The sequence below is a fragment of the Leopardus geoffroyi genome, chromosome C1 (genome assembly GCF_018350155.1).
Source record: "Leopardus geoffroyi isolate Oge1 chromosome C1, O.geoffroyi_Oge1_pat1.0, whole genome shotgun sequence".
Lineage (NCBI taxonomy): Eukaryota > Metazoa > Chordata > Mammalia > Carnivora > Felidae > Leopardus > Leopardus geoffroyi.
Genome location: NC_059328.1, coordinates 120319707 through 120608064, shown reverse-complemented (window position 1 = coordinate 120608064; position 288358 = coordinate 120319707). Strand labels below are relative to the sequence as shown.

The following is a 288358-nucleotide window of genomic DNA, read 5'->3' as shown; positions in this document are numbered from 1 at the left end:
AAGTCCAACTTCTACTGGACCACCGTCTCCCACCCTGTCTTCTAAACAGATGAACACTGCTACCCTTCCACTTCTCTCCTTCCAGAACTTTTCCTTGCATTTCTATTCAGACAGGTGTACCCATGAAAATATATAGTACTGCTTTATGGGAGCAACTTTCACATAAATGGTGTCGTGTATTGCTCTGCACCTTGTTGGGTTTCTTGTTTTGTTTTGTTTTTGTTTTTTACTCCACAATACATCTTAGAGATCCTTCTCTGATAGAGCACCGAGAGCGACCTCGTTTGTTTTAACCACAGCAAGGCATTCAATAGTCTGGCGGTGCAGTGACTTATGTAGACATTCCCCCATTGTCGGACATTTAAGTTGTGACTGGCTTTTTTTATGTATCAGTCTTGCCATGACATGTGGTCATGACCCAGGTACATTTAAGGATCGAGATAGGCAGACTTCCAAGAATTATCCGAGAAAACATCCCAGGGGAGAGAGAGAGATGTGATGCCTGCAACTGAAGCTTGGGGTTCTGGGGCGATGGCTTCAGGACCCTTGATCCTGCTTTTCCCAGTGGCCACAAATCAAATTTGTTGGAAACCGAGAAGTTACCATTAAAGCAAGACACAGCCTTCCAGTTTAAACAAGAGACAGCAAATTAAAACAAAACAAAACAAAACAAAACAAAACAAAACACATATTTATAAGTGTAGTTGATGGAAAATGAAAGAGCCAGTATAGAAAACAGCATGATGGCTCCTCAAAAAATTAAAGATAGAATTATCATATAATCCAGCAATTCCACTATTCAGTATGTACCCAAAAGAATTGAAAGCAGAGTCTCAAAGAGATATTTGTATACCCATGTTCATAGCAGCATTATTATTCATGGGAGCTAAAACCTGGCTGTAGCCCAAGCATCAGACAGATGACTGAATAAGCCAAATGGGGTATATATCTATCATGGAATATTACTCGGCCCTAAAAAGGAAGGGAATTCTGCAATGTGCTACAGCACGGATGAAACTTGAGGACATTATACTAAGTGAAACTTAAGCCAGTCGCAGAAAGACAAATACTGTATGACTCCAGTTATGTAAGGTATTCAAGGTAGTTAAAAATCGTAAAAAGAGAAAGTATAATGGTGGTTGCCAGAGGTGGTGGGAGGCGAGGTTGGTGAGCTCTTGTTTTACGGGTATAGAGTTTCCGTTTTCTGGGACAAAAAAGTTCTGGGGATGAATGGTGGTGGTTGTACAAAAATGTGGATGTACTCAATGCTGCTGTGAACTGGACGCTCAAAAATGGTTAAGATGGTGGGGCGCCTGGGTAGTTCAGTCGGTTAGGTGTCTGACTTTGGCTCAGGTCATGAACTCGCAGTTCGTGAGTTCAAGCCCCACATCAGACTCTATGCTGACAGCTCAGAGCCTGGATCTGGCTTCAGATTCTGTGTCTCCCTCTCTCTGCCCCTCCGCTGTTTGTGCTCTGTCTGTCTGTCTCTCTCTCTCTCTCTCAAAATAAACAAATATTAAAAAAAAAAAAGAATATTTGCAGAGGCAGACATATTCTAAAAATAACCACAACAATATCTGTAGTCTCACGTGACAGCTTCCACAAACAGAATGCATGAACGCCATGCTACGTAAGATTCAAGTCTAGGTTACAAAAGGTGACAATGGTGAAAAATTATGTTTCGTGCCCTCTTTGGAGACATGCACCTTCAGACCCCTGAGCCACCGCGTAAGAAGTGCACCTACCCTGAAGCCACCAAGGAGGGGAGAGTATGTAGAGAAACCAAAACCAAACCAATACAGAAAGATACCCAAAGGTCACCAACTGCCCCCAACTGCTGTGTCATCTCAGCACAGGCACCAGATATGTGAATGAATAAATCTTGGCAGTGGTGCCTGCCCCAACCACCACCTGATCACAACCTCATAGAGACTCTGGTCCAGAACCGCTTGACCAAATTGCTCCCGAATTCCTGACCCACAGAAACCTTTACTGGTAATACCCAACTATTCTTGTTTCCAGCCACTAAGTTTTGGAATGAATTGTTACATAGCAATAAATAACCAGAACAATCCCACCCCTGGAAAACCTATACCTATGCCATGCCTGTCTTCATAAGATAACTATGTGTTTATCTGTTATCATCCCCTATTTGATAGCAAGATTCTCTTGGTCTAGAACCACCTATTATTATACTCAATATCTAGTGCAAGTCCTAGATAAAACATATGAAGTGTTTAATGAGTTTGGAAGGAAGGAAGGAAAGCAGGAAAGCAGGAAGGAACGAAGGAAGGAAGGAAGGGAGGAAGGAAGGAAGGAAAGAAGGGAGAGATAATTCAATAAATACCTCCCAGGGAAGCTGTGGGATAATATAAATTGAAGGATATGGTTGTCACAGCGTTCTCCATAAAGACTGTCTGTTCCAAAATGATGTCTGTTACTTATCTTAAGATGGGTTTGATAGGGTTAGTGAGGCTTATAATCAACATTTTCTGGGTGATAAACTCGGTAACTTTCACTCATTCTACTCTGATCCAGCTAAACTGGGCTACAATTACTTGATTGCTTATCTGCATCTCCATTAGTTATAAGTCCCATGGAAGCCAGAACCATTTTATTTTGTTTACCACTCTACCCTTAGAGCCTAGCACAGTGCCTGACATAGATTTTAGTTGTTAGAGGTGGAAGAAGAAAAAGGCAGAAGGAAAAGTAAATCACAATTCAATACAGGTCTCTCTAAGTAGGATAGTCTCCTCAACTATGTAATTGTCACCTTTTTAACACTTTCAAACATTTTAGTTGTTCATCATTTCAAATTAAATCCAGAAGACATTTGGAAAAAGGGAGAACCTACGCCCAACACGTGAAGTTTTCCTCATTATCGAATCTTTATCCAGCAGCATTCTGCCCCAACTATGAGCTGTCAGATAGTGGAATCCCTGCCTTCTAGGGTAACAGTCTGGACAGAATCCCCGTAATGTATTGTGCACATAACGCTCCCAGCAGTGCATGAGCAGAAGAACTTATCACGAAGGAGGAGTTTGATGAAGTGGCTAGTGTCATCGGGAGTTTTATTACATATGGAAAAAAACAAAACCATTCTGAAGAGTTAGTCTGCCTGAACTTATTCACTGCTAGTACTAATAATAGCTGCTGCTTACTAAGATTAACACGTTAGTGGATTAATTCATGTAATGCTCACGATGACCCTGAGGTTAATATCGTTAGCATCTCCATTTTAAAGTTGAGGACTCTGATGTACAGAGAAGCAACGTGCCCAAGTCACAGAGGCCGGGAACGGGGGAGATGAAGCTTAAACCAGGAGATCTGTCTGCAGACTTCAGGCTCCTGACCATCATGTCAACTCACCACACACTGCCGCCACACGTCACAGAAGTAGGATCCAGTCAGTTTCTCCCAAAGGCAGGCAACGTGGTCCAGCAGGGAGACAGGGGAAGTGGTGAATTACTCTGAGGATAATGTAAAATTCCCCTCAGGGAAAGTGAAGTAAGTAAAACAAGCCCGAGGACCTTCTTGATAGGGACTTGAAGCCCTGTAGGCAGAGCCTGGGGGATTAAAGCGACAGAGAGCTCACTGTTTCACACAAGAAATTAACAAGAAAGTAAGAAATGTGCTAGGTGGAAGGGGAAAATGGGGGCCCAGCCAACACAGCAAGAAACGGAATTTGGATAGGAAATACTGCCAGTGACAATTCCCCGAAGGCGGAAATGGCTAAGGGGCTCTAGGGAACGAGGACATCTAGCCATTTATGTAGAAGTCATTAGTGATCATCAACCAGTATTTCTAGTATTTCCATTTCTGGACACATGGTTGAGGTGCACTTCCCAGACCCTATAATTGACTGGAGCCTTACACTAGTTCTCTCTAAAAGGACATGAATTGCTTCCCATCTAGTACATTTTGTTGCCTCCAAAATTCCCTCCCCCTCTGCCATAGTGATTCAAAATATTTGAGATGGTGGTTACTCCACCCTAGGACACTGACTACCCATAATGAGCAGAACCCCCTGCTGACCCTTGATAGCGCATAACATGAGCTATAGTTGTGTCTCCAACATTCTTTTATGGAAATTCTCAAACACTCAGAAATTGAAAGAATTTTGCAGCGACCCTCTCTCTCTGTACCCACCACTTGGATCCCACAGTTAACATTTTGCGATAGTTGCTTTAGCTCATTTCTATCCATTCTTCCATCCCTCTATCTACTATCCACTTTATTTTTTGGATACATCTCAAAGTTGCAGACGTCAATATAATGCCATTCCTAAATACTTCCAAATGCATATTGCTACATACAGCCCAGTATTTGTTTGTACTTCTTTTTTTGGCAAAAGGTACATATATTTTTTTGAAATGTACAGGGACATCTGGTGGCCCATTCAGTTAAGCATCTGATTCTTGGTTTCAGTTCAGGTCATGATCTCACAGTTCGTGAGTTCAAGCCCCGCCCGCGTCAGGCTTCGCACTAGCACTATGGAGCTTGCTTAGGATTTTCTCTCTCTCCCTCTCTCCTTGCCCCTTCCCTGCTCTCTCTCTCTCTCTCTCTGTTTCCCCCCAAAAATAAATAAACTTTTAAAAACATGAAATGTATGAATGTAAGAAGTGACATGCACAAATCCATATGCACATTTGATAAGTTCTACTTACTGGTTTAAGCCACTAATGTTTAGGGTTATTTGTTACCACAGCATAACCTAGCCTATCCCAGTTGATTAACTCCATTGAGGTTGTGCTGTCCTGTGATGTCACCATGCTAGCTTTCCCTAAATCTACCATTCAGTCTACCGCCACAGCTTAGAGACAGTGGACTGTAGGAAAGGGATGCTAGATTGGTCTCCAATATAGTAGAGAATGGAGCAGTACACAGAGGAGTCAAAATGAAGAATAGAGAAAAAGAACTCTAGGCAAGCAGACCTTGAAGTCAGAGGCAAGTTGGAGGAATGCAAGCATCTCCCCCTTCCAAGACCACTGGGAAATAGTAGAAGGAAACCCTGGGTATCTCTTTATGCTGTGGAATAGGGATTTGAGCCAATTTGACCTGAATTTATTGGCACAGGCTATTATTCCTTCCTCCTTGAATAGTCTTCATTTGGCCTCCAGGATCACCTTCTCTCCTGCGTTTCCTCTTAACTTCCTGGTTGCTCATTCTGTCTCCAGTTTCACTTTACTTCTATGTGTTAGAGTACTCCAGAGTTCAGTCTCCGGTTCTCTCCCCTTCCCTCTGTACCCCCATTCCCCTGCAGATCACATCCAATGCTATGACTTTAAATACAAGCAGCGCGATTAAAATTCCCAGATTTACTTTTTTAGCACGACTTCTCCCCCTGAACTCCAGACTTCGAGACCTGACAGCCAACTTAACATCTCTACTTATAAGTTTAATGGGCACCTCAAGCTTAACATGTCCAGAATTCCTGATTTTCTCCTGAAGCTGTTCCTCTTGCAGTCTTCCCCACCTACTACATGGCATATTCATCCTCCCACTGCTGAGGCCACAAATCTTGTAGTCATTTTAGATCTTCCTTTCTCTTGTAGATAGATGATAGAGAGAGAGAGAGAAAGAGAGAGATAAATACAGAGATGATAGATAGATTGATTGATAGATACAGATAGACAGATAGATAATAGATAAAGAGATGATAGATAGATAGATAGATAGATAGATAGATAGATAGATGATAGATAATAGATTGATAGACATAGAGATAGATAGATAGATAGATAGATAGATAGATGACAGATAATAGATTGATAGACATAGAGATAGATAGATAGATAGATAGATAGATAGATAGATAGATAATAGATTGACATATATAGAGATATGATAGATAGATAGATAGATAGATAGATAGATAGATAGATAGATCAAGCAATTGAGCAATTGATAGAAATATATCCTCTTATTGTGTCAAGAACTCTTTTGGATGTGAGGGCAATCTGACAGCAACATCTGTCACCCCATGAATCTCCCGGGTTCACTGGGTTGATCTATCTGGTTGGGCAGGTATCCCTTCCTCCCTCGCCACTCTATGTGCATCCCTCCTATACCTGCACACTTGGTCAAAGAGGACGATCAAAAGACTGTTCTTCAGCCAGAGGTATCTGAGTGGTTGTGCTCCCTTGCTGGAAGCTCCAAACTCTCAGGGTCCATCCATAGGAAAACATATGGTAGTCAAGTTTCCAAGACTCTAGACCCTTCCAAGTGAGACGCTGTGTGTGGCAGTCTGTCTTTCTTAGAAAAGAAAAAGAGGGGCGCCTGGGTGGCGCAGTCGGTTAAGCGTCCGACTTCAGCCAGGTCACGATCTCGCGGTCCGTGAGTTTGAGCCCCGCGTCGGGCTCTGGGCTGATGGCTCAGAGCCTGGAGCCTGTTTCCGATTCTGTGTCTCCCTCTCTCTCTGCCCCTCCCCCGTTCATGCTCTGTCTCTCTCTGTCCCAAAAATAAATAAACGTTGAAAAAAAAAATTAAAAAAAAAAAAAAAAGAAAAAGAAAGGAAAAGAAAAAACAGAAGAGAAGAGAAGATATGAGAAGATATGAGAAGAGAAGAGAAGAGAAGAGAAGAGAAGAGAAGAGAAGAGAAATGTTCTTCACCTCCAGAATGTCTGCAGACTGATGACTTCTCTCCACTTCTACCACTACTCTCCTGGTCTAAGCTACAAGCATCTCTCCCCTGGATCATGTCAGTGATTTGGTTTCCGCTTACATCCTAACCTCCTCTCCTATATTCTCTCTCATTCACTGCTCTCCAAGCACACTGGCCCCTCATTTATCCTTGAACATACCAGGCACCCTCCTGCCTGGCTTAAATCAAAGGAGAGTTCTGCTAATCCAATGGGAAGAAGTAGTCAGCCACAGGCTTGCTCAGATCAATAATATCAAGACGGATATCTGCCGACTTCAAGGAAATGTCAACTATCTCTTCTTATGGTCACAAGGGGAGTTGCCACAGCTCTAAACCTATGTCCTCCCATGACAACGTCCAAAGGAAAAAGTAAGGGAAGTATTACCCAAAGGGCTCTATTCTCAAGTGCCTCCCTGCCAAGAGACAAAACGTTTCCAAAGGACACCAGTAAAGCTCCTCTTACATATCATATTCCACAGCATGTCCCCTGTGGGGAACATGATCACCATGACAATCGCCATCTGTGCTCTGAGGACTAGGTACATTATGACAACAACAAAGTGGATGCCGTGGGGGCAAGGAGGAATGAGACAATCAGAATGTACTAAACACTGTTGACAGGCCACCAGATTCAGAAAGGGGAGCACTGAACCCAGTACTTGCTCTGCCATTGACTTTGTGACATTTGTAAGTTATGCCCCATTCTAGAGCAGTTTCCTCATCTGCGAAACGAGGAGGCTGGGCTAGATGTTGCCTTCCAGCTTGAATTTTCTTTTATTCCGTGGACTTCTGCATGTCGTGGTAAAGATCTGAGTCTTCCCATGTGTCACTCCTTGTCTATGTATACATTTCCTTTAAATGATGGGAACACTGGGAAGTCTTTGATCCTCTATCTTAAAAAAGGGAAGGGAAATTTTAATGAGAACACTTTGTACTGCTCATTCCCTGCTGGCCCTTAAGAATAAAGGGTATTTTTCTACCATAACTGACATTTAAAACACAGCCATTCAGATTCCGTAATTAGATCTCAAAATCATTCCGTATAAGGCTATGGTTTCCCAAAACTATTCCAGTGAGGAAGCTAGGATGACCTTCCCATATTTGTGTTGCTGACAGTAATTCCTAGCCATCATCTTATTACTTGATTTAAGATCAAGAGAATGAAAACAATGTTCTCCTTGACCCCCACGACCTCGGTTATTACCAAAACACAGAATGGAAGTCTTTATGTGAGCATATGAGTAGGCTTGGCCCTCTACTCTCAGAAGGCCATTGGCACTGAGAAGCCCAAAGACTCCAAGACCTCTGGTGGGAGACACAGGAACACCAATCTCTCTGTGGAAGATGAGAATGGAAAAAAAAAAATGGCGAGAGATAATTAAACCATGTGCTTTTTCTATCAGATTGCCCAGCATCCAGCACAGTGGTTCTCAGTGCCCAAAGGATAAGCGTCACACAAGTGAAAAGGACAAGGGAACCCTTTGCTCTGCCACAAACTTCCATTTAGATGTACCCTAGAATCTGCACAAATCACCCACCTTATTTCTTCACTCCCTCTGCCGTTGGCCATGATTCACCTTGACTACTATTATTTGTCAGCTCATCTTTGATTCTCGTGTTCCTGAGACAGTAATTGCAAAAATGCTCAGAGACAGTAAAGCACAACTCAGCCCTCTGCCCTTGGACACAGCTGTTCTTTAGGCACACCTCTTAGCAAGAGCGGAGTGGAGGTTGATTCAGGCAAATGCCCTCCCAGCAGCTTGGGTTCACACGGTATGTCAGCCTCCCTCCAGCTGATCGTTTAGGGCATCTGGTTCCACACTTAACTGTCTAAACAAAGTGCACACACCCTAAGCATTTGCATGGAAGCATAGCTTTAAATATGTTGCTGCATTTTGGTACTTATCAGAAGCTCAGTTTAGGGAAAAAAAAATCTTCAGAGGATACGTGAAATGTTTTATCCTTCCATCCAGATATTCTAAAGTCCACTCCTGATTTAAGCTGGACAAGCAGAAATTTGTGGACTAAGAAAGTCTTTGACCCCTTTCCCTTCTCTATCATCCTCCCACCGAAAGTCCTCCACTGACTTGGGATATGGTGTGACACGGTCAGTCTACATTGAGAAACACAATGAGACACCCCAGAGGAGCTCCATGTATCTACACTGAGGGGTTGAGGATACTGTTGCATCACACAGTGTTCTCATTAGGGAAAATTCCAGAAGGAATGTAATTCTCGCCATGGTATTAAAATGAATGATGCATTCCTTATGGATGGGTTTGTCTTTAATCTCATGAACTCTGTAGTATAACCAATCAAATATCCCTTTCCATTTAGTTTCTAGAATACTTACAGAGCAATTTGAGGCCCATCTGCTCCAAGAGTAACAGATTGTATGGTCTGCATTTTTGTTTTGGCTTCTTTCCTGGCTCCTTTTTATATCTCCACCAGTAATTTTTCCTCTTATTTCTCACCAACTTCTCTTTACGGAGTTTTGAAAAATTGAATACGTTCTTATAAGTGCTTTAAATGATCTAGGGACAAGGGAAGGGCATAAATGTATTAATTCATTCAGACACATTAACATGAAATCCAATCTCACCAAATATTAAGAGGCATTTGAAACGTGGTCCGCTTTCCCCAAAATCTTGGTGAGACGCGGTAACACAAACAACACATTCTGGTGATTTTCCCCGTAAGTCTCAACTAGAAGTACTTCAACCCACAACGGCTCTAAGGTCAATGGGCAATGCTGTGTTCAAGAACTGTGCAGGGAGACAACTGGCAAGGAAGAATGCGCTTACTGACTGTTGACCCAGAACTGAAAGCATGAGCGACAAACACAAATACTGAGCGTTTCATACTTTTTCCAGAGACCGGACCAAGCACAGTCAGGAACAAAGGGTCAAAGACTCCAAAGGCTTGACTTAAGGACTACTAGCGGCACAGAATATCACGCCACAGCAAAACCAAGTGCATGGGACACGCATAACAATTCCACACCATCTTGAACCACCGCCTCGGTGGATTGGATCATGCAGTTGTCACCTGCTTCGATTGAGAAGCTTCACTTTCACCCTGAATGAAGAAAGTTTAAAGTTAAACGTGAAAAATAAGGGGAGTTGATGTCACATCAGCTGCTATATAAAGGCAAACACAGGTTGCAATTTTTTTTAAAGGCTAACACTTCAAATTCTCTAGGCTGAATCTTGGGTGATGGGGGTTGAATCTGCAACAGATGTAATTCAATTCTTGTTTTATATGTAGCTAAAATGACATTGCTAGATATTAAAAGTTCTTATAAAATAAAAAAAAATCCTCACAAACAGCATCGGAAATAAAATGCAAGCCCTAAAAAATTCAGATTATACCTTCCATCCCGGGCTCATTCAAAATCAAACTATGTATCTCTTTTATTCATAAAATGATACATATACTTATGAATAAAGGCCCAAAGCCGGGCATTTTGAAATGAGTTATCTAACCTCCGAAAGCAAATAAGATCATTTCCCTTCACATCTCTTCATTCCTAGCAATTACCTGGCTGAATTTCAACCTGACTCTGCACGGGGAGGGAACATCAGCTTGCCCAGGCTGAATATATTGCAGCAATCCGTATGCATGTTTTCTTCCTTTCTAAAAGCCTATCTGTCTCTTAATAAGATTTTTTATTAATTTCCTCAAGCAGATTTCCACTATCAGGGGTGCTGGTCGCACATCACAAATGACCTACGTTTTAGTGGTTACTGGTCATTATGCAAGTAAGGAGGGAAACATCTCCTTCTGTGCGACTCAATGATTTAATAATTATTAATGAGACATTATGCCTTTATACATTTCTGACAGATGATTAAGTGCACTATAAATGTTTAACATCGCTCTCTGAGGTCTGGAAATGTGGTGCCAAACGCCTACTCATGCTTTACACAATCAGAAAAGACAAATTAGATTATGGCAATATGGCAGCATTATTGATTTTTGTTCATAATATTTACAAACTACAGGTAAAATGTAATACGAGAAAAAGCATGTGTGGTGACGGAAGGTCCATTTACTTGAAAGTTTGTTCCTTAGACTCATTTGAAGCAATTTATCTGGTAGGCAGTCGTGTTAGGACAACTCCTGAGTCAACTTCTTGAGCTGTGTTTCCTTCAGTGGGGCTCTGGATGGCAGGAAGACTCTCATTCTCACCCCTAGACCCATGGCCCATTTTTACTAATCCTTAGACATAGGAACATTGGCCCAGAGACCAGTTTGCATGTCCGAATCACCTAGAAATTTTTTCAAACACTTACCTCCAGGCTTTTCACCATCTAGTCAAACCAAAGTCTCTTGAGGTGGTCAAGTTATTTTTAACTTCAAAATGTTTCTAAAATATAACCAGGGTATTAGAACCTCTGATTTATACCATCTGCTATGCCAGATTTAAAATATGGACTCAAAATTCTTTGATATGCCTCCCATTAAGAGGTGGGGTCTAGAGACCCTTCCCTACAATCTGGGCTTCATGACAACTTGACTGATAGGTTATAAGGGAAAAGCAACACCGTGCCAGTTTTTAGGTCAAGTCCTTAACAACTGTGAAGCTTCCACTTTCTTCCGTCTCCCAAGACCTTATTCTTAGAACCCAGCTACCATGCTGAGAGGAAGCCCAAGCAGCCTGTGGGAGGCCCATATGGAAAGAGATTGAGGTCCTGACCCAGAGTCTGGTTGAGCAATCAGACTCGTCAACCACGTGAATGAGCCACATTGGAAGTGATCCCTCCAGCCCCCAGTAGATCTGCCCCAGCTCTTATCACATAAAACCGAGACATGCTGTTCCTGCCAAGCCTTGGCCAGACTTCAGATTCATGGGCAAAATAAATCATCATTGTTATTTTAAGCATTAAATTATGTGGTGGTTTGTTAGGCAATACATAACTGGAACATCTGCTTACCCAAATGGTGTCATGGAAAGGGATTTACTATTTTAAGAGTTGAATTATAAGCATTAATAGGTTTAGTGCCTCAAAAAATGCAGCTTTCCACCTTCTCTTTGGACAAAATAATGGAACTCTCCTCCCTTCTTAACACATGATATTGCTCCTCCATGAAGCCTTCCAAGTCTGTGTCAATTCTCTGTAATTTTTCTAACCTTTCCAAGCCTTGTTTACAAAATTAATTAGTGCCTTTGTCACATAAGATTATAAACTCAAAATATTGAATACCAATTTTCATTTGGAAGATAGTCTGATGAGAAGATAATCATAGTCTTTAAAGAGCCAAATTTTGGAAGTAACGGCTTGAATTGATAAAAATCAGATTGAATGAGTAAGGATACAAGGACGAGTGGAGAAATTACGGTGTGAGGGAGAAGGACGTTTTACACAGTGGAAAGCTCAGGGTCAGCTGGGGGGCTCAAAATGTGTCTCAGTCAGTTCTGCTGCCTTAATAAATACCACCAACCGGGTGGTGTAAACATTTATTTTCTCACAGTTCTGGAACCAAGATCAAGGTGCCAAGGTTGGTTTCTGGTGAGACCTCTCTTCTTGTCTTATTGACAGCCATGTCTCACTCACATGACCTTTCTTCTGTAGGAGTGTGGGGAGAGATCTCCCATGTCTCTTCCTCTTCTTATAAGAACACAATTCCTGTCAGATTAGGCCCCACCCTGATGAGCTCATTTAACCTTAATTACTCCCCCCAAAGGCTTTATCTCCAAAAATAGTCACATTGGGGATGAAGGCTTTGACATACGAATGTTTGGGGGACACAATTCAGTCCATAACAGAATGGGAAAGTCTTAGAACAAGTGGAATTCTACATGGAATTATGCCTTTCACACCACCAGACTAGGTGGTCATTTTGTCATTGTTGTTACTAATAACAACAATGATAACCACTCATTCGTCAAATATGAAGTGCCTAACATTTCACATTATCACATTTGCTCCTCAGAACAACTCTAAAAGCTAAGTTATATTATCCTTATTGTTTGCAACTTAAGAAAGTTCAGTAGCTTATCCATGATCTCATGGCTTATAAATATGAGAACAGGAATTTGAACACAGTCAGTGGACACACAATTGATTTTTGTAATTCAAAATCAAGCTCCTTTTTTTTCTATCTTTCATTCCTTTGTCATTTCAAAAAGTATTGATTGAACACCCACTATGGTTCGGGCCCTGTGTTAGACCTTGAGGGTGGAAAGTCAACCTGACCCTTGTCAAAGAAAAAATGGTCCAGTCACTTGTTAAGAGAATAAGGAAGACTTTATTCAAGGGACCCCTGCAATGAAGGGTTTGAATACAACAATGACAAGTGGGGACTTGCAGCCAAAGAACAGGGTGAGGGTTGGTGAACAGAAAATTACTAAGAAAAAGACATCAGGAAGATGTGTGTGTATATATATATATACACACACACACAATGGAATAGTATATGGCCATTAAAAAGAATGGTACCTTGCCATTTGCAACAACATGGACAGACTCAGAGGGTATAATGCTAAGTGAAATAAGTCAGAGAAAGATAAATGCAATATAATTTCACTCATATGTGGAATTTAAGAAACAAAACAAATAGGGAAAACACAAAGACAAAACTCTTCAATACAGAGAACAAACTGATGGTTTCCAGAGGGGATATGGGTGGGGGGGATGAATGAAATATGTGAAAGGGACTAAAAGTACACTTATCTTGATGAGCACTGGGTCATGTATGGAATTGTTGAATAATTATACTGTACACATGAAACTAATATAACACTGTATGTCAATTATACCTGAATAAAAACAAAAACAAACATTAAAAAACAAAATTTTTAAAATTTTGCTCTAAGAGAAAAACAAAAAACAAAAAACATCACTTGTTTTTTGGGAGGAAATTTTTTGGAGGGAATTCTTGCTAGATCAATTCAACAGGATTCTCACTGAAAACAGGACAAGGTAACAAGACATTGAGGCTGGGGGATGAGAAATCTGATTCGATATTGAGAGTAGGAGGTTTCCACTCAACTGGTCCAAGCAGGATTCTTCTTAAACTGAACTAAGTGGACCAAGGGCAGAGCTCAAGGTCAAGACCCAGCCAAGATGACTGCTCAGAGAAGGCTGACTGATTTGGTCAAGGAGAACGTCTTTGTCACCCTGCTTATGAGGAGCTTGCAGTTCAACAAAGAGAGAGATGGCAGTCAACAACTGCAGTGCTAAGTTGGCTTTCCCACACAAGTCTCTGTGCCTACGTTCTCTGGTTTTGAACGGGGCAGAGGAACGTCCAGGAGGAGTTGTGGGTGTCATTGCCGAAGATGAGCCAGGAATGCCATGGTGGTGACACAATGCTTCAGAGAGTGCTGGGGGCCCCTGGAAATGATCCGACCATAGATTGCACTCTGCTTATTTTTGGTACACAATAGGTCTGAAACAGCAAATACCTTCTGGCCCACCACTAGCCAAGCAATTTATCCCTAGGGGCCTCCTACACAGGTTTCCTCAGAGCCAATCAAGCAAACATTTCTTCACGACACAGCCTTTGTTTTCCCTCTCATCCATTTCCTTGGTGCCACTAACCAAATTCCCGGACTTGTGCTCAGCCAACCCCAAAACACCAAATGGTAGGGGACCATCCATGCTTCCTGCTTCAATTTTTACTTTCAAAGCTGGATTTCTTTGAATTTCGAAAAACCATCTGCCTCTAAATTAGACTGGAAGGTTTCAAAAAATCCAGCACAACTGAGAACACCAAGAAAGTCCAAGGAAATGTTGGGTTGAAGGCCTCAGTTCCTCACACGCTGATGACCAGAGGCTTCTCTGGCTGTCTTGGTCCATCTGGGTTGCTATAACAAAATATCACAGACTGGAGACTAACCAACATTAATTTCTCACAATTCTGGAAATCGGGAAGTCCAAGATCAAGGTGTCAACAGATTCAATGTCTGGTGAGGGCCCTCTTCCTTCTTCTTGTTATATTTTCACATGGGAGAGAGACAGAAAGGGATGGTCTCTTCACTTCTTATGAAGAGAACTAATCCCATATTGGGGACTCTACCCTTACAACTTCATCTAAACCTAATCACATCCCAAAGGCCCCACCTCCAAATAACATCCCAATGGGGACTGGGACTTTCACATCTGAATTTTGAAGAGACACAAACATTCCATCCACAACACTACAGAAAGTTTTGCACCTTTGTAAACAAAAAGACATACACTAAAATGTTCACTGCAACCAAAGAATGGAAAAATAAACTGGGGTATATTTACAAAATGGAATTCTATAAACAGGTTAAAACGACTGAAATATACATGCATCAACATAGGTAAATCTGAAAAATATAATGATGAATTAAAAAAAAAAAAACAGCACAGTTGATGGTCACAATTTATACCCAGTTCTCACTACAGACCTGGATATACTGCCATATTGATTGGCCAGGATTGATTCTGAACTTGCTCCCAGAGAGTAGAGGGTTTTCTGGGGTGGTTTAGGTATTGACCAGTGTTGCCAAGAGGAGGCTGCTGAGAGCCTGAGGGAAGAAACACTGGGACGAATCTGGCCATGCTTCGTCTTCTCTGGCTTTCTCCCCAGCCAGCCCCGCACACTCCTCTGTCTCCCCAGTTCCCTCTCCTCCAGTCCCCACCGGCCAGGCAGCAACAGCATAGAAACTACTACATATTTTTTTTTTTAATTTTAAATATTTGAGACTGCTTCTTGCCCTGCAGTTTCCAAAACATTACACTATTGGAAACATTTCCATGTACCATATAAAAACAGGGGAATTGTAATAATTTGTCACAAAGCCTTTCAGAAAAGAATGCAAAACACTGGATAATTACATAGTCTTTGGCTCAAGGTGTTACAGTCCTATTATATAGTTATAAGTCTGCTTTTTCTTGCTTTCGTGTTGGATTGAGCAGTTTGTTTTAAAACCTTTTAAGTTCTGTTTTAAAATCATAAAATTTATGTCCTGACAAACTTATATTTTCAAACTCCAAGCTATTGTTCCAGAAGGCCATTTACACCCAGAGCAGCCCAGTGGTGTGTGTCCAGGTTGAAAAAGGATTTAACTGCCAGGGGATGTCAGGTAAAATTCCCATAACGAAGGAGCATGAGGTGACCTTAAAAAAGAAGAGTCGGGATCGGGGAGACAGTGAGTTGGGGGGAACCCTCTTCCTGATGGACAACAATAAACAGCAAAAATGCCCTGGACTTCACCTTGGCAAACAGGGTACAAATGCCTCAGTAATATCGCTACTAGAAGCTGGAAGTAGGGGCTGATTTTCTCAGAAACAAAATGACATAAAGAAATAGTGACATAAAGAAATCATGTTTAACCTAGATGTGCTTTGATATATTAGAATAGACAGAAAAAGGGTCACAGATTTTGTGACCTCATACGTGGTCATGACCTAGAAAAAGTGGTCAGGCAGGAAATATTTGCCTACTTATGACATGTAATATCACTGCATGTAATATAAGCATGAGGGAGGCAGAATACAAGGACATCCCTGAAAGCCAAACTGGGTCCTCCATTACCCAGTTAAAGAGTTCTATGACCCAGAAGTTGTAGGATGGTGAACATAGGGATTTCTATGGTGTGGTGGTTAATTTTATGTGTCAACTTGACTGGACCACAGAATGCCCAGATACCCAGTCAAACATTATTCTGGGTGTGTCTGTGAGTGTTTCCGGAGGAGATAAACATTTGAATTAGTAGACAGAGTAAGGCAGATGGCCCACCCCAATGTGGGTGGGCCTCATCCAATCCATTGAAGGTCTGAATAGAAAAAAAGGTGGAGTGTGAAAGAATTTGCTCTCTGCCTTACTGATTTGAGCCAGGACATCAGTTTTCTCCTGCCTTTGGACTTGGACCAAACTAGAACTTAAAGCATAAGCTCTCCTGGGTCTCCAGCTTGCTGACTGTAGATCTTAGGACTTGTCAGCCTCCATAATCATGTGAGCCAACTCCTGGTAATAATTTTCTTCATATGGATGATTAGATAGATAGATAGATAGATAGATAGATAGATAGATAATAGATAGAGATAGATAGATAGATAGATAGATAGATAGATAGATAGATAGATATGATCTATTGTTTTCTTTTTCTCTGGATAACCCTGATCTATACATTTGATGTCCCTGGGGTGTATAAATCAGACCCACCAAAACAAAGGAGTCAAGAGAGAGACAGACACATAGAGAGACAGAGACAGAAAAATATGCAGACAGATGGGTACAGAGCAGACACACACACTCACACACACAGGCACATAGAAAGAAGCAGAACAAACAGAAGCAGACAAGACAGAAAAAGAACAGACAGGCAGACACACAGACATACAAACAGGTAGAAACACAAACTTAGGAAGGTGAGAAAAAAATACAATATCTCCTGATGCTCTATATAATTTGTTCATGGAACTTTATTTCCCTGTTTCAGGAAATACTCTGAGGAACTACACCTCTGTCCAGTCAGAATCAGCTGTCAAAGATACCTGTCAGTGACCTGCACAGTGCCTAGGAGGAAAGAATCAGCTCCAATACCCCACAGACACTCAGATGGTAACCTGCAACCACACCCCAAGCCTGAGATCTATTCTCACATCTATTGACACTGTATAAAGATGGCATCCTGTAGGCAGGACAGCTCAACACTAGAGTCACCTTGGACCTGACCCACCCCAGACCAATTAAATAAAAATCTCTAGGGCTAGGCGTTGCTATTTTTTGCCAGCTCCTCAGGGGAACCAGGAAGCAAAGAGATCTGGGTTTTGCTGTGCAAGGCCATATGCCTGGCTGCAGGGTTCAAACCCAAGAGCAATGCAACTAGCCAGGCTCGGTGACGTTTGTCACCTCGGTACACGAGTTACCACTCACAACCCATGAACTCTACTTTCTAGGCCAGTTTCAAAGCTCCAAAGGGCACAGCCTAATCACAATGCCATGTTGTCACTGCTTGGCACCAGGCTAAATGCTATGCAGGCATGGCCCCACTTAATCTCCCAACACCCTGCATCACGTAGGCAACATCTCCGGTTTTCAGGTAACAAAACCGAGGTCAGAGAGATCGAACAGTTTGACAAGATCAAGTACGTGGGAGAGGCAGCCTTTGTGGCTGGATCTTCCTCTCCGCTGTACAGGAAACACGCTGAGGGGAGGCTTTCGGTTTTCTCCTTTACAACGCGCCGCACCGTCTCCCACACAGACGGTCCCGAAGATGAAAACGAGCGCTGCCCTCTGGGCAGAGCGCAGGGCCGTGCGCGGGAAGGCACCTAGGGCTGCAGGTCGGGCGACTGTACTCTGGCCACACCAACTGCACGCTTCTGCTGTCGCCGCCTTCAGCCTGGTCTCAGGAAAGACACAGTCGGAGCCCCGGCCCACCAAAAGTAAAGGGATGCCGGTGGGAGAACTGAAGCTTCTTCATTGACTTTAATTAAACTCACCAGAAAAGGAGATGGCAAGGGACTCCGTAGAGCTTTTGCTAGTGTTGTCTATATTATTCTTAATTCCAACGTAGCAGAAAAATACTCTCCTCAAACCTACTCCACCAGTTTAGAGCTGTCCCTGTCTATTGAGAAACAGTGCCATCTACTGGTACATCTTCACACCGTTCTCCTGTGAACCAGGAGAAAAAGAATTGCTGTTGCTTATGCCTTTAATTACGAACGGGTTCCAAGACGTGGCCCTTCTTTCCAGTGTCTGTTCTGCTCTTAAAACCAAACAAATTATTTTCTTTTATAGCCACAAATGACAAAGGAGTTGGGAATTACACTAAGACTGTCAAGTATTGTGCCTTGAAAAATGGATCCTACAGATTAGGTCTTGATGAGGTGGGGCAGCCAAGGGGCAGGCCCTTAGGTGTTGAGTCAAGAGGTCAACGTGCCCTCACAGCAGTGACCACACCTGTTCACCTGAGCTGCACAGGCGATCCAGAAGGAATGACCTCTACGTTCCAAAATACTAATGACCTAGGAACCAACACAAAAATAGATGTGTATGTGTATAAATACTGTGTAGAAAATAATAACATTATTAAGGGAAACCAAAGAATGTCTAAACAAATGGAAGGCCACACTGTGGTTGGGATTCATATTTGCAGTGGGGGTGAAATCTCCCTCAAAAGAAGTAAAAATTGGTTCTTCAGGGGATGAAAAAATCTGTTTTTATGTATAAGGCACAGATACACAGTGTATCTGTGGCATTAAAATTTCATGGGAGTCGGGAGTGTTTAGGGGGAAAAGTCTAAAAAAAGACAATTTAGGGGGAATTTCAGTGGGGGGAGAAGGTTGAGAAGCCCTGGGTTAGAAGATTCAATATTGTTAATAAGTCAGTTCTTCCATACTGATTCATAGATCCAATGCCCTTCTTAACAAAATTCTGATAGGGTGCATGTCTTTGTGCGAGTGTGTGTGTGCATGTGTGTGTGAGAGAGAGAGACAGAGAGAGAGAGAGAACCGACGCACTGATCATAAATGTGTATTGACGGTAAAGGAAAGGTGGGAGTTTGCTCCGCCAAATAGTAAGACTTACGATAGTGCTACTGCAATGAAGACAGTGTGGTACTGGCCCTAAGTGAGCAAACAGACCGGTGGAATCGACTCGAGAAGCCCAGAAAAAGATTCGTGCACATTTGGACACTTGGGTTGCAGAGCAGTGGAGAGAAGACAGTCTTCAACAAGTGGTACTTGGATTTCCATAGGAGTTTATTCCAAGGAATAAACACTGACCCTCATGTCTCATAATTACTGGTGGATTATAAATATAAGTGGGAAATGCAAAGCAACAGAACCTTCTGAATCACTGACTCTTCAAGTGCAGTCCCCAGACTAGCAGCATCAGCACCACCTAGGAACTTGTTAGAAATGCAAAATGCAAATTCTCTAGCCTCCCCGCCCCACAGACACCTGCTGGGTGGGAAAGTTTGGCATTGTTCCCCCACCCCACAAGCTGTGCCCTGACAAGCCCTCCAAATGATTCTCTCACACACACTGAAGTCTGAGAGTCACAGTTTTAGAGGCCAACCTAGGGGAATATTTGCATGATCAAAGGAAGGGAAGGCTTCCTAAGCAAAGCATAACTATAAAGAAAAAGGTGGAAAATAAAAATATAGAACTTCTGTTCATCAAATGGTACCACGAAATACAAGGGCAAATCACTCAGCAGAAAAAGAAACTGGTGACACATAACTGACAAAGTTCATATCCAGAATATGTAAGGAACTTCTACATATCAATAGGAAAAAGCCCAAAAGAAAAATGGGCAAGAGACCTGAACAGGTACTCCTTAGATTACATTCAAATGGCCAATCAACACGATGCAGTACCCAATGTCTTTAGAAATTAGAGAAATACAAATTAAAAGTACAATACCATATAATTACAGACCCATCAGAATAGATTAAAAAAGACTAGCAACACCCAAGTGTGGGTGAGACTGTAGAACAGGAGTTGGTAAACTTTTCCTGTAAATGGCTACATAGCAAATTTTTTAGGCTTTTTGGTCAAGAGACAAAACGGAGGATATTGTCTATGCAGGAACTTCTCTAACAAGAGAAAATTCTTATTTCCTTCTACATCATGCCCCACGTGCCACCACATTTGATGGGAGTGGGCCATCCTAGGAGGTAGGCAGGCTTTCCCCCCAGTTGTGGTTGGCTGGAGACACCAGCGGAGGAGCTGGTGGGCAGGAAGATGGGGGGCGGCCATCTTGGTCAGTTACTCTCTGCCCAAGGGACATTCAGATCCCAACTCCACCACCTGTTTTGGTAAATAAAGTTTTATTGAAACACAGTCACACAGTAGTTTACATGTTGTCTGTGTCTGCCTTTACAATAACAACAGCAGAGCTGAGAACTAATGACAGAGACCATATGGCCCACAAAGCCTAATATATTTACCATCTGGCCTCTTACACGGAAGTTTGCCAACCCTGTAATAACTCACTGAGCTGTACATTTCTATTTTGTTTATATGTAGTATATGTGTGTGTGTTGTATTTATATACATACCTGTTGTATTTTACGATTTTAACTATATATATAAATACACACATATATATATATACACACATACATATGAAATTCTATGTTTAGCTCTGCTTCATTTTTGGCAAAGATCTTCAATGCACAACATAGCAGTTAAATCAAATGCCTTTAAAAAAAAGTAAGCAGTCTTGGGGCGCCTGGGTGGCTCAGTCAGTTAAGCGTCCAACTCTTGATTTCAACTCAGGTCACAATCTCAGGGTTCTTGAGTTTGAGTTCCCCATTGGGCTTTGTGTGGATTGTGGCGCCTGCTTGGGGTTCTCTCTCTCCTCTTTCTCTCTCCCTCTCCCTCTCTGTCCCTCTCCCTCCCCCCACTCATGCTCTCTCTCTTTCAAAAATAAACTTTAAAAAAATGTAAGTACTTTTCCTTTAATTAAATATGTTAATTTTATAGACAAAATAAATTGTACTTGCCTCCAGAACTGATTTTAGTCTCAATTTCCACATTTGTAAGAGAATAGATCATCAACTTTTGCTCCAAATACATTGATGATATATTTCTTAAAGATGTTTTAAAGACTGCAAGATGATACTTGAAGGCACTTTCGACAAGTACCTTGCCAAATGTTGTCACTTCTCTATTTGAGTTGTTCTTACAAGATTGAACCAAGGTATCTATAAACACAACAAAATTCAACAAAGGAGCCACATTCAGTAATGTCTTATTTATTCAGTGATGTGGGGGAAGGCGAGTTTTCTGATGCACTGAGTTTCTCTCTTTGCATTTTGTAATTCATCCATTCAGCAAATATTTACTTAGAGCCTACAGTGCCAAAACTTTTATTTTCACCATTTTAATGCAAATATTTCTGAAATACTTTGTATCTTTCCCTGCCTTTTACACAAAGAATGCTGAAAATAATTTAAATTTTTCTTTATTATTCAAGCTCATTATGGAACCAAACCATCTTTGAAAATGTTGGTTTTCAAATATACATTTTAGCTGAAAAGCCCTTTATAGAATCCTAACATACAACATAAATACAAAGAAGAGTTGAAATGAGAGATCGGGGCTCAGCAGAGTCCCACCCACTTGGTATCCTTGGGACAATACAAAACCCTAACAATGGGATCATCATTAGATAATACTAGTGTCATGGGGCACCTGGGTGGCTCAGTCGGTTGAGCGTCTGACTTCAGCTCAGGTCATGACATCAGGGTTCATGGGTTTGAGCCCCTCATTGGGCTCTGTACTGACAGCTCGGAGCCTGGAACCTGCTTCAGATTCTGTCTCCCTCTCTCTCTCTGACCCTCCTCTACTTGTGTGCGCTCTCTCCCACTCTCTCTCTCTCTCTCTCTCAAAAACAAAAACAAAAAAAATTAAAAATTAAAAAAAAATACTGGTGTCAGGGCTCAGTCAGTTAAGCACCCAACTCTTGATTTCGGCTCAGGTCACGATCTCACAGTTCTTGGGATTGAGCCCCACATGGGACTCTATGCTGACATTGCAAAGCCTGCTTGATATTCTCAGTCTCCTCTCTCTCTCTCTTCCCCTCCCCCACTCAGCCTCTCTCTGTCTCTCTGTCTCTCTCTTCTCAAAAATAAATAAACTTAAAAAAAAAGAAGAAAATACTGGTGCCATATAGAAACATTCTCAAGGGCTGCTGAGAGAGAGAAGATTGCTTTATGCTCAATAATCCTAAATTATGATCCAAAGTTGCCATCATTTTTTAAAATTTGAATGTGTTTTATGTGTCCTTCTCAACATCAGCCATCATTTCTTGTGGCTGGTCAGTGTAGCCCCCAGTACCTGCTCTCTCTTCTACCCACTCAACCCCAACATCTATGGTTTCTGTAGACTGAGAGATCCAAGTTACCAGGCTTCACAGAAGTGTGGGTGAATCAAGAGTCCAGAGACTACCAGCGACATGAGTGGCTCTTTCTTGAGTAAAGGACATGTGCTTTACATTCTACACGTTGAGTGATCTATTTTAACAAATATGTTTTTCTGTCTAATTTCCAGATTGCCAAATGTATATTAGAAGCTACGTGACCTCTAGATAGGTAAAGAAATTCTCTACCATCAAAATAAGAATGAATTAGCACTGTTGATGGTGATTCCATTTTCCCAACTGAGGAAATATTTCTAGAATCTCTCAATCTAAAAACCACATCAAGAGGCGCCGGGGTGGTTCAGTCGGTTAAGCATCAGACTCTCGATTTCAGCTCAGGTCATGATCTCAGGGTTTGTGGGATCGACCTGGCTCTATGTTGACAGCTCAGAGCCTGCTTGGGAATCTCTCTCTCTCCCTTTGCCCCTCTCCCCTGCTCATGCTCTCTCTTTCTCTCTCTCTGTCTCAAATTAAAAAATTAAAAATTAAAAACTGCATCTACTAGTAACTTTCAAATGCAAATATTTGTATTGACTTCCTTGTGTTTAAACTTAAAGTAATATAAAATATGTATCCATAAGTGCTGGTGAAGAAAATATTCCCCACCCTGTACACATACATAAATACAAAACCTGTGTCTGTCACTTAATCCAATGGTCTTGGAGTTCACCAAGTGAAAGAAGTTATCTCCAGAATAAACTGTTAAATCTGTTCTAATATGGTCACCCCTCTCATTTCAGCGCCCTACTGATGGCAGTCATTTTAGCAAATTGACATCATTTGCTGACAGTATGAAGTCATTGGGTAAAAGAATGCATCAAATGCATTTATAAGAGAAAACCTAAGACATACACATAGACATAGCACAAATAAAACATAGAGGCACTCAGTTGCACCCAATGACAAAGTCAGTTGAGTAAGTTACTTCTGACTTCATTCCTCCAGGGGCCTTAAACAACCTTCAAATTAAACCTCAAGTTATTTCATATAGCAAAAACATTCTGTCTGTAAAGAAGCCATGGAGTCTGGGGAAAACACAGTTTTAATAGAATTGAATGTAGTATGTGATTTCACATATATATAAAATCGGAAATGTGGGCGGTATCTTAAAGGGCAAGTCTCTTCACTAGACTTGTGATGCTTGAATCTCTCCTGCCAGTTCCCACCAAGTGCTTATCTGCTTATCATTGAATACAAGACCAGAGAACTTTCTGGATCAGTTCTATATTTATTCTATCTTACCAGGATATATTCGTGTATTATTAAGTATTTGCATTTAGTGCAACTTCAATTTCAATGTAGGTTTCAACAAAACTATAAAATTCTTCCTGACACTTGAAAATAATCACACTTCGGATAAATAATGTTAAACCTACAGAAGTCAATGTTAAGCATAAGCAGAATAAACCGATGATCTTCCACTTGTTCAAAATAATAGAGCCTTACTACCTGTATCTCATTTAAGTAGTGTGAATCCCTCCCTCCTAAAATAGATAATTTAAATAAAATTAATAAAAAATTGAAATTGATGCTTAATCTGTTCGTATCTGTTGGTATGAGAAATATTTCTTCAAAAATTTAAACACATTTACTCAGGTTAACAAAAGTATTCTATGGTTACAAATCTTGTCCCTTTTGAGCAATTACAAGCTGCCTTGTAGGTGTCACAATTAATTATTCACTTGAAAATAATTCAGGGTTCTTGAAGTAGAAGATCTAACGGAAAATTCAAGACAGATCTTGTACAAAGAATGGGATGTTAAGAAAGCCCACCACACACTCAGCACAGACCTTGCAAATCCCCAGTTATTCTAGCTCAGTAAAAAGGTAGAGAAACAAAGTTAACTTTTTTTTGCCTTTAATTTAAGTAGAAATGAACCTTTTTCCCCCTATCACAATGAATATCAAATTTATACAAAACCTTAGCTCATCAAAAAGAAGGCAACGCATAATAGATTATTCAACATTACAATAAAAAATGGATAAAACCCACACTATGTCAAAGCCATTTCAGCAGCTGCTCCTCGGTTCTGGGTGAAAATGTCCATGGGAGAAAGCCAAACTTTAAATAGGGACCAAGGCACCCCTCCAATTTGCACTAGGGCTGTTTCATCAGCTGTATTCACTGAAAGACACTTCCGTCCTTGAAATCAGATAGAAATGCTTTCAGGGCCCCCTGGTGGTAATTTATAGACCTTGGCCATCAAGATAAAAATGACCATGAATCAAATAAGCTAAAGCAGCCAGCCCCAAGACCAGGTTCTACAAACCAGTATCTCCTCGACATGATTCTTAGCATTTCCCATTTGTACAGTTTGTCCATCTCAACCACAGTTGATTCAATCTCTCTAGGTTTACTCTCCTGCAAAAAAGAAAAAAAAGAAAAAGCTTTTTCTTACCTCCCAATCCCCTGCAACTTAAAAAAAAAAAAATAACATGTAATGCCTTGACACAAATAACCATTTCTGTCTCCCTCATCAGATAATTTCATCCAGAAGCATATTGTACAACACTGTGGTTAGTGTCATACAATACAAACTCATGAATCTGTATGAAATCTATTTATTTACTTATTCTCAGCACTGGTAAATGAATTACTGTTGGCTTAAATCTTTTAAGTATCAGTATGTTACTAAAAGTGGTGGATTTAGCAAAATGGAAAGGAATATATAACCGATCTTTACCAGGACCTACAACCCAAAAAAGGAGCTTCTCCATGGCCTATTAAATCTGGAATTCTCTACCTAGCCATGTGAGATTGATCTAATAAACCACTTTTCTAAATCTACCTGAAAGGTGGACAGCCCAATTAGTAGAACCTGAATTCACCAAAGAACCTGCTCAAAGGCGCTCAATCTTGGCTGAACATTATAATCAACTGGGGAGTGTTTTTAAAATGAGGAGGCCACCCTACTTCTGGAGATAGTGATTTACTTGACCTGGAGTAAGACCCAGACATGGATATTCTGTAAAAGCTCCCCGTGACATTTTTAAGAATAGCCAAGGCTTTGAACCACCGCGCTATTCCCTGGGGCTCTGAGCAGGGCTATCAGACTACTCTCCTGTCTGCTTGTGGCTGAGGCCGGACGATCAAGGGTCACTTTCTACACCCACATTCCCCCACCTCTGTTATTTCTCCTTCTTGTAATTACATGCGAGATTGTAACACAGCCAATAAACTCTTACCCACTACTTAATATGTTGGGTTACAGCCAATTATAAATTTTAAAATCTCATGCTCACAGAAATTATAAAAGCTATGACGCACAGAGAAACTTTGGAGTTGTAAAGTTGGTGAGATCATTCGTTCATTCATTCATTCATTCATCACTCATTTTTAAATAACAAGTTTCCAAGCAATGCTGCAGCTACTGGTCTGGGGACCATATGTTAGGAACCACCCTCTTATTCTACCTATTGAAGTTCCTCCAAGGCTCCAACCTGGACTCTCTATTTTATACTTTTTTTGTACAATCACATCCAAGACTGTCCCTTACACTACACAAATGACCCCAAGTTTAAGCTCTGGCCAGACCTCTGGTAAGCTTCTACTAAGCTTCAGTTGCCTATTCAACATCTTCACCTCATGGTCTCAACGGCATCACCATTGCAACATTTGAAGGCCAGATTTGTGATCTCGACCCTACTCGAATGAGCTCCTCTTCCTCTTCCAAGGTTCTATAACCCAGTGAATGGCGTCACCTCCCAATTGCAGAAGCCAAACTCCTATGATTCACCGTGGACACCATCCTCTAACTCAGTGCCTTTCTTAAGTAGTTCATTCCAAAGTTTACCTGTTTGACCTCCTAAATATTTTTCATAACCGCTACCTTCACTCCAACCCAGAATATAGTCATCCCTCACCTGGACCATCATTCCCCTACATTCATCCTGTATCCCACCCCCTCTAATTTGTTTCTCCACACCACAGGCAGTTATTTTGGTTCTTTGGTTTGGGTTTTAGTAAAAATATGATTATAACATTCTCTTCCCTTCCACAGCTTTCCATCGAATTTAAGATTAAAATCCAAAACCTAATTTAACTTGGTTTACAAGTCCTGGAAGGCACCAGCTTCCACCCACCTTACCATCCTTACTTCATGCTACTGTCTTCCTTGCTCTGAGCACCAGGCACCTGAGGTTTTTTTCAGTTCCTTGAATGGTCCTGGCTCCCTTCTGCAAGGACACCTTACCAGTTGCCTGATACACACCACTCCTTCCCTCTCCTCACCCTTTGCCTAGTTAGCCCTGGCTCGTTATTCAGCCTTCAGGCGCGACGTCACTTGTCCTGAAAAGTCCTTTGTCGCAAATTTGTCCTCCTCAACTCCGTAAGACCCGATACTTTATGACAAATATTTTGTCATGTCTCCTTTAGGGTCTTAAAATTAAATTTACAAATCATATAACCTCCCCATACATATAATTTTTAAAACAGTCAATGCAGTAGGCAAACTATAATATAAAGCAGAAATTAAAGGGAAGTAATTTATGATAAAAAGTCCTCTTTATTTCAGTATGGAAATGATTAGTCGCGGCCACATAAAAGGATCCCGTAAAGTACTCACGTGTTTGCATATGGTTCCACACGTGGAATGAAAGAGTTCCAAACGCAGGCCAACACTCATTTGTGGTGTTGGTGACTCAAAAGCCATCTGCAGCTCTGCCACCAGCTACGTGATTTTCCAAACTGGTGAGCAACGCCTATGGAAGTTGCAGAGAAAATAAAATACAATCTCCCCTCAGTGCACACTGAGGTTACGTTCTTGGAAAACTCTATGCACGTTGAAATCATGCCAAAACGCTTTGTATTTCTATGGAAAAGGCAGTTCGGTTCGAAACTCAGATAATTAAACACATAAGCATCCAAAGAGATATTTGAAAGCCACGCGTGAAGTTGAGACAACACTTGGTGTAGAAGACGGTCCTGTGAGCCATGGTGTGTCTAATACTCTGTTCTTCTCCCACTAAATGCCTCCAGTCATTTGTGGGGGCAAACAAAAATGCTCCCACAAATTTCCAAAGCTCCTCTGGGATGGTGGTACCACCCCCAGGGGAGGCAGGTAATAGCAGCGTTTACATTTAGCGCTTATGCATACCATGTGCCCAAACAGGACCTTGCTTTTCCTTTATAACAATACATCCACGTGCAAATGTTCAATTAACATCTGACATCTTCGTAGACCAGGAGCACCAGGAGAACAGCGACTGAATCTGCATTTTGTCCGTAATTGTTTTCCTGGGGCTTTGCCTGGTGCCAGCACGCAGTGGGAACTCAATCAGTCCTGCTGAACGAATGACTGAACACGATTCCTCTGGTGCTGTGTGCTAGAAAAACAGACAGCCCCACGCGTGGCTCTGCGCTGGTGACACAAAAGGCAGAACAGGAGTCTGCTTTATTTCACACGTGATTATCAGCATTAGAAAGAATGACTAGGTGGTTCCAAGTTATAAAACCCATTGAGAAGTAGCCAAAACCAAGAGGGGCAAAGGTGGGCTTTTTTCTGGCACAGTTCACACACGAGGAGAAAAGATAGATACCTTTTGGTATCAGATCCTAAGAGCGTTCTCATTGTAAGTGATATATGTTTAAGTCTCTCCTCCCAATATATTTCTTATGATTTAGAAGGTGTTATTTATCAAACTGTGTAAATCTGTCCCAACTTATTGAAAATTTTGGCATCAGGTAACAGGTCCAAAAAGCAAGCAGATAAGATTAAAGCAGTGAAATAGAGGCTTCCAGAAAAGATGGCTCTAGGGAAAAAGACAATTCTATGGTTAGGAAATGTCCATGATATTACAACATCTTTTTACAATTAAAAACAGGTGGATAATAAATTAAGTGAAAAACAAGACAATTAAATTACTGAGAAAGATAAAAAGCCACACACTTCTATCAAGACAGTATTTGCATGTATAGAATGAGGTAAGCCTGAATTCATAATTAAGAACTGTAAAATAACCATATCAGGAAGGATTCAGGGGAGACCCTCTCAACAGAAAAAGGCTCCTATCATTATAGGAAAGTCAAAAAAGCCTAAAATACTAAAATTATGAGATAGCAATCCATAAATTACTTAGAAATATGATATCTGTGGGAAGAAAGAGCTTAGAAAGTTAGAAGTCACCACCAGGATTAAAATTGGAGTGGGAGACATTTTTCATTATAAATGTCACAATAATTTTTTATTTTTATTATATACACATGGTCCCTGACTTACGATGGCTTGACTTAATGGTTCCTTGACTTTACAATGGCAAGAAAGTGATAGGCGTCCGGCAGAAACCATGCTTTGAATTTTAAATTTGGATCTTTTCCTGGCTAGCAACAGGCAAGTCTATACTCTCTCCTGATCTTGGGCAGGGCAGTTCCCAGTCGGCCAGGCGACCAAGAGAGCCAATAACCACTACCCTGACAACCACTCTGTCCCCAGACAGCCATCCTGTTCCTCACTTTCAATACATTAGTCAGGAAGTTACATGACAGGGCTAACACTGTGTAATAAAGTGGGTTTGCGTTAGATGACTTTGCCCAACTGTAGGCTAATGTCAGTGTTCCGAGCATGTTTAAGGTGGGTGAGGTTGAGCTGTCATGTGCAGTAGGTGAGGTATGGTAAATGCATTGGCAACTAAAGATATTTTCAACTTAAGACAAGTTTATTGGGGTGTAACTCCGTCAAAAGTCAAGAAATATCTGTATCATTATTATCTCTATAACTTTTTAGCACTAGCTTCTGAAAAGGTTCCTAATCAGTGGGGCACATAAACTTTTAAAGGATATATTTAACCAATTCTGAGTCTTGTTAAAAAATAGTATGGCTTACCATACTGTTTCAGTATGTTTCGATTTTGTTTTGTTCAATAAGTTTCAATATGCTTCAAAATTGTTTCAATTTCAAAAATCCAAATTCTCAGGACCTCCAATACAGCGCTGAACCTGAGCAGTTATGCTATATCTGCTCAGAGACTGGTTTAGGTCCAGACTGTGAACTACAAACTTTGAACCCGCAGCCATGATGACTTATTAGCAAACTGCACACTTTTACGTGACTTCTTGGCCAAAGTTACTTTCTGAACTGAAAACAGTGAGGTAAGTCTACAGGGTTAGTCCATACTTCTCTTTGTGTGGGTATACGTGTGGGAATCAATCTCTCATCAGGACTTCTTTAAATATTTTTTTTTTAGCTGGATAGGTGGAATTAAAGTGTGTTTGAAGAAAAAGAGATTGCATTCCTTTCATTGAGAAACTTTGTGTGTTTTAAAAACAAAAAAGGAATGGCTTATTATAGAAAAGCCAGGTACCCTAGGGAAAATTATGATTTTAAGGAGTATGAACCTGTCAGTCTGTAAGTTATGAGCTAGAGGCAGCATCTGAAGTTTTGATTAATCTACTCATTATTCAGTTGACCCTACTTGCTAGCCTTGATAGCAAAGGGAAAGATGTGCAGTGCTAATATTACTTCAAGTAGAAAAACATGGAAGGAGCTTCTCACCGACAAGACTCTTTGAAACTTTCTAAGTAAACGGGGAGGTCTGGGGACAGGTGACCTAGTAAAACAGGTCCTTGGTATTTTATGGCTGAAGTTCTGCACCTTTAAGAGGGCTCCTTCTTTGCCCACCCTCTGGACAATTTCAAGCTAAAGGATCTGAGCTACACTGAGTCACTGAGTGACTCACAAGTATGTACCAAAGAGGGCGTGAGAAGAATTAAAGGACAGAGCACATGTTCGTTTATCCAGTCCTTTCCTACTGAGTACTGACCATGTGCCAGGCACCGCGCTGCATGCTGGGAGACAAAAATAATCAGATATGTTCTTTTGGCACTGAGAACTCGGAGCCCAATAAGCACATTTTTGATGAGCTCTCTGGCCACTTTCATTCTGCACAAGACTTTCTTTACAGATACAACATAGCAAACCAGAGGAACACCTTATTGACATTAGCCAGTATTCATTGAGGGTTTTTTTTCCTATGTGACGAGACTGTTCGAAGCACTTGACATATATTTATTCATTTCTTTCTCTCAACGACACAATGTGGTAGTTACTAACATCATCCTCACTTTATAGGTGAGGAAACAAAGCATTAAAAATGTATGTGACTGGCCCCAAGTTTATAGAGCCTGAGTCCAAGGCTTTGTAGGTATTGGAGATGCCAGTTGATTAACCCTCTTAAACAGACATAAGGCAAACCAAATGAAAAGGCAGACAAAAATAAAGAGACACTCTTGTTTCATAGCCATAGAAGTGAATTTCCCAAGATAAAGGGGAGAGATAACACCAATACAGCTACCTAGACATACCCTGAGCTAGCCCACCGTGTTCATAGTTTAGGCCTTCCCTTGTCTACTCCTGTACTCTTGTTACAGGAAGTGTTATGCTTCTGAATTCATTGATAGCTGTTTGCAAATCTAAGCCCATGATAATGAAGTATTAAGTGTAACACTTGATAATATTAGGTTGAGCAGAGAAGATCTAAAAAGGCAAAGGAAAATAGCTAACCATTGACTTTTCTAGTATCCTTAGCTCCATTGCAATGCCTTATCTGAGAGATTTGGAGGAAGATGAACCCTTGCAGGTGCCAAAGGGCCCACAAAATGTAGGTGGCCTAGATGCTGTACAGCCACTGGAGATGCCTGAAGCACGAGACAGTAATAAGGCAAGGGCATGACAGGAAGATCCACCGAAGCTGCCACCTGGGGGTCAATTAGAAGGTACAGGCGAATCAGAGAAGGACCACCAATGCCTATGGGAACTTCCTGGGATTGAGTTCCTTTTCTGTGGAAACTGCTGGGGTCTCTACCTGTCCGGATCTTCAGATAAGGAGCCAGCTGAGGGATGGTGACTAGAAAAACAAGGAGAGTAACCTCCACCATTAATAGGCGGTTCTCTGCCTCAGAAGAAATCAGTCCCAGCCAACAAAGAAAAGGAAAACCCACTCACCATAGAAAGTCAAGAAAATGAATGACTGTACATTTTTCCCTCTCCCTTTTCCTCACGGCAGTGCCCAAGGAATAAGCACAAGGAAGAGGAAGGAAGAGGAAAGCGAGCAGACAAAGATCTCAAGCCTCCCCTTGAAATCTTTGGAGACGGATGCCTACCTTGCTGTAGAGCAAGGGGGCGGGGGAAGATTTTAATTGAAAGTGAGATTGACATGTTCAATAGGCTAGACATATTAATAACTAAAAGACGACAGAAAAGCTATAAAATCAAACTGAAGTATTGTTTAGGGACTTCACCACACATCAGGTACAGAAATCTGACAGGACATGTTAACAGTTAAAAAGTCACACTCTATAGAGCGCCTGGGTGACTCAGTCTGTGGAGTCTCCGACTTCATCTCCAGTCACAATCTTGCAGTTCGTGAGTTTGAACCCCGCATCAGGCTTGCTGCCCTCAGTGTGGAGCCTGCCTCAGATCTCCTGCCCCCCTCTCTCTCTCTGTCCCTCCTCTCCTCATGCTGTCTCTCCCAAAAATAAAATAGAACATTAAACACCTTTTAAATAAAAAATAATCATAAAACAAAAAAGTCAAACTCTACAATGTTTGTACCCCAAAGGGCCCGCGATCCTTCTGTCGTGCCTGTTACGTGCTGATTTGATGTATGAGGGGAAAGAAACTCAATTAACATAGAAATAATCTCAAGATGTATCATAAACTACCCCACTCTAAAATGTGAAATCCTAGGCTGAATAATTCAAGTTTGAAGCTAACTTAATGGCTAATTATGAATATTCTAATATCATTAGTGGATACTTGATATAAAACATACAATTTATTAAACCATTAATAAATACCTATTAAATTAATAAATACCTAATCAAATATATCCAGCATGTACTGGATGGAGAGGAACAATGAATGCCTATGTGACAGATGAAGTCAGCCATAAAAATCACAATTTCAATGGAAAAAATTATTGCTATGGATTTGTGACTGGATCCTGGGCCAGACTTGCCATGAGCCATCATCAGCATTTCTTGTGGTACATTCCACTTCATATTTTTCACGGCAGGTGATTAAAAAATAACTTTTAAAGGACAAATAGACTACTGTGTTACATGATCTAAAGAGGGGCACCTGGGCGGCTCAGGCAGCTAAGTGTCCCACTCTTGCTTTCAGCTCAAGTGATGATTTCATGGTTCGTGGGATTAAGCCCCACTTCGGTCCCCCCATGCTGAAGCACAGAGCCTGCTTGGGGTTCTCTCTCTCCTCTCTCTCCACCCCAATCCCACTCTCTCTCTCGCTCTCCTTCAAAACAAATAAGCGTAAAAAATAACAATAAATTATCTAAATAAAATGTATCTTCTTGTTTCTTTTTGCCTCAAGAATATTTTAACCTGAGGGGCGCCTGGGTGGCTCAGTCGGTTGAGCATGGTTGAGCATCCAACTTCGGCTGAGGTCATAATCTCGCTGTTGGTGAGTTCGAGCCCCGCGTTGGGCTCTGTGCTGACGGCTCAGAGCCTGGAGCCTGCTTCCGATTCTGTGTCTCCTTCTCTTTCTGCCCCTCCCCCACTTGTGCTCTGTCTCTCTCTATCAAAAATAAATAAAATATTTTTAAAATTTAAAGAATATTTTAACCTGAAGGTACAGGCTAAGGTCAGGCTCAGGGCTCAAGGAACAACACATGGAGATCCCACCAATAGTGTACCTAATCCTCCAAAATACTGAAGGAACTGGGATTCTCTGTTTTAGTGGAATGATTCTCCTTATCGAAAAACCAGGTATGTGACACCTGTTTCACTGTGTGTAGAATACGTAGAAACATATAATCAAAACTGTGTGCAACTGGCATCCCTGATATTTGTGTCGGGGGGTACCCAGCTGAACCTTCTCCATGCCGCATCCCCAGGAGACAGGCCTTTGTGGCTCCCCCCTGACCCTCGTCTCGGAGAGGTCGATACCCCAAGATTCCTTCTAGCCCTGCCATTTCATGGATCCTTTTGGACACAGTACCTCTGCCTTTCCTATTCTAGATCATGCCCCCAGGTCCCTTTTTTGAGAATACAAGTGAGACATTCCACCAAAAGGATGAGCTATTTTCTTCACATCTGTACATCAACCCGAGCAAGGAAACCTTTGGAAGTTTACACAGGCTGCTCCCCGTCACAGGCTGGAAAATCAAATCAGCTACTCATAAATTTCATATTTCCAGAATAATATCCAATTAAGGTAGATGATGATACTCCTTTTGGCTTTGAGAAGCATTTTCTTTCTGTCTTCTCAAAATGGATTTAAAGCTTGGAGCTTCAAGAAAATCTCATCTCAAAAATCATAACCCTAGACCCAGGGCTAACCCATCCTCTTTCTTTTGATGCAGAAAGTTGATCCTGATATATATTCCTTCCAGTTAGTTACATGAATGCAGTTAGTATTTCAATCCAAATTTCCTGTATAAAATACAGAAACTCTTCCATGAGATGCTTCCATGAGATAGGTGCAAGTTTAATTGAGCTTACTCAAAAGTGATTGCATGAATATGACAGTTGCAGTTCTCATGGCCCTCGTTTTCTCATCCTGGTAGAAATTCTAGTCCTCAGCTCAAGGGCTTGGCCACAGTCTGGGGTTTTAATTGGTTATCCCTATTCCTAGCTAACTCTGCTTTAATTCTGCTCCATGTGTATGAATAATAATGACAGTTGTCACTTAATAAAAGCTAAGCATCAAGCTAAATGTGCAAGGACTGACTCCTTGCACAACTCCATGGGATAATTGCTATTATTACACGTCTTCTACAGATAAAGAAATTGAGGCTATAAAAGGGTAAATATTTTCCCAAAGTCACGTAGCCAGTAAATGAAAGAGCTAAGATTCAAGCTTATGTTTGTCTTATGCCAAACCTGAACCCTTAACCAGTAAATTTAATTTTTCTTGTGGAATCAAACAATTAGCATTCTATGCTTTCCAAAGTAAATGGGGGGGGGCATATGTATATAATTTACACATGATGTATTATTATTATACATTGCAATCATATATACTATGTAATATATAGTATATATTAAGTATATTTACATATTACATATTGTTATATGTTCATATATATATTTGCTACTGCTTCAGACCAAATCTATTACTCTTTAGTAATACTTAGTAATTACTCCTTAGTAAACACCTTACCACTCTACCCTCAATGAATACATCAATTCTCCAGTGTACAGGTCTTCTTCCTGTAATTAATCAGTAAATCTTACCAGTTCTATCCTCCAAATATACCCTCGATCCTTTTTTCCAGTTTTTCTGTTATTAATTTCTTCAACATAATTGAAATCAATGTAGTGAGTAGCTACTATGTGCTGGGCAGAGTTCTGGAAACCAGGGATATCTCTGTCCTTGAGTAACTCACAGTGTACAAAACAAGAAAGATATTTAAGAGGACACATCACCATCCAGTGCAAAAGGAGTATCAGTAGAAGTGGTCCCAAGCTGGGGGAGTGACGGCCCCCGGCCTGGGAATTTTGGAGGAGCCCCCCAGGGCGGGGCGGGGAGGGCTGCACTGAAGCTTGAGTCTTGGGGGACAATGGGAAGGGGGCTGACAGCTTGGGAAGACTGAACGAAGGCAGGGAAGGATTGGAGGGGGTGCCAAGCAACAGAGCCCATATGGGGGCAGGAAAAAAGCATGGTGAAGTCCAGTCACTTTGTTCCCAGAGTACTGAGAACAAACAGCCACTAGCTGGTCTCGATTCTCTCCCTCATCCAAGTCCGTCTGAACACGGCCAACAAATGAGTTCTCCAGAAGCGTAGATTGATCACCCGCCCACCCCTGCACCTTTCTCAAGAGCCTATATCATCATAAATTATCAAATTATCCCTTGACTGCTGCCTCTTACCTAATGGCCTTATGTGTGATCTGCTCCCACATATCTTCAGTACTACTTACCCAAGCCCCCCCCAAAACTTGGGATGAGGCTACATCCTTGCTGGAAGTAGGTTCAACCTCACCTTACACCTGTTATGCTACCCCCAACCAAATTCTATGCGTGCTTAGGACTCAGTTCCTATGCCACCTATCCTTGGCCCTCCCTTACCTGCTCCCTCTGCCTAAACTGCTGCGCAACTGGCATCACAGCAGACTCAGAATTGTACACCTTCTTCCCATTTAGTCCATCTTTCCATCTGCCCACAGGTACTCAAGTAGTGACCCACTCCACCTGCTTCACTCATTCAAGGGGTACCTGTGGGTCATCTATTCTATGTAATTCTCAAACTAAATGTTCCCTACGAACCTCATTTTCTCTTTCTCCCTGCTTCTCCTCACCACCTGTCCTCCAACCTTGTTTTCTTCTTGTTGTTTTCTATGTATTCTATACAACACATCCCAAGCTGGAAATTTCAGAAACATCCCCCACTCCTTCCTCTCTCTTAACACAAACATCCAATCTGACCACTCAGTTATATCAATTCTTTCTCAGAAAACATATCTAAACTTACTCTTTTGTAGCCCCATGACCTTCATAATGTCCCTACTGAACCATTGAACAGACACCCGATTTATCGTCTAACTGCTATTCCCCCCATTCCTGTCAGAGGTCTTTTCAAAATAGGTGTCAAACACATCAGGGACCTACTTAACTCCAGGCGCTGTGCTGGGCATTGAAAGTCTAACTTGGAAGTCTTTGACTTCCACCAACAGTATGAGTATTTTTAGGGTGGGAGCTTTGGCTAATTTAACTTTATATCGCCAGCCCCTAGCCAATTACCTGGCACCTCCTCATTGACTCATTGATTAACAGACACTAGTTTGAAAGAATGGGTGAATGAATGGAAAGTTCTAGGTCGGGGGGGGGGGTGGCCTCTAAAGATGAATGAAATAACAGCCCTGTTGATGTGAAAAGGACAGCTTTAAATCCAAATGACAGCCCTGCCTTAGTTTAAAGCTAAGTTCTCCTTTCTGCTTATTAAAAAAATACAATTGCTGAGAAGTCAGTTTTGCTTGCTGTTTGCTACGAGCGTTGTGAAACCTTTCCTGAATATAACCCACTAAGTTGTGAAACTTCTTAAATATAGTAATAGAATAAGTGATTGTACATGAAATAACCGGCATTTCTCGCTTCTGTAAACCTGCTTGCTTAACACATCCCTCCCCTTCCCCCTTTTTTCTCCCACCACAAGTAACGGACAAAGCCTTCCCGCCAAAGGACAGGCAAAGGACGCCCAATCAGAAGAACAACAAATTTCCTTACTTCAAAATCAACTAATCAGGCCCCTCATAATTTGGAACTCCTCCCCTATGCTTTTTGTCTCTGTCTATAAAAACGCTGTATCAACCCTGATCGGGGCCTCTTAGCGTCACCGGCAACGAGTGCGCAGAGGTCCAGGTTCGAACCTGCAATAAACGACCCTTGCCGCTTGGCTTTGACTTACGACTCTGGTGGTCTTTTGTGGGAGGTTTCGGAACTTCAGGCATTACAGATGTAGGAAACAAAGGCAGAAGAAGAAAAATTAAATTCCTTGCAATTTATAGCCCATTGACAAGTCCTTGAAAGAGGCTTCCTCTGGGAGCTCAGTTTGCTATATGATGACACTTTGCTAAGGGCAAAAGGCATCCTTAGCTTAACATTATCCTGACCCCTCCCACCCCGAATCCTGTAAGTCTACTCTAACATATAAAAATTCCTTTGGAAACTTTCTTTATCTCGACCCCTCCCAAGATGTATGTTGGCAATCATACTCCAAGTATACAGCCCACTGATACACATCTGAAGGGTCTCATGACTGAGTTTTTATGAGACAGTAATAAATGACCTTTTCCTAACAATAGCTAGCCCCTCGAGGTCCAGGGAACCTGTTTCCAAATTACCTTAGAGATTTATGCTATCCTTAACCCCCTCCCAACCTGAAGGTATATAATCAGTCACTCTTCACAATCCCAGCGCAGCTCTTTCTGCCCACGGGTCCTGTCCCCGTGCTTTAATAAAACCACCTTTTTGCACTGAAGACGTCTCAAGAATTCTTTCTTGGCCATCAGCTCTGAACCCCAGCACTTCAAACCACATCACTGTTTTCAAGAAAGCGAGCATTTAAGACGCAGACAAAAAAAAAAAATGTAATACGGGCAAATAATTTGACACATTGCATAAAATCCGTGCGTGAAGAGTCAGACCTACAATTTTCACTGTGGCAAAGTAGGTAAAGTAGAAAGTGGGGATGGAGCGGTTGTTTCCCTAATTTTCTACATTTCCTAAAATGCATCCATTGTCAAAGATGTTTGTGGGAATAAGTTGACCTGATGGTTGTTAACATTACTAGGGCTGTTGTTCGAATCCCAACACTACTACCCTGGGAAAGTGTGGGGTGAGACAGCCTGGGAAGAAGGAAGAGATGCTGAGCCGTGCACGTGCGACATAACAAACCGGTAAAAACGCCACGTTGAGGACTACAGTGTGGACATACCAGCTTCTGGCTGATAGCCACTCCCCTCTTTACGTCTCCACACAGATTGTTTAGGAAGCAGTCAACATCATATTTCAGAAAACTCTCTGCATGCAATATTGTATCTTGATTAGGATCCTGGTACACAAAAAGGACGGTGGCGGAGAAACTGGTGTCTTCCGGAAAAAGTTTTGCTAATGGTAACTAGTTTATAGTTCATAGTAATTTACCAAAGTTGATGTCTTGATTTTGACATCTGTTTCATGGCTGAGTTGTGGAAGTTAGGGCAAACTGGATGGAGGACAGTATTTCTGCAATGTTTTTGTAAATCTAAAATCATGCCAAATAAAAGTGTATTAAAAATAAATCCCAGTTGTGAAGTCTTACCTCCATAACATAGGGACAAGCAAGGATCAGTCTGTGATTCAATCATTAGCCGTCGGACTGGAGGAGTTAGGGGGACAGTGGTTGAAGAAGTTGTCTTTTTTGAAGTTCTCTCCATCCCCCATTCAAGCCTCACCCCCCAGACCCAGCCCAGCTCCGGACTCCCCCTTGCACAGCTGCTCCTGTGGTCCTGTATTGTTATTTAATGACATGTGAAGGCTGTCTTTGCCAGCCTTTTCTCTGACCCCAGATCTTTGCTTGTCTAACTCTGTTTCTATAAAAATACCTCCTACACTGAGGAGCATGCTGCCCTGCTCTCATCCATCTGTCTCCATTATACTAATCACCTTTTTTTAATGTCTTCCCAGATTTTAGCTCCATGTAAGTTACCTTGTTCACTCACTTGTTTACCTGATTAATATCTCTCTCTAAGCAGCAAGCTCCCTGGAAACAGGAACCTTGACTGTCTTGTTCACTGCCTGACCCCTGGAGCCCAAAATAGCACTTCGCACAAAGTAGATATTTTTTTAAGTCCTAAATGAATATAGTTCTTGCAAGAAAGGTTTCTCCCTACCTTCTAGAAGCACTGCACCAATAATTGAAGAATTGTAGCAGTGCTCCCTGAAATCATCTCTCCTTTTCAGATCCATCAGTTCATGAAAGAAGACATTTCTTAAGCACCTGCCACCTGCTTAGTACAATCCAGAGAACCAGAGTCAAGGCATCTGAAGGCAACATCCCCACTTACTTACAATAACATAGCACTTTTTAACTTCCTATACACTATAGAGTGGTTAACCTGTAGCAAGTAGCATTTGAAAGTTCCTGGAAAATTACTCCAAGAGTCTTAATACGTGGCTGGAGAGAGAGGCTCACTTATTTCTTTTTCAAATTCTAGGGAGTTTGTGAAATAGACGGTTTTCTTTCCCCCAGTGAAGTGAGACTTTTTAAAATTATTTGAATGGAAAGAAATTACACACAAATCTTCTTGTTATTATATAAACACTTGACTAAGATTTAAGGATCTCAAATTGTTACTGGACCAAAGTGGGTCTGCTCTTTGGTGAGCTATAGACAGAAACTGCACCAGGTGATTGATTGCCTCACAATGTTTGTTACTTTATTTGTCCGATAATTTCCAAAGTGTGACTCCCTGAACAAGGGAAAGTAGGATCCTTTTATTAGGGCTTGGGATGCTATTCGGAGGGGAATTTCAACACTATACTGAGGCTGAGGTTAACTGTTGGTCATTTTGTAATTCATATGTGCAGGTGTCATCCTCAAATGTTTCTTTCTCCGTTTCAGCAGTTCATTAGTTAGTTTCTAGTTTCAGCAGTTCATTAGTTAGTTTCTAGAAGCTAAGCCCAAGCTTCTAGGAGTGCCTTGAGTTCAGGAGGTCAGCCCTGAGTCCCGGGGTCAGTCTTGAGTTCAAGAGATCAATTCCAAGTTCAGGGGGTCAAGGGGTCTCACAGGTGACAAAATACAATTGAAGGAACAGGTTGGGGGAAGTGTGATCCATATAAATATTTAAATAATACTTAAATAAAAGCAGCATCCCCGTTCCCTGCTGCTAGTGCAGTACATATGTGCAGAGAGTATGGAATCAGAGAGTATGGAATCCAACCCCATGCCCAGATGAGGGTGCTGCGCTGCCATGTGCCTTCCCTCCCTCCACAGCATAGTTTACCACGGCTGTTTAATCTTCTACCCTCTCCATATGTCAACTCCATAAGTTCCAAGAAGGTGAGCTGTGTGCATCTTACCCAGCATTCTATTCCCAGAACTGAGCACACACCTATCTCATACTCCTAACATAAATATGCTCAAAAAATAATTGCTAAATGAGCAAATAATTGATTAATGAATACCTTCTGGGGGAGGAGACATTTGCCATGGGGAGCTCAGGCAAGACAGTTTTAAAGAGTTAAGTAAACATATACTGAATAGATACTAAGATAGGCTCTAGCAGTGAGGGACAAAAGAAATTTCAGAGGCACGTGTGATTAATTGCCACCTCCCCAAACTCTCACAGATGTTTTCTGAGATCTGAGCTAATGATACTGATTTATTTGCTAGACCTGGTCTCAGAAATTCACTGTTGAAAGTCTGGACTTTGAACTGCAAAGAGAGAGTGCAGATTTATTAAGGCAAAAGTCACAAGGTTATATAACTTGTTTCAAAGAATTATGATTACTACCACAGAGTTAAACTATCTATCTAAGTATTGTCAATTTACCTAACAAGTGTTACATTATCTCTATTTCAGTCCAACGTAGAAGACTATGTCCCAGTTGCAATTGACAAAAGCCAAGAGTTCATGGTTTTCCAAGAATTGAAACAGGAGACATGCATAGGGCAGCTTCTCAGTATCCTCCAAAACCCTGTTTTTAATGACTCTCTTAACAATGCTTAGCTTTGGAAACTTCTTTCACAACGTATGGACGAAATTTATGTACTTAGATTTTATTCAATTTTCCAAATAGTCCAGGATACAAAGAGGACAAGCACCTAAAATTGGAGACTCAAGAAGGTCCTCTGCTCGTCCTTATTTCTTCAGTATCCTTTGTGGAAGCTCACGCTCCCAGGACCCGCAACGGCCCTAAAATGTTCTGCCAGCTCAGACACAACATGAACCTGGGATGGACCTCCGCTCCTCCAGAGGGCGCTGCAGAGACTGCCCCTGGCTCCCGGTTGCATACGCGCCGGAAGCACTTCCTCCCCAGATGCATTTTTTTTTCCGCTCTACAGTGTTCAAGGGTTCCCAGTGGCGTATTTCCGGTCCGGCGAGGTGCGCACGTGCTACCGGGGCGGAAGTAACGTCAACCCGGGTAGCCGAGCTGTGGCGCCGCAGTGGAGTCGCTTCGCCGACAACATGTCGCATCTACCCATGAAACTCCTGCGCAAGAAGATCGATAAACGGAACCTCAAATTGCGCCAGCGAAACTTAAAGCTCCAGGGTGAGATGCGCGGGGACTGGGGGCAGGGGGCGCGGTTGCTGCGGGGGCCCACACCTGAGAACCCCTGCGGCCCGGAGGTGGAGCGGCCGCCTCCCCTGAGCACGTGTGCTTGTCGAGAGGGAAAGGCAGCCTGGCGAGGTCTCCAGTTGGTCCCGCGCGGGTGCCGCTCATCCCGTGCCCTGGATCTGCCCCGGATCTTTCTGAGCTTCAGGGTTTCCTTACAGAGTCAGAGCAGGAGCAGGCCGCCTGAGTTCCTTCCCAGGTCTCCAGCCGGGCGTCCTGCTAAACCAGCTTGTTTTACATCTCCCTCATTCCGACTCCCTCCCCACCTTCGCCTCCCACCTCATCCCCAATCTCCCCCCCCCCCCCCGCCGCCCCCATTTCGAATCAGACTCCTGAAACTTTCTCATCTCCACGCACCTTCCTTCCACATCTGTTTACTGCCTGCAACGCTTCAAAACAAGGTCAGTGTCTTATCACAGCTTTCCTGATAACATTGCCTTCTCCCACCCACCTCCACTCCTGACTCCTGGAGCCTATCCTGTTTGCACCTCTAGAAGTGCGTCTGCACGTGTCCAGTGGTTGTCCTAACTTTAGGTTGTGAATTCCTGAAGCGCTGCCAGGTATTTGCATCCTTAGTAAAGACTTGCCTGAAAAGGCTGTTACCTGAATGTCAGTCACCTTTCTTCCCCTCTTCATTTGCAGGCCTAAGTTCCTAACAATGAACCACAAGTCTTGAAGTTAGAGTAACCTTTTTTGGATCATATATAACTTATCAACTCCCCCCACCCCCAGGGCAATGTTGGATCCTGTATAACCTATCAATCCCAGGGGGCGGTTCCTTACTCTGCTTGGATTTCAGCAGAGAGTAGAAGAGGACAGGTTTGTGGGTTTTAGAAATCAGGGTTTGAAGTTCCCTTGTGTTTCTGATTCATACAGAATAATACAGCTCTACTGTTTCTTGGTATTTAAAGGTAACAATTAAAGTATAAAAGGCCGTGTTATTTTTTTTATTGTATGTAAACAGGGAAACTTTTTAAAAGGCACCCCCAGGTATTTATATATGATAAGTAAGTGGTCCTATTAACAGAATTTTGCTACCTAGGAGAGTTAAAGTTGAATGTTTTAAAGTTATATGAGAAGCAGTAGTTGTGTGAATAGCTGTTGGTGTTTTCTGGTGCATCCATTAGCCATATATTTATCTGACATTAAAATGTGTGTTTGTAACTACAGTTGCTGACCCCATCCGTTTAAATCTTTAACCTCATTGAAGTTTTGGTGTCCTAGATTCTTAACTCCTTAAGGACAGAGATGTGGGGTTTTTTTGAAGTTAAAAAATCAGTGTAGCTTTCCCTTTTCAGCATTTTTCATTAAAGGAAATTGTCCTATTGTAGAACGCCATAAATCATAAGTGGTTTTAATAGTGTACGCGAAAGGGAAATGAAAGCTAAACCATTTCAGTCATGGACACCGTGGAGTTTCTTACTTAAAATTCCAACATTTTTAAGGAAACCTCCCCTTTTTAAACAGGGGCCTCAGATGTGAGCCTCTCAGAAACGCAGAATGGAGCCTATCAGAAACTGTCTGAGGAAACAGTGGGAAGTGGGAAGGTTAAAAAATCTCTAAAACGGTCTGTGAATGTGGACTTGTCAGAAGCCCAGAATGGAGAGATGGCTAAAGAAACAGTGGAAAACGTGCAAGTTAAAAAAAAAAAAAAAAAGAAATCTACCGTAATAATCAATGGAGAAGCAGCCACACAGCCTCCCAATTCAGAATCAAAAAAGAAAAAGAAGAAGAAAAAGAGGAAAATAGTGGGTGATGCTGGGCCTGGTGAGTACTTCAGTTTCTTTGAATTTCAGGCATCCATATAGTTTGCACGGTCACCATTGTACCTTTGTTCTGTTATTATTACTATATTCCTACACCATGCAAGAATCCCTATACTCACTAGCATACCAGGAGCTAACCTGGTAGCAAAAGGAAATAGTGTGCGGGGGATGACATTTTTATTTTTATTAAGATACTGGAAAGTGGTGTGCTTTTACATTCCCTTACCACTGAAGAAAACCTCACGCTTAAATACAAGCCTTCCTTGAATTCTAGAAACTTGCTCATTTTGACAGTTGGCTGGGCTTTTAAACAGACCATATTAGGGCATGGTATTTTAGGTTTATTACCTATCTGCAAATAGGATTGTGGAATTACACTAAGAAATCTGGGCTAGTACACACTATCTTCTTGAGCCTTTATTATTAATGGACTTTGCACTAATGATTCTTTTAAAATAAGAAGAATTTTTTTGTCAGTTTTTTTTCTATTATAAATTCCTCCTCTTGAAAGGAGACTTTACTGACATTTTGGATATGCAGAATGTATCAAACCAGCAGGTAACTTCTGTATAAATGGCACGTTAATTTCGAAGTGAGTGGAATGGCCAGGATAAAGGGGAGGCCAATTTCTCTTGGAAGGTGATTATATTTGAATAAGCTTACGTGAAGAATAGGCTTTTTTTTTTTTAACGTTTATTTTTGAGAGAGAGACAGCATGAACAGGAGAGGGGAAGAGAGTCAGAGACACAGAATATGAAGCAGGAGCCCAGCTCGAGGCTGAAACTCATAACCCATGGGATCATGACCTGAGCCGAAGTCAGATGCTTAACCGACTGAGCCACCCAGGCACCCTGAAGAATAGGCATTTTAATTGAGATATGAGCAAGCAGAGATTTCAAGGGAGACTATAACAGGTGTCAGCAAGCTATTCAGCCTTCTGCCTACTTTTGGAAATAAAGCTTTATTGGAACATTGCCATTTCCATTTGTTTACTTCGTTTCTATGGTGACCGAAACCATAGGGCGTGTAAAACCTAAAATCTTTACTCTCTGGGTCTTTATAGAAAAAGTTTTGTCAGCACTGGGTTAGAACATTTTATTCATCTATCTTAACTGAAATAAAGGTTTCATTTATTTTTTTAAGTTTCTTTATTTATTTTGAGAGCGAGAAAGAGAGAGCGTGATGAGTGAAGGAGTGCAGAGAGAGAATCCCAAGCACCCTCATTGCTGTCAATGCAGGGCTTGATCTCACAAACCAGGAGATCATGACCAGAGCCAAAATCAAGAGTCAGACATTTAACCGACTGAGCCACCCAGAGGTCCCTGAAGTAAAGGAGCTTTAGAAAGGAGCTTTATAGGGGCACTTGGGTGGCTCAGTCGGTTAAGCGTCCAACTTGAGCTCAGGTCATGATCTCACAGTTTGTAGGTTCGAGCCCTGCATCGGGCTCTGTGCTGACAGCTCAGAGCTTGGAGCCTGCTTCAGGTTCTGTGTCTCCCTCTCTCTGCCCTCCACTGCGCGCGCGCGCGCTCTCTCTCTCTCTCTCTCTCTCCTCCAAAAAATAAGTAAACGTTAACATTTTTTTAAAAAATGAGTTTGTGAATAAAAATTCTTAAAACAGTTACCCAAAAATAAAATTTGGAATTACATACAGCATCGGACAAGTGTCTTATTTAAAGGTGACAAGAGCAGGGATGCCTGGGTGGCTCGATTGGTGAAGCATCCAACTTCACCTCAGGTCACGATCTCACGGTTTGTGGATTCAAGCCCCACACAGGTTCTAGGCTGTCAGCTCAGAGCCTGGAGCCTGCTTCAGAATCTGTGTGTCTGTCTGTCTGTCTCTCTCTCTCTCTCTCTCTCTCTCTCTGCCCCTCCCGTGCTCACATTCTGTCTCAAAAATGAATAAATGTTAAAAAGAAGATAGCTTTAGAAAGGAGTTGTGTGGTTTTCCAGACATGGCGTACCTGTCCTCACACTGCCCATGGGTTGACCGTTTCCCAGAAGGTTGGTGGTCAGGTGCAAGGAAGAGGCCAGTCCTGGATCACAAAACGTCCTGAGTTCTGGTCCAGGTCAATTCTGTTCTAACTAGCATAACTAGCTACCATACATTTGTAAAAGCCCAGCATGGTAGTTAACCCATTTGACCCAGAGTGGACCATTGAAGAGTGTGATGGGGGGTAAGGCTGGAAGGGTAGTTGGGGACCCTATATGAAAGGTGTATGTAGAAGTGAAATGCCAGTAGGCTTTAACCCTTCTTCCCTTGGCCACTTCATTTCAAGGAGCTGCCAGTTTCTGTCCCCCAACTAAGTGGATTGTTCTTGCTCTGCACTCTCTGTAGTAACCTGAAGAGCCTTTGGGGTTTCTGCTCGTCTTTAAGCCAAAGTTAGCTTTTATAGAAGATTTCTGTTTAATGGCATAAGGAGAAATAAGGGCTTTTAAAAGCGTTTGAAATAACGAAACATTAATCACAGCCCTTATTTCCCTCAGTGAAATATATGGAACTTGATGTGATTAATATACTTGAGTTGTTCAACTTGTCAAAAATGTCTTGGTCATTTAAGGTGCTGTAATAGGCCTAAAAAATAGTGGGGGGTTTTTTGTTTTTTTATTTTTTTTTTTATTTTTTTACATTTATTTATTTTTGAGAGACAGGGAGAGACAGAACACAAGTGGGGAAGTGTAAATAGAGGAGACACAGAATCTGAAGCAGGTTCCAGGCTCTGAGCTGTCTTCACAGAGACCGACTTGGGGCTCAAACCCATGAAACCATGAGATCATGGCCTGAGCGGAAGTTGGACGCTCAACCGACTGAGCCACCCCGGCGCCCCAGCCTAAAAAATAGTTTTGTTGGAAAACCTGCATTGTCCCCCTGTGTTTTTAAATCAAAGAAAATCATGAAGGAGAGACGTTCTTAGCGAATTAAAACTGGAAATGTATTAAGCTTTCAAGAACATGTCTCTTTGCGTTACGTGTCTTTTTATTTTGTGATCCTATTTGCTATCTTTATTTTAACAAAAATTTTTATTTAAACAAAAATTTATAACCAAAGATACCAAAAAAGCAAAAACCAAAGACAAGGGGGAGTCTGAGGAAGATGTACAAGCGCCTGAAGAGACAGAAAACCATGTGGAGAAGCCAGATGATCAGGAAGAAGACGCTGAGGTGCCCAGCCTACCCCTGGGACTGACAGGTAACTTCACAGATGTCCAGAGAGACCTGAAAAAGGCCATGCCTTTCTGAATTAGAGCATTTGAAATTTCAGTTGTGACTTTTAGTTTACCTAGAAAAAGTGAGTATTGACAAGAAATACTTGTCAGCCAGCTACTGCTTTATCTTGCACACTGTGCGCCTTAGTTCTTCATTTACTTGCATTCCTGACACTAAATATTTTGATGTGCACAGAAACAGCTTCTGGGGTTTTTTGTGCCTTTGGGTTTTTGTTTTTTTTTAATGTTTTATTTATTTTTGAGAGAGAGAGGCAGAGTGCAACCAGAGGAGGGGCAGAGAGAGAGGGAGACACAGAATACGAAGCAGGCTCGAGGCTCTGAGCTGTTAGCACAGAGCCCAGGGAGGGGCTCGAACTCCTGGACCGTGAGATCATGACCTGAGCCGAAGTCAGATGCTTAACTGACTGAACCACCCAGGCACCCCTGGTTTGTTGTTTTCTAAAGCTCATTCCATTTTGCAGTAGGAAAGCCATTGGCCCAGAAGTCTGGCGATCAGAGGTTTGCTACCTGCCCAGTTACAAATAAGGAAGGATGAGAGTCGTGTTATTGTCGGCCTTTTGCCAGCATAATGTCCTCTGGCCTCTGTTTTCTTTAGAAGGTCGAGAGTTGAGACTAGAATCGCTTGCTCCAAACCAGAAGTGTCTAGGGGTTACTTGAGTTGTTTGGTTTGGGTTTTTTAGTTGTTAAAATGTTGAAGCCTAACCCCAGGCTGGCCTAATCAAAATTGCAAAGATGATGGCAGTGGTTCTCAACCAGGGCAGTGACCAGGCCGTGCCGGTTTACCCAGAACTTGACCAGTTGTAGCATTCGAGGTCCTGCATCCCATAAACCTCCTCCGTCCCGGGCACACCGTCAAGGTTGACTATCAACACATTTGGTTTTCAGAACTGGAGACAGGCTACTGGCATTTAGTGGCTAGAGGTCAGGGAGGCTGCAGAACATCGAATAATGCAGAGGACAGCCTCTCGGGACAAAGTGTTACTCAGCCCAAAATGTCAGCAGTGGCAAGGTTGAACAGCACCTGGCTAATAAGCAGGGGCATGTATGGGGTGGGAGCACTCCAGGTGATTTTGATGCCTTCCCCTGCTGAAGCACCACTGCACGTGCGACATGTGGGTTCAGTCTAAATGGCGTGTGGCTATAGCTGACCTTCTCAGTTGTCCTTTTGGAATGAGATTAACAGCTCTTTTGACTGACTTTCCACTCCATTTTTGTTATGCTGGATGCCTTCACATTTTAAACAGATTGTTTAAACATTTCATTTTCCTCTGAACCACCGCCATCCTTCGCATTTTCGTTTCATACAAGTCCCTCGGTTACATCCCCCCTCCATCCTTTACTGTTGTTAGGATGTGGGTTCTGGACTTCACACAGCCATCAGCAGTGGAGAAACTTCAAAAGTAAGGGTCTCTGTCTTAGTATTACACAGCAGTGGTTGGGGTTTAGTCTTTTTCACTAGAAGAAGCTCTTCCAAGCTTGATTCCCACCCAGAAATGTCTTCAAACAGCAAAACTGATTACGTAACTGTAGCACTATTAACTACTTAAAAAGATAAATTTACTAATGATAAAATGTCTTTTGCTTAGGAGCTTTTGAGGACACTTCATTTGCTTCTCTTACTGATCTTGTCAGTGAGAACACTCTGAGGGCAATAAAAGAAATGGGTTTTACAAACATGACTGAAATTCAGCATAAAAGTATCCGACCACTTCTGGAAGGCAGGTATGATTAACATTGATTGATGTTTGGGCGTTGCTGTCTATTTTAGTGCTAGTAGTTTGGAAAGAAAATGCCAGTATGTTCTGTGGATTTTGCACTGTGTTGGGTTGATACATCCACGCTTCATTAAAGTCTAAGTTACTGGTGTTTGAAAAAAAAAAAAGAGTTCATTTCTGTTTTATAGCACAAATCTTATTTCCCAGGTATTTAACTTGTGATTGATTTTAGTGATAAAGAAACTAGGGACTTTATTTTTCTTATTCACGTTCTAGCTTTAATGCCTAAAATGTGATGGTATGTGGTAGGTTTTCAATAGGGAGACTAAATATCTCTCTCTTCCTTTCCGTTTTTAATATTTAGGGATCTTCTAGCAGCTGCAAAAACAGGCAGTGGTAAAACTCTGGCATTTCTCATTCCTGCAGTTGAACTCATTGTTAAGTTAAAGTTCATGCCTAGGAATGGTGAGTCTCTGATCTGATCGTTTTTGCCAATATCTAACTGGAAGTTTATCATAATTGTTACTGACTACTGGCAGTACCTCCAGTACGACTTTTACCGTATATGGTTTTTTGCTTTTTAGGAACAGGCGTTCTTATTCTCTCACCTACTAGGGAACTAGCCATGCAGACTTTTGGCGTTCTCAAGGAGCTGATGACGCACCACGTTCACACATACGGATTGATAATGGGTGGCAGCAACAGATCCGCTGAAGCACAGAAACTTGGTAATGGGATCAACATCATTGTGGCCACACCAGGCCGTCTCCTGGACCATATGCAGGTGAGACAACACTATGATGAGGCGCCTGTCTCATTGTCTTGTGTGAAACATAAACCTCACGGCTAACGCGTTTTTCTTTGCCTTTGTCTTGGTAGAACACCCCAGGGTTTATGTATAAAAATCTCCAGTGTCTGGTTATTGATGAGGCTGATCGTATCTTGGATGTTGGGTTTGAAGAGGAATTAAAACAAATTATTAAACTTCTGCCAAGTAAGTCAGTAATATCTGCGAGGGTTTGCAAAGTAGTTGTTGGGAGCAAGAGAGGGTTCCTCCTAATGCCAGAATTTTAATACAGCCAAGTGCAGTAGGGACGCTTGCGGGACAAGCGTCAGACTTAGCAGTAACTTAATACGGTGGTTTTGCCATTTTAGAGATTATAACGTAAGTTAGACAGTTCTGAGGTATTTCTCACTCCCGTCTGCCCCCACCACCCCATCTCTTTTTCTCACGCAACCGAACATCTCCCAGGTAACCACAAATGTGTCACATACCTCAGTCATAGTATTTGTAACATTTAGAACTCCATATATCTGTAATAAGGCCGTGATTCCGTTTATCATGGTTTGTTTTTTAATGCTTTATTAAAGTATAATTGATACAGTCTGTACATATTTTAAGGATTCAGTTTGGTGAGTTTTGACATGTTTACACCTATGAAACCATCACCACAATTGCTACAGTGAACATCTCCATAACGGACAAAAGTCCTCTGTGTGCCTTAGTAATAATCCCTCCCTCCCCCCTTCAGAAGGAACACCCTCACCGCTTCCAACAGCTGCTCACACACTTCTCTGCCAGGTGACCATTGATCTGCTTTTTGTCACTATAGATCAGCTTGCATTTTCTAGAGAGTTATGAATGGAATCATACGGTAAAACTCTTTTGTCAGGTTTCTTTTGCGATTCATCCAAGCTGTTGCATGTGGCAGTACTTTCTTGTATTCTTGAGATGCATTCCATCGAATGAGTACACCACACCCCTGGGAGCGGGGTGGCTGGTGCGTGTTTAGCTTGTACCATTTTACATTCCCATCAGCAGTAGGTGGGTTCCGTGTTCTCTATAAGTCTTGAAACTAGGTAGTATTAACCCCAACTCTGTTCTTTTTCAAAATTGTTTTTGGCTATTCTCCCCTTTGCATTTCTGTATAAATTTTAGAATCAGTCTGTCCACTTCTACCCCATAAACCTCTGGGATCATGGTTGATATTGTACCAAATACAGATCATTGGTAGAAGACTGTTAAATCATTCAACCCATTAATAAGGTTTGCCTGCATTTATTTGCTCCTTATTTTCTCTCAACAGTGTTTGAGTTTCCAGTGCATAGATTTTTTTCATGTCTTTTATTAGATTTACCCCTGAGTATTTCATTAAAATTTCAACATGAACTTGTTCATGGCTTGTATACACAAATGCAGTTGATTTTTGTGTATTGGTCCTGTATCTCGCAAAGTAATTAACTATATTCAATTGGATTGTTCATTATGACCCTCCAGATGAAGCTACCCACTAAATTTTCTACATAAGTGCGCTCTATAAATTGAAAACTAAATAAAATTCTTAGTTTTTTTTCTTGCCTGATTGCACTGGCTAGAACCTCCAATACAGTACTGAGTAGAAGTGGCAAGAGTAGACATCTTTTGTCTTACCCTTGAGCATAGAGAAGAAAGCATTCAGTCTTTGACCGTTAAGTATGATGTTAGCTGTAGATTTTTTTGTAGATACCCTTTACCAGATGGAGGATGAAGATGATTGCTTCTGTTCCTGGTTTGCTGAGATTTTTTTCTGTTTATCTGCACATACTAAACTACTTTTATTAATCCAGAATGGCATGCTGCAGATAATGTACAGTATGAGCATTTCTTCATCACAAAAATGGCTTCCAAACCATTGAAAATGAAATTGCAGTAACAGCATAAAACAGAACAGTAACATCACCATAAGGAATAGATGTTAATGGTACGCCTGGGTGGCACATGGTTAAGCATCTGACTCTTAATCTCAGCTCAGGTCATGATCTCACAGTCTGAGTTCGAGACCTGCATCAGGTTCTACGCTGATGGCGTGGAACCTGCTTGGGATTCTGTCTCTCCTTCTCTCTGCCCCTCCCCAGCTATGCTTTCTCTCTCCCTCAAAATAAATTTTTTATAAAGTTAAAAAAATAGATGTTAAATTTTATCAAATGCTTTTACCGTGGCTATCAAAATGATCAAATGTTGGGGCGCCTGGGTGGCTCAGTCGGTTGAACACCGACTTCAGCTCAGGTCATGATCTCATGGTTTGTGAGTTCGAGCCCTGTGTCAGACTCCGAACCTGGAGCGTGCTTTGCATTGTGTCTCCCTCCCCCTCCGCTTCTCCCCCACTCGCGTTGTGTGTCTCTCTCTCTTTCTGTTTCTCTCTCTCTCTCAAAAATAAACATTAAAAAAAATAATAAAATGATTAGATGTTTTTTCTTTAAATTTGTTAATAAAGTAAATTGTATTGGTATTTTTTAAACATGAAGCTGACCCTGCATTCCTGGAGTAATCACCATTTGTTCATGATGCATTATCCTTTTTATATGCTACATTCATCTTTGCTAAAATTTTATTCAGAAATTTTGCATCTGTGCTCATGAATCATTATTGGGTTTGGTATCAGGGTAATGGCTGGCTTCAAAGAATGAATTGGGAAGTAAAAACTCGTCAAGTCCTGGAGAGATTGGGAGGAATTGGTAATATTTTTTCCTTAAATGTTTGATAGGATTCACCTGATATTTGGGGCTAGAGTTTCCTTTATGTGATGATTTTGGCTTTAATGTCTGTAATAGGTACTACAAAACTATATAGGTTTTCTGTTTCTTCTCAAGTGAGCTTTAGCCATTTCTCCATTTTATCTAAGTTGTCAAATTCATGGACATACAGTTGTTCGTGATATTCCCTTAACATCTGTAGTGATGCCACATGTCCCATTCCTGATAGTTCTCCTCAGCATTTCTGGTTGTGAGGCAGTTCTAAAAATTCCCTGAAACATTTGGGTTATTTTTACGTGTATCTGTTTCAGCTCGCAGGCAGACCATGCTCTTTTCCGCCACACAAACTCGAAAAGTTGAAGACTTGGCAAGGATTTCTTTGAAAAAGGAGCCATTGTACGTCGGTGTTGATGATGATAAAGCTAATGCAACAGTGGATGGTCTTGAGCAGGTACTTTTTGTCTACATCTTACATTTACGGCTCATCTCTGTGCCCTTGTAATTGTTTGGAGGATCATCCCAAAAGCAGATGGATTAATGAACTTTTACTTCAAATATAGTAAACTTGGGTATTGGATTGCTGGCTCTCCTGGTATCTATCAAGTATCTTAAACTCTGAATAATATGGTCAGCTCTCTTTATTCTGTCTCTTAAATATTGCCTCCCACATGGGAGACATTAATCACCACCAACTGCACATGCAGTTAAAAAAAAAAAAGTGATTGTCATTTAATACTTTGCTCTAAGATGCAAGGTGACTTCGCAGATGGAGAGGGTGGTTTCAGGAGCCCTGCTGTGAAAAATTGGAAGTGAGGTGACAGATCCAAACTAGGTGGATTAAAAATAGAACCTTAGGGGCACCTGGGCAGCTCACTATAAAGCCACCGACTTCGGCTCAGGTTATGGTCTTGCAGTTCATGAGTTTGAGCCCCGCATTGGCTGTGTGCTGACAGCATGGAGCCTGGAGCCTGCTCCGGATTCTGTGTCTCCCTCTTTCTCTGCCCTCCTCCTCTTGCGCTCTGTATCTGTCTCTCAAAAATAAATAAACATTAAAAATTTTTAATAAAGGGGCACTTGGATGGCTCAGTTGGTTAAGCGTCTGACTTCGGCTCAGGTCATGATCTCACAGTCCGTGAGTTCGAGCCCCGCGTCGGGCTCTGTGCTGACAGCTCAGAGCCTGGAGCCTGCTTCTGATTCTGTGTCTCCCTCTCTCTCTGCCCCTCCCCCACTCATGCTTTGTCTCTGTCTCAAAAATAAATAGTAAAAAAAATTTTTTTCATAAAAAAAAAATAGAACCTTAAGATCGAGTCATTTGATGAATAAAATATTTCAAATAATCTAGCTTAAGGTCTTTTTGTTGGCTGTGTATTTTAAGAAATAGGTTCAGTCAGCCTTGTTATGTTGTTTAGGACAGTGCACTTAGGCTATGGTTATTTGAGATCTTGCTTTTAAGGACCTTTTTAAAAATGAAGCATTGATATGCTCTGAGGGTTCCCAATGAGCAGAGATGTTACCGTGTCATGATTGCACAAACTGTTGGTAAGCAGAAGTCTGCAATCTCAGAAATATGAGAAGTATTTAGTATCTAGTGATTGCACCCAGTGAAAGGAGCCAAAAGAACTAAAATTAGTCTCATTTTAGGAATGCTCTGTTGTAACGGAAATAGTAATTGCTGTGCGTAAAGCATGATGGTGCAGTATGTGATGTGTATATGTGCTCTCCCTCAAATCGTATTGGTTCATAAAGCCGCAAACGTCTGAATATTTTTACCTGTTCACTTGGACCACTTCTAGGGATATGTTGTTTGTCCCTCCGAAAAGAGATTCCTCCTCCTGTTTACATTCCTTAAGAAGAATCGGAAGAAGAAACTGATGGTCTTCTTTTCATCCTGTATGTCCGTGAAATACCACTACGAGTTGCTGAACTACATCGATTTGCCTGTCTTGGCCATTCACGTAAGTGATTATCATGAGTTTATTTAGCACAGTTGCAGTTACCAAGTTATATGGATTGTGGGGTTTGCAGTATCGCTCTTTGTAAATCTGGAACGATCCCACGTGGAGGGAGCTTTGCTGGGTGTAGAGGGGTGAGGACCACAGAGGGGTAAGAGATACCATCCACTTAGGGAAATAGAATACAGGCCAGAGAGTGAAATTGAAATGTATGTTAATAGTTCCACAGCTTGGGGGTTGTACCTCCAGACCTCCCAGAAATGACCTCAAGTTTCCAGCTCTAATGGATGTTTTGATTCGATTCTAGGGAAGGCAGAAGCAGAATAAGCGTACAACCACGTTCTTCCAGTTCTGCAATGCAGATTCAGGGATACTGTTGTGTACAGATGTGGCGGCTAGAGGGCTGGATATCCCTGAAGTCGACTGGATTGTGCAATATGACCCTCCAGATGACCCCAAGGTAACTGGCATCCTCAGAGCTTCTCCATAATGGCTATACATTAAAGAATAAACATCCCAGTTTCCCTGAGAAATAACTGTATTTCATATTCAAAGGTTTACCCCTTAGTTACTCCGGTCATGTGTTTTTAAAAATTTATTCAGTTAGAGAGCACGCACATGAGAAAAGTTGCAAGCAGGATGTGCACTGTGGGTATGGAGCCCAACTCGGCTCAGACTCACAAACCGTGAGATGATGACCTGAGCTGAAACCAAGAGTGGGCCACCTAACTGACTGAGCCACCGAGGCGCCCCTCAAGGCATGTTTTATTTTTATTGTATACTGACTATAGTATTTCTCTGGTGCTGATGGTGGTTAGGGCTTTTGCTGACCCAAAGTGGATGTGCAAGATTTGAGAGGCCTCAGTGAGACTGAAGTCAGGAATTCACGTACTTGAAATGGTCTGTTAAGAGCGGTAACTGGTTTTAGAAGGAAATAAAGTTTGCTTCCAGAAATAGAGAAGATTTTGTAGCTTATGTATTAAAATAAGTTTTATTAAATACTTTCAACAAGAGATAGATTATGTAAATCGTCACGTAGCATCAAAACATGTTCAAAAAGTTATTTGAAGATGAAGCACACTTAGTATTAATAGTCATTTTTGGGGGCACCTGGGTGGCTCACTTAGTCAAGGGTCTGACTTTGGCTCAGGTCATGATCTCGCTGCTCGTGAGTTCGAGCCCCGCGTCAGGCTCTGTGCTGACAGTCTGGAGCCTGTTTCGGATTCTGTGTCTCCCTCTCTCTCTGCCCCTCCCCTGCTCACGCTCTGTCTCTCTCAAAAATAAATATTTTGAAAAAGTTAAAATAGTCATTTTTTCTTAGATCATAGAGTTAATGTGAATATCATGTCCAGTGACCAGTGAGTGTCAGCCTCGGTCATTGCCCTGTTAGCTCTCTGGTGATGGTGCATGCGGAAGCCGGGGACATGGGGAAGGGGCGTGCGGCACGGTCCCGGGGGAGGAGCACCTTTTCATCCAGATGTGCTGACATGCTTCTGTCCACCACATGCGAGTCCTGGAAAAACAGGTTCCCGTGGAAGTTGGTGTATTAATTCAGGTTCTTCTCTCTCCACCACAGGAATATATTCATCGTGTGGGAAGAACAGCCAGAGGCCTGAACGGAAGAGGGCAGGCCTTGCTCATTTTGCGCCCTGAAGAATTGGGTTTCCTTCGTTACTTGAGGCAATCCAAGGTAAAGATACCAGTTTGGAAAATCTTAAGCTGGGAACAGATCCCTCTTGGTAGGAGCTGTGTGCCAGTGCCCATGGCCTTAAGCACCATTTCTGGATGGGTCTCAGGTGTCGGGAGTCACTGCTGCTGTGGGAACAGTTAGAGCGGTTGGGCAGGTGACCGTGATGCGGGGCTGGCCTGAAACAAGCACAGCCCTGGGCCTCTGTTGATCCACCGTGCTTGTCGTGTCTCCTGGTGCCATCCCTTTGCCTAGAGCCCTGTTTGAAACCACCTCTGCCCCTTCTGAGCTGCGTCACACCTGTCGCCTCCACCTGCTGCCCTGCCGTAGCGTCGTTTTCACCCAGACTCCATTCACTCTTGCCTCTTCCTCCTCCTCCTGTCTTCTATTCGTCGACTCTGTTTTACCTCCAGTCTCTCCTGTGACCATCTCTGGTCTCCCACTAAAACAACAGCTTCTACCCTAAACCCACTGTCCTTCCCCTCCCTCCATTGTGGCTGCTGCTGGTTGCCTTTCTTCCTTCTGCTTTGGAAAGCGGTTTTTATTTTCGCTATACAGTGTCCAATCACCCTGAGCCACAACACACACTAATCTAGCTCTGGCCTCATTCCATCCACCAAACCTGAATTTGTTAGAATCCCGAATGGCCTCTTTTTTGCTCAGTCTTGTGCACACCAGTCAGGCCTTCTCCTGACATTTGGCCCCACCTTGGCACAGTCCTGCCAGGTGGATGTTCCTCTACCCTGCACGTACGTGCAGTTTCCAGAAATGGCCCTTGCACCTTTTCTCTGGAATGCTCTTTGCCTGGATCTCTAGAATGCCTCTGGTTTCAGCGAGCTGTGCTGTCTTCTGGGAAGCCGTCCCTGATCTCCTGGCGTTTGTGTTCCACAGCACCTGTGCTCGTCCAGCTGTTTTATCCTTTACCTGTGCTCCCTGCAAGATTACAGGCTCAGGGTGGGACCGGGGCAGCTATTTTTCTAGCACTCTCGGAGGTCTGCCATTTTTGCAGTTATCTGGTAAGTGACGGCTGGTGAGAGATCCTTCCTGTAGGAGTTTGTGGTCATCACGACCTCCGGCCATCACAAAGGACAGTGTGCGGCCAGGACAGCTCTCCCGACACGGAGGGAGGAACCAGCGGTCCTTTTGACTGGAAGCATCAGGCTGCCTCATGGGGCATCCAGAGATCCTTACGTAGAAAAGGGCTTCATGGATCCACTGTCCCTGTCCAGTTCCTTGACTTTTTTTCAGGAAGGTTCCCCAGCACAGTTCATGTGAAGTTAGCAGAGGGAAGGTAAGACTTTCCCATTGGCTTCGGGAGACCAGAGGAGCAGCTGTGGTGAGGTTGCTGCACAGGCCTGGTTGTCCGTCCTTCTCTTCAGTTCCTCCTCAGCTGCATCGGCCCCGGCTTTTCCTGGCTCTTCGTGGGACACTTGGCACTGCTCGTTCGTCTGAAAGTCTCAACGTTGATCTACCCTGGTTGACTAATCTTCATGCTTTTGTTTTCTAGGTTCCATTAAGTGAATTTGAGTTTTCCTGGTCCAAAATTTCTGACATTCAGTCTCAGGTACGCTTTGTGTTTTGTTTCTGTTTTGTGGGTAAGAGGTAGCCTTATCCGGGGCACTGCCTTTATAGTATTTCATTGGTAGTTGTCCTCTGAGTCTCCCCTTTCCATAAAACCAGTGGTTTGAACCATGTTCTTCTAGGGTTCTTGCTGTGCTGGTTACCACATTCCAGGGTTCCCCGCCTCATTCCAGTTCATACCTTACAAGAACTTGGAGATTATTCTTCCCCCATCCTGGTTTTGCACATATTACGAAACTTGGAGCAGGTGTTTTGGAACATGTGTTTTTTTATAGGGTGGTTTTGTTCTAATAATATATAGGAAGTCTGCTTTTGTATTATTATTGACACTGATGTCTCTTTTTTCTTTTCAGCTTGAAAAATTGATTGAAAAGAACTACTTCCTTCATAAGTCAGCCCAGGAAGCGTATAAGTCCTACATTCGAGCATATGATTCTCACTCTCTGAAACAGATCTTTAACGTTAATAACTTAAATTTGCCTCAGGTTGCTCTGTCCTTTGGTTTCAAGGTGCCTCCTTTCGTTGATCTGAGTATCCTTTGTTGTTAGGAATTCATCCAGGAACTAAGGGACAGAAGGTTGACAGGGGCATTCGGGCCTAGCACTTGGTTTGGTATGTGCTCCGCCTGAGGTCTGGAAGCCCGGGAATGCATTCTGGTCACTGCTTGTCAGGGCTAGCACAAAGTAGGCCGGGATTAGTTGTCACAGTGGGGATTCCAGAAACAAGACAGCTTGTGATTTGGCCTGTAAAAACAAAGGAGTTTAACTGGCCAACAGTGAAGGCCAGAGAGAAATGCAGAGGGGTAAAATTGCAGGGCTTGGGTGGTTGTGAGGCTTCCCTGTATGAGATCTGAGGTCTGTGGAAACCAGCCTGGAGCTGAAGACAGGAGATGAGACCTCAGAGTTTTTATCCGCTTAGAGCCATTGAAGGATTTCATACAAGGAAGTTGCAAGATTAGCAAAAGAAAATAAAATCTAAGTGCTACTCGGGGTAAAAGGCAAAGGAAACCCCTCCAGTTGCTTCTGTGAGGTTGATCGCGTTTTCCGCGGAGGAAACAACCAGCTAGAGTGAGGCCAGCTAACGCTCTGGCACGGACTCCCGAGGCAACAAGATTTGGGGTCACCGGCCTCATCGTAGGCAGTGCGTGAATGTCCGTCGTGATGAATGCTTGTTGAATCATGTGGAAGGAAGGACTCCTTCAGTCAGCTATAACATTCCTGAATGCAGTCAGAACAGAGGTGAAAGTCATTTGTTTTGACCCCGAGGGTGGTTTGTAAACTTGCTAATTTACCTCTGGACTCCTTATAAGTAATTGTCTTCGGTTTCATTGTGTGGAGAACACAGTTAACAGGACCATTACCTTAGGCCTAAAAGTCATAGCTGCTAATTTTAGGCCACATCAAGGGGCCATTCCAGACTTCCTGGAAATGTCACATAGGCTTATGTTGACATTTTCATGGTGCAGGGAGGGGGTGTGGCAGCAGAGGAGCGGTAGACACGCTGGTTCGTTCTCTGTGTGGATGTTAGGTGGGAGTTGGTTATCTGCACGTTGCTTGATTCCCTTAACATCCGCCTTTAGACGTGAACAGCAATGACAGCAAGCTTAAGAAGAGAGGAGGCGGCGGCGGATTCGGCTACCAGAAAGCCAGGAAAGTCGAGAAGTCCAGAATCTTCAAACACATCAGCAGGAAGTCATCTGACAGCAGGCAGTTCTCCCACTGACGACCCGCCTTCCTCTCTTCCTCAGTAGCTTCGTCCTGATATGGACTTTTCCCTTTCTCTAACAGAGGAATTTTTGTGGCTTCAGGATTGGGACTGATCGAGCAGGAGTATACATGGACTTGGGCTGCAAGCGCTGGGCACTGATCGCTTCCAGGAAATACCTCTCTTACTTGGGGATATAAAACACAGTTCATTTTTTCAGGTTGCTCAAGGGCAAAACAAAGGATCTTTTGGATGGAATATTTTAATGCTTTTTCCTCCAAGTTTGTCATTGTTTTAATATAATTCCTTTTGTACCTTTTTCTCCGGGTGGCTGAGGATTTTCACGGCACGGATTTTGTACCAACCTGCTGTAAAAGGCAGTGACCTGATACTCTGAACAGGTGCTGGTGGTAGTGATGCAGAAAATTGTCTCCACTTACTTGGGTTTGTTTTGGGTTGTTTCTCGGACTTTAACCATAGTTCTTGACCTCCCCTGAAAATGCTGTGGCTAGGAAGCACCTTAGGTCAAAGGTGGCATTGATTTTTAAATAGGCCAGATTTTAAAACTGTGGCTGTTGCCCTTCTTTTTTTCAAGAGTGAGAAGTTTGGGCTATTTGACATTGTTGTTTGAATAAAGCACCCTCAGCCCTCCCAACATTTGTTGGGAGCAGAGGGAATCAGATCTTTGAGCCTCATTTACACCAGTGTAGGTGTAATACTCTTCTATTCTCCATTTGATAACTTAGCAAAAACCTTTTCAAAAAGGCAGAGTGGTGATAGACCTCACTTGGCTCTGCTTCAGGTGGTTTGGATTTTGGTGAGCCGTTCCGACTCTGCAGAGTATCAGGGAGGCAGAGAGAGCATCTTGTTGAGAAAAATAGCCCCTTTCGGATCCACAAAACACAGATTTGTGATGAAAATTGGAAATGAACAGAGGTCAGAGCAGCAGAGACGGGTTTAGTCTGGCGGGGGTTTTGTTACGAGAGCTCTTGATTTCCAGCGTGTTTCCTATGTCTTATTTCCAGTGCATCTTGTAACTATAAAAATGGTTATTAGATTTTTATCAATTTGAAACTAAAGTTGCTTAGCGTCATTTTGCTGTTACGCCAGGTAATAGTGATAGGCTCCTAATAAAATAAGCACATTGAGAGCGTCAAATGTGGAAGAAACAGCCTGATAAAAATAGCATCCCCAGGAGTAAAAAAGAAGAGTGATATTCTGCATCTGGACTCGACCCCTGGCCCCTTGGCCCCATGGCTCGAGCTGCCCTGGGGTTCAGGCCTTGACCGCTGGACTCCTGGCTTTTAATAACTATTCCTGTAAGACATCTGGTAACTTGTTTTTCTTTTTTGTTTCAGACATAGTCCTGTCTCAGAAAATACACAAAAACAAAGGGAAGAGTATTTAATCCAGAGCAGGAGTAAATACTGTCAGTATTTTAGTACGTACTCATCCAGTGTTTTGTATACACGCTTTTACATTTTTTTATCAGAAGTGAAGTCATCCTCTATCCCCAATTGGAACCAGCTTTTTTCATAACCTGCTATTTTCCTGTGTCATTAAATAATTATGTCACTTTTGTATTTCCTTTATACTACATTTTGTTATCTCTCGTTCGGTCTGCCTACACCAAGGTTGTAGGTACCTGCTGGTCACAGAGGTCTTGTGCCCATATGTTGTGCCGTGGTTGACCTCCATTATGAGTAGAAGTCAGTCTACAGAGATCTCGTGAGATCAGTACGTAAACAGAAGGTGGAAAGATTGTTCCTTCTGTGGTAATGGCTCATTTCAGGTACTTGCTGAGTCAGGAGGATCTGCTGGCAGCATGGGCCAGAGGAGGGGCCTCCAGACAGCCAGTCCTGACCAGCCTGGCGGGGATTCAGATGTGAGAGAGCCAGTGATTAGAATCCGATAGGAAGTCAGAGCGGCACCGTGTACAGGGCTCATGTGCACAAGAGGAAGGGATCCTTCGGCTTATGTGCTGAGAGCGCAGCCGCTGGGGACATGTGTGGGGCTGGTAACATGACAAATGGGATTAAGTGGCTTCAGCCAGGAAGGGCAGGCAGCATGCATGGGCAGGGAGCCAAGCAGATCACTCGTGCAAATAGAAATCTCTGGGTCCTCTGGGCTTTCAGGGACCATACGCCATTCCTTATCTAAGTCTTTGTCTTAACTGCCCATGTTGGTGTAAATAAAGCCAAATTCAAAATACCCAAAGAGGATCTTGTCTGTTGAAAAATATGTAGTGCTTAAAAATGAGTGCCTGGATTCAGATACCAGTTGTGCCTCCTTTCTAGGTCTGTTAAGAGGTCTGTGTAAAAGGAGGTAACAGAACAACATAAGGTGATGAGAATTGAATGAGCTCACGGAAGTGCGTAGGAGAATGTTTGCTGCAAAGCTCTTTTCCTGTTAGCTGTCGAGTGTGTCCCACAGGAAAGGTTTGCCGTTCGGTAGCATCGGTACCGGGACTCCAAAAACCCTGAGCCAGCTTGAGCCTTTTGGCAAAATACAGGCAGGATTTCTGGCAGTCCAGTGCCTTGGAATTATGATCTGACCCAGGTTTTGGAAAGCATTCCTATTCTGCAGCACTTTCCTAAGGCAACTGTCAAACAGATGAAAGCCGTTTTCAAGGCTACTCTGTTTTGTACTGGGTGTTAGTGGAGGCGGTAATTGTGTCTTTGGATAACCCTAGGTTGTCATGAATTGAAAGCCTGCTAGGTGCTCGTGGACAGGATGAGTTCTTACGAACCTGGTTACGGTATAGAGAAGGTAAAGAGGTGACAATTGCAATATTGTCTAAGTTGTGTGATGGATGCCGATAGAGATTCCAGCCGTTTCTGAGGCTGAAAGATCCTTGGATTCTGGTAGACATTAGCTGGTGGGAAGGTGATGGAACCTTCTCTGTCTGTAGAAGGTAGGTCTCTCTTCAGGAACTGGAGTTCCCAAATACTGGTTTGACTTAAGATTGGCTTAACAAAAACCAAGATGTTGTAAGATTTTCATCCCTCGTTTCTAGGAGATTGTGACTTAGGCCTTTGGTGGGGCAGAAGAACCTCTGGATGGGTTTCATGCCACCAGTAGCTTTGGGGACATCCATACACCTACAGCCTCTTACTAAACCTTTTAACATTCTCATCTTGCAAAGGGAGAATGCCCAATACAGGAATTGGTGTTAACATGTTTAGTCCTGCACGAACTGGGTGGCCCAGAGGAGACACATAGACTCGGGCTTTCCAGAGCAAGCAGCCATGAGTTTGAATGGCTTATGTGGGAAGAGGCTCTCTCACTGTAGGTCAGCATAACAACCATGGCTCCCCTCCTCATTCCAGCCAAAGCCTCCAGATCCCCCAACGGCACTCCATTCAGTTGGAATGCAGTTGATTGGTGTTGGCACAGGAGATGAAATTGATTTGCCTTGGCCACTTTGCCCAGGACTCGGCATCCTCATCTGTAACTTAAGGGGGAATGCGAACATTTTAACTGGGTGACACTAGTGGACGTTTTTTGTTGGAGGTGCTGCCCGGCGTCTAACCTTCCTGTGCTTGGAGATGGTGCCGTGTTACCCCTGCTGGGTCTTCAACCCACTCCCCATCAGAAAAGCCTCCGCTGCAGCCAGGACCGGCCTGGGACCCAGGTTTTACAGATCAGGTATCCTGCCCTAGACTCTGAGTCAGGGACTAACACTACAAGTGGCGTCTTCCTGACCCCGCTTCCGGAGGCTGCTGTGTTGGGAGCAGAGGCGTGACTGGCTCTGGTTTTCCAAACCTAGTTCTCTAGTCCTCTGTGGTTGCCGTTTCAATTAATTCCTTTTCGCTTTCAGAGTAGCTCTTTGTTGCTCCTATTTGAGAACCCAAGGCCCCTCTGACACGTAGCGATGCTCTGACTTGGTTTCCGTCTCCCTCTGTAGGTAGGCTGTCTAAGCTGCTTGCATCCTTCATGCCCCCCTTGCCCGGAGCTGCCCTGCCCCACAGCACAGGGGAAGTGGTGGGTTTAGAGCAAGGCCAGGACTGGAAACATGAAAGGCAAGGATGTGTGAAAGGAAGAACAAGCGGCCAGCTCACCACCTCGAGGTACAGATCACGGAAGAGCGGGTCTGGAGCTGGAGGTTTGGGAAGCAGGAAGAAGCGGTACCCCCAGCACCGCTCAGCCTAGTGGGGAATAAATACGCACCGGGGAGGGGCGGGCTGACGGGCTTTGGAGGGCCCAGGGTAGCAGTTTCCGGAGTGAGGCAGAACTTGGTGGGAATCTCCGTCCCGCCACTTACCGTGAGGCCTTGAAGAAGTGGACTTCCCTCTCTGTGCCTCAGTTTCCTCAGCTGTAGAAGGAAGCGGTGGAGTCGACGGGAGTAAAGGCAGTATTGCCTGAGAGGTACTTAGCACAGAATGGAGCAGTCCGCCGTTAGAAATGACAGCTATTGGTGGAGCGCCTGGGTGGCTCAGTCGATTGAGCGTCTGACTTTAGCTCAGGTCATGATCTCGTGGTTTGTGGGTTCGAGCCCCACGCCGGGCTCTGTTCTGACAGCTCGGAGCCTGGAGCCTACTTCAAGTTCTGTGTCTCCCTCTCTCTCTGCCCGTCCCCTGCTCACACTCTGTCTCTCTGTCTCTCAATAATAAATAAACATTAAAAAAAAAAAAAGGAAATGACCGCTATTGGTAACCACTTCTGAGAACATCAAGAAAGGGGACAGTGATAAAAAAAAAAAAAAAAAAAAAATGTTCTCTAGAACTTACCTGCTCTCTCACATCCTCTTGCCACCATCAGAATGTCATGGGCTCAGAGTCTTTAGGCCAATCAACTCTGAGGGTCTCCCTGTTTCTGATTCCCCAAGCTCCCCAGCAGAGGGCCCTTAGCCAGGGCTGAAAGGGACAGCGGCTGCCACAGGGGTGTCACACTCCCCCTGCACTTCTGCATAGGATCTTGGGGCAGGGGGTTGATTGGACTCTGTCTTGTGGTAGAGGAGGGCTGCAGGGGGCTCCTCTCCAGCTACAGGAAAGGGGACAGCATAGGGAAGAGGGGACAAGCAAGTTCTGTCATCCTCCAAGCATGTGCTTAGGACACTTGAGCTACAGGTCTGACCCCTGGGAAGGCCAGCCTCTGACTTAGCGCTCCATATACTTGAACTTTACACCTGCCTTCTGGCAGCCCTGGGAAGGACAGGTATCATCCCCATGTTACAAAGGAAAAGGAAGTTCAGGAGAGAGTCACTATTAGCTGCTTATTTAAAAAAAAAAAAAAAAAAAAAAAATTAATGTTTATTTTTGAAAGAGCACCGATGGGGGAGGGACAGAGGGAGACAGAATCTGAAGCAGACACCAGGCTCTGAGCTGTCAGCACGGGGCCCGACACAGGGCTTGGAACCCACAAACCACGAGATCATGACCTGAGCTGAAGTGGGTCTAACCAACTGAGCCACCCCGGCGCCCTTGTGGTCCCTAATAGCTTCTTAAGTCAATGGTCTGGCCACCTCAACTTCCAGCAGGGTCTCTCGTACTATAGAGTGTTCTCCCACTCAGCCTGAAGCCAGGGGCACTGGACCACTCACTTGGCTCCTAGGCTGGCTGACCCGGGCTTCTCCCGCAGGAGAGGGAACACCGGTGTCCTCGAAGCGCAGGGTAGGGACGGTCAGTACCTGAGAACCTGAGTCCTAACAGCTGGCCGTGCGAGGCAAGGACACTAGTCCTTACAGCTACCAGGGCAGCTTTGATCGAGGAAAATAAAAGGTCAGAAACCACATAAGTGGCGGCCTCAACTTTGTTCTCTGGACCATCTTCCCCTTATTGCCAGTGGAGGACATTTTGTTTTTTTTGGTTTTTTTTGTTTTTTTTTTTTTATTTTATTTTTTTTTTCAACATTTATTTATTTTTGGGACAGAGAGAGACAGAGCATGAACAGGGGAGGGGCAGAGAGAGAGAGGGAGACACAGAATCGGAAACTGGCTCCAGGCTCTGAGCCATCAGCCCAGAGCCCGACGCGGGGCTCGAACTCACGGACCGCGAGATCGTGACCTGGCTGGAGTCGGACGCTTAACCGACTGCGCCACCCAGGCGCCCCAACCCAGTGGAGGACATTTTGTACGTGTGCACCTTGCTCAGGATTCTTGGCAGCCGTTTGGAAGAGTAGCTGCATTCAGCCTTGGGACCGTGTTCCACAGCTATAAAAACTGGGGTGTGAATATTAATAGGACTCCACAGGAACTGAAGACGGTTTGAGACAAGCTATGTGTTGACCCCAAATTAGACATTTAACAGTCTCATTACAGACTATTCCACAAACCAGTGTGGCAAGGAATCAAATTCACCACCATTTGCTGCCTTAGAGAATTGTCCTCTGACAAATCCACTTGGGTTAGCCCTTTCTCATCTGCAATGGAAAGAACAACATCCCTCTACGCGTTTTTCCCCTTAGCTCTGGGGGACTTAAAGTGGATTGAGTGGCTGGAGGGAGGACTCTGCTTTTTGTCCCTCTTCTTTCTCTTCACCTCTAAAGACCTGCTAAACATGCCTGAAAAGGTTTCCATAGCAATACTTTCTGAGCAGTAGGTGAACGGAATTGCACTATTGAAATACTAATAGCCTGAGGAAGTCTGATCCCCTCCAAGCCTGGAGGCTGCTAACATGGGGCAGGAGGCGGGGTGGATGAATTCCCTGGGTGATTATTCAGGGAGCCCGCGGTGTGGAAGCTACTCCAACTCCCAGTAGCTTCCACAACACCCAACTGCCCCCCAACTGCCCCCCAGCGCTTCACCTCCAAGCCGCTCATCCCAGAAGCTCAAGTGACAAAAGACAAATGGAAACAGGAAGGCAGGGAGATACTTGAAATTCATACCAAAAACGATGTGTTTTGCAAAGGCCTCCTACAGAAATTCTGGGAAGATGGTGGCAGTGACACCAGGATAACTTCTGGATTTTTCTCAACCCCACATAAAAGTTGAGTACCTAGAGGGCAAAACTAAGAAGCCAAAGACAGCAATTACAACAACAGCAGGTGACAGGTGTCCCCAAAATCCAAGTGGGTGGGACAAGGCACCAAACGGCCATGTGACTGCTTGTTACCGGCGAAGTGCCAGAGGAAATGCGGCAGCTTGATGGACCTGAGAACGGGAGAGTCCCCAGAATACCCAAGGGGACAGCAGGCTTTTCCCACTCTCTGGTGACGGGGGACACAGTGCCGCCATGTGGTCTAAGGGGCTGGAGGAGTCAACTCTGAACTCGCTGGTAGCCTTTCTGAGCTGTGGTGTTCTCTAACTCCCATGCCTTACAATTCACATACTCTGGGTGTTTTCCTCACACGCAGTTGTGCCACCGCCACAATCAATACGAGAACATTTCCACCGCCTCAAGGAAACTCTGTACCTATTAGTAGGTGCTCCCCGTGTCCCCCTGCCCTGCGCCCTGGCAACCACTATCTGCATTGTTTTTATAGATTTGCCTATTCTGGACCTTCCATAAAAGAGAAATCATACAAGATGAGGCCCTTTGTGTCTGGCTTCTCTCACTTCGCATGTTTTCAGGGTTCACCCATGTGACATGAATCAGGACTTCATTCCTTTTTTTTTTTTTTTAATTTTTTTAAATGTTTATTTATTTTTGAGAGACAGAGAGAGACAGCATGAGAAGGTGAGGGGGAGAGAGAGAGGGGAGACACAGAATCCGAAGCAGGCTCCAGGCTCCAAGCTGTCAGCACCGAGCCCGACGCGGGGCTCGAACTCACAGACCGCGAGATCATGACCTGAGCCCAAGTCGGACGCCCAACCGACTGAGCCACCCGGGCGCCCCAGGACTTCATTCCTTTTTATGAACAAATAATAGCCCATGGTGTGAACATCACATTTTATTTTTCCAGTTCTCCATTGGTGGACATTTGGGTTTCCATATTTTGATGATTATAAATAATGCTGCTATGGACATTTGAACAAGCTTTTGTGTGGACATATGTTTTCATTTCTCCCGGGAATATATGTAGGAGTAGAATTGCCAGACTGAGACAGACAGATCTCTATATATCACTCTACCTACCTATCTAGAGAGAGATTTATTACAGAAATTGGCTCACCTGACGATGGAAGCTGAGAAGTCCCACGATACACTATCTGCAAACTGGAAAAACCAGGAGAGCCTGTGGCACAACTCAGTCCAGTCCCTGAGGTCTGAGAACGTGGGGGCAGATCCAGTGGTGTCTGTCCCAGTCCAGGACTGAAGGCCCAAGACCAGGAGCACCAATGTCCAAGAGCAGAAGGTGAACGTCCCCAGCTCAAACAGAGCAATTCACTCCTCTCTTCTTATCCTGTTCGAGCCCTCCATGGACTGGATATATGTTTAAAAATTATCAATTTTATGGGGCACCCGGGTGGCTCAGTCTGTTGAGCGTCTGACTCGATTTCTGTTCAGCTCATGATCTCACAGTGCCTGGGTTCGAGCTCCACATCAGGCTCTACGCTGACAGCACGGGCTTCTCTCTCCCTCTCTCTGCCCCTTCCCTGCTCGCACTATCTCTGTCTCTCTCAAAATAAATAATTATAAGTTTCAGATGAACTTGGAAGGGAAAGCCATCAAAATATTGGTGAATATATTTAGATTTATGTTGTCTTAATGAAAATAAATGTATCTGGGTAAGAATGTGTGCTCAATCCTCTTGGGCCAGCGCAGCCTGGAGGAGAAGAGACCAGTTTTTCTGCACACTGTGAGTCAGCCGAGGTGGCATCGTTGAGTCAGAGCACCCCTGGAATGAGCCCAGGGAGGGCCCAAGCAAAGGCTGTCCTGTGCCCACAGTGCTCCCCCCAGCCCCGCGGCAATTGCCCCTCGTCTATGGATGTTAGCACACTGAGAGGAGGAAGATACACACATCATCAGGACTGCAGTCCCATTGCCTCTGGGAGGATCTGGGAGAAGACTTTGGGTTCCTGATTCAAGGAGCCCCCCTCCTCCTCAGGAGCCTCCAGGTTCTGGGCCTGACCCCCTGCTTTGGTAAAAGCCCAACCCAGAAATCTAACGTTTCCAGAAACCTAATGTTTGTGACTCCATATGGCCATCCCTGTTCTACCCTCCACGCTACAGCCTTAACGGGGGTTAGGGCTGGAAGCTCATCCTGCAGGTGGGCATGGGCCAGGCAGCCCCCCCCCCCCCACCAAGGCAGGGGTGGCTTCCCACTGCTGTACCTGCAAGGCTGAGCCCACGGGGAGGGGGTGCTCACGGAGGGGCTGGGGGGGGGGCTGAGTGGGGGGGGGGGTTGGTGCCGGGAGAGCCCAGTCCATCTTGTATGTCTCAATGTCTCAAATGTTGAATGTGTAACAATTTGTATTTCTTTACTTACCAGTGAGTTAGAACACGTTTCCATATCCTTTTTAGCCATTTGTATTTCTTCTTTTTTAATTGCCTAATCAGGACCTGTGTCTGCTTTTTGCTAACACTTTATCTTGAAAAAATTCAAGCAAACTGGCAAAATCGAAAAACATTTTACAACACTACCCACACCTTATCACCTACATTGTATCACTCATATTTCATTTTACTTTCCATCTGCTTTTATTTGGAATGTTGCTTTTTTATTTGTTGTATCTCTTTATGTATTAACATTAACCCTTTCTTTGTTATCCCATGTTCTAGCTCCTTTTTGATGGAAGGATTTCTCTAGTTTTATTTCCAATTGTAGCTGCTTCTGTATCATTAGAAAAGTTGTGTTTTCAGTGAAACGATATACCAAAAGCAATAATACCTTAATCTACTTACAAAACAGGATACAATAGCCTTTCTGGATCTGCCATTCCGTGATATTAATATGGAAAAAACAAGAATAATGATGGGATTACATTTTATATAGAAATTAGATTCCAGGGGCACCAGTGTGGCTTAGTTGGTTGATCATTGCACCCCTGATTCTGGCTCAGTCATGATCTCACGGTTTATGAGTTCGAGCCCCACGTCAGGCTCTGTGCTGATGGCACAGAGCCTGCTTAGGATTCTCCCTCTCTCTCTGCCCCTTCCCGACTCACGCTGTCTCTATCAAAGTAAATAAATAAACACTTAAAAATTAAAAAAAAAGAAATTAGATTCCAAAGTCAGACCATAACGTGGCAAATTTATATAGTTAACTTTTCCTAGAAAATCCATTAAATCACCCAAAAAATACAGCATGAATGTCTCTTGAACGATTATTGATGGCCATCAGTGCTAGGTTCATGGTGGCTGTATTTGCCCAAGTAGAAATGTGATGTAATACTTCTCAGTAAATCCAAACAAAACTCACTGTTTCTCCAGAAACAGATTTTTTTTTTTTTTTTTTTTTTTTTTTTGGACAGGTGAAGTGACTGTCTGGACTTTAGGGGTCATTTCCAACGGAGGAAAGTGCTCGTCTCCCAGTCCAGTGAGATGCTCACAAGCTGCAGCCAGAGCAGGTGGACAGCCCCCAGCTCACCCTCTCTTCCTCCCAGGAGCACCCTCGGTGGAGAGGGGAGCTATGTCTGCTAGGGGGCTTTCCCCGTGTTAGGACGCTCAGCGCCCAAAAGGGTTAAAATACAAGGGGCTTTTCTCTGTCACCTAACACGAAGTCCAGGACTTGGGGATTCAGGGTTGGTCAATCAGGGCTCCGTGTGATTTTCTCTGTGGTTTCCCTCGTTATCTCTGCATGGTGGCAACAAGTTCAAAATGTTACGGGATCACAGCTTTACATAACAATTCGAAAGGCAGGAAAAAAGGCCTGTTTCTCTTGAAGTCTCTTTTTTTTCCCCTGAAGGTAAAGAGACCCTACCAGTTTACCATTCCACGTGTGGACCATGGACCAACAACACTTGAGAGATTTTTTTTTTTTAATTTTTTTTTTCAACGTTTATTCATTTTTGGGACAGAGAGAGACAGAGCATGAACGGGGGAGGGGCAGAGAGAGAGGGAGACACAGAATCGGAAACAGGCTCCAGGCTCCGAGCCATCAGCCCAGAGCCTGATGCGGGGCTCGAACTCACGGACCGAGAGATCGTGACCTGGCTGAAGTCGGACGCCTAACCGACTGCGCCACCCAGGCGCCCCTGCACTTGAGAGATTTTGAAATGAACAATTCAGACACCACCCCAGACCTACTGAACCATGATCTTCATTTTCCACAGCAGCTGGGCCATTTTACATTCCACCAGAAAAGTGTACGAGTTCCAATTTCTCTGCGTCCTTGACAATATTGTTATTTTTTGTTTTTTAAATTATAGCCATCCTCGCCGGTGTGCAATGGTATCTTGGGAGTTTGATTTGCATTTCCGTAGTGACTAATGTCCTTTAGCATCTTTTTGTGTGCTTGTTAACATTTGTATATCTTCTTTGGGAAAATGTCCATTCAGATCATTTGCCCTTTTCAAAATGTGGGTGGTTTTTGTGGTTGTTGTTTGTTGTTGAATTGCAAGAGTTCTTTAAAAAAAAAAAAAAGTTTATTTTGAAAGGGGACATGTGTGCATGTGAGTGCAAGTGGGGGAGGAGCAGAGAGAGAGAGAGAGAGGGAGAGAGAGAATTCCAAGGAGACTTTGCACTTACAGTGGGGGAAGGTGGGTGGCTCACCTCAGGATTCGTGAGGTCACAACCTGAGCCCAGATCAAGAGTCAGACACTTAACCAACTGAGCCACCCAGGCACCACTCAAGAGTTCTTTATTTTATTTATTTATTTTTTTAATTTTTTTTTTAACATTTATTTATTTTTGAGACAGAGAGACACAGAGCATGAACGGGGGAGGGGCAGAGAGAGAGGGAGACACAGAATCGGAAGCAGACTCCAGGCTCTGAGCCATCAGCCCAGAGCCCGACACAGGGCTCGAACTCACGGACCGCAAGATCGTGACCTGAGCTGAAGTTGGACGCCCAACCTACTGAGCCACCCAGGTGCCCCAAGAGTTCTTTATTTTAGAATCTAGGCCTTTCACAAATCTATGATTTGTAAATTCTTTCTCCCATTTTGTAGGTTTTTCACTCTCTTACTAGTGTTCATTGATGCACACAAATTTTTAATTTTGAAGAAGTCCAATGTATCTATTTTTTTCTTTTGTTGCTTGTACCTTTGGTGTTATATTTCAGGAAACATTACCAAAGCCAAGATCATGAAGATTTTCCTTTACGTTGTCTTCTGAGAGTTTTACAGTTTTAGCTCTTACATTTTGGTCTTTGATCCATTTTAGTTAATTTTTGCATTCGGTGTGTGTTAAGGATGTGACATCATTCTTTTTCATGGGAGACCCAGTTGTCCCGGCACCATTTGTTGAAGAAGATGCTCTTTTCCCCACTGAATGGTCTTAGCATTGCTGTCAAAATCAATTGCCCATAGATATATGGGTTTATTTACACACTCTCCATTCTGATGGTCTATTGTCTGTCCTTATGCCAGTACCATACTATTTTGATTATTGTGACTTTGTAGTAACTTTGAACTTGAGAATTATGCATCCTCCAGCTTTGCTCTTTTTCAAAATTTGATGGACATATAGGGTCCCCTTGAGATTCTGTATGAATTTTAGGATTAGGTTTTCCATTTCTGCACAAAAGCCATTGTTATTTTCACAGGGATTGCATTGAATCTGAAGGTCACTTTGGGGAGAATTTCTATCTTAACAATGTTGTCTTCTAACATATGAACACAAGATGTCTTTCCCTTTATTTAGGTCTTTTAAACTTTCTTTTGGCAATGTTTTATAATTCTCATTTACAAGTCTCACACCTTTTTGGTTGACTTTATTCCTACACATTTTATTATTTTCGATGCTATTGTAAATGGATTTTTTCCTTAATTTCCTTCTTGAATTAACTCAATTGCTTGTATATAGAGCTAGAATTCATTTTCACGTGTTGATCTTGTAAACCTCAACTTTGATGAATTCATTTATTAGCTCTAACTAGTTTTTTTGTGGATTCTTTAGAATTTTTTACCTATCAGATCATGTCGTTACTTCCTCTCCAACTTGGATGCCTTTCATTTCTTTTTCTCACCTAACTGCTGTGGCGATAACTGTGATGAACAGAATTGTCTTTCCTAATCTTAGGGGGAGAAGCTTTCACCATTGACCATAATGCTGTGGGGTTTTCATCTCTATCCTTTATTATGTAGAGGAAGTTGCCTTCTAATCCTAGCTTTTTGAGTGTTGTATCTTGAAAAGGTGTTAGATTTGTCAAATGCTTTTTTTTTTCTTTTTAATTACATACTGGTATAATTTCTTTTAAAGATTTGGAAACAACACCCAAAGGTCAACTTTCCCCTATTTCACATTCAAAACATGTAAGAAAGAGAAAGAAAAGAAAGCATGTTTTATTTTCCACTGTGACTGCCATCAGCCCTTCCTGAAGTCCTTAATGGGAATAATGCCTCGTATTTGCCTGGGGAAGTTTTTAAAGAAAGACAATCTGAGAATTTCCAGAATGTGTCACGGAGTCAATCATAGGAGGGTAAGGGTGGGTCTGGCTGTGGTGGCTTCACAGCCCTGTATCAATCATTTCATCCTCGATAAAGAACACCATGATCCTGCGCATTTCATGTCTAGCCAACAGAATATAAACGTTACCCCTAAAAAACAGCAAGGACTAACAGCTTTCTTGACTAGCGGAGCTCAACTGTCAAATTGCTCAGGAAACAGAAAAATCTCCACTGGACCGTACAGACATCACACAAGACACTCAAAAAAGAAAAACAGGGAAAGCAAGAAAATCTTCCATGACAAGATCATCTGGGAAGCGAAAAGCAAGTGGAACAGAGTGCTTCATAACACAACACGCGAGCGTCTTAAAAGCAGTTAAGTCTTTGCATCACTGTTTGACTTTGTCCCTTTGCGCGGGATTTAAATTTTGTCTATTTCCAAAAAGATACACGTAAAAAAAAAAAAAAAAAAAAAAAACCAACAAGACTGCGAGTAAAAGAAATAGAGCTAGGTCATTAAAATTATTGCAAAGAAAGGAAAAAGAATATGCAAAGCAAATTTCTGCAACGAAGAATTAGAGATGAGCCACGATGAGATACCAATTTACATCCGCTAGGATATGTATGGTTTTAAAAATGGAAAATACCAAGTGTTGGTGAGGACGTGGAGATGTTGTAACTCATATGTCATGTGAAAGGGTGCAGTGGCCATGGGACACAGGCTGGTGGCTCCTCAATGACTTACACATAGAATTAACATATGACCTAGCAATTCCACCCCCAGCTGTATACGCAAAGCAATTGAAGACAGGGGTCAAACACTTACTTTTTTTTTTTTAAAGACTCTTTATCGTTTTTTATTTATTTTTTGAGAGAGGGAGACAGAGAGCAAACTGGGGAGGGGCAGAGAGAGAGGGAGACATAGAATCTGAAGCAGGCTCCAGGCTCTGAGCTGTCAGCACAGAGCCCGACGCGGGGCTCGAACTCACAAACCGCGAGATCACGACCTGGGCTGAAGTCGGAGACTTAACCGACTGAGCCACCCGGGCACCCCTCAAACACTTATTTGAATGCCTATGCTCACTGCAGCGTTATCCACAGTAGCCCAAAGGGGAAATTACCCAGTGTCTGCCGACAGATGAGTGGTTAAAATGTGGTTCACACATTTCAATTACATATTATTCAGCCATAAAAAGAAATGAGATTTGTTTTGTTTTTTAATTGATTTTTATTTTTTATTTTTTTGAGAGACAGAGAACAAGCAGGGGAGGGGCAGAGGGAGAGGGAGAGAGAGAATCTCAAGCAGGCTCAACGCCCAGTGGGAAGCCCGATGCGGGCTCGATCTCAGCACAGTAAGATCATGACCTGAGCTGAAATCAAGAGTCAGATGCTTGACCGACTGAGCTGCCCAGGCGCCCACAAGGACTTTGATCCATTGCTGCAACACTCCCTCCCACCTCCGTCCCAGCTCCCTTCACTCCCCACTTGCACCAGTGGAAGTGTCACCCACCTGGCTTCCTTCCTCCAAGTTCGTGCTAATGCTGAACCAGCAGATAAAGTGCTGGCAAAGCGACCCTCCTAAACACACACACCCAGAAGGGGGCAAGCACGGTGGCACATGCCCAGTGCCCTCTCCCAAACTCTCATTATAACGAGGCTCAGGAGGGGGAAAGTGTGCCTGCAATGGAACGGTCCAGAGCTCAAGCCCAGCTACACATGTGGTGAAATTTGGGTCACTGTTCTCCTTGACAACTACTCAAAAACAGTGGTTTTTTGCTCAAATAAGTCAAATCAGTGAATTGTCAAAGCAGTGAATTTTTGCTCTAATAAGTCAAATCTGGAGTGATTTTCTTTTTTTTTTTTTATTAACGTTTATTTATTTTGGGGACACAGAGAGACAGAGCATGAACGGGGGAGGGGCAGAGAGAGAGGGAGACACAGAATCGGAAACAGGTTCCAGGCTCTGAGCCGTCAGCCCAGAGCCTGACGCGGGGCTCGAACTGACAGACCGCGAGATCGTGACCTGGCTGAAGTCGGACACTTAACCGACTGCGCCACCCAGGCGCCCCAGGAGTGATTTTCAACTACTGGCAATGAGTCACCTAGATGCTTCACGTGTCCCTCTTCTCCAATGTGTCTACTTGTTCCTCACCACTTGTGAGTATTGGACGTCTCAGCCTGGCGGCCAAAGTTCTTCCAAATCTAGTCTCTAACTACAGTCGAGCTTATCCAATCCGTATAGCTCACTCCCTCCCACCCCACAACAAAAGGGTGTCTGCTTTGCCCACATATAACAACTATTTCGAAAACTAGGGATGTTTCTTCTCAAATCACTTGGGCAATTTCCTCTACCTAAAGCCTCCTGTATCGTTCCTGGCCCCTTTCAAATCCCACCCCTGGGCAAGTCACAGCTCTTTCAACACCTCCTCCCCTGCAGCCTTTGCACCCACCCCATGGTTGTTTTCCTGTGAATGTGTGGTTTGAATGGTAGCTCATGACTCTTTATTACTCATCATCTTGTATTGCTACCAATCTATTTCATGTGTATTTCTTTTGTCCATCAAATCATGTCTTCTGCGTCCTACCTCCTCACGGCTGTTGCAGGTGGAGTTCCTTAGGACACAGATGCAGAGGTGATTAGTGTGCAGGAGGTTTATTAGGTGTGACTTAGGGGGAAACATCCCCTTGGGGGTGACTGAAGGTTTGGGCTGAGGAGCAGCTGAGCCTCAATCTCCACTAAATCATGGCTAAGCCCATCGGGAGGTTCGGAAGGTGTGATGCCCCTTCTGAGTCTCAAGTTGGGGAAAGGGGGACAGGACTCTATGGTCTGTGCTAATCATGGCTGAAGGCTGCTCCTGTGACTTTGGGCAAGAGACTCCCTTCAGTGGAGGCAACTCTAGAAGGAGCTGGGGGTAGAGGACTGTCTGTGGCAGCGCCTGGGGAACAAGTCCTTCAGTCCTCAAGGGGGACCTGGGTGTCAACTCTGATAGTTTAAAGAGGAAGTGAGGCAAGAAAGGGGAGATTGGAGGGAGAGAGGAAGGGAGAAAGAGTCCACCTTGCTACCTTGTCAGGTGTCATTTGGAGCAGAAGATGACAAGGTAGTCACTCTCTTAACAGGGGGGCAGGAGGACTGCTGTGCAGAGCGGTGAAGTGTCCTGACCAAAGGGTGCTCTACTGGCCAACGCCGAGCTGGGAATGGCATCCACATCTTCAGGCTCCAGAGATCCCACTTGCTCCTTCACTCAACTGGCAAATCTAGCCTTGGGTTGTGTCATTGGTCAAGAAGCATCTGGAGTTAGGGCGCCTGGATGGCTCTGTCCGTTAAGCATCTGACTCTCGATTTGGGCTCAGGTCATGATCTCACAGTTTGTGAGTTTAAGCCCCACATCAGTCTCCACGCTCAGCATGGATTCTCTCTCTCCCTCTCTCTGCCCCTCCTCTGCTTGTGCTCTCTAAAAATAAATAAATAAACTAAAAAAAAAAAAAAGTATCTGGAGAGGTGTAAGGAAAAGAGGGCGCAAAGCAAAGAAAGGGAATGTTTAGAATCCTCTTTCTCTGTAATCCTGAGAGACTGAAAGAAAAATTTCATAGAAGCAAAATAATCCAGCGTGCAAATAGTGTCTTTAGAGGTAAAAAGTTAAGTTTGCCTAAAGTGTAAGAGACCAGATTTTCTATAGAGGCCAGAAAAAAGATTCAGACTTACTGAGATAAAAGAGTGTGGGTCTGAAATGTGTTAGAATCACAAATTATAAACAAGAAAGAAGGTCCATGGAAGAGGCGTGGTACTGACTCTCCAACCACCCACACAGGAAATCAAACTCAAGGAAAGAGAAGATCACAGTGAGAGAGAGGCAGGGGGAGTCTACTTAGAGATGATCCCCGTCAGTGTGGGTGTGATCAGGTCACTTGAAAGCATTATTCCCTGCTTCCCACTTCTGAGCTCGCTTAGAGGCTACTCATCACAGCAGGGACATAAGAACCACTGCAGCAAGAATCTGAAGTCGTCTTGGAACCACCCCCCAGAATGAAAATCTGGGGCTTCCAGAAATCATAATGCCTCTGCCCCCAAGGATTGTGGGTAGAATTGGGGTTTCCACCCAGGAATGTGAGGCAGAACCGCGAGTGAGGTATTTCTCTTGGCATCTGTACTTAAACCCATGACTTTTTCGAATCCACCCACAAGCAACCAATCGGTACCATATGTCTTTATGGTTCTCCGTGTTCATCCTATAAATCTATACATTAAACTTACTAAGTGTCATCTTGTCTTGACCTATGTTTCTAATCTATACTTGTAGCAATGAGGCATTTCCTAATTCACCTTTGCAAAGTAAGAGACTTGAAGTTCTTGGGTTCATTTTGTGTTTACAGCACTCTTGTCTTTTGCTCCGGGGGGAGTTCCAAATTGCAATTATTGGTCATTCTAGAGCTGATAGTTCAGTTACAGGATCTGGGGCTGAATCACCTGGTCCTGGCCACTCAGAGCAGGGTGTGGGATGTAAATCAGCCTATAAGGGGAAATGGAGGTAATTTCAGACCTTGCTATGGCCCCCCTTCTCAATTTTGCCTTCCTTTGAACTGCTTACCACTCTCTTTGATGCATGCTCTCTGCTTCCTCACCTTACTCTGCTTCTATCCCCACTTCTGATGAAGCCACTTACCCAACAAGTGGCAAGATGAGCCCGAGGGAGTAAGATTCGGGTGGGAACCGACCAACCAGCCCGGAGACTGCTGAATTGAGCAGAGTCTTCAGCTGCCTGCCTGCCATGGATCCACACTGAGATGAGACCTGTTCGTGCAGGGTCCCTGCACAGGGGGGTTCTTTGTTGTCACCATGGCCTCTGGAGAACTTTCAGCTCTGGACCAACAGTCTTTGCCAGAGGCTTTTGCTTTAGCAAGGAAGGTGGGGATTTTAAGGGGGTAGGTTGGAATGCATAGAAATGTAAAAACAAAAAACAAACAGCTACCTTTGGTGGTGTAAAAGAAAGCAGCCATGTAAAAAAAAAAAAAAAAAAAAAAAAGAGTCCATCTGCTAATTAAAACTCCAAGAGTAGTAGGAGGAACAATTACTCTAAGGCACTATCTCCCCACATTCCTGCAAACAAATTAGCTCCAACACCCACACAATGGAAAAACAAACGCCAATTATGCCTAGATGTTTCCTGGAACATGTTTTCTCTTCCCCATCACCATCCCCATCTGATTATTAACATTACTTTGATAGTGAGCTGGAGAGAAGCCTATTGCTTATCTGGAGAAATTATTTTCGCCCACTTTCATTCAAAAGCAAAAGCCACAGTAGTGGGGAAGCTGGGACCAACACAGAAACCAGGGCAATTTCCTCCTGAGCATGAGGTGGGAAAGACCACCGTCTGCAACCCCACGGAGACTGCACGTCTCTGGATGGCAGGGGACCAACGACAGTAGTTCATAGCAGAGAAGAGGAATGTGCTTTTTAAAAAGTATTAAATTTCAATGTAAGACCTAAATGAAGAAGTGTGGTTAAGAATAGTTTTATAAAGGCAGATAACACGGTGGCATATGTTAATGTGTAGAGGATATGTCTCTAGATTTATTTCCAACTCTAGATATAATGGGGTACCTGGCTGAGACTAGCCTACATGCTTTTTAAAACCTTGATAAAGGCAAGCAGTGGGTGTGAGGGGGAGAGAGGGCTATTTTAAAGTTTGCAGGCTGCTTTTTGGGTTTTCTGGAGGTGGAGGCTTGAATTTCACCTTTACCGGAAGGCAGCTTTTTTTGAGCGTTTTGGTTACGCCAAGGCAAAGGGGCAATCCTTTCTGGAACCGAGAGGTTCGGGAAGCACAAGGAGGGAAACCGGTTTGCGTGGCCCCATAAAAGAGTGTTTTTCCTCTGTGTGGAATTCTTCTCTGTTGATCATGTTCCCTTCAGGGAGGAAAAATACCTCCAAACGTGGATTTAGACTATACTGTGTTTAAAATGTTTTTGTTTATTTTACTTCTGAGGGGTGTGTGTGCATGCAGAAACATGCTTGTTCAAGAGCTTAACCCACCTGTGATAGGAGCAAAATGACACTGGGACCTTAGCCGGAAGGATCCAGTGCATCCTTCGTATTTTCTTTTCTTTTCTTGTTTTATGTTTGTTTATTTTTGAGAGAGAGACAGAGCGTGAGTGGGGGAGGGGCAGAGAGAGAGAGGGAGACACAGAATCCGAAGCAGGCTCCAGGCTCTGAGCTGTCAGCACAGAGCCCAAAGCGGGGCTCGAGCTCACAAACTGCGAGATCATGACCTGAGCTGAAGTCGGACGCTTAACCTACTGAGCCACCCAGGTGCCCCCGTATTTCCGTCTTGAAGCTTCCCATCAGACATCACAGCAGATTGAATAACACTGATTTCAGGCAGTGTACCTTTTCTGGGCTTTTACCTGGTATTTGTCTAGATGAGGGAGGAATGAAGGCAAGGCCTGAGAAGGAACATTTATCCCTGATGGGAGTTGACATTCTGGGACCCCAGAAATGGGCTAAGGGGTGTAAAGACTGCTGGCACTCCAGAGAGGGGAGAAACCCTCAAGGACCCCCACATGGAGGGAGGTGGCTAACCTCGCGATACAGTGATTCAGCCATATCCTGCAGCCAGTGGTTTTCTGTGCGATTCCTTGTAAATACAGGTGTCACGTGGGGACCATGCCAGCATTGAGGAGCTTTCTCTGGGAAACTGTAGGAGGGAAACCTAGAAGGACTAAGAATTCCCCAGGTCAAGCAGCACTTTCCAGAGGGGAGATGCCAGCTAGAGAGAGAGATCTGATCAGCCTAAGTCAGTGGTTCTCACCTGCGGCAACTTTGACCCCCAGGGGACATTTGGCAATGTCTGGAGACATTTTCAGTTGTCACAGCTGAGGGGTTGCTACTGGCCTCTAGTGGGTAGAGGTCAGAGACACTGCTAGACATCCTACAACAGGGCCCTCCCCCAGCAGCTTCTCCCACCCCTGCCATACACAACAAAGAGTTATCTAACCCGAAATGTCAATAGTGCTTAGGGTGAGAAACTCTGAAATGCAGAGTAGTGAAATGCATTTAGATGCATTTATGCAGATATAAAAGCTGAATCTCCTTCCTTCCTTCCTTCCTTCCCTCCCTCCCTCCCTCCTTTCTTCTTTCCTTCCTTCCTTCCCTCTCTCCCTCCTTCCCTTCTTCCCTTCCTTCCTTCCTTCCCTCCTTCTCTCCCTCCCTCGTTTGTTTCCTTCCTTCCTTCCTTCCTTCCTTCCTTCCTTCCTTCCTTCCTCCCCTCCCTCCCTCCTTCCCTCCCTCCCTCCTTTCCTTCCTTCCTTCCTTCCTTCCTTCCTTCCTTCCTTCCTTCTCTCCCTTTCTTCTTTCCTTCCTTCCTTCCTTCCCTCCTTCTCTCCCTCCCTCGTTTCCTTCCTTCCTTCCTTCTCTCCCTTTCTTCTTTCCTTCCTTCCTTCCTTCCCTCCCTCCCTCCTTTCCTTTTCCCTTCCTTCTTTCTTCCTTCCCTCCCTCCCTCCCTTCCTTCTTCCCTTCCTTCCTTCCTTCCTTCTCTCCCTCCCTCGTTTCCTTCCTTCCTTCCTTCCTTCCTTCCTTCCTTCCTTCCTTTCTTCCTTCCTTCCTCCCCTCCCTCCCTCCTTTCCTTCTTTCCTTCCTTCCTTCCTTCCTTCCTTCCTTCCTTCCTTCCTTCCCTCTTTCCCTCCCTTCCTCCTTTCCTTCCTTCCTTCCTCCCCTCGCTCTCTCCTTTCCTTGTTTCCTTCCTTCCTTCCCTCCCTCCCTCATTTCCTTCCTTCCTTCCTTCCTTCCTTCCTTCCTTCCCTCACTCCCTCCCTCCCTCCTTCCCTTCCTCCATGCAGGTTAAGGAGCCACACCAGGCACTGAGTAATGCCAGGAGGAAGAGCAGGGAGAGGCCCCACCATATCCTCAAGGACCCAGTCAACTAGTAGAGAGAAATGTCTCTCTCCTTCCTTCCTTCCTTCCTTCCTTCCTTCCTTCCTTCCTTCCTGTGTCTCTGTCCCAGGAGTGGCTTCCAGAGGGCCGGTCAGAGCAAAGGCATCAGCAGAGTCTGGGGGTGTGGCAGAGGCGGAGATCAGAACAGCTTCTCAAGGGAGGTAACACTTTGGTTTGAGACTTAATGAACAACTAGAAAAAAAGCCCGATACAATGATATTAAAAAATCACTGGGAAGAACGCAAGGGCAGTAATATCAAAGAATGAATGCTTTTTAATAACAGCAAAACAGAAACAAAATCATGGGAGAGAAATGAAAGTAGTAAAGAGAAATGGAAGGATCCGCTGACAAAAGATGACAGAAATGTTTTCCCTATGTTTTCTTTATTATTTTTTTTTTAATTTTTTTTTCAACGTTTATTTATTTTTGGGACAGAGAGAGACAGAGCATGAACGGGGGAGGGGCAGAGAGAGAGGGAGACACAGAATCAGAAACAGGCTCCAGGCTCTGAGCCATCAGCCCAGAGCCCGACGCGGGGTTTGAACTCACGGACCGCGAGATCGTGACCTGGCTGAAGTCGGACGCTTAACCGACTGCGCCACCCAGGCGCCCCTCCCTATGTTTTCTTTAAAAACAAAAACTGACAAGCCAAAATGGAAGGAACTATCATTTGGGCAACGTTGGGTGCTTCCTGATCAATTCTCTGCTCATGTGTTTGGTATGTCGGTGTTTTTTCTTTAGCCTCTAAGCTTTTGCTCACCCTCTTCCTAATGGGTAGTCCCTCCTCCTCTTCCCCCCACCTCTGTCAGTAAACCTCCTGCCTCTTAACGTCCAGGTCAAAGTCTGCCTCCTTTGGGGCGTCAGGGTGGCTCAGTCGGTTAAGCTTCCGACTTCAGCTCAGGTCATGATCTCGTGGTCCATGAGTTCAAGCCCCATGTCAGGCTCTGTGTTGACAGCTCTGAGTCTGGAGCCTGCTTTGGATTCTGTGTCTCCCTCTCTCTCTGCCCCTTCCCTGCTCATGCTCTGTCTGTCGCTGTCTCAAAAATAAATAAAACATTAAAAAAAAAAAAAAAAGTCTGCCTCCTTCAAGAGGCCTTCTCTGCTTCTCCTCACCGGAGGTGAGTTCTCTCTCCCAGCAAGACCAGAAAACTTTGTTTATACTTCCGATCAGCTGCTGGCACATGTTGCTGTATTCTGGTTATCAGATAGATTTTGTTGTCTGGGGGATGAAAGGGATCCAGGATCAGGACAGCATCTGGCCTGCGTTTGTGACACCTTGTCTTTCTCTCAGTAATCAGGGCTGGGCTTCCCTAGACGGGATTACGGCCAGCATGTGGATGGGAGGGTCCAAACACCATTGTCTTCTGTGTCACACATGACTCCAGAGGAATCAAAGAGAGACATTTCTAAATCTATTCATAAACTTTAATGGCAGCAAGAGAGGGCAGGAAAGCAACTTAAGATGACAGAATAAATTAAGGACATTGAGGGAGGCAGGATCGACGTGTCCTCTCCCATAAAAGAAAACTGTTTTCAACAAGACGTGATGGAATAAATGCAAAGAGAGGAATGACAGCGCAAAAGGTATGTGACAACGGCACTGATGAAAATCTGCTCCGCAATTACATTGCAATTGATCAATATTCCTAGGGTCAGTACCCGGATTCCTGTATAAAGTAGTTAAAATGGGGCGAACAGATCTACACAAGGATGTATAGAAAATATATCACCATGTGGGAGAATGCAGGATGCTTAGCCATTAAGAAAGGCAAATTAAAACAAAATACATGATCATACACCAATTAAACAGTTTTCTTCTAGTGACAGAAAAATTGGTTTTGGCGAGGTTGTCAATCTCTCTCTCTTGTGTCTCCAAAGCTGAGGCCGAGAGAACAATAAATCCATTAAATCTCTCTAAGGTACGATTTGGAAATATGTAAAAAGAACAATCATACTGTTCCTACCTTTCGCCTCAGTTATTAAATTTGGAAGAACAATGTATCAAGGAAAATTCCCCAAGGGGCAAAATGATTTTGCTCGTTGTAATTTAAAAATCAGCAAGCAAAGTGCCTGTGGGGAACAGGGTACCGTGCAGGGTCCGGGACTTGACCTTACTTGCAAGCAACAAGCTACTGTGTAACTGTTCACAGATGTTGTCAGAAGACAGACACAGTGGGTCAGAGACAAAGGACTTTATTCCTCTGGGCAAAAGCTGCGGCCTGACCTCCGTGTTCATTTGTGCTGGTTCCCCACACTCCCCAAATCCCACGGGGGTTATAGAAAGAGCCTGTGATGACACCCACCCGGACGGGCAGGCGACTGTGTTACAGGAGAGGAACCCTGGGCTTGGGGGATCCCCTTTGCCCAGGGGGAGAGGTCACCTCATCTGTTACGGCCCCTTGATGCAAACACAACTCTCTCAAGTGGCCTGGTCAGTGACGCAGGGCCCTGTCCTCAGCGCGTCCTACCGGAATGGGGTGGGGCGCTCAGGGCCCGTGGATCACCTGTCCCAACAATGCCTCCTTCATTCATTCAAGACATCCTTTCAAATGCATCCAATCACCTTCTACGTGCGTGCGCAGAACTAGAAGTTAAGATACAGCAGTGAGAAGCCGCCCTGCCTTGGAGGAACTTAACATTTTTCTGGGGAAGGCAGGTAACAAAAAGCGCCGAAATACACAACATGATGTCAATTCATGAAGTGTTGTGAGGACAAAGCAGAACAGTGAGCTAGAGAATGCTCTATTTTTTGATTTAGCTTTCCGTAAATTAGATTTATTCACTGCCAAGAAAAGACCTCTGCTATTAACAACGCAACATGTGAAGGCACTTAGTTTATTTTTTATATCTTTATTCAAAAGGTAAAATTAGGATATCTAGAATCTCTTTTTTAAATTATAAGGCTCATTCCTGCCTGAATTGATATTTTGATTCTTTGTGGCTCATTTCTTTCCCCTTTTGTTTATTTTCTTAATCAGAAAGGGTGTTCCTGTGTGTCGTTAAAGCTTTACATTCCTTAAACATATTTCTTCTTTAAGTTTCTTTTTTTATTATTATTTTAGAGAGAGAGAGAGAAAAGGTGTGTGAGAGAGGGAGAGAGAGAGAATCCTACGCAGGCTCTGTGCCCAGCTCAGAGCCTGAGGCGGGGCTAGATCTCACAAACCTGGGGTCATGACCCGAGCAGAAATCAACCAACTGAGCCACCCAGGTGCCCCTCAAACATATTTCTTCTCAGGGCTTTCGTGGGTGTGCTGTTCCCACTCCTTGGGATGCTCTTCCCTTAGGCGAGGCTCATTCACTCACTCCATCCTGGCCTCTGCACCCATGTCACTCTCTGACCTCCCCTGACCATCAGGTCTACAGTCTGTCCCTCTCTCGAAAGGCGTTCCCTCTGCTTGAAACCAAAGTGAGAAAGTAACTTTGAAATATGTTTGGGGGGCACCTTTTCTAACACAGACTTTTTATATAAAACAATATTTAGGGGTGCCTGGGTCCTGGGTGGCTCGTTCGGTGGAGCGTCAGACTCCTGATTTCAGCTCAGGTCATGATCTCGCGGTGACGGGATCGAGCCCAGAGTCTGGCTCTGCCCTGGTGCTGAGCGTGGAGGCTGCTTAAGATTCTCTCTCCCCCTGCCCCTCCCCGTCTCGTGCTCATGCGTTCTTTCTCTAAAACAAAAACAAAAATTTCATAAAAGAGTTAAAGGAAAATAATCAGACTGGACCCCAGTCCCGTGTACGGAGGGCAGCCTGGCGTCACGGACACGGGGGCGGGAGGGGCAGGGAGTCAGAAGAGCTGAGTCCCAGCTGGGAGGCAGCAGGTTAAGACCACAGACCTCTCTGTTCTCCAACTGCAGATGGGAATGAGGCCTAAAGGGGTGCGGGTAGGATCACGTGAGATAAACTGTGTGGACGAGTTTTCTTGTTGCAAATATTCAAGGGATCACAAATGTAAAAACACGGATCCACAGCAAAAGATCACAAGAGAAGGGAATGGAAGGTTAAACTCAGAGTGAAACAGTAGCAACAGTGACCCTGTATTGAACCCTGACTCAAGCCAGTGCTACCAGCTTCCTCTAACTGTAGTTCTTTTATTAGTATTATTATTATGATTTGAAAAGTTTTTACAGTTTATTAATCTGGAGAGAAAGGGAGGGAGAGAGAGAGGCAGAGAGAGGCAGAGAGAGAGACAGCGAGGGAGGGACAGAGAGAGGGAGAGAGAATCTCAAGCAGGCTCCTCGCTGTCAGTGTGGAGTCCAAACTGGGGACTCAAGAACCCTGAGACTGTGACCTGAGCGGGAACCCGGCTGAGCCACCCAGGCACCCCTACCTGTAGTTCCTCAATACTCGCCTGACAGGCATAATTCGCCTTGGTTTGGAAATGAGGAAACAGAGCCTAAGTTGCTCAAAGTCTCTCAAGTAATAAACGGCACCGTATAAAAAGTACAGCTACGAAGAGAATATCTAGCAACGTGAAGAGCGTTAAGCGAACTCTGCCAAATAAGAAATTGATTTTAGGTTTAATAAAACATGCATGCGGGTAGGTGCAAAGGTAAGAGAATCACAGCAAGTCGAGCATCTGACTGCTGCAATACGGATGCTTTTACATTTTTGATAGTCTTTGCTCTGGTTACACTCTTGTCCACTAAGGGGGAGACTATCGTGAAAGTATTTCAAAGGCCCGTCCCCGTTTTCTGCTCATCATGGGCACTGTCCCAAAACCGCCCAGCATCCAGCTTTTCCCATGGCCACATGCAAACCCTGCTCCTTGTCATTTACACCTGCATATCTGTCCCCTTGACCCCAGACTTTCACGCCCCTGCCAGGTCCAACCTTCCGTTCATCTTGTCTAATATCCACACCCCTTCCCTGCGCTTCAGTAAGTGCAAAGCCTGGTCTCTGACCCCAGCATCCTCTGTCTCTGCGGTCACTGAACAGTCCATTTCTGATCATTTTATCGATCACTTGACACTTATGCTTGTATTTAAAAAAATTTTTTTATGTTTATTTTTGAGAGAGAGAGAGAGAAAATGAGCAGGGAGAGACAGAGACACGGAATCCAAAGCAGGCTCCAGGTTCTGAGCTGTCAACACAGAGCCCAACGTGGGGCTTGAACTCACAAACCACCAGATCATGGCCCAAGCCGAAGTCGGACGCCCAACCGACTGAGCCACCCAGACGCCCCTGCCTGTAAGTGTTTTTGACTTCCTTGCCTGTTGCTTTTTATGCCCTAGGAGTGTGCTATCAAGTATGAGTGTGTAAGCAAGAACCACCAGGCAGGGTATGCAGACAGCAGAGAGCACCTACAAAGCGAATGGATGAAGAAGGGAGAGCAGAGGAAAAGGACGTTCTTGGGACGTCCTCCCTGCCGGGTCCGGATCCCCAAAGATTGCCCCAGGTGCCAGGAGTGGACCCCTCACGGGAAGAAACCCCTTCCACCTGCTACGGTCTCAGGGGACTTTTCCAGAAAGTCTCTCTCTGGGAGCTCACTCAGTGCCGTGCCCACTCTGGCTGTTCTGAGCACCCTGCTTAGCCTGAGGCTGTTCCTCAGGTGTCAGTAAGAAGCCGGAGGGTGACTGTCCCTCTGCGGAGGTGAAAAGAAAAGGGGCCGTTTGGGCTCTGTGTTCCTGTTTTGATTCCCGGGCACAGAAGTAGTGCCGGCACTGGGTTGATTTAATTATTGTTGAACTATTATTAAAAAGCATGAGACTGAAAATGGGGGGGGGGTGGGTGGAAGGTTAGGGTGATTTCACCTTTCTAATTGGTGTCTACCTTTGCTCACAGGTCAACAAAAATAACCCCAGGCTTAGCCTGGAAGACATAGTGTGGCCAGGGATGTCAGCAACTGCAAAGGGCAGGGAGGGAAGGACAAACAGGGATATGGCGGCAGGGCTGGGGCCGGCGGACAGGTGTTGGTGGGCAGGGTTGGGGTCAGGGGACAGGTTGCAAACGCTCCCCGTTGGGGGCCCTTGCCAAACTGCCTAGAAGTAGCGTCCTTTCTTCCCGGAGTGAACTTCTCAAGGCACCGTGAAGCCCCTGCCGGTCAGAAGTGGAGCCGGCTTAGGGGCTTGCTGTTGTCTGTACCTCGGTACCTAGTTCAGGTATACGTAGGATCATCATTAGAGGAAACCAGAACTCCTCCTCGCCAGGAGAGAGGGTGGGCGCCTCTGTCTCTCTGTCTCGGATCCCAGGGATCCGAGAAGGTGGTGGCTACGGCATTGCTGCGCGATCATGAACCTTCTCCGGAGACAACCGCAGTTAGGGTTCTCTCCGCCCGGCGGAGGCGTTGGGGGGTGGGGGGTGGGGGTCGGTGGGGCTGCGTGAAGGCCTGGCTGGTGCTGGTGGGTCCTCAGGCCACCTCCACACGCCCACCCGGTTGCAGCCAGGCTCCTGCCGCGGCCGGCTGCGGGAGGGGGCAACTCTCCAAACCCGCCCCTGCGCGCGGACACTCCGCGGCGCTCCCGGATTCCCAGCCCTGTGACAGCCCGTTGCCCCGGGGACGGCGCAGAGAGGTGGGAGGGACTGGCGCGCCGAGCTGAGCTGGACTCCAGACGGGTCCCACTCTTTTTTCTTCCACTGGAAAAGAGGTCCACGAGGGCTCCAGGCAGAGGAGCCAAAGCGTGGGCTGCGGCCCAAAGAGGGACAGGGTGGGGCGACCTGGACCCCGCTCTGTCCTCCCAGGGCACGCGGCGACCCCTTCCACGCCCCCACCCGCCAGGTCCACACCGAGCCCGCGTGTGTCCCCTGCCGGGAAACCAGGATCCCGCGCGCCGCGCGCCATGGAAGCAGCTAACCTCACGGTGGCCGCCACCGGCGTCTCCCTGCCCCTGGGATCCGAGGCCGGCAGCTTCAGCCCAAGCCCCGGCGGGGTCATCGGGTCGACCCCAGGCGGGGCCGCCCTGCCCGGCCGCGAGCCGCCTTTCTCCGTCTTCACTGTGCTGGTGGTGACGCTGCTGGTGCTGCTGATCGCGGCCACTTTCCTGTGGAACCTGCTGGTTCTGGTCACCATCCTGCGCGTCCGCGCCTTCCATCGTGTGCCTCATAACTTGGTGGCCTCGACGGCCGTGTCGGACGTACTCGTGGCCGCGCTGGTGATGCCCCTGAGCCTGGTGAGCGAGCTGTCGGCCGGGCGACGTTGGCTGCTGGGCCGTAGCCTGTGCCACGTGTGGATCTCCTTCGACGTGCTGTGCTGCACCGCCAGCATCTGGAACGTGGCGGCCATCGCCCTGGACCGCTACTGGACCATCACGCGTCACCTGCAGTACACGCTGCGCACCCGCCGCCGCGCCTCCGCGCTCATGATCGCGCTCACCTGGGCGCTCTCGGCGCTCATCGCCCTGGCGCCGCTGCTCTTTGGCTGGGGCGAGGCGTACGACCCACGGCGCCAGCGCTGCCAGGTGAGCCAGGAACCCTCCTACGCCGTCTTCTCCACCTGCGGTGCCTTCTACCTGCCGCTTGGCGTGGTGCTCTTCGTCTACTGGAAGATCTACAAGGCGGCCAAGTTCCGTTTCGGCCGCCGCCGCGGGGCTGTGCTGCCGCTGCCGGCCACGGTGCAGGTGAGGAGCGAGCGGGCTGCGGCACGTGGGGGGGCGCTGGAGGAGGGGGTCGCTGGGTGGGGAGGCAGCTCGGCTACGGGGAGAGTTGGCGGCGGAAGCTTGCACACTTGGGGCGCGCGCCGGAAGTCTGGCCGCAAGGCTGGCCGCCAGCGCACCTGGAGCGCACAGGGAGTTTGCCATCTGCTCTCCTGAAGCGCGCGGAGGGGCGCATCGCCTGCCTCAGGCGCGCACCGGCAGGCCACCTGCGCCCTGACGGCGGGGGGAAGGGGTTCCCCCACCCGCACACTGGGGCTGGCGGGGGCGCTCCCACCACTAATCCACGAAGCTGAGGGGGGCTCGCAGGGGCAGCGTGTCGGGGCAGTAGTGAGGGCACACCGATCGGCCGCGCCCTCGGGTGCTTTCCGGGGGAGTGACTGTGTCCGTGTGAATCGTGCAGCCGCCAGCTTCCCGGTCCCGACTAAACAGAGCGGGACTGCGGCGGGCTGGAAATGTGTGTCCCGCAGATGAGCACATTCCTGTATGTTTCGTCCCCACCACACCCTGGTCCGTGCTCTGAAGTCCAGTCACTAAATCTCCAACTGTATCAGCCAGCTCCCTGCCAAAGAGGGAAGTGAGCGTAAAACAGAACCCAAACATCGCTTTCCTTTCACTACCCCCTCAGTGCTTTCCTCTAGTGACTTCGGAACGACATAGAACCGTGAGTTCAAACCCCAGCTGGGACACTGGGGGCGGTTCCTTAATGTCTGTGGGCCTCTTTCCCATACCTTTAAACAAGTTCATTCCTACTTCATGGTGAGAAAGGATCACATGAGATGAAGAACGTGAGGTGCCAGGCACACGGAGCGGCAGAATAGAGATCAACGAGGTCCGGCCAGGCCCTGTGCACTGGGCAGGACCTGGAAATGAATGAGATGCAGGGCTGTGCATTTGGCAGAACTTCTCTGCTTGTAGTTAAAGTTGGACCTTTCTGCCTTTGGGCCAAGATCTAGTAGAGTCAGCTCCCTCCTCACCCTGCAAGCCCCAGACTTTCCCTGTTAAGGGGTGGGGGTGGGGCAGGCTCAAAGTCCTGGAGAATAAAAACAGGACTTATTGCCCCTTCCCAAATACAATAGAGTGGTTGCCCTTTGTCCACAAGGATACCTTCCAAGCCCTCCCCCCACCCCGCCCCGCTTGGATACCTTTCAGGCCCCCCATGGATGCCTGAAACCTTGGATAGCACTGAACCATGTATACTGGTCTTTTCCTATACATGCCTAAGATAGATTTTAATTTATAAACTAGGCACAGGGATAGCAACATACCTACATTTTTTTTTTAACATTTCTCAAAAGAGAGAGTGCATGCACACCCATGCGAGCGGGCGGGGCGGGGGGGGGGGGAAGGGGAGAGCAGAGAGAGAGAGGGAGACACAGAATCCGAAGCAGGCTCCAGGATCTGAGCTGTCAGCACAGAACCCAACACCGCATTCGAACTCACAAACCGTGAGATCATGACCTGAGCGGAAGTCAGACACTTAACCCACTGAGCCACCCAGGCACACCTAAAATTTTTTTTAATGTTTATTATCTTTTGAGAGAGAGAGAGTGCGTGCATGAGTGGGGGAGGGGCAGAGAGAGAGGGAGACACAGAATCTGAAGCAGGCTCCAGGCTCTGAGCTGTCAGCACGGAGCCCGACCTGGGGCTTGAACTCACTGACCGCGAGATCACGACCTGAGCTTAAGTCTGATGCTTAATTGACTGAGCCACCCAGGTGCCCCATAATATATATAATAATAAAATAGAACATTATAACATTATAACAATAAAAGTTGTGTGAATGCAGCCTCTCTCTCCGAATATTTTACTATACCCATCCTTCCTCTTGTGATGATGTGAGATGGTAAAATGGCTACCAGATGGGGTGAAGTGAAATGATGATGCAGGCATTGTGACATCGTGTTAGGCTCCTGTTGACCCGGCTAAATCAAGAGGGTCATCTGCTTCCAGACTGTGGTTGATCTCAGATAACTGAAACTTCAGAAAGCTGAAACCATGGATAGTGGAGGGGGCGGGTGGTGGGGGGAGGGCTACTGCCTATGGCCAAGGAAGGACTGCCGATGGGGGTGGGGCGGAGGAAAGGGACAGTGAGTTTTCTATTGTTAGCTGTGTTTTAATTTTGGAAAGTTAACTCAGATACGTAGGCTATTCAAACATATGTGTTTTAAAAAGCAGGCTTTTTTTCCCCCTCTTCATTAAATGGCAGAGAGATTTTGTAGCATAAAATAGGAATGTCAAGACTATAATTGGAAAGTGTTGGTAGGGGAGAGCTTTATTCAGAATTAATGATGTTCTTTGAAAGGTCCTTTGGAAATGCCTGGGGTGATTATAGCTTTTCTGTCTGATTGTGAGGTAGGGCTGACTTTTAATAGCTACATTAATCCAACGTGCACCTAGAGAAATCATGGTGAAATGGACGCCAGAAAGGCTTGGCAAGCCTGAGTTTGGTGTTTATTTTTGACAGACCCGGTTCCAGCAGGTGATACCGAGAAGAAGTGAGTGAACAGGAGCCTGGCCAATCCGGGGTGGCCTGTGGGTGGGGAGGAGGAGCTCTGGGGGGCAGGGTGAAGTATTGTGATTTTCCACTTGCAGTGGGCCCCCTGCCAACCCCGTTCCCTGCTTTGGGTGCTGCAAGTTCTCTGGTATCAGTCTAGGCCAGGCCTGGGGGTCTTGAGTCCCGTGATGCTGAGGTTGTAAATGTGAGGGTCTTGGAGAGCGGCCTGCGTCTTTAGGCTTCAGCCAGCCCTCACGCAAATGCCTGGGAAATGCTGCTGAGCAAGCTTTCTAGTATTAAGACCCCCAAACAGAAATTTAAAATAATATGCCAGGAATACTCTCTCTCTACCTTCCCCACCCCCATCACCTGCCATTTCCTGCACTCCGACATGTCGGTACTGATTTCTGTGGGTGATAGAGGCACTTAGGAAGGCTGAGGGCCTCTGGTAACAGGGCTGTGTACATCCCTCCTCTTCTTTGGAATTCTGTGGCCCGGTCCCAACATTGAAATATTATCAGAAAGGGCCAAGCCACAGTTCCTGGGCAGTGACTTAATTCTTTGAGGGAAAAAAATGCAGTTTTTGACAGTAGAGACAGAAACCAGTGGTTATTAAGTCAGTCCCCTCTTCTGGACACTGTTTTGATGCTTTCTATTCATCTTCTTATTTAAGCATCACGGCCCAGCCAGGTTGGCCTAAAGTCTCTGTCGGCGGCTTCCAAGGTGGCTGTGAGAGGGGAAGAGATATATGGAAATACAGCAGCTTTACTCGCCTTACCCTCAAGTGGACACGTGTGGGTTCTGTTCTCGGTCCACTGGCTGTGAAATCCAGGGGAGCCTAGGGATATTTGGTGAGAGCTATCTTTGCCACCAGCCCTCAGCTTCCAGTTGATAAAACTCAGCTGCCACAAAGTTAGGTCATCTAAGACCACAGAGTTATGGAGTGAAGCTGAGGCTGGTCGCAGACCTCAAGTCACTGTTCTTTACTTTGTCATCCCTCCGTGCCCCTCTGGGCACTTAACTGCCAAGCACTGCCCCACTGCCCACGGCATCTAACCTTCATAGGAATGAGGCAGTCGTATCCCAGTCAAGGTGGGGTATGGGAGCAGCATCTCAAAACTGTGCACGGGACTCTGTTCATTCCAGAACAGCTGAGCACAGAGGCACTGCCGGCTTCTCTCAGGAGGCAGACTTCATTCCTACTCTGACATCCTTGCTTTCCGCTTTCTAGACTGAGCACCACATATACAGTATATTCTGCTCCCCACAGAGCAACCCCCATGCGTTGTGATCGTTTCTGTTTAGGAAACAGAAACGATCCTGTGCCCTTTCTGTTTAGGAGAAAAAAGCAGAATCAATGGGGATTATTTATCTGCCTTTCAACATGTGACGTCAAAAAGTTTTTCTTTTTTTCAGGGAACCCGGGTGGCTCAGTCAGTTAAGCATCTGACTCTTGATCTCAGCTCAGGTCATGATCTCACAGCTTCTGGGTTTGAGCCTTGCATGGAGCTCTGCACTGACAGAGTGGAACCTGCTTGAGATTCTCTCTCTCTCTCTCTCTCTCTCTCTCTCCCTCTCTCTCTGTCCCTCCTCCACTTCCGCTCTCAAAATAAATAAACTTAAACAAATTCTATAAAAAGATTTTTTCTTTTCAATTGTTTGATTGTTGTATACAAGTTGATACCAGGGTCTAATTGTTCATTAGGCAAAGTAGGCACACCACCCGGAGGCACCATACTTTTCGGGGCCCACGGAACTGGTTTACTTTTAATTTCCTTTAAAATTACGGGGACAATGAATATCGCAGCAATGAATATATAATAATGTGTCCAGCCTCGATTATGTTAGTCTTTCTAATAATATAGTCATAAAATATAATTTTTAATACTTCTTAATGGGGGAAGGGCCCACAGAGGCAAAGATGCTTGAGGCTCAGGGATGTAATAACGCCACCCTGAGTGATACCTTTCACTCATTCACTCAGTCAATAAACACGCGGTGGGAGACTGTGCACAGTGGTTCAGAGCATGGGATTTGGAAGCAAGGAGACCTGAATTTCAGTTCTTTGTGTGCGACTTATTAGCACTTCAGCTGAGTGACTTAATCTAAGGCTGTATTTCCCCATAGGTAAAAAGGAAATACTGCTGCCTGCCTCATAATATTCTTGTGAAGAGTAAATGAGATAATGGTGTATATGGAGTATTGAAAATGGTAAACCGTCCATGACAGCTGCTGTATTATCTTTGTTATTATTTTTTAAAATTCCCCCTGTAAGTTATAAACAATGAATTCTTATCTTAGTCCTCTTTACTTCTATTACTCACCATCCTAGGCAGAAGAGTTACTTTTTGCTGGAGTAACATAGCCCAACAAACATGTATTAGGAGTGTAAAACAACAAACATGTATTAACTCACCATTTCTGTGGGTCAGGCTTGGGAATGGCTTCGGCCTTCTGGACTGAAGGGCTCTTGTGGTTGTGGCCAAGATGTCAGATGGGGCAGAAGTCATTCGAAGGCTTGACCGGGGCTGGAGACTCTCCTTCCAAGATGGCTGACTCACATGGCTGTTAGCAGGAGGTGTCCATAAGGCTGCCTGAGTGTTGTCACAATATGGTGGCTGGCTTCCCCTATTCCAAGAAAGCTCAGCAAGGAAGATACTGCAATGCCTTTTATGAGCTAGTCTCAGAAGTTACAGGCAATCACTTCCCGTATATTCTATTTACTAGAAGTGAGTCGCCAACTCCAGCCCACACTCAACGGAAGGGGAATTAAGCTCTACCTTTGGAGAAGTGTCAGGAAACTTGTGGACAGATTTTAAAACCACCACCATCTGTGTAATTGAGCACCACACAGATGGTGCTCAAAATTACTTGATTGACTATTGCTGACCTATATATCAGGCAGTGTGGTAGCTTCCGAAGGTTCAAGGAATGCACAAGCAAGACCTTTCTTCTCCAGGGGTTAATGTTAGTAGACTACAACCATAGCATTAAAAAATGAATAAACTCTTATAGGTGCTCTGCTAGAAGTCTGTCCAGAATACAATGGTCCCAAGAGACTGGATAATAAAGGGGAAAGCACTTTGTAAACTGCAAAGGGCGAAATAAATGTGTAGTATTGAGCTGTGGGGTTTATGACAACTTGGATCTGAGTGTTAGCTAATGTTATATTATAAAATATTTGCCTCTCTAAGCTAATTGTCTATATTAATATAAGCAGGTCTGTGTGCTGTAAGCATACAGTACGTGAACCTTGAGTGACTGAAATCTGCACAGAGCCCCTTTTGTTTTTGTCCTTTGTCCAATGTTTAGTTGTCACCAGACCATCCCAAAGACTAAGCTGCTGGTGGGCTTTTGCTCTTGTCAGAGCTCGGGTCCGGGAAGAAGACGTCGCCCTCATTCTGACTCTGTCTATTAAAAGAACTTGTGGGCTCAAACACATTCCATTCTAGACTGCAAGATTATTTTAACTTTAGGAAGGTACATTTTATGAATCAAATCGTATCAGTGGTAATCAAAAATCTGGTTTATGGTTTGATTCCTTTAAGATGGGTACCTAATAGTCTGTTTTCAGAAATACTTGGAATTGCCAGGGAGCATTTTCTAGACCCCTTTAGAAATGTCCCTGGCCTTCCCCTTTCTATAAACTTCTCCTTTGTTCTCCTTACATCTTCACGTTCATTCTATCTCTGCACCTCTACTTCCGTTTCTCTTTTCTCTCTGATTGGATCATTGAGGAAGAGTGCAGGGGGAGAAGGAGAAATGAAGGGGGCATAGGCGAATATGGTGCAGGCGCCGTGTGTCTTCACCAATGACCTTGCAATGAGCTGCTTCTTAAATCCGTATAGTTCCTGGAGAAGGTTGAGCTTCTCAGTGGAACACTGAGATCAGAACTCCATGGTTCTTAACCTTCTGGTAGGTCACAGATGACTTGAAAATTCAAGAAAGCTTTGGACTTGCTGCCCAGAAAGGTACGTAGCTGCTTAGTCAGCCATTTTGCATAGGGTGCTCCCTGAAGCCCATCTCTGAAGAGTGATACTGAGCCTTGCTCCCAGCTGGCCCTCTTGAGGGATGGAACCTACAGTGCAGTGGGAACTGTGACTCTCTGAGGCAGGGCTGTAGTCATCAGGGTGTGGCCCCTGGGGGGTGCATCGGAACACTGAGGGTTGACAATACATGTGCAAAAGGCAAAACCTCCCTTCTCTCCATTTCTCCCTCTACCCCTTCCCTCCTCCCCACCCCACCATTCCAGGCCTCTCTGTCCTGGGGTCCCAAGGATTTCAGGGGTGAACTCTTGCCTCAACAGAGGCCCTTCCATTGGCATCCACTCATAAAGGGAGGATGACTTCAGATCAGATGATATTAGAGCTGAAAACAGAGCTATATTCCTCTTCTCAGCATGAACTCCAGTGGATCCTTAGCCAAACCACAGTGACCAACCTCTCCACAAAAATCCACGTTCTCCAAAAACAAGAATGACAGCAGTTGTACCTTCTGTTATGGTCACACCCAAGAGCTCAGCAAAACTATACTCAGTTACAAATAGAATTACACTGAAGGAGAAGTTATTTTTTTTCAAGCCTAGTATGCTCTGCTTTTATTTATTTTTTTTTTTAACAAGAAAACTTCCTTAATTTCTTTCTTTCTTTCTTTCTTTCTTTCTTTCTTTCTTTCTTTCTTTCTTTCTCTCTCTTTCCTTCCTTCCTTCCTTCCTTCCTTCCTTCCTTCCTTCCTTCCTCCTTTCTTTCTTCCTTCCTTCTTTTCTTTCTTTCTTTTTTCTTTCTTTTTCTCTCTCTTTCCTTCCTTCCTTCCTTCCTTCCTTCCTTCCTTCCTCCTTTCTTTCTTTCTTTCTTTCTTCCTTCCTTCTTTTCTTTCTTTCTTTTTTCTTTCTTTTTCTCTCTTTCCTTCCTTCCTTCCTCCTTTCTTTCTTTCTTTCTTTCTTTTCTTTCTTTCTTCCTTCTTTTCCTTTCTTTCTTTCTTTCTTTCTTTCTTTCTTTCTTTCTTTCTTCTTTCTTTTTCTCTCTCCTTCCTTCTTTCTTTCTTTCTTTCTTTCTTTCTTTCTTTCTTTCTTTCTTTTCTTTTCTTTCTTTCTTCTTCTTTTTTTTTTCCACCAGAGAAGCAGCTGAGAACATTTGCTGCTCTAGGTTGTCAGACAAGCTAGACAGTTTCTGTTCACGTTGAGGGGCTATTTTGGCTAGTCGTGTCCTTGGTGTGCCTTTGGGAAATGCAGTGGGGAGCTTGGTGTGCCCTGTGGACCCCGGGGCAGAGAGACTGGAGCCCCAGGCATTCTCAGTCCTGACCTGCCGAGCTCTGGTTAGAAACAGGGGGTTCCACTTATGATCCGGGGTGCCTTCAGCCCGAACCAGGAAACTCTCTATGCCCTCTCTCCTCGCTCAGAGGCTGTAGGCCTTGATTCACCACTGGGATTAGCGTGGCCACCCCGACACCTGCCTCATGGAGACTCTTGTCCTACCAGTGGGGTCACAGCACCAACTGGTGTTTATTCCACAAATGATTGGGACAATGCTTCTTTCTGCTTTCCTCTCCTGTTCCTTGTTGGGATGTTGAGTTAACAACATTAGAGGATGAAAAATGTTTGTGGGTTCTTTCTGTGGCAGCTGGAATATTTTGAAAAAATTTTAAAAGTTGTTTTTGAGAGACAGAGAGACACAGAGCATGAGCAGGGGAGGGGCAGAGAGAGAGAGAGAGAGAGACAGAATCCAAAGCAGACTCCAGGCTCTGAGCTGTCAGCACTGAGCCTGATGCAGGGCTCGAACCCATGGACTGTGAGATCATGACCTGAGCCAGAGTCGGATGCTTAACTGACTGAGCCACCCAGGAGCCCCAGCAGCTGGAATTTTTAAAAAATTTTTTAAATTTATTTTTGAGAGAAAGAGAGGAGGGACAGAGAGAGAGGGAGACACAGAATCCAAAGTAGGCTCCAGGCTCTGAGCTGTCAGCACTGAGCCCAACGCGGGGCTCGAACCCACGGACCATGAGATCACGACCTGAGCCGAAGTCTCAGGATGTGAGTGGGGGATGGGAAGAGAGAGGGGGGACAGAGAATTGGAAGCAGGCTCAGAGCTGTCAGCACAAAGCCCGACTCGGGGCTCAATCCCATGAACCGTGAGATCATGCCCTGAGCTGGTCAGTCACTTAACCGACTGAGCCACCCAGGAGCCCCACTAGAATTTTTTTTTTTTTTTTTATTAGAGGGGAAGGAAGGAACAAGGGGACAGGAGGCTGACATTTATGAGGTCCTACTATGCACCGTGCCTCATTGTGATCCTCACACTAGGCCTACAGTACAGACAAGATTCTTCACGGTTACAGATGTAGAAGTGGGGGCTCGGATGGTAATCCTGTCTAATCAGTAACTTGCTCTGAGCCTCGGTTTCCTCATCCCCTCCTTACTGGTCGCTGTCATTACTGAATAAGACAGTGTGTGGAACCGCCTAGCCACGTACCAGACAACCATCAAGAGCCGGGAAGGTCTGGCATTTTGCCCTGCTTGTGTGGCCTTGGCCATGGCATTTGATGTCCCCAAAGTTCTGTGTATTGAGAGCACCTTTCCTTTTTCAGCAGGACCCACTGACCGTATGCTTTCACCAGCCCGTATTCTTGTCTGCACATGAGCGGATTTCTAACCAGAGGTCAGAGGCCTCTAAAGCCCAGATGGTCAGTTTTCAGACAGGGGTGTAGAGGGAAGTTGGGGTGAGGAGGTTGAGGAGAGAGAAGACCAAAGAGGAGAGATGGAGAAGCTCAGGGGTGGCCCCAGAGCTGGTGGCCAGAGAAATCACCAGGAAGCCCTTCATGTCCGTTCTGAAAACATTTCCAGGCATAAATATCCTTAGGATAGGTTCTGTCAGAACCTATTCAGAGCAATCACGTTTACTAAACTCGTGGAAAAACATATAGGGATTAAGAGTGTGGTCTCTGGGTCCAGATATTCAAGTCTGACTTCCAGCTCTTATAAGAAGCAACTGGGTGACCTTGGACAAGGCATGTAACTTCTCAGAGTGTTTTCTCAACTCCAAAATGGAGATAATAATAGTAATGAATACCTCGAAAGTCTGATGTGAGAATGAATTAAAGTTATCCGTCACAAGCGTTTAGCATCGTGTCTGTCTTAGAGTAACTTCTCTAGAGTTGCCCTTAGCCCCTTTTGAATATCTCATTTCAAACGAGAAGAGCCAAGCTACCCAGTCCCCTCGCCAACCAGGATCATCCCAGGTTGACTCAGTTTCTTTGAAGCTGTCTCTGGAAAGATTCCAGGGTCTCCCAGCCTCTCTGTCTCTCTCTCTCTGCACAGAGTGCAGCAGGCTCAGGTGGAAAGCTGTGAGCTTACTTCTAGCGAACAGATGCTGAGGCGGGACAGACTCGGGTTCTGCCACGTCGTGCCGCGGCGCTGGAGGCCTGGTATTTTAAACCTCCTTGATCAGTGAACTTGCCTTTTCTGTTTCTCTTCCCCCAGGAGCCCTTTGAACTGAATTCACCCCATTTCATTCCCTCAACAGCATAACAAGGACTTAGAACTTGCCTTACCCAGAGGAGGGACTCCGGTGCCTGGGAGGCCGCGTAGGTCAGCAGAGAAGTGGCTGGAAAAGTGCCCATTATGGATGGAGCGGGAGCGCCGTGGGAGAGAAACAAACGCATCACCTCTCACTTCCGCTCCTGCTCTGATAACATGATCCCCTCCCTAGTAGACAGTAGACTGTCATGAGGTGGTTTCAGGAAGGCACGTTTTGTGGCTCAGACTTGTCTGGTGACTTGATGGTCCATCAAGAGGCAATCAGCCGATCAGTACCGCCTCTTCTGAAGAGGAGTGGGGACATGGGGCTCATACCTGCCCATGGGGGGCTGGCAAACCTTGGAAAGGCTCATTAGAGGGGTTCTGGCTGGCCGCTCTGGGGGCGCAGGGTGGGGAGGGGGAAATGCTGTTTGTTCCCATGCTGCCATCACTTTCCTTGTCATTGTCTCTCTCCAGGCAGCGGGCAGGAAGCCAGGTGGGCGCTGGCAAAGGCAAGGACTCTTTGTCCACGTCTTCGTGATCTCTTTTCAGGCCGGTGTAGTGATTTTCCCACGAAAGGAGCTGGGGGTGGTGGGGGAAGTAGCAGAAGGCACTGAATTAGAAGGTGGTTCCCAGGGTGGAGTCCCAGGTCTGCATGGGTCAGGCCCCCCGGGGGGTCCTGCAGCACTTGGCTTTGGCCATCCTAACCCAGTGAGAGCAGACGGCGAATGGGCTGTGGGCCCTGTATTGTGCTCCACGGCCGTGATGCTGTCCCCACAGCTGCTTCCAGCGGTGTCCAAGCTAGATGCAACCCTTGCTCCCAAGCCTCCCACCCCTGGGTGCCCCCAGTGTTGATGGGCCATGGCTGGCAGCATCTGCGCAGGGAGGGAAATGCAGATGCGGACCCTCCTGTTGTCATGGTCACTCGTTAACGCAGCAGCTGTTTCCCGGAGCACCTGCCAGGCACGGCGGCTGCTGCCAGGCAGGTGGCACACAGTCCTAGAAGACACAGTCCCTGCCCTTGTTGAGCTTGGACTGGGGCGGGGGCGGGGCAGATGCAATAGCCACAGTCACACAAATTGCTATGGAAGAGGACAATGTGGTTGAGTTTAGAGGGTCACAAAGGCCACTCTGAGAGGGTTGGTGGCCTCTAAGCTGAGACCCAAGAAGTAAATAGGAGTTAGCCAAAGGATGGGGGTGACAGGGTGGACATTGTGCTGGGGACTCCTTAAAGAGTAGTGAATTATTACCACAAAGGCATTTACAGCTGTCTTTTTTTTTTTTTAATTTTTTTCACATTTATTTATTTTTCAAAAACAGAGTGAGACCAAGCATGAGCAGGGGAGGGGCAGAGAGAGAAGGAGACACAGAATCCGAAGCAGGCTCCAGGCTCTGAGCAAGCGGTCAGCACATAGCTTGATGCGGGGCTCGAACCCACGAACTGTGAGATCATGACCTAAGCCAAAGTCGGATGCTCAACCGACTGAGCCACCCAGGCGCCCCTGTCTTTTTTTTTAATTAAAAACTTTTTATGCTTATTTATTTTTTTTTTGAGAGGGACAGAGAGAGACAGAGAAAGAGAGAGAGAGAGAGACACCAAGCCGGGGAGGGGCAGAGAGAGAGGGAGAGAAAAATCCCAAGCAGGAGCCCTGCTATCAGTGCAGGGCCTGATGCGGGGCTCGAACCCACGAACCGTGAGATCATGACCTGAGCCGAAACCAAGAGTCGGACGTTTACCCGACTGAGCCACCCAGGTGCCCCCAAAGCTAGGCAGTACAGAAGTACCCCCAAATCCGAATTGAATCCATCTAGCACATAGTTGTACAATTTCTTGCAATGTTGAGGTTTATAGGCTGCCTCTCCAGCTGCGAACTTGGTGCCTGGCCTGGGTCAGGGCTGTTCTATTTGGGGTCCCAGTCCCCGACCCAGCCCACTCCATGAACATTGAATGGCACACCCAGCACATTCCCAGTTCACCTCCATGTCCTGGGGACAGGACTTTCGTCACCCAGCTTCACACATGGCCCGTGGGGCTGGGACTCCAGCCAGAGTCTGACACGAGGCTCCAGCTCTTAACTGCCTCCCTCTCTTTTTATATCATATTGACATTGTGGGGACCGCCACTCTCACTCCCGGAAGAACCTTCAGGGCTTAGTTTAACCTACAGTCTCAGGAACCTTTTCACTGAACGTTTGTGACGGATTATGGATAAATGGGTCTTGAATGAGGCTGTGGGGGAGGTGTTGGCCGCACGGGAGCCACCCCACGTTGCTTTAGCATCCAGTGTTGGGTTTTCGGTGTTAATGGCACATTTCCTTTGTCCCAAGGTGAAGGAGGCCCCTCACGAGGCTGAGATGGTGTTCACGGCGCGTCGCCCGGTGGTGGCCTTTCAGATGAGCGGGGACTCGTGGCGGGAGCAGAAGGAGAAGCGGGCGGCCGTGATGGTGGGCATTCTCATTGGTGTGTTTGTGCTGTGCTGGATCCCCTTCTTCCTGGCGGAGCTCATCAGCCCCCTCTGTGCCTGCAGCCTGCCCCCCATCTGGAAAAGCATATTCTTGTGGCTTGGCTACTCCAATTCCTTCTTCAACCCCCTGATCTACACGGCATTTAACAAGAACTACAACAACGCCTTCAAGAGTCTCTTCAGCAGGCAGAGATGAACACGGGGCCTGGAGAGACGTGCAGGTGGGGGGCTGTGGGCAGGTGGGCAGGGCCCCCGCCTCCCCCCCCCACCACCCCAGTCATCTGGAAGCCTCTCCCCCCAGGCGGGGTGTTGATGTGTGAGAGCCGCACCGCTGGGCCTGGACCGGAGGAGCAGCAACGCCAAGGGCTCTGCAGAAAGCGTCTGGCAAGCCTGTGGTGTGCCCTTTCCGGATGTTGTGACAGACACTGCCAATCGATCGCGGCAGTCTGTCCACTGAGCGGACCTCTGCCCCGGGATCCTTTTCAGACAGCGCTCCTGGCAGTGACTGCTGACCAGTGAAACTGACAGGGGAGTCCAAGCTGGCTTGCCTTTCCTTCGCATAAAACCCTATTTCTCCGGCGGGGCCGGTGGGGGGGGGGGTCCCGCAGCATGGAGCCCAGGGGCCTGTTTGGGGGTCCACTCAGGAGACTGTCTCATTTGTGAAACAGCCCTTCTCCCACCCTCTATCCACCCGATTCAACTTCTCTTCCCCACCCTCCAAGGTGGTGTATCCCAGTCTGGGAGACAGGAATCATCTGAACTTTGGGTTTTTAAAAGAAGTGTCCCGTGCAGCCGTATCTACTGAAGGAGACTTTCAGAGAAGAGGGCTGGCAATTTATGTTATTGACTTCTCCAGATGATTTTCTTTTTCATCAGTGAGGGACACTGCTGGGTGCTTAGATTGTTCTTTGGACCAATTAAACAGGCATTTCAGAGGTGGGGGGGAGCATGGTGAATTGCAGGCACGGGTACTTTTTAAATCTCCCCCAGTGATCTCACTGTGTCGCCAGTGTTGAGGACCCCGGTGGGGCCCTTTCTCTGCTTCTGTACAAGGGAGAGCAGCTGTGACAAATGTTCCCACCTTCTTCAGCATATGGATTTGTATGTGTAATAAAAATACTTTTGAAGCATTTATTTCTAGGCTCAGAATCATTTGTATGTATGATTGATCACACACACACACACACACACTCACACGTGCCTTTGAAAGAGGGACACCTACTGTAGAACTAAGTAAGATACAACAGCCCCCCAACTTCCATAGTGGATCTTGGCCTTCCTGAAAATACCAAATGCGGCCCAGGAATGGAGGGGTCCAAGGGCCTGGATGAGGGGGATTCCTGGACCAAGTCATGCTGGCCACAGTCCATCTGATTTTGGAGAAGGGCTGGCTGCCTACCAATTATGCTTTTCAATGTACACAAAACAGACCCCTCCGCCATTGGCTCACTGGATGTCTGAGGTATGCAGATATTCTTTGGGATTTGGTACTTTGGGGTTGATCAGAGTATACAGGTCCACAGCGCCTTTTCCAAAATCGTTGGGTCCAGATAGGCTTTGGAGTTTAGAATTTTTTTTTAAGTGTTAGAAAGGCAGTATGGTGTGTGTTGCATAAATTAGATAACACCCCCAGCTGGGGTGGGGGCAGCAGTCTCTACTCAAACTGTGCAGTGAAATATATGAATATTTACACTGTGAGAAAAGGCTAAAAATAGCTCACACTGAGATCAGATCCTGTCATCGAATGAGTCAGAAACAACCTGTTCACCGAACTCCGTGTTTTTACGATAGAGGGCCCGTAAGACCTCAGACGATCCACAGTCCCAGCTTTGCTGCATGTCAGCCCCATTCAGGTGAGAGCTTCCAAAGGGAGTCTGGGAAGAGACTGTGGTCCCACTACTTCTTTGCCGCTGGAGAGTGGCCCATCATGCAGGTGCTACGCATGTCCCTACGACAGCCTTTTTGGAGTCATTTTGGAAAGTTATTTTCATTGGAAGATACTTCAAGAAATAGTCTTTTTAAATTTTTTAGAAGTTTACTTATATTGAGAGAGAGACAGAGAGAGCAAGAAGGGGAGGGGCAGAGAGGGGGACAGAGAGAATCTCAAGCAGGCTCCGTGCTGTCAGTGCGGACCCTGACGTGGGGCTTGAACTCACAAACCATGAGATCATGACCTGAGCGGAAATCAAGAGTCAGATGCTTAACTGACTGAGCCACCCCGGCGCCCCTCAAGAACTAGTCTTATGAAACCTGTTAATGCATTTCACATAAAAATGTAGTCATCTGCTCCATTCTTTGTGAAGGCCTTTTTTATGATAATGAGGACTTTTCCTTGACTGTTGGCATTTTTCCCTTGATCAGGAAGAACAGATCCAAATTTCTGGCCTAACTTTGGAATCTGTGTAGGAACTGGGAACCTACACAAACTAGATTTGTGTCTAATGTTTCTAGCCAGTCTGTAATTCCAGTGTTTACTTAGGGCTTCCCTATCCTGGTGTTTTCTGTTCTATTTGTATTTTCCTTTCATATTCTGTGCATTTCCTACAAGCCACCTCAAATCCTCCGTGAACCAAGGCAGGGAAGAAAAGACTAGGCATATTGTTGTGTTTTACAAGGCTGGAGCTCAAGCTTGGGGCTACTAGGGATTTCCCCTTCTTGGCTGAATCACACTAGGCGGCATTAAAGACCTTCTTCCCTGTCTCTCTCTTCATAAAACACACAATCGGGAATAATTTTAAGAGTACCATCTATTGGGCATCTGCCATGTGTTGCTGTTGTAGTAGGTTTCATATATAAATGCTCATTTAATCCTACATGTATCCTTCAAGGTAGGTATTGTTCTCATTTAACCACGTTCCGAGAGGGGAAGTAGCCCGCATCTGGTCACACAGGAACACCTGGCAGAACTGGTGTGTGGACCCCGGACTGCCTGCATCCAAGCACGGGTCAGTGAAGGGAAGCCAACAGAAGTCTGCCTGGACTCCATGTTTCCATGTTGGCTCCCATTTTGCAGCATGAGACCTGCATGCGCTGTAGTGGGTCTGCCTGCATCGATCTAGTTGGATTCTAGGCAGGAGCCTTAGAGGAAGGATCTAGGGAGGGTTGTGGGAGGGGGGTGCGGGAGCGGGGGACTTGTGGAATGTTTTGTTTACTCTTACGCCTGGGTGGGATGCTTTATGATTGTGTTCCATTGGCCTGGGCTTTGACTTAACGTAGGGTCATGATGGGAGCATCCCAGGCAGAAGGAATGATGTACATTGAGTCCTTTGGAAACGGAGGTTGTTTCCTTGCTAATTTGGTGGCAACTTCTGTTGGACCTTTCAGACTTGAATCTTCTCTTCAGTTAGTGAGGCCTTCCCTGACCACTCAGTGTAATTACAACATGCATAGATTTCTGAAACAGATCAGTTGATGACTGACTTCATGTAAGGATGCACCTGTAATTCCTTTTAAGAAGAGTATTAGAAATAAGTCTATTGGCAAAGTATCCGATTTAAAATGAACATTCCAGGAACTTCTTTAATAAGCATGTTTCTCTTCTGCTTCAAATCTGCCTGAGGAACACGACTAAGACAGGAGTAGGGGGGGTGTAGGAGGAATTAGTCTCTTCCCTGTCAGGATTCATTTCCTGATTAAGGTATCATACGGTGTCTTCACGTCAGAATCTGGTTTCACAAAGTTCTAGGCTTGTAGGAAGGCTGTGGCTAAACCAATCATTTTATTTTATAATGTAGTCATATGTAATGGATAAAGTACGCTACTTTTCTCCCCTTTAACACGGCCGCTCCTACCCCGAGGCCTTTCCCCTCACGACTCCCTCTGCTTGGCATCTCCCTCACACGGGTGTCCATGCGGCTCCCTCCCTCCCTGGTCGTGAGTTTGTTTGTTGATGTTTATCTAATGCTGAGAACACTGATACCCGAAAGAAGAGACAAACAACCGAGAAAGGTTTTTCCGGACGGGACGTTTTGATCATAAAAACAATAGCGATTCAAACTTCTGAAACCCAACAGCCCACAAATCTAGAAAATGCAAGACATGGTTTCTTCCCGGAATCAAGCCGAGACCACGTAAACCTTATCTTCCAAAGGTGCCAATATTCACGCAGAGCAACGTAGCTGCCCATAGCGTTTAAGACATAGAACCCACACCTGGCTTACACATGACAAAAATAAAACAGAAGCATACAAAATAACGTGCGGTTTATAGAATTAAAAGAAAATTAGGGTGGCTAACAGTCAGATGGAACAGGCAGTGAGGGACAGGAGGCATTTTGCAAGCAGGCGCTCTGGTGACATTTATGGTGAGCCTGGATGGCACCAGGACGCTGATGCTGGGCCGGCCCTGACAAGGTGTGATGTCTCCAGTAGCCAGCAGATTAACTGGCGCCCTGGGGAAGTTTCCAGAAAGAAAAGCCAGTAAAGAATGTAAGGGTGGTCCTTAACTCCTCGTAACACTGCAACCATCATGGCCGAGCCAGGCATTCCCGAGCCTCCGGCCGCAGTCAGCGTGCTGAGGCAGTAATGCCGTACGGCCTACCCGGTTTGCCCTCCTTGCGTAGCTCCCCCACGGGAGGGTAGTGAAGGCACGTTCTTTTGTCTTCTCTGTCCACTGCTGCATTCCCAGGGCCTGACCCAGTCGAAGTTCAACTATTTGTTGGTTGAATGGGAGTTATTTTTCTCATGGAACCCGAAATATGGGGGTGTGGGGTCCCCAGGTTGGTTCAGAGGCCTGCTGTGCCTTCAGGAAGTCCGGCTTGTTCCATCTGCCAAGCTCAGTCCGTGGGGGTTCTCTCTCCTCACGGTCTCAAGATGGCCCAGGTTGCTCCAGACACCTCGTCCTTCCCCAACAATGTGCAAGAACGCGAGCTCTCCGAATGCATCTGACCACCAAGCAGGAAGCTCCCCTCCCTAAGCATCATGGGGCCAAAATGGGCTTAGATGCCCATCGCAAACAGATTCTTGGCCAACAGACACAGTCTATTTGAGAATGGCCATCATGACTCCTCCCCTGGGGCTGGACACAATCAGTTCTGCCGGAGAGAGGGGTGAGGAAAAGCCCACCCACAGCAGGTCTCCATGGGGGGCAGGCATGGCTCCCTTGGGCCATGACTCATGGGTGCTATCTCCATCTTTCGCACCCCAAGAGCCAGAGGAACGGGGCTGTGCCGTGACCCTCATGAGAGAGAAGCAATCCTCCAGCCACCCTGGCCTGTTCCCAGGGTACAGCCACTTCATGGTCCCATTTCCCTGTTCCTGTCCCCTTCCCATCACCCAATGCACACACACACCTGGAGTAGAACCATCTCCCTAGAGCTGTCCTACCTAGAAGGTAGCTCCCTTCTTGCTTCCCTATTTCCCCCAAGACCCAAGAACATGAGAGATTAATTACTTTGGGCTAGGGCTTTAAATTCCTAAGGAGAGCAGATTTACCCAACAAGAATCTTCTGTCGTGTTGCTATTTTGTAGAAAATGAAATCAAATTAAAATTTAAAAACTTTATTTTTTTGAATAGATAATACATGTACATGGTATAAAATTCCAAAGGTACAAAAGGTATACAGTGAAAAGTCATTCCCACCCCTCTCCCCAGAGGCAAGCAAGGCTGACAGGTTCGCGTGCACCCTCCCAGAGATATTCGAGGCATATGCGAGCAGGTATGCATGATACATGTGTGCGCGCGCACACACGCGTATACACCCATCAGCACACATTTTTCTCCATCCTCTTCCCCCTTCCAAAAACAAACACTAGCACACCAAGAGCCCCTTTTCCCCCACTTGACCATGCACCTTAGGGATCATCCCATGGCAGTGCATACAGAGCGACTCTGTTCTTATAAACCGAACACCCCACTGTGTGGATTCACCATACTTTATTTAACCATTGCCCTATGTTGGTGGCAGTTTCCGACTTTTTGCTATTCCAAACAATGCTGTGGTGAAAATCCTTGTACGTAGGAAACACTCCTAGAAGCAGCATTGCTGGCTCAAAGAGTGTGTGCGTTGGCACTTGCCATAGATACCGTCAGCTGCCCTCCACGGACGCTGTGCGGCTGCTACTTCTGCCAACACGGCGGCATCCCAGCGCTGTGCCCCACTTGTTGGCTTCATGCGGCTGAGTCATTTCAACCAGTCAAGTTACCTTTAGGTTCATGACATACCGTGAGCCAAGCCTACTCGTGATCTGATCTCTCAAATTATTATGTTCCCTCTACTTCCCTCCCACCGTATGGGGGGAGAAAACATGTGAAAGGCAATTCCTCTGAAAGGTTTGAAACCCTGACACCACTGTCATCCCCAGCTTCGAGGCTAGACTATGACAAACACACTCTGAGAGATCCTCTCAAGGTGCTGAATCAAATGGTCTCCCTGTACTCAAACTAAGCGTAAATCAGATGAAGTTTCCGTTTGAACTCTGCTAATACAGGGATGCAAAGTCACAATTTAGAGAAGCTCTTTTATCTGACCAGGATTTCCTGGCCATTTGCCCAAGCCAGGTTCTGGGGAGACTCCAAGGTCCCGGCTTTCACTGCTTTTCCACTCTGGGCGGAAGGCAACGGACTTGGCAAAGGACTGAGAGATCAAACAGTGCCACCAAGACAGATGGCAGGGGAGAGGGCAGAACGTGGTCAGGGCTGCAGGCCGACAGTGAGCGGGTCTACGGAGGATGGGGCCGTCAGGGAAAGCCACTGCCCGCGATCTTGGGTGGACGGCGGTCCAGGCAGAGGCAACAGCAAGGACAAGAGCCACGGGCAGGTTGTGAGCTTGGCGCCTTTGAGGAACTGACGTAAGGCTGATGTGGAAAACCCAGAGTATTCCCCACATTGTCAAATGAGCCACAGATCGGCTACTAGATCCCCCCAATGCTTTTACACATTTCTCATGAGAAGACTGGGGACCGTGACAACATGATTTTCTACACAGTGTTTTTGGCCTGCCGCCATGTGCTTTAGAAGAAATGCTCTGGACTTGGGGAAAAGGACTAAGACAAGGCCTGGGGGCTCTGAAGACACTTCACATAGGGCACCCCCTGACTCGTGCCCAGCCACACGGACAGACGATGGGCACCTCACCCTGCTGGGGTTCTTCACTGTACTGCTGTGCCTTGAAGCCAACACCGGCCACAAGTAAATCATAAAGTGCTTCCTTAATGTTCTTCCTCAAAGCATATTCAAGCCAACTCTGCCTCTCAGGCCCAGTCAAAGTAACTGTTAAAGCTTACTGCTAGAATGTCTACTTCCCTTGTGCACTGATCATCAGTCACCTGCACAGAGGGCAGGACAAGGCCATGCCCAGGTGATGGGAATTGAGGCGGCACAGGTTTACGGGCCACTGCTTGCTGCCCAAAGTGCCTTTTCCAGCAGGTCTGCTTTGGTTCCTGCAGATGTAGTCGGGGCCATCAATATTCAGCCTGAGGTCCTGGGGACGGTGCTTGGTGAGGTAGTAGAGGGCTGCCTGAGGCCTTCCCTATCCTCTGCTCCTGGTTTTGGGAGGTCCCAAGAGCTACGCCGTTCGTCAGAGAGCGCTTCCTCGGCCTGAGAGGGGCCTGCTCTCGGTACCAGCCCCTCTGCCTTCCGGGCCTGCTGCCAGACTCTGGAGACAGTGGCAGGACCTGGGTACCTACAGGATATGGGCAACGGACCAGGACCTAGTTACAAATGTACACCTGAGGCTCTATCAAGGACTTAGCCCTAACTTAGAATTTGCCCTCTCTGTTCAAAACGGAAACAGACCCTCCTGTGGAGTCTGGGCAGCATTCTCTAACATTCGGCACCTCCCTCTAAGTGTAATTAGTTGACCCCTGAGACCGAATCCGGGCCAAGGACAAGAGATATGATGCCTTGTGGTCCTCCAGTCTGGACTGCTCAGCAGCTCTGCTTGGGGTTTAAACCAAGGCAGCCCCATTCACTCCGTGCGATGCATGTGGGGGAGGACAGCCCCTGGCCCAGAGGCTGGCGGAGAAGGTCAGGGCACCCGGCGGCCAGCCCCGGGAAGGCTGCCAAACAAGCTCACTGCTCTGGCCGAACAGGGACAACTCAATGCTTCCTGGGGGAAACCTCATTCCTCATTTCATAAAAGTAACTTAAGGATGTGTCCCTGCTGCTGCTGTTTTTTTTTTTTTTTTTTTTTTTTAATTCCAGAACAGTCTGTGGGCTAAGCTGAATACGCAGCCATACTCTGGGCACATAAGATGTCCTGGGAGGAACTCCCCTGAGTCGCTTCTGAAATGAAGGGGGCCTCGGGCATCACTTGAACCTGTAAGGCCTGGCTGTAAGGCACGCTTAAGTGTCCTAATTACTCACAAAGACAATTAGCACTTTGTGGGTCATCTGTGGCAAACATGGAGTTCTTGAGACTGGCTCCTGTGGTCTAACTCCAGAAGCGTCCAAGGAATAGGAACTAACCTATACCAAAACACAATCAAATGAAACTTTTTGGAAACATAGCCCAATACACGCCCTCGCTTTTAAAAAGCATTATTAGTTGCTTTGGATTAGCCATGCCATACGTTCCCCGACAGCAGAGAGGCGGGCGACCGAACCCCAGAATACCACCCACTCCTCCTCCCATCACCTTTGCACACATCATCTCATAACTGCTCCTGCGTTGTCAGGGATGGGTCTACGAGTTTCTCGACAAGAAAACACGCATGTTTCCCTGAACCTAAAACAACGTGCAGTCAAACTGCCATCTCCCTCCCCTGTCCTCAGAGAGCCACCTGCTTGCTTTCTGGCTGTGTCATTTGCTTCAGCTTCACGGGGCCCTTGCAAAAATCAATCTGCAGATGACCATGGCCGAGGGAGCAGCCAGAGGGAGACAGACACGGCCTAGGAAGAGCACACTCGGCACAGGGCAGCTTCAGATCACACAGTGTTGCTCCAGCCTCATCACACAGGCCTCGCTGCCCTGGCGCAGACACCAACGGGTGTTGTTCACCCAGCGCGAGAGCGTTCAGTCTGTCCACATCACATCTGCTTAATGCATACATTAGGGAACTAAAACATGGTGTTCCTGAGGCTTCCCCGAATGCCCTACCTGCCTGACACGTGTAAGCTTTTCCATTTCATGGTCCAAACCTGCTGATGAGTACGGGTGCAAGGTTTATTCGGAATGAAGCAAACCTCACACGGGGGTTAACGGAACATGACTGAGCTGCCAGACCCCGGGCAGCCAGGGCAGGCGGAGCTCCGTGTCTGGTTTGGACTGCTCGTTTTCAGAGGGTCAAGTCCACCACTCTGCCTTCCTTCAAGGGCCCCCAAAAGCTGATCCCAGCCTGCCTTTCCTGCAGAGACGGGCCTATCCACTCCTTTCCCAAGAAACACACTTATACTCCCCCTGCGCCCTCTCGTGTTTTTAACTATAGTTGTACTTTATCCAAATTGACCTTCCCACCTGTCTCTGCCTATTAACATGCAACTCTCCGTTCAGACCTAGCCCACGTCCTGCCTCCTCCACAAAGCCTCCCGGATCTCTGCACACCTCACTGCTCTGCCTCGTCCAGCGCCCTCTGGTTTCTCTTCATGGCCAGTCGCTCTGGGATCTATCACATGCTGCCCTGGACCTCGGTGAATGGTGTGTCTGTGTCTCACCTCTGTGCTCCGCCCATGATCTGCCCAGATGTGGCGCACACGGAATGCGCTCTTAATGAGGGGGGTGCACAAGACCAGCCACGTCTGGCCGTGACTCAAGAGAGAAACAGGGTCTGAAGGTGTCATACTTATTTAGGTGTCGTCAGTGTGAGGCCCCTGTTTGCAATTTTTGGTGAAGTAAACTTGAGTACTGTGTAAGAACAGAAGCAGCGGCGGCCACTGAGCTCTCATTCTTGTTGCTACACCATTACGACCGCTGGCTGGCATCTGGGGGGCGGGCAGGAACAAAAGGCACACAGGTAAGTGAAGGGTCTACAAGACCACCACTCACATGGGCTGGTCGTTCAGCTAAAAGCCTTTGTTTACTAAAAAAAAAAAAAAAAAATCTCAGCCGACCAAGCTCTGGGGTCCAGCGGGCTACGTTTGCTCCCCAGGCTCCTTGCTGGGGCCTGAGCTGCAGGGCCTGTGTTTTACACGTCTGTTTCCCTCAGGGTTTACTTCTCACTGCTTGCTCAATTAACATTTGCTGAACAAACGAATTCCTTTTTATTCAGAGAGTCCATACAGATACAGGTACCTTCATATGTGCAATGTTACTGGAAAAACAAAAGTTGAACCGACACAGAACAAATACTGCCCACATTTCTTCATAGGACGACGGGCATTATCCAAGCCGCCAGGTGCACACTGTCTGATTCCATCGGCATCAGAGAGATGAAACGGAAGCAAATGGGAGGAAGGAAGTACCCAGAGTGTTGAGGTGCATCTCTCTACTGTAGTGTTTGGAACCACTTCACCAGCCTGTAGTCGATATATGGCATTAAAAAAAACCCAAAAAACAAAAAACAATGACATACGATGACGTCTGGGAGTTTTCAGGAGGCCTTGGCTTTCACCTTGGACAGCAGCACCTCATTCTTACGGCCCTCCTGGAAAGGAACAGAGAGACGGCATGCAGAGAGGTGGTGACCACATGAGCTCCCACGTGAACCTGACGGTCTTACTACCTTTTCCCCAGTCCCAGGAGAGACAGCTACTGACTGACTAAACCAGCCCCCTTGCACGCTGCCACCAGCATGACGGGAGACGTGCACCTGATTCAGTGCCAAAACAACTATAATGACAATTGGCTTCTGGGCTGTCAGACTGAGAACTGGATGAGGATTAGGCAGTCATCGCAAGACTTCGTGAAGTCACTGAAATGCTCAAGGGGACAGCAGCAGAGGGCAGACACTTTTATGTTCCAATCTTGGACCACTACGATAAGAAAGGGGCAAGGTCCTTGGAGCCAGCCGCAGAAGGAGTGACCCAGCTCACACAGCAAGCAGAACACACAGCAAAGTTCTTACTCTGACAACAGTGAAGGTCAAGAATATCCTTGGCTTTAAGAAAGAAACTAACAGAACACAGGGTGAGAGAAATGCATTGAGGGACACCTCCCCTTTTAACACTGAGCTGTCTGAAATCCATTACTGCATGTCCTGAGGGAGATGACCGAGGGAGGTCACAGGTGCCATCCTGTGTGTGTGGAATCTGATGTCCAGTGGCGCAAGGTCACCTCTGCATCGCTTTGTATCCCCCCTTCCTTAAACACGTTCCAAAGCTTCTCACTAGGCATCCTCCTTCCCTCTTGTTCCCTCTGGACTTGACAGCTCAGGATATCCTTGATACCTCCATCTGCTGGCAAACAGTGTCCCCTCCTTCCTCTGGCCATGTCACCAGGAGCCCTGTTTAAACTGAGAGGTGCACATGGTAGTGGGAAGGGCCTGGACACACAAGCTGGAGGGCTGAGGCCCGAGGCCTGAGAGTGAGGCCAGGCCTCCAGTAGCCATGCTTCCTGGGGATTCCCCTAGTGGGGAAGAAATTCTTTCACCCTTCAACCCCCTGCATCCAAGAACCCAAGAGTCAAGAACCCAAGGTCCTTTCTGGGCCTGGCTATGTACTCTCAGCTCTCCGGAGGCCCTTTGTTCTTTCCGGCAGTGTTGTGGCTCATGTCTGCAGTGGCCCTTTTTTTTTTACTAAGTGCCAGTTCCCCTGTAGGTACTTATTTTTCTCCTCAGAGCTGGGGAATAGCTGGGCTCTGGGCCTGGGGTAAGGCTGAATTATTCTGTCAGAAGCAGAGTACTCTAACACTTTTTGAGCACATGTCTCTGGAGGGGGAGACAGTTACTTTTTCCCGGGGGGTGGGAAGAGAAAGAAGTTGAGTAACATTTGTTGGACTAGAGAACGAAGTTTTCCTTTTTAAAACGGGTTACTGAGACTTGCTTGGGGAGGAAACCTCCAGCCAAAGACTGAGTGCGTGTGTGTGGCGGGGGGGGGGGGGGGGGGGGTGCGGGGGGGATGGAACAAGAACAGGCAGGCAGTCATACTATTTATTATTAAACTACTCTCTTTACTTCTGTGTATTTTTTGAAAATTTCCATAACAAAAAGATAAAACAACAAAACAATGACTAAATACATTCAGTTGTCACCCACTTCAACTTTCAAACGAGGCAAAAACAACTCAGAAGCATCCAAGTGCTCCTGTGGCAGGGTCCCCAGCAGGGATAATTCTGGGGACCACACAACGCTCAGACGGTGCCTGAACTCTCTGGCTGTACCTGGTATGTGTGAGCCCTGATTAAGTTTCATGCAAGCTACTGGAGGCCTTTTGGGAAACCACAGAATGACACCGTCTGTCTGTTCAAAGCAAATACAGAAAGGGTCCCTTAGGCATTTCTTTCTAGAAGAAAAGGGAAAATACCTCCCTTGATTCTGTTTCTTTCCTACTGAAGACCGTATGGGGCCCACTATGTGCTAGACATGGCACTTTAGCCCCCTCGAAATTATGCGCTCAAAGCCAGCTTCGTGAAAATGTATGGTTTGCATTCCTCAGCGCTGGGCTAGAATTGAAATCTTGGGTCGGTGACCTTAGGAGAGGCTGTGCTTCAGGGACGTAGTTAATTAATGCAATTTGGCCATTAAACTGATTTCAGAGTATGTGCTGTTTCCTGGCAGCCTTGCTGTTAACAAACCCTGCTGGGGCGAGCAAGCCTGTGGGAGTTTGGACACGGTCAGGGGTCTCGATACCAGAGGAGGCTGGGAGTCAGGACGAGGGGCACCACTGAGCTCGATGAATCTGGAGGAAACCAAATCCAATGAAGCGGAAGTAGTAATGTGGCCAAGGGCCATGCTCTGGACGATGATAACTGTGCTCTGCACGAAGTGATGAGTGCCAGAGACTAGGATACGGTGGGAATCTAGAACCCAGGAGTAGATGACGAGGCAAGTTGGGGAGAGACAAAGAAAGAGGGCAGAACAGAGAGGGTTCATCATCCCAGACTCTGCCCTGGGATGAAAGTCTGCCTTCCCAAACTGTGCATCTATTGCCAATGAGATCTGACCGGTACCACAATACGTAACATAGCAGAATCAGCCTGGCTGAAGGGATGGGGTGGGAACTGGAGGGGAGTCGGCCTCCACTGTCGCTTCCCCCTCAACCTGTGGGGGCCCCAAGAGGGGCCAGGTTACCTCAGAGGAGCTTATGGAAAAGGTTCGAGATGTGGGGACACTGACATGCGATGGCTAATTTTAAAGTTTTGCCAAGTAAAACATTAAAAAAAAAAAAAAAAAAGGAGTACATACTATCAGTTTTAATGTCGAAAAACAAGAAAGTATGCGTTTTTTTCCCCAAAAGGTAAGTCCTTTAAATGAAATATATGTAGCTGTCTGAAGGACATATTATATTCTCCTTCCCCTTTATCTCTCCAACTTGCTTTGGACCGAAGAAAATAGGCATGGGCAAGGACATGGTCTAGGAGTCTCAGCTGGCTTGGAGAGACCCTCCCTTGCCCTCTGACATGCGAGTGTCTGTGCCTGAGGAGGCCGCGACAGAAATCTTGATGCTTAATGTATCTGAAGGAACAGTTTCCTTTGGAGGTCACCCTAAGCCTTTAGCCCTGAGCTTTTCCATTTCACTTTTATTTGCTTTGATTTTGACCGCTTATACTCATCCTCCCCAACTTACCTGCTTTTTGTTTCTGCTGTCAAAAGGGCAGTGCTGACATGTCCAAACAATATTTGAAATGTAATTCCTCTCCACTGGGCCTTTTCTCTTTGTGAGTTATTTGCATTGAAGGGCAAAAAAGAGCTCTTCTAGGTCCTATTTGATCCTTGCCCGCTAGCTCACTAGCCCTTCCAACCCCTGCTAACCACAAGGGGCTCCTACCAAGAGCACCTCACCACCTAGTCACTCTCCCATGCTGCCTGGCCTTAGGTCTCACTCCTGCTCTGCCCATGGCCAAGTCTTCATCTGAGAGAGATCTTCCCTAACCACACCATCTCCATTAGTACCCCCAACCCCCTGGCAAAAAGTGAAATTACCTCTTATATGTTAATACTTATTTACTAGGGTTTCTGTTTCCTAGCTTGTTATCTGTCCCCCCAACCACAAAATAAGCTCCTTGACATAGGGACTGGGTCTTGATATACCCCCAGGGGCCTGGTAGGAGCTGGAAGAACATTTATGGAAAGTATAAAGATTTCAAAATGTCTATGGGTTGTGGCTCCCAAAAGTTAAATTTAAAAAAAAAAAAAAAAAAAAAAGGAAGGAGGGTTGCCTGGGTGGCTCAGTCAATTAAGCGTCCAACTCTTGATTTAGGCTCAGGTCACGATCTCATGGTTCTGGGATCGAGTCCTGCATTGGGATTCTCTCCCTCTCTCTCTCTCTCTCTCTCTCTCTCTGCCCCTCCCCTGCTTACTCACATGTACTTTCTCTCTCTTAAAATAAATAAATGAACATTAAAAAAAAAAAAAAAGAGAAGTAGAAAAGGAAAAAGGGTAGAAAGGAAGGAAGAGAGAAAAGTCTAAAAATATATAGAACAAAATTATTGGTATGAATAGATTATATTTTTTATTCTGTAGACCAAACACCAGGATACAACTACACCTCTGGCTCCTCTATAGTCAGCCATTTCCAAACTCACTGAAACCACATGGATTTGGGTTAGAAAGGGGGGAGGAATTCCTGAAAATGAAGTGGCTGATACCCTAGAAAGTGACAAAATGAAGTCTCTTTTCTGGAAAATCTCTTAAGCAAAGGGAAAACACTTTTCTGTGTGGACCCATGAAGAGAAACCCTGCCCAAATGCAGGCAGAAATGACAGAGACCAACAAAATTCAGTTGAGTGTTGGGCACGACAGGAGCCAGAGTGCTAGATGCTTTCATCCCTCGCCTGACCCAACAGAATCCAGCAACGAGGAAATGGGTTTGGAGGGATTAAGTCACTGGCCAAGTGCACAGTTGGTAAGTGGTAAAGGTGGAGCTTGAATCCAAACCCGCCATGCTCAAAATTCATTCTTTCCACAGGCTTCTCAAGGTCTCTCCCCATCTTATTACAGACCTGAATTTAGAACAACTGCTGTTTCCAAGTGACTCTGGATGCAGGCCGATAGTGCTTTTCCTTGTGAGTTTGATATGCTCATTAAATGTCAGAGGAATGAAAATAAAGACATCATTGTCTCTGAAACATTCATCTCGAGACTCAAGACGGGCCCCCGAACTACACAGTCCTGAACCACCTAGATGTCGTGCGTTACTGTTGGGATCACACCGCCAAGCTGCTATTACGGACCAGTGGAAAACCAGAGAATCCATTCCCAGTGCCCCCCAGTGCCCCCCTCCCCTCCCCCACCCCCGGGCCCCCATAGCCTTACATGCCCTCCCCAACCCTCCTCTTACCTCCTTGAACTCTTTCACAGTCTTGAAGTACAGCCTTTGTTTTTCTAACAGTTCCAAGTACTGGTCATTCAACTGGTCTCTTCTCATTTTGTTCTCTTGCTTCTTCTTTTCCATCTGTTGAAACATTTCAGAAAACAGTGATGAAAAGGCCTATTGTGACCAAGGGCTGCTGGCAGCATCCAAAAGGTGAGTATTACCAACATTTCTGTGGACTTCATTTACCTTCTATACATTACTTCTGGGATTTATTATTTGCATGACATTACATAGAGGCTTGTCTACTTCAATCAGCAATTCTCCTATCATTGGGCACTAACTGTTCCTGTGTGTGTGTGTGTGTATGTGTGATTACAGTTTCACAACAAACAGGTTAGTGGTTCTCAACCATGGGCTATTTTGCCCCCCAAAGGGCATGAGGCAATGTCTGGGGACAGACACCTGTGAGGAGGGGGTGCTGCTAGGAGCCAGCGATGCTGCTAAACATTCTACAACGTACACAACAAGGAGTAGTCATTCCTGGTCCAAAATATTGATTGTGTTGAGCCTGAGAAACTCCTATTTAAATAACTGAGTTCCCTTTTCATTTAGCACAAGTATTTCTCACACTATTGTACAATTCCTACAATTAAAACTATACAATATTCCTGATCACCCTGCTAATTTCACCCATCTTTCTAGTCACACACAATTAAGGTTGTTTCCAGGATGGTGACCTCATAAATAAAGGCTGGATTTGGGTTAGAGAGACTTTCCTAAGGTACCTAACAGCTTTGTCATTCAACAAATACTGTGTGGACACCCTGGGCACTAAATGCTGTGGTGACGAGGCAATGTCACTGCTCCCACGGAGGGTGCATGCTAGAGGGACTGACACTAACCAAGCACCTTACACAGAGCTCCGCGTGCAAATTCACACCCATGATCAGTACGGTGAAGAGAATGACAGGGTTGGCAGACAGAGAGGAGCATGCGTGGCATCCTCAGACTGGATGGTCAGGGAGCGCTCTCTGAGGAAGTGACATTTGGGCAGAAAGTTATGGTGGTGAGCTGGTGCCTGGCTGGTGGCAGGTGGTCAAGAGCGCGCTGGATGAATTCACTGGTCTTCTGATGCCCGAACAGCGCTTCTGAGTGACGCATCGGGAGGGATTACACAGTTGACACAGGGTAACGTCGAACTGGCTGCACCATATTCCGCACTCAGCCCCGTGCCATGCTATGGGCTGATCACGTGGGTGAAGTGTGACCCGGTGCACCCCCCGAGCCCTTTCCAACCTTGCTTGGGGGAAGGCCCACCCCACATGGGCATTCATCTGCCCGGTCTGCTCCTGACCATGTATACAGTTCCTAAGTCTCCTGGTGACCTAATCCTGAGACCCTGCTCTCCTCTTTCTATAGGTCTGCACGTGGGCACCTGTCGCATACCTGCGCCCAGGTCTGGAGTCTGGTAACCCGCCTTCCCCAGTGTGTCCCGTGCTCCCTTCTGGCAGGCTTCCTGATACCATCCAAATGAAAATGGTTCCTGCCACAATTCCCACTGCTCTTACTTGCTGGACCCCAGTTCTCACAGCTGCCAGACACTTTTTCCACTGGGTCCCTACCTCCTAACTAGCACAGCAGGCAGATCGACCCCAGGCCTTTCCTGCCTGCTTTGTCCTCCAGCAGAAAGTCTGGCCATGACTGACCACGTCCCAGTGATATAAACATGGTCCTATAGGGGTGCCTGGGTGGCTCAGTTGGTTGAGTGTCTAATTTCAGCTCAAGTCATGATCTCACAGCCCGTGAGTTCAAGCCCTGCATCGGGAGCCTGCTTCAGATTCTGCATTTCCCTCTCTCTCTGCCCCTCCCTTGCTCATGCTCTTTGTCTCAAAAATAAATAAAAACATTAAAAAAAAAACATGGCCCTATAATCAATTTAATTTCAGTGTATCCAGGACCCCACATGGGAGGTGGTGTAGCAACCCTGAAATGGAATGAGCAATCCTACCCCTGTCACTTGTTGTGTTTCCCTGGGCAGGTTATTTAACCTTTTTGAAAGATAGGTCCCCTAGTTGCAAAATAAGGGTAATATCACCTAGATCACAGGTTTTGTTACCTGTGTATATAAGTATATGTGGGACTAAATATTGTATGAATGGCACGTCACTTGGTTTACAATAGCCATTCAGCAAAGACTCTGTTTTGTGTTTACACTGGATGCCCTAGAGTGCTGGTGGTAAGAAGTGTAAGGGTCCTCTTTGCTCTCAGAATCAGGAGCTGGCTTAAGGCTGAGTTTTATTTTCCCACTGTCCTAGCACCCCTAGCCCAAGCACATGGTTCTCATGCCTTGCTTATCCCCCTTCACACTCTAGGTCAGGAACCCCTTCTTACACTGGGCACTTGCTCTCAGTATTCCAGAAATCCAGAGACTTCTCCTCAGGATCAGGTCAAAATGCCTGCCAGTATGTGACTATCTCTTTACTCAGGAACCCTTCGATGCACCATAAACACCTTCTCTATCATTTGTAGGCACTGCTGGTCTATGGTCTACTCTGTGTATATTCTGCACCTGCCAGTTCTGTGCCTGGGGACGTCCATGCCCTGGGAGGACACTGACTCCCCTGCCACATACACTCTGAGCAGGTACCACCATGGATAGGGAGAGCGATGGTTTTTCAAACACATCAAAAGAAATGCATCTGAATGAATGTTGTTCTGCAAAGACAGACTTCTTGCCTTTGAAGTGCCAGTCAATATTCAAACTTGCCCCAAACCATCTCTGAGAACTGCCTTTAGAGTCAATTTAATGCAATCATTCACTCAGCAAACAGTTTTTTTTTTTTTTTAATTTTTTTTTTTTCAACGTTTATTTATTTTTGGGACAGAGAGAGACAGAGCATGAACGGGGGAGGGGCAGAGAGAGAGGGAGACACAGAATCGGAAATAGGCTCCAGGCTCTGAGCCATCAGCCCAGAGCCCGACGCGGGGCTCGAACTCACGGACCGCGAGATCGTGACCTGGCTGAAGTTGGACGCTTAACCGACTGCGCCACCCAGGCGCCCCAGCAAACAGTTCTTTTTTTTTTTTTTTTTTTTTTTTTTTTAATTTTTTTTTTTTTTTTCAACGTCCATTCATTTTTGGGACAGAGAGAGAGCATGAACGGGGGAGGGGCAGAGAGAGAGGGAGACACAGAATCGGAAACAGGCTCCAGGCTCTGAGCCCAGCAAACAGTTCTTAAAAGCCCACCACGGTCAGGTGTTATATTCGCCACTGGGGATGCAGACATGAAGAAGAGAGCCCTCTCTGCCCATGGTCCTGACCACCTATCCAGTACGCCACATCTTTACAACTTATCTCCTGGTAAACAGGAAGGGGAAGCCAAAGGAAAAAACCCAATAAATTCCTAGTGTCCTTTCCTACGGACAAGAGCAGCTCCCCAAGGAGGAGCCTGGCAAGGGTGGAAAGGTCCACCACGCTGGGATCTGGGTTGTGAAAGGCTTACACTTAGCTAGATTCTTTGTCCTCCTTCTACGTTACACCCTAGGTCATCAAGGGACTGTCTTGCATTGGGTATGTGTACATTCTCATGACTGCTTTCGTTTTTGTGGCTGAATAGTCTTGCCACTAAGTGATAATTTTATTTTTTGCTCCACTGACATCATTTTATTGAAGTCATTAATGGGGAGATTAATCCTTTCTCTAGGGAAAGGGATATAAAGATATTTTGCCCTTAGTTCATCTCTTGTGAGATGAGATTACAGGCAGCTTGAATGTCTGTTTTTTGTGAGTTCTTATGATGACAAGTCCTACCGGTATCCTTTCCTTCATGTGTTTACATTCTAGCATGGCTCACTGGACCACTTTGCCCCTAGCTCATGAGAGGAGATGACCTAAGTCCCCAGAAGGTTTTACTGCCATGTCTGAGGACCACTCTGGTGTGATCCATTTTTTAAGTGGACCAAAAGTAAGAGATTTGGAACTATTAGTTAGGATTCATCTGGTTATCACAGTAGAAAACTATAACTACACCTGGTTTCCAGACAGTCATCAAATCTTCCTTACTACTATCAAAATGGCCCAAGTGCACAGCCACAAAGCGATGAAAACCCCATACTGGCCCCAGGCTGAATGATTCTCTGTAACTATCTCTAGAACTCCCACAACACCTATCAATTCCTCTTCTCTCTTCTGATTTCTGAGCATAATATCCTCTCACTTTAGAATTCAGTTTGACAATTATATGCATTTTTTATAGAGGACTTCTGAAAACTAAAATGCTCTCAAGATCCTAAGAAATGAATCTCTAATGGTAGAATCTCAGGCCAAAGATCCAGGTAAGAAGAGATTCTGGGTAAGAGAGGAAGCCTACTGGTGAAAGTGGGTTTCCCCATCTATAAAATGGGGGTAACACTACTTGCTTAAGAAGGCTTTTAGGAGGAATAGCACCATGCTTAGCTCACAGTGGGTATTCAGTCCACAGGAGCCACTGTTAGGAGCTGCCTTGGAACACCAGCTGCCTTTGGAGCTGGCCCTGCCCACTGCAGGGTCAGAGGTATGGTGGGAACCCACTCTGTAGACACTGAAGATGTGTCTTCAGGATCGGGAGCACGTCCCCAGGTCAACCACAAGAGGCCTGCTCTTCCCAGGGCCTTCTCTAAAACCAGTATGAAATCCAGGTTGTATTATAGGAAAACAGCCATCTGACCTTCATTCTACTTTGCTTAATTCCTTCTACGATCTGTTCCATCTGACGTAAAAACTGGTCCCGGGTAGCAGGGGAGGCCATGGCTCTGAAAAAAAAATCAGCGGAGTTACGACTCGCACACAGGATGCTGAGGAAGGGGGCGGTGTCAGGGAGTCCTCCCCATACCCAGATGATGCCCCAAGAGGCACCCAGGTCCCCAGCAGTTAAAGATTCTAAACTCTGAGGAAGGCACAAAAATTAGCTTCATCTCTTAACTAAATATTAATCTTTTTTGTCACTTTCTCTACAATTTTCTTAAGTGATAATGTATTTTCTTAAAGTAAAACAATATATCATTAAAATCAACAAAAACTTTTTTTTTTTTCCAACAAAAACTTTTTTTTACTTTGACAATGACATGCACTGCCTAGGACATGGATTCCATTTTGTTTTTAGAAATCTGGGGATTTGCAGGCACTGCTCCAGACTGGCAGACATATCCTGAGATCTTCCTAAAACTGGGGTTGGGAAACCTGGTCCTGTTTCTAAAAGCAGCAGCTAAACCAGTGGCTTTCCTGGTGTCCTTCACTTCCTGTTGTGCACTGGGAATGGCACCAGAAGGGTCAGAGCACACGGACGCAAGGATTGAGAATTTTTCCAAAGGATGGGCTGACAGACAGCAGAGCTCATCACAAACACACTCCAACACTGCAGCCTCTCCCAATTATCAGGAAATGATGATGATGAAGGCGCCATTTTTAGAAATGCCACAGGGTTATAACTCGCTAATTGAAGCTGAATCTTACCACCGAACTGTGGGGTTTTTTTTTGATTTGTTTTTTAATTTTTTTTTTTTCAACGTTTATTTATTTTTGGGACAGAGAGAGACAGAGCATGAACGGGGAAGGGGCAGAGAGAGAGGGAGACACAGAATTGGAAACAGGCTCCAGGCTCTGAGCCATCGGCCCAGAGCCCGACACGGGGTTCGAACTCACGGACCGCGAGATCGTGACCTGGCTGAGGTCGGACGCTTAACCGACCGCGCCACCCAGGCACCCCTGATTTGTTTTTAATTAGAAATGAAGCTTAAAATCTAGAGTTGGTAATTCATTAAGATCTTAGTCACTGGTCACCTGCCAGGGGATAAGAGAGGTTTGTGCTGGAAGCAAAGGAAGGGTGCTTACAGACAGCAAGCACTGGGGCTACCATTGGGCATGCTTAAGGGCTGGTATGACTTGGGTACAGGGAGGCCTTGCCACACAGTTTTTGGAGAAAAAAAATTCTTATCTGAATAAAGTAGTTTAGAAGACGCACATTGACTTAAAAACAAAATCTATCATAAGGTTTTACAAACCTTTTTAAAAAATCAGATTAGTTCATTATCTAAATCTTAAAGCATCTCTACGTGCCCCAGAACAAATGGTATCATCTAATCTTAACAAGACGAAAGTAACATACAAAGAGATTACGGTAGTGAGGCGGTCAAGTTACTTGCAAGTTAACTTTTTCCAAACCAAGATATTCCTTGGTGTCTTTCAAACTCACTCTAACATCACCGTAGTTCTGCAAGAACGCAGAGACCGCGTGAACTGAGACACGCCTGGACTTGGCAGGAGGGGGAAAGTGTAAAAGCCACATGTCTAGCACGGTCTTACTCAGTCACACCCCTGTGAAATCGAAGGTGAGAGGAGTACAAAGTGCAGGGGGCACCAAGGTCGTGACGGGAAGGAGGGGGGCCGGTACTTACTGGGAGAAGTTCTCATGAATTGAGTTCAGCAGGCTAATCTGAGGAAGAAAGCAGGGGGGACTGTAAGCAAAAGGTTGAAAGACCCTGCACCGCCCCCACCACCACACACGGTTTTGTCTCTGGACACTGCTGCTGAGAGGAACACACCTTGTTTCCGGAAATAAAAGGACATGAGAGGGGCACCTGAGTGGCTCAGTCGGTTAAGCGTCTGACTTCAGCTCAGGTCATGATCTCCCAGTTCGTGGGTTCGAGCCCCATGTCGGGCTCTGTGCTGACAGCTCGGAGCCTGGTGCCTGCTTCAGAGTCTGTGTCTCCCTCTCTCTCTGCCCCTCCCCCACTCATACTTTGTCTCTCAAAAAATTAAAAAAAAAAAAAAGACATGAGAAAAAGAGCAACACGGTCTCAAGCCCCCCAGTTTTTCCCAGAGCATCTACCTTCCGACAGCCCAGGACCCCAGGAATGCAGGAAGACGGGCCACAGAAGGGTCTAAACTCCGGCTGAGAAGACACTAAGCTAACATGAGGGCTCTTCGGGCAGCTACCGCCACAGTCCTTGCTCTCTTGCCAAACACTGTACTTTATTTTCAGGGCTACCAGCTTAGCGGAGGGTCAGTCAGGGTGCACAGAGAGGACACGTCCATCCTGCTGCTCCCCAATGTGGCCAGGTGCTGGGCGGCTCTGAGAGTCTCTGTGGTAATCCATCATTCAAGGCCCCCTTCCTGTGGAGAACACCTTAGCCCACACGCACAGGACCCTCTCTCTGCCCCAATACTGCAGTCCAGGGCAAGGCTCTGAGCTCGGGGTCTAGAACCCTAGATCTTCTTTCTGGCTGTCTTATTAACTCAACTTGTGACTTATTGTACTTGGACTTCAGTTAGTAACACGGAAATGATATTCCTGTCCCTGCGACTCCCCAGGGATGTTTGAAAGCTAAAATAGCACAGGCCTTAATGGTTTGGAATAAAAGGCACAATTTAACCAAATGCAAAGTTCTATGTGAATATGGCTTGGAATTAAAAAGCTTCCAGCTGCTGCATACTCCTAGTTTTTAAAAGAATGGACCAGGGGCACCTGTGTGGCTCAGTTGGGTGAGGGTCTGACTTCAGCTCAGGTCATGATCTCACGGTTCGTGAGTTCAAGCCCCGTATCAGGCTTGCTACTGTCAGTATGGAGCCTACTTCAGATCCTCTGTCTCCCTCTCTCTCTGCACCTCCCCCACTTATGCTCCCTCTCTCAAAAATAAACATGAAAAAAAAAAAAAAAAAAGAATGGACCAACTTTAAACACTGCTGTTGAAGGAAGGTGATGGGCTTTCTAAGAAGGCTCTGGCCTGCCCCTAAGTTCGTTGGCAAGTCTTTTCCGCACTAGGTAGAAAGACCCCAAGGCCAAGGTGTGTGGCAGAACTATCTCCCGGGTCTGATGTAAAACCCATCAAATGCACTCCACTCATACAGTCAAGCATTTCTCAAATGCCTGTTATGTGCCCATCACTATGTACGACCCCCGGACAGAGAAAAAGTGAACTCAGTGCCCCTCCCTCAAGAAGCATCCTCTAGGAAGAGAGATTGATCTGGTTTGATTGACAATAGCCAATGAAGGTGGCACTAATTACACACGCCTCCATCTGGGGACAGGAAAAAGACGCAGCTGCAGTATGGCTCTTATTAAAGAGGCAGGGCAGCTTGCAAGGTGACAATGAAATGGAAAAAAATTCTGTTGACCTCGAGGTGAGGCGGTAGGTGGGAACTAACATGCACTGGGACCCACCAGATGTAAGAACTTCACAGTTATTTCCTGTTTTGTCTCCAACACGATCATATGAAGTGGGCCGCATGGCCCTCTGTATGGGTGAGGAAAATAAGGCCAGACTAAAACCCAAATCTGTTTGACTGGAAAGCGTGTGTTCTTTCTGCTCCACTGTGCTGCCACCGCGAAGACCACATTGTTCCTTTTTTTTTTTTTTTAAACATAGCTGCACACCCTGCTCTAATCACTTGCCCACTGTGAGGGAGCCCTGAATCCTGAGTGTCAGAGTAATGCAGAGGGGGTGTCTGTGCCCATGGCGAGCCTTCACTGCTGTTGGCCCCTGATGATTAAAAAGCTAGATTCCTCGTGTATACTGTAATAAGCTCACCATCCCCATTTTATTTAGCTGATTCTTTTATCTAGCCTTTTTTTTTTGAAAAAAAAATTTGTTTTTAATGTTTATTTATTTTTGAAAGAGAGAGACACAGAGCATACGTGGAGGAGGGGCAAAGGGAGAGAGGGAGACACAGAATCCCAAGCAGCCTTCAGACTCTGGGTTGTCAGCACAGAGCCTGATGCAAGGCTCGAACCCACAAACTGTGACATCATGACCTGAGCCAAAGTCCGACGCTTAACCGACTGAGCCACTCAGGCGCCCTCTTTCCTTCCTTTAAAGCTCAAATGAAAGTCTCACCGACCCAGGCCCCCTCCATGTGAACCCCGTTTCTCACAGGGCACGACAAAACAGCTCGAGCAGTCCCAGGTTGGCACAGGCCACAGGAGCAGCAAGGTGTCTGTTACTAACTTTGTAACCCAGCGCTGGGCATGCGGTGCGTGCCCCTTCTGCTCACACTGACTGCATCCTTCAAACTTCCTGGGGTCGACAGCCCTGGTCTTTGCTCATCTGATTAAGTTACTTTCTTTTTATACAGATTCTTACCTCTTTTTCCAAATAAACCTTTTTATCATCCAGGGTGTTATATAAAGTGAAGAACTGCTTGGTTTCTTTGTGCACAGCTGAAACTGTAGATGCAAAGACATCAGCACACATGTAAGAAAACGGATCAGAACAGCCGTGAGCACCCTCTCCTCCTGGAAGCCCACCCCCAGGACTGCGGCCTGTCGGGGCATCTGTGCGGAAGCCCCAGAGTCGACCCCGTGCGGAGCCGCTGCAGGCGGATGGTAGCTGGCCGTTGTGACTGGCCCAGCCGGGACGAGGGGCCAGAGGAACCTGTCAGCATGTGGGGTAGGTAGTTTCTCAGGTGAGGGGTCCTGGGGGGATGGTGGCAAGGACGCTTGGTGTGCATGGTGTGGGAAGGCACGCCAGCTCTTCCTGTTTGTGTGGCTTCCTCCCTTCCCACACCCTCAGGAGCAGGAGCCACAGCCTGCTCACTTCTGTAGCCCCATGCTCGGTGCGGGCCCACAGCAGGTCCTCCAGAATACCTACTGGGAGAATGATGTGCCTGATCTAGAGCACAGTACGTGCCAGTAAGAGTGCCTTTTCTGCCCATTTGTGGGCCCATGACTAAGGGGTGGGGAGGTCTTATTTACCAGGCTCCCAACACCCTTTCCTACAAAATTCCTCTGCATCTCTGCCCACCTCTCCATCTTTACTCTTCCTGATAGAATGACTCAGGAGGCAAGCACCAAATTCCAGGACTAGAAGTGGGCCGTATTCACTAGAGGACGAGGTCACTGGGGAGGCTAGTGGGGTGGAGGGGGTGGGGACGGTTCCTGCCCCAGTTCCTCCTCCTGTTTGGTGGCTGGGTGCTTGGGCGGTCCCCCCATGTGACTCTGAGCCTAAATGCCTTCCTCATTGCTCTGAGTTTTGTCTCTAGCAGGAGACAAAATCCCAAGACCTGGATTCACAATCAGCCTTTGGGCCTAAACTGAGCCCTGCAATTTAGCCGTAGCCAAAGATTCTGATCAGGTAACTGGCCAGATGACAGCGGGGTCTGGTTTCCCAGTTGCTCCCCAAACACAGGTTCCCTCTGGAGCAGCATGACTGGGGGAGGGGAGAGAGAGGCAGAGCAGGCTGGTGGGCACTTGTGGTTTCCTTGGGCAACTGCCACTAACACTAAAACCAGATTCTTTAAGCCACTCAGCCAACTTCTAACTTTATTACCCAGTGATAGCTGTCTCTCCCCCAAGCTGTGCAGCCCAAAGATGGGTGGGGGCTGGCGATATTGCCATACATAACTGGAAACAGAAGTTAATAATCTGATACAAGTATTTTGAGGCAGTAGTTAAAAATGTTTCCAACATAGAAATGTCTAATTTGTATAAAAATCATTACATGAACTACTCAGTATAAAGTAGTATTCCTGCTAAGAGCTTTAGAACAGGGGATATTAAGCCTGGCTGAAACACAGAATAGCCTGGGGAGCTTTTAAAATCTCCTGACCAGGGGCACCTGGGTGGCTCAGTCGGTTAAGCGTCGGACTTCGGCTCAGGTCATGATCTCACGGTCTGTGAGTTCAAGCGCCGCATCGGGCTCTGTGCTGACAGCTCAGAGCCTGGAGCCTGTTTCAGATTCTGTGTCTCCCTCTCTCTCTGACCCTCCCCCATTCATGCTCTATCTCTCCCTGTCTCAAAAATAAATAAACATTAAAAAATAAATAAATAAATAAATAAATAAATAAATAAATAAATAAATAAAATCTTCTGACCAATTAAGTGAGATTTTTCTGGAGGCAGGGCCGGGTGATTAGAATGGATAGTCAAAGTTGAAAATCGCTGCCATCAATCAATCAATCAACTTTTAGCTTTGCTGCTCAGGGATGTGCCTGTCACCTTTCCTCTATTCAGATCAGAGACTGGGTGGAGGCTGCGGATATTTGACAATGATAAATACTAATGATGGAAATGATACAGATCTTTTGATGCAACTGCTTGGAAATGTTTTTGGTGTAAAAATGTCCTATCAAAAGGGCTTTAACAAGTGTCAAATTTACTCTGAAATACACTGATGCAAGGTATTATTGAATATTATTATTGTTCAAAGCTGGAAAGTAGGCAGAGATAGAGAATTAAAGGGGAAAGATTTAACTATGAGTGTTGCTGTCTGCCTCTGACCAGCTGAAGCATGGTTGAGGACCACAGAAAACATCAGGATGGGGGCAGGCGTGAAAAAAAGCGTAACCCTCACTCAAGTAAAGACACTGCTTTGGCTGGGACCAGCACAGATGTCTGAAAGGCCAGGACCCCAAGGTGAAGTCTGAGGTAGGTTTTGGAAGAAGAAATGGTGCCAGCCAAGTGGGAGCTGCAGGACAGTGGCGTTGTGGACTTGGGGACCAGCTCAGAGGCCAAAACGCAGACACCCTTGTGAGAGGGGTGAGACACTGAGGGGCTGCAGGGGAAGCCGGCTGGCAGCTGGCCCACCTGATGCAAGACTGACCAGTGCATTTAGGATTCTGAAGATCATCTGACAAGTTACGGGGAGCTGTTGGATATTAGAGCCTTTAAAGTGAGAGTGTAAAATGGTCCAACTTCCGTTTGAGTTAAGACCTGTCACACAAGAGTGCAGACTCTGGGCAGTGCTGAGAAGGTGGCTATAGCAGTGGCTCAGAAGAAACAGACTTGACCGTTTCTTGGAAGCAGAACCAGAAGGGCAGCGGGGTCAGAGACTAAGGGGCTGGGGGTACAGGCTGGCTAGACAGTGATCCCAGTGAGCAGGAGGGGAAATGGGGTAGGGAGGCTGAATTCGGTTCTGTATCTGTTGAGCTGGAAGTATCCAGGGCATATGCATGACTGGGGACCTAGAAGAAGGGGTGATGGTCCAGGACCCATTTATAGACTAGATCTGAGTTGGGTCTGACAGAGCTGAGAAGGAGTCCCAGGCACAGGTAACAAGAGGAGTTAAGGCCCAAGATGTATGTCAAAGTGCATGGTGTGTTGAGGGGTAGTGTGTGGGCAATGGAAGCCAGAATGTCAACCTAGAGAAGGAAAAGGGGGCCTCCAGGCAGCCACTTAGACTGAGAAGGATCTGGAGATAATATGGAGAGATGCTGTCCTCAGTAGGCTGGCCTGGGGAGCTCCTGAAGACTGGTCAGCAGAGAGAGAAGTGACATGACAGACAGGTGGGTGAGGAACTCAAGGAAGGGTATACAGACCAGCTAGTGGTCGTTCAGCTGAGCTACGACACAAGTCAGAATGGCTATCGCAGTGGGAGAGAGGCAATGACAATTTGAGGGCCACCCTGGACCTGACGAGCTGTGCTCGCTGATTCAGGCTGAGGGACACCCAGTCCTAGATTACTGGGTGAACACAATGCTGTCAAAATCAAGGACCACATAGGCAAGAAAGTTTGTAGAGAAGAACAATGAGTGAGGATTCATCCAGAGATGCTATACTGTGGGGTGCTGATTGTCCCGTGTGAAGCTGGAAAGCGGATGGGGAGCTCAGTGGAGCCAGATGGCTGACCAGGAGGAGGGCGGGTTTGAAACATCATGCTAAGAGCTCAATTAGCTCAATCTGTCCACAGAGAGGGCAGCAGAGGGGGCACAGAGAGGGCAGCAGAGCCCCCCAGTGCTGCTCCCGGGGTTAAGGGTCACTCAGCAGTGAGCTTTGTGGAATGAGCGCCCGGTGGGCCTGGTGACGACACAGAGCCCCTTCTGGTGGTGGCTTTCACGGACTGCGCTGTGATGCACACTGCACCATACTCCCGCAGGACAGGACCCTCGCCTCCTGAGCCTCCCACCACCAGGAGTGTTTGCACCTACTCTGGCGGTAGAGTTCAATAAATCTCTTCTGATACTGTATTAGCTCGGCTCGGCTGGGAACTTCATCAATCTTGCGATGCAAAATCGCTATTTCTCGATTTCTTCGAGCCTAAAGGCAAAAGGGAGGAGGAGACAGTACTATTTGGTAAAAGGTCTTACATGCTCTCTGCCCCCATCTCCTTCTGAGCACAGCCACACACCCGAAAATCTGCTGTGGCCTGAGGCCCCCATCTCAGATTCTGACGGACTCTCCTCCACTTTGCAACACACGGAGGTGTGCGTAGCTATGAACTAGAACCAGAGAAGGCACGATGTTAATGCGTCGGCAAGGAAAATCCTGAGTAGTTAAGGCTTTTGTGGAGAGCTCTCAGCCGTCCCTCCAGGCCCCAAAAGTCTCTAGAGTAGTGGATCCCACCACCACCAGGTGCGGAACAGGTACGGAAAGGAAGGCCTCCCAGGTGATGAGGAACTGCCTCCATATAGGTTCCAAATTCCTCAGCCTGTTGATAAGCTCCTCCAATACCTTTCTAGAATTTTCTCCCTACCATGGATTCGGGGTACGTTAGCCAAACTGGCCGCTGACTGTACCTGGGGAGGCACAGCGGTGCTGTGTGGCTCAGGGAGGGTTTAGGCTCCCGAGGCCTGGCAGGCAGTACCAGTGGGAAGTGGCTGGGTTCCCACACTGCTCCCCACTCCCACTCATGGTCCAGGACTAACAGGCTCTTGGCACTGCCCTTCTTCTGTGCCACCCCATCTCTCTCTGGCCCGCCCTGCTCACGACAGCACGTGTGTGTCTTGAAGAACTGGGGGAATACAAACCTCTGGGAGAGAAGCTCACCAGCCCCTTTGGAGACCACACCCTAAGTCAGGTCTCTGAGGCTCTGGTCAGAAGCAAAAATGTGCTTCTATTGGCTAAGACTACCCTGCCCTCTGGGTGCTCAGGCTCTGACTCTTATGTCCCCGCCCCCTTCCCCTCTTCTCCCCCCCCAGGAATCTTAAGATACAATTATTCACTGTTTTAATACATCTTTAACCTTTCCCTTTCTACTGGCTCCTTCTCACCAGCATTTAGACAGGCTACAGTCCCTCATCCCTCAAAAGCCCTTCCCTAAGCTCTGATCACCTTTCAGCCCTCAGCCTCCTTCTTCTGCAACAATAGCCCACCTTCCCTAGCCTCTCGGTGTCTCTTGCTGCCCCCACGCCCTGTGGTCATCCTCACGGCAGCTGGCTTCTCCAGACTCCCACTGTACTGCTCTCACCAAGGTCACCACAGGCCTCCTCTGGGAGACAGCTCATGGACAACTATCAGCTTCCAGCTTTCTTGAAATCTAGCAAAATTCACTATTCTCTCTGCCGAGCCCCCTGCTCAGCTTCTGCAAGCCCCTGCACTTGCCCATCTGGTTTCCCTCCCTCCTGGGTTCCTCCTTTCCCTCTGCCTGTCCCCACACAGGGTTTGCCCCATTTCCACAGCTTTGGTTATCACCTACACAGCGCCAACATCCATATCTCCAGCCCAGACTATTCTGAGCATCAGACCTGACATCCAATCATTTCTTGGACATTTCTACTTGGTCGAGTGCCCCAACTTTTAAAGCTCGTTAACACTCCTATACACACACGCCCTGAAGCCTATTCCTTTTGTTAATGCTTTCACTCAGTGAATAACACAAGTATCCACCCTACAGCCTGAGTCAGAAATTCAAGTACCATCCATGACTCCTCTATTTCTCTGACCCAATTGATGCTAGGTCCTATCAGATACAGCTCCTCAGTCTCTCCTGTGCCAGGTCATTTCTGCCCATCCCCATGGCCCCTGCTCTGGCTCAGCCCCTCAGCAGGACTATGGTAGCTTCCCTTTAGCCAGTTTGAAGCTGCCCACAATAGGCAGTTTGCATATAAACACCCTCGTACTTTGATGTATATGCACATATTTTGGTTCTCAAACAGCCAGCCAGCTCCCAGAAGACTGGGACCTGGCATCCCATTTACTATTCCTGGGACCTAAGGCAACCCTGAATATACTGTAAGCACACAGCCACAAATTTTCAAGTATGCAGCTGTGTTTTCCTGATTTTATTTAATTCTGTTTCTTTAAAGATTAGCAGTGTCCTTGTATCAAGGATGAATTTGACATATCCAAATTTCACCAAATAGCTCAGCAAAAGAAGCAACAGCCAGAGACAGGAGAAATGAGGGCTCACCAGCCCCGGCAGCCCTTTGGCCATTCCCATCAGAGCCTGGCTTTCTCTTCCCAGGGAACAGGAAGTAGGCCCAAGCCAAAGTACAACACAAGTTAGGTCTTGGCTTCTGAGCTTCCGTGAGTCAGATCCTGGCAATGTAAGGGATTTTACCACGCAATTTTGACATTATGTCCATTTATCTTTGGGACCAACTCTAAAACCTACTTCCCCCATATTTAATGGCTTTCTTACAAACCTCCAAGGTTATCAAACAAGACAGCCAAAATGGGCACTGTACGAGAGCACTAGAACTTGAATGCTGGCTCTAGCACTCACCAGCTGCTTGACTCTGGACAAGTGCGGAACGGATCAGAGTCAGCTTCTTCATACAGAAAATGGGGCTAAAACCTACGCTCCACCCCGGGTCAGGATCAATCAACATGAAGGAAAGTAACATACCGAAGTGAGGTGTTATTGTTATCTTAAACCACGTAGTTACCCTCCAGAAGGCAGCCTCAGTACCAACCTCGTTTTTAGATACACACAATTCCTAGTTCTGCTACAGGACATTCATACCTAGTTGGGTATATTTATCTATCTTGTTGTTCGTGCTTTCACTTACCTGTAGTAAACGGATCTTGTAAAGTTTCTCTTTCTCCATATTATACCGTTTGTCTAGGTCTTCCTAAAAATTGGAAAAGGACACAACCATCTAAGAGCAGGAAACTTTGATTCTTCAATGAAGTCTTTTGAAAGTGAAATTTTTTTTTTTTTTTAGAGAGAGCGTGAGTAGAGGGAGGGGCAGAGGGGGAGAGAGAGAGAGAGAGAGAGAGAGAGAGACAGAGAATCTTCAGCAGATCCACACTCAGTGCAGACCTTGATGCTGGGCTCGATCCCATGAGTCAGGTTAGGATCATGACCTGAGCCAAAATTAAGAGTCAGACGTCCAACAAAACCACCCAGATACCCCAGAAATTGAATATTTTTGTCACATCTCTCCATTCTGAGGCCCCAAATGTCTTTTCTCCAATGGTTGAGTTTAGGGTCTGGGTCCCTGTGTTATGTAAGACCCTTGAGGCTCTTTCACATCACTTTATTACAAGTCTTCCTTCTTCTGGGGTCTAGGTGAAATCTAGTGTTCTTAAGTGGAGTATCCCCCAAATTTATGCCTGCCACCAAAATCTACAATGATAAGGAAGTAATTATTAAAGAATCTCTTGTTCTAGGCATCTGCGTTTACAGTGACGCTGGATTTGCTTTCTACGTTTCTACTTAGAGATACACTATCCAACATGAGAGCCACTAGCTACATGTGGCTGTTTAAATTTACTTTAACTGAAATTTTAAAAATATTCAGTTTCTCAATTACGATAGCCACGCTTCCAGTGCTCAGGGGCCACACAAGGAGCTAGTGGCTGTCAGAGTGAACAGTGTGGACACAGAACACTGTCATCACTGCACAGCGTTCTTTTGGGCAGCACTGAATTACAAGAAACTGGTTTAACTGGTTTAACAATCTGTGGGCCAAATTCACCTCTCTGCCTATTTTTGTAAATAAAGTTTTATAGGAACAAAGCCATGTCCTTTCATTTACATACGGACCGTGGCTTCGGATGGCTTCGGGTAGCAGAGTTGGCACACAAAGCTGAAGTTATTTCCTGTTGGGTCCCTTAGGGTGTGCTGACCTTGGAATGTAGTACCATAGGGACAGTTTCCTCGCTCTGCATCACCCCCACCCCTCCGAGCCTGTGGGTTGGGACCAGCAGGTGTGGCCAGGGCAAGCCTCTCACCTTCTCAGCTGGGATACCAGAGCAAACACAGAACGCCTGAACAAAGTCTGGGAGAAAACCCCCCAGAATGGCGGCCTTCAGGGCGATCACTGGTTAGACCCTGCTTCCGTCTGAGGAGCCAGGTGTGTGAAATGGGGCAATGCCCCTGAGAGCCCACACACGAAGACGTGGTCATAGTGAAAATTAAAGCAGGTGTGAAAACTGTCAGGGGAAGGTACAACGCTGGCGGCCACTCCCGGGGAGGGCAATGGCAGTCCTGAGATTGGGTACGTACTTACATTATGAGTCATCACAGGGGTTAGGGCACCGTGTGGATCTCCAGAAGACAGGGTCTGAAATGATGAAAAGTAATGAACATCCTTCCTGAGTAAGGGGTATGGGACAGAAGCTGAGGGTCTGGATGTAGGAAGGGGTGGGGGACAGTTCATGGACCATGTCTACAGACCCCAGATTTTAAATTGTTCTTACATGTGTGTCACAACAAACAAACTGCAACTGTCTTTGAATGTAATAATCCCTCCAACAAGGTGTGATTGCTAAGAAGAGAAATATGATCTTGAAAGTCTGATTTATGCAAACTCAGTGGCTGAGCTGACGATTTGAGCCTCAAAGTTTTAGAAAAACCAGAAAGGCTGGCTGTGTGATGAAGGTTCCAGAACACTGCTGCACTGCACGGCCAGATTCTGCTACTCTCCCGTGCCAGTCCCATCCCGCCAGCATGGAGACACCTCCAAGACCTACATCCTGCACAGCCAGGAGCACGGTCCCTGAGCTAGGGTACATGGACTGGTGCTGGGTGGCTTGAACCAGCCTCTTCCCCTCCTTGAGCTTTGAGCTGCCTGAACTGGATCTAAAGGGAGAGGGTGCAGTCAATGGGCTCTGAGACAACCAGCTCCTGTGTCTCGCATCGTAAGCACTTGGGGCCTCAGGGGAAGAGCTTAGAATGAAGTGTGACAAGGAAAAACAAAACCAGTAATCCCTAGTCTTACTTGGTGAGAGACACAAACTTTTTTTCTGGCCTGTGTTTTCACTTAAAAAAAAAATTATTGGGGCGCCTGGGTGGCGCAGTCGGTTAAGCGTCCGACTTCAGCCAGGTCACGATCTCGCGGTCCGTGAGTTCAAGCCCCGCGTCGGGCTCTGGGCTGATGGCTCAGAGCCTGGAGCCTGTTTCTGATTCTGTGTCTCCCTCTCTCTCTGCCCCTCCCCTGTTCATGCTCTGTCTCTCTCTGTCCCAAAAATAAATAAACGTTGAAAAAAAAAAATTAAAAAAAAAAAAAAAAAAAAAATAATAAAAAAAAATTATTTTTTAAGTTTATTTATTTATTTTCTTTATTTTTGAGAGAGACTGAGAGCGAGCAGGGGAGGGGCAGAGAGAGAGGAAGACAGAATCCCAAGCAGGCTCCAGGCTGACAACACAGAGCCCGATGTGGGGCTCGGACTCACAAACTGTGGGATCTTGGCCTGAGCCAACATTAAGAGTCAGACGCTTAACCAACTGAGCCACCCAGCTGCCCCTAACTTAACTTTCAGCGGAAATTCCCACTGGCTCCCCAGAAGAGCAAGTCCTGTGTCCTGAGAGCCAGCTGGTCTCAGTCATGCTGGAGCTCTAACACTACGCCTCATTCCTTGCTTACTGCTGCCTTTTAGGGGCAGGGCATGTCCCCAGGCAGCAGCGGAGGATGAAGTGAGTAAATTGGTACAAAATTTAGAGAACAGGTTGCTCTTTGAAGAAGGTTCCTAGAAACACCCCTTCCCTAAGTGGAGGGGGAGGCCAGACCAGAGGGTAAATGAGAGGGATGGAAATCTAAGGAGAGGGATGGAAATCTAAGAAAATTCTGTGATGAAAATAGTGGAGAAGCATGTGTTCAGAGGACCAGGTTGAGGGAAACTGGTCAGTCCTTTTTAGCATCAGACTCTTTGCCGGTCAGTCCTCCGGAAATCCTCCCGCTGATAAGTCATAACAGCACCTAACAGTTTTGAGGACTCCTTCCGAGCCTGTATTTACCTTTTCATCTCCAGCTGGCACTCTCTCGGCTTTCAGGTTTTCGATTTCCTGCTGCAGCCGCGTCATCTCCTCCTTTAAAGGTGATACGAACATTTACAAAATGCAGACAAGTTGGCGAATGGACTTGTGCCCGCACTGCCCCTCTAGTGACCACCAGGAGTGAGGGCTTATCACAGGACCCCCAGCCATCCCAGGTTTACAGGACAGGCCTGGGTTCACGTGATGTTATTCTTTCACACTTTATAAGACTTCTAAATATACATATAAATTAGAACACAGTGTTTGTTAAGCTGTGCTCTCAGTTTGGGGGTTTGACACACACAGTGACCGATGTGACTCACTTCCAGTCTCTTCAGGGTGGCGGGTACCCACCATAGGGCCCCGTTCATCTTACACAACTGACACAGAACTGCTCCATGAATCTACGTTTTCGACTGCACTGGAGTCGGATGCCACAACAGCACAAGGAGTGGTGACATTTCACAAGAGTCCTGGTTCAAGATCTGCTCACATCAAGCAACACTTACTCGACAATGTGCTTTAAACTCCTGTTCCTGACTTTTCAGGTTTTCATTCATGGCTACAAGTGCTCTCAGGTTCTGCAGGATGCTGAAGAGAAAAGACCAAACAATGACATATGGAAAGCCATTATGATTTTATGAATCACACCTAAAACCAAGTCCCCAGCTAAAGAGAAACTCCCTTTTAAATTTCCTTTGTCTCTCTCCAGAGTGTCTAATGGGTTCTCCACAAATGATAATGACTCCCATTTAACTGACATTATCATTCATTTATATACTCAAGTCCATCAGGCCACATCCAAACAAACATCACAGAATCCAGAATTAAAATGTCAACTGCAGAAACATCAATGAGTTTCAAGAATACTGCATCTACTTGTACCAATTACTCAACAGTATTCAGAGCATAGACGGCATCACACAGTTTTTAATTTCCACGAAAAGGAGACAAATTACTTAAGGTCATTAGAAGAATTAATTTGAAAATAAAAATGTCAAGTATCTGACAATACTTTGCTCCATATCATGAAAGAAGCGTTGCTAATTATAAAGCCAAGTAATCTGTGCCTTCTTTGCTAAAAATGTCCTTCAAATCTGGGACTGCTCAATCTGTGCCTGAAGCTTTTTATGATTTACAGTATCATTCAGGGAGATTTTACCTGGCACCTAAACACTTTGGTGCCAAAAAAGTCAAATGTCAGTGTGTCTTACACTTTATTTAAATTGTTTAAAGACAGGGGCGCCTGGGTGGCTCAGTCGGTTAAGCGGCCGACTTCAGCTCAGGTCATGATCTCGCGGTCCGTGAGTTCGAGTCCCGCGCCGGACTCTGGGCTGATGGCTCAGAGCCTGCAGCCTGCTTCCGATTCTGTGTCTCCCTCTCTCTCTGCCCCTCCCCCGTTCATGCTCTGTCTCTCTCTGTCTCAAAAATAAATAAAACGTTAAAAAAAAAAATTGTTTAAAGATAATTAAAAAAACTAATAAAAATGAAGGAAAAAACCAGCATCTATTTGATTAAAAAAAAAAAAGACTGCACCTTGAATCCCAAGGATGCAGGGCTGGAATGCTGCCAGTAAAAAACTGGTAACAAGGGTTGACTCCAAGGAGAACTGGGTGGCTGGGGACATGGGTGGGAGGGAGACTTTCACCACATGCCTTTTTGTTCTGTGAACGGATTATTTGGTTTTTAAAACCAGAAAAACAAAGGTGGCGCTTGGTTGGCTCAGTCGGTTGAGCATCCAGCTCTTGATTTCAGCTCAGGTCATGATCCCAGGGTCCTGGGATTGAGCCCCAGGTAGGGTTCTGTGCTGAGTGTGAAGCTGGCTTAAGATTCTCTCTCCCCCCCGCCCCGCCCATCTCTCCCGCTTGCACATGCTCTCTCTCTGAAATAAAAAACTATATGAAAATTAAAAAACCAGAAAAACAAAAAAGCAAAAGCAAAACGAAAAGTGTGTTGCTTCTGCTCCCAACAGGAATTAGGAGAACGAGGTGGCCAACTCAGTGCGGCCCAAGCCTTTCAGCTCGTGCCAGAGCAATGGGGAGTCACCACATTCTGGATGGGGCGTGTGAACCGAACCGACCCGCATGGGACCAGACCCTCAGCTCCTCAGTCCTGTGTTCAAACAAAATAAGCCACCAGGCACTGTGGCAGAGTCAGTTTCTTCAAAGGAAACACCAGGGAAAGGGGAAAGTAAACACCAGGCAGAGTCACTTTCTTCAAAGGGAAAGTAAACACACGTGGAAACGTCTTACTTTGGATCAGCTTTCGATTCTATCTTCTCCAGGGCTGCTTGCTCCTTGTCCAGTCTCTCACTGTAGCTCTTCAACTGTGAGACAGAAAAGAGGCGTGGCTGCTAGACACTTGGGGGGACAGGAGAGTGAGCGTGTGCATCCTCCCCCCACCCCTACCGGCTCACATCTGTGCCCCACTTCCGACAGCTGGCCAAGCCCAGTGGACCCAGCTGTACACCGAGAAAACAGGTGCACAAGAGAAACAGGATGGGGGTGGAGAGGATAACATGGTCAAAACCAGACCCATTGGGACACATTCTGTTGGTGAAGGAAATCTTGGCAATAACTTTAAATCACAGCAGCACACGGATGGAAAGCCAGAGTAAGGCCGACGGCAGGTGCCTTTCGGTAGGTCGGTATGAAGAGGGAAGTAAAATAGGCTATGAGAGACAGACCTGGCTTAAATTCCACAACACCAATGTCATGGCTATCAGCAGGGGTAGGGTTAAATCTATCTTCTTGAGTAATTTCACTTTCTTTTTCTGAGTCAGAATGAAGATTTAAAAAAAGAAATTTTAAAGAAACTCAGATTTCCATTTATGAGGTCTACACGTATACAATAGAATACAAAGGTGCTAAAAAGAGTAAGAAAAAAGCATCTCTTTTATGACGACCACTAGCATCTACTGTTAGTTGGAAGAAAATGATGTACAAAACGTTGATTCCCATGTGTTTCCAATGTGTATAAAGGAATGTATATATCAAATGTGTACATGTATAAAAGGATATACGCATGAAGTATTTGTAAAAAGATTCACAAGAAACTGGTGATCCTCTGGAGAGGGTAACTATATGGCTGGGTTACAGTGATACAACTATTATACTTTTTGAATTTTGAACTGTGTGAATGTGTTACCTACTCAAAAAAACAAGATAAAAAGTTCTAAGGGTACTAGTTGAAAATGGAAGACCAAGCACAAGTTGCAACAAGCCCTTCTTGCCAAAGTCCTAAGAAAAAAACAGACGATTATGTTTAAACATGGGAGCAGGTACCACAGGGACAAGAAGACGGCTGCTGGAAAGGCGGGGCTGAGGAGGCCTGCTGGGTGGGATCAGCAGACACAGGAAGGATGGTCTGCAGGGCTGGCATCGCAGTAGGAGAGCCAGCTGCGCTAAGCAGTGAAGCCTGGCTCCCCTAACGATGAGCTGGAGCTCAAGCCTCAGAGGCAGGCGGGCTCCCAGAATCCGTAATGCCCAGGAGAAAGGTGGAGTGCCCCCCCAAATCACATACTACCGGCTGATCTCACCCAGCAGTAGGACCCACCCTTCTAGAACAATCACGGAAAGCAAAGCAGGCTGCATAAAATGGATACAGAATCCACATAGCCGGTAATAGGAAGTTTCAGAATCAAAGATAAGCATACCACCAAGAATTACCCAACATGTAAGACAGAACCACAAATGAGAAAAATAAAACTGAACAAATCAATTTTGATCTGAAGAAACTGTTGATAGATCAAGAAAAACTTTCGACATGACGGATGCCCTTAGAGAGGTGGGAGAGAATACTGCACATACTACAAAGAAGCAACCTCACACGTAGGAAATTAAAGCTGCGACTGCTGAAATTAAAACATGGACAGGCCAGAACCCGGCGGCCTGGTGATGCAGGAGCACATAGCCTCCCCACAGGTGTCATGGGCTGTCGTCTGTCCTTGACCTTCCCTGCCATCCCTACTTTACTAAATTTACTGGAAAGACAGGTCTCCCCTGGTTTTCAGTGCCACCAGGTTATCCTGGAAGGGCAGGTTTTGCTGAAAAGGTGAGAGGGGTCAGAATGCTCGTTTTGCCCAATCCTTGACTTGAACAGATAAGGAGGCAGAGGCCCAAAGGTGAAGTTCATTGCTTGCTCAGGGGTCTGGTCTTCAGGACTCTGACCAGCCAGGCTTCTTCAGAAGTTGCTGAATGCTAGGTTTTATACGGCTTCCCATTTTCCTAGACGGGACTTAGTTTGACCGCCCCACGAGAGAGCGAGCTCTCAGCAAGGTCTTTGGTGCCCGACAGCCAGCACTGGAATCCCGGCACCCTCGGTGTAGCTGTAAAGTCCCCAGCTGCACGACGGGGATGAAAACAGTGCTGCTAGTGTTGTTACAGACAATCCACGGACTGATACAGGTGAGGGGCCCAGAGCACAGCCAGCACATCCTGATGGTGGCTGCTATTATTACCTGAGGATAAGAGGCGATCTCCTATCACTGACTTAAATCACTTCCTCTACTTCCCAGCACATGGAGCTCAGCAAATACCTGATTTAGTGTTTAGTACAAAGAAATGCCTTTAGAGCCACTTGGGATTTATACCCTAAGACATACAAGTGTCTTAGGAAATTGATATCAAGATCCTTTGCCTTTAATCTCTCCCAGATGGTTATACAAAAACTGATCCATGACTTGGCAAACTTCATGCCAGAGACTCTGTGGCAGTAACATTTAGACAGCAGCAGGGGCTCTGCCCTAGGAGTCTGCCATCCAGCCCATAGGAAGGTAGTCACAGAGCAGTGTGAAGAAAGCGCATCTGTCCAAATGCGACACAGGCTTCTCTGGGAAGCATGACAAAAAACCTCATTCTGCCGTTCTTTTGCCTGCCCTTTTCAAATGTTCTGACAATAACTGAAAAGACTGGCCCAGGTCAGAATTAAAAAGTTTTGTCACGTTGACAGCAAGGCAGTGAGCTGAGTGCTACATATGGCTATAGAAATAAGAATTTGAAACGGGCACATTTCGTGTGAAATTACAAAAAAGGGAGGGGGGTACTGCCTTAGTGTCAGAGAGGTTGTTAAGACCAGTCCTGCTTCCATGTGGTTCGGGAAGTACCAGGTGGGGCCGCTGTAGGAGGCCCCTGTGCAGTGTGGCTATCGCTCGGGCACCAAAATCACCATGAGGAGAGCTTTTCCGATCCAGAGGAGGATAGCTCTCTATGGAAACACGAGGGACAGAAATATGTAAACTCCTCTCATGACAGGGCTGGCATCAGAAGCGTTTGTTTTCCTGGCCTGGTCTCCCAGGCCATCACAAGTAGTAGGTGAGCCACACTGTAAACGCCCATGTGAGATGGCAGACTCCAAACCTGGGGTAGAAAACGCATCATGTGCTTCGAAATATACCCACCGCCCCCCTGCCCCCCCCATTCAGCCCGGAAGATAACCAGCAATGCTGAACAACAAATTACAGCCTTCTGTAGTTCTCTCATCTTATGAAAAGAAGCCTTCTCGTTCTTAAGGAATTCAGTACTTTGAAGCTATTCTACAATCTGTGGGCTTGTAGAGGAGCCGGGCCCACTTACTGGGCACGGCCCCCCCAAATTCTACATGGCCTGTGCCCTGCTGACTGGGCTGGCCTTCCTCGGGAAGCCTTTCCCGAGGCTTCACGGTCCACGACAGTGTGGATAAACTGGCTGCAGGGGTCATACTGTGAGCTGGTCCCACGTCCCCAGACGGCCCTGAGCCCTGAGAAGTGGACAGTGATGCCTCCCCACAGACTGATGATACAAGGCATTCCATTAAGGGTGCAGGCCAAAAGCGGCTCTGCAAATCTACTCACCTCTGTCAGAGTTTTCTTGGTTTCATCATATCTGGCTTGTAGGCTGGTGTGACTTGCCTGCAGCTATAAAACAAAGAGGAGATACCTGATCTCATTTGATCCTTACAGCAGCACAGCTATGGGCGGATCCCCGTCTCACACACGGGAAAATGGAAACTCAGAAGACACTTAAACTGAGCGAATGTGGGAATTTTAGAATGGCTGTCAACAAGTGAAGAAAAAAATTCATATAATTAGCACCAACTACATGTCAGGTGATACGCTAGATATTCTGCGTAAGTTCTATCATTGAATCCTTAAATTCAACGGAAGAAGACATTATTCTTACTTTATTTTTTTAATGTTTACTTATTTATTTTGAGAGGGCAGAGAGAGAGACACAGACAGACGGAGAGAGAGGGAAAGGCAGAGGGAGAGAGAATCCCAAGCAAGCTCTGTGCTGTCAGTGCAGAGCCTGGCAAGGGGCTTGATCTAAGGAACTGTGAAATAACGACCCGAGCCTAAATCAAGAGTTGGAGGCTTGGGGCGCCTGGGTGGCGCAGTCGGTTAAGCGTCCGACTTCAGCCAGGTCACGATCTCGCGGTCCGTGAGTTCAAGCCCCGGGTCAGGCTCTGGGCTGATGGCTCAAAGCCTGGAGCCTGTTTCCGATTCTGTGTCTCCCTCTCTCTCTGCCCCTCCCCCATTCATGCTCTGTCTCTCTCTGTCCCCAAAATAAATAAAGGTTAAAAAAAAAAAAAAAGAGTTGGAGGTTTAACCAACAAAGCCACCCAGGCGCTCTGACATTATTCTTATTTTACAGATGAGGAAATAAAGGCTCAGAGGGGTTAAGTTACTTGATGGCAAGTTTCACAGGTATTAACTGATAAAGCCAGGATTCAAATTCAGGTCTGATGTTTCTGTTTGTCTACACTCAGTTTGGTTAACCAACCAGCGTGCCCATTCACAGAATACAAACTGCATTTCAGCACTCAGGATTCTAGCACAGACTATGACAGGCCGGCAAACAATCTCAGATAGAAGAAAGAATTCAGGACTTCCAACGCTAAGAGAAAGAAAATGAGTTACCTTTACTGTTCAAAGTTACATAATTGTAAACATACATCTGCAAAATGTCATGTCGCTTTTCCTTACTAAAAGGTATATCCTTGTGCTGTCTGTGAACTTTGAGAAATCTGAAAACGTTCACCGAAAGTCCAGAGCGTTTGTACATTTCTACTCTGAAAAGGGGAAGTGGCAGAAAATGATATCGGGCTCTTTGGCTGTTACCTGAGTACATATTAACAATGAGAAATTTTACTCTGAGTCTCAATGACTGCTTCAAAATAACGTGCCCCATCCTTGAACCTGTAAGCAACCTATTAACAGTTATGTCACCTTCAGAATCATGACTCCTAAATCATGCTTCTAGTCTCCATGACTGATGGATGGTTACACTTCCACGAGGCCTATCAAGAAGCCAACTCAAGCAGAGAGCAAAAGTGACAAAGGAGGGAAGCAGGTGGGCTCTGGCTTCTCCCTTTTCAAAGGAGCCATCTGTGCAATGAGAACTTCCATTGGCCTGGTTGTATAACTGGTAGAGAAGAGTATTTCTGGAGAAAGTTTTTCTCTTGAAACACTAGTGGTTGAACTCTTGAAGCTCTTTTGTGGCTCCAGGAAGGGCTCCTGGCATTTCCCACCTGCCTCACCCACCTTGCTGCCCACCTCTCAACCATGTGCCTGACCAGCTGCCATTTGACATTTACCTCATGCTCCGCTCACATGAGGTGTGTGGGAGGAGATGATGAACATGGAACAGTCCCTGCACTCAAGGAGCTGGACCAGGAAACTGGGGATCAGAGTATGAGAATAGCTGGGGCAGGGCCAGACGTGGGGGAGGCCCAAGGAAAGAGCCTGGCTCACGGGGAGTCTAAGGAAGGCATCACAACAAAGACTCAAGCAGGCTGGGTCTTGGCAGAGATGTAGCTTTCTAATTAGAGAAGACTCATCTCTCCTCTTTAACTGATTTCATAAGAGGTCTTTTCATCTGCTCATCTGACCATCTTTTCTCAAACAGGATGTCCCAGTAGCTTAGCTGAGCTCTTCATTTTACTGGAATCCTTCATGATTCTCCTACCCCTATTTTCTTCTTCATCATTAAACCCTAGGCTCACCTCTAAATTCAGTAGCTGGCTACCACTCCATTTCTGGGTTCCTCTTTCCTTCCTCAGTCTCAAGTTTCTTCTCAGTTACGTACTAGCTGCATCCCAGCTCTATGCCTCTGCAGCGCACTCCCTTGTACCCAGAGAGGCTCTTTATTCCTTCTCTTGCTTTTGTCCCTCCTCCCATTGGTCTATTGGGCTAGAACCCTCCCCAGGGTTATCATCAAGGCCACGAGAGTATATCCGGGTTGCCTTCCACCTGCATGACCTTGGATGAGGAGTTCTTGGATTTAAGGAGTTTGGATTCTCTCATATACACTGGTGGAAATATAAACTGGCAAAATAACTGGTGAATAATTTGATGGCTTCTAGCAAAATAAAAAATGCATATATTTTTTGACCCAGCAATTCTACTTCCTAAAATCTATCTTACGGGAATACTTACATATTTGCACAAAGATGACTGTACAAAGAGATACATAAGTTTGCAGTGGAGAGGGGGAACCTGAAACAATCTACATACCCATGAATGGGGGCAGGTACAATAAATTATATTACACATGCGCTGCATCACACTATGCAGTCAATTAGAAAGAATGAGGTATATTTATATAGTCAAAGTTTTGGTTTCACCATTAGAAAGATGTGTGATCACAGGCCGAACTACCTCACTTCTCTGTGTTTGTTTCCTTATTTGTAAAATGAGGAAAATAGTAATACCCCTTTCACAAGGATGTTGTGTGAGAAGAATGAATGAGTTTGAAAAGCACTTTGTAAGTACTCAGTAAAAGTCCTTATTAGCCATTATCACTACTGATGGAGAGACATCTGTCTTAGAATAAGTGAAAAATGAACTGAATATTGTAGTCAGACAACCCGTTCTCCCCAGGTAAATGGGCATATACAAGTGTTTGCAAAGGTCTCAAAAACAGTGGCCTTTTCAAAGAGTAGAGGGGACTGTCATATTTTGGGGGAGGGCGGACCTTCATTTCATGATATAGTTCCATACTATTTGGTTTATTTATAGTGAGCTTGTACTGTAACCTGTAATTTTTAAAAGTGGTTAAAGCTATTAAAAACGGATAGGGACAAAAAATGTGTGTAGCAGACCTTCACACACAGGCGTGTGGAGTATATGGTCTCTCATTATGACTCGCTGTTCAGTGCTCACCAAGAAGTGAGTGAAGGCCGGGTGAGGTGGCCAGGGAGGCAGTCCAGGAGGGTGACAGAGGAAGGAGCTGGGGCTGCCGCTCCAGAGACCTGGATTCTCACACAAGAGGCTTGTTGCCGACGCTGCGACTTCTGGTGGACAGAATCAGAGACTACTAGGAGGTGAAGGAACTCTGCAGACCAGCAAGTCCAGAGGTGGACAACTTTTTGCAGAAGGGCAAGTTTAGGAAGAGCAACCTTTTGTCAAAGAGCAAAGTCAAATTTAAACTTTGGCAACAATGTTTGTTTGTTTGTTTATTTATTTATTTTGATAGGACATTCCAAATTAAAATGGGTGTAGCAAATTATCTAGAAATGAAAAAGGCATATTATTATAGCTCAAAACATTTTGAGAAAAAATGTTTATGAAAGTGTTGATGTTGGCTTTCAATCTTTACATTCATTTCTATACTTATTTGAGAAGCTTTCTAATCTTTTATTCCTTATGTCTGCATAAGGCTTTGGTTCATATAAGTGCATTCCTGTTTATATTTTCATTTCATCCTTGGAACTCTCTTTTTATCATCTGAGACCCCTAACTCATACGTGATAAGTGACCTTGGCAAATATTTCCCTCCCTTCATCATTTTCCTCGTCCAGCTGACTAGCTATGTGGCTAGGGACTACTGCACGTGCTGGTCATCATTAAGAGCACTACTTGCAGTAATAATTATCGCTGTCCTTTACAGAGCCTGCCACATACGGGCAGTGTGCCTGAAAAATAACAGGTGCATGGTACCCATAGGTTCTGGACCAACTGCAAAACAGACCTGAGTCAGCGAGGACTGCCCCTTCAGCTGAGTATGCTCCGGGACTGCCACTGCAATGACACTTAGCACCCCTTATCCCCAAGTTTAGATGGGAGAGAAAAAGCAAACATTCATGCTGAGATACTCTGCCTCATGGGGTCTGCGGTATCTTCAAAACGATCTCCCTCCTGAGGGTAAAGACATTATGATAAAGAAGCATCATCCCTAATTCAGGCTTATCTTGATTCTGTGATGAGTTCTTTTTGAACCAATCACTTTCAGGTTCTTATCATAATGGCAAGGGTCAGGAGTAGAGAGGATACTCTCTGAGCTATGAGTTAAAATGTCTAAATAATAAAACAGAAATCAAATCACAATCTTTGTATCCTTGTTTGCTTATTATCCAAGGCATTTTGGCAAAACCAACCTACTGTTTGTTCAGCTATGGTAGAACAAATTCTAACAGAACAAATTCAAACAAAAAATGATCGAGCAAGCCCATTTGATGTATTAATATCTTTTGAATACATGAGACTTGAAAGAATAAAAAATGTACAAGTTCAAAATGCCAAATGGCACCCATTTTTGGAAATCAATTGTTATAGGAACTACTGGTGAACGGTTCTTTACGAAGCTGTATTCATTCCCATAATCTTCTGCTACACGTGCTTTTCTAATTAATTAAAGCGTACTGCCAATGCAACTGAAGCATGTAACAACTTTTTATCCTCTATTGATTGTTCCTGAGTCAAACTCTACTTTCTAGAATGAATATGTGAAGGTCTTTCCAAAATAGTCCCATCCATCACCAAGTATACAGAATACCATGTCCTAAAGCTCCCTTGAAAATAAACTTGTTTCCTCCATTTCCCCTACCTCATCAAAGCCATCAACAGCTCATGCCTGGACTACTGGATCAGCAACCTAACAGTCAGTCCAATGAACTCATGCTCCCACAACAAATAGAATGGTCTCTGAAACATGCAAAGCTGATAATGCCACTCCCTTCCTTAAACCTTCCAATGGCTTCCACTCACCTTATCATGCCCTGGGAAGTCCTGTCTGATCAGCTTCTGCTAACTAACTGCCCCACTTAAGACTCTCCAGCCACAAAACAGAAACTGGCCAGGACCCTTCCTCTTCCAGGTCCTAGCTCATGTTGTTCCATAAATTCCCAGCCAAGCCCCCACCTACTTCCCATGCAGCCTTCCAGCCCAGCAAACACCTATTCATCTTTTCAGTAGGAGTCCTCTGTGACTGAGGCCAGGTCAAGTCTCCCTATCTTATCACTCTAGAAGTCTCCTTCAAGCACTTATCACAGCTGTAATTAAATGGTGTTGTGTGTGTGATGTATTTGTTTAGAATATGTTCCCTCATTGCTATCTTAAGATCCTTAAAAGCAGGGATAACTTGTTCTTCATTCATCCCCACGGCCTAGCAGAGTAGTGCTCAGTTAACATTTGTGAGCCAATAAATGCTCTTCTTGTCATGTGATCTTCTTCTAGAACAGACGTTGGCAAACTTTTCAGTTCGGGTCAGAGGATAAATATTTTAAGCTTTATGAACCACATCTGGAAAAGGCCAGAAAGTAAACTATCTTGGGCTTTCTGGGACACGTGATGTCTGCAGCAACTACTCAGTTCTGCCCCTGGAGCTTGAAAGTGGGCACAGAAAGTATGTAAACAAATAGATGTGCATGTGTTCCAATAAAACCTGACTTACAAACACAGGTGGCAGCTGAACTGGCCTAAGGGCTATAGTAGGCTAATTCCTATTCTAGAACTTCTATTCTAACATGAAGATCTTCACTCCCTCCCCGGTTTCTCCCTTCTTGAAGAATAGCTTCATTTTACTTGAATGTAATTATAAAAAAAAAAAAAGCCACCAACCTCTTCCAGATGTTTGGTCTTCTGCAGAATCTGCTTGTTCAAGGAAATGACTTTCCGACGATGTAGCTGGGAGGTTCCTAATTTTTCTGGACTTTCTTCTGCTGACAACTCAGACTGCTGTGGGAAACACGGAGGGCAAGCCCAAAGGATTTAGTTAGCCCATCTCAGTTTATGTGAGATGGATCCATCCCTGCTCACCCTGGGAAGAGCACTACGAGCAGCCTGTCAAAACCAAGCCAGGGCAGCCATGGGGTCCCAGGCAAAACCCCGGTCCAGAGAAGACTCTGACACAATGATCAGGTTTCTCACCAACAGAGTCTGCATTCCTGGCAGAGGAGCAGCATGTGCAGAAGCACAGGAATACATAACTGTGGTTATGTTGGTATCATGTAGGTCATATAGGCAACAGGGCACCATCAAAAGGTTTTATTTTATTTTTTTATTTTTATTTTTATTTTTTTTTCAACGTTTATTTATTTTTGGGACAGAGAGAGACAGAGCATGAACGGGGGAGGGGCAGAGAGAGAGGGAGACACAGAATCGGAAACAGGCTCCAGGCTCTGAGCCATCAGCCCAGAGCCCGACGCGGGGTTCGAACTCACGGACCGCGAGATCGTGACCTGGCTGAAGTCGGACGCCTAACCGACTGCGCCACCCAGGCGCCCCCATCAAAAGGTTTTAAATAGAGGAATAACACAGTCATATCAATATCTTCATGAGACTACAATGGAGTTATCAAGAATGGCAAACTGATTCACTTTCACTGAAGTATTATAAGTATATAGTCAATAAGTATATGGTCAATACTGTTTGCAAGTATTTATAATGAAAAGCCACAGCCTATCAACCTATTTCTCTCCATCCTATGGATCCACTCCCTTTCTATTCTTTTGGTGTTCACAGAGGATAAATTTGAAAGGGATGAAAGTTGGTGAGGGGCCAGCAGGAGATTCCTAAAATTGTATGTGAGGAGGGAAGGGAGAAAAAGGTTGTGCAGGAAGTAGAGACCTGTCAGGACTCGAAGTGGGTAAGGGAGAGATTTCTGGGTGAATGCAGCAACGGCACTGAGAAACCACACAGAGGAGGAGGCAGCTGGGTAGAGACACTGAATACAACCAGCAGCCTCACCCTAGTGAGAAGCCTTAGGACAAACAAATTAAAAGGTTGATCCTGTTGCAACAGGAGTCCTTCCCATACTTCGTAGATAATCATAAAAAGCTTAGATAAGCTTTATTAAACAAATGCCCATTTCAACCACATTTCCTTCTTTACTGGAAGTATCCCAGTTCCAAACTAAGCAGGGACTTTAAGCCCAAGTGCAACACAACTACTTGGGTATTTGATTTTCTCTGCATGTTTTCACAGTGATCATAAGCTTGAAAGTCTGGAAGATTTGCCCACAGGGAAAAGAGATGGGGAAGTGAGGAGGAGGAGAAATTGGACGGAACAGTCACCATTTATTTTGGTTAAGGACTTCCCTGAATAATTCAGCAGCACTACTAACAGATGATGAGTTTTTGCCGCTTAACGGTTCCGGAGGTGGGGAACAACCAGCAGGATATGGCTGCGTAAAACAGTAAGGAATATCCATCACTTTCCATCTCGTGGGCTGGTGGGCCATAAAAGAAATAGAAAAACTAAGCACTCAGTAATGCAACATATCTAGCCTTGAAACCAGGGATTTAAAAAAAATGTCAACTAACATACTCTAGCTTATCTGGATCTCTGGGAATTAGAGTTAACTTTAAAATAAAAAAAAAAATTTTTTTATTTACTTTTGAGAGAGAGAGAAAGAGAAAGAGAGTGGGGGAGGGGCAGAGAGAGAGGGAGACACAGAATCTGAAGCAGGCTCCACACTCTGGGCTGTTAGCACAGAGCCCGATGTGGGGCTCGAACCCATGGACCACAAGAGCATGACCTGGGCCAAACTTGGAGGCTTAAGGATGCTTAAACCACCCAGGCGCCCCTAGAGTTAACTTTTGCAAATACAACTAATTTGGTCACATCAAGAGATTCGCAACCTATAGTCTAGAGACGGGGAACTGTTTCTGAAAATTATCTGAGTATAAAAAATGGGGGAGGAGGAAGGACGACTCCCTCTCAATTTTTAAATCATTTGTCAGAAACAGATTTATTATGAACCAATTATATCTCTTCTACACTGATGAACAATGTTATTTATTTGCCCACTTTTGTTTGCTATATATATTTAATAGCTTTTTTTTTTTCATAGTTAATTTTCAGATTTGGGTTTTACCATCCAACTTAGATTCCTTGACACTGATTTCCAGCATGTCTCTGGCATATCCTGAGAGCTTTTAACTCTACTAGTAGAATTACATAAGCCTTCTAGCTAATGATTTATTGACATTTGAAACAGAATGGATTCCCTGTTCCCTGGAAATACCCCACAGGTATGTCCCCATGTTTGATATCAGGATTATCTGGAGTATCCTGACCTCCTCCAGTGGCCTATGCAGGCAGGCACCAGGGGATCAGTGTCTCACTTATCCCCCAGACTTCTTCCAGTCTGCGGGGGCGAGCACATACTCATTCAGGGCTGTTCTGCACCTTGGCATGGCTTGGATGGTGTTTCCAACTTTCAGCAAGTTTTCCTGCTGATGAACTGCTTTTATGGCTAAGGTCCTAAGGTAATGAAAAGTGTATCTCCAACCTGGCTTCTTTACCCTCTTACCCGTGTACCTGCATATGTACAGCTTTGTTTTAAAATCAAGACCTTTGACTTCACTTCAGAGAAGGCTTCTTGCAGGAAAACCAGTGGCTACCTCGATATCTGAAAGATATCTAGGCTGGTTTATTATCTCTTTCTCTAGTTTACAATCTTTCTACCTAGATTTATTTTACTATTTTATTTCATTTGGGGGGGGGCAGAGGGAGAGGGGGAAGGGGAGAAGGAGAGGGGGAGAGAGAGAGGGAGAGAGGGAGAGAGAGAGAGAGAGAGAGAGAGAGAGAGAGAGAGAGAATCTTAAGCAGGCTCCATGCTCAGCATAGCTTGACCCCACAACCCTGGGATCATGACCTGAGCTGAAATCAAGAGTTGCACACTCAACTGACTGAGCCACCCAAGTGCCCCTTTCTATCTAGATTTAAATTTTTAGCCACATGGTCTGACTCTCCCAGGGGTCTTCAAGGTCAATGTCTTTTTCACAATAATACTAAAATGTCATCTTGTTCATTCTCATTCTCATGATTATATTGTGAAGTTTCTCAGATGTTACATGCCATGTAGTACCATTGCTTTGATGTTAATATGTAATGCATTTATTACTATTATTTGTAAATGCATTAATATGTGAGCTATTGAGACCTCAGTAGTTTTTAAGAGTTCTTAAAGGGTCCTGAAACTGAAAATTTTGAGAACCACTACTTTAATCTAAGGGGCCTGGCCCACTTGGGAATCCTGTATTGGTCCCAATCACTGATTGGGGCCACCTTATTAGCAATGAGCTCCAATCAGTGGAGTGGGCCCACCTATAACTTATATAACCTAGAGAGAGGAAAGTTCCTTCTGATTCCACTAGGTGCAGCCCCTTAAATTTGAATCTTCAAAGCATTAATGTACATTAATATCAGGATATTATATGCCAATTCCATATCTGACATTTCTCTATCCCAATTAAAATGGGTAATATATGCACATGGCTCAGAGCACATATTAACTGTGGGTCCCTCCGTTTGCCTTTGAGTCTAGTGATGGTGCTATGCAAAGTGCTTTGTTTAATGGGAAGTTATTTTTGTGCAGATATAATCATTTATTCTTAAGCTGAATTAAAGAGTCTTAACCTAGTCAATGGAAAGCCTATTTTTTAAACATATTTTTTATTAAGCAATCTAGAGACTGACAAAGGCAGAAGCAGTTCTTTAGAGCATTATGGCCCATGTGGCATTCTGGTTACTGAGAGTCACAGTGAGAAGGAAATTGAAGATGACGACGTTGGATCTGGAAGGATGAGACAAAGTTGGACCGATGGAGAGGAAACTTTATAGTAAATCTTTCACAGAAAAAATTAAATCCTTGGGGCATCTTAACTGATTTCTACTTGAAAAGTGCAATATCTCTCAAAGAATGCCAATCATCTACAAATATTCCATTTGTGTTTACACTGGAGGGAGGGCTAAAGAACCAATCTAATTTTGTTCAACAATTTCAGATTAAGAACGTGCTTTTAAAACCACAGTGTGGATTAAGATGACTTCTAGTACAGATTCAATGTTTTCTAATAAATGATAGATATTCATAACTTCCACTCATAGGGGAACCAGATTTAAATGTCATTCAATAATATTAGTCTGGTTCAAAATAGTAAATTCCTAAGAGAAACAAAAAATGATTACTTTAGCTAAAACTATATACTTTTATAATGAAAGAGACCCCAAAGGTTATCTACATACAAACCTTCTTCCTAAAATAGAAATCTCTCCTATGTTACCTCCTTCCCCTACTAAAATATGGCCACAAAGCTGTCAGCAATAAAGATCCCTATCTCATGATATAGTTCTCTATACTGAAGAGATGGGCTTCAGTTTCTGGCACGTTGATGAACCCTTCTACTGAGGACAAGTAAACAGATAATATAAAATACTTAATTTTTTAATCTTTTAAAAAAGCTATGAGCTAGCAAGAATGTAAGAAACCTGTCAAGCCGAAAGTTAGTGAAAGTGGAACTCTAGGAAGGTATGTATACCCACTGCAGTTGGCTGTTTTCTTGAAAGTATTTGTCAACACCAGGTGACCTCAAACTTTGATTTTTACACTTCAATAATTGCTTTGCATAAACCTTGAAATAGGTGAAAGAAGAAAGAAAAGTCTGCAGCCAGATTTTTGTGACAGATTGGCCCTTATGCAGTGTGTGTCTAAATCCACACACTACCTGTATGGTCCAAAAAACCCTCAAGTCAAGACTATGTTTGTTTGTTTTTTTAATTTTTTTAAATGTTTTATTTATTTTTGAGGCAGAAAGCGACAGAGCATGAGCAGGGGAGGGGCAGAGAGAGAGAGACAGGGAGACACAGAATCCAAAGCAGGCTCCAGGCTCTGAGCTGTCCGCACAGAGCCCGATGCGGGGCTTGAACTCACAAACTGTGAGATCATGACCTGAGCTGAAGTCAGATGCTTAACCGACTGAGCCACCCAGGCGCCCCAAGACTATGTATACAATCAATGGACTTGGGCTGGGGTGTCTCCGGGTACTTGCCAGTACGAAAAGGCAAATCTCGTCTGAAAGAACAGAGATTCAACTCTAGGCTTCAAAGAATTTCTGTAGGTAAATTTGCAAGGAATATGAACTCACAATCAAAATTTGAAAGCACGTACAAAACACAAGCAAAAATCCAGCAGAAAACAGACAGAATCAGATCTGCAGAGACACAAACACATACATGTCCATTCTTCCCTGAAGCAACAGAGATTAAGTGTAATCACTCTTTCGCATAGTAGTTACATTTACTGACAAGGAAGTCTCCATCGCTCTTTCCTCTCCCCTTCCTGTAATGGTGCGTCAATACCCTTCCCCATCTTGGCTACTGTCCTCTAGACATTCTCCAGCTTACAAGTGACCTTTTCACTGGAGTCTGAGCGCTGCAGATGGGATGGGACTATTCGCTCATCCCCCTCTGCTTCTATTAATGAGACTAGATATGTAGATTCTTTTCAGTATTTCTGACTCCCACTAATGAAATTGCGTGAATTTCAAAGACCCATATTCATGTAACACTGCTGAATCTAACGCACAGTTCTGGGTTGCAGGGCGGGCAGTATCTGCCTGGAATGCACTTAGCATTTAGTATGCATGAGCAGAATCCTATACCTCCCACTTTTATCCCCATGAACTACTGTCAGGTCGCCTGATCCTGAATTGGTATAACTGATTTTGCTGAAATTCAATCAAAGTTCACATTTATCCTCTTTAAAAAATGAATTTGTTTGGGCTCATCATTTCAACCTAAGGTAGTTTTGAATGTTGATTCTATTCTCCAGAGTGCTAGCCATCTCTTCTTTTCTAGCTTTAAATGATGTTCAAATCTGACAAAACAAATTTATGCTTTATCCAAATTGATACAGATCCTGAGACTGTGGGCTGCACTGTGCAGCTTGAGACCATCCTACCAGGTCAACAATTCATTAGCTGATACCACTTTTTTCTTCTTTAGTTGCTGTTAGTTACTATCTATTGCTTTAAGTCATGCAGATTTCAGGAGACTGTGGAACACTTTAGAAATCCCATATATTTAACATTATTCTTTCCGGATTCACAGGATTCCTTAATCTCCAGATTCTGATTACCGATCTAAATCTCTCCATCCCAACTTCCTTTGCTTAGTTGAAGTAACCTTCACTCAGACCCTGTTATGTATGAGGCACAGTGGTAGGCACCAGGGACATGGAAAAAGACACAGACCTTACCCCTGGACCTTCACAGTCCAGTCAGGTAAAGCCTTATCCACAAATAAAGGGGTTATCCTCCACATACTCCTCAAGTCTAAATTGTGCCACAGAGGAAGAGAGAGTTTTGAAAGCTCTTCTTGTTCCTTCTTCTCCCTCCCTTCCATTTTTTCTTCCACAAACGTTAATGAAAACCCTATTACGTTAGGCACTGGGGATATTCAATGAGCCCAGCTATCACTTACAACAGACATCCTAGTCCTGGGAGGCAGGTAGAGACAAGCAACACAGGGCACTGTCAGCAGCGCTAGGAAGGAAACTACAAGGAACTGATCCACGCAACATCTCAGAAGAGTCTGTCTTAGGAGGGAAAGTCACCCTGAATGGCCCCTGGGCGAGTCTCGGCAGAATCTTGTCAGAGTCACTTGTCAGCCTCAACTGAGCATTTATTATGTGTTAGGCGACTGAGATACAGGGATCAAAGATGAAATCTTGCCCCTCCAGAAGTTTACAGATGTAGGATGTGATTTGTCAAACACTCGTGACCTTGTGTGAAGAAATGGAGTCCAGAAGGAAGGGGTATAAAAATCCACCCCTAGAAAAAAAAACTCTTTTTTCTGTCTGTGGTCACAGCAGGAGCTTCCCAAGAGGGCAGGCAACTCTTTCCTTATACCATACTTGTTCCCTAACTCTACATGCCAGTGCTGCTAGAAGATGGTAAAAAATGCTGTTCTGTGGCAGGGCCAGATGACGGGATTAGAAACATTTGAATCTACACTTACCAGAAACCACGGTAGTTCTAGCTCAGGCCTGACTCTTCAACAAGTAGTCAGGGTCGCCTGGTTGCTAAGGTCCCCATGACCTGCTAATCTTGTCAAGGCCCCTGGGGCGTGCTATCTTTCCTCAGTCCCCAGCCCCCTTAGTCTATTCTTTTCCATTTTGTCTCAACTGGGTATAGTTTTAAAAAGTCACTCATTCTGTCTACTTGTTACCAGGAAAAAAAAGTTCAGTATCAACTATACCAACAACCAATTTGCTTCGAGCGTGTACTGGTGTTTCAAATGGCAACACAAACCAAGCAACAACTGGCATCCACTTGAGATCACCAGGCTATATTCTTCTGCAATTTCTCTCTTTATGGGTTGGTTGACTGCTAACTAGGAGCTTCTCAAGGCAGTGTCCACATCTTCTCATAACTCTGTCCTTGCCCCCATACCTGACACTGCCTGGGACACAGTACATGCACAACAGGTGTTTGCTGCAAGAAGAGATCATCCCATGTAGGGGCTCAATTCTGTCAGTTCTTGGCAGAAAAGAAATCAAGCTGAAGATTTAAAATATCCCCCAAATGATACCACTTTTCTTTGTAAATGTTTTAAAAAGCTAAGTGGAATAGCACTAACTGAAAATATAAAACCAGCGTAGAGAAATAACAACATGAAGGCAGCTACCTCAACAAGGCAGATGACATATTAACAATGGGTTCTTCTGGGTCAATCCCATCCAATTTAGTTAGACAAATTCTCTGCGGTCCTACCGGGAGCGAAGGCTTAGGAGGTGCCGGCCACTGCGTGTGCCCAGCATCCTTTGGTTCATAACAGTTCCTGTGGGGATTCACAATCACCATTCTTCTTCATTCCAGACGGCTGCCAATCAAGGCCAGAACCATGTCGAACAGAGGTCATCCTTAGGACTTTACACACAGAAGTGTGGTGGGTGTGAGAAGACTGACAGTCTGTGGTGAAGCCACCAGGTGACAATGCAGAGAGAGACAGAGTGAAACAAAGGCAGAAAGATGAGACAAGGCTGTTTGAGTCTCTAGGAGCCCTGCATTCATGGACCTCCCAGTTATGACAGCTGATAAATGCTCCCTTTTGTTTATACCATTCTGGACACAGTTCCTATCACTTGCAAACAAAAGGCTCCCACATAGCGTACTGTCCAGGTTAGTGAGTGGCAGAACTTAAGAGACAAGTTTTCTTTGCTTGTTGCATCACAAGTGGCATAAAAATTATCACGGTAGACAAAACTCAAATGGGAAGAAATAAAAAATTCGAACAGACCCACAACTAGTGAAGAAATTGAATCAGTTATCAAAAATCTCCCAACAAATAAGAGTCCTGGGCCAGATGGCTTCTGGCCCAGATGGAGAATTCTACCAGACATTTAAAGCAGAATTAATATCTATTCTTCTCAAGCTGTTCCAAAAAATAGAAATGGAAGGAAAACTACTGGACTCATTCTATGAAGCCAGCGTCACCTTGATTCCTAAACCAGAGACCCCACAAAAAAGGAGAACTATAGGCCAATATCCCTGATGAACATGGATGCAAAAATTCTCAACAAGATACTAGCAAATCAAATTCAACAGCATATAAAAAGAATTATTCACCATGATCAAGTGGGATTCATTACTTGGCTGCAGGGCTGGTTCAATATTTGCAAATCAATCAACGTGGTACATAAGAACCATATGATCTTGTCAATGGATGTAGAAAAAGCATTTGACAAAATACAACATCCTTTCTTAATAAAAAAACCCTTAAGGGGCGCCTGGGTGGCGCAGTCGGTTAAGCGTCCGACTTCAGCCAGGTCACCATCTCACGGTCCGTGAGTTCGAGCCCCGCGTCAGGCTCTGGGCTGATGGCTCATGATGGCTCAGAGCCTGGAGCCTGTTTCCGATTCTGTGTCTCCCTCTCTCTCTCTCTGACCCTCACCCGTTCATGCTCTGTCTCTCTCTGTCCCAAAAATAAATAAACGTTGAAAAAAAAAAAATTAAAAAAAATAAAAATAAAAAAATAAAAAAACCCTTAAGAAAGTCAGGATAGAAGGAACATACATAAACATCATAAAAGCCATATATGAAAAGCCCACAGCTAATATCATCCTCAATGGGGAAAAACTGAGAGTTTCCCCCTTAAGGTCAGGAACACGACAGGGATGTCCACTCTCACTGCTGTTGTTTAACATAGTGTTGGAAGTCCTAGCATCAGCAAACAAAATGAAATAAAAGGCATCAAAATTGGCAAAGAAGAAGTCAAACTTTCACTTCTTGCAGATGACATGATCCTTTACATGGAAAACCCAAAAGACTCCACCAAAAGACTGCTAGAACTGATACATGAATTCAGCAAAGTCTCAGGGTACAAAATCAATGTGCAGAAATAGGTTGCATTTTTATACACCAATAATGAAAGAACAGAAAGAGAAATAAAGAAACTTACCCCATTTACAATTACACCAAGAACCATAAAATACCTAGGAATAAACCTAACCAAAGATGTAAAAGATCTATATGCTGAAAACTATAGAAAGCTTATGAAGGAAATTGAAGAAGACACAAAGAAAAGGAAAAACATTCCAAGCTCGTGGATTGGAAGAATAAACACTGTTAAAAGCAATCTACACATTCACTGCAATCCCAATCAAAATTGCACTGGCATTCTTCTCAAAGCTAGAACAAACAATCCTCAAATTTGTATGGAACCACAAAAAGACCCTGAAGAGCCAAAGTAATATTGAAGAAGAAAACCAAAGCGGGAAGCATCACAATCGCAGACTTTAGCCTCTACAAAGCTGTAATCATCAAGACAGTATGGTATTGGCACAAAAACAGATGCATAGACCAATGGAATAGAACAGAGAACCTAAAACTGGACCCACAACATATGGCCAACTAATCTTTGACAGAGCAGGAAAGAACATCCAATGGAAAAAAGTCTCTTTAGCAAATGGTGGGGGGATAACTGGACTACAACATGCAGAAGAATGAAACTAGACCAGTTTCTTACACCATAGACAAAAATAAACTCAAAATGGATGACAGACCTAAATGTGAGACAGGAAACCATCAAAAACCTAGAAGAGAAAGCAGGAAAAAAACCTCTCTGACCTCAGCTGCAGCAATTTCTTACTCGACACATCTCCAAAGGCAAGGGAATTAAAAGCAAAAATGAACTATTGGGACGTCATCAAGATAAAAAGCTTCTGCACTGCAAAGGAAACAATCAACAAAACTAAAAGGCAACTGATGGAATGGGAAAAAATATTTGCAAATGACATATCAGATAAAGGGCTAGTATCCAAAAAACTTACCAAACTCAACGCCCGAAAAAAATAATCCAGTGAAGAAATGGGCAGAAGACACGAATAGACACTTTTCCAAAGAAGATATCCCCAAATGGCCAACAGACACATGAAAAGAGGCTCAACGTCACTCATCAGGGCAATACAAATCAAAGCCACCCTGAGATACCACCTCACACTGGTCAGAGTGGCTAAAATGAACAAATCAGGAAACAACAGATGCTGGCAAGGATGTGGAGAAATGGGAACCCTCTTGCACTGTTGGTGGGAATGCAAACTGGTGCAGCCGCTCTGGAAAACAGTGTGGAGGTTCCTCAAAAAATTAAAATAGAGCCACCCTATGACCCAGTAACAGCACTACTAGGAATTTATCCAAGGGATACAGGAGTGCTGATTCATAGGGGCATACGTACCCCAATGTTTATAGCAGCACTTTCAACAATAGCCAAATTATGGAAAGAGCCTAAATGTCCATCAGCTGATGAATGGATAAAGAAGATGTGGTTTATATATTCAATGGAATACTACTTGGCAATGAGAAAGAATGAAATCCTGCCATTTGCAGCAACGTGGATAGAACTGGTATTATGCTGAGTGAGATAAGTCAGTCAGAGAAAGGTATCGTATGTCTTCAAATCATATGTGGATCTTGAGAAACTGAACAGAAGACCATGGGGGAAGGGAAGGGGAAAAAATAGTTACAAACAGAGAGGGAGGGAGGCAAACCACAAGAGACTCCTAAATACAGAGAACAAACTAAGGGCGGATGAAGGGGTGGGGGAGAGGGGAAAATGGGTGATGGGCATTGAGGAGGGCACCTTTTGGGATGAGTACTAGGTATTGTATGTCGGCCAATTTGACAATAAATTCTATTTATAAAAAATACATAGCCCAATGTACCAGTAAAAAAAATAATAAAAAAAAAATGAAACAATGACCACAAGCCTCCAAAAAAAAATTAAAATAAAAAAAAAAAACTGTTTAAAAAAATTATCATGGTAGAAAGGGACAAAATCTAATCAAATGTGATTGTCTGCATTCTCTAGAGACTTTCTTTCCTTTCTGTTTTTCTACGTGCATCCCTGACCATACTCTGGCCATTACCTCTTTTTAGCTACACCCAGCTCTAATTACCTGAGCTCCCCACAAGTGCTCCTGAAAGATATCATTTCAAGACAGTCTAGGCTTTGGATTAAGTGCAAGATAGAGAATGGTCCTCATAATCAACAGGTCAGAAGCAATGGTGCCAGAACTTCTTTTTTTTTTTTTAAGTTTATTTATTTATTTTTGAGAGGGAGACAGAGAAAACGAGCAGGGGAGGGGCAGAGAGAGACAGAGAGAGAGAGAGAGAGAGAGAATATCCCAAGCAGGCTCTGTGCTGACAGTGATGTGGGGCTCAAACTCAAAAACCGTGAGATCATGACCTGAGTTGAAACCAATAGTTGGACGCTTAACTGACTGAGCCACCCAGGTATCCTGGTGTCAGAACTTCTTTTTTTTTTTTTTCAACGTTTATTTATTTTTGGGACAGAGAGAGACAGAGTATGAACGGGGGAGGGGCAGAGAGAGAGGGAGACACAGAATCGGAAACAGGCTCCAGGCTCTGAGCCATCAGCCCAGAGCCTGACGCGGGGCTCGAACTCACGGACCGTGAGATCGTGACCTGGCTGAAGTCGGACGCTTAACCGACTGCGCCACCCAGGCGCCCCAAGGTGTCAGAACTTCTTAATTGTTGGAAAGGAAAATTTCCAAAACCTATTAAGGAAAAAAAAAATCCTTCCACAAATAAGTCCTTCGGTGGTCCAAAATTCATCGAGAAGTTGACAGCCTTCTGGCTAGGATGTTATTTTCCAATGACATAACAATGCACACATACACACCATTTTCATTTTACCTATTTCTGTGGCTAGTTCCCAGCATGATCTGGCCTCTTCTCTCTACTTAGCTCAAGGTAGGCAGTTGGATGAGGAAAGATGCTAAAGAGGCTGTCATTGCGAAGCCTGGAAGGCAGTAACTAAGAATGATGGCAAAGGAGGCCTTCCCCACTTTCCCGTATCAACACGTCACCTTGCCAAGGAGACAGGTTTCAAAGTCAGATGGTCCTGTATGCAAATCTGGAACTTACCAGCTGCAAGATACTGGACAAGTTACTTAAGACCTCTGATCTTTAGTATCTTCATCTGCAAAATGGATATACCACATGTTTATGTATCGAGCACCAACACTGCCAGGCTCTTGGCAAGGCCCCAAAGTTACAGAGAGAGTAAAAGGTGGTCCACATACACATAAACAGATAGTTTCGACTGCATGTGAATGAGTGTAATAATGAAGGAAGGCAGACGATTTGCTGCGAATTAAATGAGATAATGGTATGCAAGGTACCTGGCACACTCAGGAAAGATTCTTCTGATTCCCCAAGACAGATCTGTGCATCTAGATTTATAAAATGTGCTAAGATTCTGGCTCAGGAAGATGCTGACCAAGGAATGATTTAGCTGGCTGTCAAGTATTAAAGTGGTTGAAACGGTATATAGGTTGGTAGGTATGTGGCATTAGGGAGAGTCCCCTCCCACCCTTTCAGGGACCAGGCACCTCCCCTGGCCCAGCCTTGCCTGGCTCAGCTTCCTTCCCTTTCTTCTGGCTCAGGTTAGTGGAGGACAGTGGAATGGGAGTGGTTTTTGGATAGTCAGGCTTCTTAGTTGCCTGCAAAGCACAGTCACAGACTCTCCTTCCTTATAACAGTGAATGCTAAGATGCAGGGAACAGATTAGACATCCGCACCAAAAAGAACACTGGTGTCTCATCTAGCACCTTCTGAGAAGAGTGTTACCCTTTGGATAAAGAGGGGGATGGTGCTCCTTGGCCAAGAGCCTACGTGAACTCATGAATTATATATCTGGGAGCTTTTTTACATTCCTCTTCCCTGCTGCTCTACAGGAACCATATTAAATCGAGTTACATACCTCAGGGAATTGCTTTGAAACACATGGGTTATTTATCACGTTACACTGTTATAAGAATTTGTGAACCTTACAAAGAGAAGCCTGCACATGTGTTTTACCACATTTTTATATCCCAATGCCTGTCAACTTTCCAACTTGTCCCAGGCAGGCTGTTCGATTCATCCCCTGGTCACAAAATCATTTTCACTCTTCCTTCCTCCCCAAACTATCTTGTCCCCTTTCCTCACTAAGCAAAAATCCATCCTGTTCACAGCCTAATTTGGGTTTCTTTCAAGTACCTCTTGATGGCTTCCCTTTTGGGCATCCCTCAACCCTATCTCCAGTTCTGAGGGGTTCATTACTGAAACCCTGAAGGGAAGGGAAGGCTATGGATTTTAGATAAATTGCCAGTGCCTGGTGTCAGCCCAATTTAAGGCAATAAGATTACAGTGAAGAACAAACATACTGCGGTGGACAACCTGACAGCAGCCCCATGGTGTCTGCCTCCTGGTGTTCAGGCCTTTGTGTCTTCTCCTTCCTTGGGTGGGGGTGGGACCTGTGACTTGCTTCTAACCAAGAGAACACAGCAAAGGTGATGGGATGTATGTGAGTGCATATAGATAGCTATGCTACATAAAGCTGTACTGTCTATCCCATGAGGAGCTGCTGCCCCTCGCTGGCTTTGATGAAACAAGGGGCAATGTTGGGGAAGGCCACGTGGCAAGGAATGGAGGGAAGTCTCCAGCTGACAGCCAGCACGAGCTGTGGACCTCAGCCAACAGGTGGCAAGAAACTGAATGTTGCCAACAACCACATGAGCTGAGAAGCAGATCCTGCCCCAGTTGAGCTTTGGATGAGACAGCAGCCCCGGGAAGCACCTTCACTGCAATCTTGTGAGAGTCTGAAACAAAGAACCCTGCTAAGCTGTGCCCAACTGCTAGCCCACAGTGACTGTGAGATAATGAATGTGTGTTGTTTTAAGCTACAACCTTTGTAGTAATACTGCTATGCTGGAATAGATAACTGAATATACACACAAAGGAAGAGAAAAGCAGCCTCTGGCATCTGTGAGCCCAGCTGGCACTCTCAGCAAAGCCTGGATGTGTGGGAGCCGGCCTGTGCATACTAGGTCTTCGTGTTAAACATAAACAATTCCAAAGAGTGTCAACATCACACAAGGTCTTACAGATACAGGTAAAAACACGACCACTCTGTAATCACGTCTGAGCATGGACAAAACCTGATCACTGTTCAAACCACAAACATGACCAAACATCCCCCTATACCAGCTAATAGGAGCATACAGCTTTAACCTTGATTCGTTCCCACCTTCCTAGAATTTTTTTCATCCCTCCCATCTTACTGATACAATTTATTTAGACACTCCTTTATAGAACTGCCCTTCCTTAAAACATCCAACACAGAGCAAAGTCCTACTTTCTTGGTCCTTCCTCAAATCAGCTAAAGTGAGCCTGAATTCCATAGTAAGTTTTTCCTAATGCCTCCTTACTGAGATGCCATTTGGTTCCCCACTGGTGAGCAGTCTCCCTCACTACCACTGGCAATAAACCTAACTGTTCAGTGACAGTTGTGTTCCTGGTGGTCTCTGGTGGGAGGACATTGACAAAACAAGAGCAAACAAATAAAGCGAACAACATCTACAGCAAAGTCTTTCTATGAAAGTTGCATTAAAAACCCATGCAAAGAAGCACTGACTTGGGGGGGTGGGGGAAACAGGAGAATCCCACCCCCAGATATTCTAAGCCATTGTATTGGCTGTCCTGCTCAGAAGACCCCTCACTTGGTGGGAGGTGGCCACTTGCTGTGTTTACAGTAGGTCATAACTCCCAGTTTCGGGAGACATCCCTTCCCCAACTACATCATCTGTGCACAATCACTTGAGAAGAATATTGCACGGCGGGTCAGAGCAGAACTAATTTGTCGTCAAGGCTCCTGAGACAGGGAAAGCAAAGCTGGATGCTTCAACAGACATCAACGGTTTAGGGGGATAGACGGAGTACGGCTGGGGAAGGAAGGATGTGAAACAATGCCCTGTAAATCTGATTTTACCGATACTACATCTCCACCAGACCAGAATCAGTTATGTGCAAAATGATTAATCACTGTCTCCCTGAAATAGTCAAGGTCCTGCTGCCCATTCTTAGGAGAGGGAAAAAAATCTAACACTGAAATATGACTTTCAGGCTTTAGTTCATTCTATACACTTTTAATAAAGTGGAACAAAAAATTTTGCCTTGGGCTTGGTTGAGTTATGGGGTTTGTCTCCTAAGCGGCAAAGCTTATTCCTCGACCCAATCACCAAAGTGGGCCCAAGTTATAAGAAGCCTGGTAAAGGAGAAATGCCTGTGCTATACCTCCGGCATCGATTTATCAGATGCGATAATCGCTCTGAGAGACAGGTTTTCTCTTTATATGTATAGAAAAATAGGCACTGCAGAGGAAAATTTACTGAGCTAATGGGCAGATGCTGTTGGCTTTGTGTGGCATGCATGTTTTTGACAAATGTTGCTGATGAATTACAACTTGACTCCATCAATGCTGCGAAAGGGTGTAGGGGCAGAGAACAAATCCTTGAGGCATCACCTGAGGCAAAGATGCCAGCCAGGCCCCCACATACCTTCTCCGCGTACTCGGACACAATCTGCTTGATCTCTGCGGAGCAGAGTCCCACGATCTGGCCCACGGAGCTCGCGGTGAGACGGCTCTGCAATCACAGGGATGGGGGGGGGGGGGTGCGTAAGGCCATGCCTTGTCTTTCACAGAACTGGAAAATGCTCTGAGTAGTATACCAAAACAGATAATATTCCCTGGGGGAAAAGTACTCTGGCTTTTGTCTAGGCATTCATCAACAAGGAAGGGAGAAAACAATCCTCGGGACAAATGTTAAGCCCTCTCTCCACCTCCTGAGTCATTCAACTGTGCCAGATTCTCCCTGGTCCCCGGGTACCTCTGGAAAATCATTCCTTACCTCACATACCCCATCTCAAGGTCTCTTCCTATGGGTCACTGACAGAGCCTACAGGGAACTTGGGAGGGCTTAGGACTCAGGGAAAAAAGAAGTACAAATGGGAGAGATAGAGGAATCTCGGAACTCCCCAAATATCTCTTTACTGCCATAGGCCTTCCCTGGCCTAAAAAGGAAGGATCCTTTCAAAGCCCTTGGTTAAACCTTTTGGACAAGCCTTGAGGTCTGGGCAGACCAACTATAAATGCAGTATTCTATTTTCTACCTAGATGGTGTGGGAAGGAAACAGAAAGTAAGGGCTCTTCTGGAATGGTTGGTTATGGAGAGGCAGGGCTGAACCACGGCTCTTCTACAGAAGCCCTTGGGATGCTGTCTCAGCAGGGACATTCCACTCTCACAAGGGTCCTTCAAGCCCCACAGAGGTTCCCATGGACAGCGAAACTACGTATTGGTAAAAAGCTTCCTAAAAGAAAGATCTCAAGGAAACAGGAAGCACTGAGTGCTGAAAACACAGGGTTCTCTTAAAGGTGATCCCTCTGTAAGGAGGCCCCACAGAACAGCGCAGGGCAGTTCCAAGTCCCCACCTCCACACTGCGCCCTCCCCACACAGTCTCCCCTCACCTCTTCATTCGCCATGGCGGTCATCTTGGTCATCAGTGACTGAATTCGCTGCTGAAAGAGGAGTAGGAGAAGTAGCAGTGAGTGGACCCGACTGCATAAGACTTCCACAACATGTCTAAACAGATCTCTGCGCCACAATCCAAGGCTTGTTTTACGTGATCTGTTATAGTGAGCCTCACGGGGCAGGGGCAGGAGAGGAGGGGGGTGAGAAAAGGAAACTGGAAAGGGTGTGACAGGCCAGCTAACAGCAGGTGACTGAGGGAGGCAGCTGGCCATTTTGCAAAGCTGGGGATGAAAGGGAAATTTCTCCCCAGATGATTTAAACAGAAGCCTCAGGGCACTCATGTGGGCCACACACCTCTTCCGCAGCTTGAAGCTCATCTTCTTCCTGAGCATCGGCTCTTTCTGCAGCCGAGAGCCCCGCAGGGAGTGTCGTTTTCTTGTCCTCGGCCTGGAAGGGAAGATGCAAAAGTAGCTGAGCACTCGAGATGAAGACTCAGCAGAGAAAGGACAACAATGCAAGGCACGAGTCTGGGAAAGAAAGCACACGCATCTGGAAAGGCGTAGCAGTCCCTGACAAGTGGAAAATCCACAGACCTGAGCTTCCATTTAAAATACAGACCGAGCAGACTGAGCTCCAGGCCTTGGCCAATGCCTATATCCATTTCTGAACTGCTTGCTGATTAAATTCCTATCAGGTCGTACACATTTGCCAGCCTTATACTTTGACAGGGTCTCTCCCCTACTTTAATGCCTTCGAGAGTAAATCACTGCCGAACAGAGTGCTTTTTTCAAACTGCCAGTTGAGACCCATCCGTGGGATATGAAAGTAATTTAGCAGGTATGACCAGCATCTATATAAATTGAACAAAAATAATAGAACAGGACATATCAGAGTGTTTTACATGTAGTAAAGGGTTAACTTTTGTTAACAAAAGGGAAGCTTTTGTTTTTGAGGTGTCTGCGCGTGGGTACTGAAATCACGATGAAAAACAGGATTCTTACTGCCAAGAAGCAGTCAACGAAGTTTAAAAACCTCTTGTGTGAAGGATAAAAATCTAAACTGCTTTGCTTGGTGATTAAGCTTCATGCTCCGGACCCAGCCTCAGGCTCTAAATGTACCTCACCACACTCAAGACACCCGGATTAGATGCTGTTCCTCAAACATGGGCTGGAAGTCTAGAGTACCCTGTTTTAATACCATCTCTGCCACCCATCAGCTGGGTGACCTCAGGCTTACCTTCTCTGGATATCAGGGTCTTCTAGGGTGGAAAAAGAGAACTGGTCTCAGACACCCTTCTCAGACCATCCCAGTGCTAGGATGCTTTTCTACGACATGCCCATAATTGACCCCAGGGAGCACCGTGAGCTCCTATACAGGTATATCTACACACGTATCCCCTGCTTTTCAAAGTTCACATTAGGCCGCTTTGCTTTCACAGAAGACCTACGTGAGTACCTGTTGTTGCTAACCAAAAGAAATCTGAAAAGGATTTTCACTTTTACAAAAAAAGGTGGAAGTGAAACCAGTTTTCGGGGCTGGTTTAGCAGTGAGCCATTCATTATGGAGGCATTGCGGGCATCACCCTGGGCAGTGAGTGCGGCCCACCGAGCTCCCGCCCTGGGACTGACTCTCAGCATCTCAGTATCAAGCTGCCAGAGCTCAGAACTGTATTTGAGCATCTGTGCTTCATCTCAATTTATTTTGTGTACCTGTTAGCGAGGTGTGTTCCACAGTATCAGAGAAGCCTATGAGAGGTTATTTTTTTTAGGTGTAGGAATACTCAATTATTTTTTCATATAAATGAATGGCAACTGCTTCTTTGCTTTACTCCATTTTAGCTTATAAAAGGCTTCATACATATGCTCTGCTTTATGATACTGGAAGAAATCTGTATCTATAGGGGACAAGACAAGCCCAAAGTGAATACTATTTAACGGGCATTGCATGATTTTTCCAATCATAATTAATACATCCAATACCCATACGCATAGACAATTTTTTCAGACTAAATTACATATCATATCGAATGTACACATCAAATTCTTATTCTATATCAGACACTACCTGACATTACTCAACTCCAGAAAACACCTAGCGTCGGCAGAAACGACTGTTGAGTTGAATAAAAACAGAAATGTGGAAAAAAATAAATAATGAGAAAACAAACAAACAAAAAAGGCATCATAATCAGTCCATGACTGATTACTAATGAACTACTGCTACAGATAAAATAGCCATTGCTTATTAGATATCTCTGTGATGGGTGATTTTATATCCTTTACATTTCAGTCTTCACAACAATGCTGTGAGGCAATACGATTACTGCCCTTATTTTGTAGACGCTGTGAACTAAGGCACGACAATTAAGTACATTGTCCAAAGTCACACAGTGAAGGGATTTGAAACCAGCCAGTTTGGCTTCAGAACACATGCTCCTGGTCACTATTCAGGCCCCCTGCTGACTGAGACAACAATTCCTACATAAAGCAGAGGGAGGCTGGGAGCCAGGGAAGGCTTCCTGGAAGGACTAAGGGATGGGGTTCTGGACAGAGGCAGGGGTGGCAGGAGAACAGAGCTGAGGGGGTAAGTGTCCCATGCAAGACTATCTGGGTGTCTGATGGGGAATGAGGAAAAAAATGGTATCAATAGATCTTGAACTACAGGACTCTGCTTTTTAAGAGGCCACTGACAACATTAGTTAGTGCTTTATTTAAAAGAGTGATTAAGGGCAGAGACTTTGATGTCACACAGACCTGGGTTCAGATTCTTATCGTGGCAAATTAGGAGCTTGCGTGATCTTGGACAAATCAGGGAGGCTCTCTGGGCCTCAGCTTTCTGACCTCAGCTTTTCTGAAAAAAGGTAGTAAGCATTTTCCTCATAGAGATGTTCAGGGAAGTAAGTGAAACAAATACACGCAGAGCCCTGAACAAAGGGCCTGAAACACAGTAAAGGTTTGGCACTGGAAGACTGACAGGACAGCCTGCAGCCAACAACTGAAGGTCATCAGGAAATATATGAATTAAGAGAAAGTTTTGAGACTGCTTTGTGAAGTTAGAAATCCCCTCTTGACTTACCTGATTTCTCCACGCTAGGTACTAGGTTGTCTTAGGGCAGGCCTGTAATATGTGGCTGTGTTCTAGCTCACTGCGAGCATCCTGTTCACATCTGTCTAGGGTCTCTCTCATCAGATGGGGAGTGCTCAGGGCCCTGGGAATGGACTTCATCGTCACACTTTTGGAGTTATCAGAGTGCACGGAATTGCCCCCGGGGCCATGACTTCCAATCACCTCTCACTTTGAGCCCTGCGATGAGGCTGCTGCCTCAGCTCCCCGACTTGCCAAGGTGGCTGGCTGCAGATACAAGGGAGGTGCAGTGGCCAAAGGCAGCTGGTACATCCCTCGTGTGCCAGGCTGCCCAGCGACCAGAGCACGGACATCCCACTCTTGCTAGGCGGGCAGCCTGTCAGTGTCAAACAGACAAAGGCGGGGGGGGGGGGGCACTTCCATCTCTCCAATGTTCTCTCCCATTATCTATGCTTGTCTTACCTTCTCTGTTTTGCTCTGGCGGCTAAATCCATATCTCCTGCAGGCCACAAAAAAGGGGAGTTCAATTACTATTCAAAAATCACACAAATTTGGTCAAATGCATTTTGGTTGGAGTTTTATACGCAAAGTACCAAAGAAAATTTAGGCCATATAATAACTGGAGAAAATGTTTTAAGTGCCTGAACCAGAAACATGTTCCACTGTTCTTGAACAAAGGGCCAGCCATTCTGTTTGTCATGTGAATACTACCAATGGCAACTCTCAGAGGGTGCAGAGTACAGTATTCTCTTTAAGTGCAACCATTACTCTTTGAACCAGGGGCTGCATTTCAGATCCACGGTTTAAACTAAAAGCCTTAAAACTTTCTGTACAAACAAACGTGAGTGTGTTTGCTTGGGCTAAGCATGCTCTCTAATGGCTACATTCAGAATCTGGGGTCCAGCCCATTTTTCATTCTCAAACATAGTTCAAGCAGGATGTCAACAATGTTATGTATGCGTTCACTTCAGGCAACCTTAAATTCAAAGAAACTCAAAAATGCAATTTAGTTTAAATTAGTTTATTTTTAGGCTCTTTTTTTTTTTCTGTTAAGCAACACTGCAAAATCCATTCAACCTAAGACAAAAAGCATTATGCAAAACACCCTACCTCACTTACCTTCCGAATAGTTTAAAAGGAAATAAAGTTACACGCAGCCATTTAAGAGAAACCAATCAAAGACTCCTGCTCTACCTTTACTGACACCATGCTGACGCCACGTGTTGGTCACTGGGTCCGTACGCTGGCCTCCAGCCTCACTGTGTTCCCGCTCTTCCTCCCACCTCCTATCTGGCTTCCAGTGGCCTCATCCGCATGAGTCAATGGCAGGCCTTTTCCCTCCTGGGCATCCACTGCCTGACACAGAGCTCTGCACATCCTGGGCTGTTCTCCTCCTTTCCTATTCATACCCCGCACCTCAGCCCTCAAGCTACCTCCTCCCCAAAGCATCCCCCACACGTGGACACTCTGCCTGGGCCAATCCATCCCACACCTGTACATGTTCCTCCACCTCCCAGAGACAATCACGTCCAACCGCCTGTATGCACGTGTGCATCCATTTCCCAGAGGGCATGGGAGCCACTTTTACATTTAGTATGTCTAATGTAGAACAAATAAACTAAAGGTAAGTGGAAGAAAATGCAGAAATCAAGAAGCCAAAGCATCACCTGGTCTTGCAGTAGGTTGTCATGTAACTGGAGAGACCAAAGAAAGAGTCCAGGCCGGGCACAGTGTGCCCACTCATTAGGCATAACTCTGTAGGCCCAAGGTGCAGCAGACTGAGGCTAAATTCAGAGTATCCACACACACTCTCTACAGGACCTTATGGCAAATCCTGTGAATTGGTTTCACGATATCTACGCACCCTCCCGTACTGCAGAGGCTGGAAAACAAGACTCTATTTTCTACACTCCTGTGCGCCTAGGGCCTAGAGCGCTATGCAGGCTCCACCTGTCAGGTGCACTTACTGGAGATCTGAATGTGCAGCAGCTACGTGAGGAGAGAGGGAGGGTATGAAGGGTGTGTTGTATGTCTGTGGGTCACACTGATACCCTGGTTGGGGGCCAGCAGCTGTCACAGTGGTGTTCTGATTTTGGCGGAAGTGTTGTGGTCTCTCTGTCAGCAGCTGTCGTATCCGCTTCCTAACCCCACAGGCCACTAGCTAGCTTCCTGGTGGTGGAGGCAAGAAGCAGCATCCTTGGAGGCCCAGTTCTGATGTGCTACTTGGGGAGTGACCCTGGCTTGGCCTAGGTCCCACCTCTCAAACCTTCCCAAGGATCCGTGTAGTCAACCTCTTCTGCTGAAACTGGCCAGAGGGTTTAGGTTCTCACCCAGTGAACCCCGGCCAACAGAGGGTCTCACCAAAGTTTCCCTCTCCTAGAAGTAATCCTGCACCATGGGTGTTCCTTCGTTTTCCAGGCCTTTAGTTCATGCAGACCCTTGGGGCAGAAGACATGCTCTTAGGCAGACAGCCTTCATCTAAGGCCCCTAAAAACTATGGATTTTCCAAATGAAGCAGTAAACAACTAAATGTGGGAGACTGGATTTCTAGGCTCCTTCTACTCCTTCATAAAGACAGAGGCTGTGGGAAGGCCTTTCTGACCACCCAAAGGCCTAGGTTAGGCCCCACAGGTATGCACTTCTGTGTTTACACCTTCAACGTGCTCATCTCACAGTGTGTGATAATTATGTCTAATCCTATAACTGTTGAACTCCTTCAACAGAGTGCTTCACTCATTTTTTTAAAATAATTTTTTAAATTGAGATATGACTTGTATAACATAAAATTTCTCATTTGATACTATATACTTCAGTGATTTTCAGTAGATTCACTCTTTGTACAACCATCACCACTATCAAATTCCAGAACAGTCCCATCACTTCAAAAAGAAACTCTGTATCTATTAGCAGTTAGTCCCAATTCCCCTCTCCAGCCCCTGGCTACCACTTACCGATTTTCCATCTCTACGGATTTGCCTATTCTGGACATATCCTATAAACAGAATTTTATGCGGCCTTTTGTGACTGGCTTCTTCACTTAGTCTGTTTTCAAAGTCCATCCATACTACAGTATGAATCAGTACTTCACTACTTTTTATGACTAGGTAATATCCCTTTATATGGATAAACCACACTTTGCTTATCTATTCCTCGGCTGATGGACAATTGGGTTGTTTCCACTTTTTCGTGAACAGTGCTGCTATGAATGTTCACAGACAGCTCCATCAGCTTTTGTATCCTCAGCACCTAGGACAGCTCCTGGCACACAGTAGGTACTCAAGAAATGTATGCTGAATGAAGAGTCTGGCTGATTTTTCTAAAGTCCTCCTTCTCCATGTGACATGGTGACATTACTTCCATGACAAAGAGCTGTCCCCAGATGCCTATTAATTCCTGTCTCATTATGTTCACTGGTTGAGAGGTCTCTGGGAGACTTCCATGTTGCTTGAGCTTCACCAAGAGAACATGGTATCCCTTTCTGGCCTATCACCCCTCAAAAAGAACAACGGGATGCTTCAACTTATTTCTACAAAGCATTTACTTCTCTTTTATCTTTCATAGGTATGCTGCTCTCTCCTCCCACCTCCCTCTCCTCTTACCCTGTCTGCTCTGCCCTTGCCTCACAAGTGTCAGTCTGATCTGTGCTGCTACATGCTTCAATTTGTTTCTGCCTTTCCCTCTGTTAGCTCTGACCAACCAGCCCTGCTGATGTCTTACACTGTCAGCACCAACAGGGCTCTGGTCTCTTTTCACCCACTTGACTTCCTCACACCCTACACCTTACACTTGATCTTTAACATCAAGGATGTACACCTTCTAGAACAGCATAGTCTGAAAAAAATATAATGAGAGCTAAATATATAACTTTAAATAAGTAGGTTCACACATTCAGGTTATTCCAAACAAACTTGAACTTTTTCCAATAACTAAATCAAGCCTGAGTCTTTCAGTGCTACTTAATTAAAATTAAAATTCTGTTCTTGAATCACATTAGTCATATTTCAAGTACACAATAGCCACATATGGCTAATAGCTACCATACTGGACATCACAGTTCTAGAAAACAAACTAACCTTCAAAAACAACTGCCCTAGGGCAAATTAAGGCAGGTACCAAACTATGTGAAATAAAACAAGGGCATAAAAAAGCTCTAAATACTAAGGGCTGCGGGCCCTGTTCTTTGTTCATTTCACAGGTATTTGCTTAACTACGAGTAGTCACAGGCCTTACCATCACAGAGGATCCAAACAGGTTGGGAGAGACATGCCATATTTCCTTTACTAAGTACAGAATAATTCAAAGCAACTAAAATTAGGCCTCAAATGGTGTGGAATAAGCCAACACCAGTATTCTAGTGGTAGTGCTTCCAAATTCCACTTGCAAGTTGTTAAAAAGAGAGCCATGGGCCCAAGGTGGAATCCCTCACCCCTGTGAACAAACCAAGACTTAACTGCAGCTTCAACCTCTCCAGGAGTGGAATTTTAACCCAATCAGTCTGGAATCTTCTGGTCAGCACCAAAGAGGTAATCTGTCATATGGACTCTCCCCATCTTCCAGAAGAAGATGAGGTAATCCACTTAATAAGATTCCCTCCTTTCCCCCTAAAGGAAGGTGACCTTGCCTGAAACAATCCTTTCTTTCTAAGGATTGCTAATAACTTCTTGCCTTACCTTCCTTCCTATAAAAACCTTCCATTTTGTACAGCTCTTGGGAGCTCATCTCTACTTGCTAGATGGGAGGCTGCCAGATTCATGAGTCACTTAATAAAGCCAATTAGATCTTCAAATGTACTCCGCTGAATTTTGTTTTTTTTTTAAACAAAGTCAAATATACCGCACATAAAATGCATTTCCCCACAACGGCAGTTTTAAAGCATGGTTAGGTGTTTTAATTTAGCTCCTAAAAGCTGATTGGACCCATAATAAAATTGAAATATTATAGACTTACAATTTTAAGTGTAAAATCAAAACCACGAGTCTTGTTTTTCCAAAACCATAACATTTAAACAAACCTATCCAAACATGTTTTTAACAGGCACACACCATCCTTAAGGCCTTCAGCATGGGTGACCAGGCTCAAAGTTCAACTTCATTTTAGTGACTGAGAGTTAAAAAAAGGTGGAAGCAGCTGGAATGTTGACCTCCAAGCCACTGTGGTCCCAAGCTAATGAGTAATCTTCAACCCCAAAGAGTTTCAGACCTTCTAACTCCAGGAGCCAAAATACTTTCCCTCTTTTTAAAAGGTGAGATAATGAGGAAACTAGAGGCACTGACAAGAGATGGGGGTTCGGATTCCCAGGTGGGGATGAGCAATTAAGGGGTGCCACGATGTTGATACTCAAGGGAGAGACAGGATAGAGGTGAGTGAGTCCCGGGACCAGTGAAGGCCCGGCCTTGCCTGACTGGGGAAGGGAAGGGAGAGTGTGCAAGACTTCTCAGGCTTGGGTGAGGGCTCATGGTAGGGTACAGAGCACACAGGAACAAGGAAAGCTGAAAGGAGAGCCGCGTTTGGATCTACGGGTCATATTTAAGGGCATCTGAGAACTGAAAACTGCTGCTGTTAACGATGATTATGGTGATGAGGATGATGAGGGCAGAGCCTAACAACCGACATTTACTGTTTCCCACACAGGACAAGCTATCCAAAGCTCTTCACATTTATATTGTTAACGTAATCCTCATTTAATGGGCCAGACCTCCATGCAGGGGATGGTACTGACAGAACCCCCGAGGAAAAAGTCTGATAGCCAGAAAGGAGGGGAGGGCCTTCCCAAGGAGGGGGCACGAAATGCACACTTGCTGGGGCTTAAGTTTTTGCCAGTTTGCCCCATCAGTTTTAATAAGCACTCTCTTTGTTCAGTGTCAGACCAAACAACAAAGACTGGGCTTGTCTTTCTAAAACCAGGAGCCAAACTTCCCCTGGAGGTTCAAACGGTATTTGTAGGTAATGACAATGGCACGCTTTTGGAGTCCCAACAAAACCTGAGTTCAAGTCCCAGTGTGAGGCTCTTAATAGTTCTTAATAGTAGTTAATAGTGGACTTTGGGCAAGTTATTGTTTAAATTTTCTGAATGCTGTCTTTACCATTCTCAAAAGAGAAAACTGAGCTAACTAAACCATCAGAATGTCCTAAGTACCCACTTCCCCACCTCTCACGAACTCACCCTCTCCTCATCAGGAAAGCTAAAAAGAAAGCAAAACCATCCTTCTCCTAAAAAAAAAAAAAAATCCTTCATCAAATACCTACCCTAAGCTTAGAACGCAGAAGTCAGTGTGACCCCACCGACAGGAATTAAGATTGATAGGGACACACTCTGTACTTTCTTACTCCAAGTTTGAGGAGAGTCACAAAGAAAACCTGTGGATTGCTCCCTTCCCTAAAGAAAGCCCCACCAGACTGTGGGCAGGGATGTCCTGAAGTTGCCCAGCCATCATATGATAAGAATGACTACCCTCTACAACACATGCAAAAGAGCCAGTTTAAAACTGGGATTTTCAAAACAAAATGGTGAAATGTCGTCAGCCTGGTTGTGGTGAGGTGGACAGTTTACTGAATCCCTGACTCCTTTACACGCCCAGGAATGTTTGGAGCATCCATGACAGTGGAAAACATGGAGGTATCAACAACAGAAACCATGAAAACCACAGCATTCTCCTGAGTATTCTTTGGCTCTGGAACGTGTGATACCCAGGGAGGTGGTCTCTCCAGCTCTGGCTCCCCCAGACTCACATGCCCGCCTACACTGGGGTGTGGCTGCAAAACCCCATCACAGTGCCCGGGGCCTGCGACCTGCCAGTTGCTCAGGGCCCAAAACTCAGAGAGGGCCCCACACCTGGTTGTTGCTGCTGTCTTGAAATTCTTAATAATTAAGCCTTATCAATAATGATTAATTAGCAAGGGGCCTTGCATTTTCATTTTATACTGGGCCCTACAAACTATGTGGATGGTCTGGTGGTGCCTGACTCAGAAGAGGAATTCAATTCACAGCAGCAACTGGTGAGCCGTGGAGCGGCCGGCACACCCGGCTTAGGGCCAGAACAACACCTTCCTTGGAATGGAAGGGACCGGCTTCCATCCTTAGGAAGAGGGACCGAACACCACACCACCCCCTCAACAACAAAGAGGGAAAGAAGCGTGGCAAGTTTTTCTGAAGTGTTTTTCCACTTGGAAGGTGGAGTGTCTATAAACCAACAAAGCCTACTTTCCTTCCCATTCTCTCCAGCACTAGTACTGGAGCACTGCCCCTCCAGAGGGGGCTGCCATGAGACCGATGTTCACTCAGAGAGGTGCTCGAGGCAGAGCCGGCTGGGTTAGCAGGCAGAGCAGCACACGGCAACCACTCCCAGGGCAAAGAAAGGAAGCACAAGGCGACATACTCACATCAGGGAGTCAGCTACCCTAAGTAGAAAACGCAGGACATAAATGAAGGTTAATACCCAAGGTCAACCAAGAAACTCACCGAGGAGAGCGCTTCTTTGTGAGTTTTTAAGTAAAAAAATGAGGACACAAGATAACTGGTTTTGTAAAACATTAGATTATTAAGAAGTGACAAAATACTTCTAAATTCTTCATCTTCCTGCTCAGGACAATTCCTCACAGGAAACCAAAACTATTATTCTAACCCTTCGAGTAAAACTACTGTAACCGTTCGATTCTTTAGCTTACCTAAAGATTGTAACAAATGGCAGGGGTATGACGGGTGGCCCACCCCCAGCCTCTGCAAATACCGCCAGCCCCTCAACTCTGAGGAGGGCAGAGACAGGGCACACAGTTACACGCAAATTTCCGGAGGGCACTGCAAAGAAAAGGCCTCCACCATCGTCAGGAAGCTACCCACAGAAGCGTGGGAAAAAAGTCCCCGGTGATGGAAATCTCGGACCCAAGCCGGTAAACTCAATCAGGTAAAAGCCAACCAAATTAATCTCAATGAAGCAATCCAAATCAGCTTTTCTTTTCAATGGTTTTATAAAATGGACACTTCAGATTGGGTCCCCTTTATTACCTGCCATATTCCAAAAGCGTAGCATGGACTCGAGATTCTTCATCCAGCAGCTCTCCTGCTCCCTGTTGGCGTCTGTATTTCCGACGGGGCTTGTAAACATCCTAAGGAGTGGGTGAGACAGAGGACTTACTGAATGTGAGAGGGCCCTCCTCCTGAACTGGCCGCTGGGTGCATCCCGGCCGGTCAGGGAGGCTAGTCTTTCCCCATGATGGCGACTGTACCCCTCTCCTGCAGGAGAGCCGGGGGGGGGGGGGGGTGCTCAGGGAGGCCACCCTCAAGGAGTCTGCTCCTTTGATGTGCACATAGGTAGCAAGTATTTCCACTCAATATATTGCCCCTCAACTTTGTTTTCACTTGGTGGGTTTCTTTTGTCCTATGGCATTTTAATACTTTATGTGGTCAAACGTAATCATTTTATATCTTACTTCTTATACCAGGGATTGTAAAAAAAAAAAAAAAAAAAAGTTCTTGTATGTTACTTGTATGGGTTATATTTAGCCTTTTAAACTACTCAGAAGTCTTTTTCCTGAATGGAAAATTAAGAATGCCAACATCTTCAGTTTAATAGTCCAGCCTTCCCCTGATCTGAATGGCATGCATATGTATACCATGTTCCGGTGTTACCCTCTTCTATTCCTCCTGCTTTAGGAACCTTTATCCTGTCTCCACTGTTCTTTTGCAAATTTCCCGGCTATTCTTACACTTTTTCTCTTCCAAATGAATTCTAGTAACAACTTGTCAAGTTTGTAATAAAAAGCAGTTGAGTTTTGATCAGAATCACAACAAATCTACAGATTATTTTGGAAAGAACTGACATATTTATAATATTGAATCTTGCCTTGAGAAGCAAGGTTTATCTCTCTATTCAGATCTATTTTATTCCTTAACAAAATTTTCCAGAAACAAAACAAAACAAAACAAAAACGCAAATTTTCTAGTCACTGCGTATCCAGACCTTTTCACCACCCGAGCCACAAACCAGTTCAACAATCACAGGTGTGTATGTTAACCCAGAATCCTTTAAACAAATTCCTCAAGTGGTCAAGGAGATTTCAATCCTTAGACTCTAAAATAGCAGAGGAGTAGATATAAACCCTTCAGCAATACATATCTTCTTTACAAACGTGTTGAGGTTTATCCTCAAAAAGTGTATAAAAAAAATAAAATGCTCTATCAACTTTCACTGACTTGTACAAATGTGGAAGCAAACATAGATCTATTTTGTGTAGGACACATCCTGAAACTACACATATGTACATATATGCCTCCTAAGCAAAGTACGTGGTATGTAGTAGGTGCTCAATTAATGCAGGTCTTTACCCCCACCTGATTTAGCGTTTTGCCCCAGGTGAATGTCCTCCTTGACTGCCAAGCTGGCAGCCAAATCATATCTTAAAATATGCTCAGGCCTCTGAACGCAAGCAGGTGAATATTTATGCCAAGGAAGGTATTCCAGTCGTTTGTCCCTGGATTTTTTCTCCTCCACCACCAGACCTCATCATCACTATCCTTGACCTGGACATCACTAGGACAAGCATTACTAGCAGGCTGCTCCATAGAGTGGCATTTTTATTCCAATTAGAGTCGTTCCTCCCTTGATATTTCTGGTTAACTTTAGTACTGTACTTTTTATTATGAGAAGTTTCAAACACACAGAGAAACATTCTTTTGTAAGACATACTATATAATCTTAACAGTTTTGTAAAAAAGGAACAGAATAGGGTCTGGGATGATGCTGGAGTGGTTTTCTTATAACTTGCTGCCAGAAATAATCCCTAGTTTGCTCCTGCTGTCGACATGAATAGGAAGCTATGAATAATGTAAAACAGATTTATGGGGAAATGCAAAATATAATGAACCCACATGACGTCAGTTACTGCCCATGATTTAATTCTCACTGAGCTCTACTATTATAGCAGTACTATATAATTGAGCTTAACTGCTATTTTCCTTAGTTACCACTGATAGTCAATGACCCAAGACAGGAAATTGGATTCTTCTAAAAAAAGGGCTGACTCCAAAACAATAGCATACCGAAACCAACAGCTACGAGGACCTTTTATTCTGCCAAACAGTGACAATGTTGGCCTTTGCATAATTATTCCTTCTACTTAAAAGCACCATGTCATATACCGCTCACCTCTTGCATTTTATAACTACACTAAGAGGTGGAGGCAAGGCAGATGCCATTACCCTCACTTTCCTACTGAAGAAGCAGAGATTAGATAATTTGTCCAGGATCTCTGAGACAGTACTAGGTCCCCTGGCTGCTGGTCCCAGGAATTTTCCAGTGCACTGACTTGCTTCTGGTGGGCATTCCTGCCACCCTCCAGCCATCTCAAATGAGTCCTCTCATGACACCATCATACACCTGAGGCTGCCACACGGGTCATTACGTGGTTTGCTTAAGTGACAACGACCTAAATTTCAGGGCAACTATAGAGAGCTATTGCTAAGTCACTCTTTAAAGCAACAGGGAGTCAGGAACACTGATGTCTAGCGTGGTCTCTGCCACTAACTGGCTCTGTGACCTTGGGGATTTCCTTCAATGGGCCTGTTTCCATATCTGTAAAATGAGGACTGAACTAATAGCTCTTGGACAGTCCCTTGTTCTCTGTGCTAAAGGACACATGAGCCGGGTTAAAATATTAAAGTAACTCTTTTGTAAAGCAGAGAACTCTTGTCCTGTGAGAGTCACATATTTCTACCTTACGCGTTTGGCTGTAAGTCACTGGGTGAAGTAACTCCCGAGTCATCTCCAAAAGGCCGGGAAGGGAAGTGGAAGAGCACAATGCTGGGGCAGTGTCTGGAGCAAAGGCCTGATCACTGCCCCCTCAGTTACGGCAGGTACCTCCTTTATGGAATACCGAGCAGGCAGCGAGACACCCCCACCAACATCTATGGTCAACAGTTCCAGTGGGGGCCACACCCAGGCCAGTAGGAAGTGACATCCTCCTGTCTTGGGTCTATTGACCTGAACACATCATCTCAGGGCTCACCAGCCCAGACCAATTCTCACAGATACACCTCAGCCCAGGAGCCCCACAGACTAACTCTGGTTCCGCCTAACGGGGATCCACAGAGGTCTCCACCATCAAGGGCAATGTCCTGAAAGATCCTGTAAGAAAAAGTTATTGTAACTGGAACAAATATTTTTTTTTTTCATTCTCATGTTAATAAAATAACAGACAGAACAAAACCCCTGGGTACTGGGTGAAGGAAATGGGAGACAAATGGATGGCGACCATTTCTGGAGAGAAACATGTCTGCAGGGAGGAAAGTTAGCTGGGGAGGTGGAGTCTTCTCCAGACTCTGTTCCTTTTCTATTCTCTTTCACTTGAGCTCTGCTCTGCTCCTTGGGGACCAGCACACATCCCACCTCAGGGCTCCTTGAATCAAACAATATAATTTGCTGGGTAAGACTAAGGTCACTGCACTAAATAAAGGAGCCAAATGCAGCTTCTGCATGTTGGTTCTTAGGTTCGTGTTCCTCACAGCGGGCCGAGACCGACTGGATCGGGAGTGTGCCAGTGCCAAACTGAAATTTTCACGCATCCTGTTCTTTTAAACACGGCCCGGACGAGCAGATTTTTAGCCACTGACAGCCTATGTTGCATACTCCATAAAACTTCATTTGCTAACCACAGATTGGATAGGCCCTGGAACTGTAAAGACCCCAAATCACTGCTGCCCTTCAGAGATCTCTGATGCAGATATTCCCTGTGCCGGTGCTGAGTGACATCGCCAAGGCACACAGACAATCTCCAGGATCCCCCGGGGAGTTCCCTTGCTCCCTTCCCCTTCTAGATGCAGCCCTGGAGCCTAAAACTCTGGACAGTGGCTCGCTGTGAGGGACTGCCCTCTCCTACAAGCAAACTGTCAAAGCATCACTCAAATAAAGCTTATTTGTGCTGCTGCCCCCTTACGGTCATATCTTTTTCCTCGACGAGACCCCAAATTCCCTTAAACCCTTTCCTGGTGGAACATCACTGCTTTTACCTCTTCTCCTACGGTGTGGTCTGGCACACAGTGAGTGAATACATGCACAAGCAAGGTCTTAGCCCTAACCCCATAACTTACCACCCGTCTGACTTGGGGCAAGTTACTTTAACCTATGTAGTTTTTCATCTGTAAAAAAGGTATAAGTAGAGTTATTGGGAGGTTTAATCATTTAATAGTATCCGACACACAGTAAGGGATAAGATATACATTTGTAACCTACGTATGGATATATATTAATAAAATGTACTAATACTGTTTTACGTATGTTGCCACATTTATATTGTATGTGCTGAATGGAAAGGCCTTCCTCACAGCATCTCCTGTGGTAGAACACAACACGTGGGAGTAGTTACTTCAAATGACATGGTCTCTTAGGTGATCCGATAAGTTCTGCAAAGCATTTTCTTTCAACTAGCCTGGAAACTCTTGGAGTCTTCTCCCCCCACCCACCCCTGTTCCCTCTATTCTCAAACAAAATTCTAAACATTACCAGAAAATGTTCAGTGAATAGTAAACATTTCTTGGAACTTCAGGTAAAAATTCACGGTACTCTTTACTCAGGGTTAAGAGAGAGGGACAGACCTCACTGCACAGAGCAGGTACTTCAGGAATACGAAGGCTGACAGCACAGAAAAGGAGGAAGCAAGCCGCACATGAGCACAAGAAGTGAGACAAATGAGCGATTATGTTATGACATGACAAAGAGAAGGTGGTAAGGGGTAACCTGTCCTGGGTGGCAATCGTTTTGTTTTCTTACGTGCTTTGAAAATATTACCATCAGCAGGCCTTCTAGAAAGCAGCTAGTTAAAGGAGGAATGGAGAAGCCAAAAAGGAACACATCTCAAAGAGGAAAGCCAAAGAACTGGGAACAATCCCCAGGAAGAAGAACAACGAGGCCAAGACAAAGAGAGAGAACCACAAAGTGATGAGCTCAGAAATTCAAGTTCACAGCAATCTTTCTGCCTGACAACCTGCCAAGAGGTACAATAGCCTTAGGCATAAACTTTGACCCAATTCCACTTCGTGAAATGTATCCTAGGTTAATAAAGACAAAAGAAAAAAATTAGCTATGAGAATGTCCTATATAATGGCCAAAAGAAAAAAAAAGATACAAACTAAGCTAGTTAAATCAGTACCACACAATGAATAATCTACAGCCAGTAAAAATGATGTGGAGGTATATTTATTGGCATGCAAACATATTCTTAAGCAAAATTATACATTCTTGAGCAAAAACCAAAACAGAACGTAAAATATAACGCCATTTTTAGAGAACTCTAATTCTCTCCATTGATATACATATTTTATATTTCCTATTTGGAATATAGGTCAGTAATTATCCCTGGATGGTGATATCATGGTGACTTAGTCTTTGTATTTTTTCCCATTTCTTAATTTTCTATTATTATTATGAAGGTACCAGCACAAAATATAAATAAGCTATTTTAAAACAAAAAATCATGCACAAAAAAATGGCTGGGCTACATAACCAAGGACAAATGCAAAAGATTTGGGCTACATAACCAAGGACAAATGCATCCTATAAGGATGGCTAAGGATAAAAATAAGCTAAACATTTTGAAAAATATTAAAATATATTTTAATAGTTATTTTTTTATTTTTTTAATGTTTATTTATTTTTGAGACAGAGAGAGACAGAGTGAGAGTAGGGAGGGGCCGAGAGAGAGGGAGACACAGAATCTGAAACAGGCCCCAGGCTCTGAGCTGTCAGCACAGAACCTGATGTGGGGCTTGAACCCAGGAACTGCGAAATCATGACCTGAGCCGAAGTCAGAAGATCAACCGACTGAGCCACCCAGGCCCTTTAATAGTTATTTATTAAAAAGAGGTTATAGCTAAGTACAAATACGTCAAAGCCTGCTGGTTGAGGGAATATGGTATTATGTTAGTAGATGATGAAAGAAAACAACATGATAGTCTCCACTTGGCAGACATTCTCTAGCTGGACAAAGGCTCTTCTGGAAAAGTCATAGTAAATGCCCCCATAGGGGACTGAAGAGGTGATGGGAAAGCACCCAGCCAATCTGGATATATTTGAGTCTTTGGGACCTAGATGAATAATATCCCAGAGCCCTGAAATAAGTCAGGAACATTGCTGTAAAATTGGTGCCAAAAATATGTGGGAAGTCAGAGTCCAGGTGAAGAGAGGAAGCTGGAGAAGCACCATGCCTGTCGTGTTTGAGGAGTCAGATGTGAAATCAAAATGTGGCTGCCTCTTCCTATTTTGCAAATATGTAGGGAATTTGTTAACTCTTTTGGCTTTGAATTTCTGATTTTTAAAATCAAATCAATGACAGGGGTGTCTGGGGGCTTGGTTGAGCAACTGACTTTGGCTCAGGTCATGATCTCATGGTTCGTGGGTTCGAGCCCCACATCGGGCTTAGCACTGACAGCGCAGAGCCTGCTTCAGATTCTCTCCCTCTTTCTCTGCTCCTCCCCCGCTCATGCTCTCTCTCTCTCTCTCAAAATTAAACATTAAAAATAATTTTTTTAATGTTTATTTATTTTTGAGAGAGAGACAGAGTGCGAGTGGGGGAGGGGCAGAGAGAGAGGGCGACACAGAATCTGAAACAGGCTCCAGGCTCTGAGCTGTCAGCACAGAGCCCGATGCAGGGCTCGAACCCACGAACCGTGAGATCATGACCTGAGCCGAAGTCGGACGCTTAACTGACTGAGCCACCCAGGCGCCCCACCATTAAAAATAATTTTAAAAATATAGAAATAATAATATGTAACTCCCTGACTGTTGGTGAGGAGTTAATGACACAATGCTTGTAAGATACCTAGTTAGGTGCCAAATACACAGAAGGCCCTCAATCAGTACAGGGTGGCTAGGGGCACATTTTATAAAAGGCTGGGTCCAGAAATTAGGCACCCATTGTTTGACCTTATTTGAATCCTTAATTTACTATTCACAATTCAAATTTGGGATTCCAGATTCGTCAATAAGGAGTAGGTAAGAAAAACTGAGGAGGCATGTGAAGGGCAGTGCCGGGAAAAAGGTGGGCAGGGAAGGAAACACGCGTCAGAACCCAAGACATGCAAAGAGCCACACCCCTGGTAGTCTAGGAAAGACTTCATTCCCTTCGCGAAGGGAGACATTTCCCTTAGAGAGAGTGACAGTGAATGAAAAACGGCAAGCGGCTTCATTTCTTATGTGACTCACAAGGATAAGCCAGGGACAGACACTGCAGCCCTGGAGTCTCTTGTAAGCTTCTGGAACTCTCATTTCAAGGCAAGGAAGTGAAGAAGCACTTGCAGAAGTGGTGGGTGGAAGGGATGGAAGTTAATGGCAATGGAGCTCAGCTAAGAAACCTACGAAGACAGCTTCCAGAGTGAGAGGTATTTTCAATAGATAGGCGAAGAAGCAAACCAACAAAACCCAAAGTTCAGCTCTGGCCATCCATCAAAATTCTTTATCATTCCTGCTACAAATGTATGGACAGTCAACTGAGGAGCAAATTCACACATAAAAAAGGAAATGAACTGAGTATTATCAAAGAGACTTGCAAATTTTTCCCATTTTCCTTTATCTGGATATTATTTTGTAATTAGCTGCAAACAGCACTGTATCTAGAGGCCCACAGTTACAAGACTGGGTTTGCATCCTGGCTCCATCATCACCAATGTGACCTTGTGCAACTTGTAACCTATCTGTGCCTGAGCTTCCTCGCCTGTTAAAAACAAGAAAAAATACTACTACCTCAGAGGACTGTTGTCAGGACTGCGTAGGTTATATATAAATGCTTATAACAACGTCTGGGTACCATGTATTTGTCATTATCATTACCTCCTTCAATTCTATGCAGTCCTATTACCAAGCAGAAGACGATTTTCTTTAAAAATTCCACTACAAATGAGAGGAGGGAAGAATGTGTCCCCAGAGGCCTGAAATGTTTAGTGGGCATGATGATGACAGGCCCAACTTCATGGGTAGGACGACAGACAGCTATGCTGGCCTTTCCTTCACGGTGATAATGCCGAATGAAAACTGTACTGTTTCTCACTCTCTACCCAGGGCTCAGAGTGAGATTTACATAAGAAGATATTCAATTAAGCATTTCGGAAATTTTACTTTTATTTACTGTTTTTGAATAAGTAACGCACAGACTTGGTATTAAATCCAGATAGTACAGGCTTTCCAAGGAGAAGAGCATTTCCCCTCCTCTCCTGCTCCTGGCTCCCCATTCCCTGTATGGGAGGTAATGCCATCACTTGGTTCTTGTACCTCTCCAGAAATGAAGCATAATATAAAACAAGAAAAAACAACAGCATATCCAACAAATTGATTATTAGTTTTCATGACAAATGCAGTTAGGGGGAATCTTTAATTGCCTACAAAACTCTATATTGGTAAGCTAAAAAAAAAAAAAAAAAAAGCCCACAAAATTGTATTTAAAATAGGACTCCAATTCAGTATAAAAATGCACATTAAAAACATGCAAGAAATATGTCTAAGCTCCAAAAGAAGCTGCTTCTGTGTTGTGAGATTAAGGTTCTCTTCCTCTGTATCTAGCAACCTTTATTTAATTTATTTATTTAATTTTTTTTTAATGTTTATTTATTTTTGAGAGAGACAGAGACAGAGCTTGAGCAGGGGAGGGGCAGAGAGAGAGGGAGACACAGAATCCAAAGCAGGCTCCAGGCTCTGAGCTGTCAGCATAGAGCCCAATGTGGGGCTCGAACCCACAAACCATGAGATCATGACCCAAGCCAAAGTCAGACGCCCAACTGACTGAACCACCCAGGCGCCCCTCTATCAACCTTTAAAAAAAAAAAAAAAAAAAACTTTGAAGGATGTTCTAAACTGAATGACTATTTCATAACCAGGAAAAAATTTACTCTGATGTCATATCATATCCTCTTATTATTATTATTTAATACTGCCACTGAAACCGGAAATAGTACCTGGCTTTAGTGTATAACTATCTTGATGGTATTCTACTCCTTCCATTTCCAAAACAGAATTGTGAAAAAGATACAAATTACAACTATAAAGTGACAAAGACTTTCTTTTTTTTTTTAAAGTTTATTTTTGGGAGAGACAGAGACAGCGCAAGTGGGGGAGAGGCAGAGAGAGAGAGAGAGAGAGAGAGAGAGAGAATCCAAGCAGGCTCCATGCCATCAGTGCAGAGCCTGATCCGGGGCTTGAACTCACGAAGCTGTGAGATCATGACCTGAGCTGAAACCAAGAGCCAGACGCTTAACCAACTGGACCACCCAGGTGCCCCAAGGCTTTCTTGTTTTAAAGGAGCACTTCATGTCATCAAATGATTGTTACTCTTTCTAGAGCGATCACCTTGGAAGACCACACATTTACTCTTAAAGTAGAAAAAATAAGTAAAAAAACACTACACGTTATTTTTGGAAGAAAGCAAACAAACCCCCAGGCATTGTGGCTTCATTCCCAGCAGCTCAGGTAGGAAGGCTGGGGCTGGGGTGGGGTGGTGGCACTGATGAGGTTCTACTGGGCTCTGGCCCAGAATATTCTGAAAAGCTCTTCTCAGCCCTTGCAAGCAGAGATCCCACGGTTCTCCGGGCATGGAAGCGCAGAGTGGGCATGCGAGTGCAGATCCCACGGTTAAGATACAATGTGTGTGTTGACCAAGGCCATCCCCGTGCGTCCCACACAAAGCTCAGGAGTAGCTCCTCTCCAAAGCCATCACAGGGTGCTAATCTCAATTTGCCACCTCCAGCTCATCATCTACTCTTTGGAGCTATTCAAAGTTTACACCTGCCACTGGCACAAGTAAGGAAAGGTTTGGATCTGGAAAGTTTCTCCCGTAAAACTGGAAGTTAAGGAGGACACAGGATGTGGTTGTGGCATTTTCTACCCATGAATGCTGGCATCCAGATATGGGCACGGGGGCAGGCAGGGCTTCCTTCACACGCACACGTGAGGTCCAATCCTAGGTAATCCCAGGAAGACCTTGGCAAGGGTTTTGGGATTTGAATCACAAGGCTCTTGGGAGGCCATGAACCTGTCCTTCCCTCACAGAAGAATATGGGCAGGGAAACTTACTGAAAGGTCAACAACTGTCTTGATGGCCTTTTCTTTTCTTTTTACAAAGTCGTCATCCTGTAAGACAAAACACAGCGATTAAACAAATCCTGTGTGAAGACTGGAACTCAACTGGACTTTTCAGAACCCTGTCTTACAAACTGACTTCTCGTCACAGCTTTGCCTGCAGACGCCTCTATCGTCTAACAGACTGGAATATATTCTGCGTGGGAAGAAGCTAGGGCCTCTGCAGGTGGCTGTGAAACAGAGCCCCACAGCCGGTGACAGTGAGGGGGCCCACAGAGTGTGCTGAAGAGAACCACTCTCACCCAAATCCTTACGAGCTCTGAAACCCTGGCAAGCTGCCTCGCCTCTAAGCCTCAGCTTCACCATGTGTAAACGGGGCCGCCTATGCCAGGGCGGCTGTGAAGACTAAAGAGGGGTAGGCATGCAAGGGGCTGGGAATTCATGCAGTAGACATTCAATAGTTACCAGTTATTACTACTGTGGTGGTGCTGGTGGCTGCTATTAAACTATTATGATAGGAACGCCCTTGGCAATGACCTAGGTGATCTCTCAAAAAGCTTTATATGGCTATAAAAAACTATACTCATTCTTATAATTTAATAAACATTCTGAATCAAGTATCAAAGTTGAGAGAAAGAGACAAAACCGCAGGGCTTTACACAAGTCTTTAAAGCAGGGCTTTAAAGCAGGGCTTTAAGCAGTGCCTGCTTAAAGAGGCAGTTCTTATGAAGCAGGAGGCCCCCTTTCAAAGCTGACCAGGTAGGGGCAGAGATGTCATATGGAGGGGTGGGGAGCCTGAGCTTCCCCTGCTCCTTCCCAGGGAGCCTCTGAGCAGATGCACTGTTCTCAGTTGGACAAGAGAAGGAGAATACTGACCTCGGGGAGACTGTAGGTTTTTTGGAACTGGGAAATGGAGTAGGAGCGGATGTAGTCACCCATTTCTTCCTTTGTTTCTATAGCTCGCTTCACCAGCCACTGGGAAAGAGAGGTAGGACATGTGAGGACAGGGGTGAAACACCACCGCGGTCAAGGCCAACTCAGAGACGATACGACTCATCAACCCGAATCACCACACCTGAACTCACTAGGTGACGAGAAACTACCCACGTACACATGCTGTCCCATGTGAAAAGCAGCCAGCCGGGCGTCTGAGAGGCTAAGAGCCAAGGGCATCTGGAGCAGAGTGGCCGTGCAGGAGCTCTAAAGCCTCACTTCAGATCCTCAGTTTCGCTCTGTGCAAAGTCGAGGTGAGAGTATCAGTTTCTTTCACCTCACAGAGCTACCGGGGGAGCAAAGGAAATCACAAGGACCAGAATACTTTGCGACTAAAGCACAGCAAAAATATAGTTATTCCCCACAACCCCCCGGTTCCAGTGGCAGATCTTAACATAACTCTCCCTGTGCTGCCTGTACCACAGACCAGGGAAAGGGAAGAGAGCCTCAGAGAACATCTAGTACAACCCCCTCTTTCATCGATGGAAAAATTCCTCAAATACTCGCATTTGAGTACAGGTTTGCCGAATACCCGGCCCTAGATTTCAGGTGAGTGAGGCAGTCACAGCATTTGCTCTCCTAATCCACACATTATATGGCAACTGGCACTGGCCATGTTGTACTGAACCTGAAGTTCAGAGCCACTACAGAATTTGTCTGTTCTTGTTCCATAGGTAGCAAGCACAAAGCTGTCACAACTCACAGGCTCTTCCACACGGGAAGACCGGACAGAATGTAAAATACAAAAACAGCCTTTGCTTCTCTTCCCTGGCTCTTCATTCAGTCCCTATATGACTGAAGAACATTATGGAGGGAGGATGCCATCTGTCAGTCACCGTTCTCTTTCCAGAAAGAGCTACTACATCCCCAAAGCAGCTTGTGGACAGTAGTAGTATTTCTCCTGGAGCACAGCACACTTGGCAAGGTTTAGCTACTTAGGACAGCAGACGCATGGCATATGGGCTGGTGCTCCTGCAGGGATAGGCAGAATGCTTGCTCACAGAGGGCAGCCAGCTCGAGGAAAGGACGTATTTAGGAAGTACTTGCCCAAGATAGGAGTGGCTGCAAATAACTCTGGGGGATATTCTTTTGTTGTTAGTATCTTCCATTTATTTCCATCACTCCACTCCACCCCACCTCCAAACAACAGCCTCAGGCACTGACTAAAACCCAGATGCAGGGGCAGAAGCTCACACAGCCTTCAGAGCTTCTCCAGACCCTCTCCTGCACCCCCATCCAGCACCATGGCCCAGGACAACTACGGAGGCTGACTCCTTGCTCAACTCAGTTTCTACTTCCCTTTGGATGGGAAGATCCAGTTTCTGGACTTTCAAAGTCGTCTCTTTCTCAGATGCTTCTCCATACATTAGATCTACGCTGAGCTGTTAATTTGGCTGGATCCTGGCGAGTGTGATCAGATAAGGAAGGTAAGAGAGTCTTAGGATTCAGAGAATCGATCGCTGTAGTGGAATTCCTAGAGTGAAGGGCTGTGGAGGGAACCTCTTGGACAGCCAAGCTCTGCCCCAAGTCCCTGGCATTTGAGAAAAATACCTACCCTCACAGGATTCACATGTCTGGCCTGGGAGAAGAAGATGTGACCTAGAAGTACTGGGGCCTGAAGTCAGATCCCTTCTTCTCTAGGCTGGCATTCAGCGCGTTACTACAGCTGTGCTAAACAGCGCAAACCTGGAGGTGAGCCCCAAGAATCACACAAGACAACTAGCCTGACGACTGCTCTTTCACCGGTCTCCGGCAAAACAGGCACAAACTACAAGCTGTGGTTACTTTTTCATAATACTTTCATGTATTTAAGGGACTGTCCATTCAAAGGACTGTCCTTTATTCCAAGACTGGGGGGTTAAAACGCCTTTCTTTTAGGAAACCATAAAGCAAGATAGTTGTCACTTAAAAAAATGGCTTTTTTGTTACAGTATAAATGATACACAACATTATATTAGTTTCAGGTGTACAACATAGTGATTCAGCAATTCTGTACACTACTCAGTGCTCACCACAGTAAGTACAGTCACCATCCGTCACCACCAATGTTATTACAATGGTATCGACTGTATTCCCACTGCTGTACTTTTCAGGTCCGTGACTATTTTATAACTGGCAGTCTTTACCTCTTTATCCCCCTCACTTATTCTGCCCATCCCCCACCCACTTCCCCTTTGGCAACCACCGGTTTGTTCTCTGTATTTAAGAGTCTGTTTGACAGTTGTTACTTTGAAAGATGTTCTTGCTCCACAAATTACAGGTGACAACCATAGGCCAACCTCCATGTGTGCTTTAATTAAGAAATCTGGTAACCACTAACCCAGGTTCTCACATCCAGAGAGGAAGCCTTCCAGCATTCCACGTACAATAGGGAACATTCAGATGCTCAAAATGCCTAAGCTAGCGAAAGAAGATCACTTCCCTTTCATTGCCTTTTCCTCTCTGGATCAGATTTGTTGCTCTCAGAGTTCTAGCATAGGGCTGAGTAAGGCCTAATCACTAGAGATTTCGGCTTTGGGGGGAAAGGCAACAACGTCACGTTATGGTGGTAGTGGAAGTTTCAGTAATACCCAACACAGGGTCGCTAGCTCCTGTTTTCACAAAAGGAATCAGGTATCATCCTCCTGCGTCAGAAAGTCTAATGAACCTACAGATCAAATTCTGAGTTAAAGTTTTAACTTCCAATTCACAAATTTCATGGTATTTGATTGAAAGCCTAGTTTGGGGGAAGTCCCCAATAACAGTAACAAAAATAGAAACAACTATATGATACTTACAAAGCACTTACTAAGATGTGCTGGTCCTTCAGCTAAGTGCTTTATACATACTAAAGTACTTAATTCTCATCCTATCAGGTAAGTACTATTATTGCTTCTATTTAACAGATGAGAAGTTAAGTCATTTGCCCAAGGTCACACAGCTAAGTGGCAGAGGCAAGATTTGAACCCAGGAAGTCGCTGGAGACCATGCTCTCAACCCCTGTACTATTATAATCTTTTTTTTTTAGTTTTTTAATGTTCATTTACTTATGAGAGAGACAGAAAACAAGCAGGGAAGGGGCAGAGAGAGAGGGAGACGGAATCCAAAGCAGGCTGCAGGCTCCAGGTTCTGAGCTGTCAGCACAGAGCCCGATGCAGGGCTCAAACCCACCAACTGTGAGATCACTGACCTGAGCTGATATCAGATGCTTAGCTGACTGAGCCACCCAGGCGCCCCCATACTGTTATAATCTTAACACAGGCTTAGAAGACTTCTGAATCAAGGACCGCATGAATGGCAGAGTGGAAAGCACAAGGTTTAGTGACAAGGAGTTTAGACTGGAATCCTGCTTGACAGCTCACCAGTTCTCTGCCCTTAGGTAAATCAGTTACTCGCTCTGAGTCTCACTTTCCTCAGACATAAGACTGGGATTATAATAGATGCTTCCAACACCTCTATCAGGATCATTTGCAAAGCGCTGTTCACACAGCAGGCCCTTTCCTTTGCTCCTCCTCTTCTTGAAGTGCCTGAAGGGGAGGGTGAGACACAAGACTGCAAGAATATAGGGGGCTGTACAGCATATGCCACTTATTCACAGAAGCTTGGGAAATAGCCACGGTGGAAATTAGCCTCCCATTAGACATCTAGTCACCAAATAAAGACTAATTGCCTACACAGTCCCAGACATTCCACCAGGTGCTGAAAACACAACAGTGAGCAGGACAGCCATGGCACCTGCCCCCAAGAAGCTTAGTCTGACAGGAGGGACAGAAATAACCAGACAGATATACATGGTTACAAACAATAGTAAGGAAGGATTCCTACAAAGGAAAGGAATATGGCCGGTATGAATGGATATAGCAAAGGAACCTGTTCTAGATTAGGGGCTCATGGGAAGCTTTCTTGAGGAGGTTGGGTGGAACTGAGATCAGAAAGATGAATATGAATTAAGCAGGTAGGGAGAGAAAGGTAAGAGCTTTCCAGCTTGAGGGAAAGGCCTTGTGACAGGAGGAAGCATAAGATGGATGAGGAAATCTGAAAGTCAGAGGAGCTAGAACAGAAAGAATAAAGAAAAGCAAGGAATAAAGTTAGGCTGGATAAGTGGGACAGGACCAGAACATGGAGGGCTCTGGAGTTCTACCTTTACCAAAAGGGCAATGAAAAGCAATTAATGGGAACATTCAAAGGTCACAACAGGTGACAGTGTGAACCTAGGGAACAACACTGGCGAACTTCTGAGGATGATGTCAGGAAGTCCCATCATGTCTTGCTCCACCAGCTCCACGCCACACCCGTTAAATCCAGGATCTAGGCCAGATGGCCCAAGAGCCAGACCCGTTATAGGAATTCTGGTGTTCAGAGGACAAGAAACCACACAGAGGCTCTCACCTGAACAACAGGAAATATGTGAATAAAATCCATGCCCTGGATCTGGTGGGGCTCCAGCTGGTGTGGACACTTCATCCTTGGCAGGACTGAGACGATTTTTTCTGATAGTGCTCTGTTTGGAAAAAACAACAGCAAAGAGTGAGAACACACTAAGTGGCTCTTAAGACATCTCTCAAGTCTGGGCAGTATTCCAGAAGAATCTGGGGCTTCTCAACGCCAGACCGTGACCAAGCTTCTCCGGACTGACTGCAAAATGAGAAAAATAGGCACAATTCAGATGTGTCTGTGTGCACGCACCTAAGGCCACAAAACGGCTTTCTTTCTTTATTCTACGGTTTTGTTCTTCCCACCTTTTTTATATTAAAACATATCGTTTACTTACGACATTATGGTGATGTTTGAGATAATAATTATTATTTTTTAACATACTTACATTGTAAAACACAAAGTTATCAGTGCCCCAAGTTCTTTTACATTTCATTTTACTGACCTACTTTTTCCAAAAATCTGGGAACCACTAGGTTACACATTAAAAAAATTGTTCTCTCTCTCCTTCTCCCCTGTGCGCATGCGTGTTCTCTCTCTCTCTCTCTCATTCTCTGTCAAAAAAAAAAATTGTTCTAAATATCATTCAGGAAACAAATAATTACCAGACCCTGTGCTGGGTGCCTACAATAGTAAGACAAAACATGGGGCCTGACGCTAAAACAAAAAATTTAGAGTTCTCCACTCTGGTATAAAAGTATTTTTAAAATAAAAAATAGCCTTTAAATTTTTTTTTTTTTTTTTTTTTTACTACTTTCAAATTAATCCTAGATTTGGGGGAACCACGTCCTTGTTCTTTTTTTTCCAGAGAGGAGAACGCTTCTGCTTCTCATCAAGAGCATTCTGAACGCTCTCCAACACCTTGCTTCACTCCTGTGAAACGACCAGGAATAAGGGGAAGAATGGGGCTTCCCGAGGCCCGAGAGCATTCTTGTAGCCCAGTCAGGAGGGAAGCATCCTCCGCCTGCTGAGAGTTTCCACAGCTCCTGCCCAGGCCTGGGTGGGACAGTTTTAAGGCAGGCACGACAGCAGGGTCTGTGTACAAGTCCACCCCACCACAGACATAAGCCTCCTTCTCTACTTGGCTGGTATTTGATCTCCAACTGTCTGCTTCCTGTTTCTTACACTTCAATTGGATTTGGTTCAAGAGGGGAGAGCAGAGGTTACCAAGTGGGTCTGCCTTGAGAAAACAGTCACCAGGCATGACCTTGTGGGGCCATATGGAGAAATGGGGGCTTCTGGCTCAGCTTACGTGGATAGGTTAGGTTATAGTCCTATTCTAAAACCCTTAAAAAAAATCTTAGCCCCTTACAGCAGCTACTGTGGTCTTGTCTGAAAGTGAGAACTATTTTCTGATAGATGAAAGCCCTAGTGAACAAGGTCCCCAGTTCTTACTAGACGCTTCAAATTCAGCAAGTGGGTCTACTCACGGTGTTCCTTGTTCAAAGAAATCTTGTATGCTTTTATCTCTCTGCAGTCCCATAATCCTTCCCAAGAGACAGACACCCTTAAGACTGACATCTAACAAAGGCCTGGGTCAGAGCAATTATTGTCTTACCTATGCTGCCCTTAGTAGGTTTTATCCTCTTGGTCTTGGTAGGAACTAAGTGAAATCCAGGGAGAAAAGCTAAATGGCTCCCCAGGGAATGGTCCCTGGAGAACACACTACAAAACTTTGTTCATTCCCAGGAAGAAGCTTTACAAGGTGGCACCAATGTTAGAACTACTGAGGAAATATGGATCATAATATCAATGTCAAGTCTGATAGGTCAATCATTATATCAATGTCAAGTCTGATAGGTTTAAGAGACAAAAATATGGAGAGGAGAAGACTGATACTCTACTGCACACATTTACAAAAGGAGGGAACATCTACCACCCAGGAGGGAAGCCTCTGGGAGAACATTTTCACCCCTAACAGAGTGGGTACATGTGTGACTCATCCAAAAGGTCTGAGACATGGAAGGAAAATGTCACATGCCTCTCAGCCACTACTGCAGTCCCTCCTTTCTGAGCAGCCTGTCTTCAGGATACACGTGTCTTTTTTGTCATGAGGTACGTGGCTGTCCCAGTGGGGAAGCCTATGGTTGTCCAGTTGTTTCTGGGGCTCAAATGGGATAGTTTGGTAGGCAAGTATTAATGAACCCATTTGGCAGCATATCTAAGGCTCTCTCTATAATACACTTTATCTTTTATTTTAATCTCTGTCAGACTCTCATGCCTTTCTTCATTTGCTTGAAACTTGCGAGGGGAAGAGACTGGTGCTTAATTGACACTGCTCCCTAAACTCCGAGCTTAGCAAATACAGATGATCCTCACTTGGCATCCTCGTTTAGGGCAAGTCTTAACTGTTGATATCCATGGGGCCTCTCCTCTCAGTCACATTCTGGTTCAGTGGGAGGAAAGCTCCCCCTAGTGGCTACAGATCTGAGTCTGCATAGGGTTACTGGTCCGTAACAACCAGTCAGTAGCTTGAAAACAAGAGGCTGAGACCCCCAGTACCATCTAGCTCAAACTTCTACCTTCAGACCAAGTTGTGTCTGGCCACTGCTCAGAGACTGCCTCCTTTCCCAGTTCATAAAGGCCCTGAGGGAAGGATGCTGTGGGTCATCTCAGGGTTTACAAGCCTCTTAACCCTCCTCCCAGAAATCACTGCCAAGACTGAGGTCTCACTCAACAGCATATGGAAGCAGCTGGAGGCAGAACCACTGCTGGGCCAAGGGAGGGATGTGCGGGACATACAGGCAGCCTGGGGTAGGGGACAAAAATCAGGAGGACTTCTTGAAACCCACCAGCCCCTCTCTCTTTTTCCCTGGAGGTCAGGGTAGACCCTCTGACTTTCTGAAAATCTGGGTAAGTGACCACTGCAGAGGTCCCCCGTGAGGTTTCTTAGTCTAAGATTTTAACAATGCCCACTTGCCACTACAGGTGATTGGTTTGATTCCTGCAGTTTTTAAGAGTGTTCAGTACACAGTTTCCTCCTCCACTGCCAACAGTTTGAAAGAGAGTGAATTAACCAGGGTCTAAACTCCAGCTCCATCACCTGCTCTGGGACTTTTGGCAAGTCATTTGGTCCCTCTTGTCCAATACTCCCATCATACACGAGGAATAATGCCTGTCCTACTTAAACTTAAATGCGATGTTTAGGTAGTCATAGGCAAGTACAAGTGCTCTGCACACAGGCGCCTCCTACTCGTGTGTTGTTGAAATGAACTCAATTATAAGCCTGAAATCTCATTTATGGACCTCTGAACATAGGAATCTGCAGTCATGGGGCTTTACGACAGGCTAGGAGGGTAGAAGGAGGATGTAGACAGAGGGTAGAAGCTCATGAAACCCTCAAGAAAAAGGGATCAACAAGAAGAAAAAGGCCCCAATTGGGCATGTACAGAAAACAGCCTGAAAGATAATCATGCCCTCCTCAGACAGTGCTACCTGGCCACCCACCACACAGTTTCAGCTGGGACATACTGAAACATTGCAAACATAAGCCAGTTTTAGTCTAAATTGCACCTAACCAAGAAACTCTGTGGAGAGGAACCTCAAACACAGAACACATTCCAAAACCAAACAGAGAAGATGTTTGAATAATTCGGTGCCCTGTGGCTATGGCATTTCCCTTACAGGTAAGAGAGACCCCACTGTCTGATGCATTGCTAGGAGTCTGCTGAGTCTTCAGTCATGCAAACCCCCGGCCCCGGTTTCACCTACAATTACAGTTCATGGCTCTGCACTTAAAAAGCTACACATCAAGTGTTTACCACAGAACATAATACTGTACATCCTCAGCCCCTTATCCAAACCCTTTGGGGCCATAGGTGTTTCAGAATTCAGAACTTTTTAAATGTTTGCACTTTAGTGGACATAAGAGGCATATACTACATATTATGTAGAGCCCAAGTGAAATCTAGAGCAAACTGTACACTTGAAGAAATTATTATTTCTGCAGCAAAACTTATAAAATTCCTGTAAGTGGGATCAATAAAGACTAAAAATAGTCTTAAATAGGTTCAGGTCATGTTTTGTTTCCAAATGAGTTTTGTATCCACACTTAGAAAGAACAGACCTGTTTTCAGTGGTTTTTTTTAGATTCGAGAAACATGGACAAGGGATTAAGAATCCATATAAAACCCACCATGCTCCAATATCTTCTAAGAGCACTGCCAGTGACAGGAAAATATCATAATTCCCAAGGACACCAAGGTGAAAAGGGACTAAGAACCACTGTAAAACTCTAAGGGAATTTGCAAAGAAGGGATACACAGAATCTAGGAGATGGTAAAAGTGGTGCAGAAAGAATGCAGTTGAAATCGAAAGAATGCAAAAGACATCCCAGCATAGCAGGGGTGCCACAGGCGTAAAAAGCAATCACTCAAACTGGAACAGAAAGAGGCCTCAATCAAGAGTGTCCTCGAGAAGATAGTAAATTTATGTTAGTAAACAGCTAAAGAATCTGGGTGATCTTAGCTACAGGTAAAGCTATGTGCTTCTTGGTCAAAAAGGAAAAAAAAAGGCAATCAGAAACTCAAGAAAAGTAAGCTGTATACAGACAAGGCAAATTACAAAGTGCCTGATGTTCAGTGACTTTTCATAGAGACCACTCCACTGGCTCAGGCCAAACACCTCAGAATCATTCTTGAGCCCCTCTTTCTCCCACCCAAATCCAATCTGTCATGACATCCGGTTGGTTCTACCTCCAAAACAGATGAAGAATCCCACCAACTGCTAGCCACCCGTCATGGCCACCATCCTTCTGTGAGCATGGCTACAGTGTGCTAAAGAATCTCCCTGCTGCCAACTTCACCCCTTTGATCAGTAATCAGAGAGTTCCTTCTAAAACCGATTATGAACAGAACAGATTATGTTCCTCATCTGCTCAAAACCCTTCAAGAATTTCCATCTCAGTCAGAGTAAACTCAAAGTCTTTATTCTGACCTACAAAGCTCTACCCGATCTGGCCCCCCTAACTTGTCTGCACCTCTGCTATTGCCCCTCTCCCCCACCTCACTGCACTCCCGGCAGGCTTCTGTTTGGAGCCTTCACGCTCGCGGTCCCCTTTGCTTGGAACCCTCTTCTCTCAAGTCTTAGCTCCCATATTGCCTTCTCAATGAGGCCACACTGACTTAAAGTTACAACTGCCTCCAAACCATGTCCCTCTTCATATACCTTTTCAGCTTTCATTTTTTTCAGAGTGCATATGACTTCTATAAATAACTCAATTTTTTATTAAATTAGTTGTTTATTGTCTATCTTCCCCCAAAAGACTCTAAGCTCTGTGAGGGAACGATATTTTTCATGAATACATCCAAAGTACCCAGAACAATGCCTGACCCATAAATATGGACTCAATAAATATTTGGTGAGTCAATGAATACATGAAGATATTCCTTTTGACTGTAATATTTTGAATATTTCCCATCAAACGGCACCATTATGGTCGAGGAGATCACATTTCCTTTTCTTTGACACCATCACAACTCTTAGTTCTTATTGTAAACACTCTTTATAAATTTACTTTTATAATTTACCTGTAGATAAAGCATGGACAATTTAATTGCTATTATTATTGAACAGATTGTAAATATTATGCCCTGAACATTATAAAAGTGATGATACGATGGTAGATGGAGGCTGAAAGGAAGAAGGAAAAACAGATACCAAAACGTTTACCCTAAGTAGTTAGGAACCAGGAGAAACTATCTTATATTAATGAGTCAAGAAACAGAAGCTTATGTAGATTACAGCTATACAAGTGATCACAGGACAACAGATAATAATTATAAGACTGGATAATGGGAGACAAAGGGGATGTGGTGAGTAGTATAGTGAGCTAAATTCCTCCTCTTATTAGACTTGAATGAAACATACATAGTTGGAGATGCACAAGTGACCTCTCTGAAAAATCTAAAACCTAAATAGGCAAAGATGATCCTTTCCAGGGAATAAAACCAGGGTATACAATGGGAACAGGGAGAGACATCAGCTGTATATTTTGTGCTCTTTGGCAGTATCTGAATTTTTTTTTTTTAATTTTGATTTTTTACTTCATGGATGTAGCACCTATACAAGAAAAACAAACAAACAAAGACGCAGGAATAAAAATCTACCCCTGGAGTTAGCCTGACCAGCAGAGAGCAGAGCCACATGCCTAGACTCTATCACACTGTCCCCAGTGAAGGACTTTTCCCGATAGGTCACTGGATGCGATGTCACAGTCCCAGAATGACAGATGCTGGAGATGTAGAGCTCCGCTATTCATGGCTGAGCACTGATGAGCACAGTGTCACAGAGAACAATACGTCCTCTTTAATGAGGAGCCAAAAGATGTCCTTTGGTCTTATTATTAAGAATTTCGGTGATTCTGTGGGACCGATTTTTCTTCTGTGTGGAAACAGAATTGGGTAATTCATCATGTTTTTCTCTTTTTCGTTGGCTGCCAGAAAGCTTAGAGCCAAATCTGTGGCCCACCCTTAGAAAAACAAGGCATTTTGTGGCCTATGACAAATGTTGTAGCCTTATCCCCAACTCCCATTTCTTTTTCCTTTTGCTTCGCTTCCCTTTTTCTCTATCACTGCTTCAAATGCATATTTGTAAACTAGCTTTAATCCATTCGGAATAGTTTTTTCCTGGAGGAGGATAAGGCTTCAGAAAAATGATGAAATAAGTCACAAATACACACAGATCTGAAATCACAAATCCCTCTCCTGACAAATAAGGGAACTGTGACTTGCCCAAGGTCACACAGCTGCCCATTGGCAGGGCTGGGCAGAACTGGGGATCCCAAGTGGTCTAATGAAATCACCAAGCCCCTAGTGAGCTATGGAAGACTGGGTGGGACACTCAGATGAAATCTCTAGCAAGGAGTCCATGCTGCCTCCTCTCGATGGCAGGCATGATCACAGAGGCAATGGAGAAGGGCGGGGGGGGGGGAGGGGGGAAGATTCTCTTCCTCACTCTATTCAATATTCAACTTCAATTTAATACATTCGTCCCAGCTGCCCCTGGAAAGAGATAAACTAAGAAGTAACTGGAAACTATTAGAGAGTATTTGAAAAAGGATTAGAGTTGCTGAACATCAGTAATCATCAGAGAAATGCAAATCGAAAGAAGGGCTATCATCAAAAAGATAAGAGATAACTAATATTGGCAAAGCTATGGAGAAAAGGGAATCTCGTGCACTGCTGGTGAGATTGTAAATTGGTACAGCCACTATGGAAAACAGTATGGAGGTTCCTCAAAAAATTAAAAATTAAAAAATTTTAAATCGGAACTACCGTATGATCCAGCAATTTCATTTCTGGGTATTAATCAGAAGGCAATGAAATCAGTATCTCAAAGAGGGTATCTGAACCCCCATCTTCACTGCAGCATTACTCACAATAACCAAGATACGGAAATAATCTAAGTGTCCATCCTTGGATAAATAAGATGTGGTGTACATGTAAACACACACACACACCCAGGAATATTATTCAGGCATAAAAGAAAAGGGGAAATCCTATAATTTGCAGCATCATGGATGGACCTTGAAGATAAGATTTATGCTAAGTGAAATAAATCAGAGAAAAACAAATGCTGTGTTATTTCACTTGTAAGCGGAGTCCAAAACAACTGAATTCAGAGAACGGATTGGTGGTTGCCGGAGGTGAAGGTGGGGGGTGAGGGAAATGGGTGAAGAGGAACAAAAAAGTACAAAAGGTACTTGCAGTTATAAGATAGATAGGTCCTGGGGATATAATGAAGAACACAGTGACTACAGTTAGCAATGCTGTAGCATATATTTGACAGTTGCTAAGAGAGTAGATGATAAAAGTTCGTATCACAAGAAAAAAAATTGTAACTGTGTGGTGATGGATGTTAACTAAACTTACTGTGATGAACATTTTGCTATATATATATATACACATACATACATCAAATCATTTTGTTGTACACCTTGAAATAATAGTGTTACATGAAAATTATATCTCAATGAAACTAGGAACAAAAAAGAGAGAGATAATGTTAGAAACAGCCTGAGCATTAAATGACTTATATGCTAGCTGTGTGACTGTGGCTTCTAACAACCTCAGTTTTACAATCTATAAAACTATGATAATATCTGTTGTAATGAAAACTAAAATAAAATATGTAAAGTGTCTTAGCACAACTTTTGGCACATAGCAGACACTCAAAAGTTAGCTCCCTTCTCCCCCTTTAGCCTCTTCCATGGCAAACCCTGGTAACTTACATTTTTTGACCTATTGTAGAGTTTTCCTGAAAGAGCAAATCAACGTCTATGTCAAAGTTGCAAGTGGTGATGCACCAAGTCATTCCTCCTACTACCTGCAAGACACAAAGAAAATACCTGTTTTCTCTTCCTGGTTTGGGGAGAGGGGAAGTGGAAGGTAGGAAAAAATATAAGTAGTTTTTATACAATCAGTGACCCTACAAAATTATCTATCTTTAGAGAGAGAGTATATGTGCCCTTCTGACTTCATCCACTACAATTCATCTAAAATAGCACCACTCGATAAAACTTTCCGCAGTGATGGAAAATGTGTCTGTACTGTCCAATACAGTAGCTACCAGCCACATGTGGCTACTGAGCACTTGAAACGTGGCTGGTGTGACTGAGAAGCTGACTTATATTACGAAATGGACGTATCATTCATAGGTCCTCTTTATACTGAGGGAGACGGACATTAATTCTCAGCCAAGAGAAGTCCTACTCGAGTTTCAGGTAAGTGCCAGATTCCAGAGGAATTATGTGTTTTACAGACCAGACAGGTGAGTAGCAAGGCTGACATTTGTGGTTCATTACTTAATTTCCATATATATATTTTCCACATATCTAAAGGAGAGGAGAATCTCTGGTCTACTTTTCTCATAGGATTTCTCAGAGATGCAAATGAGACTAAGGCTAAAAAAACACTTTGAAACAAAACAAAATCCTTTTCAGACACGCCTTGATGTTAGAAAAAACAATAGTGACTCTCATCTCTGGCTGTATTTTAGACACATGTGAGATGCCTATTAAATACAGATTCCAGGGGCGCCTGGGTGGCTCAGTTGGTTAAGTGTCCGACTTCAGCTCAGGTAATGATCTCGTGGTTCGTGAGTTCGAGCCCCGCATCAGGCACTGTGCTGACAGCTCAGAGCCTGGAGCCTGCTTCAGATTCTGTGTCTCCCTCTCTCTCTGCTCCTCCCCTGCCCATGCTCTGTCTCTCTCTCTCTTTCAAAAATAAATACAAACATTTAAAAAAAATACAGATTCCAGGCCCCAGACCAGATCTAAGCAAAATATCAAAGGGTGAGGCCTCAACGTCTGTATTATGAAACAGTCCACAGTGATTGTTATGTAGAGCCGGGACTGTGGCCCACTGGAGCACTCAACACTTTCTTCCATCAGGAAACTGTCCTGGCCTGCTCTGGCTGATCTGCAAGCTTCATTTCTGCGCACAGTTGGCCGCTGCCTTTGCTGCAGCATGCCACTTATTCTATGTATGTTGCTTTACTTGTCTCCTTTTCTTATTCTATAGAAGCTGGGCTCTCTGAGTACAGGGCCTTGGTCTTATCTCTGTGCCCTCAATACTCATTACTATGCCTTGTGCATAATAATTCTTCTAGGTTCTACTGAATTAACACACTTCATCCCACAGTGACTTCTCCCTCCTCCAAACTCAGAACTGACCATCTTTAGAAAAGCTGGCAATTGTCTGTGAGCACACTGACCTAGGACAGCTCCTTACTAGCTCAGATTATTTTATCTTACGTAAGCTTTATCTCTTCACTCAAACTGTAAGTTCTTTAAAAGGAGGAACTATTTCTGATGCCTCTTTGCACTTCCCAAAGGTCTGTACACAGAAAAGGAATTCAAGGCATACCTACTGATACATTTGTGTTTTCTTTTAATAGGAAATTGGAACACTTCCATTAACGAACCTGAATGAGAGAGAAGCACTGGAGAAAGTAAAAACACAATCTCTTCCTCTTTTCCCTGTGCTGGTAAACCATGCCATCCCAACAAAAATCAGCCTAAGGGTCAGGAAGCTTTCCTCTTACCTTGTCAAAAGGTGACAAGCCTTTAATTCTTGCCCTGAAATACCCAGCTGCAACCAAGAGCTCCAGAATTTCAGTTAGCTTGACATTTTGTTCTTCATCTTCTCTTGTTTCTACCTAAAACAAAAGGGAAAAAACAGGCTCGTAAAAGCTACCTTAGGATAAAGGAACACCAGGCATATCCCCTGATGCTACAATTTAATTGCCAAGGTGCAAGTGACATTGCCTGTATCACTGTGTTCATGCAGAAGCATGGGGACACAGGGCTGCCAGAGTCACAAAGAACAGAGTCCTTGGGCCTCAATGAGCTGTGTTGACCGTCACAGGTAGGGGGAGAAGACACACACAGGCAGTACAGATTATTCATCGGATGGGGAAGGAATCCAGGGAAAGGAAGATGATAGCACGGTACCGCCCGGTTCAGTAACACAAGGTTTACTTCACAGGCTCCCAACTAAATTATAAACTCCTTACAGACAAAACAAGGTTTTGTTTTGTTTGTTTGTTTTAACTTTTTGTGCATCTTGGTCCCAGAAGCAACTGACAAATGGGGCTAGAACCAAGAAGGGAGTTTAAACACGTTATCTCTCTCTTCAATCGTCTTTTTGATCTCTAAGGTAAATTAAGAAAGGCTTTCAACTTGGATACATGAAAGGATGCTGACTACCGCATAACGGGATTGCCTTAAAAATAATAAATTCACCTAATATATTTAAATAGGGAACTGATTTAAATTTTTTAAATTATAGCCTACTTTCACTCCTAGGTGTTGATCCATAACTAAAAAGCATCTAAATATTCTAGTAGTACTGCCTCCATCTATTTCCATGAACTGTACCTTCCCTCTCTTCCATGACTGCGGAACATAAAAAACCACTTCTCTACATAAAACATGAGCAACATATAGCTGGTTCAAATTCTGGCACCCACCTCTGACTCCTCCCTCACCCAACAATGTCTGTGCAACCTTCCTTTACCCTGCTTGTCACAGCCATCCTCCCCTCCCTTTTATTTACACTTCATGCCAGGACTACTGCAGCTGCCTCAACTGTCTCAATCTTTCTGCTCTTAATCCGTTTTCCTCACTCCTTCCTAAATCACAGCTTTCACATCATCCCTTCTTAGCTCATCCCCCAGCCCTTATCATTAATGCATCACACACTGTCTGTAAGATAAACTCCAAAGTTCCTGGTTGGCTATTCAGATCTTTGGCTGCAACCTATCGTTTTAGCTTCATCCTTTACCTCCCTCCAAAACAAACCAGTCACGGCTCTGGCCAAGCTCAATCATGGCTCATTCCCATTTCTTCACTGTTCCACCCCTTCCCTTCTCCTGATACTCTCTAACCACCCAGAAACCATCTTCAAATTCCAGCTCTTATTTGATGCCAACCCTGACAAATGCAGCCTGAAATGGTCACTCCTCTGCATTTCTATTTCATTTATAGTTCATGCCACTCATACAATTAAGTATCAACCTCTTCTGAGTAAAACGTCTGGTGTTAATGTACAAGCCTGTCTTTCAAAATGGGCTATTAGCTGGATCAGGAGAGGACCCATATATTATTCAGTCATGTTCACACCTCTTCTGAAGTAGCATTAGGCTCAAAGGACAATTAAATATGGAATGACGTGCTCGATCATTACATAAAGTGCATGACCTATGCCAGCCACGGATTAACGAAATGTTTTCATAGTCATGACACCGATAATGGAAATTCAAGTTTATTTTGAAGTACAAATTGCCAGGAGAGAGAGCTCACATATTAACATATAGTTGAACAAAGAATTATTAAAGTGATTGACAATCTCTTGCAATATGGGGTGTGACAGTGACAGCCTCGTGCCACCGCTCGTTTTACTTCTTTTTTAATTTTTTTTTTCAACGTTTATTTATTTTTGGGACAGAGAGAGACAGAGCATGAACGGGGGAGGGGCAGAGAGAGAGGGAGACACAGAATTGGAAACAGGCTCCAGGCTCTGAGCCATCAGCCCAGAGCCTGACGCGGGGCTCGAACTCACGGACCACGAGATCGTGACCTGGTTGAAGTCAGACGCTTAACCGACTGCGCCACCCAGGCGCCCCTCGTTTTACTTCTTAATCTCAAACCACCCTGGCCCAGCCTATTCAAGCGTTACCCTAATTCTTAGTGGACATGCAAAAATAAAGTAATATTAATTATTCACTCAGTCTCTTCCTTTGCAAAACATCTGGGATAGTTAAGCAACATCTATAAATAGGGAGACTCCAAGAAAAGAGAAGAGCAATATGGTTTACAAAGATGGAGTAGAAAAGAAAAATGGGATGACAGAAGTATTTTCTTATAGCTTCTAGGATGTAAAACAGGAACCCTTCATTTGTTCAATCTTCACTTATCATGAGAACACTTCCAAGAAGAGGACAATTCATCCCAGGAGGGTCATTCCTTCCTCAACTTGTACCTAACGAGAACCTGCTGGCCAACCCCAGATGCATGGCCAATGCCTTTTATCTACTCACCCCCAGAATGGAGAAGTATATACATTTTTGCAAAATAACCTATGCAATAACTTTCTGGCACAAGACACTGAATGGAGAATGTTAATTAAGACTCCGCATTCAATTCACAGATCAACACTGAAACAATATGGAAAAGGGCCACTGACTAACCCACAGCAACTCAAAGAATACCCTCTTTTGAGGGTGTAAAAAGCCATTAGATTGGTTGATACACTCACCATTAAAAAACTAAAATTCTGATAAAGATGAATGACTGTGAGCTCTTAAACCAGGCACACTAAATTTTCAATTGCCCTGTACTATAGTTCATGTAAGCTGGAAGGCAAGCCCAAGTCTAGCTATGTTCCCATCCTTCACAAACCTACAGTAAAAGGTTTAGAAAATTGAATTTAAGGAATTAACTGGATTAGTGACAGTTTAATGACACAGACTATCCATATTCATATGTACTGGTCTTTGAACTAAATGATAATAATTTGATTATATTTACCCTGTATGCCTCCTAATTGCCAAGAGCTGTCTTAGGCTCCTGGAAAACTGACAAGTCAGACCCAGCCTCTTGGCAGTCAGAGAAGGGTTAAACAAAGGACACAGAGGACCAGGTTGCTTTTTATTTTAGACAGACTCCCATTTGTAGTACTGCAGGACACTGAAACGGAGGGATTCAAGGTAGAACCTGAGAAACCAGAAAGGAGTCTACAGCAAAAGACCAGGCAAAAACTTGATGAGAGCCTAGAATAAAGAAGTAACAAAAAAGAAACATCAAAGATCACAAGACAGTTCTCATCTTGGCAATCCCCTCCCCTTTCCATCAATGTAATTTGCACGTAAGGTTTTACCTAATACAGTTCTGACAACATGACATTTCTTAGGTTTTCCTAAGATTACAACAAAATGGACTTATCCACTGGGAGCATACACTGCCAGGTAAGTCTGTCCTTCCAGCACTATATTATATCCCCAGCTTTTATGCATGGAACAGTGATCCCTCAATTAGTGGGTACCGTACATATGAGATGAAAGAACTGAGGATTGGCAGGGAGTAGGGTGGGTGGGGGGACACGCAGAGAAGCAAGATTGGCCACAGGCAGCTGTGATGTCCTCCTGTCAAGTGCCTGCTTCAGAACCTTAGCAGGGGGACAGAGGTTCAGTGTGGATTTCATTTCTTGAGTCTCGTAAACTAGACTAGCTTTGGAGGAAATCAGCTGGAAGAGAAGACACTGGCAAACCGCCTCGCTAAATGACACTTGCAGCCTAAAGGAAATGCAGGTTCCTTTTATTCGCAGACAACGTGGAAATCCGGAAACCACTGACTGCCCCGTCCCTCAGGAGCGACTGAGTATTTAATAACAAACACCTCTGTAAGGAAAGGTGCCCGCTATGCTCTGGAGAAGCAGCCACGCTTCCGCCAGGCGCTCGGCCCGACCACACGGCCCCACTGGACAGCGCGTCGCCTCCCGCACACCGCCCAGCGCGCGCACTGCTTCCAAACTTCTGTTGCCCGGGTCTGGCGCGGGGTGGGTAGGGCAGCATTCCCTGCACACACCAAGGCGGGTGAGGCCGGCCGTGGGGACCCCGCGGGCCCCGTGAGGCGGCGGCAGGCGCCACAAGGTCACCGCCCTTTGCACAACCCGAGCCCGGACGGTCCCAGCGCGCGTCTCGTGACTCCAGGGCGCCGCAGCCCCGGGCCTCGAGGCGAGCCCTGCAGCGCCAGGGGTCGGGGCACACTGCCCGGGAGAGCGGGAGAGGCGGGACCCCGAGCCCCACGGCGCCTGGGGCTGCGTGGAGCTAGGTACTGGGCTGGGAAAGACCGCCTCCGTCCCGGGGGACCCAGGAGCGGCTTGAAGTTTGTCCCCGCCCCTGCCCAGGCTGGGGGACCTGCTCGGCCCCCCGGCGCACAGGGCCAGCGCTCCCCGCCGGGGACACACCTGAGGAAGGGGGCGGGGCGCCCCAAACGCTGCCCGGGCCCACTCAGCCGGCCGCTCGGTGGGCTCGGCCCTCTCCCACGAACCCGGACTGTCAGGGAGAGGGGGGTTCTTACCTCCGGGAGACCCTGGCCCTCCGGCCCCTTCGGCAACCCCATGGTCCTGTGACAGACGTGCGGCGGCAGCAGAGCCCGCAGAGCGTCCGGAGGAAGCTGTCCCCGACCGCCAAGCTGCTACCGGGGTGGAGGCAAAGCGGGAACTTCCTCTGCCGCCGCCACCGCCGCTGCAGCCGCCGCCGGCCGGGAGCGCGGCGGCCCCGCGGAGCATGCGCACTGGGACGCGAGCACATCGCGACTGCGCCTGCGTGAGGGCCACCCCTGGCAAGGCCGAACCGCGGGGGGGCGCTGGAGCTGCTGTCCTGCCGGGCTTCGGCACCGGTGTTCCGCAGGTACTTCGCGCCGGGCTCCGCAGTTTTCTCCGAGGTGCATTACAGGGTCGATTCCTCCATCTCGGGGAATTTTTGCACTGGGCTCCCTCTCTGCTTTTCACATGCGTTGGATGCCCCAAATCGGGGTTCTGTCCGCTCGCTCCGCGAGCGGGACTTCGGAAGCCCCCTCATTCTCGTGTGGAATTCCAGCATGAATGCGTTTGGGAATTCCAGACACCGGACCAGTTCTAGCTGAATCGGGGTGTCCCCTGATTTAAGCGCACTCGGGCAAACTTCTCGCTATATATACACGGACGAGGGAACGGAGCCCCCAAGGAGGGCTTCTGCATGCCCGCTAACTCCCAGGGTTCCAGCTAGTGCATCTTGTTTTCCAGGAAACCTGGTTTGGGATAATATCCCTACACTCCCAACATACCCAGTTCTGGGTCTCCCTTGGGGAAAAGTCATCTCAAAGTGTAGTTCCGGTTTTGATGTCATTTTAGCTGCCACATCACTTACATGATGCACCCCTTTTGTGTCCCAGAGGATGGCAGTTACATAAAAGGGTTGTCTCCTGGGCCACAAGCCGCCCCCCCCCTCCCACCCCTCCGCACTTTACGCACTTGCTTCATGATGGCTTCTCCAGCATTTATTTACTTATTTACTTATTTATTTATTTATTTATTTATTTATTTATTTATCGGGGATGAAGAAGGTGACATGTGAAAACTTGCTGTAGAAGAGATCATTCCTTCTGGGGGAGGAGGGAAGAGTGGGAGATGTGAAACTAGATCCTTGAGATTAAGAGTTGTGTGTGTGTGTGTGTGTGTGTTTCCTCTCCACATACCTAACATCTTAAAAAGTAGAAACAGTACTCAGTAAATGTTTTTCCTTGAAGAAATTTTGTGGGCTTTTTGTACTTTTTCCTTGATGTTTGTCCTGACAGAATAAACATACCATCTGAAAGGCCCTAAGAAGGGCCATTTCCTTCTTAAATGCAGTTGGCAAATACTTGTAACAAAACTGTGTGCTACGCCCCCCCCCCAAGTATGAGAAATTTGAATGTGCAAATTAACGCGTTGAGATGGGAACTTTGTTAGAGTTATGTGACATCTTGCACTTATCCATTGGGAAGCCAATGAAACTCAGTCTTTAGGCCTCCCATTCTCAACTTACCAAATGTATTTAGTTTTATAATTTAAAAATCATCCTTCCTCCAGATGGTATAGGATGAGGGGGAATGATGGGTAATTTGTGGCCACTGTTAAATGACTAGAAAGTACTGATGCCTAGGGACAAGTAGCAGAATCTCATATAGCAGGCAAGCCTAAATAGCTGTATATAAAGTAGTTCAGGGAATAGGGTCTGGAGAATAATAGAACTCAGGTAGGCCACACACAAGTTCCCTGTTGGAAATGTTTTTGCAATGTTTAAATAAACATGAACAGCTAACTTTCCCAGTTTTACTGTCTGTGTAGGGTGACAGTAGCAGAGTTGGGCTGGCATTATGCCTTTTTTTTCTTTTTTTTTAAAGATCCCAGGAAAACAGCCATGGCAGCAGTCAAGAAAGCTTGGGCTTCCCATGTTTGAGAGAGGAACCCCAGCACAGCTTTGGAGTGGACCTTGAACAGACAATGTCAGAGAAGGAGTTTTGTGAGTACTTGCTCCAGTAAATGTATCTCTCTCCCTCCCCTGGCTCAGGATACCCATGCACATATTTTGTCTCTCTAGTGGGATCTTTGGGGTTTAGGAATCATTCTCTCTTCTGCACATCCAGTACAGAGCTGTGTGACGTTTTGTAAGTGCAGGATTCTCAGGAACCTCAAAATGCCTTCCTTTTTTGGGTAAAAGGGTGCCATAGCAAAAGAGTTTTCTGTTAGGCTCACCTTTATCCTAAATGAAGTTTTCTGTAAAGACTGAATCATCCTGTTCTCATTTCTCCCAGCCCTTCCAACTCTGGGCACTTGCTGTGACCAAGAAGGAGAATCATGAAGTCTTGAAACAGGAAGGGATCTTAAAGGCATCTAGTGACACTATGGGTGTTGAGGTCACACAGACGTTAGTGGCAGTGCTGAGACCAGTGCCCCAAATTCCTGATTCACAATGTATTTTTATTCATCTATCAAGCATTCATCCATCCAACAAACAGTACTGAGTTCCTTCTATGTCAATGGCTCTCAAATTTGGCTGCACATTGGAATTATGTGGGGAATTTTATTTTTTTTAATTATTTATTTATGGTTAAAAAAATTTTTAAAAATGGGGCGCCTCGGTGGCTTGGTCGGTTAAGCATCCAACTTTGGTTCAGGTCATGATCTCACGGTCTGTGAGTTCAAGCCCCGCGTCAGGCTCTGTGTTGACAGCTCAGAGCCTGGAGCCTGTTTCAGATTCTGTATCTCCCTCTCTCTCTGCCCCTCCCCGTTCATGCTCTGTCTCTCTCTGTCTCAAAAATAAATAAATGTTAAAAAAATTATTTATTTATGTAATATAATTTGTCAAGTTAGCTAACATACAGTGTAGACAGTGTGTTCTTGGCTTCGGGAATAGATTTCATGTGGAGAGTTTTAAAAGTTCCTGGGTTCCATCCCCAGAGATTCTGATTTAACTGGTCTGGGGAGACACAGGAATATTGGCATTTTTTCCCTTGGAGTATATTGTTTTGCATGCAGTGTGGTAGTGAACAGTGACTTCATTATTGTTGTTTCTTTGTAGATCACAAAATTTAAGATGAACTAAGAGTCTTTAAGTTAAATGAGTTCTTTCTGAAAATTCTTAATCGTATGCTGATCTGTTCTCAAGCAGTAAAATTTTTACAACACGCCATCCTATATTTAGCATATCGTGGCAAGACTGGTGCAGACAAAACTAACCCCCCTCTGTGTCTGGACACAACCCAGCACACACACACACACACACACACACACACACACACACACACACAGGAATGAGTTTTAGCACATTTCCCCCAACAAATGATAGTTTTATTAATGGATCCCAACAATCCCCATAATTTTCACAACCATACTCCCTTAGCGACATTAGAAGGCTTTGACAAGGATCCAGCTACCCAACAACGAATAAGCCTGCCGGAGAACACCTGCCATAGTCTGTATCTCCTGTAGAAAATGATCTCTCACATTTCCTCGGAAAAGTGATTTAACACACAGTTTTTATTGAGGAGGGGCAGACTTTTTAAAATGTTTAAATGTTTAAAATTTCACAGGGGATCCCAGTGAGCCACCAATTTGAGAGCCAGTCTCCTCCGTGCCAGAGAACAGTTCCTGGTGCTGGAGACACTGCCGTCAGCGAGCCGGACAAGGCAGTTACAACCAGAAATGACACGTGTCACTTAATATGTTAATATTGGCTACATAAGTGCTCTTCAGGGGGAAAAAAAGCAAAAAAACAAAAAGACACCCAAAACAGACAAACAAAAACCCCAGCATAATGAATGTGATTAGGAGTAGCTGGAGTTGGAGGCTCTCCTAGACAGAGGGGTCAGGATAGGACTCTCAGGCACCCTTTGAAGGGAGATCTGAATCTCAAGAAGGCGCCATGGAAAGATCTCAGGGAAAAACATTCCAGGCAGAAGGAGCATCTGGGGTCCCCCAGTCCAAGACCCACTGTCACCCCTCTCACCTTGCTTGCTGCCAGACAAGCTGGCTGGTAAGGGCTTCTTCAGCAGAGCCTCGTATGTGGCACCTATGGTGTGAGGGTCCGCGGTGTGGGTCCTGGAGGGTAGAGTCTCAGGAGTCATTTGGCAAAATGTACCAAGAACTTAAAAAATATCCTTGGATGGGATGCTTCCACTTTTAGGGCTTATGTACAAAGACCTTCATGACAGTGTTACTGGTGAGAGGAAACCCTGGAAACCATGTCAGTAGCCTATGAAAAGGAATGGTTAGATACATTTCAACGTGCCCATTTTGTGTAACATCATGTTGCCGGGGGTGGGGGGGGGGGAAATGTTCATTGTAGCAGGCCGTGCAAGAAGGGGGTGAGAGACGAAGCTATGTAAATATGAACAATGTCTGGCCTGGCCTGTCAAAAAATCCATAAAACATGTAAAAGGCAAACTGGAAAAATATTCATTACCTGTGACAAGAGTTCTTACAAATGAGGAAGGAAAATTTAATACAAAAATGAGTAAAAGAGGGGCACCTGGGTGGCTTAATCGGTTAAGCGTCTGACTTCAAAAAATAGTATAACGTAACATAAAATAAAATAAATTTTTTAAATGAGCAAAAGACTTGAAGAGAGAATTTTTTAAAAATTTATTTTAAATAAAAATTATTTATTTTGAGAGACAGAGAGCAGGAGAGGGGCAGAGAGAGAGAGAGAGAGAGAGAGAGAGAGAGAATCCCAAGGAGCCTCTGCAATGTCCGTGCAGAGCCTGATGCAGGGCTTGATCTCACGAACTGTGAGATCATGACCTGAGCCAAAATCAGGAGTCGGATGCTTATCCGACTGAGCCACCCAGGCGCCCCCAAGGAGAGAATTTCTAAAAGAAATTGTCCCTAAATGTATGAAAAAAAATTCTCAGCCTCACATTAAAAAGTTAAAATGAGGTACCTTTGCGTGGAAGTAATAATTACTGTTTAAAGGACATCAATGCCATAGCACTCCTTAGTTGTTAAGTACGTTTTTACAAAGGTGCTAGAGGGTGATCTGGCAAAGTTAATTTTCCTACAAAGCTCCATTGAGCACATACTGTGTGCCAGGCACTGGGAAGCAATATCAATGGGGGTGGCAGGAGTGACTGGGCACCCAGGGGGCATTTGGAATTTTCACAGTGAGTGGAAAGTATCACCAACATTTAGCACCCAGCTGTTAGGGATGTCACGTGTCCTGCACTGACTTTGAGTCATAAGAATTGCTTTGGCCACAGGAATATGGGAAGCTTTGAGATTGTGTCAGTTCTGGGCTGAGGTGCTAAGAACCTTTCCATATTTCCATCAGTCTCTTATCTCCTTCCACCCATCGTGAGAACGTATCCAGGCAGCCATTGCTTCCTCTGCCCGGGCCCCCGACTGAGAAATAGACAGGAGAGAAAGGAGGGGACCTGAAACCCCAGCCCAACTAAGTCCATGAGCGGGATATTAATGTTTGTTCTGAGCACTGAGATTTGGAGGCTGTTTGCTAACTATGGTCATTATGGCATAACCTGACTAGTATACCGTAAGAGGAAGAATCGTCCCCCCAAATGCCGTGCGCCCTCCCTCTGCTCCCCTGCAACCCTCTGCCTGGCAAACACTGAATACAGAAAATGAACCAAGAGGAGTTGTGGAGTGAACATGCACCGTCAACAAACAATCAGATCAATAATTATATGCTTGCATGTTGAAGTGAGTGCTCTTAAGGGCAAGTTGAAAGGTGGGATGAAAAAGGGGAGTAGGAGGTACGATTTTGAGTGAGAAGTCAGTGAAAGTTTCTCCAAGGACAGATGGTAGAGACCTGGAGTTGAGTAAGAGTTAGATACGGAGTAGGGAGAGGCATTTCAGGCTGAGGGAACCTGAACGGCTCAGCAGAGGAGCTCCGCATACCTGAGGGGCTGGAGCACAGATGGCTTAAGGCAATTGATGATGCTGTGCGGCCCAGACCAGGCAGGACCTGCTTGACCATCAAAAGGGGTTTGGATCTCACTGAAGCACCATGAGAGCAATCAGATGGCTTAAAGAAAAATTGTTTGGTAAACATGTTAGCCCTAACTCTGGAATCAATTCAGCCCTTGGCCTATAGAAAGGGACTTTGAGTTTCAAATGTCCCCAGTGGCAAGATTGCTCATGTAAAACTCCTACTACCCTTCCTGTTATGAGGACTTAGTAAACAGCCACAACCAAAAATCCAACACTTACACTGTCTGGAAATAGAAGAAAAGGAAACAATTCACTCAAGAAATTAACTGCTAAATAAACTACATTTATATAACATTACCCTAGGAATTACAGTTTAGTCAAGCTTCCTTGGGAAACTAAATGAGAAAAAATCCAAAATTACTTTAGAAGAGAGAACCGAGAACGCTCTTTTTCTGGATCAATAGGAGAGACTTCTTAAGTAGCAATGAACACACATTATGCTTTCATTATCTTGAAATCGAATAAGATGAAAATAATTTACTCAAAAGATTCACACATATATTGTAGATTTCTAAAATCTACAATTTCTAAGACCCTTCATGTGTCTTGATAAAGACAAAAATTACTGTCATGTTTCTGGACTATTTTACTGGACTTGTTAAAAACACCAAAAATACTCTAATTACTCTACCTACAAAAAGACTAACACAGAAGTCATTAATGTATGAGATTGCAGTGAAATAATCTGAAATTGTAAAATATCACCCTAAAAATTATAATTCTAACAAGTGTTTATTTGAACCATTAGATCATCACTTTATAGCTAGGAAAGAGAAAAAGAAATCTGAATTACATTGATAGAGAAAAAAAAGCTTGTGGCCATTCATTGTAAGTGGGATCAACTTGGAAGGTGACTCACTTCTGGTTTGGGGTTGTGTGGACAGAGGATCAAATCCAGTGCTTGGAATAGTAATGTTTCTTGTTGCTAGCAGAGGATGTGATGGGCCAGCAAAGACCCTCAGTTGAGAGGACTCCTGAGAGATTCTTCCTTACTTTCCAGAACAGGGGGAAGGATAGAGGGTCATCTTCGCAAGAATTGCACATGAGCTCAAGGAGATGTGCACGAAACTGCCCGTAACAAGCATGGTTTAAGATAGAAAAGTACTTAGGGGCGTCTGGGTGGCGCAGTCGGTTAAGCGTCCGACTTCAGCCAGGTCACGATCTCGCGGTCCGTGAGTTCGAGCCCCGCGTCGGGCTCTGGGCTGATGGCTCAGAGCCTGGAGCCTGTTTCCAATTCTGTGTCTCCCTCTCTCTCTGCCCCTCCCCCATTCATGCTCTGTCTCTCTCTGTCCCCCCAAAAATAAATAAACGTTGAAAAAAAAATTAAAAAAAAAAAGGTTAGAAAAGTACTTAATATGACCTAAATATTCATCAAAAGAATGGATATATGATTTGTGATATCTCCATGCAGTGGATTAGTATATAGTAGTGAAAATCATCTAGAGTTACATGTTTGAATATAACATAACTATGAAAAATGTAAAGTTAAGTTTTTAAGAAAACGGCATTCATAATGATTTGCTAAGTTTACAAACACTCAAAATAATATTATTCAATGCTTATATATACAGAAATGTGTGAGAAAAGTATGAAGGTATGCATGAGAATTATACTCATGATTGTGGTTTTCACTAGGGAGGATGGTAAGGGAGCAGGAGCAGAAAGGAGGACCAGAGAGCATCAATTCTATCTGTAATGTTTTATTTCTTGGGGAAAGGAGATATGAGGCACATGTGGTATAATGCCAATATTTGATAAAGCATATGATAAATAGATGGGTAGTTATTACATTATTCTTATTTTCTGCATATTTAAATTCATTATAATCAAAACATACTAAAAATGACCTAAATAAAAACAGCCATTAAAGTGAATTAGAGGCAAGAGAGAGGGGACAGAGGATGTAGACTCCTCTTTTTTTTTTTAATTTTTTTTTTAACGTTTATTTACTTTTGAGATAGAAAGAGACAGAGCATGAACGGGGGAGGGGCAGAGAGGGAGACACAGAATCGGAAGCAGGCTCCAGGCTCCGGGCCATCAGCCCAGAGCCCGACGTGGGGCTCGAACCCACGGACCGCGAGATCGTGACCTGAGCCGAAGTCGGACGCCCAACCGACTGAGCCACCCAGGCGTCCCCGTAGACTCCTCTTTGGAGAAGCTTGATGATGATAGGAAGATGGTTAGCGGTAGCATGATTGATGGAGGATTTGTTTCTTTAGCTTTCTTTCAAGATGGCAAAGACTTAAGTATCATTCATTACATTACAAGGAAGAATCCAGTCAAGGGGGGAAAAAGAAGTAGAAAACATAGACTTGAGCCTTAGAACCTTAGCTCTTAAAATTCTCCATTAAAAAAAAAATTTTCCCCCATAGATTGTCATCTCCTCAAGGAAGAGCTGTGTGTGTTCTATTTATCTGTATGCTTAGAGCTTGCTTCGAACAAATGCACCATGAACGGATGAGTGGATGGATGCATGGATGCATGGATGGACGGATGATGGATGGATGGGTGAACGAATGAAAAGGTGTAGTGTGGTGATATTAGCATAATGTGTTTATCAGAGTGGCCACCAGGTGGCAGATGTGACAGGCAATGATTATCCTTTCAGAGAAAGGAGTTCAAATGGCAGCCACAAGTTATAATTTTTTTTAATTAACTTACATAAAGTGGAATATACTCAATATTTAAGTGAAAATTTGAGATCGTCCTGCTATTTGTTGACTTCTCACTTTGGATATCAGTAGGTCCTTAGTCTTTCCTGGAAAAGGAGCTCTTGGTGCAAAAAACGTATGTTGTATTGACTTGTGGTTAAAAAAGAGACTGAACACACGTGCTCATCTTTCTTTCTTTTGAAACCAAAATAAAATGATGGCAAAATTACGATTCTACAAGGACCAAGAGAATAGAAAGGGAGACGAAAATGCTATTGTAATCAGTTTATTAAATGGGTTATACTTGATAAGGTGCAAGCAGGGAACAACCTGGTTTTCTTCCCATTCATCTTTTTTAAAGTTGTTCTGCTAGATTTCCTTTCACCCACACCTGGATGATATCTTGTGCAGATTCTAAGCCTCTTATGGATACTTTTGTAGATTAAAAGAGTCTCCTATTTTAGGAGATTTTATTAAAGAGTCCCGCCAAATCTAATCTTCAATCTTTCATGTAATTGACGTCTTCTCCCCTTTCCTAGCTTGGATCTGACCTTGAATTCTGCAAAATGTAAGTAGAGGTTCATGGTCTATACTTTTATCTTTCACCCCTGTTCTTCCCCCAGTTACTAACTGATGCCTCTGTCCCTCCCATTAGGAGAGACAAGGAAAATTGTATTTGACTGGGCTGTTTGTACTTGGCATTGATGCCTCTGTGTGGCAGGTGCCCCAAAACTGACCCTTTATCAGGGGGTGCTCTTATGAGATTTTTTGCCCACTGCCTTGGGGGGCCTTTGGCCTTGCTCTGTTCTTCCCACACGTCACTGGGTGAACCACCATGTACCTGGCATCTCATGATGTTCCCTTAATTCTCCTTCCACATCCCCCCAGTACAAGCTCATTCTATTGGTGTAGAACTCTTGGGTGGGATCTTTTCAAGGTCAGCCTTTCTTTGCTGATTTCTTACTTAGTTCTGGGGAAAACTCATGAATCTCTGTCTAATCTAATTATGGAAGTTTAGGTCATTCCCACTCTGGTCCCTTCTTTGTTCTATACAGACATCTCCAGGCAGCCTCAGGTGAGTAGAAGGCACTAATCTCCCTGCCCCCACCCACCTGGCTCCCCAAGGGTATGGGTCTAATTCTCTCAAGGACACTGTTTTCCCCACCCTTTGTTCAGGTTGCAACATAGAGTAGGTCCACAGGCTTCTGCAGCTCAGCAGAAGCTGGCTGGGGGTGGGGGGGGGGTGGTGAGACGTTGGTCTCTATCCATGACAGGTCATTCCGGGATCTTGAATATGTTCATGACCTTTGCTTGGCCTAAGGGGTGAAAAGAAACACCTACCTTAAATGTTCACACCTCCACATGTAACTCTTCAAAAAAAAGAAAATCCCCACTCCAAAGAGTCTCTAGCCTTATTTGTATGTTTGCTTATTTATTTATTTATTTATTTATTTATTTATTTATTATTTTCACATCTGGGATACAGACAGGAGGTGGGCTAATGGACTTGTTTTATTGTAATATAGCAAATCCTATATGAATGGTCTGGTATCTTCCTTTGGACTGCGTTTCATACTAGACTTTAAGCCTCTGCCAAAACTCCAAATTTATTTTTACAAATTTCATTTAACAGCCTTGTGTACAATGATTACATAATTATCATTATAGACAATTCCAGATTATAACTAGATAACTAGTAATCACTAGAATCATTAGAGCTCTTGGAAATTTAAGAAAAGTGATAACTGAAATTAAAAATACAATAGAAGAACTGGAAGACAAAGCCCAGGAAATACCCAGGAGGTCAGACATCTCAACAGAAGGCAGCAGGAGAGGATTTTCAAAGAAATATTAAAGAAGTGCCCAGATTGAAAAGACACTCCAAGTGCCATGTATAATAATGGAAAAATGATCTGTACTCATGCACAGTTTAGTGACATTTCAGAACACTAGAGATAAAGAGAAGATGCCAAGAACTTACCCAGAGAAAGGCCAGGTCAACTTACAACAAAGAAATGAAGATCAGACTGGCATGATTCCTTCAAGTAACATGGGAAGCCAGAACACAGTGGAGTGATGCAGCCAAAATTCTAAAGAAAAAATTATTGCTCCCCTAGAATTCTGTCCTCTGACAAGACTTAATCATCCAGGAGGATAGAAGAAAAACACATTTAAACATGCAAAATGTACTTGTGAGTCATCTATGCCATGTTCATTCTCTCTTGCACCCTTTCTAGAATCTATTGGGTATAAAAATGTGCTCAGTTGATTTCTACATTTCCCAGCCTTTCGTGCAGATTGGTAGACAGGTGATCTACTTCTGAGAAATCAAATGTCAGTGGATCTATCCTAGGAAAAATACTACCAAGAGGTTAAGGCAGAGCATACACACTGTTAACCCTTTTCCTTTCTTGTCTTCCTGCCTGGAAAAATGACACAAAGCTGGAGTTAGAGTAGCATTTCCCCCCATGTCTTTACACAATCTTCTTGGCCTGTACATCCACATCTTTCTCCATTCCATGGCTTCCCACTTTCCAGGTCTGTTAACTAACCTTGAATTCTTCTCCTGCCCAAAGACGATTAAGTCCCCCTTTGTCAAAGCTGCTGACTTCATTGTCTTACTGGTGTCTGTGTTCCCAGTGCCCAGTAGAGTAGGTTTTCAATGACAGGGTTTTGAATGAACAAATGAACCAATGACAGAAGGAACATCCTCCTCCTCTATCACCTTCCAAGATACTCCCACCCTCTTTAAGACTTTAGCACTTAATTCATAGTTTATTTTCCTCACCCTCTCTTGCTCACAACTTCCATGACCTCAGCACCCATGAGACCCTTCCAGCCTCTGACTGCAACGTGCCGTGATTCCAAGGGGGTGAATAAATGATTCCAAAGCTCCTTGCATTCCTATTTTCTTCTTCCACAAGTCTTTATTGTGTCTCATCAGCACGATTACAGTACCTTCCAGCGCTCCTTCATCCTATGACACTGCCCTCAGATGTCTCATTTGAACCCCACAGCCCCCGATTTTAAAAACCAACTTAGTACAAGTAGCCTGTGTCCTTTGTTTCCCTGTCACGATCTGATCTCAGTGTGTCTTCCTCTCCTCACCTCTCACAACCACCCTAGATTTCTTACTTTTTCTCAATCCCACCTGCAACTGTCCTAGTGCCTTGCAATTGTTTATACTCTTCTCTCTGCCTGGTATTGCTCTTGTATTCCCTCCAGCCACAGCCCCTCATCTCATGCAACTGAAAGTGTACCTATTATCCTAGGACAAGTCTCAGTGCCACTTTCTCCCATGCAGCATTCCCCAGTGATGGGAGCAGAGTTAATCCCTGGAGGCTTGCAAAAGCTCTTTGCTATTATGTCTATTATAAGTATCGATTAGGACCCTTCATACCGTACATGGTTACCCGCCCACGTGCAGTCATTGAGGATGCTCCGTTTCTGTAACACTCACAGACTCAGCACACAGGGCCTGGCCTGCAGGGCACACTAAAAAATTGTTAGATGAACTGAATTGAGATTCAAGGAGCTCATCCCTGACAGTGATTCAAGTCTAGTGACTTGTGGAAATAGGCAAGGGCAAGGCATATCTGCTCCCTTGGGGACACTGCCTCATAATTATTTCAAAAGTTTTCTATTTTATCAAAGAGCCTTAGAAACTGCTCCTTTTCAAAGCTCCACCAAACTATTATTTTCCTAATTAATTATTGCAGTGGGATAACTATTGCATAAATCAATCCTCAACTTAGTTTGATCGTGATCACTAATGAAATAGATTGGAGATCTGGAGCCCCAAAGAGAATGTTTTCAGATGAATAATATATTTTATTTGTCAGCAGTCCTCAGGCTCAATTTATGGTGAAATTAACTGAAAGTGGATTGCAAATAATTGTCAGCTCATTGTCAGTCTGCATTTCCAAGGCCCTGAATAGATAGAATGACGAAAGGTAATTTCGTTTTTCTTCGTAATTGCTTCTGGATAATACCAGAGCCTTTGAAAGAGAGTGTGAGGCTGTGCATTTTGAAAATGGCAAAGAAAATGCAAAGCTTGGGTTGAATACCAAAAATTCTCAGTATGTCAGATGCAGCAGAATTAACATTTCTAGGGATCTTTGCCGTCGGTTCCACTAAAATTGTCTACAATAGATAACATGATTTTGGACTTGAGATATGAAAAGCATTATTTCACGTGCCAACAGTGATGCTTAGGATGGGGATCTGAGCCCAGGTAGCTTTATGATAATTTTTGAAAGGGGTTAAAAAGCAATAAAGCTTCTTTCAAGTGATTTATAAGGAGTTAGTGTAAGTTTTGGGGTTTGTTTTTGTTTTTGTTTTGGTACCTAAAATTGCCAGAAAAGAGAATAATCTACAGCCAATGAAGATGAATGAGCTTCCAAAGAACAAATACAGAAGACGAGCAGGTATTGGTGAAGGAAGAAATAAAACTTGGTGAAAGACTAGAATAAAACAACAACCTCAGCTTTCCGTCATGTATACTAGGAATTAATTAAGATAAAGGAGGTTATTGCTTGTCATAATGCCATAAGTCCCTAACTAGTAAAAAGTGCCTGACCACCGTGCTGTCAGACTTTAGATCACTACTTCCCACAGTGTGTTTCACTGAGTAATTCCTTGAATTGCTAATATAGTTTACCCCACGAAAGGGCTGTGTGGCTCAAGCAAGTTTGGAAATGTTGCATGTTGCTTTCCGCTCTTAGAGGATCATAATGCACATTAACGTAGGAAACCCCCTGAGAGGCATCCTGCGATAGAAAAACTGTCCCAACTTTGACCAATTATTTTACAAGCGTTTTTAAAAGTGTGACCAGTTGAATTTGTTTTTTATATGTACAAACTAACATCTTTATTACATCTTTCGATTAAAAAAAAATCCTGTATTATAAGCATTCAGTGTTACATTATCTCAGGTGTACAATATAGTGACTTGACAATTCTATACATGGTTCAGTGCTCATCATGCTAAGTGTCCTCACTAACCCCCGTCACCTATTTCACCCACCCCCTTGCCCACTTCATCCCTGGGAACCATCAGTGTGTTCTTTATAGTGAAGAGTGTGTTTTTTGGTTTGTCTCTTTTTATTCTTTGTTCGTTTGTTTCTTAAATTCCACATATGAATGAAATCATGTGGCATCTGTCTTGCCCTGACGGACTTATTTCACTTAGCATTATATCATCTAATTCCACCCATGTTGTTGCAAACGGCAAGATTTCATTCTCTTTTATGGCTGAGTAATATTCCATTATGTATATATACCACTTCTTTATACATTCATCTATTGATAGACACTTGGGCTCCTTCTATAATTGGCTTTTGTAAATAATGCTGCTATAAACATAGGAGTGCATGTATCTTTTTGATTTAGCGTTTTTGTATTCTTTGGTAAATACCCGGTAGTGGAATTACTGGCTATTTTAATTTTTTTGAAGAACCTCCATACTGTTTTCCACAGCAGCTGTCCCAGTTTGCATTCCCACCAACAGTGCATGAGCGTTCCTTTTCTTCCACACCAACACTCGGTTCTTAAGCGTGGTTAACTACAGATAGCAATGTGTGCTCCACGGAGCCCTGATGTTCCCATGGAAGCCTGTTTGAGCAATAGTACATTAGCAAACCACGCTGGCTGGTGATGCAAAAAGGTCTTGGTCTGTGTATTTAGACGTAGTCCATCTCCAGAGGTTACGTCTGAGTGTCCATGCTTAATCCTGTGTGTATAGCAGAGACTGACTTAGTGGCACTGCTGTCTTGGCCAGGATGGGCAGTAAGGAGAAGAGTTAGGATCTTTATTCAATGAGTGGTTTCCCTAAGTGCAAATTGGAGAGTCAAGTATTGCTACAGAGAGACCCTCAGTCATCAACCCAGCCAGTAGAAAAAGTACCTGAATTGAATATCCACTCTTTTTTTTTAAATTTATTTATTTATCTTGAGAGAAAGAGAGAGGGAGAGAGAGCACAAGCAGGGGAGGGGCACAGAGAGAGAGAGACAGAGCGGGGTGGGGGTGGGATCCCAAGCAGGCTCAGCACTGTCAGCGCAGAGCCCGACATGGGGCTTGAGCTCATGAACCTTGAGATCATGACCTGAGCAGAAATCAAGAGTCAGAGGCTTAACCGACTGAGCCCCCCAGGCGCCCCGAACATCTACTCTTTTCTAAGTAATCTGTGATATGTTTCCTCCTTGAAAGCCTCTCCATTGGTCTCAGAGCTCAGTGTCACGTCCTTAACACAGGTTCCAAGTGGCTGCCAATTCAAGACCAGGCTCACCTCTGCATGCTTGTCCCACACCCCTCCCTCTCGTAGCTCCCTGTGCCAGGCCTTCTGTCACCCTTTCACATCTCCCAGAGGTCCAGCTGTTCTCAACCCAGCACCTACCACAGGCTCTTTTCTGTGAACTCCTCTTTGAAGCTTCTTCTGACTTTCCCGCAGAGGCCATCCTAGACCCCCCAGATCAGATAGGGTCCCCTGTGGAACACTGTGATTTTTCTTGCTGGCACTTATTGCAAATGATTAATTATATGTGGGGATATTTGTTAACGTTGTATTGGGGTATGACATACACCCAGCAAAGCACCTAATCTTGAAGAATGTTTACACGTGCATAAATCCGAGGAACCACCACATGGATTGAGCTATAAAACATTGCCAACATCCCAGAAGGCTGTGCCTTCCCATAAATGATGCTCTTCTCTAACTTTTATCACCATAGGTTAGTTTTTCTGTTTTTGAACGTCTTACACATGCTCAACATTGTGGCTGTGAGATAGACCCAGACTGTCGTGTTTAGTGGTAATTTACTTTTTTTAAGAAAATGTTTATTTTTGAGAGAGAGAGAGAGGGTGAGCAAGCAAGTGCACAAGTGGGGGAGGAGCAGAGAGAGGAGGGCAGAGGATCTGAGGCAGACTCTGTGCTGACAGCAGCAAGCCTGATGTGGGGCTCAAACTCACAAGCCACAAGATCATGACCTGAACCAAAGTCAGGAGCTTAACTGACTGAGCCACCCAGGAACCCCTAGGGGCATTTTACTTTTATTGCTATAATATTCCATTGTATGAATATACTACAACTTATTTATTCTCAATATATGTAGCTCTCATCTTCTCTGTAAACCTCATGAAACCACAGAGGATGTGCCCGTGTTGTTGACTGGAAGGTTGTCGGGCCTTGCACAGTGCCTGGCAAAGAGAAGGCACCCAGAATTTTTGTGGGAAAAAATGGATTTTTTTTCATGTTTATTGGTGTTGGTGTTCATCATTTTTATAAGCTAACACAATGCTCTCATTTTATGGATAAAGAATCAGGACCTCAAACATAAAGAAATGAAGCTAACGTTAAAGCAAATCCACAAATGCAACCATATACAATTATGCAGATGTGTGCCAGGAAATGCCACAGATTCCCAGCAAACTAGAAGCTAGAAGAGGCAAGGGAGGATTCCCCTCCAGATTTCAAAGGGATCAAGTCCTTGTTGGTACCTTGATCTTGGACTTCCTGCCTCCAGAACCGTGAGACAATGAATTTCTGTTGTTTTAAGCCACTTGGTTTATTGTACTTCATTCTGGCAGCCCCAGAAACGAATACATAGAGTAGGAAGAAGGAAAAACACAAGCCTCCCTACTACCCTAGTGGCCGATGACACCTTTGTGGCACCCTTGAGAATGTGCCTCTCAGATATCCCACCACAATGAGTGCGATTGGCCACTGGCTTCAGGTGCCGTGCTGTGACCGTCATTGCATGTGTATCAGAGCTGTGTTGCCCGATGACTGAGTGCAGGAGGGACGCTTCAGAGTCTTCCGGGTAATTTGAATGTGAGGACTTCTTCCTTCTCCTTAATGTTGTCTGTGCGCTGGGAAAGTGGGTGAGGATAGGGCCGCAAGGGGGGCTGTCACCACCTCAACCTCGATGAATCAGATGATCTGCCAAAGAAACAGGAGCAGGCTGGGCCAGGGGACTGGTGACAACATGCTGGGGCTGCAGTGGCACCTGGCACCCCACACTGATGTTCAGAGCGTAATGGAGGAGGCCGCTTCCCTTTTCCTCTCTCCAGACCTCACCAGATTTCTCTTGTCACCCTGATCCAGAACCACACACGGAAGTGGATTCTGCTAAATGTATTTCCCACTTAGCTAAAGTGCCACGATACAGACCACTGTTGTTTGTACCCAGTGTTGTTTCTGCAGAGAAGTTAGTTCAGTGTCTTGCTTGGGGGATATACACCTGACTGCTGGTGTTCTGGTAAAGGGCAGGAGACAGGAGGGGCTGTAGCCCACAGTCACAATCCACAAGCCATTCCCTAATCTCTCAGTTTGGGGCACAGAACCTTATCCATGATCCCACTCTCCTAGGGGTTCCAGAGTCAAGACTCTGGCCCTTACACTGTTTCCAGAGCATAATTCTCTGGTTTCTGGTGGGAATTCAGAGGGTTAGTGACCCAAATGTAACAGATGGGGGGTGGGAAATTAGGACTGTGTCCAGTTGCTCTAAGAAAGGCTTCAGACAGTCTTCCTGTTATCAGCCTGGAACTTTTCTTCTGCTCTCCAAGCCACCTGGTGCCTCAGCCCTGGGGTTTTTGGGGTTCTTGGTGCTAAATCACTCCCATCGTTACTTCAAGTGTCTCTCTTCCTCCCTTTTATAAAGCCAGATACTTGTACTCCATGTCTTTTCCCACTTCCAAGATTTTGTGGGCATTTTCCATTTGCAGGTGCCAATTTTCGTCCACCACAGTCTCTCTTGTTCTGTTGTCCCTGTAGGTTAAACTTTTCTGATATGATTTTCTTACCATTTTAGTTGTGTCTCGGGAAGAGGTAGTGATCAATCTGTGTACTCAAGCTACCATTATAAACACAAGATTTTTCCTTTCTTTCTTTCTTTCTTTCTTTCTTTCTTTCTTTCTTTCTTTCTTTCTAAGTTTTATTTATTTATTTAGAGAGAAAAAGAGCACAAACTGGGTAGGGGCAGAGGGGGTGGGGAGAGAGAATCCTAAGCAGGCTCTGCACTATCAACACAGAGCCCGATGCGGGGCTCAAATTCACGAACCGTGAGATCATGACCTGAGCCAAAATCAAGAGTCGGATGCTTAACCAACTGAGCCACCCAGGCGCCACCATTCACTCTTTTCATACCCAGGTCCCAGGCTTGTTTCCCACCACCCAGGGAATTCTTGGCACGAGTCTCCACTGATCTCTTAATTCCTAGGTTGGTAGACTTTTTTCAGTGCTCATCTTGCTTCAATTTTCTGCATTACCCAGCCTTGCCCACACCCATTGCCTACTCCTGCCTGGTGGACATTCTGTTCTGTTCTGGGCCTCCTGTAATCTCCCTGATTGCTCCCTCAGTGTTCTTTCCTGGCTCCTCTTTCTTTTCTGTCTCCTTCAGTAACATTCCTTAGTGCTTTATCTTTCCTCCTCTGGCACTGCACCCACCCTCACCATGGTTTTCGTTACTGTGTTTGTACGGGTGGTTCTCAAATCTCGATCTTCGTTTGTGTTAGGTCAAGACTCCTTGTTGCAGGAAACAGAAACTTGATTCAAATTTACTTCAGGATACAAGGGGACTCTATTAGCTCATTTATGTGACCTCGGGCTCACCCAAGATGCTCAGAAGCTGTGATTGCTCAGAGACTTGTTTATCTCTGCATCTCTCAGCTCTGCTGTCCTCCACGTCGTCCTTGTTGTCACATCGTCTCTCTCTACATGGTGGCAAGTTGGCCGCTGGCTGCTCTGGGATCCCGTGGTCCGCGCGTCTTGAGATCCCAGAGGAGGAGGGTGTCTCTTTTCCCCACATAGGAAAGAAGAGGTCGGTCAACCAAAGAAGGGTGGGCTAGGGAAAGACTGGAGAGGGAGAGAAAGGCATATTGCACTCATTTTGATAATTTGATTGAGAAGGTCTGGATACAAGACACCGGATCTACCGTCCTGGCTCTTTGGGCCTCTTGTCTTGTGTCTGTAAAATGAGGAGGCTGGACTCCCAAGGCCCCTGGAGCTCCTATAATTTTTACTTTAATTCTAGGAAGAATGGATATATAAAATAGAACCTCTTAAAGGTGCCTCTGGTCACAGTCTGGGGGCAGTAGAGCATGGTGGGTAGGAGCAGGAGCTCTGGATTTAGATTGCCTGGGTTCTGCACATGGCCATCATCACGGGGTCTGCTTTGTGGGTGTGTGACCTGTGCAGTCTTGCAGGACCCCATGTGCAGAGAGCCTTGCATGTGGTTTAAAGCTCGGCTGTCGCTGTCTTGACATTCTTGACAGTTTTATGTTTGAACTTAGGTTTTGTAAGTGAAGTCCGACGAGGCATTGTTGGAGCATGAATGTGGGTAGAGAAGATGTGTGCAGTATGAGTGCCCCCTGTGCCTTTCCAGCTCCTTCCCTCACAGGGTTCGTGATGCCTCAGGAGCACAGAGTTCTGGTGGGCTCACACCAATGTGGGCGCTCGGTGAGACCCAAAATGCGTGCAAGTAAGCCTGTTATGTCTATGACCGACTTTCTGTTTGAACCTGGACTTTCTGTCAATGCAGAAAGAAGACAGTGGCATTCCAAGATACACGAGTGACAGGGAACCCTGCGGGATCGTGCCACGTATTATTTCTCTGTATTAGCCAGCCATTTTTGCTGCTAAGGATGACATGGAAGAAAAAGAATTATCGTTCCTTTGCCTTTCAGTCCTTCCTTCCTCATCTACAAGCCAAAGGTAGACAGCGTTGGTAGAATTGCCCTGATCAGGTGAAATAAACACAGCCGAGTTAATTTTGTGCCCCCTTTCCACTGTTCTTGTAAGAGTCAAATACATATATAAGCTACAAAATAACAAATTGTGTAATCTCAGTGATTTTGCATATGAGTTAAGTGTTCTTATATTTGCACTTAAAACTGATACTGCACAATATGAAAACAGATGATAAAATTCATACTTATAACTTAAAAATAATTTTTTTCTTTGCTTAGAATGACGTTAAGGAGCAAATAAAAAAAATCACAGCAAGGTGGGGAAAGACCAGGGGAGAAAGGAAAAAGCTTTGTATTTTAGTGCCTTTAATGACATTTTGCACTTGCTACTGAAATGAGAGACCCCACATTTCCATTTTGCACTGGGCCCCACAAATTACATAGCCAACCCTGCATCGGCAAGTGATTTTACTCTCAGTGCCTCTGTTTTCTTATCTGTAAAATGGGTGCACTAATGTCTCCATAACTGGATTGTTGCAGGATGAACAGTGCTGGGCATTCAGCAATCCCTCGACAAATGTGAACTTTCATTGTAAAGACAAGTTAGCAGAGAGTTTTATGACTTTATGCGAACCACACTAGTTAGCTCATTTCTTCTCTTCGACTTCATGAATGTTGGCGTAGTTCGAATCTTTCACTGTGACTTGAGCACGCTTAATTTGCCACTTAGACGATGCTGTTGAAATCAGCCGGCAGAATACCGTAAAGTCAAGAAAAATATTTCAGGAGGAAACACTGTATACCACACTTGTTCAATTCCAAATAAAAGTTGAGGTGAGGATTAAGCTGTTGTTTCTGTGAAAAACAAAACAAAACAAACCAAAAACCAAAAACCAAAAACCAGGAAGACGTTTCCCACTTCCCAACAACAGATGGCGACGTCGCTAAGCAAATGGAGGATATTGTTCCTTGTTAGAGAAATTCTGTGATCAAGTGTGAGGAAGCAAAGCTATAAACAACACATGGAAAACAATGAATATTTTAATTAGGTGTTAATAACCGAATATTGAATCCTTGTCTTCCACCTAACTCACCACAGTGTTATGACAACTAATTAATAAGTGATTGTAAAGGAAATGATTAATTATTTACAGTAATAATTAGAACAGCTTACATGCTCGTAATCATAAAATGGTTTTCAAAAGTAGATGGATGCAAAGCAAGTATTGTCCTGCTGTGGCGCCTCTTTGGGGATTATTTCTATTATCATTCCACGCTGTCTGGATTTATTAAACAGGTACCATTATGCATTTCTTCCATCAAGTTTCATTCCAGCCATGGAATATAAAATCACGTATGTGTATGTTTTAAAAGGATCCCCGGTCGTACTTATTTAAAATTATGTACATGAGGAGAAATGTGAAAGCTTCCTTGTGTGGGGGAACTCTTTGGAAAGATATCAACCATAGAACAAACCAAAACAAAATCCTGGACCAGAAAAATAAAGCCTCCCCCTAGAGTCTCTGTTTCTAGTGTCTGATTCTCATATATAAAAACAAAACTAAAAAGCAAGTGTATAAGCCCAAACCTCTCCTCCTCCTCCTCCTTCTCATTCCATATTTCAGATCGCTTTGAACTGCCTCATGTCTTCAGGATATAATGAAATCCCTTGCTCTGGAAGGAAGCCACGAAAGATAGATTTCAAGACCTTTTCCTTTCCTCTCTGCTAGTAGCAGAGCTAATGCAGTTTACTTATTAGATGAGTCACCATGGATACTGATATACTCAAGCCAAGTCTACCCAAGTGAGGGGAATTGGAGAATTGGGGCGATTGCCCTCATAATTTAAATAAACAGAGCGCCCCTCGTTTTTGTTTTGGTTACCTGAATTTTTCAGGTGAATGTCTAATTTTAGTTTTGAATCATTAGAGGTGGTTCTTGCCTTAACCCTCTTATTAAATTAGCTAGCAGAGCTTTGGACTGCTTTGCTGTGAAGCACCTTAAGAGCATGTACCCAAGGCAGATGTACTCCTGTGTTGTCTGCTGTATTATCCTTAAGTATTTCTACCCAGCATTTGGATAAACAATGGGAATAACTCAGGTCTAGGATGAGATATTTTTGGGAGGTAGACAACATTCACGTCTGGAAACGGTTGCTTAACTAGACCAGATATTTTCCATCAGACAAAGACATTCATAATGCCGTGTCCTCCCTGACAATATGGCCCCCAACATGTCATGCTCGGACCACATGTTTCTCCCTTGGCCCCAGTCCAAGCCACAACCTGTACTGGCACTTCCAATTGGGATTCTACGGCTGGTCTTGGCTGCCTCTCCCGATCCTGTCTTCTCAGGCCGTGTCCCAACTTTGCCAGTATGAATCCCCCACAACTCATTACTCCTAGCTTAATGCTGATGAGCATTCTAGGGAGTGAGTGCTAGGGAAGAAGAGTTTTGTAAGTGTAAGGCATGATTGTATTTCTGAGTAACATGGCATCGTATTATTGTTATTTAATATCCATATTCAATGTCTTAATTATTTAGCACCTTTTGTCTTTAACTCACTGTTAAGACAATTGTTAGAATTCAAAAAGAACCCTGGTGATGGTAAGTGCTATGGTGTGAGCCCCAGACGACTCTGATCTGTGTTTCTTTTCATATCGTGTGTTTCTGAAGACTGACTCTCCACTGTGGCCATCCGTTTTGTTCTGACTCAGCACTGAGGGCTCCTATGGCCACCTCATCTCTAATTTCTTCCCACCACTCCCCAGTAGGAGATAGCTGTAATGCATGTTCAGAGGTTGAGATTCTGTCTGATCGTTCAGTATTTTGTGGGTGGAGGGACTAGATGATGGAAATGGACACTGGCCGCGGGTGGACCTGAGATTGAATCTCATTCCTTCACTTCAGTGTTGTGTCCTTCGTGACTATATGTTACCTCCCCTGACAGTCAATTTTTGTTTCTGTGAAACAAGGGTCATAATACAGATCTTGCAGAGTAGTGATTGGAAATGACTTATGTAAATTGTCTGGCATAAGGTGAATGTTTAATAATGGTAGCCATTATTAGAATTGCTCTTCCTGCAACAGGAGCACAGATATTTTTATCTATTACTATTATGCTTCCTTCCTGTTTCTTCACCTTATCAGGACTTTAGCCATCAGTACTTCTGTTCTAAAAACAGAATGTAAGGCCAACACTGTGCTGCTGCGGCTCTGCCTTTAATGAATTGCTCTCTTGTTAAGAAAAAGCATGAACAGAGTAGTAATAATAATGTCAATAATAATCACACCTAATATAGATTGAGAATTTTACTCTGTATCATGCTTTGTGCTAAATGCTTTACAAATTGGATCTCATTTCATCATCACAATAATCCATTAAATGAACACTATTATTGTCACTCCTGCTTTGCAGGAGAGGAAAACGGGCTAAGAGAGGTTAGGAGATTTGCCCAAGGTCAAGGTCACACAGCTAAGAGTGGAAGAACCGAGACTTAAACTCCGGCCATCTGACTCTAGAACCTGGGCCTTTACCCTCTCTACTTACTTGTTCCTATGGGCAATATTAAGTCTACCATTTTGTTTGTTTGTTTGTTTTTAAGTAGGTTCCACATCCTGTGTGGAGCCCAATGAGGGACTTAAACTCACAACCCTGAGATCAAGACCTGAATTGAGATCAAGAGTCAGATACTTAACCAACTGAACCACCCAGGTGCCCCAAGAACAGTCTACTTTTAGAGAACGGAAAAGCCATCATAGGATGGAATGCACCCAGGGAGTGCCTTTATCTGAGTCTGGCAGGGCAATTTTTTAAAAAGGCAAATAGTTAACAGTAAAATATAATAGGCACAAGAAGGTGAGTTAGAAGTTCCCGTCATGAAACCACATATCCGTCATTTTTCTGTTTGAGTTTATGCCAGGGCCTGAATTTTCCCAAGTGACTCACTGCTGGTCGAGGGATCCCCTGCATCCTGTGAGCCCATTTCTCTTATATCAATCATTAGGACTTCGTTGTTTAAAAATCAAGGGATTTGGGTGCTGGAAGGGACGCCAAGAGTTCCATCGTGAACTCCAGAGAGAGGGTATGAGTTGCCCCAGATGATACAGCTGGTCCAGCTGGAACTCGGGCCTCCTCACTGCCATATTGGTCCTTTTTCCACCTTGCCACTTGGGGCCCCGGCCATTTATGGCAACAGGGATGGGAATGTAGGTTTTACAAAAATTCCGCCGGCTCTGTTTCAAGTGCCGAGTGCGTGCCCCTATTTAATACACATGTCCTCTCAGATACTTTTCTTCTCTTAATTGGGGCGGTAGGTAGTTACCCAAAGACATTATTGGTCAATGTGCATCTCCCTTATCAAAATGCCACTTTATGGTCTTGCTTGGAACCACACACAATATGCTGAGGGTCCCCTTTCTCCTACTGAGAAGTCATGCTTTCCCCCAAACTGGAGGCAAGAATGTTCGCACTCAAAATCCTGAGGGTTTGATTAGACTTTAGAGTTGGCCATACACCCTCTTCCTGCCACCCACTATACTGTGTGTTCAGCTAGAGACTCTTGTTTTGAAACAATGTCTTTATTTAAAACAAAACTTCAGAGCCGGGTTAGACAAATGCATAAACAGGTATTGGATTCCAGAGCAACTTCTTCGAAGAGGCAGCCTCCTACCCGCTGTCAGTCGGTCCCTGCTGAGTTGTTTGATGCATTCACTGCATTTTATATTACTTAATGTGCCTTATGTATCTGCCAATAAATCTGAAATACAGGTCACAGAATATGCAGCTCAAGGAAATCCATAAAAGTAGTAGAGAGAGGCTTCACTAACTGCATCAGATTGCCAAAAGCTGAGGTCATTTCCTCTTGCTAAAAACGTAGAGCTTCATAAATTATTTTTATCACCTCCAGAGCCAAGCAAACAGTTTCGCACAGATGCCAAAGGGGTTTCATTGCTTTTTTTTCCTCTTTAAGCTGAAAACATTTTTCTCAAGTCTTCTGGAAAATGATTGTGCTTGTTGTTTTTTTTTTTTTTTTTTTTTTTTTAATACATATCGCATGTATGTCTAGGAACAAAACCACAATGGCATCTGGTCAGGGTCTTCAGTGAAAGCGGCGTAGGTACCTGATCTCAGAAGAGGGTTCCGACCTGGGTTTAATTACTCCCCACGACTGGCAGCTGACATTGTTTCTTTAAAACATTTTAAGGAGATGTTAGGTATGCAGAGACAGTAAAAATGAGCAGCGAACATTCAGTGAGGAACTTTATAGAAAACACTACTGAATTAACTTACAGTACATTTGTTAAACATGAGCACCTCTAATAATGACATTTCATTTAACAATGCCCTTTGTCTTTTCAGTTCATCAGTTACCTATTTCAGTAATGAACTGTAGTCATACCATTCTGATTTTCTCCTAATGTAAAGGCTCAGCTCACTTCACTGCCAGTGAAGCATGATGCTGTTATTCAGTTCCTGGCTTAGGAAAAAAGCTATAGAATATATCACAATTCTAATTGGCTAACAAATATTAAACCCTACGATTGTTAAGGGCACCCAGCGATTCTGTTTAGCTTTTGATGGGGCTAAGTAAAATAAAGAAAGGGAAATGGTTTGAAGAAAAAAAAAAAAAAAGGTTAGTGTGTATACTTTATGAGCAGTAACCCAAGTATCCATTGAAAAAATATGAGCACACATTATATTTAATAGCTCAAATGTTATCTTAATTCTTTATCAACAATTCATGCAGATAGCTTAATACCAAATATTTTAGTAAGGATTAACAATCTGTGAAACAGAAGGTTTAGCAAATGAGAGACGGAGTGTACCTTCGGCTGCAAGCAGAGGGAAATGGAAGCTCCTGGAAAGCTGGGTCGTGCAGGAGACATTCTTTTCCTGCCAAGTAAATGCAGGCAGATTTGGAAAACAGGCTGTCTATTGCAACTCTGATTTCTCCTTCCTGGGGAAGGTAATGAAGCCTGTGTCCAAACTTATTTTTGTCCCCTTTGCAAAGCTTTCCTGAGAATGAAAGATAGGTGCCTCTCTTGTTTTCCTTTTTCCACGTGGCAGAATCCCCCAAAGCGTCTCCCCCCACCCCCCTTTTGAACTCACCAAAACATCTCATTAGTAAAGGCGAGATTCAGCTCACCGTAATCTTTCCCCAGCTGAGGCAAAGCTGCACAATTTACAATAGATCTTTGGAAAACTGCTTCTTACCGAGTGCTGCTGTATCTATAGATCTCTCTCAATTACCCACAGTAAATTTAGGCATTGTACAAGAGCAAATTTTACAGTCCATGAAGAGATGAAGTGAAATCTAGATGAAATTCATTGTGACAGATTCCCAGTTAGTGCTCTGATGTGTCTGTATTACAGAAGATAGACATTCTATTAGCATGGGAAGCTCCCATAATGGACTGTGAATCATCTCAGGTAATAGAGATGCCAAGCAGAATGACTGAAAAGCACTATTGAATTCCATTAGAGCTCTTTGTTTTTAAATCAGTCATTTCTTGTGAATAACCAACTATACACTTCTTGACCCTATCTCCAAGTGATAATTGTGGACTAATATCACAATACATTAATCTGAGTTACTGTGTGATTAGCATTTCGGTTGCTGGCTGATTGGGGGTTTCCTAAATGCAAAGGCCTTTTCCTTTGAACCTCGGAACTTGTATCACAAATCTGTAATGTCAGAAATGGCCTCTTCCACGGTCCCATGTTTAGTTCTGTTTCAACATCACTGGAATGCATTCCAGTGTATACAAAGATTTTGTATGGTGACTCTGTGACTTTCCGGCCCTTTTCCTTTAAAGATTTCCCCTGCACCAGGTCACACATCCAAGGCAAAATAATTAGCACAGAGCTAAGTCTATAAGGAAACCATTTTAAATATTCCTGGTTAGCAAGGTTTTAAAAAAAAAATCTTAAATGTGGAAAATAAAAAAAAAACACATTCTGCTGCATAAAACAGCCCCACCTAATCTATCAATCAAGTGTGATTGATCAGAGTTAGTAATTACTTGGATAATTAGGACAGGGTTTAGGTTTGCACAGTACTCTGAAGCCTTCGGGATGCCTGCATAATTACCACTTGTACAGTAGACCGAGTTGTGTGATTTATTCTGTTCAATTATAACATAAACACGAAGCGCTTAGGATAGACAGCCTGAATGCCACACATTTCTTAATTCATTGCATTTGATACAAATGCAGTAGCTTGTCATGAAGCAAAGCTCTCTGCGACCAAAAGCTCTGAAGTTCACACGTACACATTAAAAACAAAACAAATGTCTTCTTGTGCCTGGTGTCTTCCGTCTGATTTCCAAGGCAGGGGAGAGGCAATTTTGAAAGGGGACTGTGGTACCCAAAGTGTGGCAACATCAGTTGAGTTGCTTCAATATTCTCCCATAAATCCCCGGGGACATCTTTAAAGAGAGTCGACTTTACATCTTCTGTCTACGATCATCTATTTTCACATCAGCATGAACAACATTATCCTCATCGCGGGAGGACCCGAGACTAGCGCCTCAACACGAGGCTCTCTCCTTAATGTTGTAATGACAGGTGTAAGATTAACTTTGTTAGGTGTCTAGCCACTCATGCAAACTAAATTAAATTAATGGAACAAATTTCTCTCATAATTAAGATAAAAATTCATGTCAGCTGTAACCTTGCTGTACACTAATTATATACAAATGATTTATCATCTGCTTCGCCCAGAATATTAATCCTTACCTCATTGATAACTGCAGCCAGTGTTAAGAGATGAGAGTTGATTAACTATGACAGATTGGGCAACCACAGCCCTCAGTGCCGGCACAACCAGTGAAACCAATAACACTCAAATAGCTCTCCGAGTTGAAAATGCATTCCCATGGAAACAGATGCATGCTTAATGAAGGATACTGAGATTATTTTCAATAATGACTGATATTGGAACAGTGGGCAGAGCTGATCAATAACAATTAACCACTTAGTCTGCTAAAGACATGGTTAGAGAAAGCAGGTTATTTACACATTAGTGGGACCTTATTCGAAGACGAGAATTCCATAATGTCTCTATGCTGCACTGTTTCTCTGTTTTCCTGCCTGGGAGGGGTTCCACGGTGGAGAGATGGTAACGTGCCAAGCGCCCTCCCGTCGCCTCTTAGTGCCTGCTTACGAAATGAGTGATTGATGTTGCCAGCGGATCTTTGGATGCTCTCAAGATAGCTGCCAAATGTATCAAGGAAGCTCCAAAAGCAACTGTGACCATGAAACTCATATTGCTTTGTAGGGATTTGGTTTGGTGGAAAACTTTACTGCCAAAGCGTAACTCAATTGTACAGAAAATTCTTTTGATCTCTCTTTGTGTGCTCTTTTATTTAATTTTAAAGAGTCTGAGATGAGTTGTGCAGGTATTTCAGGAAAACTCCTGCTTTGGACTCCTGTCATACTGGCTGGGAAGAGCTTTAATAACATAAATTTAATAATAGATAAGGCTTTCAAAGCTATTTGGAAATTTGCACTTTTATTTTGTATTAATTTGAATCACCCCAGGAGTCGAGATCTTGTAATGCTAATTACTAATATAGACTCCCAGAATCCCTGCCCTGACAGTCAGCTTGGAGAAATCCCAACTCCCTGGGCCAAAAAGTGTTAATAAAAAGTGATTAGCTACTTAGGCCAAGTCCTATTATAATAATGCATTATATTTCCCTTGAATGGGTTATGTGTATTCTCATTTCTCTGAATGAAGAAAATGGTTGAGGGAGAAGAAAATCAGGCATTTCAGCTGGCATTGTTACTAAAAGAATCAAGGGGTTCCCCCCCCCCAAAATAGGAGAATGCTCCTTTCTCCACACTTCTTAAATTTTGACTCTAGATCTGAAAATGCAAATAAACAGAAACATACCCTGCATATTTGCCTGTCTAGTTCATCTATTTGTTCCATTATGCGGACCTATATTTGAACCGATGCTAGCCTCTGATGCCAGCTCTAACATGTTACATGTGCATTAAAAGTTTTAAGTTTAGGTGGAGAAAAGAGCATAGCAATTCCGCCCTTTAGCCCTGTGGAACAGACATTCCTTGCTTAAATCTTCAGCCACAGGGTTTCTGTGGCTGGGACTCCACACAGATGCTAATGAATTTGAAACAACATTTATGTGGCCGAACAAAAATGGATCCTAAACACCCTGAGTCAAGCGCAGCAAACAAGAAATAGGCTGACACATTTCTATCAGGAAGGCAACCAGAATGTCAAACTCTTGAATGATACTGGGCGATCTGAGCTCTGTTTTATCATCTCAGTAAATAAATCTAGAGATGATAAACAACCATAACTACCTGTGAAGAATGCTCCATAAAAATCAAATCTTAAATGGACATCCCCCCCCATATCCCTCCCATATCATTGTCCCCTCCCCCAGGAAACCTTTCGCTAAATCTCCAGGTGGGAATAGAACTACATTTAACACAAAGATAGTGATAGTATGTTTTCTACCTACAGGAACAGGAGTATTGGAAAGAAAAAAAGCAGCACTCTTAGAGTACAGGCTCCTTGTTTTATTTAGCTGTCTTATTGGAGTATCCGTTTACTGTCTTTCTGGGAACACCATGATCTTACCCCAGTGTTGAGACTTCCATCTTTACTGCAACTGAAAACAGCTACACCCCTATACCCTGGCTGGAAACGCCATAGAGGCAATTACCCTATCCCTATCATCTGAACAACACAATTATTGGGAAGATAATAAGATTATCCAGGCTTTTGCTTCTTAAAATTATATTGAGGAACACCGGCTGAGTACTGTTTCTTATGCATTCATCTTTAAAACAAATAAGGGAAGTAAAAATGTGCCGCTAAGCTAATGAGGACCGTGAGACAGAGCCATAGATACATTTTCTCACTTGCCTAATGAGCAAAGTGACAGACAGTGAAACAGTTCACACTTGAGTAATTCTCTAGTCATCAGCAACTGCAGAGCGCCCCCCCCCACCTCCGCCAGGGCTTTGGGGTGGGGGGTGGGGTTGGGAGATGTAATAAATAGACCCTGGCCAGAATAAGTTATCACAAAGAGAGAGGTCTTGGGGTACACTCCCCGAGGAAATTTAACCAGAAAAAAAAAAAAGAGTCCATTTAAGGACTCCATGTATCTCCAGCCATACATTCAATTAGAATTAAATTAAAACAATGGAAAAAAGAATCGCCTTCTCCTCTTGCAGGCAGCTGCCTACAGGGGGTTGGGTGGCTAGGAATCTGGAAGGCAATGACCCCTCCCCACCAGGGTCTGAACAGTGCTTTCAAATGGTCCAATGAAGGTTCCATTTCTGGGGAAAGCAGGGAAGGTAGAAGAGGGTAGGTACAGGCTAGGGGGTGGCGGGTTGTGTGTATGTCTGTGTGTGTATATGTGTGTGTGTGACAGTTAACAATAATCTTTTTACTGACTAGTTCAGGGGCCTCTGTGAGAGTCCAGCGGAGAAGGAGGTTAAAAAGCCACCAGTTTTCCTGTTTGCTTGTGGAAAGGGAAGGACCTAAAATTTGTCCCATACCAGCTATGCAGTAGCCCCTCTTTATCCTTATTTTATCCTCATGCTGACATTGGGAAGGAGTTCTGTGTCATTTCAGCTAAGGGAACACCGTGAGGCCCACAGACTGTGAAGCCCTGTGCTGAAACTCACAAGGCCAGTCATGGAAGCACTGAGATCTGAATTTCAGTCTCCCTGGCCCCATAGCCCACACTCTTTCCACCCAAAAGAACCTCATCATTGCCTTCACCAGAAGGCTGATAAAGGAGAGAGAGTTGAGAGAGAAGCCAACCAGAGAAATGTGGGGAGCACACGGTCCTTTGAAGCCATTACCACTTTGTGTCTAGGGGCTCCTGGGTGGCTTAGTCAGTTGAGCATCCTCTTGATTCCGGCTCAGGTCACGATCCCATGGTGGTGAGATTGAGCCCCGTGTCGGGCTCTGTGCTGGGCCTGTAGCCTGCTTAAGATTCTCTCCCTCCCTCTCCCTCTGCCCCTTCCATGCTCACTCTCTCTCCTTAAAACAAACAAACAAAAACAAAACAAAACAAACTCTGTGTCTGGAAAAATAATTCTGTGATCTGAGGATTGAGGCGTCTAATTCTTCACTTAAATAATTTGATTTACTTCATGAAGACAGTTCCCATGTTACGGAGAGTGAAAGTGAGGTCCATGGAATTTGGAAATCAGCCACAGGTCACACATCTAAGGGGTGAAGAAGCCAGGACCAGACCAAGTTCCCTAGGCTCTTTTCATGACACCGTGCTCACTGGCCTGTCGGCACGTAGAATATGAAGGTTGGTCGACGTGCTAAAACTGCCTGAAGCTGATGCCCTGGGAGAGGAACAAACGTTGTCCTGCAAACTGCACTAAAAACTTTCCGTTGCATGTATTTTTATTCGTTGGAAATTATTGGTAAGGACACAGCACACGGAACTCTTCCAGCTGGATTAATGTTAGGGGAAAACCGTATACATAAGGAGTTTCGCCTTATTTGCATGAGACTGGCTGCCACAAACCTGGATTTGTTACACGGGAGAAGACAAAAAAAGTATGCCTGAAACGTTTGATTCAGTCAAACAAAGGAGTGATGGTATTGATCTTATAACAATATCAGTTATTAACTTACTGGTGCTATTCACTAAAGTGAGTATTTCACTGAAGGGAAATGCATACACGATCTCTAGTCATGATGACGACACCAGGGTGAGGGAGGGCACTGTGCATATTCTCATTTTGCAAATGAGAAACCTGAAGCTCAAAATGGAATTTTTCTTGCTCGTCGCTGCCACTTTGTCCCTGGGCCCTGGCACGTTGGCGTGACTCAAGGGGATCTGGCCCCCAGGATACCAAATACCCAATATGTTCAGCCTTCAGCCATTTGTTCTGGTCTCATTTATATCACACGTACATATGGCTTAAAACCTGCTTAAAATATTTAGCACATTCTGTATCTTCTAATCTTAGTGCTTTAATTACCACAGTATCTTCCAAACCAGAGTGGGCCGATTCTAGCACTTAGAAGGAAGCCTGTTTAACATGTGCCAGCACTCCATCTTTTAGAGAGGTTCTCTACTTTATTCAAATTACTAATCATTTAGAGCATCACTAAAAGCCTTTCTCCCTCGCTCCCCATGCATGCTTAACCTAATTAACTATAAATGAGGAAAACGCTATCCACATTAAAAGAAAATGTTAACGTATAAATTATCCCACTCTTTCTGGTGAGGCTAAGGACTCCTTTAGACAGCTCAACTGTGGGGGCAGACTCTCTGTTTATGAGCTCTCTGTGCCCTCCTTCAGTAGAATGGGCCACAGAATTTTCAGTTCATGGCGGGTCCCTTCCCCTGTTCTGATTATGATGCTACGTATAATCTTTCAAATTGTCCTTCTTTGTGTTCGCTTGAATACTCTCAGGGAACTAGAAAAATAAAATGAAAAGCATCTAAAATGCTTTCAGGAGGCCCCTGTGGTAGAAAAACAGCAAGTGACATTCTATACTTGTCCCTCAGTCAGGAAATCCCGGTCGTTACCTGCCTCTATAGACAGATCCATCTATAGGAAGCCAGAAGTGTCTTGAAAGCTTCAGTTCACAGATCCCCAAAAGATTCCCCTTCTCTCTGACAACACCCAGCCACTCCCAATGCTGCCCTCCTTCTGGTCCGCTCCATTAGATCGCCACCACAAATGGGGCTTCTGAAAATTCGTATTAGGAAGAGTGCCCACTAACACATTACTCTGAAAGCCCGGATTATTTTATCAAATTTTCCTAGCTTTAACCTTTGAGCACTGAGGGAGGACCTCTGGCAGAACAGAATGTGGAGCAGGAAATTGACTTTGGGGCAGTTGGAGAAGCTGGGGATGTAGAGCGTCCCCAGGGGAAGCCTGCGTCAGGGAAAGACCTTGCTTGAGCAGCTCATGGATGTAAGCAGAGGCCAAGTAGCAGGCACAAAGCAGTGAGGAAAATGGCAGCAGTGCCCAAAGCAGAATTCCCCACTCTTCAGTCCTGCTCATACTTGTCCCTGCTTTGAATACATGTGACGTATTAGGACAGACAATTCTGAGACTGTAGTAACTGGGAAAATGCAACTGGCATAGACAGTTTCTGATTTTATCTTCTAGGATGCCCTCAGTCCTGTCAACCTTTATCTGGCTGTAGAGTGCATAACAAACTCCACTTCGTTCCTATAGCTCTGGGGGAAACTCTGCTCTTTGGGGGTCTTAGAAGAAGGTCTCTGCCCCCCAGCTTTGCTGTGCATTTGCACCTCCATTCCTACCCTGAGCTCTGTGTGGTGGGGAGTAGTGGAGGCTGTGATCAGGCCACTGGGGGATGCCTGCATCCAAGCAGGCTTAACATCCACATGTGCAGTCAATTCTTGATTATCCACACCAATGATCTGTGACCCAGGCCCAGGTAATCCCAAATAATTGACAATCCAAAAGGAATTTCTCTTTGGTTTTGGAATATGCTCTGATTTTTCCAGCTGAAGCTCTTCTTCTCCCACTTATGCTTTCCTTGGTAAGATATTAAGAATCATTTATGTTCCTTTAGCCGGGCATGTGGTCTGAGCAATGGCTTGAAGTCAGCCTCAGATTGAAAATTTGCCTACTCCATAGACAAATGATTCCCTTGCAGGCAGTTGAATTTGACAGTATCATATATTGCATAAAGAATAGTCTGTCCAGGCTAGTGTTGTTCATTCATTCATTCATTCACCCGTTTGACACACATGCATTGAGCTCCTACTGTGTTCTAGGCACTGTACTATGAATTAGGGATATAGGAATGAAAGATTGAGCCCAGGCTCTTGAGGGATATACCTTCTAGTTGGGCTTAATGGAATAGAATTTAGTCTTTTTCTCTTGACCTGCATGTTCCCACTGCATATTCATTTATCACTCCCATTTTCAGCTTAACATCTATCTAGCTCCTTTCATTTGAGAAGTTTCGATATTTTGGGGGAAGAGCCATGGGTGATTGCTGGGTTGGTTAGGGGCCCCCACAGAGGAAAAGAACCCAGACCACTCCATTTTTGAGGACCAGATATACCAAACATGAAGAGGTACCAAGACAAGGTGTACATATGGAATAGATTTTAAATGTTTACATTTAAAAAATTAATATTTTAAAACTCCAAAATTAGGGTGTTCACATAAATTTATTTGGAGAAAATGTCAAAAGTCTAAATTTCAGGCCTTTGATGAGGTGAGGTCTGGCTGTTCCTCTTCCTATTCCTCACTCACACGCAAACCCTGCCAAATAGAGCCCTGGTTGGAGGGAGGGAGGTCTAGATGGGGTTCAGCGGAGTCAGTTTAATGCTTAGAAGAACCTCTACAAATGTGAAGCAGTTGGTTCATGGCCCTGCGCTCTGTGCTCTGCGGGATTGTTCTCAGCAAGGTGGACACACCATAAGTACTTTGACTCAAAAGGCATCAGTTCTTTTTATTTCTACAAAGTCGGCCCGTTCCCCAGTGGAAGAGTCCTATGGAGTACTTAGCTACGGGCCAACACTCTGCTAAGTCCATCCCTTCTTAGTGTGGCACCCCCCCCCAACTGTCCACACACTGTAATGTCTATCCTCAGACCTCTTCTTGAAAAGCCCATGGAGGATAAGGAACTTTTGACAACGTGAAAATTGGGGTGAAGTCTCAGAGAGATGTCACTTACCTTACGTTTTTGTGTTTGGGAAGGTAAAACAGTAAAGAACACACTAAATACATTTCTGGTGGACAATTCACCTATTCAAATTAATCATAATGGATGTGGTATAATTAATGTTGTCTTAACAGCCATTGCTTCTTAGCAACTTTGCAGGATTTCCTTCCTGAAGAAGATCAATGAGATGTTTGTAAATTGGTTTTTCAGATAATATGCACACTATGAGGCTTGTCCTCTACCTAAATGTTCAATGTTTGTTAATTTTATGACTCACAATTATTAACTCTCACCTCCAAGATCCTGGGTCCCCTGGGTTCAGAAATGCAGAATAGTTTGGGTGGCTGATATGGAAAAAGCCTTGGGCTATCTTGATGGCTAATTTGGTATATTTGAAATATCTGTCCAGTAGTAAGGATTATAGCCTCAGCTCTGTCCTTGACCCTGTTCCTACATAGCTCAACCTTTGCTTCCTGGCAGAAATAGGTATTTTTTCTTCTTTTTATTTTCAATTTCCTTTCAGAGTTCCCAATGTTTCATTACAAAAATCTCTATTCCTCCAGTGCCTTTTCCTTTATTCTTTCTTTTCTATTCCCAACACCTAGTTTTCTCTTTCTTTCTAGTTATTTCCAACAGGAATGATTCACATGTCACACAAATTGGAACTGAAATTTTCGTGGTTGCTAAGAAGACATTCAGAAGTCAATCCTTTAATACTTATATTTCCCACAGGAGAATTTGCGGTTTCGAGGCATTCTCTTGGTGTGTGTGTGTGTGTGTGTGTGTGTGTGTGTGTAGGTTTGTAGGTCAAACAGTGAGAGCCGGAGTTTGAAAGCCCCAAGAAGACCAATAGCATCAGACTTTTGGTGAAAACTTTTGTAAAGTCAAAATCAGGGTCATTTTATAAAGCATATGATGATTTACTAACCCTTCATGGAAAATTCATTACTTAAATAAGAGCTAACATTTAGCAAGCACTATTGTGTCAGGCACTGTGTGAGTGCTTTGTAGAAATGCATCTCACTCAATCTTGACACTTCTATGAATAGGACCTTTGATAACTCCTATGTTGCCCAGCTAGAAAGTAGAGAAGCTAAGAACTAAACTTGGGTCTGTATGCCTTGACTATCAGAGTCTAAGTGCTTGCCCATCACATGCTAATAGCACAAAACTCATGCTTAGCAGTTAGTCCAAGAGCAGTGGGGACAGGATGGCATTTAGACTAACATCCTTCTTCCTTAAATCTCATGGATGGGAGAAGGCAACTGGGATGGGCACCACAGCGTGGTCCAGGTACATACTGCTGGGTAAAAAGCCATCTGAAAAACTGCCTATTTTGTAGTGCCTCATGATTTTGTGGTGCAGGAAGTTAGGCAGGACTTACTCAGCTGGGCAGTCTTGCCCCAAGTGGCTTTGATCTAGGTTGCCTAGTGGTATTCAGCTGGTGGGTGGGCTGGTCTAGAGGCCCCAAAATGACTTCAGTTGCATGTCTGCCACTTGGCAGAGAAGGTGGAAGATGGTGTTCAGTTGAGACTGTGATAATATGGTGGCCTCAGCGTGCTAGGACTTCTTTATTTTTTTAATTAAAAAAATTTTTTTTTGTTAATTTTCTGAGCGAGAGAGAGAGAGAGAGGGAAAGTGAGTGGGAGAGGGGCAGAGGGAGAGAGGGAAACACAGAATCTGAAGCAGGCTCCAGGCTCCAAGCTGTCAGCACAGAGTCCGATGCGGGTCTTGAACCCACGAACCGTGAGATCATGACCTGAGCCAAAGTCGATGCTCAACCGACTGAGCCGCCAGGCGCCCCATGGGTGTTAGGACTTGTTATATAGCTGCTTGGGGCTTCCAGAGAGTACTCTAAGATACAGAAAGTAGACATTTCCAGGCTCATAGGCCCTGGGCTCAACGTTTCTGCATCACTGCTACAGTGTTCTTAAGCTTATTGAAAGGAGAGTTCACTCTCACTAACTCTATCCCATGTATTCCATTTATTGTTCATCTCCAGGGTCCTGCCCCCTCCTCCCTTCATCTTCTGAAACTACCTTCGTGCAGTCACCCAGAACATCCTCATCATCAAATTAAAAAAAAAATTTTTTTTCTGTTCGTATCTCATGTAATGTCTGCGGAACAGCTAACTTTCCCAATCATTTCTTTCTTGAAAGTCTCCTCTCTTGGTCATTCCCACTAGCTTCTCTTCCTCTGCCTTCCTTTTAAATTTTGGTTCACCTCTTGCCTTTATTCTCTTCCAGTGGTTCTCTACCAGGGACAGTTGGACTCCCCAGAGACAGTTGGCAATGTCCAGAGACAGTTTTGGTCATCATAACGGAAGTGTTACTGGAATCGAGTAGGTAGAGGCCAGGAATGTTGCTAAACATCCTACAATGCATAGGACAGCCCCACACAAGAAAGAATTATCCGTTCCTAAATGTCAGTGGTGCTGAGATTCAGAAACCCTGTTGTGGCTTTAAAGAGCGAGCACTGGAGAGAGGGCGAAACTTGGTAGTTTCCCCTCCGTGGGGAGCTATCTCTGAAAAGGGGCACCTTCTTGGCGAATAGCATGATGTAATGGAAAGGCAAAGGCTTTGTGGTCAATGGATCTAGGTTCAAATCCTAACTCTCCCATAGTAGAGGTCATAATTTCTACTCTGTGGAGTTGTCTTGATGATCAAATCAGATAACCCATGTAAAATATCAAGTACATGGTAGGTGTGTAAATGCTAATCTTTCCCTTTAAATCACAGAGCAGATGCCTCCTCAAGGCAGGGCTTAGTTCACCATGTAACATCTGGGAGGTACCTGCTACCCAATAAGAACTGAATCAATATTTGCAGGAGGAAATATGAATAAAGTCACTTTACCTCTTTAAGAAGCTGGTTGCCCTGAAAGCTCTCTAGCTACAGGTGGTTTTCTTTCTTCTGCCCTTGCTGGACTTTGTTTTAGAGGGGAGTTTCATAACTCTAATTGCCTTATAGCCCAGCCCCATCGGTATAATAACCAGTGAGGTTTTATGACGCTAGGTCATTGGCTTGGCCTGCATCCCTCCAATTAGAGAACCAGTGACTGCCCATAATATAAGTCCAAAAAACATGGACACCCTTGTTCTCTTGTAGTCACAGCAAAAGTAGCACAGGAGGATAAATTCAGAGGCCTATATGGGATCTCTTGGTCCTTAGTATTGATAGTAACTATAAAAGGAAAGGTTTACATATTTGGGGGTTTCTCTTCTTCCACTTTTTGTGCCTAATAAGAAGGTATCGACCTAAACTTTTTCTGAGATTCAAAGAAAGAATCATAATGGAGACTACTGCTTTGGGATCTTATACAATGTAAATCATTTACATTTTTTTTATTTTTTTATTTTTTTTTTAGTAAATCATTTACATTTAACATGTATGCCCCTGTCTCCCTCAGATTTATTTTCCATGTGGTCATGAAGGTCAGCTTTGGGAAACACAAAGCTCATAAGGCATGGTTCCCTACATCTTATCACATTAGGATAAGAACAAAAGCTTGTAACAAAATGTTATAAATCCCCACGTGGTTAGGCTTCTATATCCTCTGCTATTCCTCCTTCAGACTTTGATTCACTTCCCTGACTATGTCAAAGCCCACTCGTAGAGTTGCAGAGTTGCATATCTCTCTGTCATAGTCCTTGACCAAGTGATACATTTGTTCATTTATTAGTATCCTTATTTGTTTCATGTCAATCTCTCTGTCATAAACTCTGCTCTGTAATAGCAGGCATTGTGTGTCTTCTACCTTTCTATCCTATTCCCAGAGCCAGACAGATAATAGCTGCTCAGTAAATACTTCTTACATAATAAATAATTAAGCAGAATAGTTGATATCATTAGTAGTCAACATTTCTCAACATCAGCCTTGGACCTAACCAAAGTCCACTTTTGTTAAAATATGTAACTACCACTTCTAAACCAAAGGAGATGTGAGCTAGAAATAGAACAAGTTCATTGATGATGATGGTGATAGGTAACATACACGTAATATTAATATATAATTAAACTGATAGAATATTTTACCTAGTAGTTAAATCTTAGTATTTAATGAGTACTTACTGTATGCCAGGTGGTATGCTAGGTAATGGATATAAAATATGGAGCAGACATGGTGACTTCTGTGTATTTTCTCATTTAATAGGTCCATTAATTAGGTACAATTATTTCCCCACTTTATGGATGAGAAATTTTGTGGAAGGTTAAGTAAAGTGCTCATGATCATACAGCCAGTAAATTGGGTATTTGAACCTAGGGGTGACTCCAAAGATGTTAACTATTAAATTGTATAATTTTTAAAGAAAAGAGATTAGGGAGGGCTAGTGCATCAATCTAAGAGGTGATACCTATTGGCAAACACTGCAGATACTGATAGATCCACCAGCGTCCAGAATGAATTGGGCATCACTGCATGCCAGGCACTGTTTTAGGTGCTATACATGTATTTTCTCTAATCTCCAAAGCTATTCTACTAGTAGGAATTACTCTCCACACCTTACAAGGCTCAGGTAAGAGGAAGGGACCCAGAGGAGAGCAAAGGTAGGTGGGACACTTGAGAACTTTCCAGCTCCTCAAGTCTTTACAATATAACTTTTAAATTGTATTTTAGAGGCAGGAAAACCTTTCGAATTCAGACTCAATAAACCTAGAATTTATAATATTGAGACACTGAATCATAGACTTTTACAACTGAAAAAGACCTGAGAGATCATCTAGTCTAAGCCCTTCATGGGGCTTCTGATTGAGTATAAAATCAGATAAATCTTAGGTAGCTCAAAACTTTTATTTTATTCATATAATGTCGTGATTTATAGGCCAATCCCAACTTGCCATTTTGAAAGACCTACTCAGTTTAAATGAATTAGTAACCACTTCAGTCAATTTATAACTACGGTTGTATGTAAGACAAGTGTATTTCTTTATAAATATTTTACATTTGTGATAGTTACTAATTCAGATAGGAGATCACCAACAGGGTTCCTCTTAATAAAGGAATGAGATGTGAATGAGATTTTATTATTCAAAGAAGTCTCAAGACCTGAGGCACACATAGATTACAGAATAGAAAAGCACATTCCCAAAGTAGCATGGAGGTCTTCCCTTACACCTGTCTTTCTTTTTCTTTCTTTCTTTCTTTCTTTCTTTCTTTCTTTCTTTCTTTCTTTCTTTCTTTCTTTCTTTCTTCCCATGCTATTGCTGCACTCTATTGTCTTGGACAAGTGAGGGTAGCTCGTATTTTAACGCTTTTATCCTCTGGTCATCTGTAGGATCTAGAATGCTTCTGGCTCTCCCAGCCATTCAAAAGAAATAACTTTGAGTAGCACAGATGACATCATTGGTGAGATTGAAGGCCCACCTGAATTTACTTTAATGGGGGGACCCCCTCCTCCCCAGGGGGAAATGTCCGCAAAGATATCACTGGGAGCTCAGAGGAAAATATTATGTTCTAACCTTTTAAAAATTAATCCAACTATTAGCAGGGATCCCAACTGTATTTCATTCAAGCCATACTCCGAAAGGTGCAATGATTAAACCAAGACAAATGTAGTGTCATAAGCAAATGTCACGCCATAGATTTACCTACCAACAAGACATTGGCATGGTTCAGGTCAGAGGTTAATTAAAGACATCGAAAGGTCATTCTGTGATTAGGTGAAAGCAGAGTTTTAATAGGGCATCAGTCCGACCCACACTGACAGAAGATTTATGCCAGCCGTGATGACACCGCCACGAATCCTGCTGATAACAAGAGCCTCAATATTGGACTGAACAGAATGATGAATGGAGCACATATCTCCCCACACTTCTCATTACAGGCTCTTTCACTCCTGGTGGCACTTAGCAGCATTTATTTACTGGGGTTTGAAGGTGTGGGACAGCAGGACAGTATATCTAATACTTTTAAATGTGGACTCATGATATAAAAATGAAACAAGAGATAAGATTAGGTCTTTGAATAATTGCACAGCTTTTCTTCCAAGATTATATTCACGAGTACTAACATTATTTTTCCCCCCTAATGTTCTTCTGGTGTGTGAGCAGTTCAAGAAAATTAATTGTCTGAGGCAGAAGGTCAGGGGGAAAAATTACTGATAAGCATTAAACATGCTATAAAATAGCACCTCACCACAGTTTGCTTTCCATAGCTCTCAGGATGTGAACAAAAGATAATATAAAGCAAAGGATATACACATTTCCCCCTATGCCATATTTAGGGTTGTTTCAGTGCTGTTCTTATTTGGATTCGATTAGGTACAGGATCTAGAAAGAAAGCCAAATAAATGAAAAACAAATAAAAATCAAACAACTTAGAATATTGCTCAGCTGAAGGCAAAATATAAGAGGAGCCAAAGCCCTGATGAATAACGTTTACTTTTTCACGAAACTCCTTTTCAACATGTTATATATTTATCAAACCACTAGAGTGTAAATTCTATGAATAAGTCCTCTCATCTCCCAACCAGTAGATGCCATGAAAATTACAACTACAGAACATTGTTACTATTGAAAAAAGGCTACTTTCTGCAGATTCAAACATATCAGCTGCTGCAGTCTCACAATAGAAAAATCGGCCTCTCTCTGCTTGGGCCACTAACCCGGGCCACACCAGGGGAAGATGGCATCCCACCTCACCCCAGGTCGGCCCTCACATTTATTCGGGAACAAAGGTGAAGCAACCTGAACGGAAGTCATGGGGCTGCCGACTTGCTGCAGGAGATCTCTGAGAATGGTTCCTTCCTTTCTCCCCAGCCAGTTGGATTCATGGGTAGAGAACAAATTGCAGGTGGTTTTACACAAAGTAATCATGCAGCCTGGCACATACAACCACTTGGAGCCATGGGAACGCAGATATGGGCGTGTCAATCAGGCACGCAACTTTAGGACCCACCTCTTGGCGCTGAACAAATGAAATAAGCATTTTGAGTGGCCGATTTTACCCTGAGAGTGTACGAGCTGCTAAGAATGAGTAGGATTACCTCGTTGGCTTTTGAAAAGAGGCTTCTTTGATCACTTTTAACTTAGGATTTTCATTCGCCCTGACAAATGCCAGCGGGAGAAGTTTTCAGAATAGATGATATGGCTGTGCAAAGAGATTCTTGTCTCCTCCAGTCTGATCTCTCTGAGGCTTATTATTTATGTAGGCAACCTGCAATGTTCAAACGACAGGCCAGCCCTGAGAATGGTCTCAGCCATGAGTGGTCTCAGGCAGGCCACTCATTCCACCAAGTGGCCATTAGCAGGATCAACATGGTGGCCATCAGAGAACTCTATTGATCAACTTCTGTCAGTCCACATTCTGCTAGTGCTCACAGAGCCTTTCAGTAGTGCGTGCGTGCGTGTGTGTATATGCGCACGCTCGTGTGCATATGCGTGCGCACGTGCATGCAAGTGCACACGTTTTACAGCTGTTTGGCGTACTTGGAATCGGTATATAGTAGAATGGGCAAAGTAGTAAGGTTCTGCCATTTGTGTATAGAAAGTATAGTATTTTCCAGACTGCCAGGAAGAAATGTCTGTCTGAGGTTTTATTTTACTTTCAGAAAAAACTTGAAGCGAACTGATAACAAACAGCCTGTGTCCACTTCCCACTGCAAACCACTAGACTGAAATGGTGTGAAAATAACATGATACTGTTTTCTCCCTCCTTTTTGGTACCAGGAACATCTTATAGAGAATTTGGGGATATCTCACTCTTTCCAAAAAAAAAAAAATCAATAAAATTTATTGATTAGCTAATGTTCATTGATAACCTATTCTGAGCTAGGTGTTACAAATCATAGTCCCTGCCCTCAGTGGGCTTAAGACTCATGGAAACATACAGAAACATCAAAGTATGAGTCCCAACACAGAGCAAGGCTGCATCTGGTAAGTACTAAAGAAACAGTATAGACTTTGGCAAAGTTGACCATAAAAGATACATAGTAATTATATTAGGCTTGCATGTTATACGGTTTCTGGCTCATCAACTCAGTTCTGCCCTTATGGAGAGAAAGCAGCTATAGACAATCTGTAAATGAATGGTGTGGCTGTGTCCAGTGAAATTGTATTCACAAAAATGGAGGGCAGGCTGAATCTGCCTAGAGGACTGGGCTTTGTTTACCTCTGGCATAGCCATTAAGTAGTGGGGGTATTTAGAGAAAGGAGGGAGTGTTAAAGTGGGCGGAAAGGAAAGTCTTCATGCAGTAGTGGGCGGTTGAAGACTATGTGGGAATTAGGCAGAGAGGTGATGTTCTCGGAACACTGTAAACAAAGGCTATGTATAATAGGAAGTCTCTGTGTTGGGTGAGTGGGAATAAAAAAAAAAAAAAAAACAAAAACAGGTTTCTCCATGACAGCACTCCAAGAGGGAAGGGCATTTTCTTTTCTGACAAGCAATTGCTGAGAGATTAAATGCACAAATAGGTCCTCAGATGCTCATTCCTAAAACCACAGTGCCCTGTTTAGGCCTTTTTGGTTTTCCAGCAAGCTGTTATGTTTCTAGCCTATCTCTTTCTGCAGGATTGGCATTTCAGGCTCCAGGGTACAGAGATAAATGAAATTCACAGAAATCTCAGAAGAATGAAATTCATTGTATGAGTATTTGGGAAAATTCCTTTGCAATGTTTTCTATTGTCAAGAGCTGCGCGTGAATACAAATGACCAAGATAGTTCTAAGTGTCTGTCTCTGGTGACGAGAGGTCCTAGTTCAGACCAAACCCTAAACCAAAAGGGTGGCATTTCTAAAAGCGCATCAGTCAGAACACTAGCCTGGCCAAAGGATTCCAGGAAACAAGGGTTCTGTGGTGTGAACTATGCTACCTCCTAGAGGTTGACCAGGTACGCCAGAAAATTAAAGGATAGGAGGAGGCCTGTGGCAAAGAAATCTGTTTAACTTGCACATCCATGAATTTCCTAAATATTTAACCACAGGATCTTTTTCCATGAAGCATCTATGAACATTTCATGGAACCCATTTTGGGAAACAATGCTGGAAAGAAACAGACGTAGGAATAAATAGTGCAAACAGTTTCCAGTTGTAGCTTCAAGTTCACATGAAAGACAAAGGGGGGTGGTGAGACAGAGAAAGATTTAAAAACTCAAATGACTCTTGGGCATAAGTACACGGTGGAATGCAGCCTTCTTATTTCTTGTAGCTATTTAAAGTCTACTGGTCCCAACGTACCCACAAGGTTCCAATTTCAAGTGAACTGGAGTACTAAAATGCTGAGATGGGATAGCAAAAAAGGGAGAGAGGGATATTTAAACTTATTTTCTTCTTCTTTTCCCTTACTGTTGTTGATGTGAAACTTCTGGCTCTGTTCCCTTCTTCCATGTCCTTCTGGAGCCTTTGTTTGACGGAAAGCATGAAAATGGTTGTCATCGTGAGCTATTCTTGGCAGGCAGAACTGAGCTTGGAGGGAAAACAAACGTATGATTAGCAAGTACGTAAACATCCCCATCCAGGCCTAACTCCCCTCCTCTGTAGAGCAGAGAAGAGCTGTGCAGAGGAGCGAAGCAACCAAGAATTCCATTGCAGTATCGGGAGAATTCACTGGGAAATTCTGTGTAATTTGCTGCAGAGTCAGACGTGACAATCTAATTAAACACACTCCTACATTGAAGAGGTTGTCCTCCACATTTCATAACATTTTCTTTTGTTTCTTCTGTGTGTTTCTAGGACATGCTAATCTTTATGTGCTCTATGGCGATCTAGTTTTATTAGGTCACTCATTTAGTAAATATGTATTCAGGTCTGTATAACAAACACTGTACAATGAATACTTGGGAATCGGTGAAGAACACGTGACACGATCCCTGCTTCTGAGAAGCTGGTGGTCAAGATGGGGAGAGAGACCCCGAAGCTAATAAATGCAGTCAGGTGATAGAGACGCGTACGTGCTGGCTGTCTGTATAGGCATGGGGGAATCCAAGGGAAGCGGTTGTCAGTTCTGCCTGGAAATGCCAGAAGTTTCATGCAGGGGCTGGACTTAGAACCAAATCTTAAAAATGAGCAACTGGGTGTGTGCTAGACAGGTGGGTATTCACATGCCCCAGAGATGTTTTACTAACCAGTAACGGAACTAACCAGTTCCATGCACATTTAGTGATCTGCAAATCCTTGTGGTATCTCATTTCTATGCCATCTTGTAGTTGAGAATGTTTAAAAAAAATTTTCTTTTTTAGTGTTTATTCTTGAGAGACACAGAGTGAGGGGGGGAGGGGCAGAGGGAGAAAGGGAGACACAGAATCTGTAGCAGGCTCCAGGCTCCAAGCTGTCAGCACAGAGCCCAATGCGGGGCTCGAACCCACGAACCGTGAAATCATGACCTGAGCCAAAGTCGGACGCTTAACTGACCGAGCCACCCAGGCGGCCCAATTGAGAATATTTTATCATCAGGAATCTTCAAATTGAAATGTATGAACCTAAGGTGGTGGGTGTTCAAGATAATCCACTGCAGTGTGGAAAGAAAATGCCAGAACTTTAAAAACTTCATCTCATCCCTTTGAAATTTCTAGTTTTGAGTTTTATAATGTGCATATGAAAACCATTGTACATGTTTATAATTTGTAATTACGTATACGTATATTGGTGGTGCACAAGGCAGTTTTTTTTTCACTTATGAGGTGCATGATCAAAAAGCTTTGTAGAGCACCATTATTGATTGTTCATCCGTGAAGTGGCTGCACCTATCTCAGATTTGTCTTCTTTATTCAACAGATTATTCCTCCGAGTTTTCTTAGATATGATTATCATTATTACTAATAGTAATATACTATTTTATGCCTCTGTTGTGTTTCAGATTTTGTACTAGGCACTTTGCATAAAGTACCTCAGTTTACTTTTATAATAGTCCTAGTGAGACTGAGATAACTATCCCAGTATGTGATTGAAAAATTTAGGAGCAGGTGCTTGGGTAGCTCCAAGGGTTTTGGCTCTGAAAAACGATCTGAGCCCCACGTTGAGCTCTGCGCTGACAGTGTGGAGCCTGCTTGGGATTCTGTCTCTCTTTCTCTCTCTCACTCTGCCCCTCTCCCACTTGCGTTGCCACTGACACAAAAAGAATAGATTGATTTAAATGACAATGTGTTGAACAATTAACAATTGCCTTTTCCAAGTCGATGACAATAAATTCCTAATGTGCTTTCTTTGTTTTGTGGAAGGTGTTAGAAATCAAGTATTCACAGCCTTTTGCACTATAATTTTTCTATGAAAATGTATATGCCTGTGAACAGAAGTGAACTCTGATGCTCATTAGATTTATTCCTAAGCCTCTTTTGATACCTTTGATTTTTGAAAATGTATTTCTTCTTTGATCTAGAAAAGATTATCCATATCTGATAATGTATCATAAATAGGAAACATTTATTTAGTACTTACTATATATTAGATGCTGTAGAAATGAATCTTTCCATACAACAGCATGTCTCCAGCTAAGTTACTCCTCAGGTAATAGCTAGTAAGGAATGGAGCCCAAATTGTAATCCAGGCATGTAACTCTGGTTTTCAGGAACCATGTTGTTAACCGTTAGGCTATATTCCCTCCCCACAGAAGGCCATAGAGTTGCCTGAACACAAATGTTCATTACAGTGTTGTCTGTAATAGTAAATAGCAGTAAATAGTAAATAGCAGTGTTGTCTGCAATAGTAAAATCCTAGAAGCAACCTAAATGCCCATCAACAATGTCCATCACTGAATTATATTCCATATGGTACCCCCATGTAGAATGGAATACAATTAATGCTTTGCAGCCAAGAAAAGTGCTAATTGTATGGGTTTCCTAGGACTACCATAAGGAATTTCCACAAATTGGATGGCTTAAAACCACTGGAATTTCTCCTATCACTGTTCTGGAAGCCAGAGATCCAAAATCAAGGTGTCAGCAGGACCACACTCCCTCTGAAGGCTCTGGTGGGGTGGAGGTGGGATATGTTTTGTCTTGTCCAGCTTCTGGTGCCTCTAGGTGTTCCTTGGCTTGTGGCCGCATCCTCCAAGCTCTGTCTTGTCTTCACATGGGCCTCTCTGTGTCCAAATGCCCCTCTTTTCCCTTATAAGGACCCCTTTAGGGACCCTAAATCCAGCATGATTTCATCTCAAGACCTTTAACTAATTAAAATTTCAAAGACACTATTTCCTGATAAGGTCACATTCTGAGGCTCTGGATGGACATGAATTTTGGGGGAACATAACCCACTATACTAATTTAAACCTATATTGATTGAGATGTGAAATGAGAAATTATTAAGTAATTTCTATTACTCAATATATATACTTTATATTCCTGGTGTGAGTTAATTTTTATAAAAAAGCATATGTTAACATGTGTGTATACATGCAGAGAAAGATGTTTAAAAGAGTACACACCAAAATGTTAATATTGATTATCTCTCTGTGGTGGGATTATGAGTAATTTATGCTTTTCTTCTTATTGTTTTCCATATAGGCTGTTTTGCTATGAAAATAAATCAGAAAAACTTGTAGTTTGTTTTTGTTTTTGTTTTTGCACAAATCAATAGTTGACTCAAAATTTTCCAAATGCTTTAATGACAGACTACAAAATCCTATTGGCCTTAGACCTTTGATGCTTATAGAAAATCACTTCAGGTTAGAAAGGATTTTGGTTTTTGTTTGCACAGAAAAAACACTTTGTCAGTTCTTCCTGGCTCCCAAACTTCAAGTCCTTTGTTATTGCCCCCCTACCATTAACTACAAAAAACCTCTAAACCCATTTCTTTTCTTTTCTTTTCTTTTCTTTTCTTTTCTTTTCTTTTCTTTTCTTTTCTCTTCTCTTCTCTTCTCTTTTCTTTTCTTTTCTTTTCTTTTCTTTTCTTTTCTTTTTTTAACCTCTTGATTATGGTTCTACGTCTTTTTTTCTCCATAGAATCTTCGGACATTAGGCAAAGGGCTTTAAAAGCATTTTACAGTGTGAATCAGTATCCCTTTAATTTTTCCATGTGCAAAAACCCATCTTCCCACAGTCTAGGTAAAGACTGCGTCACACTTCTTTGTCTTCTCCCATTCTGGTAATCTGTCTCTGAATGCTAAGAAAACATGTGGTTATCGGAGAGACTAATTTTTCCACATAAAGATACCTTTTTAAAATAAGTGTTTAGTTCTCATAATGGCCTAATGTTTTATGAGAAACTGAAAGGCTTTCCCCAGCATGTATGCCTTTTATTTGTGGCAAATCTGCTGTTTCTCTCGAGGTGCTAGCTGTTGATCTGTTACCGTCAGCTATTCGGATGGGATTGTTCCTCTATTTGCTATCTCTGCAGTCAGAGTTCCAGCCCCTTGGGATGTTCAGACTATTTTTGTCGTCACCTTTGGAATTTACTTTCATGAAAAATACATTTGGAGGCTCTTAAGATTGAAAAAAATATTGAGAACATTAGCAGGCCCATATAGTCAAATTTACTAGGATGTCCCCGCCAGGCTGAGAAGTCTCTGAGGACACAAACTGCGTTTTCTCCCTTCTTGTACCCCCATGTCTACCACCCTATCTGGCCCATAGCACTCACTAAATGAGCTTGCTTATATGGCTTCCAGGACTCTAGACCTCCTATCAGCCTCATTAGGCTGAAACTCAGAATATTATTTTCCCATCAGGGATGGGCAATGATAGTGCCCGGCAGCCTGAGGAGAAAGAGGACCAGCAGATCCTTACCTTGCTTCTGAGTGTGCGGACTTGTCTCTAGGATACAGAGCACGTGAGCATCTTGGTCCTCAGCTCTGGGCACACTTGCTTCTAGGCTGTGATTTAGGGATGCAAGACGATGACCAGTGGGAGGAGGAGTTTCTTCAGTGAACATGAAAAGAATTAAAGGTCAAGGATATGTTGCCAGCTCCCCATGGATTCTACCCCAGTCATCAGCCAGGCAAAACATTTGGAATGGCTTCTTGGCCTCTGTGCCTCCAACCCCTGTCGTGCACATTCCCTACGTGAATGCTCTGTACGGTGCCTGGGACCAGCAAGCCCACCACAGACAATGTCCATGAACACCCCCCCCCCACTCCCAACTTCTGGGAAGAGTGTTGATACTGACTGTATTTGTATATTATTTGGTGCTTGTGTGATGACAGAAGAGGCTGGGATAGCCAGGGCCAAATGGACTCTGGGTTTCCGGAATGCAGGCACAACCACTGGATGGCACTTTTTCCAGCAGAGACGACAAGGAGCCCAGAGGAATGCTGGTTTACACTGAGGGAGCAGGTGCCGCCTCAAGCTAGAGGTAATCCCCTCAGCAGTGGTAGTAAGGCAGAATCCTAAGTGTAGAGAAAATGCTGTATCCCTTTCCCTGACCACATTAAAGATGGAGAGTGCCAGAATTCACTGAATGTTCATTTTGGGATTAGTGGCATGACTGAACTTGGTATTGTTTTGGTAATTGTCTCTTAGAGAAAGGAGGTAACACTGGTTAACAGAGAATACCGATCATTGGGTGGCTTCGTCCAGAACAGTCTTCAGGATAATATCAAGAGTAGAACATACCTTCCTGCGAGAAGAATAAAACAGAAAAGAAAGCAGCTGAGTCAGTTGGGATGTTGAATAACCCAACAACATTCTGCATAATGACTGGAGCAGGGACGAAATGCCTGTGTCGTCTGCATTGTTTCTTGCTTCAAAAAAGAGAAGCTAAAAAACCTGATAAAGACAGAAGTAAATTTTCTGTTTCAAGACTCCCAGTTGACACTGACAGATTCCTGTTAAAAAAAAAAAAAAAAGATGTTTTCCAAAAGTAAAATAAAATCTTATTGCAAAAATAGCAAAATTGCAAAGGAGGAGAGAAAAGTAGCCTCAGATTTGCGAAAAATATCAATCTTCAAAGTCCATTATCCAAAGACCTTGTACATCAATACTTGATTTGAATTATGGAGCTGGGTTGTACCTTCATTTACATGGTATTTCCCCAAGTAGCCAGATAATATCAATATCTTGCATTTATACGACGATCATCTTCCCAGATGGCTTCATTAAATTGTATGTTTTATGAGACCCACTTTCTGAAATGTGGTCATCTCTGAATGAGAATGATGCTCCTGGGTAACTCGGGGCAAGGGAAAAATCGTGTTTTGCATTTATGCTGTCTTTCTATCAGTGATCATAAAAATCTTTAGTTAGTGAGCATTTCCTGAGCATCTGCGTGGGCAGAGCCCGAGACGAAGCTCTATATGGTAACATACGGAAGATTAAAAGGCGTGGTCCCAACCCTCCAATACCGCAGTCTTTGTTAAGAACAATCTTTCTGTTTCACAAAAGTGAAAACTTGTGGCCAGAGAAGTTTAGAGAATTGGCAAAGGTCATATGCTATATTTGTTCCAAAAATGGGAGTCCTTGTTTCCAGGTTTGTGTATGAGTGATTTTGATAATAACATCATAAAATGTTTCAGCTGTTTCAAAGTTGTGTTTAAGTGGAAAGCTTAAGGCTTTGTTTTTAGTTGAAGAAGAAAAGATTGGACCCTAAAGAAGGAAAACGAAGAAGGGTCCTTTATGTTGTCAATATAGATTTGTACATATTGCTAAAATATCTAGGACTATAGTAATGGTGATGAGGGGGCCACAGAAGGGTAGGTTCCAACTCTGAAGAGTTTGGCTGACTTTACTTCTTTATTTTTTTTAGATGTTTTTATTTATTTATTTTGAGAGAGAAAGAGTGCAGGCGAGCAGGGGGCGAGAGGGAGGTGTGGAAAGAGAGGGAGGAAGAGAATCCCAAGCAGGCTCCACACTGTCAGTGCAGAGCCCTACATGGGGCTTGATCCCAGGAACCATGAGGTCATGACCTGAGCCAAAATCAAGAGCTGAACGCTTAACCTACTGAGTCACCCAGGCACCCAGGATTGGGCTGCTCTTGAAGGTAAGCTATTGCCTACATGTGGTGGCTTCAAGGAAAGAGAAAACCTCTCTTATGTCTTGAATAAAGACTTAATTTGGTGGCCTCTCTCTTTCCCTTGTAAAATTGTAAGTACCTCTGGTACTTCTGGTAGAAGGAACACAATTAAGCTATGCCCAACATGATGTGTGGCACTCAAACTTCAGTCCATAGGGGCTATGAGGCATTTACATTGGTTGGATAAATTTATCATAGCCTTTCTTGAGAACTTAGGTTTTAACGAGTTTGGACAGGGAGTAGGGTGGAGAGAGGAAGGTAGGAGTAATGGATGAAAGATAAGATGAATTAGTCCAGAGTAAAAAGAATGCAAAAAGAGAACCAACTGGGGCTGGGAAAAACTTGTCTTCTTTATAATCCCTCTAGAGACTGCACTGATGTGTAGCATACTATCCATCTGGAGATATGGGGATATAAGACTATTGTATTTAAAATACCTACAAGATCATACATCATGAGAGAAAACCCAATGCTAATACTGATCTTTTGGGACTTGGGGCAAGTCACTTCACTTACCTGGGCCTTAGATCCCCCATCTGTTAAACAAGAGAGTAGACTAGATGATCTCTAAGACAATTTTCCATCATACAGATGTCTGTTTAAGTGGGAATATGGACCATTTGGAACAACAAGTAGGGGAGCAATTGTCCTGAGCTTACTTAGCTAGGTAAGGAGAAGGGATAATATTAAAATCAGGTCAAGTAACCCTTTCTTAATATACTACCAGAGCATTTTCAACACATCAGTCTACTGAGCAAACTATATTGGATTCTATACTTTCTTTTTTTTATTAAAAAAATTTTTTTAAATGTTTATTTAGTTTTGAGAGAGACAGCACAAGCAGAGGAGGGGCAGAAAGAGGGAGGCACAGAATCCTAAGCAGGCTCCAGGCTCTGAGCACAGAGCCTGATGAGGGGCTCGAACTCACAGACCACGAGATCATGACCTGAGCTGAGGTTGGAAGCTCAACAGACTGAGCCACCCAGGTGCCCCTGGATTCTATACTTTCAATCTTAAAAGACCTTAGCCAACTTCCAATGCGTTTGAATAACAGATGTTTCCTCTCCGTTTTACCTTTCTTTGTATTCTTTCTTTCCTAAACTGGGGTCTTGTTCAGAGATGTCGAACTTGTGGTTCTCTTATTTGTGAGAAAACTTTGAAAGTCTTTAGTTAAAAGTAGAACTGTGATCTACCAAAAGTTTTAAATTTCAAAACCTTTTCCCACAAAATCAGACTGCTAGGTTGTATGTTAAAATTCTAAGTGCTGTAAGAATTCAGACACTAGAAAGATCCTAATAGTCAAAGCATGTAGGAAAAACTTCAAAGGAAAAATAGGGCTTAAAATTTGGCTTTGAGGAAATTTAAGACGGGACTTGTTGGAGAAAGAGGCTTTCTAGTTCTGAGAATATCTTAACAAAGACCAGGACTTCCCAAATGCAGGTTTAAGGAACATTCTGGCCAGAATGAAGTTTTCACTGACCCCTGACTGCTCAGTAAAGTAAAGAGCAATGTAGTAAATGTGTCTGAAACTAAATATAAGCAATGTTAAGGACCGTCTTTTATTTGAAACAGTGTCCTTCCTTTGTTTTCATGTTAAAACCTCCCTTTATGAAATGATAGTTGTTGTGGATAGTATATATTTTTATTTGGAGAAATAATGACTTTGAATTTGGCCTCCATATAATGGTCTCTCTTTTTGCCTTTGAAGTTTTACCGGCCAGGGAAATCCAAAGATCTGGGTGTCACTAGTGAGGTGAGCATTCCTGATATGCGGCCTTTACCGCAGCCCACATCCATGTAGGCCAAGAGGTTGGGTACAGTCTTCTAGCACAGCCAAGGACCACTGCATGTTATTTTATTTTACTTAGGATTTTATTTACCTGTTCCTGTGATGGCAGTAAGTGCTGATCACACTTAGCTGTGATGTTGATAGAGTTAAGCTTAATACACTGGATGTAGACATGTCCCGGATCTTTCAACTATATAGCACCCTGGGAAACATCATCTGCTTTGTAGACTTTAATTTATTTTCGAGCTATATGCCACGTTGGCAACAGGAGAAATGTCAGGCTGCTTACCAAGGTCCCTGCTTTGCATTGATGAAATAAAGGAACTTGTTCACAGTCCTTCCTCATTCGGTGGTGGTAGAATGCTAGATGGTTGGATTTTTACTTTAGTCCCGATATGCTGAGTTCCTCTCCCAGAAGCCAGTCTAGGGTATTGAAAGTGCTCCTTCACTCCTGCTTTCAGGGCGGGACCGGCCCTCTCAAGCCACATGTAAACACCCATTTCCTTCTGGAGGAAACAAGTGTGGGGACACAGTGTTTTATTACAAAACTTCCTAGTTTTCTGTTTCCAAAGTTGCCCCTCTGACTCCTGACCTTACGCTGAGAAGTGTACTAAGGAGTATAAGGGCATCTTAATGGCAATGCTAGGACTGGTGCTGTGAAAAATGAGCTTTCTATATTTTAATAGGCAAATTTTGTACACGCTTTTATTAGCTCACTATGATCTTTGAGCTGATACGGAAAAAAAATACTTTAGAAACACAAACTCTGATTTCATCTTTTTCAACTCAGAGAAGAAAGAAATGGAGGGCAGATTAGATCGTGACTCGTTCAAGGTCACCCAGCTAGTTAGCCGAAATGCAAGGACTCCAAGTTGATCTAGTGGTGTCTCCCCCACCTCCCTCCACCACCCCACTGGAATTGAAATCATTACAATAGCCACTACCAAGTACTTAGCAATGGATATTTGATGGTGGTCCTTTCAGTCTGTGCCACGGTGGTTTTCAGTTTTTCCCTTCATCAGCACAGGAAGGCAAGGACATTGCACTGACTCTAATATATCATGCTTAGCTCCGGATTCCCTTGGTTTTATATTTCTGACTCTTCCCTCAGTTTCTTGTAGGACTTTATGATTTAATTTAATTTCAGCTTACGGCTGGACTGGCTTTGGTACCCAGAAGAGTGGGAATTTGTCCTTTAAATTATTCACCCAGGGGAGTCGGTGTTCTTAGAAAGTGAGGGAGGAGAACCTACGGGCTTCCTGCCCTCGGAGGGAGGTGTGACGCACACTGATCCCTTACTTGTTCCCGCTCCACGGCACCTTATCTCCTGTGTTCAGCCCTGGTTCTTATAATACCTTGTATTTCTGCAGAGCTTTTCACAGAGCAATTCACAGAGTATTTACACACTGACTAGTGACTAATTACACACCCGCAAGCCCTGCAATCACTCTGGACAAGCCACATTTTTCCACCTTAGGGTCTCTGTGGTTATTTGCAGAGAGAAACTTGGGGCAACAGTCTTGGCTCTGACATTGGGACAGTTTATGGAATCTGGGATGCCCCTCTGGACCTCGTAGCTCAGGCCTGCGGTAGGTGCTAGAAGAGAAGGAACGGGTCACCATGCCTCTAGCAGATGGTGCTGAAATTGCTGACAAAGCCAGACAAAAACATACGCAACAACTCACAAAGAACACAAGGTCTTAGAGAGTCACTTGCCAGGGTGTTTGGTACAGATACACAGGTGCTGTCTGATGCACAGAGTCCAGAATAGAGAGATCGTTGCCATTTTCAGTTAAAAGATAATAAGGGTATGAGATGAATACAATTAACAGTTACTGTTTAGTGAGTGTCTACTATGCTAAATTCACTACATGTTTCATTTCATCCCACTGGCATTAAATCCTACTGTCATCCCCATTATCACATAATGTTTGTTTATTTATTTAAAGTTTATTTCTTTTTAAGAGAGAGACAGAGCATGAGTGGGGGGAAGGGCAGAGAGAGGGGGAGAGACAGAATCCGAAGCAGGGTCCAGGCTCTGAGCTGTCAGCACAGAGCACAACACGGGGCTGGAACTCCCGAACTGGGAGATCATGACCTGAGCAGAAGTCGAAAGTTTAACTGACTGAGCCACCCAGGCACCCCGAAAATGTACTGCTTTAAAGAGGTAAAATAATGTTCTCCAGATTACCAAGACAGCTAGTGAGGGAGAGCAGAGAGGAACTCTGTCTGACTCTTAACTACGTAGCTGTACCTTCCCCATCCTAAGAAGGGGATGAGGGCATTAACAAGAGGCCAATATCTAGCGTGTTGATGTTAAATGGGGGTTATGCAGACAGGAGAGAATAAGATTGCCAGCATTCCATTTATGGGGGACTCTAAGAAAGGGAATGAAGTATTTTCAAAGTTTAATTTTTGGCAATGGAGTGGCGTGGAAGCAACGGGAGAGCCCCTAATAAACTGAAATGACTCCACAGGGTGTTCTCTGGCGAATTCAAACAGAAAGTAGACAGGCAATCGAGTTTGAAGATAAAACACCAATGGCAGCCGGTAAGAATATTAGGCGCTAATGACCAGAATGGAGGGGAGTATGTGAAACATGCTAAGCCTTCGAGGACTTGTGCACTTATGTAGAGAAGGAAGAACAAGTAACAGATGTCTTTGCTGCTCAGGGCCAGGGCTCTGTTTGCTGGGCTCTGCTAACCTGGTGGCATTTTAAAGACTTGTGTGCAAATTTGCTGACACTCCTCTCATTGAGAGCGGGAGTCTGTGTCTCCTCTCTTGGAATCTGGGCCAACCTTAATGATCGGTTGACCAACAGAGTATGGCAGGTGCAACGCTGTGTGACTTTGAAGGTGACGAAGCTGCTCCCTGGTTTGATACGCAGCAGTGGACGCCCGGAACACCCGGTGAGAATGTCAGATCTAAGGACAGCAGCCCAGGGAAAGAACCCATTTGCTGAGGGGGGCGAAGGGGGGGGCATTTACCCCTTGGTGACCAAAGCAGTAGGCAGAGCTCAGAGCAAAGAGAAAATCAGAATATGTCAAGTATCGGGTCTTTGGGCACCTAACCGAAGCAAAAGTGAAAGATAAAAATAAGTCACAGGGTCAAAACTGGGGACAGGGTAGACTGGGGAATGCCAGAATTTAGGACTGAAGTTGTGAACAATCCAACTGTAAGTGGTTCAGGCCTGATGTGATGAGTCACGCAAGGCGTAGTTTCATAGGTGGCCTGAAGCAATGTGCCTGAGGTTTAAGGAGCCTGATACTTGCAATGTTAGAAGAGAACAGGAGGAAAATAGGATCACTTCACTGTTGTAATTCCTATGTATCCTCCAGCTGAAGGACTGCCGGATAAGCAAGGGCAGCACTAATACTAGTTTTTAAAATAAGGTGGATGAGGAAACGGTAAGAAAGCACTGGCCGTTCAAAATGCATATATGTCTCATGACCCAGCTGAGTGTCTCTGGGACACTGAAAGAATTTGGGGATAAAATGGAGGAACTCCTGCCTGTAATTTTTTTAAGAATCTTAAGGATTAGGGGAAGCTGAAAATGGACAAATGTCTCATTCTCAAAACAGAGGTGAATCCTGTGAACTCCGGGAGATGGGCGTTACATCTGGGAAATTTTCTAGAACGAAGCATCAAAGAGATGATTTGCAAGCTCTCAGCAAAGGAATCAGCGTAAGTTAGCGAAGATGAAATGGTTAGCCTGACTTTCTAAATGAATTTGCCAATCTGTAATGATATCACGCTGAACATGAGCTAGGCATATAGTAAACAGAATTCAATTTTTTTTTTAATTTGAGAGAGAGAGAGAGTGAGAGCATACACATTGGGGAAAGAGAGAGAGAGACAGAGAGAGAGAGAGAGAGAGGGAGAGAGAATCTTAAGTAGGGTCCATGCTCAGTGTGGAGACCAACGTGGGGCCTGATCCCACAACACTGGGATCATGACCTTAGCTGATCAGGAGTCGGAGACCTAACTGATGGAGCCATGCAGGTTCCCCCAGAATTCTTTATGATGAATGGGTTTATGTCAAACCAAATGGCAGGGTTCTCTCTAGAGCCCATCACAGGCCTCTGTGTTTGTGCCATACTACACAAAATGTTTATTAAGGAGTTGGAATAAGATTCCGATAGCATGCTGATACAGGGCTGAAGGGTAACGTCAGAGCTTAAGGGGGCTTATCATTATGTTGAACTGTGGAATTTGTGTGGGGAAGACATGGTTTAAGAAGAAGAATTCAACAGAAAAATCATAACCCCTTTTGTTGAGGCACCCACCCGTCACCCTCAATGGAAAACATGGAAAAATCTCAACACCTCCCAAATTCTACCCACTTCTATAAAGGAATAGGATAGAGAAAATGTGGTTTGCATACATGGCAAGGATTTAAGAACTGTTTAAATTTAACAACTCAATACAACTTAATAGTAGGATGTGACTGCCAAAAATGCTACTGTAATGTGGTCTTGTGTTAAAAGAAGTGTCCAAAAGGAGGGACGTGGTGATATGGCTTTGGTGTTTGTTCTGGAAGTAACTCTACAGAAGGGATGTTGATGGCCTGAAGCATGTCCGGAAGAAAGCAACCATTATGGTAAGGGGACAGAGAACCTGTTATATGGAAAAGGGCTAAACAAACAGTATATTTAGCCAGGACAAGGGTCTGGGGGGGGGGGGGGCGGGGGCGTGGAACAGGAAGAGAATTTCACAATGTAAAGGTTGTCACACAGAGTGGAGTCAGTGGGTGGGAAACCATAAAAAACCTGGGTGTCGTTGAACTCCAAGAACTCTCTCGTACCTGGAGCTCTGCAAAGATGAAATAAGTTTCCTTGAGAGGTGAGGAAGGTTTAATCCTGGAGGCATTCAACAGAAACAAGAATGTCATTGTTCAAGGAGAATATCAAAGTGATTAGGATGATGCCCACACCACTATGACCTTTTATGACTACTCTATCACACTTATTCCTTATGATGAGAAAACTTTAATGAGGAGGAAATGGAGGACCAGAGAAGGAATGGGACTTGCCCCAGAATAACCAGCAGGTAAGAGAGAGCAGGACCTGATACCCCGACGGACCTCATTCTACACGGTGCACATGCTTTTCATTTTCCCCAGGCTCTCGGAAATAAAACTGAGCTCTAGGAGTGGACACCATATCAATTTTTATTTTTATTTTTAAAAAATTTAGGTTTTTTAAAATTTATTTTGAAAGAGAGATAGAGAGCGAGCCGGGGGAGGGGCAGAGAGAGAGGGAATCCCAAGCAGGCTTGGTGCTGTTAGGACGCAGAGTCTGATGTGGGGCTCGAGCTCATGACCCGTGAGATCATGACCTAAGCTGAACCAATAGTCGGATGCTTAACCGAGTGAGCCACCCAGGCACCCCACACCATATCAGTTTTTATTTTTTTTATGTTTTATTTTTTTAATATGAAATTTATTGTCAAATTGGTTTCCATACAACACCCAGTGCTCATCCCAACAGGTGCCTTCCTGAATGCCCATCACCCACCCTCCCCTCCCTCCCACCCCCCATCAACCCTCAGTTTGTTCTCAGTTTTTGAAAGTCTCTTATGTTTTGGCTCCCTCCCTCTCTAACCTCTTTTTTTTTTTTTCCTTCCCCTCCCCCATGGTCTTCTGTTAAGTTTCTCAGGATCCACATAAGAGTGAAAACATACAGTATCTTTCTTTTTCTCTATGACTTACTTCACTGAGCATAACACTCTCCAGTTCCATCCACGTTGCTACAAAAGGCCATATTTCATTCTTTCTCATTGCCACATAGTATTCTATTGTGTATATAAACTACAATATCAGTTTTTAAAATAGCAGAGGAGCAATGGGACCTTACGGGAGCTAAGGTGTCTAATAAAACTTCTGAAAATGGGGAACATCACCATGACTCTCCAGGCCTTCATTGAGCTACACATATTATTTCCCAGTTTGGAATGTCTTTTCTGCTGATGGTTTTATCATATGTCAATACTAACATTAATTTTATGAATCTAAAATCTGCTTCTGAAAAGTTTAAGTCTTTTTAATTCTCTCTAATCACTATTAAAGTATTAACTCCTAGTCTTTTTTTTTTTTTTTAAAAAGCAATGCTTCTCAAATTCCAAAGGAATTAAATTTAAAATCATTTTAAGCAATGTCTTTATTTTTATGGATGATTCTTTCGGTAGTTTCTGTTTTGGGCAAAGCTCAGTCCCAGAAGAAACCTAAATTCAAGCCACTGAGTTTCCGTAAGTGTGCTTTATGTCTGTTACATCACCTAGCCTTATACATATTTCTTTTGGGAAATTTTCGACGATTTGATCATTTGTATCTTTCATCTGTTATCAGATGAAATCCTCTGCTTTTGTGAATCAGCATGTATGCATATACATGAATAATTGGCAAGTCAGAGGAAATGCTCTGCTACTTTTTTCAGTCTCTGATATAAAAACAATATATGCTCTTAGACAACTACAAGTCTAGCTTAAGTTCAGTTAGAGATTGGAATACGCATTTTGCATTTGGGAGATACTGAGTACCATATGAACCCCTCCTGTGTGAATTCAGTTTGAATGCAAGAGTGTCACAGAGCTGAAACAACAGTGTGGTGAATTAGCAAGAGAGAACTCTCTTAGAGAACACCTTGTTATGTTTTTGACCTCAAATTGTATGGCCCCTTGTAATAATTAATAGCTAGTGTTGCCTCTCTGTTCTTGGTCTCTATCATTGCCTCTCTGACAAATAGTTTATAGTCTATAGTCTTTCCGGTTGTCTTCTCACTCTGATGTTTCATACCTCAGTGATTTTGTCTTAGAGCTGTGTTCTGCATTTGCTTGCTCATCCATGGTGACCTTGTTTGGGCTTTGTTTAGTTTATTTGTTGCCTGATGATACATACCAAGCCTTACAGGGACCATTTGACTTAATATACATTCAATTTATTGACTTGACTTAATATACATTCAATTTATTGACTTTAGTCACCACTACTTCCTAAAAGACCCAAAAGCACCCCAAAAGGGTTACACCAAGGCCACTACTAAAAGATGATTGTCCTTCTTACTGACCTCTTCTTTCAGAGTTTTGGGGGTTCACTCTGCTTCTGTTCCCTGTCCTTCTCCCCTCTTTGGTCACATGTGATTGTTGTTTTTCCTTTATAGCCAGCACTGATCTTATTAATAATCACAGGTTGAAGCGTGCAACCATGAGAATTCAGGTTAATTTGCCTGCTGTGATTAGATTGATTTATAAGCACCTCTGTCACTTCCTCCTTCCTCCCCAGTTTGTTTGAATGTTCTGTAGAGTATTTCCACCAAACAAAAAAATTATAAAATCAGGCTAATGAGTTTATACTCAAGAAGATAAACATCCTTATTATAATATCACCTCACATTTTTGTTTGTTTTTAAGTAGGCTCCATGCCCAATATGGAGCTTGAACTCACAACCCTAAGATCAAGAGTTGCATGCTCTACTGACTGAGCCAGCCAGGTGCCCTAACATCACCTCACATTTGTAACTACTACTGAACGGTCAGTAACTTCTGTGTATTTTCTAAAACATTAAGTTTCTGAAATAATAAAGTGTAAAGTTATGAAATGATAAATGACTTAAATTGAATATTCTGGATATATTATCAAGGCAACACAGAAGAGCTTTATCTACAAATATATCAAGAATTATCAACTATCATCTCAGGGTTTGTTAAGCTAATACAGGAGAAAAAAAATTTTTTTACATGATCTAAAAGATTTCAAGCACGGTTCTTAGATCAAGGTGAACTCTATTTTTTTTTTTAAAGCACTAAATTAGGAATCAGCTGATCTAATTTCTATTCTGCCCCCCCACTGCTAGTAAGCCTTGGGTTAAGACCTTCCTCTCTGTGAGCCTCCCCTGTCTACCTCACAGCACTGAGAAAGGATAGAAGAAGATCCCACACCTGAAGTAAAAGGCAGGCCTCCTTTCCCTGGTAAAGAATGTTCCACTCCTTGGGCTGGTTGCCTCCTGCACTTCCAGCTCCAGCAATTAGGTTGTGTGTCCATCAAGAGTCCACTGAGATCATTGCTCAGTTGTGTCGTTGTGACTGCATAATGTAGTACAACAAATTTGTAACTTGCTGAAATGGAAATGTAAAAAGGGCAGATTTTGTTTCTAGGACAAATAAGTTAAAAGCTATGGGTACTTTGTTAAGGTGGGTGCTATTACAGAAACTTGCAGAGGTATTAGGTGTGGTCTAGATATTTGTAAAAGGCTGGAAAGACATTTAGTAGAAGGTTTCAATTCATAGCTGTTTCAATTCATAGCCCATAGTCTAAGAACACTTTAAACAAAATTAAAGACATGAAGCTTTTGGATTTACTGAGGTGGAATACATTTGGAAGGCAAATTTGCCTGAGGGTCAGCTCGTGACTACATTTCCACAGGTCCTTACTTACTATGTTTTTATTTCATTCTGCTCTGCTCCTTTCCCAGTGTGGGTGGGAGGGGTGTTACTTCAGATCACCTTTATGCTCAAGGTGCTATCCTTTGGCTGTCCCACCTTTTATCTATATGGGCTTTTTTTTTTAATGTTTATTGATTTTTTATTTATTTTGAGAGAGAGAAAGAGAGAGAGTGTGTGCGCACATGTGCAAGCAGGGGAGGGACAGAGAGAGTGGAGACAGAGGATTCTAAGTAAGCTCCATGCTGTCAGAACAGTCTGAGGAGGCTCAATCTCACTGTGAGATCATGACCTGAGCCGAAATAGTGGGACACCTAACCGACTGAGCCACACAGGTGCCCCAGCTGTCCCACCTTTTTTTTTTTTTTTTTTTTTAATGTTTATTTATTTTGGGGACAGAGAGAGACAGAGCATGAATGGGGGAGGGGCAGAGAGAGATGGAGACACAGAATCGGAAACAGGCTCCAGGCTCTGAGCCATCAGCCCAGAGCCTGACGCGGGGCTCGAACTCACGGACCGCGAGATGGTGACCTGAGCTGAAGTCGGACGCTTAACCGACTGAGCCACCCAGGCGCCCCACCACCTTTTAAACTTGAGGTCTCTGAGTCCCCATATTAGCAGGCCCCAAGATTTTACATTTGTCGTCTTGTATGAAAAGTCTGTCAAAACAGAATTTCACTTTTTTTCCAACCAGGAAAACATTTCAGGACAAGCTGCTTTCTTGCTTTGCTTACTTCTCCAGGGTCTACTTTCCCTTAGATTTTGGCCCGGTAATCCCTCTTTATCTTCTTGGCTCTTTGGTGATACTTAAGACATATTCCAGGGGCGCCTGGATGACTAGGTTGGTTAAGCATCAGATTCTTGATCTCACAGTTAATGGGGTGGAGCCCCATGTCGGGCTCTGCGCTGACAATGTGGAGCCTGCTTGAGAATCTCTCTCCCCCTCTCTCTCTTTCTCTCAAAATAAATACACTTAAATATATATTTATATATTATAATATATAAGTGTATTAATATATATTATATTAATGTATTAATGTATTAATATACATTATAATATATAATTATTTAATTAATATAAATATATTATATATTATATATAAAAATATATAATATATATAATAAATATAATTATTTAATTAATATATATTATATTATAATTAATTAATATGTATTATAATATATAAGTGTATTAATTATATATAATATATATAAATATTTATATATTTACAAATATATATAAATATATATTTGTATACTTATATATATTTAGATATGTATATATTATATATAATATATTATATATTTATATATGTATTATTTAAGTGTGATATATATATATATATATATATATATATATATTCCACTCCCCACCCCCCACCCCCCCCAAACGCTGTTGTTTTCAGTGGGAGGTTTTTCTTTACATCCTGGTCTACATGGCATGGTATAGACTTTCTGCTGGCCACCTATTCATGACTGTTGTTGAGAAACCAAACTGTCTTGAAATTGGTGCATCCCTCCAGAAGAGGTTGATGCCAGGTCTGAAAGCTGAGAAGGCTCAAACTTTTTTCCTAAAGTAAAACTAGACCAGCCGGGTACCTTTGCATTATACAGTTCTGTCTCCAACATGCCAAAAGATGTCATAAATTTCAGGTGGACAAATTGCTTGTAGTAATAATTTAATTTCACCTCTATGTCTTGATTTTTTTCCCCCTACCTTGTATTTCGAGGAAGCTAAATTTATATAAATCATCTAATACAGGGCTTTCTGGTAAAATTTCATGTGATGATAGAAATGTTCTATAATTTGCACTGTTTACATGGAGCTATTGCATACTTGATACACGTGACTGCAGAACTCAAATTTTAATTTATTACATTTTTTTCATTTTTATTTTTACTTAGATAGCTGCACACATGGCTAGTGTCTGCCATATTGGACAGTGTAGATTCTAAGACCAATTTCTTTATGATACTTCAAGATAAATATTGGTTATATGAGAGGCTTCATAAAAATGCTTTTGTGATCATGGTTTTCTCTTCAGAAGATATGCAGTTCATAAATGAAAATGGCAGCAACTGCTATTGACATAAAACAAATAACAAATACAACAAAGTGCTGATTAACCCCCAGATATTTATTGAGCTCATTTTATGAAACAGGCACCATGCTAGGCACTGAAAAGTGTGCCATATGCCTAATGATGCTTTTGCTTCCTTTTTTTATTTTAATTTAATTTAATTTAATTTTTATTTTTGAGAGAGAGAGAGACAGAACATGAATGGGGGAGGGGCAGAGAGAGAGGGAGACCACAGAATTCGAAGCATTGCTTTCTGTTTTAAAAAAAAAATTCTTTAAACGTTAATGTTTGAGGGGCGCCTGGGTGGCGCAGTCGGTTAAGCGTCCGACTTCAGCCAGGTCACGATCTCGTGGTCCGTGAGTTCGAGCCCCGCGTCGGGCTCTGGGCTGATGGCTCAGAGCCTGGAGCCTGTTTCTGATTCTGTGTCTCCCTCTCTCTCTGCCCCTCCCCCATTCATGCTCTGTCTCTCTCTGTCCCAAAAATAAATAAACGTTGAAAACAAACAAACAAACAAAAAAGAAACCGTTAATGTTTGAGAGAGAAAGAGTACAAGTGAGGGAGGGGCAGAGAGAGAAGGAGGGGCAGAGGATCCAAATCCAGCTCTGCTGAGAGAGCCCGATGCAGGGCTTGAACTCACAAACCACAGGATCATGACCTGAGCCAAAGTCTGATGCTTAACCGACTGAGCCACCCAGGTGCCCCAATGCCTCTGTTTTCTAGGTAGATGTCATTGATAGAGATGACAGAGGATTTTACAAACAGCCTTCACTGTAAAATACGACATCATTTTTTTCAACTTTCCCTAAGCATACTAGATAGAAATGTTTGACAATATATAAACATAGTCAAATACTAGCCCTGTTAGATGCCCTGAAGGAGGGAAAGAACCATGTGTTCCACGGGACAAACTGTGTCCTGGCATATTAAAGGCTCTCAAAATATGTTTAATTTCTTTTTCTAATCCAATGCTTGCCAAATACAAACGTAGAACCCCATTCTCCCCCACAAACTACCTGTTAATACTGATTGTGTGAAATACAAAATGTATTTTGAGAATTGGAGACGTATGCTAAGGAATTTTATAAGGCATAAATAATCAAAAATGCTGGATAATCTAGGATAGTTTTTTTTTTTCTTTCTCCAAAGTGGTGTTTGCAGATCTTTAGGGGGCATGAATATATTCTCAGTTATCCATAACTTCTCTGAAGAATTTTGAAATGATGTGATTCTAATTATATGACAACCTTCAAAATATTAATATAAGCATGTTCTGGATTATGTTGATAAACACATTATAACAGAGTATTGCTACATGATTTCTCTTCAGATTGGCTTGTAACTGTTTTACATTGATTAAAAAAAAAAAAAAGAGGGATGTATATAAATGACCATTTGCTCCAAATAAAGACCAAGTAATGGTGGGGTTCATTGTAAAAATATAGGTTTAATAAAAAGAAGTGAGAGGCTTGAGCCATCACGTGACATACAGTATTAAAAGCATGTTTTATCTAAAAATAATCCACTCTAGAGTGATGATTTAGATATTTACTGAAAATCTTCAATTTCAAGAAAACACCTTTCATGTTACTATAACTTGAAGCTTACTTATTTTATGCTTTTGTTCATATTTATTTTACAAGTGTTTTGGTTTATAGAGGCATATGAGCTTAAGCCTAAGAATTTTTTTGGTCCAGATTTATGTTTTAGAACAGTGTAATTTTTATAGATTTAAGTAATATTAGGATAAAATAATTGAAGTCAAAACTAGGGATACATAAAAATTATTTATGTGTGGAAACACTGCCCTAGGATATTTCTATTACATTTCTGAATGCATCATATTGTGTTCTTAAATATTTAGCCAATATTTAAAATTGGTTTGCATTCCAGGGCTATGCATCATCTGTTGAATTTGCTGTGAGGCCAGGGAAAGTCTGGAAAGTATTAAAAACTCATCACGGATGATCATGAGATGACTGTATTTAATATCACTGCAGATAAAAATAGCTTTATTGAACTATTCAAATATGGCAATGTCAAAATTGGTGGGTTTTTTTTTCCTCCTGATCTCTATTGTCTTAAAAAAATTCCATACATAGCATACACATTATACAAAGCATGGTTTCAAGTACCGTTTATAAGTCAGTGACTCCAGATCTTTATTTTCAGACTATTTGAATTCCAGATGCACACTTCTGGTGCTCTACTAGATATTTCTACCTGACTGTTCCACAAGTATTTCAAACTCAGTCAACCCTACATTCAAGTCTTGTGTTCTTGTTCTAGATCAATGGTGTTACTTCCACTCAAATTCCAAACTCTGACATCATCTTCCACTTCTTTCTTTCCTTGAGCCTCTCACCAGTGGTTACCAAGTCTTGCCAATTCTCTTTGTACCCCTGCGGTTGTCTTCGTTTAGGCTTGCAACCCGATGTTGCAACCAGCTGACAGCTGCAATAACGCCTACCTAGATTCCCTGCCACCAGGCACCTGCTGTGCCAATCTAGCTTAAAATAGGAAGGACATATCAGAGAGTTTTCAGCTGACTGTCAGTTGACTGCTTCTACCTTGTGTGAGCTGGCCTAGCTTCATTTACTGGGACTTCTGTCTCACAAGGCTGTGAATTTATTGAAGGCAAAGGCTGTGTCTCATTCATCTCTGTGTCCCAGGGTTTAACAAAGTTCCTAGCATGCAAGTGGCGTGTGCCACATGCTGTTGAATTGTTGGCGGTACTGGTGAGTGGCTAAGGGCACAGGTTTTGGAATCAGATAGATCTAGGTTGAATTTTTGCCTCCTCTGCTACTTACTTAGTTGCTAAGTGCCCCTGGGCAAATTGACTCTATGACAGGGATTCTCAGCTCTTGTTGCATATTAGGATTACACAGGGAATTTATTAAAGTGGCTGAGGTCCCCTCTTCAGCCCAATTAAGTCAGAAGATATGGAGGACGAGGCTCAGACACAAGAAACTTTAATAGATCCACGGGTGATCCTAATATGCAGCCAGTACCGAGTATCACAGCTCTTGGCCTTAATCTCTCATCTACTATATAGTATTTATTTTAAAGAGGTTTTTGAGCAGGTGAAATGAAATGAAGTTTGTCATAGTATCGGACACACAATATGTGCTCAATCATGATATTAATACACAACCTCAATCTCAGTTGCTATCCCACCCCCACTGCCCTCTGGGGTTCTGCCTTCTTTTCAATTCCTTGAATGTACCAAGGTTTTCCAGCTTTAAATAAACTAAAATAAATGCTCTGTAGGCTAAAATTTTCCATAAGGCTTTTCTTGAAGGCAATTTCTAAGTGTTTGAAAAAGATGAGTTAGGGGAGGCAGAGCTAGATGAATAGAACTTATATTGCTTTGCAGACAGCCTTCGTATCAGGACATCCTCAGGTTGTTTCTAGGTGCCCTTCTCTTTTCCTTTTAAACTTCTCCATCCATTCATATAATCTGCCCAGATCTTATTTTCCTGGGAGTGTAAAAACCTATAGGAGAGAAATTTAAGAGCTAGAGGAAACATTAGAGAAAACAAGACAGATCATATTGCCTAGATGCATTTTGTTGCAGATTTAATTTCTACTTTAATTTTTGGAAATAAATGTACTGCTATCAAGTTTAAAAACATAAAAATCCATCTTCTTGTTCACCAGCTCAAAGGAAGGAAAAAAGGAATTTCACTGACACTTTTATGCAAAGCTCTTAAGCAATTGTGCTAGGCCCAAATTTCACCTAAAACTTTCCTCAAGGCCATTGTAACCTCATCACATCCACATTATAGCACAACTTCTGACAAAGAGGGGGGGTTACAACATTCTGTATTTTCTCTACTTTGCTATAAACCTCTAAAGCTCTTTCTACGAAAACAACTGTCCCCAAACGGTGTTACCTGATCGAACCTGGGGAACGATTATCAATAAAAACCTTACAAAGTGCTGTGGCATGGAGATGAGTCAAATATCCATTATGTTTTTATGACTTAGTGGGGAAAGGAAAAGCAAAAGCACAAAGATATTGAAAGTCACCGTCCTCGGCGGGAGAACCCGGCGGCCTACGCTCCAGAGCCCTCAATTCCCCTTGGAGCAGAGAGACACGCTGAGGGTCACGCCTCCCAGAGAGTGTGCGTGTGTCAGCGCGCGATTCTCTCACACCGCCCCCAGGGTCTGGAGACTCGTCACAACTCACGGTGGCCTGAGCAGCAAACAACAGCTGACCCAGCCACCTCCCACCGTCTAAACAGTCCACGCCTACCAGCGGCCTCGGATTGCGCGAAGACCGGAAGCCTTTTTGCCCCGTCTCGCGGGCCCACAGACCGGTGCCGGTAGGAACCGGAAGTTCTTCTGCCCCGATCATCGGAGCGCCTCCTCGTCGACGGCACAGGCGCAGTGGAGGTCGGGCGGAGTTGTGGGAGGGGAGGAGGAAGAGCCGGAGGGGGGCGGGAGCCGGTCCCAGAAGATGGCGGAGGCGGGGGTGAGTTGGGGTACCCTTGCGAAGCGCGGGGGACTTGGTGCTGAGGGAAGCGGCCTGGGGAGGGGGATGGCCTTCGGGGAGAGGAACTGCTTGTGGTTTTGCATCCTGGGAACCTTGCTGGCAGATGCGGGTAGCCAGGACCACAGATGGGGCCTGAAGGGCAAGGGGCTCCGCTTACCTGGAGAAGGGTCGGGGAGGTGCGGAAGGGGACAAGCGGGGTCGGGCGGAGGTCATAGGAGAGGCCCAAGCTCCCCGGACAGTGGAAGAGTGTCGGAGAGGAAAGAAGGCTGGAGGACGCCGCGAAGGGCGACCCTGGAGATCTGATGAGGGTGGAGGTCGGCGAGCTGTCAAGCATAGAGCTGTCAGGACTTGGGAAGCTGGTAGCCAGAGAGACTCAGGTTTGGGAAGGGGATGGATCCAAAAGGTAGGTTTTGTAGTAAGTTTGGAATCCGCAGAAAGATGTGTTGATATTGGGTTGAGGAGTGGGACTTTGGCATTTTGGATTGGAATTGGACACCTTTGGAGTAGGCGTGTGGGTAAATGCAGAGAGAACTCTTGTCAGGACGTAGAAGTCGGTTGGTGATAGTTACTGGGATTTTAGGGTTGCTCAGTGGGGATTGGCAATCTGGAAAAGGAAAGCGGTGTGGATGATAGGAGAGGAGGAGGGGGGTGGGGAGAAGTGTGCTAATAAAACAAGGGATCGTGACCCCATGCCCTGTTAGTGTTGGGAAAAAGTTATGAAAGTATGGTGTAGCTCCCTAGACCAGGAAAATATACCACGAAGAGCTTACTATTTTGTAGGATTGATGGGGAGATGCTTTAAGAAGGAATGGGTAGACTGGACAGCTGCGCCACGGAAACTGGCCCAGATGAGTATTGCGATGGAGCTGAAGATTGCAGGGGAAGGCGTGCTCCAGTCCTAAGTACTGGAAAAATGAAGGCAGCCAAGCAGGCAGTGGCTAGATTGTTTTCCAACTTTGGCGCTTGGCTCTGATTGCCATCCAGTGAGTGAAAATGAGTGAAGGGATTATAGGCTCCCTGAATTATAAGATCTCCACAGAAAAATATTAGTCACGTACTCTTCCTGTTTTCCCCCTTTGATTCTTTCTCTGGACATTACCTTGACGAGTGTGATTTGTTGTACTTCTCAGTACACATCTGACATAAAGTGACCAAACAGTGAATCGTGTACATTGGGGAAAGGGGTTGATTCTTTTTAAACTGACAACTGTTGCTTTTATGTGTGGATCGGGCAGTAAAGGAGAGGATAAAATGTAGTTCAGAAATTTGGAGACCAAGTTGTTTTCATCGTTATCAGAAAATTATTCCCAAATGATAGTGTAACCTTTTTAATGACTGAGATTTGACATTTAAAAGTAGTAATGGGATGTGAGTGCTGCCTGATTAATGGTTTCTGTGTTTGGATGTTGACGTAGAAAGGAAAGATGAATCGCAGTGTCTTCAAGGCACACATGTCTGTCTTTCTAGAAGTTTTAGTGTCCCTAGACTATGATTCACATTCGTGTGCTTTTATTTAAGGAGAGTTAAACTTTTGCATTGATGTAAGTGTGTTTTTCTTGATGTTTATGCTTATTCTATGTTGAGAATGCCATTATAATTAAGAGAGCACACGATGCAAAAGATGTGCAGTAGTGATTTAATTTTATTATATGACAGGCAGTCATATACCTGAACTAATGTTTTTCCAGTTTTGATGATTTGTTATTGATGTATCTAAACTATCTGAACTATTTTTCTTTTTGTTCAGTAATGTACTTTATAGAAACTGTAGGTCAGGACTCACGGAAGATTAAAAGCTTTTTATGTACCGTGGGAGATTTTTCTTTGTTAATTTTTGGAAAAAAACCCACACATTATTTTGGTATTAACAGTATTTATCAGTATGACTTTAAAAGCTGCCACTTGTGTGGCACACGGATTGTTTTTGTATGATGTTCGTAGATGGGGCAATGCGGTGAAATGAGAACGAACTGTACGTGAAGCCAGAGTGTTGGGGAGGTGGGGGAGAGCGCTAGTCCTGATACTACCTAGAATACAGTGTTATCATCTCAGAAAGTTACTTAACATTTTTTGTTTTGTAAAATGGGGATTAAATACGCTTGCCTACTTACCAGGATTATTGTTGAGGATCTGTTGAGGGACTGTTCTTTAAATCTTTATACCAAAGACTTCTTCCCTGATCAGCAAATTATTTGTTGAGTAATCTAAAGTTTTCAAATATAGACTTAAAAAAAAAGTTGGTGAAGAATCAAATTTATCGTTGATGTAACAGTAATATTTAAAGTTATAGGTACATTTTGTTTTGAGAAAAAAATTCCAATACGTAATCAGAAAACTGAACTTTACGTAAAAGTAAACAAATTGGGGGATACTTAATTCCAAGAGCTTTAATTTAAATAACTCACTTCCCTGTTGTGTGACTGATACTATAAACAGCATGCTTTTTTTTTTTTTTTTTTTTTTTTTTTTTTTTAGGAACTTAGCTGTTGGATAGTAGGGAGTGAGTGATCTTGTGGAATTTCTTATCCCTTTGATGAGTCTGGTCATTTCCAGGAGTACGCTTTACACATTCGTGGTAGCAAGATCCAGTAGTATAGTCTTGATCTTGTCCCCTCATTTGACCACTTTGGGTCTCATTTGCTATGCTGGTAAAATGAGAAAACTGTTAGATCACTGGTTCTTAACTTTTCTTTTGGATCATCGACTTTTTGAGTACTTGGTATAAATTGTGGAACTCTGCAGAAAAATGCACACACACACACACACACACACAACTTTTTTGTTTTGTTTTGCATCAGGCTGACATACCCCCTAGAATAGAGATGGTCTCTCAGTTCCCTTCTGTTTCTTAAATTTTAGGATACTGTGATTCTAAAGCATTCTTTTATTTTTGTCTCCAGTAATTATATACTATTATATTATTATATAGTCATCAAAGTCTGCTTCTTGGATTTTTAAAATATTAGCTTTTGGGGCGCCTGGGTGGCGCAGTCGGTTGAGCGTCCGACTTCAGCCAGGTCACGATCTCACGGTCCGTGAGTTCGAGCCCCGCGTCGGGCTCTGGGCTGATGGCTCAGAGCCTGGAGCCTGTTTCCGATTCTGTGTCTCCCTCTCTCTCTGCCCCTCCCCCGTTCATGCTCTGTCTCTCTCTGTCCCAAAAATAAATAAACGTTGAAAAAAAAAATTTTTTGAAAAAAAAAATATTAGCTTTTAATTAATTAATTTATTTTTTTTAATGTTTATTTTTGAGACAGAGAGAGACAGAGCATGAATGGGGGAGGGTCAGAGAGAGGGAGACACAGAATCTGAAGCAGGCTCCAGGCTCTGAGCTCTCAGCACAGAGCTCGACGTGGGGCTCGAACTCACGGACCTCGAGATCATGACCTGAGTCGAAGTCGGCCGCCCAACCAACTGAGCCACCCAGGCACCCCAAAATATTAGCTTTTAAAAAACACTCAAACACCAAACAAATACTGTGTTACTTTTAAAGAATGAATACTTTTGGGGTGAAGTCGGAGACTACAAACAAGCATTGCCAGGGAAGGTTGAATAAACATCTATGGCAGAATCACGTAAATAGTTTAGAAAGTCTCTAGCTTGAGGAAATAGTCTGTAGCAATGGTGGCTCATAGTGGGAGGGCACTGCCCTCTGGGGGCATTTGGAAATCTACGTAGGGGCATTTTTGGTTGTCTCAAGTGGGGGAGGGGGCATGCGCTGGCAGTTAGTGGGGACGAGCCAGGGACATTAAGTGTTTTGCAATGCTTAGGGCAGTTCCACACAACAAGGAATTGTCCTGCCCAAAATGCCAGTGCCCTCTGACAAACACTGGTGATTGTGAGCTGAGCCTGGCACAATTGAACAACGCTTTTTAAAGCTGAAGTTATTTTGCTCTTTTGGAAACATAATTCAATGCCACATATGCTTTGCCATTAACTTGCTTTTGGAAAAAGCACAGACATAAACAAATGATTTGCTAGAGGAATTGGGGACACTTAAAATGTATATACACTCTTTGTGCTCGAGTGGCTGTTTTAACAGCAGGAGCTGGGGCGGGTTACTGTGTCTGCTGGAAGTCTGGGAAGTGAAGGAACTTAACACAGTAAACGTTGGTGTTGCACAGTATGCAAACTGGCCATAGGATTTTTTCTTCTTGGAAACATCTTTTCACACCTTGATGTAAAGGACATTTCAAGACATTGGTACACTTACGATCTTTGTGCTATTATACAGTTGCCCACTTATATTGAGAATCTCTTACACTTGAGTTAGTTTTTCCATTTCTATCATCTTTTCACTGACCAAATACCCTTACATGTATCCATGTGCTGAAAAACAAGTCTGAGCAGTTGGGCTGGAATGGGACTCAGGGTTTAGAGGGAAGAGGATGATGGGCTTTGGAGTCCTACCTAAGGTAAAATTCCAGTTCTGATACTGCATGTCATGTGACGATAAGCAAGTTTTGCTAAATCTCTTTGACTTTGTATTTCATTTGTGAAATGAGGATGGTAATACTTAACCTTTGGATGATTTTGAAGATTCGAGCTAACTATGTCTGGCATGGAGTAGGCCCTCCATCAGTGGGTGCTATATCAGTAGTCATGACCATGATGATGATGAAGAATTCTGTGGCTACTGAACACCTTGGCAAAAGTAAAGAGAACATACGGCATGCTAATATGCAGGAAACGACAGCAAGGAAGAGTCTGCAAAAGCGGATCAGGAGGTGTTTTCTAGACTTTTGAGTTGGTATTGGAGTATATTTTCCCATGAATCAGCCATAATACATACTGCTTTCTGTAGTCCTCTAAGCTGTAGAGCTCAGTTATGCTGTAGACCAAGTTAGGTTTGTGAAAACTAGTTTGAGGACAGAACTCCCTCTGTGAGTGTTGGGCACAGAGCTTTGGATGTGGCAGAGGTTCAGGGAAAAAAAAAACGTCTTTTGTCTGTGTTAATCACATGGAACTGATAGGCTGTGAAAGTTACTAGGACTCACAGATATTCTCATTTTCATACTGATTTTTTTTTTTCTTTTAAGAGGAAGAGGGGGAGAGCGTGCGTGCCCATGCGTGTGAGCGGGAGAGGGGCGGAGGGAGAGGGAGGGGGTCCCAGGCAGGCTCCACACTCAGCACTGTGCCTCATGTGGAGCTCAATCCCACAACCCAGGGATCCCAACCTGAGATGAAATCAAGAGTCAGACACTTGACCAACTGAGCCGCCCAGGTGCCCCTACACTGATTATTTCTAAAGTCAGCACCCCCTCCCCAGTACCCAGTTTACACATGGGTTTTGTTTGCTCATAGAATGCATCAGATGTTATTTGCCACGCACAAAGGAAGGATCACTTTGCATCAGATGTTATTTGCCACACACAAAGGAAAGATCGCTTTGGTTAGAGGAACGGATACCTAGACTGATGGTACTGGCACAGTTCTAAGCTTTGGGAGTCAAGAGCCGTGTGGCTCAGACTCCTTAGAGTTCAGCCATGGATTACCCTTCGTTTTCTTCGTGTCCTTTCTTCTGCTTCCTATTAAAGATTTATCACAAAAGCTCCTGGGGTTGCAATCAGGGCTGACTGGGTCCAGGCAGGGGTGGGACACAGCTGTGGCCTGCCGAGGGCAGGCCAGGTCTGGTTTCTGTGCTTGATGTGTCTGTAGGTGAGTGGGTGGTGGTCTGTGTTTTGTAAGATGCTCTTGCACGAAAATTCAAATACATAAGCGTTAAACAGTAAAACAGGTCATGTTGTTCCCCTCGGGAGGTCATCCTCATGAGCAAGTCACATGTTATTGTGGGCATTACACAATTTTCAGTCAGAATATGTTGATCTTATATGTTAATTCTTTTATCGTTTGTAAAGTATACAGATTTTTACCTAAATCTCCAGGCCCATCTGTTGTAACTGATAGGGTTGGAGATTTAGGTAGAAGAAACAGAAACCTGGGTTATAATCTTCCAGACTCTGGTGGTACTGTCTCAGGTACCCTGCTCGGCTCTTCTCCGAGGTGGGGCAAGTTGTTTTTATTATTCACCTAACCTGTGAGCCTCACAGGTCACTTGTTCTGTCCTGGTAAATATATAAATACACGTAAATAAAAAAAACACTTTTTTATTACATCATGCCTAAAAAATCCTTTTTAAGTCACTTCTTATTCAGTAAGTAACTAATTTACATAAATATATAAGCTTGTCATTTCATTATTAGTACTTTGAAATTAATTAGTATTGAAATCAGAAAAATTGCAGGATCACTTATTAGATAAACATTGATTTCTTGTTTCTTATCTCTTGCAGGATTTCTGGTAGGTCCTCTTTTAGGACAAGATGCTGTAACTGTAGGATCACCGGCCTGCTTCGATTCACAGACATTTGGTTTTTCCGCTGGGAAGGCTTTTTTCTTCTTCTTTTTTTTTTTTTTTGTCTTGCCAGTTTACTGAACTTATGAAACCATGGCAGAAGGAAAGACAGAGTCGCCTGGGCCCAAAAAGCGTGGCCCCTATATTTCATCTGTCACTAGCAGGAGCGTGAACTTGATGATTCGTGGAGTGGTGCTGTTTTTTATTGGAGTGTTTCTTGCATTAGTGTTAAATTTACTTCAGATTCAGAGAAATGTGACGCTCTTTCCACCCGACGTGATTGCGAGCATCTTTTCTTCAGCGTGGTGGGTGCCGCCCTGCTGTGGCACAGCCTCAGGTATGTGTAGGCTGCTTCTGTGATGCTTAGAAAGGAAGCAAGCAGGGCACATGAGTTCTGATGTTGTCTGAGCAGGACTTATTTTTCCTGGCTTTAATTTAAATGCAGTACGGCAGACCCGTTTTAAATGAGTGGTTTGATGAGTTTAGGCAAATGCGTGCAGTTATGTGACCCACCACCACAGCCCGTCTGTGGCACATTTCCGTCATCCACGAACTCTCTTGTGCCCCCTTGCAGTCCATTCCCCACCCCCAGCCTCAGGCTTCCACTGATCTTTCTGTCCTTAGATTAGTAGGGACAATGTAATGTAATGTAAATGGAATCACTGGGTAGGTACCAGCATGTCTGATTTCTGTCTGACCTGTGAACATTAAAAACTTAATCCTAAGAGGTACCTGGGTGGCTCAGTCGGTTAAGCGTCCGACTTCGGCTCAGGTCATGATCTCGTGGTCCGTGGGTTCAAGCCCCACATCAGGCTCTGTGCTGACAGCTCACAGCCTGGAACCTGCTTTGGATTCTGAGTCTCCCTCTCTCTCTGCCCCCCCACCCCCACTAGCATTCTGTCTCTCTCTTTCTCTCAAAAATAAATTAACATTAAAAAAAATAAATAAAAAGTTTAATCCTAAAACAAATCTTGCTTGCCTTCAGGTTGAGGCTTTTAACTTCTTAATTTTATCCTTTCTTCAACCCACCTCATATTAAGTCTTACTCTGAGTTATTTTGATGATCATTGTCACTGTTTGGTTTGAAGGGTTGGATCTGTGTGTGTTATGGCCTTGTTTTTGAAGTAGATGAAAACTTTAAAGATGGAGTAGTTGTATTCAAGTTTAAAGCTTCATCTGGGCAATAATTTACTTTCAAAATCACCCAAATTCGGAGCGCTAGGTGGCTCAGTCAGTTAAGCGTCTAACTCTCGGTTTTAGCTCAGGTCATGATCTCATGGTTTGTCGGTTTGAGCCCCGCATCCTGACAGTGTGGAGCTTGCTCAGAATTCTTTCTCTCTGCTCCTCTCTCTCTGCCCCTCCCCCGCTTGAGTGTGTGTGTGCACAAGCTCTCTCTCAAAGTAAATAAATCAACTTAAATTTAAAGCTTCATGTTCTTATTTTTTAGATTTTTGGACATGCTTTCTTCTTGGTATCTTGGTTTCAGATGTAGCTTAAGAATAGAGAATACTTAAAGAGATACGTAAGGTAGATTCTCTTTGCTTAAAAATCGTTATCCTATTTCAGGAGTTATTGTAGATCTTTTTTGGTGGACAATGTGTAATGAATAAGGTGGAGCATTTCAGAAAGCCTTTGTAATGCCGAGCTTCTATAATGGATACTCTTTAGCTTTTTCCAATGATGGAGACTAATAGATTAATAATATAAAAGAAAGTGATAGAAGGGAGCCATCATTGTGTGGTAGAAGAAAATTCTGATCGAGAGAGAAATTGCTTTTTGGAATGTCCACTTGGTGTCTCATAGTTAATATCAGCGACACTTTGCAGTATAATGTAGATCCTTCTTGACTTCCATCCCAGAGCTGGAAGTTGAAGAGAGAGGAGTTAGGTGTGAGATGTTTTAGAATGACCTCATGGAATCTAGTGGACAATTGCATGGATTGAAGGGCATTTTTGTCATAAGGTTCCAGTGTGGTTTATGAATCGATGTCGCTATGACAATATTCACATTAAGGTTTGTAAAGGCAGGGATTCTTAGTGGCCCCAAGGTCATTACATTTTCTGAGAGAATAGGCAAACTAGTCCAAATACAGGAGAAAGCAAAATTATATTTTATCATTCTCTGTCATATCTACTAGCCCTCATATATTTTCTTTTTTTTCATCTAAACTCAAAAGAGAAAAATTAAGTTTTCCCACCATCTTTTTCTAGTTTTTTTTTTTAAGTTTATTTATTTATTTTGAGAGAGAGAAAAAGAGGGAGGGAGGGACAGAGAGAAGGAGGGAGAGAATCCCAAGCAGGCCCTACATTGTCAGCACCGAGCCCAACGCGCTCTGTTCATGTCCTGAACTGTGAGATGACCTGAGCCAAAACCAGGAGTCAGACGCTTAACTGACCAAGCCACCCAGGCACCCCTGGTTTGCTTATTTTCTCCTATGGTATAGCTGCTGTCTGGCTACTAATTGAAGCTCTTTGGGACTTGGAAGAACACATCTTTTCAGGATAGACGAAAGGAAGGTCAGGGGAGAGAAATTCTTATTGAATGCCTCCTCACATGCTAGGCACATCCCTTAACCCCAGGGATGTGTAGGGCAACTTTGGGAGTGATATTTTGGCATTGTGCCTCCTTTGGGGGAATGAGGAACCTGAGCTAAAGAGAGGGTATCCGTGAGCCCAAGGTCTGAGGGCCAGTGAGTGGTGCAGCTAGGTCAGATGTCACATGCTGGAGAAGGGGAAGAGAAAGCTACTCACGCTTCCCTCTCCTCAGGGTGTCTCTTTTGAAGCTTGCAGATGAAGCTCTGGGCTTGGATGGAACATAGTGTTGTGTGATGTACCTTCGTGAGTGGGGGGGTGTGCAGGGGCGGGGGGGGCAAGTGAACTTGACTGAGGTTTCATTGTACCTCCATTAAGGAGAGGACCAGGGGCTGTGTCCTCCCCTGTGGTGTGGGCACTTTTGCCACAAACTCATATTTAGGAAGGAAGATTCCAAATGTTAATGCTGCATTTCAGTCACTTTGTCCCTACTTTCCTTCCTTTCCCCAGCCACTGGGTTTGTCACACTTGCAAACTTCACAGCTCTCCGTTTGGGGTATTTACACTTACATTTCTTGCTTAAGTGTTTCTTCTGAAAGCAGTGCATTCCACGAGGTAACTGGGCAAGTGAAGGTAGAGAGGCATTTGGAAATCTAGATTCCAGTTAACCCTGCTACTGAGTTTGTTGGGTAGGTCATGGTATTTAGTAAATGAGAGCAAAGTACCAGATTTGTGAAAGTTGCCAAAGGTAGAAAATGGATTTCTGCCCCTCCTGCCCCCAATTTTAGGGAAAGTATCAAGGAAATAAAAAGTCAGTGGTATAACAAACATAGCGCGTACAAGTTGACATGCGTTCAAAGTGTGTATATGTTTTTCTGTACCTGTGCTGGAATGCATTTTCAAAACTCTAGGTTCTTAACCATCTTAAGTCAGAAAAACTGAAAATTGTACTTTCATTTTCCTGTCCAACAATATTCATAGATTGAGCTCCCTTCTGGAGGTTCTCCAGAATCACCACTTTCTACATGCAAACCAAAGGGCCCCTGGTTATTTGCTACCTTTCCCTATAACACACAGTGCCGGAAAATTGGCTAGCCATGCTTCTAGAGGGACACCCAGTAGAGAAGTCTGGTAAATTGACTTTGCTCTCATTTTCCTTTTTATGGTTCTCTATTTTTTAATTTAATAATGGCTGGTGTTTCAAGCTGATTAACTTCTCTGTGTGTGCAGTGCGTTAGAATCAGTTAGAAACCTCTTGAATGTTACCGAGGAACATTCAAGCAGGCCCTCTACCAGTCTGATGGGAATTTTCAATGTTTTCCTTTTTGGCTTCTGATTTTGAACTCTGCCTGCTACCCCGTCCTGTGTGGTGCACTTGGTGCTACTGTAGAAGCATGTTCCTACACGCTCTATCTGGTTCAAACCAGGTCTGGTTCAAACTCGATGGCATTATTTCCTGATTCCCCAGTGTCTGCAGGGTGAAGTCTCTGATATGGCCCTTGCCGACTTTTATCTTCCTCTGAGGCTTTCTGAAGCTCCCTTTTTGCTTGAAGCTTACAACTTGCGGGTGATAGTGGGTATTTGGCGATTTCCGTGCTTTTCCTCAAATGCTTCCCTTGGATTAGAAAGCCCTTTCCACACGCTGACCTGCTGAGCGCTGCTGCCTCAGGGCCACCTCTTCTGTGAAGCTTTCCTGAAACCCCAGCACCCCACTTTCCCTCAGCACATGCCAAGAGAGGACTGGGCCCCCACCAGGCGCTGTCAGTGCTACCCCTAACGTATTACTGTATTGAATTGTTGCTGTGATCACTTTGGGGCTGGGATCCTGTTTTGCTCTTTTTTCTTTTCAAATCCCCAGCAAACGTCAAGAATGAGACACATTATGGGAGCTTAAGTATTTATTGAATGGAACATTGCTTATCCTGTAGCTGTTTTCCATGAAAGTCTATCTCGTTCAGTGGCTTTGTTTTTTCAGCCCCCTTTCCTTGCAAAACATTTGATTTCACTGTCCCTTGTAGTGTATCACTGAATTAAATACACTTCCATCCAGAAAACATGATGACTTAATATTGATGTCTTACAAACTTATTCTGGTTTTGGCTTGGTAGGCTGTAACTGCTCCCTGGGAAATAGCTTAAATCTATCCCAAGCAGTGTTAGTTTGCATCAGAGAACCCTGCGATTAAGCAGGACGATGTTTGCATGTAATGTTACACTGGCACGATTTTAATGGTCTCTCTTGTTAGGATAAGAAAGTGGAGAAAGACGAAAAGAGGCCCAGACATATTTCTGCTGAGCTCTCAAACAGTGGAGCCTCACTGATCTGTAGATATTGTGATCAGACTCTGCCATGCCTTTATTTAAAGGGAAGGAAGAAGACATTTAATGGGAAGTGACAGGCTTCCTCGAATTCTCCTTCTCAGGGAGCATCCGAGAACCATGCATACTCAATGGATTTGATTTTTATTGGCAAATCCCAAGGTTGGCAGCATGGCAGTTTAAATTCCTTTTTGTGTTTTTGCTTTCTCTCCTCAGTTGTCTCTCCCTTGTGAGTCTGACATCACATGCATACAAATCTAGTCAATTTTACTTACTTATTTCTTTGCACACACGTCAGTATTCTCTATGTGATAATTCTTTACCTATGGCATCAGCTGCTGAGGAAAATTGACTTGGAATGCCTGATCTTAGTTGATTTTACTCAGCAACAGGCAGAGGGAGGAGAGGGAGAGCCAGAGTGAGGAATGATATGAGCTGTTAGTTTCATGACCCCTTGAGAAAAAAAAAAAAAAAGAGGTAACATTCATTTAGATATATTTCAACTGTTAGGCATGCTTGGTGCCATTTTAATTTTGTAGAAATTTGGAAGTGCTGTCAGTTAATCTCACAGGATTTTAGAGCTGAACCTTTTAAATAGGAATAGGATATGAAAGTTTTAAATTTACTAACAGATTTTGGAGGTCTGCATTGCTGAAATTTGTTGTTAATCTCTTGATGGTCTGTGAACCCGCTATGCTCAGCAAAAGCCTAACTCAGGAGAGCGCTTTCAGATTTGTAGATTAGGACACAGATATATCATTGTAGCAGCTCACCTCCAGATGGTAGACTGCTCCACTGGTCTGCTAGCCTGCGATTTGTGATATTAATTGATTTCCATTTTTCCTTAATGATTGGATGCATCATTTGTTAAGGTATAGCTAGCCACTCCCGGGCCAGGCAGGGGTTCCCGGTCCTCAGGCACTCAGATCTTGGTACAGTAATTTCAAGATACATCATAGGTAGCATTGGGCCTTCTAAACATGCTTTTCAACTATTGTAACAGTTGTGTCTTTAACTTAATGGCAACATATCCATTCTGTTTTTAGGAAGTTTAGCAAATCAAAGCTGCCTAGCTATTTCCTGTTTAATTTAATCTGTAAAAGTACATTTTCCTTATAACTTGCTGAAGACTGTTTTGATTCATTAAGGTCTTTTTTTAATGACTAACTTAGCTTTTAAAATCCTCTCCCATTAAATGAATAAAATGTTGAAGTTTGACAAGTATTTTAATTAAAAATCGGGTGCAAGTATTCTGAGTCTCAATCATAGACATTTTGCATACAGTTATTCATAACTACACACTTAACATTAAAGATGTTTTTTCCAAAACTAAGAAATGTACTAAAATCATTCCTCCTTATCTTTTTAAGAGTAAATTTAAATTTTAACTGAAATTTATAGTTCTTATAGATTATATTTCCTAAGTTTTTTCTATGTGCAGAAGGAGGCTCAAATGTAGATTTCTGTTGTAAGTTTCCCCGTTTTGACAATATGACCTAGAGTCTCATTAGAGGGCCAGGGTGCAGGGGAACGTTGGGACCCAGCACTGGGTGCAGGAGACAAGCTGGAGGAACTAAAATAATCTGTGTAGCAGGACAGCCATCGCCATCCGAACGAGCACGGTGTGTGTAATGAGCTTATTATATGCGTTTACGCTTCTAGCTTTCTTTAGATAGTTTGTGGCATTATATAGCATGTTTCATGGTTATGTAGTTTAGAGAGAACATTGCTTAACTGCCAACTGGTTTGATGCTTTTCAAATCTCAGGGATAGTAGTAGTAGAAAAGTGGCATGAATCATCTAGTGCAAAGTGCTAAATTGTGAATCATGCACTGAAATGGTGCTCTGCCAGTTACAGTTGAGGATACTGTGGTAAGCATTTACAGCGCTTTCTTCAGCGGTGGTATCTTTTTTCAAAATTTTGGGACGTAAGTTTAAAAATATCCGTGATTGATGTTAAGTAACTTGAAGAGCTTTTTAAACAGTCTTTCAAATGGTTATGGGGGTTGTAGCTCTTTTAGCTTAAGTTTTGCCGGTATAGCATTGGAGATGACTTAATTTTTTTTTCTCCTTTTTTCCACAGCTGTGATTGGGTTATTATACCCCTGCATTGACAGGCATCTAGGAGAACCACATAAATTTAAAAGAGAGTGGTCCAGTGTGATGCGGTGCGTAGCCGTCTTTGTTGGTATAAATCATGCCAGCGCTGTATCCTTTCCGCTGTAACAAAATGCATAATCACAAAGCAGCTCCAACAAACCAAAGGTTAAACAGTCCCTTGCAACTTCACTGTTGTCAAACTGTGCTGTGTCTCCTTAGCCAGAAAAAGAATGTGTGCCGTGTTGTTGAAACATCACAGGAGCAGCTGTGGGCTTACAGGGAGGGGTAGAGCCTTTCATTTACATCTTCAGTATCACTTAGAAACTTCTCATGTTTAGAAACTGTGCATGTTTTTCTTAAATTAGCTTACTTCATTACTTCCGTATAGTTTCGGTAACTCTGAGATTGAAACAGGTACATTTTCAAAGGATTTCTTTCCTCTTTTTTCATTTAAGACTTGCCAAGAAGGACATGTTGTGGCTTCATGCTGGCTTCTTTTTTTTTTTTTTTAGTTTGTTTCTAACTTAAGGAACCTGTAATTTTTTCAGAAAAAGTCACACTCATCTATTGGTTCTAATCAATGCCAGCAAACCACATAAATGTTCTTAAAGGTGGCATAATGAAAATATTCAGCTTGGACATTGACCAAAAAGAACTTTTTTGCCTAAGGTACATATTTTTAAAATTTGATCATTTAAAGATTCTGACAATTTATTTTGTGATGAATGAGTATTTTTATTTTTTTGGGTTTTCTTATTTAAAAATCTGTTTAATGTTTATTTTTGAGAGAGAGAGAGACAGAGCTCAAGTGAGAGACGGGCAAAGAGAGAGAGACAGACAGACACAGAATCCGAAGCAGTCTCCAGGCTCTGAGCTGTCAGCACAGAGCCTGACACAGGGCTTGAATTCACGAACCATGAGATCATGACCTGAGCCGAAGTTGGATGCTTAGCCAACTGAGCCACCCAGGCGCCCCTGAATGAGTATTTTTATAGTGTCCTTGCTAGAAGGGTGAAGTGGCCTCTGTTTCCCTTCTCCCCACTGTCTTCTCCCCCACAGCACAGAGAAAAATGTCAACCCCAGAACAAACGTTTTTGGCCTCATAAGGTTTTTATCCTGTCATCCTCACTGCTTCTCTTCTCCCCCACCTCTGACCTTCCTTTGTAAAAGAGAGTCTGGGACATGCTAGTTCAGTCATCCCTTTTTTCTAGAAGATGTGGCTTAGAGAGTGGAGGGGCAGGAGCTCTGGTGCTGGGATGAGCGTGGAATGCGGTCCAGGCTGCCCAGGGTTCCCTCCTGTGGCTCTGTACCAGGCTCAGGGCTGGCAGTTAGCTGGAGAGAGGTGAGGTCACGTGGCAGGTGGATTCCTTGTCTTTTACAGAAAATACTGAGGTATTCTGGAAAGGCTTGGGAGGAGGAATGGAGGCAAGCGAGAGGGTATTCAATTCCACAAACACATCGCCTTTCTCTTCCCAATTGTGTTAGCCCTTAGGGCTCTGTGAATTTGGAAGGCCCTCAGTGGCGGTTATTATTTTGGTTTCCCATTTCCTTTTACATGAAAGAATTTCCTAACATGTTTAGCTTGGTGACATCTTTGAGATTTAGGATTTTATAACAAACAAATCTAGTGATTAGAAGGGTTTAAAAAGATAGACTTCTGGAATATTCTATCTCGAGGACAACTAGAAATCACCCAGTTCTACATTTTCTTTATAAAGATAGTAAGACAAATGAAAGCTGGAGGAGTTGGGTACTTTGCTAAAGCGTTCATACCGCAAGGCTAGGACAGAGCTGAGACCGGATCCCGGAGATCCTGACTCGAGTCTACGAAGGGCTGCTTCTTCTATTCCAGAGCCCTATAAGCGTGTAAGTTCCTCTCCAACTGGTAGATTAGATGGCTCTACTGTAGATGTTTCAGGTGTTTTTGAATAGAGACACTTAAATAGCCTTTTCTGGGATTTAAAAACCTTTATATGTCTAATTTAAATTTTTTGCTTTGGTCATTTTCTTTCTCTGTCAATGAAACACTTGAATATAGCAATTTTTAACTCTTCTGCCTGCCCTTTAAGTAAAATCCAAAATGTTTGCAAAATTTTAGCATAAATTTATAACGTAGACTTGTAACATAATGGTCCCTTAGATTTGAGAAATGACATGATACTATTTTTCAGATTAATGTGTTTTACCTGTTTACCTTATTTTGCTTTGACCCTTAATGAAGTTAATTTAGTTATCATAGGTAGCACTCAGTTAATATCAAATTCTGCTCTTTAAAAGCATGTTTATTGCATAGAAAAATCAGAGCATATAACCTTTTCTTTGGAGTTTTAGGTATAATGCCTGCTAAAGAATAAGGAAGCTTTTCCAGAAAGCATACAATAAACTATAGGTTTTTTTTGTTAAGTCAAGCCTAATCAAGAAATGACCTTGAGGGAGTGGCCAACAATAGCCCTCGGATATTGAGAAGTTAAGCAAACCTGAATTCCAGGTTTTGGAGATACCAGATGGTGTGGTGGGGGAAGGGGGATGGTGGTAAACAACAGGATGTTAAAAGTAAGTAAGAAATAGTTTTGTATGCATTTTTTGAACTTCTTCTCTCTTCTCTAGTTGCAGCATGGCCAGTTAGCTAGGCGAAATATCTAGTCTCCCCTGGGGAGCTGGATATAGTGCCAAGATGTGGCCTTTGGGACATGGATAATGCCCTTTTAATGATACTTGAAATTAATTCCTTTAGTGTAATCCTCTAGCAAAGAAATGAGAAAATTGAATTTGTAAAGCTTCGTTTTGCCCAGAGATTTTGGAGTAGAAAAGGGCCGTACATTTGTGAACAGATGCTTAAGTAGGTGACGGAAATAAAATATCATTTGAGCAAACTGTCCTATACCAGAAAGTCTCAGGCACCAAAATAGCTTGGCAGGTTGCAAGATAATGTTCACTTCAAGGCTTTATCCTCAACAAATTAAAACTAGAACAGTTGACATAATAGAAAGGGATACTGTGTCCTTGGTACTCTTGTTTCTGAACTGCATTATTATAAAATGTGTCTGTCAGTAAATCATATAGAGAATGTGGTACCCTGTTAAATAGCTGTCAACTCTTCTATTTTCAAGTTCTTGTATGATTCTCAAGTAATTCTGAACCTGTTTGAGAAGTGATATTGGTTTCTTTTTTAGCAAAAGTATGTTCCTTTAGCAATACTTGTGTTCTGAGGCTTCTGGTTACATTTTTAGCCAAGAAAGCCTTTCTCAAATAATGGGTCTGATCTTATAATTGTGACTGTTAGATAGAGTGCTATTTTTTTTTTTTTTTTTTTTTTAGGAATTACAGGTAGGTGGGATCTATTAATGAAATTATCATGTGCTCTGTGTATCTTTAGTAAATATCAGAGAGAGTTAGTATCACCCAGTGTCAATATGTTGTATGAAAAGACTGACCACGCTCTGGAATAACCAATCAATTCCCGTCCCAACAGTAACATCTCTTATTTTAGAAAAACGAACAGGTGGTGTTATGTGGCTACAAGTTTTAAGATGATTCTTTAACACAGATCTCAGAAAGTGGATTTTGATAACAACATACAGTTGTCTCTCACACTGGCTGCACTCTCCATTGGACTGTGGTGGACATTTGATAGATCTAGAAGTGGTTTTGGCCTTGGAGTAGGAATTGCTTTCTTGGCAACCTTGGTCACTCAACTGCTAGTCTATAATGGTGTTTATCAGTAAGTATTCTTTTTGGTGCTTGTTTCCTAAAATAAATGACAAATGATTTCAGAATTGAGCTTTTAAAAATGGGTTAGCCACTTTACAGAGTAACAGCTTATTTCCATTAATAAGTGTCATTGTACTTCCTCGGTGGGTTGTTAAAAACATTTCTATTATTCTAGATATACATCTCCAGATTTTCTCTATGTTCGCTCTTGGTTACCGTGTATATTTTTTGCTGGAGGCATAACAATGGGAAACATTGGTCGACAACTGGCAATGGTAAGCTGATGCTTATTTCATCTGTTATTGAGATGGGAGACAGGTCTTCTCCAAACCAAGCATACTAGAAGTCAGAGGAACCACTGGACAGAAAAACTAAAATGTGTTACGGATAAGGTGCTATGACTTATCCTCTAATTTTAAAAAACTAATCTATAGGTTTCTACTCCATCAAAGAGACAATTTTAAAGGTGAAAAGAGACATGACTAGGAACTGTGTTGCTTCAGTGGTTATAAATTAGGACCATCTCTGGCAAATCAAGGTGTTTGATCATTTTAGTTAAAAAGAAAAAGGACACTGTCGATAACCCCAGTCATAGATGGCAAGGGTCAGACAGAAGCATTCAAGGGCCACAGCAGTTTCATGAATAAGTGCTGTCACTTTTATCGTTGTAGCCAGCTAGGCGAATTGAGTGGCTTATGTTACAGTCGTTTTAATAATCTAGCCACCCAGTTATCTTAAGCCTCCTAGTTTCCTTTATTTTGAATTGTGGGTGTACATCTATAGCTGTACTTTTAAAATAACTG

The 288358-nt window shown here is 44.1% G+C and overlaps 4 protein-coding genes and 1 long non-coding RNA gene across 8 annotated transcripts in view; 3 read left to right on the top strand and 2 right to left on the bottom strand.

Annotated features, from left to right (window-relative positions):
* Window positions 1-40971: 40971 nt before the first annotated feature.
* Window positions 40972-59989, top strand: DDX18 (DEAD-box helicase 18). Its single transcript, XM_045479562.1, has 14 exons — window positions 40972-41201; window positions 42732-43031; window positions 46077-46217; window positions 47841-47976; window positions 48334-48434; window positions 48554-48753; window positions 48849-48963; window positions 51794-51933; window positions 53276-53437; window positions 53742-53894; window positions 55011-55124; window positions 56629-56685; window positions 57056-57233; window positions 58282-59989. Exons 1-14 carry the CDS (start codon window positions 41117-41119, stop codon window positions 58422-58424), a joined length of 2025 nt encoding a protein of 674 aa, XP_045335518.1. The 5' UTR covers window positions 40972-41116; the 3' UTR covers window positions 58425-59989.
* Window positions 59990-84892: 24903 nt separating this feature from the next.
* Window positions 84893-100896, top strand: LOC123598826 (5-hydroxytryptamine receptor 5B). Its single transcript, XM_045479561.1, has 2 exons — window positions 84893-87258; window positions 99626-100896. The coding sequence occupies exons 1-2, from the start codon at window positions 86482-86484 to the stop codon at window positions 99956-99958; spliced, it is 1110 nt and encodes a 369-aa protein (XP_045335517.1). The 5' UTR covers window positions 84893-86481; the 3' UTR covers window positions 99959-100896.
* An 8979-nt stretch (window positions 100897-109875) lies between these two features.
* On the bottom strand, window positions 109876-204134 carry CCDC93 (coiled-coil domain containing 93). Of its 4 annotated transcripts, none has more exons than XM_045479556.1 (25): window positions 203922-204131; window positions 199385-199498; window positions 197571-197665; window positions 189296-189407; window positions 184811-184909; window positions 183929-183985; window positions 173884-173984; window positions 173262-173279; window positions 166344-166380; window positions 163152-163244; window positions 162794-162844; window positions 161825-161911; window positions 145756-145872; window positions 139771-139833; window positions 136193-136266; window positions 134450-134531; window positions 133923-133994; window positions 132196-132249; window positions 130750-130812; window positions 127948-128056; window positions 124167-124249; window positions 121482-121519; window positions 119756-119840; window positions 115075-115188; window positions 109876-110282 (listed from the first exon to the last, which is right to left on the bottom strand). In XM_045479556.1, the coding sequence occupies exons 1-25, from the start codon at window positions 203961-203963 to the stop codon at window positions 110229-110231; spliced, it is 1914 nt and encodes a 637-aa protein (XP_045335512.1). In that variant the 5' UTR covers window positions 203964-204131; the 3' UTR covers window positions 109876-110228. The 4 variants fall into 4 exon arrangements, with proteins under 4 accessions (XP_045335512.1, XP_045335513.1, XP_045335514.1 ...); XM_045479557.1 differs by having other exon boundaries at window positions 162794-162841; XM_045479558.1 differs by lacking the exon at window positions 173262-173279 and having other exon boundaries at window positions 203922-204134.
* Window positions 204135-212792: 8658 nt separating this feature from the next.
* LOC123598824 lies at window positions 212793-214586 on the bottom strand. Its single transcript, XR_006712811.1, has 3 exons — window positions 214501-214586; window positions 213685-213835; window positions 212793-213078 (listed from the first exon to the last, which is right to left on the bottom strand). It is a non-coding gene; the product is annotated as an uncharacterized LOC123598824 (long non-coding RNA).
* Window positions 214587-270234: 55648 nt separating this feature from the next.
* The window catches only part of INSIG2 (insulin induced gene 2), a 20684-nt gene continuing 2560 nt past the window's right edge, over window positions 270235-288358 (top strand). The window contains exons 1-5 of the mRNA XM_045479555.1: window positions 270235-270523; window positions 276834-277232; window positions 283828-283952; window positions 287399-287565; window positions 287731-287830. Of these exons, the coding sequence (XP_045335511.1) occupies window positions 276989-277232; window positions 283828-283952; window positions 287399-287565; window positions 287731-287830 (636 nt within the window). The 5' untranslated portion in view covers window positions 270235-270523; window positions 276834-276988. The remainder of the gene's footprint in view (window positions 270524-276833; window positions 277233-283827; window positions 283953-287398; window positions 287566-287730; window positions 287831-288358) is intronic.

What these genes read in the sequence shown, in the direction of transcription:
- DDX18 (XM_045479562.1), top strand. Translation starts at nt 41,117, where the DNA reads ATGTCGCATCTACCCATGAAACTCCTGCGCAAGAAGATCGATAAACGG. An exon ending in AGTGGGTGATGCTGGGCCTG is followed by an intron (nt 43,032 to 46,076) that starts GTGAGTACTTCA and finishes TTATAACCAAAG; the next exon opens with ATACCAAAAAAGCAAAAACC. An exon ending in CAGTGGATGGTCTTGAGCAG is followed by an intron (nt 51,934 to 53,275) that starts GTACTTTTTGTC and finishes GACCACTTCTAG; the next exon opens with GGATATGTTGTTTGTCCCTC.
- LOC123598826 (XM_045479561.1), top strand. Translation starts at nt 86,482, where the DNA reads ATGGAAGCAGCTAACCTCACGGTGGCCGCCACCGGCGTCTCCCTGCCC. An exon ending in CGCTGCCGGCCACGGTGCAG is followed by an intron (nt 87,259 to 99,625) that starts GTGAGGAGCGAG and finishes CTTTGTCCCAAG; the next exon opens with GTGAAGGAGGCCCCTCACGA.
- CCDC93 (XM_045479556.1), bottom strand. Translation starts at nt 203,963, where the DNA reads ATGGGGTTGCCGAAGGGGCCGGAGGGCCAGGGTCTCCCGGAG. An exon ending in AGACCAAACATCTGGAAGAG is followed by an intron (nt 139,834 to 145,755) that starts GTTGGTGGCTTT and finishes TTTGTTTTATAG; the next exon opens with CTGCAGGCAAGTCACACCAG. An exon ending in ACAAGATCCGTTTACTACAG is followed by an intron (nt 128,057 to 130,749) that starts GTAAGTGAAAGC and finishes TTTTGCCTTTAG; the next exon opens with GCTCGAAGAAATCGAGAAAT.